This window comes from Callithrix jacchus, chromosome 22, assembly GCF_049354715.1.
Source record: "Callithrix jacchus isolate 240 chromosome 22, calJac240_pri, whole genome shotgun sequence".
Lineage (NCBI taxonomy): Eukaryota > Metazoa > Chordata > Mammalia > Primates > Cebidae > Callithrix > Callithrix jacchus.
The window spans coordinates 5988257-6266008 of NC_133523.1; the positions used below are offsets into that span (position 1 = coordinate 5988257).

The following is a 277752-nucleotide window of genomic DNA, read 5'->3' on the forward strand; positions in this document are numbered from 1 at the left end:
GGGCAACAGAGTGAGACTCAAAAAAAACCCGCCAGGGGTGGTGGCTCAGCCCTGTAATCCCAGCACTTTGGGAGGTCAAGGCAGGTGGATCATGAGGTCAGCAGTTTGAGACCAGCCTGGCCAATATGCTGAAACCCCATCTCTACTAAAAATACGAAAATTAGCTGGGCATGGTGGTGGGCGCCTGTAATCCCAGCTACTTGGGAGGTTGAGGCAGGGGAATTGCTTGAACCTGGGAGGCAGAGGTTGCAGTGAGCCGAGATTGGGCCATTGTACTCCAGCCTGGGCAACAAAGCAAGACTCCATCTCAAACGAAAAAAAAAGCCGGTTGTGGTGGCTCATGCCTGTAATCCAAGCACTTTGGAGGCCAAGGCGGGCGGACCACCTGAGGTTGGGAGTTCAAGACCAATCTGACCAACATGGTGAAACCCCATCTTAAAAAAAAAGCTGCCATCTTGCGTCCCCGCATGTGTGCACCTAATCTCAGCTGGTCCACCCAAGACCCCCTGAGCACCAACCCTAGTCCCGCGCGCGACCCCTTATCTGCTCCAACAAGATGAAAGAAACAATCGTGAACCAGGAAAAACTCGCCAAACTGCAGGCACAGGTGCGCATTGGTGGGAAAGGAACTGCTCGCAGAAAGAAGAAGGTGGTTCATAGAGCAACCACAGCAGATGATAAAAAACTTCAGTTCTCCTTAAAGAGGTTCGGGGTGAACAGTATCTCTGGTACTGAAGAGGTGAATGTGTTTACAAACCAAGGAACGGTGACCCACTTTAACCACCCTGGTACGGGCATCACTTTCACCATCTCAGGCCACGCTGAGGCAAAGCAGCGGACAGAACTGCTACCCGGCATCTGCAACCAGCTCGGGGCAGTCTGACTAGTGTAAGGAAACTGGCTGAGGCTCTGCCCAATCTGCGGATGGAAAAGCGCCACTCGCTACTGGAGAGGAGGAGGAGGATGAAGTTCCAGATCTTGTGGAGAGTTTTGATGAGGCTTCCAGGAATGAGGCAAACTGACCTGAGTCAACTTCTGAAGAAGAAACCTGAAGAAGTTACTGGGAGCTGCTCTCTTACATGATGACTGCTTTTTAAGACCTTTTTGATCATGGATCTGATAGAATCTAGATCTCTAGTATTTTTAAGCCCAAGCCCCTCGGACACTGCAGCTCTTTTCAGTTTTTTGCTCGTACACAATTCATTCTTTGCAGCTAATTAAGCCGAAGAAGCCTGGGAATCAAGTTTGAAACCAAGGTTAATCAAGTTCTTTGCCTAGTATTCAGTGTTATTTCTTATTTCGTCGACACCAGTCTGTACATGGAAAATAAACCTGCCTATAGAAAGCTAATCGCGGCGTGTAATACGGCTGATAACCTTTGGAATCTGATTGAAGATTTAAAATCACAGTGTAGTTAAAAAAAAAAAAAGAAAGGAAGGAAACTAAAGCTTGACCTGACTGTGTGTAGCGCCCTTCCACAAACATACACCATTTAGCTACAGCCCTAGCCCCCAAATCCCCTCCCCAGGTGGACCAGGACGACAAACAGACATCCCCTCCACCACCCAGCTCCCCAGCAGCAACACTGACTCCTTCCCCACGGAGTAATCTTGAAACAGTCTCTGCTCTGAGTGCGGGGGAAGCAGACGGTCTCCGAGGCCTCTTTAGCTGCTGAGATCCCGAATCTTGGCGAGGGTTTAAGAGCAGGCAGTAAGGTAGTGACTGGTGCCCACGCCCAGCCCAGCCTGGAGCACTTGGGCAATCTTGGCAATGACTAGGGAGGACAGAGCAGCCAGGCAGCTGGGTGGGAGCCCAGGGAGAACTCTGCCTCCGCTAGGGGGAGAGGAGGGGCCAGGGAGAGGGTGACAAACAGAGGCCTGTGAGCTCCCAGTAGTTACTGTAACAAATGCCACAACCTTAATAGCTTAGAACAACACACATTTATCCTCTTACCTTTCTACAGGTCAGGACTCCGGAATGAGTTTTACAGGCTACAGGTGTCATCACAGCTGTGTTCCTGGTGGAGGCTCCAGGAGAGAATCCATTTCCTGCCCTGGCCAGTGTCTAGAGGCCACCCATGTCCCTCAACTGGGGGTTCCATCCTCCATCTTCACAGCCACAGTGCAGCCTCTTCCAGTCTCTCTCTCTCTCTCTCTTTTTTTTTTTTTTTTTTTTTTGAGATGGAGTCTTGCTCTGTTGCTCAGGCTGGAGTGCAGGGGTGCAATCTCGGCTCACTGCGACCTCTGCCTGCCGGGTTCATGCAATTCTCCTGCCTCAGCCTCCGAGTAGCTGGGATTACAGGCATGCGCCACCACGCTTGGCTAATTTTGTATTTTTAGTAGAAGCGGGGTTTCTCCATGTTGGTCAGGCTGGTCTCTAACTCCCAACCTTAGGTGATCCACCTGCCTCAGTCTCCCAAAGTGCTGGGATTACAGGTTTGAGCTACTGCACCCAGACTCTTGTTTCTTTTTTGAGACAGAGTCTTGTTCTGTTGCCCAAGCTGGCGCGTAATAGCACAGTCTTGGCTCACTGCAACCTCTGCCTCCCAGGTTCAAACAATTCTCCTGCTTCAGCCTCCCGAGTAGCTGGGATTACAGGCACCTGCCACCACACCTGGCTAATTTTTGTATTTTTAGTAGAGACAGGGTTTCACTATGGGCCAAGCACAGTGGCTCATGCCTATAATCCCAGCACTTTGGGAGGCCGAGGTGGGTGGATCACAAGCTCAAGAGATCGAGACCAACCTTGCCAACATGGTGAAACCCGTCTGTACTAAAAACATAAAAAATTAGCCAGGCGTGGTGGTGCGTGCCTGTAGTCCCAGCTATTGAGGAGACTGAGGCAGGATAATCGCTTGAACCTGGGAGGCAGAGGTTGCAGTGAGCCGAGATCCTGCCATTTCACTCTGGCTTGGTTGACAGAGTGAGACTCTGTCTCAAAAAAAAAAAAAAAAATAGAAGTGTGTGATGTTTGCAATTCACTTTGAAGGGCAGCAAAAGGATAAGATGGAGTGATGGCTAGATGAATGTATGGGTATATTAACAGCTCTGTGATCGAGCAAATAGAACCAGGTACTAACTGTAAAACCTCGGCCAGGCATTGGCAACTACAGCCAGTGTAGTGTTTGCTTTATTTATTCACGTATTTCGAGGCAGAATCTCGCCCTGTCTCCCAGGCTGGATTGCAGTGGCATTATCTCGGCTCACTGCAAACTCCGCCTCCTGGAATCAAGTGATTCCTCTTCCGCAGCCTCAGCCTCCTCCTCAGCTGGGACTATAGGCGCCCGCCACCACGCCCGCCACCACGCCCGCCTAATTTTTGTATTTTTAGTAGATACAGCCTTTCGCCATTTTGGTCAGGCTGCTCTCAAACTCCTGTCCTCAGGTGATCTGCCCACCTCCGCCACTCAAAGTGCTGGGATTACAGGCGTGAGCCACCTCGCCAGCCTCCGTGTTTGTAAATGAAGTTACATGAAAACATTTTTACTGGCACACAGCCACACCTATTTATAAGTTGTCTATGGCGAATTTTATGCTATAACGCAGTAATCCCCAATCTTTCCCTCACCCTGGCCCAGTTTTGTGGATGATGATTTTATCACAGAAGTGGAGGATGATTTCAGGATGATTCAAATGCATTACATTTATTGTTCACTGTATTTATATTATGACTACACTGTAATATGTAAGGAACTAATTATACAGCGCACATCACGTAGAATCAGTGGGAGCTCTGTGCTTATTTTCCTGCAACTAGATGGCCCCCATCTTGGGGTGATGGGAGGCTGGGAGACACTGACAGATCATCAGCCATTAGATTTTTTTTTTTTTTTGAGATGGAGTCTCACTCTGTTGCCCAGGCTGGAGTGCAGGGGTGCAATCTCGGCTCACTGCAACCTCCACTTCCCAGGTTCAAGCAATTCTCCTGCCTCAGCCTCCTGAGTAATTGGGACTACAGGCACACACCACCATGCCTGGCTAATTTCTGTATTTTTTGTAAAGACAGGGTTTCACCATGTTGCCCAGAGCTGGTCTCAAACTCCTGACTTCAGATGATCCACCTGCCTCGGCCTCCCAACATGCTGGCATTACAGGGGTGAACCACCATGCCCAGCCCAGCTAATTCTGTAATTATTATTGCTGGAAACAGGTTCTCCCTATGTTGCCCAGGCTGCTCTCAAACTTCCAGGCTCAAGTGATCCTCCCACCTTGGCCTCCTAAACTGCTGGGATTCCAGGCTCGAGCCACTGCATCCGGCCTTCACATTATCTTCCAACGTGGGTTAATTCCATGACTCACTAGAAGAAGAGTTTCCAGATAAACACAGGACACCCAGTTAAATCAGAATTTCAGATCAACGATGGATAAGTTTTTAGCATAAATATGCTCCAAATACTGCATAGAATCAGATTATCCTAAAAATTATTCTTCATGTATCTGAAATTCAAATTTAAATGAGCCCTTTTTATGTACTAAATCTGGAAACGCTAATCTGAAAGTATCTCTTGAACTGAGCCTGTCTCATTCTTTCCTCAAAAAAAAGTTCCAAAAAAAGTGTTCATTAAGTGGCATTATGTCACTTCTTTTTCTTTTTCTTTCCTTTCTTTATTTTAGAGATGGAGTTTCGCTCTTGTTGCCCAGGCTGCAGTGCAATGGCAAAATCTCAGCTCACTGAAGCCTGCATCTCCCTGGTTCAAGCAATTCTCCTGCCTCAGCTTCCAGGGTAGCTTGGATTACAGGCATGTGCCACCACGCCTGGCTACTTTATTTTTGGTAGAGATGAGGTTTCTTCATGTTGGTCATACTGGTCTCGAACTCCTGACCTCAGGTGACCCGCCTGCCTCGGCCTCCCAAAGTGTTGGGATTACAGGCGCGAGCCAGCACACCTGGCCGGCATGATGTCATTTCTATTACCTCCTCTACCAAAATCCAGTAGCCCCAAATGGGTATTCTGAGATTCATCTTTTATTTCACTCTTTTCCTTCCCTTTCCTTTTTTCTTCCTTCCTTTGTTTTCTTTATCTTTCTTTTTTTTCTCTTTCTCTCTCATTTCTTTCTTTTTTTTTTTCTGGATCTCGCTCTGTCACCCAGGCTGGAGTGCAGTGTTGCAATCATAGCTCATTGCAGACTCGACCTCCTGGGCTCAAGCGATCCTCCCACCTTGGCCTCCCAAAATGCTGGGATAATCCTGGGGCCTCTCCCCTTGGCTGGTAGGTGGCTGTCCACGCACCATCTATATCTGATGGTCAGCCATCACTCCCAGCCCCTTTTTCCCCCAGTCATCTGCAGGGAAGTACTAACAGCTTGCCTCCAAATGTATTGCTGCTAGGATTCCTACCGGATTCTAAGATTCAAAGGTGTAAAATCTGTCCGCCCAGCTGAGAACTCATGTTTCTTTCTTTACATCACACTGGAACTTACTCTGGTCCAGCAGAGAGAAGGTTCTCTGCCCTCTCCCTTCTTTCTTTCCTTCTTGAAGGCTGAGCCCGAGGAGGGAAAATCGGAAAAGGAAAGATAAAGAGGGAACGTATGTTACGGCTTGCATTGTATCCTCTAAAAAGATATGCTGGCCAGGCGCAGTAGATCATGCCGGAATCCCGGCAATGTGGGAGGCCAAGGCGGGCAGATCATGAGATCAGGAGATCAGGACCATCCTGGCTACCACAGGGAAACCTCGTCTCTACTAAAAATACAAAAAAGTAGCCAAGTGTACTGGCACATGCCTGAAATCCCAGCTATTTGGAAGGCTGAGGCAGGAGAATCGCTTGAACCCAGGAGGCAGAGGTTGCAGTGAGCTGAGATTGCACCACTGCACTCCAGCCTGGGTGACAGAGAGAGACTCAGTCTCAAAAAAAAAAAAAAAAAGATGTGTTGCAGACAGGACACGGTGACTCACACCTGTAATCTCAGCACTTTGGGAGGCCAAGGAGGGAGGATCGCTTGAAGTCAGGAGTTTGAGACCAGCCTGGCCAACACCACAAGTCCCAGTCTCTACAAAAATAATAATTTTTTGGCTGGGTGTGGTGGCTCACGCCTGTAATCCCAGCACTTTGGGAGGCTGAGGCAGGCAGATCACGATGTCAAGAGATCGAGACCATCCTGGTCAACATGGTGAAACCCCCGTCTCTACTGAAAATACAAAAAATTAGCTGGGCATGGTGGTACATCCCTGTAATCCCAGCTACTCAGGAGGCTGAGGCAGGAGAATTGCCTGAACCCAGGAGGCGGAGGTTGCGGTGAGCCGAGATCGTGCCATTGCACTCCAGCCTGGGTAACAAGAGCAAAACTCCGTCTCAAAAAAAAAATAATAATAATTTTTTTTTTTTTAAAAAAAGGTAAGGTAGAGAACCCCTGGTCCCTCAGAATGTGACCTTGTTTGGAAATAGGCTCTTTTTCTTTTTTGAGACAGAATCTCACTTTGTCGCCCAGGCTGGAGCATAGTGTGCAATCTCAGCTCAATGCAGCCTCAATCTCCTGGGTTAAAGCCATCCTCCCACCTCAGCCTCCTTAGTGGCATCTACAGGTGTGTACCTCCAAGCTTGGCTAATCTTTCTGCACTTTTTGTAGAGACAGGGTTTCACCATATAACCCAAGCTGGTCTTGAACTCATGGCTCAAGATGGCATGAACCATCACGTGGAAATACAGTCTTTAGAAAGGTAATAGAGTTAAAATGATGGCCAGGCGTGATGGCTCGCATCTGTTATCCCAGCACTTTGGGAGGCCAAGGTGGGTGAATTACCTGACATCAGGAGTTCAAGACCAGCCTGACCAACATGGCAAAGCCCCATCTCTACTAAAAATACAAAAGTTAGCCAGTCTGTATATCCTGATTGAGGTATACATGTTACATGAATATGTACATATGTCAAAATTCATCAAACTGGGGTCGGGCTCAGTGGCTCACACCTATACAATCTCAGCACTTTGGGAGGATGAGGCAGGAGGATCACTTGAGCCCAGGAGTTTGAGAAAGGCCTGAGCAACATGGTTAAATAATGTCTCCACTAAAAATACGAAAATTAGCTGGGCGTGGTGGCACATGCCTGTAATCCCGGCTACTCAGGAGGCCGAGGCAGGAGAATCCCTTGAGCTCCGGAAGTGGAGGTTGTAGTGAGCCAAGATCACACCACTGCACTCTAGCCTGGGTAACAGAGTGAGATTCAGTCTCAAAAAAAAAAAAAAAAAAAATCACACCGTATACTTAAAATGGATACTTTTATTAGACGATCATTATATGTCATTAGAGTTAACTTCAAAATGACCACACCTCTACCTCTGGCCCTCAAGTAATCCTTCTGCCTTGGCCTCCCAAAGTGCTGGAATTACAGGCCTGAGCTACTGTGTGGGGCCTCACTTGAGTTTTGAAAGGATCCCTCCGACCCCTGTGGGGAGAGTAATTTGCCCGTGAGCAAGAGCTGAAGCTGTGACAAAGTGGAGGAAGTGTGGCGTGGCACGGTGGCTCACGCCTGCAATCCCAGCACTTTGGGAGAGGATCACCTGAGGCCAGAAGTTTGAGGCTAGCCTGGGCGACTCAGTGAGACTCCCATATCCATAAAAAAATAAGAAAAAAGAAAAAGGACCAGGTGCCGTGGCTTCTGCCTGTAATCCCAGCATCCTGGCAGGCCGAGGCAGGCAGATCGCGAGGTCAAAAGATCGAGACCATCCTGGTTAACATGGTGAAACCCCATCTCTACTAAAAATATAGAAATTAGCTAGGCGTGGTGGTGTGCGCCTATAGTCCCAGCTACTCGGGAAGCTGGGGCAGGAGAATTGCTTGAACCCAGAAGGCGGAGGTTGCGGTGAGCCGAGATCGCGCCACTGCACTCCAGCCTGGATGACAGAGTGAGATTTGTCTCAAAAAAAACAAGAAAGAAAGAAAGAAAAGGAAGGAAGGAAGGAAGGAAGCAAACAAGCAGGGCTGGGCTTGGTGGCTCACACCTGTGAGTAAGCACTGGGAAAGGAAAACAACACATTAAACATTTACGGAGTCCGGGTGCCATGGCTCACCCCTGTAATCCCAGCACTGAGAGGCCAAGGTGTGAGGATCACTTGAGGACAAGAGTTCAAGACCAGCTTGGACAACGTAAGAGAAACTCTGTCTCTACAAAAACAAAAATTAGCTGAGCTACTTGGCAAGCTGAAGTGGGAGGACTGCTTGAACCCAGAAGGTCGAGGCTGCAGTGAGCCATGTTCACGACACTGTACTCTAGTCTGAGTGACAAAGCAAGACTCTACTTCAAAAAAAAAAAAGAAAGAAAGAAAGAAAGAAAAGAAAAGAAGAAAAAGAAGAGAAGGAGAAAGAAGGAAAAGGAAAGGTTGGGCTCGTGGCTCACGCCCAATATCCCAGCAATTTGGGAGGCCGAGGTAAGAAGATTGCTTGAGTCCAGGAATTTGAGACCAGCCTGGACAGCACACTGAGACTCTACCTCTACAAAATAAAAATAAGTAAAAATAAATAAAGTTGCTTTTTCTTAATCTTCTTCTATTTCAGATCACTATCCACTTTAATTTAAATTGTGGTTCTTGGCTGGGCACGGTGGCTCACGCCTATAATCCCAGCACCTTGGGAGGGAGAGGCAAGTGGATCACCTAAGGTCAGGAGTTCAAGACCAGCCTGACCAATATAGTGAAATCCCATCTCTACTAAAAATACAGAATTAGCCACGTATGGTGGCACATGCCTGTATTCTCAGCTACTTGGGAGGCTGAGGCAGGAGAATCGCTTGAACCTGGAAAGCGGAGATTGTAGTGAGCTGAGACCCCACCATTGTGCTCCAGCCTGGGCAACAAGAGCAAAACTCTGTCTCAAAAATAAAAATAAAATAAAATAAATCATGGTTCTCAGGCCAGGTGTGATGGCTAACACCTACAATCCCAGCACTTGGGGAGGCTCAGGTGGGCGGATCGCCTGAGGTCAGGAGTTTGAGACCAGCCTGGCCACACAGAGTCTCTACTAAAAATACAAAAATTAGCCGGGCGTGGTGATACGTGCCTGTAGTCCCAGCTACTGGGGAGGTTGAGGCAGGAGAATCACTTGAACTGGTGAAGTGGAGGTTGCAGTGAGCTGAGATCACACCACTGCACTCCAGCCTGGGCAACAGAGCCAGAGTTCGTCTCAAAAAATAATAATAATAATAATAAATAAGTACATAAATAAAAAATTGTGATTCTCAACTGGGAGCGACTCCGCCCCCTGGGGGATACTTGGCAGTGTCTGAGACACTTTTTATTGTTGGGGGGCATTTTTTAAATTGATGGGGGTAGGGATGGAGGTGCTTCTGTTATCCAGTGGGCAGAGGCCAAGGATACAGCTCAGCACCCTACAGTGGCCTGGATAGCCTTTTGTCCTCCCAAAGAATTCTCCAACTCAGATTTTCAGTCGTGCCAAGGTTGAAAAACCCTACTTTAAGTGAAATGCAACAGAATAGGATAAAATAGAATAGAAAATCTCAAAGGACGTTGCTCGAATACTAAGTATCATTTCATAAGGCTTTCGCATTTTTGTGTACTCAGACACTAGATTAGATATGCTTCTCCTTGGGCCGGGTCCAGTGGCTCACGCCTGTAATCCCAGAACTTTGGGAAGCCAAGGCAGGAGGGTCGCTTGAGCTCAGGAATTTGAGACCAGCCTGAGCAACATATTGAGACCTCGTCACTACAATTAAAAAAACTTTTTTTTTTTTTGAGACGGAGTTTCGCTCTTGTTGCCCAGGCTGGAGTGTGATGCTGTGATCTCGGCTCACTGCAACCTCCGCCACCCAGGTTCAAGTGATTCTCCTGTCTCAGCGTCCCGAGTAGCTGGGATTACAGGCAGGCACCACCACGCCTGGCTAATTTTTATTTCTAGTAGAGACACGGTTTCTCCATGTTGGTCAGGCTGATCTCCAACTCCTGACCTCTGGTGATCTGCCCGCCTCGGCCTCCCAAAGTGCTGGGATTACAGGTGTGAGCCACCATGCTCTGCCTCAAAAAATATTTTAAGGTCGGGCACGGTGGCTCAAGCCTGTAATCCCAGCACTTTGGGAGGCCAAGGCGGGTGGATCACAAGGTCAAGAGATCGAGACCATCCTGGTCAACATGGTGAAACCCCGTCTCTACTAAAAATACAAAAAATTAGCTGGGCATGGTGGCGCGCGCCTGTAATACCAGCTACTCAGGAGGCTGAGGCAGGAGAATTGCCTGAACCCAGGAGGCGGAGGTTGCGGTGAGCCGAGATCAAGCCATTGCACTCCAGCCTGGGTAATGAGAGCGAACTCCGTCTCAAAAAAATATATATTTTTTTTATTATCAGGCCCTGTTGTCATGTGCCTGTGGTCCCAGCTACTTGGTAGGGTGAGGTTGGGAGGATTCACTGGATCCCAGAAGTTTGAGGCTGCAGTGAGCTATGCTCAAACCACTGCATTCCAGCCTGAGTGACAGGTGAGGCCTTGTCTAAAAAGAATAAAAAGAAAAGAAGAAAAGGGTGTGATGAATGGTCTTCTGAGAGCCAAACAAGATAGCAAAACGTTCTCCAGACAATAGAAAATGAAACAGGTAAGTTACTGCACTGTTTACAACAGTCACAGGAAGATGAAACTGAGGGCAAACGCTCTAGCGTGCGTGGGATACTAGCACAGGTGTTCAGGGAAGCCTTCTCCCGGGGATGACATTGGAGCTGAGTTGTTTTTTCTTTGAGTTGGAATCTTGCTCTGTCACCCAGGCTGGAGTGCAATGGTGCCATCTTGGCTCACTGCAACTTCTGCCTCCCAGGTTCAAGCGATTCTTCTGCCTCAGTCTCCCAAGTAGCTGGGACTACAGGCGTGGGACACCATGCCAGGCTAAATTTTGTATGTTTAGTAGAGACAGGGTTTCACTATGTTGGTCAGGCTGGTTTTGAACTCCTGACCTCAGGTGATCTGCCCGCCTCGGCCTCCCAAAGTGCTGTGATTACAGGCGTGAGCCACAGTGCCAGCCTTGACTTGAGGTGAGATTTACATGTTGGAAAGAAGCTGGACTCCCAGCAGAGCAAAGCAAAGGCTTTGCGGCTGGATTGAGCTTGGTGTCTGGGGTATGAAAAGCAGACCAGGGCAGGGAACGAGGTAAGAGCAGACATCGGCATGGGGGATGGGGAACCGTGGTTCAATTTCGCTTTCTCAGCCAGGTGCGGTGGCTCATGCCTGTAATCCCAGCACTTTGGGAGGCCCAGGCGGGTGGATTAATTAGCTGACGTCAGGAGTTTGAGACCAGCCTGTCCAACATGGTGAAACCCCATCGCTACTAAAAACATAAAACTTAGCTGGGCGGGTGGCAGGTGCCTGTAATCCCAGCTACTTGGGAGGCTGAGGCAGGAGAATCACTTGAACACGAGAGGCGGAGGCGGCAGTGAACCGAGATTGCTTCACTGTACTCCAGCCTGGACCACAGAGCGCGACCCTGTCTCAAAAAAAATAATAAATAAATAAAAGCTTTCTCAGGGATCTCGTGAAGAAGAGACAGTGGGTCACAGTGACATGGGTGAAACTGGAGCACCTGTTAGGGAGCAGTTAATGAAGGGGAAAAGCAGTTGCAATGCCGTCAGAAGTGAAGCTGATTAAACAAGGGGAGACAGGGAGGGCATCTAAGAGGACCCCACCACCCCAGGTCCGAGGCTGGGAGGGCAGGCTCTGCGGGCCAGCGTCCGGAGGAGTGGAGGAGTGGCTGCAGGGATGGTGGCAGCTGCTGTCCTGGCCCTTCTCCCCAGGGCGGGGGCAGGAGCTAGGGCCCTGGGGGAACCGGCTGAGCAGGACCACCCACCTGACTCACCGCAGAAACTGGGACAGCGGCTGCCCTCCTACCTCCTCAGTCCCAGCTGTAAATGAAGGTAAGATTCAAGATGTCTGGCCGACACCCTCCGAGCCCAAAGGCCGGCTCCCCACTGCGAGGCCCTGCCTGCCAGCGTTGGCTGCCATGTGGGCGTCTGCTTCAAGTGCCTTCAAGGCATTCTCCTAACTCTGCCACCTTCATCTCCTTCCCTCTGTCTTACTCCTGATTTCACAAGACTGGGAGTGTCTGTGTCCCCTTCTATCTCCCCATCAGACTGGAGTCCCCTTGAGGTTACATAGGGCACAAAACTATTCTTATCTAGGGTACCCAGCATCAAGTTTAAGAGTCCAGCACACACAAAAAGAAAGAAAAAAAAAAGGAGTCCAGCACAGCCAAGCATGATGGTTCACGCCTGTAATCCCAGCAGGTTTGGGAGGCTGTGGCAGGAGGATTGCTTCAGTCCAAGGGTTCAAGACCAGCCTGGGCAACATAGGGAGACCCTGTCTCTACAAATAATTTTAAAATTAGCCAGGTGTGGTGGCATGCACCTGTAATCTCAGCTACTAGGGAGGCTGAAGTGGAAGGATAGCTTGAGCCCAGAGATTCAAGGCTGCAGTGTGCTATGTTCATATGACTATATCCCAGTCTGGGTGACAGAGCAAGACCCCGACTCAAAATAAAAAAAGGGTCTACTGAGCCAGGCACGGTGGCTCACACCTGTAATCCCAGCATTTTGGGAGGCCAAAGGTGGATCACCTGAGGTCGGGAGTTTGAGACCAGCCTGACCAACATGGAGAAACCCTGTCTCTACTAAATATACAATAATTAGCCAGGCGTGGTGGCGCATGCCTCTATCCCTAGCTACTCGGGAGGCTGAGGCAGAATCGCTTGAACGCTGGGAAGCAAAGATTGCTGTGAGCCAAGATCACGCCACTGCACTCCAGCCTGGGCAATAAGGGCAAAACTCCATCTCAAAAAAAAAGAGTCTACCACTTATCTCTTGGTAAACTCCTACTTATACATCAAAATCCCCTTCGGGAGTCTCTCCGAATCTGCTGTGATTCTTTTTTTTTTTTTTTTTTTGAACCCTGCCTCCTGGGTTCAAGTGATTCTCCTGCCTCAGCCTCCCAAGTAGCTGGGATTATACAGGCATGTGCCACCACACCCAGTTAATTTCTTGTTTTTAATAGAGATGAAGTTTCACCATGTTGGTCAGACTGGTCTCAAACTCCTGGCCTCAGGTAATTCACCACCCCTCAGGCTCCCAAAGTGCTGGGATTACAGGCGTGAGCCATCACACCTGCCTGAATCTGCTGTGATTCAAAGGACTGCCCAGGAAAAGAAAAAAAGAAAAGAAAAAGAACACTTCACATAGACCCCCATGTGAGAGGACTTGAGGACCTCTCAAACTTCCACAGACCCCATCTGACAAATCAATAAGTAACTCAAATTGGGCACTTTTTACACATTTTTGGACCCTTTCTGAGGACCTTCTGCGCAAATCTAGGAGGTAGGTTATCATTATCCCCACCCTGCAGATGCCTCCAAAGCCCTCTGCCCTTTACCTAAGTCCTTTATCACCTCTTCATCTCTTGGTTCAGTGTGTATTTAATGAGCACCTACTTGTGCCAGGCACCATTCTAGACTTTGGGGATTAAGTGTCAGCTCTTAGTGACATTGAACTCAATGATGAAAAAGTGAAGGTGTGAGCAAAAGAGAAGACCCAACATTACCAAGAATCTTCCTACCTCCACCCTTTTGCCCATTCCTTCCCCTCTGCTGGAAATGCCTTTCCCCAGCTAACGAACTCCTTACTCTTCAAAGCCCAGTTGCAATAACAGCTTCTCCTAGGAAGGCTTTTCAGTCTGCTCTCCAAGCAGAATCCATAACACCCTTCTCTGGGCTCCCACAGCCTAAGGTCCCTTGCTCTATTCCACAGGTAGCCAAAGAATGAATGACGAGGTCTCAGTAGGAATCGGCTACACCAGGCTGTACGTTACAGTACAGTTGTACGTACCTGTGGTACAGTTGTATACAAATATATAATATATATTTGCCAAATATATAAAATATATAATATATATTTGCCAAATATATAAAATATATAATATATATTTGCCAATATATAAAATATATATATATATTTGCCAAATACATAAATATATATATATATATTTATATATATTTGCGGGTGTGGTAAGGTACAACTGTAGTCCCAGCCACTCCAGAGGCAAGGTGGGAGGCAGGGTCTCTTGAGCACAGAAGTTTGAGGCTGCATTGAGCTAGGATAGCGCCACTGCACTCAGCCTGGGCTACAGAGTGGACTCTGTCTCAAAAAAATAAAAATAGATAAAATAAAGCAGAAACAATAGAAAACGAAGACCATTAGTAGGTAAGGGCACTCGAACTGGAGGCTCTAAAAGTTCTCCAGCCCCGCCCACTCCATTTCCTTCACTGGCTCCGCCCTTTCAGGCTCCGCCCCTAACCCCGTCCCACCCTTAACGGCGCCCGCCCAGCCTCCCGGAAGTGGGCGGCCTAGTGAGCGCGCTACCCGGGCGCAAAGCACGCCGGGCGTTGTAGTTCCTCCACCGGACGGAAGCTTACCGGGACGCACGGAGGGATGTGGCCCGGAATATTGGTGGGGGGGGGCCGGGTGGCGGCAGGCAGGTACCCCGCGCTGGGGCTTCGCCTCGCCTCTCGCTTTGCAGCGCAGCGGACGCCCCAGAGCGGCCCGGCCCTGCAGCGAAGCCTGCACGTGACGGCGGCCCGAGCTCTCCCGCTCATTCCCATCGTGGTGGAGCAGACGGTACGGCGGCCGGGCGAGGACACGGCCCGGGGACTCCGGGCCGGGTGGGGATCGGCTGGCTGCCCCCCGACCCCCCATCTCCATCTTTGTATTCCCAGGGTCGCGGGGAACGCGCCTATGACATCTACTCGCGGCTGCTGCGGGAGCGCATCGTGTGCGTCATGGGCCCGGTGAGCGCCCCGCGCCGGGACCCTCCCCAGCGCCTGCCCAGACCTCCTCCGCCCCATCTTCCAGAAGCCTTGACTTGCTTCCCGCAGGCTCCACTCTCCTTTCAGCCTCTTCCCCTCCCCCTCTGACTCCCCTCCTGGCTCCTGCCCCATCACCCGCTCCTCACCCCTTCCCCCCCGCTCCTGACCTCTTGATCTCCGACTGCCTTCCTGACACCTGGTGGCACCGCTGCCTTCATTCCTAGGCGCAAGACTCTCCCCAGCCATTCTGACCCCTTCCTTTCCTGTGTCCTGAGCCCCTTTACGGCCCCTTTTCTGTGCTCCAGATACCCTGGGTTCTAGACACTACTCTCTCCCCATCCCCTTATGGGTCCTAAATTCTTCCCGACCCCTTTACTTGGGCTCTGGCCCCACTTCCTGGTTCCCTGACCCATCCCCAGTCTCCCTTAAAACTCTCTCTCCCCACCGCAAATCTGGTGTCAACCCCCATTCCCCACCCTCTCCACCTGCAGATAGATGACAGCGTTGCCAGCCTGGTTATTGCACAGCTCCTCTTCCTGCAATCCGAGAGCAACAAGAAGCCCATCCACATGTACATCAACAGCCCTGGTGAGCAGGGCCTTTCCCAGGTGCCAGGGACACTTATCAGGGCGCACGGGTGACTCGGGACCAAAATCCCGGGTCAGCGAGCGATGTTCTCTCTTTGGGAAAGAGTGCAGAGTGTCAGAGTTCCACAAGTGGCTTGAAACGGCCAAAAGGTGCCTGTGGCTGGCTGAAGCCTGGGTTCACAAGTCAGGATGTGGCCTCTGATCTTGCACGTCCTGTTATGCCAACTTGACCCAGCTGACATTTAAAATCAGTAGATTTTAGGCTGGGCACAGTGGCTCATGCCTGTAATTCCAACACTTTGGGAGGCTGAGGCAGGCGGATCGCTTGAGCTCAGGAGTTCAAGACTAGCCTGAGCAACATAGTGAGACCCCCATCTGTATTTAAAAAAATACAAAAATTAGCCAGGGGTGGTGGCACGTGCCTGTAGTCCCAGGTACTCAGAAGGCTGAGGCAGAAGGATCACTTGAGCCCAAGAGGTCAAGGCTGTAGTGAGCCTGTCTCAAAAATAATAATAATAATAATAATTTGTAGGTTTTTTTTGCCCTCTCAAAAAAAAGTAGTCAATTTTGATTGAGCACTTACGATGCAGGCATTTTGCTTTAGTTATTTATTTATTTTTTTTTGAGATGGAGTCTTGCTCTGTCGCCCAGGCTACAGTGCAGTGGTACAATCTTGGCTCACTGCAACCTCCTCCTCCTGGGTTCAAGCAATTCTCTGGCTTCAGCCTCCCAAGTAGCTGGGATTACAGGCATATGCCACCATGCACATCTAATTTTTTGTATAGTAGAGATGAGGTTTCACCATGTTGGTCAAACTGGTCTCGAACTCCTGACCTCAAGTGATCTACCCTTGGCGTCCCAACGTGCTGGGATTACAGGCGTGAGCCACCACGCCTGGCCTGGTTTCTAGTTTCTCTTGGAAATTTAGTAGATCTGGTCCCGTGGGCCCACTGGCACATGTGGCAACAGTCAGCCGACTGTGAAGCAATGGCTGTCCCTTTTGCCCATACCTGCTTCTTGTCAGCTGTTTTTGTCACCTCCCTGGAAGCATTTGTGTTTGTGAACCCTGCTTTAAAGAGCTGCTTCTAGGCACAGTAGAGTGGCTCATGCCTATAATCCCAGCCACCTGGGAGACTGAGGCAGGCGGATCACTTGAGGTCAGGAATTCAAGAGCAGCCTGGTCAACATGGTGAAACCCCGTCTCTACTAAAAATACAAAAATTAGCTGGGCGTGGTGGCTTGTGCCTGTAATTGCAGCTACTTGGGAGGCTGAGGCAGGAGAAGTGCATGAACCCGGCAGGCAGAGTTGCAGTGAGCTAAGATCACGCCACTGCACTCCAGCCTGGGTGACAGAGTGAGACTCCATCTCAAAAAATTAAAAAAAGGGCTGCTTCTGGCCCATGCCTATAATCCCAGCACTTTGGGGGGATTGCTTGAACCCTGGAGTTTGAGACTAGCCTTGGGCAACATAGTGAGACCAAGGCTTAATTCTTTAAAAAAGGAGGGCGTTGTGACGAGGCATAGTGGTTCACGCCTGTAATCCCAGCCATTTGGGAGGCCAAGGCTGGTGGATCACAAGGTCAGAAGTTCGAGACCAGCCTGACCAATACGATGAAACCCCACCTCTACTAAAAATACAAAAATTACCCAGGCATCATGGTGCATGCCTGTAATCCCGGCTACTGGGGAGGCTGAGGAAGGAGAATGGCTTGAACCCAGGAGGTGGACGTTGCAGTGAGCTGAGATCGCACCACTGCGCTCCAGCGTGGGTGACAGAGCAAGACTCTGTCTCAAAAAAGAAAAAAGGAGGGGGGCTGTGTCTGTTCCACCCTCCCCAGGGTTGGGAGATGGAACAGGGAAAGGGTCAGGGGAGCTGGTCCAGCCCCTCACTTGCCCCCTGCCCACAGGTGGTGTGGTGACCGCGGGCCTGGCCATCTACGACACGATGCAGTATATCCTCAACCCAATCTGCACATGGTGCGTGGGCCAGGCCGCCAGCATGGGCTCCCTGCTTCTCGCCGCCGGCAGCCCAGGCATGCGCCACTCGCTTCCCAACTCCCGCATTATGATCCACCAGCCCTCAGGGGGCGCCCGGGTGAGTGCCAGACACTCCAGCTGCTCACGGGGTTCAGGACACGGTCTAGGCAGAAGATCTGACTGGGCAGAAGTCAGGCCTGGGAGTGGATGTCTTAAAATGCGCAGGCTTGGCTCCATGTGGCGGCTCAGGCCTATAACTAGCACTTTGGGAGACAGAGGCGGGAGGATCACGTGAGCTCAGGAGTTCGAGACCAGCCAGGGAAACATAGTGAGACCTCATCTTTATTTGAAAAAGAAAAAGGCCGGGCGTGGTGGCTCATGCCTGTAATCTTAACACTTTAGGAAGCCAGGGCAGATGGATCATTTGAAGTCAGGAGTTCAAGACCAGTCTGGCCAACATGGTGAAACCCCTTCTCTATTAAAAATACAAAAATTAGCCAGGCGTGGTCGTGTGTGCCTGTAATTCCAGTTATTCTGGGAGGCTGAGAGAGGAGATTCACTTGACCCTGGGAGATGGAAGTTGCCATGAGTTGAGATGGTGCCACTGCACTCCAGCCTGTATGAACAGAGACTCTGTCTCAAAAAAAAAAAAGGTAAAAAAAAAGAGCACTCAGGAGTTGTTTGCTATTTCTTTTTTTTTTCTTTGAGATGGAGTCTCGCTCTGTCACCCAGGCTGGAGAGCAGTGTTGCCATCTCAGCTCACTGCAACCTCCGCCTCCTGAGTTCAAGCAATTCTCTTTTCTCAGCCTCCTGAGGAGCTGGGATTACAGGCATGCACCCCCACGCCCAGCTAATTTTTGTACTCTTAGCAGAAACGAGGTTTCACCATGTTGGCCAGGCTGATCTTGAACTCTTAACCTCCTGATCCTCCTGCCTCGGCCTCCCAAAGTGCTGGGATTCCAGGTGTGAGCCACCATACCTGGCTGTTTGTTTCCTATCTCTTAAGAATTAACTTCAGCTGGGCACAGTGGCTCACACCTGTAATTCCAGCACTGTGGGAGGCCAAGGCAGGAGGATCACTTGAGGCCAAGAGTTTAACACCAGCCTGGGCAATAGTGAGACCCCATCTCTACAGAAAACTTTAAAAATGAGTCACGTGTGGTTCTGCTTGCCCCTGGTCCTAGCTACTCAGGAGGCTGAGGTGAGAGGACTGCTTGAGCCTGAGAGGTCAAGGCTGCAATGAGCTGCATTCCAGCCCCAGCAACAGAGAAAGACCCTGTCTCAAAACAAACAAACAAACAAAAAAGCTGCAGCTGGGCATGGTGGCTCATGTCTGCAATCCCAGCACTTTGGGAGGCTGAGATGGGAGGGCAACGTCAGTCAGGGCAACATAGCAAGACCCCATCTCTTTAAAAAAAAAAAAAAGGCGGGGGAGGGGTTAGCTAACGCAGATAGAGAGAGAGAGAGAGAGACAGAGAGAGAGAGAGAGGGAGAGAGGGAGGGAGGGAGGGGGAGAGAGAGAGAGAGAGAGAGAGAGAAAAAGAGAGAGAGAGCGCCCCCGCGGGGGGCAGACAGACACAGACACTATTCTTCCCAGTCTGCAAAGCTTCAGATGCAGAAAATAAGAAAACATAGTTAATCCAGTCAGAAAGCCTTCCTGGTGGTGGCAAGACTGAAGCAGGATAGCGGGGGATTTACCTAGTCAAGGCCCACTAGCCTGAAACTGGAAGCCCAGAGCCCAGGGAGGGCTCCTGAGTGCCACCTCCAGCTTCCCAGCGAGGGGCTGACGCTGAGGCCAGCCTTCACCCTCTCACTCCCCTTGGGTGTCCCTCAGGGCCAAGCCACAGACATTGCCATCCAGGCAGAGGAGATCATGAAGCTGAAGAAACAGCTTTACAACATCTACGCGAAGCACACCAAACAGAGCCTGCAGGTGATCGGTGAGCACCCCCTTTATCCAGCATGCATACAGGGACCCAGCATTGTTCCAGGCCGGGGCTTCTCCACCTTGGCCCTGAGGACATGGGGACCATCCTGGGCACTGTAGGATGTGTGGCAGCACCCCTGGCCTCCACCCACTCCACACCAGCACCCACCATCTGTGACAACCAGAAATGTCTGCAGACATCACCAAGTGTTCCCTGGTGGGCAGAATTGCCTCCAGTCAAGAAACACTGTTCTAAGCCCTTTAAAAATATCGCTGGGCCTGGTGGCTCATGCCTGTAATCCCAGCACTTTAAGATGCCAAGGCAGATGGATCACTTGAGGCCTAGAGTTCAATACCAGCCTGGGCAACATAGCGAAACCCCATCTCTACTAAAAATATAAAAATTTGCCAGCCATGGTGGTGGGTGCCTGTAATCCATGCAGCTCTGTAGGCTGAGGCAGAAGAATTGCCTCCCCTCCTGGAAGGTGGAGGTTGCAGTGAGCTGAGATCGTGCCATTGCACTCCAGCCTGGGCAACAGAGTGAGACTCCGTCTCAAAAAAAAAGAAGCCCCAGACTGCCCCGTGACAGGTAAATGGGTGCACAAAAGGTGGTTTCTTCACGTACTGTACACAGCACCAAGAGTGAATGGTCTACTAGCCTGGCCAACATGGTGAAGCCCTATCTCAAAATTAGCCAGGCGCGGTGGTGGGCACCTGTCATCCCAGCACTGTGGGAGGCCGAGGCAGGCGGATCACCTGAGGTCAGGAGTTCAAGTCCAGCCTGACCAACATGGTGAAACCCTGTCTCTACTAAAAATATAAAAGTTAGCCTGGTGTGGTGGCACATGCTTGTAATCCCAGCTACTTAGGAGGCTGAGGTAGGAGAATCACTTGAACCTGGGAGGTGGAGGCTGCAGTGAGCCTAGATTGCACCACTGCACTCCAGCCTGGGCAACAGAGCGAGATTCTGTCTCAAACAAACAAAAAAAACCTGTTCTTGACGTTAATATACATCCAGGGAAGGGCATGATTCGTGAATGTCTGGTGGATGGATTTTCAGATTGAACATATCCTACAGGGCCAGCATCCATACCAAGAGACGGGATATTCCAGCACCCCTGAAAGCGCCCCCATGGCAGTCACTAGTCCTTTCCACTGCTCCCCACGCCCCGATGTGACCACTCCTCTAGCAGCAAACATTAGCACTGCCTGTTTTTATGGTTTAAGTAAATGGAATTAGAGTGTTTATTCTTCTTTCATGCAACATTAGAAGGATTCATCTGTGATGCTGTGGCCCAGTCACTCCTTTTTTTAAAAAATTTATTTGTATTTTTTAGAGATGGGGTTTCTCTATGTTAGAGATGGGGTCTCAAACTCCTGGCCTCAAGTAGTCCACCCACCTCAGCCCTCCAGAGTGCTAGGATTACAAGTGTGAGGCACTCTGCCTGGCCCAATAACAATTGTTTTAAAATTGAAAGTGGTATCTTAATGATACCTAGGGAAACTGAGGCACTGCAGAATGACGACATGTCTCAGTCAGCTTGAGCTACTTAACCAAACCCCACAGACTGGGTGGCTTCAACAGAGATTGACTCCCAGTTCTGGGGGCTGGAAGCCCAAGGTCAGGGTGCCGGCTGATTGGGCTCTTGGTGAGGGCTCTCTGACTGCTGTGCGCATAGCCACCTTCTCACTGTGTCTTCACATGGTGGAGAGAGAACAAGCGCACTGGTGTCTCCACTTAGATGGCCACTAATCCCATCCGGGGGCCCCTGACCCCATCTCCCCTTAATGACCTCCCAAGGACCCCAAATCCCATCCCACTGGGGGTTGGGGCTTCGGCATATGAACTTGGGGTGGTGGGCACAAACATTCAGGCCAAAACGATCCCGACCTGGCCCCAGTCTCTGCTCTTCCCCTAATGTGTCTTGCCTCCTGCTTCCCCTCCAGAGTCGGCCATGGAGAGGGACCGCTACATGAGCCCCATGGAGGCCCAGGAGTTCGGCATCTTAGACAAGGTTCTCGTCCACCCTCCCCAGGACGGTGAAGATGAGCCCACGCTGGTGGAGAAGGAGCCTGTAGCAGCAGCGCCGACAGCAGACCCTGTCCCAGCAAGCACCTGAGAGCTGGGCCTCATTTCCAGAATCACATGGAGGGGCCAGAGACTGGCCAGACCCCCAGCTGGGCCCTGCTTACCCCTCGCTGCTGAACCTGGAGGGGCCCCTTGAGGAACTTTCCATTTGCAAGGGTACCCCCTATGGACGGGGCATTCCGGCGGAGACACTGTGATTTTAAATTAAATCTTTGTGGTCTTTGCTCTGCGTCTGAGACACCCTCCCTGTCTGCACCATGACAGCGTGGCTGCGTCCGTGTTCCACACGCCGCTTCTGCATCTGTCCTGACCCCAAGAGGCAAGCAAGCCATCCCTTCCTGCAGCAGATTCTCCTGATCATGTCCTGTATTCCAGGCAGTGTTCTTTTGTGAAGAAAACACAAGCAACCATCCTCAAAGAGCTCAATTCCTGTGGGGTAGGCAGTCATTTAAAAAAAACAAAAGGCCGGGCACAGTGGCTCACGCCTATAATCCCAATACTTTGGAAGGCCGAAGTGGGCAGATCACTTGAGGTCAGGAGTTTAAGACCATCCTGACCAACATGGTGAAACCCCATCTCTACTAAAAATACAAAAATTAGCTGGGTGTGGTGGCAGGTGCCTGTAATCCCAGCTACTCAGCAGGCTGAGGCAGGAGAATCACTTGAACCCGGGAGTTGCAGGCTGTGGTAAGACAAGATCATGCCATTGCACTCCAGCCTGGGCAACAGGAGCAAAAAAACTCCGTCTCAAAAAAACAAAAAAGAGGGACCGGGCTCGGTGGCTTACGCCTGTAATTCTAACACTTTGGGAGGCCTAAGTGAGCAGATCACTTGTCAGGAGTTCGAGACTAGCCTGGCCAACAAGGTGAAACCCCAACTCTACTAAAAATACAAACATTAGCTGGGCGTGGTGGTGCGCGCCTGTAATCCCAGCTACTCCTGAGGCTGAGGCAGGAGAATTGCTTGAACCAAGAGGCAGGGGTCACGCCACTGCACCCCAGCCTGGGCAACAGAGCAAGACTCCATCTCAAAAACAAGAAAGGGCATGCGGATGTGGGGTGAGCATGTTACAGTTTTACATGGGTTAGTCAGGGAGGCCTCACTAAGAAGGCGGTGTTTGAGCAGTCTCAAAGGAGGTGAGGGATGGAGCCTGTGTCCAGGCAGAGGGCACAGCCAATGCAAAGGCCCTGTCAAAGGATTGTACCTGGCATGTGAGAGGACCCACAAGGAGGCCCGGGACTGAGGGAGGGTGGAAGAGATGAGATCAGAAAGCAGAGGAGAAAATTAGCCAGGTGTGGTGGCACGCTTGAACCCGGGAGAAAGGTTGCAGTGAGCCAAGATTGTGCCACTGCACTCCACCCTGGGCGACAGAGCGAGATTCTGTCTCAAGAAAGAAAAAAGTTGGCCGGGCGCGGTAGCTCAAGCATGTAATCCCAGCACTTTGGGAGGCTTAGGCGGGTGGATCATGAGGTCAAGAGATCGAGACCATCCTGGTCAACATGGTGAAACCCGGTCTCTACTAAAAAAATACAAAAAATGAGCTGGGCGAGGTGGCATGTGCCTGTAATCCCAGCTACTCAGGAGGCTGAGGCAGGAGAATTGCCTGAACCCAGGAGGCGGAGGTTGCGGTGAGCCGAGATCGGGCCATTGCACTCCAGCCTGGGTAACAAGAGCGAAACTCCGTCCCGAAAAAAAAAAAAAAGAAAAAAGTGGAGGTGAGTGAGGAGGATAGACCATAAAAGGCCTGATATCTAAAAGGAGGGAGGTGAACCATATAGGGTTTTGAGAAGCGGAAAAAAAAATAAGGATGACTGCAACTCCTGAGGAGCGCACCATGAACAGAAACTGGAGGGCGGTTAGCCGAGCTGGAGTAACCCAGGTGAAAGCCCATGGCAGCTCTGGCCGAGTGGCAATAAAAAGTCAGAGTCTAGCTAGGTGGGCGGTGAGAGAACAATTTCCAAAAACTCCGAGCCGACGGCCCAAAGCAGTCAGGAAGACAGACCCATCACCTGAGATGGGAAGGGTAGAGAAAGGAACAGACTTGGGGTGGGGATCGGAAGTTGATTTTGGATATATTATAATCATACCTGGTGCTTGATACGTCACTCGACGTCAGGGTCAAGAGGCTGAAATAAAAATGTAGGTGGCATCAGCGTGTCGGTAAATTAACAGTCAGACTGAGCCCTGGCTACTGGATTCGGCGCTGTGGATGTCACTGGCCGCCTTAAATCAGGGCATTTCCGGTGTCGCGGGAGCCAAAAGCCAGGCTGGAGTGGATCCAGAAGGAATGGGAAGAAACAGATCAGAGACAGACAAGTCTTTCGAGGAATTACCTAGCAAGGAGGGCAGGGTTGGGGCGGAACGTAGCTGTAGGGAGAAATGGGGTCAATATTTTTTAAAATTCAAGCATTGGGGCAGGCGTTTATACTCAGCAGTTACAGTGTTTGCACTTTTTATTATAGAATATTTTTCCCTCTGGTGGGAAACGGAGTCTCGCCCTATTGCCAGGCTGGAGTGCAGTGACTCGATCTTGGCTCACTGCAACCTCTGACTCACTGGTTCAAGCAATGCTGCCTCAGCCTCCCGAGTAGCTGGGATTACAGGCAGGTGCCACCACGCCCAGCTAATTTTTGTATTTTTAGCAAAGATGGGATTTCATCATGTTGGTCTCAATCTCCTGACCTCATGATCCGCCTGCCTCGGCCTCCCAAAGTGCTGGGATCACGGGTGTGAGCCACTGCACCCGGCCTCATTATGGACATTTAACATACATACAAAATTACCAGAGCTCTGAAAGGCTGAGGGGAGAGGATCACCTGAGCGCAAGAATTCCAGGTAGCAATCTATGATCGTGCCCTTGTACTCCAGCCTGGGCAGCAGAGGGAGAAAATAATTACACATTTTATTATTTTTATTCTGTAAAAAAATAATAAAACATAGACTGGGCATGGTGGTTCACACCTGTAATCTCAGCACTTTGGGAGGCTGAGGCAGATGGATCACCTGAGGGGAGGAGCTTGAGACCATCCTGGCCAACATGGTGAAACCCCGTCTCTACTAAAAATACAAAAATTAGCTGGGCGTGGTAGTGGCCACCCATAATCCCAGCTACTCGAGAGGCTGAGGCAAGAGAATCGCTTGAACCCGGGAGGTGGAGGTTGCAGTGAGCCGGGACTGCACCGCTGCACTCCAGCCTGGGTGACAAAAGTGAAACTGTCTCAATCACAAAAACAAACAAACAAAAAAGTTGGGCATGGTGATTCGGTGCTTGTAATCCCAGCTATTCGGGAGGCTGAGGCACAAGAATCGCTTAAACCTGGGAAGCGGAGGTTGCAAATCTCTAGGACCCGAGAGTGCCACTGTGCCGTTGGTGACACTCAGTCTCAAAATGAATAAATAAATAAGTGTAATCAAATATATACAAAAGTAGAGAAAACAGGGTAATGAAACCCCACTTACTTATCACACCAATTCAACAATTAATTCATGGCCAAATGTGAGTCTTCCCTATCCGACCCTGTCCCCACAGCCTGGATTTATGAAGAAGCAAATCCCAGAGGTATTTTCATCTGGTTTTGTTTTGTTGGTTTTTTTTTTTTTCAGTTTGCATTTGCAAAATAGGAGGGATCTTTTTTTTTTGAGACAGAGTCTTGCTGTGTTGCCCAGGCCGGCGTGCAGTGGCTCCATCTCAGCTCACAACAACCTCCACCTCCTGGGTTCAAGCAATTCTCCTGTCTCAGCCTGCCCCTAGTAGCTGGGATTACAGGCACGCACCACCATGCCCGGCTCATTTTTTGTATTTTTAGTAGAGATTGCATTTCACCATGTTGGCCAGGCTAGGCTGGTCTCTAATTCCTGACCTCAGGTGATCTGCCTGCCTCAACCTCCCAAAGTGCTGGCATTACAGGTGTGTAGGGTCCAGCCCTACTAGGGTCATGGGGTGTCCCTATTGCTGTGCTGAGGCACTGGATCTGAGAAATAAGGAGACAGGACACAGAAGGACAAAGAAAGCACAACGCCACTTACAAGCAGAGACAGGCAAGGCCCTGAACATCCAGGAACGTCTGTATTTATTGGGTATAGGTTAGGGGGCAGGGTAGTGAGTGAGGTCATTTTAAGGATAGTGATAGAGTCAAGACAATCACATGAACAATAAACAAGGGGTCCGCCCCCATTAGGTCACCCAGGAGGTGGGTGGTGTGCAGGAAGGAGGGTGCAGTGTGCAACATGGCTTATCTATGGGCAGGCTACTTCTAAGGATACCTACAGGAGAATGCTCTGAGTCCGCACAGTAGCAATGGAGCTGACAGGTTATACAGCCACCTGCTGGCAGCTTCCAGTGATTTCTATAGGAGGATGCTTTGAGTCAGTACAGGAGTAACAGAGCTGTCAGGGTATACAGCCACCTAGGCACGATTATACCGGAGAGGTTTTAAGCCCTAGGACGCTCTCGGGCTTGCCAACCTGAGGCCAGCTTTCCCCAAGAACTGGATGCAAGGTACTGCAACTCCCTCACAGGAGAAGTGACTCTTGCTCCAAACCTGCTATACAGCAGGTGTCTTTACGATACTGAAAGCTGACGCCTGGGCCAGCCTGCCATGTAGTCCATGCCCTTTCAGGCAGGAGCACTACCTCCTGAGCCATAGATTCTTGTCCTGGTATAACTGTTTTTCCCTGAAACCATGCTCTGCACCGTGCCTGCTCTAGACATTCCTCCGGCTAGAAGCAAGATATGATTTACATATATATATATATATATATATATATATATATATATGTATATATATATCTGGCTGCTTATTCCTTAATTCATGCTCTATACCGTGTCTGCTCTAGACATTCCTCTATGAACTAAGATATAATTTTATATATATATATGGAAATAACTGAGTAATAAGATATTCTTCAGGCACTAATTGTTCTGACTATGATCTAATACATGATTATATATAAAGGAAATAATTGAGTAGTAACACTATAAACTAAGATATTCTTCAGGCACTAATGGTGCCAGGGATCTGCTTAGCTCTACTGCCTCGGTGCGCAGATGAGGGGTTACACAAGGCATGAGCCACCGTAGCCGGCTGAGGAATCTTTAAAGCAATAGTAATACGGAGACAGGGAAATGAATGATGCCTTGCTTTGACCTTTGGCCATAAGCCCTAACTCTGGATATCTGGCCCCACCACAAACATAATCGTGGCCTTGACGTTAGTCCCCTGACCCCGGACTCCTTATCTCAGCCTGACTGTACTCTGCCCTTAACCTCTAACCCTAATCAACTCCGGAACCGTGGTCTTGGCCCCGATTCCCCTGACCTCGGACTTCAGACCAGATACTGTCCATATTCCCTTGTGAGGTCTTAGCCAAGCAACCCCTACATTGTACCTTTCCCCTCTAATGAGTAAAGAGGCGGTGCTAACCTGCAGACGGACTTGCGACTCAGCCAATGGTTTAAGCCACTCTGGAGTGGCGCCCAATAAGCTCTCAAGATAGGAGGCTGATTCTAGGAGAAAGCCAATAGTCTGTGAAGGCGAGTCTAGCAGCAACCAATAGCCATGAGTAAAGGCGGGACTCTGAGGGAAGCCAATCGCTGGAGGGGTCTGACGCACCTACAGCCAATGGCTTTTGGCGGGGGCGTTCCCCGACCCTGGCCGCTTCCATGACCCGGCTACTGGGCTATGGCCGGGACCGGGCTGCTGGCGCTGCGGACGCTGCCCGGGCCCAGCTGGGTACGAGGCTCCAGCCCTTCGGTGCTTAGCCGCCTGCGGGACGCGGCCGTGGTGCGGCCTGGGTTCCTGAGTGTGGCGGAGGAGGAGACGCTGAGCCGAGAGCTGGAGCCCGAGCTGCGCCGCCGCCGCTACGAATACGATCACTGGGACGCGGTGAGACGAGCGGCGCGGGGGTAGGGGGCGCGGCCTCGGGACGCCAAGCACCGGATGGGGCGGTCCCTAGAGCGGGGATTTGGGGCGGGGACAGAAACGAGCGGCGGGGCGGGGCCATGTCGGGGGCGGGAACAGGGAAAGACCAGTGTAAGGATGAGCCGGGGCCACTCTGGGGCGGGCACAAAGGAGACCAGTGCAGGGTGGGACGGGGCCACTCTAGGGGCGGGGCCATAGGAGTCGGGCGTGTATGGACGGGGGCGGGGCCACGTGTGGGTGGGGCTAGGGGAGACGTGCTGAGTGGGGCAGGGCCTTGCTGGGGCGGTACCTACCGCAGGGATTTGGGAGCCGGGCTATAGTGGGGGCGGGCTGAAACTCCGATAGTGGGAGGGGCGGGAGTTGGGGGACGAGGACATTGGTCAGCGCACTTTTGTGATGAGGCCAGGGCCATAACTGGAGGCAGGATCTGGAACTGAGGGGTGTTTGGGACCAAGGTTAGGGGTAGAAACGGGTGTGGAATCCGACGTCGTTGAGGGACACAGGACACTTGGGTGGCCTCACGTTGTAGGGAGACTCAGCCAATTGAATATTGGGGCCGGGCCAGCACTGGGGACTTGGAATTGTAGCCTCAGGGTGAGTACTAAGAACTGAGGTCACACCTAGGTAGGGCCATGGTTAGGGGGATAGCGGGGTTTGAATTGATCGCAGGATCAAGAGTCACACTAGGAAAACCAGCCCCTTGCCCTGTTTTCTGCCCCTCCATGCCTCAGTGTCCCTGTTCCCTCTGGGAGCCCCCAGGCTTGACCAGGCTCTTTGTGTAGGCTATCCACGGCTTCCGAGAGACAGAGAAGTCGCGCTGGTCAGAAGCTAGCCGGGCCATCCTGCAGCGTGTGCAGGCGGTCGCCTTTGGCCCCGGACAGACCCTGCTCTCCTCCGTGCACGTGCTGGACCTGGAAGCTCGGGGTTACATCAAGCCCCACGTGGACAGTGTCAAGGTGTGAAGAGGCTGGCGCCTTGGCGCTCCCAGCGGGGGTTGGGCAGGCCAGGTCAGAGCCTGACCCATCCCTTTGTCCCATTTGCAGTTCTGCGGGGCCACCATTGCTGGCCTGTCTCTCCTGTCTCCCAGCGTTATGCGACTGGTGCACACCCAGGAACCGGGGGAGTGGCTGGAGCTCTTGCTGGAACCAGGCTCCCTCTACATCCTTAGGTACCTCCAGCCAGGCAGCCCCCACCCATCCAGGAATGTGGGACACCAACCCAGTGCCCTGGGTACCTTCCCTCAGTCCACCCCTCCCCAAAGACGCAGCCTTTACCCCAGGGCTTGTGTGAGAGGCAGTGGGGGGCTGGAACCTGGGTCTGCCTGGATAGGGGCCTGTCCTCCCAGCACCCAGTTACAGCCTGTTTTCTTCTGCAGGGGTTCAGCCCGTTATGACTTCTCCCATGAGATCCTTCGGGATGAAGAATCCTTCTTTGGGGAGCGCCAGATTCCCCGGGGCCGGCGAATCTCTGTGATCTGCCGCTCCCTCCCTGAGGGCATGGGGCCAGGGGAATCTGGACAGCCGCCCGGAGCCTGCTGACCCCCAGCTTTCTACAGACACCAGATTTGTGAATAAAGCTGGGAATGGACAACCCAACATTGCATTGGCTGCTTACTGGAGCCGGGATCTGCAGGGGAACCCAGGATGGCACTGGCCCACAGGTAGCTCCAGGTGTCGCTGGCTGGATACAGTCAAGGTCACGAGGCCAGGAGAGTGGTGTCCTTTATTGCACTCATTGCTGGTCGCCCCAGCCCACTCCCATCCTCGTCTCTGCATCCAGGTCTCCAATAAAGAACTCAGCCAAGCTTCCCCAATACTGCAGCTCCTGGGTACCAGACTGGGCACCCTCAGCCGACACAGCTGCAGGCAGCTGCCGAGAGCTGGGGCAGCCACTGCCAGCGGTGGTGGTCGTCAAGGAAGGCCACGTCATCGTAGTGGGTGGGCTGGCAGCAGGGCCCGCCGTGAGCTTTCCCCTGGCCTTGCAGCCGGGCCAGTGCCAGGCCGTGCTGGGTGCGGGCACCCCGGGGGCAGCTGCCGGCGCAGTAGCGGAAGATGACCTTCTCCTCGGATGCATAGCCCAGGCCCAGCTCTGCCACCGACAGAGTCAGGCTCCACAGCTGGCACGGACCGGACGGGGCTCGGCGCAGGCGGGTGAGGGGTCGGTGAGTGGCTGCCAGAGAGAAGGGTGCTGACAGTGAGCAGGGTCAGGGCTGGGGGAAGTTGGGAAGTCACAGAGGGTCCCTGGGAGTCCTTACCCAGCCAGGTTCCTCCAGCCTCTGCCACCTGCTCAGACGAGAACTCTCCATTGGCCACAGGAGCCCCACGGGCATCAGGGTCCCAGCCCTGTCCCAGATGCAGGGACAGGAGCAGCAAAGAGCCCAGAAGGACCTTCCCTACAGCCATTGTGATGGGCAGGTCCTGAGGGTGGGAGGTGTGCCCCAAATTTATGCCCTGCTGGGGCTGGGAGCTAACCGCTTCACTGCCGGCCCCTGCGGCCAGAGGGCCCCACGTCTGCACCAGCTTATCTCCTACGCCCTGGAATCCAGGCATCCACTCCTGCTCCACACCCCGCCCTTCTAAGAAATAAGGGCTCACCCCCAGCCCACCCCACCCCGACGTTCCACACACCCATTTCCGACACCCCAGACACCCCCTGATTTACGAGTGCTATACTGGCAGCCAGGGCGGGGGTTCACCCCGGCCTGCTGCCTGGAGCGGGAGTCAGGGGCTTCATGGGTCCCCCAGTGGAGTCCCTCCCCACTAAGTCAGGGTGCTGGGACTCAGGAATCCCCACATGTGTCCTGTGCCAGGTGGGATGGATGCAAGTGCTGGGAAGGGTGACTTGGCAGGGAGCAAGTCCACAGGAACCCTCCTTGGTGGCTTCCGCCTGGAGGATTAGGACATCATGCCCCTGTCTCCGGGCCTGGCTGAGCCAACTTCAAAACAGGAAAAGGGAGAGGCCTAGGGAAAGCCAAGGGTGGGGACACAAGGGGGCAGGGATGCCTGTCTTGGGAAGGCCAACTGAGACCCCCATAACTGTAGCCCCTTCCTGGGGATGTGAGCGTGTCAAAGCCCACAGGGTGATGGAGGCCATCCAGGTCATGGTAAGGTCTAGCACGATGCAGACAGTGAGATGCGGGCTCTGGAGGTGTCTGCACTCAGCCCTGTGAGCCCAGTCCCCTCACAGGTACAGGGGAGCTCGTCAGAACCCCTCCCACTTGGCTCGGTGAGGAGAGATGGGTGCTTTAAGTTTAAGGCGGTTCCCCTAGCTTCGAATGCAAAAACAAGCAAACAGCTAGTGGCTGTCCGAAGGGGCGCTTGACCCTAAGCACCCACAAGATGGGGGAAAATCAGAAAACCCTCACACAGGTGTGTGACCCATGCGCACCCTGTGCTGTTGGTGTGGGTGTAAACTGCTAACAGCTCTTTGGATGAGCAGCTGCTCGAGAGCACAGGGGATCCGATGCCTTCCTGTTAGGAAAGACTGGAAATGACCTGAGCTCCATCCATCGGTGGGACTCCCTCGATGATTATGTTGTGGTTTTTCTCTTTTTTTTTTGTTTTTGGAGATGGAGTTTCACTCGTTGCCCAGGTTGGAGTGCAGTGGTGCCATCTCGGCTCACCGAAACCTCTACCTGCCCAGTTCAAGCAATTCTCCTGCCTCAGCCTCCTGTGTAGCTGGGATTACAGGTGTGCGCCACCACGACAGCTAGTTTTGTATTTTTAATACAGACGGGGTTTATCCATGTTGGTCATGCTGATCTCGAACTCCTGACCTCAGGTGATCCGCCCGCCTCAGCCTCCCAAAGTGCTGGGATTACAGGTGTGAGCCACCTCACCCAGCCATATTGTTTTTTCTTATTGAGATAATTTTCAGATGGAGAAAGAAGCCTGGGCGCAGTGGCTCACACCTATAATCCCAGCACTTTGGGAGGCGGAGGTGGGCAGATCACCTGAGGTCAGGAGTTCGAGACCAGCCTGGTCAACATGGTGAAACCCTGTCTCTATTAAAAGCACAAGAAATTAGCCAGTGTAGTCCTAGCTACTTCGGAGGCTGAGGCAGGAGAATCACTTGGAACCCAGGAAGTGGAGGCTGCAGTGAACCAAGATTGCACCACTGCACTCTAGCCTGAGCAGAGTAAAACTCTGTCTCAAAAATAAACCCAAAGGCCAAGCACAGTGGCTCACACACTGTAATCCCAGCACTTTCAGACACTGAGGTGGGCGGATCCCCTGAGGTCAGGAGTTTGAGACCAGCCTGACAAACATGGATGTGGGTGACACCCCTCAGGGGCACCGAGGAGGACAACTGTCCAGACCCCAAGCACAATTAGTGCCTGAAGAATATCTTAGTTTACAGTGTTATTACTCAACTATTTCCTTCATATATAATCACATATTAGTTTACAGAATTAGTGCCTGAAGTACAATTATTGCTTACATGTATCCAGCTTATACAAACTTAATACTTCTGTCTAGCATACTTAGTTCTATATAATCTTTCTATATAATCACCTAATCACCTAGGTATTGTAGTCGGTGCTGTACTGACACATTTAGTGCTGATTTATAGAATCCTTCCATATAACCATATAGGGGTTTGTAGCAGGAGGAATGCCTAGAGCAGTCACAGAACAGAAGCAGTACATGGGAAACAGCCGGACCAGGACAAGAACCAAAGACCCAGGCGGTAGCATCCCTGCCTGAAAGGGCATACGCTGCGTGGCAGGCTTGGAGCAGGAGCCTCTCCTCCTGATAAAGGGGTTGTAGCACCTGCATCCAGTTCCTGTGGAAAGTCAGCCGCAGGCCTGAGATCCCGCAAGTAACCGAGGGAGAAGAACCCCTCTGTTGTGACCAGTCACGGCGGCTGTCCACCCTGTCGGTCTTTTCTCACTCTGCGCTAGCTCAAATCATCCTCCCATTAATATCTTAAGAGCACAAGTCTGTCAGCTCCCACTGCACTGGCTTGCAGTATGCTTCTATTAGAAACCCTTTGAAGTCGCCAGCCCTCAGATAAGTGTTGTGCACGACACCTGTTGCACACAGCCCACCTCCTTGCCTCAGTGACCTAATGGAGGTGGACCCCTTTTCTGTACACGATCCTCTACTACTGCGCATGGCAAGGCCCCCTGCTTCGCACAGCCCACCCCTCTGCCCAGGTGACATAATGGGGTGGTCCCCTTGTTGGGACTCACATGATTATATATGCCCTATTACTAAGCCTATAGATGATGACCTCACGCACGACCCTGCCCCCTGCTTGTACCTAATAAATGCAAATCCTCTGGGGCATTTGGGGTCTGTCCCTGATCTCCACTCACAGATGGAGTGGCCCCTCCGAGTCCAGATGCTCTTCACCAGTTCTTCAGTGTCCTGTCTCTTCTCAGATCCTGCACCTCAACACAGCATAAGGGACACCGCATGACCCTGTGGGGCCCCAATAGCCCTACACATGGAGAAACCCTGTCTCTACTGAAAATACAAAATTAGCCAGGTGTGGTAGCGTATGCCTGTAGTCACAGCTACTCCCAGAGGCTGAGGCAGGAGAATCGCTTCAACTCGGGAGGCAGAGATCGCAGTGAGTTAAGATCGCACCATTGCACTCCAGCCTGGGCAACAACAAACTCTGTCTCAAAAAAATATAAAAATAAATACAAAACCCAAAAATTAGCTGGGTGTGGTGGCAGGTGCCTCTCATACCAGTTACTCAGGAGGCTGAGATAGGAGAATTGCTTTAACTTGGGAGGCAGAGGCGTCCCAAGTGAGCTGAGATGGTACCACTGCACTCAGCCCTGGGTGACAGAGCAAGCCTCCATTAAAAAAAAAAAAAAAAAAACCCGAGGTCACCCAGAATTAAGCAATGGACCTGGCATTTGAACCCAGGTCCACCTGAATGCAAAGCCCCTGCTCTAACCATGAGGCCACATGGCCCAGCCTCCTTGGACAAAGGTCCAAGCAGTAGGGATAGCTGGGGTGAAACCACCAGGGCAGGTGCTCCCTCCAGAGCTGCCTCCCTGCTGCCCAAGGCCTGGCAGAAGAATGGGGAGAGGTTGGCCTGAACTGGGACATTCCGAAGAATTAGCCTGACATCTCAGGCATTCCTGCTCAGCAGCCAAGGGCCGCAGAACTGGGTGGGGAAGCTTTCCATCTGCAGTTTCCAACCACCGGCAAGATGGAAGAAAGAGGTTGCCCAGAAGATGAGTTCAAAAGTGGGTATGGCCAGATTCTAATTCCAGCCACACTGCTGTCCAGGAACTGGAAAAGCCCACCCTCCAGAACCTGGCGACGCCAGATCAAATAAACGCATGACCAAGCTTGGAGGAAAAGAAAGAAGCCCCCAAAACATCACAGGGAACCTGAAACATAGGGTCCCGCAATCGGGGGTTTGGCTTTGGTGGCCACACAGGGATAGAGCCTGCAAGCCGAGAACCACACACAAAATGGGCTGGGGCTGGTGCTCCTGGGTGGCAGGCGCAAGCCAACGTGGAACCATCTGGAAGGATTGCCTGCAAAGTAGGCCACCCTGGATTCCCACAGAGCCCCCAGCTGGCCATGAGCATCCAACTCCAAATCACAAGAAAATCTATCACCGAGGGGAGTCAGAAGAAACACAAGGAGGCCCATGAACTTCAGCTCCTAGATATGTCAGACCACAAGGTAAGGAGGCCTAAAATGAAAACATTAGTCAGCGAAATGGTACACCCCTGTGGTCCCAGCTACTCACTGGCCTGAGGCAGGAGGACTGCTTGACCCATAAGTTCAAGGCTGGCCTGGGCAATACAGTGAGACCTCATCTCTACAAGAATTTTTTTTTTTTGGAGACGGAGTTTTGCTCTTGTTACCCAGGCTGGAATGCAATGGCGCAATCTCAGCTCACCGCAACCTCCGCCTCCTGGGTTCAGGCAATTCTCCTGCCTCAGCCTCATGAGTAGCTGGGATTACAGGCACGCGCCACCACGCCCAGCTAACTTTTTGTATTTTTAGTCGAGATGGGGTTTCACCATGTTGACCAGGATGGTCTCGATCTCTTGACCTTGTGATCCACCCGCCTCGGCCTCCCAAAGTGCTGGGATTACAGGCTTGAGCCACTGCGCCCGGCCCTCTACAAGAAATCTTTTAGAATTAGCTAGGCATGGTGGTGCACACTACTTTAAATGCTAAGGCGGGAGGATGGCTTGAGCCAGGGAGGCAGAGGTTGCAGGGGGCCTGCAGTCCAGCCTGGGCAACAGAGCAAGACCCCGTCTCAAAAACTAAAAAATAAATACATGAAGGACAAAACCAAAACCTAAGGAACAAGACATTATCCAAATGTCTGTTAGAATACCAGATCTAAAAAGGAAACAAAGAAATCTAAGCAATTTATTCACTTTTTTGAGACAGAGTCTCACTCTGTCACCCAGGCTGGAGTGCAGTGGTGTGATCTCAGCTCATGGCAACCTCTGCCTCCCAGGTTCACAAGAATCAATTCTTGTGCTGAGAAGGCTGAGGCCTCCAGATAGCTGGGACCACAGGCACCCACCACCATGCCTGGCTGCTTTTTCTGTGTGTGTGCCAGGGTCTTGCTCTGTCACCCAGGCTGGAGTACAGTGTCACCATCATAGCTCACTGCAGTCTTGAACTCCTGGGCTCAGCCTCCCAAGTAGCTGGGACTGCAGGCACTCACCGTCATGCCTGGCCAAAACTGAAGACCTAATGGGCTATGCAGTAGATTAAATCACCGCTGAAGAGAAGCCTAAGGAAGTGGAAGGCAGAACTGCTACCCGGTGGGCACAGGCCCTTGGTCAGCGTGAGAGAGGCTGAACAGGGAGAAAGAGGACAAGAAGAAGGCCTACCAGGCAGCTGAAGATTCCAGAAGGGCCAGAGGAGGAAATGGCTTAAACTTTTCCAAAATTGCTAACTCTGGGGCCCTGGGAGTCAGGGAGCAGGACGGCAAAGGGGCAGTGAGAGCCTGAGAAGTCCTGGGGAGCAGAGCTGTGTATTTTTTTTTTTTTTTTTTTTGAGATGGAGTTTCACGCTTGTTACCCAGGCTGGAGTGCAATGGCTCGATCTCGGCTCACCGTAACCTCCGCCTCCTGGGTTCAGGCAATTCTCCTGCCTCAGCCTCCTGTGTAGCTGGGATTACAGGCACGCACCACCATGCCCAGCTAATTTTTTGTATTTTTAGTAGAGACGGGGTTTCACCATGTTGACCAGGATGGTCTCGATCTCTTGACCTCGTGTTCCACCCACCTCGGCCTCCCAAAGTGCTGGGATGACAGGCTTGAGCCACCGCGCCCGGCCAGAGCTGTGTATTGGACAGAGGCTCACTCCTTGAGGGAGAAATGCATCTTATCGTTGATCATCTTGCGCTCGGGGTTGAGGCGCTTGAGGATCTGGGCCAGCACGTTCACCGTCTGGTCGCTGCTCAGCCCTGTCTTCTTAGTCTGGAATTTTTTCAGCAGGTCCTTAGTGGTCATGGGCTTCCGTGTCAGGTAGCGGCGCACGGCGTCCTCAGTCACCTGCACGTCCCTGTGGATGGAAGGGTGGGGAAGGCGGCATCAACGAGACTGTCCTAGCAGCCCTGGCCCTGCCCATGCTCTCTCCTTGCCAACTTACCCACTGCTGGGTGTCGACTTGCCCGATGGTGGCTGCGGAGTCGACTTCCCCGACAGGCTCTGGGACCCCGCGTCCAGACGGAACCGCTTCGCTGCAGGCGCCTCGCTCACCCGCTTCCCTGTGGGAGTAGGGTCAGGACTGAGTTGTGGGGGCAGGAGGCTGAACCCGTGGGCAAGACCCCAGGCTGGGCAGCGCCAGGATTAGGGTTCAAGGGAAAAAGGGAGGGACAGGCCTGCACTCCCGTCTCCATCCCCTCTGTCCCAAGCCCCAAAGGTAGAGGTGGGGAGGCAGTGGCTGTGGGGAGTGCGGAGGCCAAGGCGCTCACCTTGCTCGAGTTTGCTGGCAGCGGCACGCAGGGTGGAGGACGTGCTGCCGCCCTCTGTGCTGGGCGTGCCCGGGCGGCTGTTGCCCCTTGAGCTCCCTCCCGACAGCTTCCGCTCTCTCTTGGGTGGTGTCTTCTTCTTCTGCAGTGGTCAGGGTGGGGTGAGGGTGAGGGGACTGAGTCTAGAAATGGACACCCAGGCCTCCCTCGATGCCAGGCTGGGCCTTACCGCCATGAAGAGGGCCGAGGAGGCCTCACTGTCAATGTCACTCTCCTCTGAGCTGTCTGATTCATCGCTGCTGTCTGCAGGGCATAGGACAGGGGTCAGGGCCCAGCACCCACCCGTACCTCCACTGCAGATGAGGGAGGTCTGAAGAGGAGAGGGAAGGAGGCAGCAGGGTGCCAGGGCTCGACCCAAGCCTCCAACACAGAGGCCACACGGGCCGCACCTTTCCTGCGCTTCTTCTCCTGTGGGGTGGGCGCCTTCTTCTCCTCCTCCTCCTCCTTGTCCTCCTCAGGTGGCTTCTCCTCCTCACTCTCCTCACTACTGTCGCTCTGCTCATCAACGCCTGTGGGGACAGGGTATGAGCACCCACCCCGCACCCCCCATCTCCTGCCAGGGCCTGCCCAGCTGCCACCTACCCTTGGGCCCCTCCTCCTGCTGCGGCACCTTGGCCTTGGTCTCAGGCTCTTCCATGGAGCTGCTGTGAGAGGGGTGGGGGAGAGTGAGTGTGCGCCCTCGGGGCACGTGGGGTCTCGCAGCCACCTTCTGCGGGCCTCACCTGGAGCCGTCCGACATGTAGTCCACCTCCTGGCCCTCAAAGTCCCCATCATCACTGTCCTCGAAGGCCTCGTCATCTGAGCCCTTCTTCCTCTTCTTCTTCCTGCTGCCCTTGGCCAGCGGCGCCTTCTTCTTGGCCTTGGGGGCTCTGCCACCTGGAAAGCAGGGAAAGAAATGGAAGAGGAGGTGGCTGCGGGTATTGATTGTGTCTTTCACATCGTGTGCAGTTTGGGCACCTGGGGGGCCTCACCAACTGGGGAGACTGCCTCTCCAAGGCCAGCCCAACGCTCAGCTCTCCTAAACAAACTCCCTGCCCAGACTCCACACACCCACCCACGTTCTCTAACCCTCACAGACCACTGCCTCCCTCTCCCAGACCACCCCGGGCCAGGCACTGATAACCAGGGACAGCCCTACAGGCTGAGCACACAGATTATTGAAACTGGCCAACCCAGAGTACAGTTTTTCATGGGAACCGCAGTAAAGGCCACAGCCAGGCCAGGTGCAGCGGCTCACACCTGTCACCCCAACACTTTGGCAGGCTTAGGCGGGAGGATGGCTGGAGCCTAGGAGTTCGAGACCAGCCTGAGCAACACAATGAGTGAGACCCCAGTCTCTACAAAAAATACAAAAATTAGGCTGGGCACCAGGGCTCATGCCTGTAATCCCATAACTTTGGGAGGCTGAGGCAGGCAGATCACCTGAGGTCGGGAGTTTGAGACCAGCCTAGCCAACATGGTGAAACCCCGTCTCTACTAAAAACACAAAAACTAGCCACGTGTGGTGGTGTGCACGTATAATCCCAGCTACCTAGGAGGCTGAGGCAGGAGAATAGCTTGAACTTGGGAGACAGAGGTTGTGGTAAGCCAAGATTGTGCCACTGCACCTTTATGAGCGACAGGGAGCAACTCTGTCTCCATGAAAAAAAAAAAAAATTAGTCAGTTGTGGTGGGGGGCAAGCCTTAAGTCCCAGCTACTCAGGAGGCTGAGGTGGGAGGATCACTTGACCCTAGGAGGTCAATGCTACAGTGAGCCATGATTGGACCACTGCACTCTAGCCTGGGCGAAAGGGAGAGAGATCCTGTCTCAAAAACAAGAAAGCCACGGCTCAGCTCTCCTGGGCTCTGACAGGCTCTCCTTGCCTCCTGAGTGACATCACTGTTCCTCTGGGCAGCCTCGCCCGACTCTCATTCTTTTTCCTCCAGGACAGAGTCCCTCTCTGTTGCCCAGGATGGAGTGCAGTAGCACAACCTCAGCTCACCACAACCTCCATCTCCTGGGTCCAAGTGATTCTCCTGCCTCAGCCTCCTAAGTAGCTGGGACTATACACGCACACCACAATGTCCAGCTAATTTTTGTGTTTTTAGTAGAAACAGGGTTTTACCATGTTGGCCACGCTGGTCTCAAACTCTTGATCTCAATGATCTTGCCCACCTCAGCCTCTCAAAGTGCTGGGATGACAGGCGTGAGCCACCTCGCCTGGCCCCAAGAGTCTCTCATTCGAGGGCCATGTGCGCGATGGCAGACTTTGCCTTCACTGGCACCGCCTGGGCAGGCACCTCTGTGACCTAGTGCCCGGCCCCCATGCTCACCCTCCTCACCGCTGGCGTCACTGGCATCGGACGACATCTCCAGGTCATCCTCCAGGTCGTGGATACGCAGCTCGCTCGCCTTCCTGCGGCCGCGCTTCTCCTTCTCCTCCTCGTCCTCGTCCTGGTCCTGGTCCTTGAGCCGCCGCTGCTGCATGATGCTGAAGTGGTTTAGCACCTTGTTCCTCCTGCGGGCCAGGCACAAAGGACTCAGGCCGGGGACCACCCTGCTTCTGCGCTGGAACGGGGCCAACCCCGAGGGCACCACCACACAGCCTTCTATTGGATGTGGTCTCCAGGCACTGGGGCTGTGGCCCAAGACTCCCTGAAACCGCACGGATACAGCTGGCCCTTCCTGCCTTCCCTCTCCCCGAGAGTTCCTCAAAGAGCAGGTCCCCACACGCTGCTGGAGCACCTCCCTCCTGGGACCTATAGGAACCAAGGCGACATTGAGACCCCACCCTGCTCTGCCAATTCCAGCTCCAGGTCACCCACTTTGGCTCTGGCAGAGCCCCACTTTGAGTCGAAGGCCTCGTATCTGTTTCCTCCTGAGCTGACAGCTCCAACAGGGCCACGTGGGGTCTGCCCTGGTCACCACTGAGTCGCCAGCTCCCCCAGCACAGCACACGGCAATGCACCCCATTTCCCTCACTTCTGTCTCCAGCCGCCACCCAGCCCACTCACCTCTCCCATTCCTCCTCGGCCTCCTCAGCAGTGAGCGTGCGGTGCCGGGCCAGCGGCGTGAAATTGTACCAGTTGTGCACGGGGAAGGCCTCAAAGGCCCCGTCGGGGCACTGGGTGAAGATATAGTAGGACGTGTTTTCTGTCACGCCTCCCTTCTTGATGCCCTTGAACCTGCAGGGAGCCATGGTCATGGCCTGGCCCACAGGACCAGCCCCAGCCCTGTGTGTGTCCCCCAGGCCTGCCTTCTTGATGGTACATGTCAGAGGAGGACCATGGAATGAGGAGGCCATGCGGCAGGGCAGCCCCTCCACCAGCTGAGCCTTATCCATTTCCATATCCGGGGAGCAGGCCCAGCGCCTACCCTGCGAAGTGCTGGATGTGTGTGCACATCTTCTGCAAAGACTGGCTGAGATTATCCCAGCCCTGCAGTCACCCCATCGGGATCTGCCTCCAGCTCTGCTACTTGTGGGCCACAGGTGGGAAACTTGGGAGCCAAGTGTGGGGATGGAGCAGAAAGACATGGCCAAATTTTTTTTTTTTTTAATGGAGTCTTGCCCTGTCACCCAGGCTGCAGTGCCAGGGCACAGTCTCAGCTCACTGTAACCGCTGCCTCCCGGGTTCAAGCAATTCTCCTGCCTCAGCCTCCCAAGTAGCTGGGATTACAAGTGTTCGCCACCATGCCCAGATAATTTTTGTGTTTTTAGTAGAGACAGGGTTTCACCATGTTGGCTAGGCTAGTTTTGAACTCCTGACCTCCAGTGATCCACCCACCTTGGTCTCCCAAAGGGCTGGAATTACAGGCATAAGCCACCACGCCCTGCCGTGGCATGGCCAAATCTGAAGTGGCCCGCCTGGGCCACCATTCCCTCAGGCCTAAACAACTGCCCAGCCTCCTCGAGGCTTCCACCTCATCTTCTATCCCAAATGTCCAGGAATCTGGCCGAGCACCCTTCCCTGCCTATAGCTTTCCCAGGCTCCCCTGGGCCCAGCGTGTCCTGGCGCCCACTGCCCTGTGTGAGCTGCCTGTGTCTGTCACTATCACACACGGTGTGCCTGGAGTGCCCTTCATCAGTCCGACCTGTACCCTTCCCATTCTGCCCTCAGCCTGCCCCCTCTGAGAGGTCTCAAGTGTCATGAACCACCCAAGCTTCCTGCACTGTGGCACTCAGAGCCAGGCACAAGCACCAACTCAGTTCATATATTTTTTTTTTGAGACGGCCTCATTTTGTCTCCTAGGATAGAGTGCAGTGGTGAGATCTCAGCTCACTGCAACCACCGCCTCCCAGGTTCTAGTGATTCTCCTGCCTCAGCTCTCCCCAGTAGCTGGGATTACAGGCACATGCCACCATACCCAGCTAATTTTTTGTATTTTTAGAAGAGACGGGGTTTCACTACGTTGGCCATGCTGAAACTCCTGACCTCAAGTGATCCACCTCAAGTGCTGGGATTACAGGTGTGAGCCACCATGCCCGGCCTCAGTTCATCTTCAAAACTAGAATCCCAGGGCCTGGGTGCTGGCTCACACCTGTAATCCCAGGACTTTGGGGGGCCAAGGTAAGAGGATCGCTTGACCTCAAGGGTTCAAGACCAGCCTAGGCAACACAGCAAGACCTCATGTCTACCAAAAATACAAAAATTAGCGAGGCATGGTGAGGCACGCCTGTAAGTCTCAGCTACTCAGGAGGCCGAGGTGGGAAGATCTCTTGAGCCCAGGAGTTGGAGCCTGCAGCGAGCTATGATTGCATCCACTGCACTCCAGCCTGGGCGACAGTGAGACCCTGACTCAAGATAAATAAAGAAATAAGATAGAATAAATAAATGAATAAAATATAAAACCCAGACAGGTGCAGTGGCTCACACCTGTAATCCCAGCACTTTGGGAGGCCGAGGCGGGTGGATCACCTGAGGTCTGGAGTTCAAGACAAGCCTGGCCAACATGGTGAAACCCCATCTCTACTAAAAATACAAAACTTAGCCGGGCGTGATAGCACTCCCCTATAATCCCAGCTACTCAGGAGGTTGAGGCAGGAGAATCGCTTGGACCCGGGAAGCGGAGGCTGTGGTGAGCCAAGATCACGGCACTGCACTTCAGCCTGGGCGACAAGAGCAAAACTCTGTCTCAAAAATAAATAAATAAATAAAACCCCACAGGGATGTAAGTGCCAGCACCTCCATCACACCAATGGGAATCTGAGGTTCAGAGAGGGCACCCCACAAATGACGCAAGCTGAGGGAGGACATGGACTGGTCCCTAAGCCTGCACTGCCATCGCCCTACCACTCACTTCCTGCCAGATTTGCCGTTGACACGGAGCAGCCAGGGCTGGTCCTCGGGCCGGAACTCCTTGAGGACGATGCCGAGTTTCTTCCTCCGAGCCTCCTCCCGGAGCTTGCGGTTGAACTCGCTGCCCGCGCCTGACTCAGCCATCTCCTCCTCTTGATAGATTTTCTTATTGCTCAAGTCCCGCTCCAGCCGGGCCTGGGGGAGCAGGAAGCAAAGCCTCAGGGTCCCTGGCTGTGCTTGGGCGGTGCCCCCATCTGGGAATGCCCTTCCTTGTGCTAGGCTGAGCTCTAGATGCTCAAAACCAGCTTCCCCCTGGCCAATAAAGGAGGAGAATGTTGGCCCTTGGTGAATCTGGGTAAAGGGAATTTGGGCCAGCCTTGTACTCTGTCTATTTTTGCAACTTGAAAGCTTGAGATTATTTCCAAATTAAAATTAAAGAGAAAAAGACCTGGCTGGGCGCAGTGGCTCAGGCCTGTAATCTCAGCACTTTGGGAGGACGAGGCAGGCGGTTTATGAGGTCAAGAGATCGAGACCATCCTGGCTAACATGGTAAAACTCTATCTCTTCTGCAAATAGAAAAATTATCCAGGCATGGTGGCGGGCGCCTATAGTCCCAGCTACTCAGGAAGCTGAGGCAGGAGAATCACCTGAACTCAGGAGGCGGAGGTTTGCAGTGAACCAAGATGGCGCCACTGTACTCCAGCCTCGTGACAGAGCAAGACTCTGTCTCAAAAACAAAAAACAAACAAACAAAAAAGACCACCTGGTGCTCAAGCAGGCCATCAGAGGCCAAATTCCAGACCTGAGGAATTTAGAAGTGATCAGACTTCCCTAATATCTACAGCAGGCATCTGGTTCCAGGCTCCTTTTCAAAAATCGTGTAACTAGAATTTCTACACATCTCCAGAACGCATGCCTATCAAAACTCGTTGTGCTGTGGCTCACGCCTATAATCCCAGCACTTTGGGAGGCCCAGGCTCACCTGAGCTCAGGAGTTTAAGACTAGCCTGGCACCAGAATGGCTTGAACCGCAGGGAGGCAAAAGTTGCAGTGAGCTGAGATCATGCCAGTGTACACCAGCATGGGTGACAGAGTGACACTCTGTCTTTAAAAAACATTTAAAAAAAGACCAGCCTGGGCAATATAGTGAGACCCTACCTCTATTAGGCTGAGGCAGACAGATAATGAGGTCAGGAGTTCAAGACCAGCCTAACCAACATGGTGAAACCTTGTCTCTACTAAAAATACAAAAATTAGCTGGGTGTGGTGGCACACATTTGTAATCCCAGCTACTCAGGAGGCTGAGGCAGGAGAATTGCTTGAACCCAGGAGGCAGAGGTTGCAGTGAGCACAGATCACACCACTTCACTCTAGCCTGGGCAACAGAGCAAGACTCCATCTCAAAAAAATAAAGAAAGAAAATAAAGCGACCGGGCGCGGTGGCTCAAGCCTGTAATCCCAGCACTTTGGGAGGCCGAGGCGGGTGGATCACGAGGTCAAGAGATTGAGACCATCCTGGTCAACATGGTGAAACCCCGTCTCTACTAAAAATGCAAAAAATTAGCTGGGCACGGTGGCACGTGCCTGTAATCCCAGCTACTCATGAGGCTGAGGCAGGAGAATTGCCTGAACCCAGGAGGCGGAGGTTGCGGTGAGCCGAGATCGCGCTGCACTCCAGCCTGGGTAACAAGAGCAAAACTCCGTCTCAAAAAAAAAAAGAAAAAAAGAAAGAAAGAAAATAAAAAGGTCAGGCACAGTGGCTCACACCTGTAATCCCAGCACTTTCAGAGGCCAAGGTGGGTGGATCACCTGAGGTCAGGAGTTCGAGACCAGTCTGACCAACATGGTGTAACCCCATCTCTACCAAAAATACAAAAATTAGGTGGGAGTGGGGGTGGGCACCTGTAATCCCAGCTACATGAGAGACTAAGGCAAGAGAATGGCTTGAACCTGGGAGTTGAAGGTTGCAGTGAGCTGAGGTCGTGCCATTGCACTCCATCCTGGGCAACAAAAGTGAAACACCATCACAAAAAAATAAATTTAAATAAATAAAAAGAAATTCATTGTGCCAAACTTGTTGACAGTAAGACACCAAAATCTCTAAAATGTAACCATTAATCATGACCTATGTGGCCAATAAGGTCCCAATTACCCTTAAGCTCTTGCTTCAAGGTCCATATGTACCATTTCCAAAACACTCTAGAATCCAGCCACATCTCATCACCTTCACGGCCTCCACATCCCCAGGCCAGGACTCACCTAGACCAGTCAGCCCAGTTGCTTCCACCCTGTTCTCCCTTTATCCGCCCTCAAACCCACAGTTTGCCTCCCCACAGCAGCCAGATCACAATACAACTTCCCCGTGGAGGATGCTTTAATGGCTCCCACAGTCCTTTCTAGAGCCTCTGATGGCAGGGGCTCTGGGGAAGGCCCTAGCCCAGTCCCCTCCCTCAGCCAGATAAACCTTGGCAAAAATGGCCATCAGTGGGCACAACTTCTAAATGTTCTCCATTAAGGAATGGCCTCCTGTGGTCCTACTAAACGTAACTTACAGGGACACCCAGGAGCTTGGCCTGGGCCTTTGCCATCTTTTTTTTTTTTTTTTTTTTTTTTTGAGACAGGTCTTACTCTGTCACCAGGCTGGAGTGCAGTAGTGTAATCATAGCTCACTGCAGCCTTCAACTCCTGGGGTCAAGTGATCCTCCTACCTCAGCCTCCTGTGCAGGACTACAGATGCACACTACCACATCCAGCTAATTATTTTATTTTTGGTAGAGATAGGGTCTTGCTATATTGCCCAGGCTGGTCTTGAACTCCTGGCCTTAGGCAAGCCTCCTGCCTTGGCCTCCCAAGTGCTAAGATTACAGGTACAAACTACTGCACCCAACTCTTTGTCATCTACCTTATCTCCACTTGGGAAAAGTGAGAAAATTAAGACTTAGTTACTATGACAGCTAAGCAACTATTACAACCACCAAGGTCAGGGTCAGGTTCTCTCACCACCCCAGCCCCCGACCCCCAGGACCCAGGGACTTACCTGATTCCACGTGGCAAAGTTGACTTTATCAGCTGCATTAAAAGCCATGATGTTATATTTTTTGGTTGTATTCCTAGAGTGGATTAGAAGAGATAGAGCCAATCCAATACATCAATTCAATTCAATCATTAATTTAATCAATCAATGTGAACACATCATTAATTCAATCAAATCATTAATTCGATCGTTCCATTCAACTGAACCATTAATTCAAGCATTCCATTCCACTGAATCATTAATTCAGTCACTCAACAAACCCACCCTGGTTCATTCAGTCTGTTTTGCCTGTCAACACTGGATACGGAAGACTGCAGGAATCCCAGTCTGCCAGAGAAGCTAGACCCCATCCCCTCTTAACTGCGTGCAGACGAAGAACAAATGGAGGAACAAAGATTGGGAGAAACCCAAGATGTGGAGATTATTGGGAACTCAGCCTTGGGGAGGAGGGAGGTCAGTCAGGGAGTGCTTCCTGGAGGAAGATGATACTGGAGCTGAGTTTTGCAGAATCAACAAGAATTCACCCAACAGAGTCACCGTTTGGGGGCTGAGGGGAGGCACTCATGGCAGAGGGAACGGGATGTACAAAGGCCTGGAAAGGAAAGGCAGCCTGCTCGCTTTGAAAGAGGACGAGACAGCCTGGGCATCATATGCTCTCGAACGTTAGGCCAGGAGGCTGAATCGTGCTGTGTATTAATGCACTCATTCATACAAAAAGCAGTGTTTGCCTCCAGAGAAGCCTCAGCTTAATCGCAGCCCTGCCCTCCAAGTCCCCCGGTCTGGAGGGAGAACCACAGACAGGGCCAGAAACGTCAGGCTAAGAGGACCGTAAAGGTTTTCACTTTTGCGGGGTGGAGAGGAGTGGGAGATGGGGTAGGGGATTTACTTCGGAACTCGAACGACGTATTCAGTGACATTCTGGCTGCTGGGGCCCTGCGGAAAGAGGAAGCGGACGGTGAGTAAGGTGCCGCCGAGGTCGCCGCCGGGACCCCCGAACCCCGCCAAATCCACACTCACTAGGGCCGCCATGGGCAATGGTCAGTGGTTCCGTGGTCCGACCCGGGTTCCTTTCTTCTCCTCTGGCTAGCGCGTCCCTCGATCTCGGGGAAGCCGCCGTTCCTTGTCGGGTCTCTGTTCCGGTCCCCGTGTGAGGATTCCTACCCTAGGCGCCTCTGGCACTGGGAAAGGGTAACCGGAAGAGGCGTTCAGGTTATTCCGTCTACGCCTCCGCGGCCGCCTAACCCGGAAGCTAAACCCTCCAGCGGCCGCGTCGCGATGGCAACCTTCTAAGCGGCTGTGGCTACCTCAATGCGCCGTCACTTATGTTCCTCGGCGTCTATGGCCACCTCAAAAGAGCCACCCCTGCCCCTTTTCAGACGCAACAAGGCCGAGTCTGAGATCAAATAACCGGCCTTGGTCGCTGATGCTCCTATGTACAGTGCGGTCATCAAATGTGGGACCGCCCTCCTTCGTGACGTCAGCACCCAAGGACCGCAGGGCATCCTGGGTGGGAAGAAGGAAGCTAGTCCTCCTTGCGGGCTCCCAGGCGCTTTGCGCATGCGTCATGCCGCTCGGGACTTTGGGGCTTGGAAGGCCGCGTCACCATAGCAACTGAGGCCTACTCGGGTCCAGTCGAACTGCCGCTTGGCTCCCTATGGGCCTGTTTGGGGTTCGTTTCCTCTACCTGCCCAGAAGGGGTGGACCCCGTCATTCCCGCAAAATGACCGGAGCGGGGACCCTTGTGACGTTGAGCCGAGCCAGGAGGGGTCAGAGCCTGCCCGGAATCGGGGCGCGACCACCCCAAGGGCTGCTGGCGGGATGGGTCTCTGCAAGTCCAAGCTGCCCCAAATGGGCAGGGCTCTGAGGCCCCCGGAGAAGAGTAACGTCGTGGGGGTGGCTGGCTGGCTTACTGGGGGGAAGGGAAGGAGGCTGCAGAGGACGGGAGGGAGGTGCAAGTTCCCCTACCCCATTCCAGGCGTGCACACACCCCTCAAGCCTGGCAGTAACACAATTGCGCATGCTCACAGCACAACCATTCATTGCTCTAGTTCGGAAATACTCAAGCACGCTGCTGGGTTCCGGGCTCCGCCAGGTGAATATATCAAACCAGCTCTCTGTCCTCTGCGGGTTACAGTGTCGTGGCGGAGACTCATAAAATGGGAATCTACAACCCAGGAAGGAGCAGGAGAAGCACAGCGGGGCTCTGAGGGCTCAGAGAAGACGGGAGGTTTCAGTTGGCCACTGAGGGATGCATAGGAGTTGTAGGCTACGCAGAGGGAAGGGGAACAAGACATGTCTGGTTTCATTTATTCCTCATCCACTAAATGTCAAGAACTGCCAACTCCTCGGAATGTAGGAGTGAGAGAGGCAGAAGTAGTCTGGGGTGTAAACTTTTTAATTCCTGTAGTGGGTTAGTGTAGGGGGTAGACCCCATAAGTTCTGGGGAGTCAGAAGCCTCAGAAATGTCATTAATTTATATTCCCGGCCGGGCGCGTGGCTCACGCCTGTAATCCCAGCACTTTGGGAGGCCGAGGCGGGTGGATCACGAGGTCAAGAGATCGAGACCATCCTGGTCAACAGGGTGAAACCCCGTCTCTACTAAAAATACAAAAAATTAGCTGGGCATGGTGGCGCGTGCCTGTAATCCCAGCTACTCGGGAGGCTGAGGCAGAATTGCCTGAACCCAGGAGGCGGAGGTTGCGGTGAGCCAAGATCGCGCCATTGCACTCCAGCCTGGGTAACAAGAGCGAAACTCTGTCTCAAAAAAAAAAAAAAGGAATATAACAATAGTTGTTATTCATAGGTGATCTTAGTTATTCATAGGTGATCTTAGTTCTTTTACTAATGCTTTTCTGTCTGTCAGGCCCATGTAAGGGTGGGTGGAGGGCGCTGGGAAAGCGCCTGCTGTTTAGCCAGCCAGGAAAGGAGACGTTCAAGATGGTCAAGATGTCTCCTTCCTCTGGGGAGTCAGGAGAAAACTCGGCTCCTCCAAGCTCTTGTGGTGGGCCTGACGGCTGTCAGGGAGGCCCACAGACATCCGGGGCTTAATTGTCTCTATGTGACGCTGTGCTTCAGTGGTCACATTCCATGTCCACTCTCATGTTCCGCTTCTGCACCTGTTCCTTTTTTCTTAGAAGATACGATCAATAAAAGAGTATAAATCTTAATGTCTTTGTTCTTTCTTGACAAGTATGGAAAAGTGCTGATGCATTACGCTACTGGAAAGCCTTCGGCCCCTATCTATAGGACACGTGATGTACTTGACCCTATCACTGACCACCAATGCCACGCCCTAACTACCCTGACACCAGCTTTGTACTTAATAAAAGTCAGAGTGTTTGGACACTCAGGGCCACTGCCAGACTCCATGTTTGGTTGGCAGTGGACCCCTGGGCCCAAACTCTCTTTTCTCTATCTCTGTGTCTGTATCTTTTTTTTTTGAGACGGAGTTTCTCTCTTGTTACCCAGGCTGGAGTGAAATGGCGGGATCTCGGCTCACTGCAACCTCTGCCTCCTGGGTTCAGGCAATTCTCCTGCCTCAGCCTCCTGAGTAGCTGGGATGACAGGCACGTGCCACCGTACCCAGCTAATTTTTTGTATTTTTAGTAGAGACGGGGTTTCACCATGTTGTCCAGGATGGTCTCCATCTCTTGACCTCGTGATCCACCCGCCTCGGCCACCCAAAGTGCTGGGATTACAGGCTTGAGCCACCAAGTCTGGCTGTGTCTTTTATTTCTAGTTTCTCATCTCCACACCAGCAGAGAGGTGCTCAAAGGACCCTGTAGGGCTGAAACCTACAGATTAGAAGAGGTAGTGTCAATCCAATACATCAATTCAATCATTAATCAATGCAAAGGAATCATTAATTCAGTCATTTAATTGGATTGTTAATTCAATCAAATCATTAATGCAATCACTTGGCATTAGTTCAGTTGCCGTGGTGGAGTCGAGTCTGCCTTCGGGGAGACAAGAAGGAGTAAACAGGAAGGTCATGACTGACTTTGGCCATTGCTCTTGAGGAAATAGGGTTCTCAGACAAGGAGTGATGGGGGAAAACTCTAAACGGAGGCTAGAGAAGGCCAGATAGAAGTTGTGAGTTGTGGCCAGAGGATCCGGGACGGGACAGGCAGGGATTTTCAGGTGGAGGGAACAGCAAGGAGAAGTGAGGTTTTTTTTTTGAGATGGAGTCTCACTCTGCCGTCCCGGCTGGAGTGGAATGGCGCGATCCTGGCTCACTGCAACCTCCGCCTCCTGGGATCAAATGTTACTCCTGCCTCTGCCTCCTGAGTAGCTGGGATTACAGGCGCGCACCACCACGCCCAGCTAATTTTTATATTTTTAGTTGAGACGGGGTTTCACCATGTTGATCAGGCTGGTCTCAAACTCCTGACCTCATGATTCCCCCACCTGGGCCTCCCAAAGTGCTGGAATTACAGGCGTGAGCCACGGTGCCTGGCTTGTGAGATTCAAATTCAAAGAACTGAAGCCCTCTAGGGCTAAGACAGAGGGAAGGTTGGGAGGGGAGTATGGGATGACTCTGGGGGCATGGGCAATGTCCCTGCCTCTCTCTGAACGTGAGTTCCCTCAACTGTAAAGTGGGATGATAAGAGTCCTGGGGGGGTGCTTCAAGGAAATGCCTGTGCAAAGGGCCTGGCCTGCTCAAGTTCACTTTTTTTTTTTTTTTTTGAGATGGAGCCTTGCTCTGTTGCCCAGGCTGGAGTGCAGTGGTGAGAACTCGGCTCACTGCAACTTCTGCCTCTAGGGTTTAAGTGATTCAACTGCCTCAGCCTCCCGAGTAGCTGGGAGTATAGGTTTGTGCCACCAGGCCTGGCTAATTTTTTGTATTTTTATTAAAGGTGGGGTTTCTTCACGTTGGCGAGGCTGGTCTCAAACTCATGACCTCAGGTGGCCCACCTGCCTTGGCCTCCCAAAGTGCTGGGATTACAGGTGTGTGCCCAGCCCCAACGAGTTCTTAGAGCAAGACCTGCCCTCTGTGCTGCAGATACAGAATTTCCAAGATGCCAACATCAGAGTGGGAAAGAGGGGCATGGAGTCCTGCAAAACAAAGACACTTCTGGTCCAGGCGTGGTGGCTCATGCCTGTAATCCCAGCACTTTGGGAGGCCAAGGCGGGCGGATCACGAGGTCAGGTGTTTGAGTCCCGCCTGGACAACCTTGTGAAACCCAGTCTCTACTAAAAATACAAAAAAAAAAAAAAAATAGCCAGGCGTGGTGGTGCGCGCCTGTAATCCCAGCTACTCTGGAGGCTCAGGCAAGAGAATCACTTGAGCCTGGGAGGCAGAGGTTGCAGTGAGTCAAGACGGTGCCACTGCACTCCAGCCTGGGCGACAGAGTGAGGCTTAGTCTCAAAAACAAAAAAACCTATGAAGAAGTCCTGGCACTTTGCTGATGGGATCAAAGGTCCTTGGGGGCCAGGGCAACTGTCCTGTGTGCAGGCGGCGGCCCTGCTTCTTGTTCACACCTGTAACCAAGGAGTTATGTCAAGCTCATAATTCTTTGTGGCAGGGTTAAAGGGCAAATCTCAGCCCTGCCTCAGGACTGGGCGTTCTCCAAGGGCAAAGGCCGGGCTCATTCTTTTCTATGCCTGCCCCAGCCCCAGGCCAGTGCCCGAAAGAAAGCAGGTCCCCAGCTTTACCATTGGCTTCTAGGTCTCAGAACAGAGGCTACAGACCCCGGCTGGTCCACCAAAGTGATCAGTGTGCACTTTACAGCATCTCACATTTTCCTTTTTGGATTCACAACCAAGATTCGACAACAGGGACCTTCCACATCAAAACTCTCAGCTTCTCTTGAAAACCGACTGACTTGGCAACGCAGGGCCTGCACGTCCCCATGGCAACAGCTGCGTGAACGCTTCCTGAGCTTTTATTGAGCCCCAGCTCTGTTCTCCACACTCTGCACGGATGAACTCATCTTCCGGAATGTTCCAGGCATTAGCATCCCGATGCTTTGCAGAGGGATCAGGGAGCTGCAACAGGGTCACACGACGTAGGTGGTGGGGGCAAGGCTGAAGCCCAGGCAGCCCCACTCCCTGGGCCCCTATTTTTTAATTTTTAATTGTATTATAGAGATGAGGGCCACGCACGGTGGCTCACACCTGTAATCCCAACACTTTGAGAGGCCAACGTGGGCAGATCACTTGAGGTCAGGAGTTCGAGATCAGGCTGGCCAACATGGTGAAAACCTGTCTCTACTAAAATACGAAAATTAGCCTGGCATGATAGCGGGTGCCTGTAATCCCAGCGACTCAGGAAGCTGAGGCAGGAGAATTGCCTGAACCTGGGAGGTAGAGGTTTGCAGTTAGCCGAGATCTCACCACTACACTCTAGACTGGGCAATAGAGCCAGACTCCCTCTTAAATTAAAAAAAAAAAAAAAAAAACTAGCCAGGCATGGTGGCGCAAGCCTGTAATCCCAGATACTTGGGAGGCTGACACAGGAAAATCTCTTGAACCCTGGAGGCGGAGGTTGCAGTGAGCAGAGTTTGCACCACTGCACTCCAGCCTGGGTGACAGAGCAAGACTGTCTCAAAAAATAAAACAAAAAACAAATGGGGTCTTGCTATGTTGCCCAGGCTGATCCTGAACTCCTGGCCTCAAGCTCCCACCTCCTAGAGTGCTGGGATTACAGGCATGAGCCACTACACCCAGCCACCAAGGCCCCAGTTTTAATTCCTCTACCGTGCAACTGACTTTGCCAGGGGTCACTCCTCCAGGCATTTGAGTCTGCAGGCCCTGCCTTAGGGTCTGTCCAGAGGTTCCTAGTAGCACAGCACCCCTGGAGCCTGAAACAGACCATGCCAAGCCCCGCCTGGGCCCCTCAGCTGGATCACATGTCTTTGTTCGCTGCATTTTGGTGTAGCGGGTCTGGCTTGAGGACAGATTCCCAGGATGGAGATCTCCGTGCACAAGGACACGATGTAAAGGACATGTGTGGTGGCTCCCCTTACCATTCCCACTGCCCCATATACTCCAGACACCATGGGTCAACCCACTGAAATCCACAGGAAGCCAAGGTTGGACACAATCTCAGCCTTCCAGGGAGACTCTCTCTGTATTTTATAGATGGGGAAACCAAGGCCCAAGGAGGAAGGGTTGCCACCTCCTGGTTTTTCTGTTTGTTGGTTTGTTTGTTCATTATTGTTGTTTTTTGAGAGGGAGTCTCCCTCTGTCACCAGGCTGGAGTGCAGTGGTGCAATCTCGGCTCACTGCAACCTCCGCCTCCCAGGTTCAAGCAATTCTCCTGCCTCAGCTTCCCCAGTAGCTGGGATTACAGGTGTGCACTACCACACCTGGCTAATCTTTTGTATTTTTAGTAGAGATGGGTTTTAGCTGGGTGCAGTGGCTCACAGCTATAATTCCAGCACTTTGGGAGGCCAAGGTGGATGGATCACTTGAGCTCAGGACTTTGAGACCAGCCTGGCCAACATGGTGAAACCCTGTGTCTACTAAAAATACAAAAATTAGCTGGGCTTGGTGGCGGTCGCCTGTAGTCCCAGCAACTCTGGAGGCTGAGACAGGAGAATCACTTGAACCCAGGAGAAGGAGGTTGCAGTGAGCTGAGATTGAGCCACTGTACTCCAGCCTGGGTGACAGAGCCAGACTCTGTCTCAAAAAAAAAAAAAAAAAAAGACCCATCATCCAAGCTGGAGTGTAGTAGCAGGACCTGGACTCACTGAAGCCTTGGACTCCGGGGCTCAAGCATCCTGCCTCAGCCTCCCGGAGAGCTGGGACCACAGGCTACCTCTGTTTTTCTTTCCAATGCTAACGTGGTCACATTTTGGGACAAGAGGAGCACTTTCACGTTGATGCTGATATCCATTTGTGTTGAATGCTTTTTGCTTTCTGGTACGAGACTTTAAACTCTCTCTCTCTCTCTTTTTTTTTTTTTTTGAGACGGAATTTTGCTCTTGTTGCTCAGGCTGGAGTGCAGTGCCCTGATCTCAGCTGACTGCAACCTCTGCCTCCCAGGTTCAAGCGATTCTCCTGCCTCAGCCTCCCCAGCTGGGACTACAGGCATGTGCCACTACGCCTGGCTAATTTTTGTATTTTTAGTGGAGACAGGGTTTAACCATGTTGGTCAGGCTGGTCTCGAACTCCTGACCTCAGGTGATCCACCCGTCTCGGCCTCCCAAAGTGCCTCCCAAAGCGTGAGCTACTTCGCCTGGACTAAACTCCCACTTTTTACATTTCTTGCTCAGTCCTGGAATGGGCCGCTTCTTCAAGAAGCCCTCTTTTCATGGCGCAAATTTTGGGTTCAGAGAATCCTCATTGCTCTCAGGTTGCCTTCATTTCTGGGTCTTCCCAGCATACAGAGCTAAGAAGCACATACTCTTGAAAGAGAAAAAGAAATCACAGGTTCATCATGGCATTTCACGTTCACATGCGACACTTACAGTATTATTCCGTCCCTTTTCTCTTTCCCTAAACATTCGGGTTTCTAATACCACTGATATGTTCATTTGCATCATACCATTAAATACCAAACCGCTTCAAAACAATATACCAAACATCGCTGTGTACGCCATACACATATACAACTATTGGTTCCAAACAGTAAGTGATAACATCAGCCAAGGAAGTTTAAGATTCCTTCATAGCTCTCATTTTCCTTTATTATTATTATTTTTGTTGGCCGGGCGCGGTGGCTCACGCCTGTAATCCCAGCACTTTGGGAGGCCGAGGCGGGTGGATCACAAGGTCAAGAGATCGAGACCATCCTGGTCAACATGGTGAAACCCCGTCTCTACTAAAAATACAAAAAATCAGCTGGGCATGGTGGCGCATGCCTGTAATCCCAGCTGCTCAGAAGGCTGAGGCAGGAGAATTGCCTGAGCCCAGGGGGCGGAGGTTGCGGTGAGCCGAGATCGTGCCATTGCACTCCAGCCTGGGTAACAAGAGCGAAACTCTGTCTCAAAAAAAAAAAAAAAACAAAAAACCATAAATGATAACATTAGCCAAGGAAGTTTAAGATTTCTTTATAGCTTTCGTTTTCCTTTATTATTATTTTTTTTGTTTAGTTTTTTTAGATGGAGTCTTGCCCTATTGTCCAGGCTAAAGTGCAGTGGCACAATCTCAGCTCACTGCAAACTTTGCTCCCAGGTTCAAGTGATTTCTGGCTAATTTTTGTATTTTTAGTAGAGATGGGATTTCACCACATTGGCCAGGCCAGTCTTGAACTCTTCACCTCAGGTGATCCACCCACCTTGGCCTCCCAAAATGCTGGGATTACAGTCGTGAGCCACCATGCCTGGCCTCATTTTCCTTTATTTTTATTTTTTTATTTTACTTTTTTTGAGACGGAGTTTTGCTGTTGTTACCCAGGCTGGAGTACAATGACGCGATCTTGGCTCACCGCAACCTCCACCTCCTGGGTTCAAGCAATTCTCCTGCCTCAGCCTCCTGAGTAGCTGGGATTACAGGTGCACACCACCATGCCCAGCTAATGTTTGTATTTTTAGTAGAGACGGGGTTTCACCTTGTTGACCAGGATGGTCTTGATCTCTTGACCTCGTGATCCACCTGCCTCGGCCTCCCAAAGTGCTGGGATTATAGGCGTGAGCCACCGCGCCCGGCCCTTTATTTTTATTTTTAATGATTTTTTTTTTTGAGATGGAGTTTCGCTCTTGTTGCCCAGGCTGGAGTGCAATGTCGTGATCTCAGCTCACCGCAACCTCTGCCTCCTGGGTTCAAGCTATTCTCCTGCCTCAGTCTTCCAAGAAGCTGGGATTACAGGTGTGCACCACCATGCCTGGCTAATTTTGTATTTTTAGTAGAGATGGGGTTTCACCTTGTTGGCCAGGCTGGTCTCAAGCTCCCGACCTCAGGTGATCCACCTGCCTCAGCCTCCCAAAGCGCTGGGATGACAGGCGTGAGCCACCGCGCCCGGCCCTCATTTTCCTTTAATATGTAGACCTTTTGTATCCATGGGAGATTGGTTCCAGGACCTGTCTCAGATACGAAAATCCCTGGAAGCTCAAGCTCCTGATATAAAATAACATAGTAGCACCTGGGTGTGGTGATCACACCTGTAATGCCAGCACTTGTGGAAGGCCAAGGTGGGAGGACTGCTTGAACCCAGGAGTTTGAGGTCAGCCTGGGCAACATAGTGAGACCCCATCTCTAAAAAACTTACATTTACTTTTTATTTTTTTTTTTTTGAGACGGATTTTCGCTCTTGTTACCCAGGCTGGAGTGCAATGGTGTGATCTTGGCTCACTGCAACCTCCACCCCCTGGGTTCAGGCAATTCTCCTGCCTCAGCCTCCCGAGTAGCTGGGATTACAGGCACGCACCACCATGCCCAGCTAATTTTTTGTATTTTTAGTAGAGACGGGGTTTCACCATGTTGACCAGGATGGTCTCGATCTCTTGTCCTCGTGATCCACCAGCCTCGGCCTCCCAAAGTGCTGGGATTACAGGTTCGAACCACCACGCCCAGCCTATGCTGTATTGTTTAGGGAATGATGATGAGGAAAAAATTCTGGGCTAGGCGAGATGGCCCACTCCTGTGGTCCCAGCTGCTCAGGAGGGTGAAGTGAGATCGCTTGAGCCCGGGAGTTCAAGGCTGTAATGAGCTATGATTGCACCACTGCACTCGAGCCTGGGGGACAGAGCAAGACCTTGTCTCAAAGAAATTAAAAAAGAATTTTATTTTGGACATTATGAGGTGTGGGAAAAAAACAGACCCTGTCTCAAAAAAAAAAAATCTGTACCTGTTCAATAGAGGCAAAGGGTTTTCCAAATTTCCCCTCCCTTCCTCTCCCCTCCCCTCCCTTCCCCCTCCTCCCCACCTCCTCTTTACTTTACTTTTCTGTTTTTTTTTTTTTTTGCGACAGAGTTTCACTCTTGTTGCCCAGGCTGGAGTGCAATGGTGCAAGCCCACTGGAACCTCCACCTCTCGGGTTCAAGCGATTCTCCTGCCTCAGCCACACAATGCAATACTACACAGCTGTAAAAAAGGAAAAAGGAAGGTCTCTTAACTCTGATGTGAGATCGTCTGGATATACAGCAAAGTTTAAAAAAAATAATAATAAGGGCCAGGTGCAGTGGCTCATGCCTGCAATCACAGCACTTTGGGAGGCCAACGTGGTGGAGCACTTGAGGCCAGGAGTTCCAGACCAGCCTGGCCAAAATGGTGAAACCTCATCTCTACTAAAAATACAAAAATCAGCCAGGTATGTAGTGTGCACCTGTAATCTGGAGGTTGAGGCAGGAGAATCACTTGAACCCTGGGAGCGGAGTTTGCAGTGAGGTAAGATCGAGCCACTGCACTCCAGCCTGGGCAACAGAGCACGACTGTCTCAAAAAAATAAAACAATAAAAAAAAATATACTTTGCAAGTCATTTCACCTTTTTGCTAGTATCCTTGAAATAGATTAGTAGTGGAATTGCTGGATTAAAGAGAAATGCATAGATAATTCTGCCAGCCATCACTCCATTCCTCTTCATTTTACATTTACAGAACATGCTAACAAACCTTGGGATTTTTGTCAACCTGTGTAGGTGAGAAGTGGTATTTCAGTGTGGTTGTAATGAGCATTTCTCTGGCTACAAATGAGGTTTTAATATATTTTCCAAAGTTTGAGGGCCAAGCTGGGTACAGGGGCACATACCTGTAGTCCCAGCTACTCAGGAGGCTGAGGTGGGAGATCACTTGAGCCCAAGAGTTCGGGGCTGCAGCAAGCTATGATCTTGTCACTGCACTCCAGCCCAGGCAACAGACTGAGACTCTGTCTCTAAAAATACAAAAAGCTTAAAGGCTGTTTTATTGTCTTCATTAAACTCTTACCTTTCTTCCTTTTTTCTTTCTTTTCTTCTTTTTTTTTTGAGACGGAGTTTCGCTCTTGTTACCCAGGCTGGAGTGCAATGGCGCGATCTCGGCTCACCGCAACCTCCACCTCCTGGGTTCAGGCAATTCTCCTGCCTCAGCCTCCCGAGTAGCTGGGATTACAGGCACACGCCACCATGCCCAGCTAATTTTTTCTTTTCGTATTTTTAGTAGAGACGGGGTTTCACCATGTTGACCAGGATGGTCTCGATCTCTTGACCTGGTGATCCACCCACCTTGGCCTCCCAAAGTGCTGGGATTACAGGCTTGAGCCACCACACCCAGCCTCCTTTTTTTTCTTACAGGTTTTTGGCTTTCTTCTTCCTCCTCTTCCTCTTCCTCTTCCTCTTCCTCCTCCTCCTCCTCCTCTTCTTCTTCTTCTCCTTCTTCTTCTTCTTTCTTCTTTTCTTTTTTTTTTTTTTTTGGCAGAGTCTCACCCTGTTGCCCAGGCTGATGTGCAGTGGCGTGATCACTGCTCACTGCAACCTCCGCCTCCCAGGTTCAAGTGATTCTCCTGCCTCAGCCTCCGGAGTAGCTGGGATTACAGGCATGTGCCACCATGCCTGGCTGAGTTTTGTGTTTTCAGTAGAGATGAGGTTACACCATATTGGCCAGGCTGGTCTTGAACTCCTGGGCTCAGGTGATCCACCCACCTCAGTCTCCCAAAGTGCTGGGATTACAGGCATGAACCATCACACCCGGCCTCCTCGATTTTTAAAAGCTCTTTATATGTTAGAGATATTAGCCCTTTGTCTGTGATACAGGTTGCCAGTGCTTTTTCCCAGTTCTTCAATTATCTTTTGATTTTGCTTATTGTGTCTTTTGCCATGCAGAATTTGTTCTTAGAATGTTCGTCTCATTGGCTGGGTGCGGTGGCTCATGCCTATAATTCTAGCACTTTGGGAGGCTGAGGCAGGTGGATCATTAGGTCAGGAGTTCAAGAGTAGCCTGGCCAAGATGTTGAAACCCTGTCTCTACCAAAAATACAAAAATTTGCCAGGAGAAGTGGCAGGCACCCGTAATCCCAGCTACTCGGGAGGCTGACGCAGGAAAATGGCTTGAACCCAGGGGCAGAGCTTGCAGTGAGCCAAGATCACGCCACTGCTCTGCAGCCTGGGGGACAGAGTGAGACTCCATCTCAAAAATAAAAAAAATAGCCAGACGCGGTGGTTCACACCTATAATCCCAGCACTTTGGGAGGCTGAGGCGGGTGGATCACAAGGTCAAGAGATGGAGATCATCCTGGTCAACAAGGTGAAACCCCGTCTCTACTAAAAATACAAAAATTAGCTGGGCATGGTAGTGCACGCCTGTAGTCCCAGCTACTTGGGAGGCTGAGGCAGGAGAATTGCTTGAACCCAGAAGGCAGAGGTTGCGGTGAGCCGAGATCGCGCCATTGCACTCCAGCCTGGGTAACAAGAGCGAAACTCCGTCTCAAAATAAATTAAAAAAAAAAAAAGAATATTTGTCTCATTTATCAAGCTTGTCTGTTATTGCTTCTGGATTTTGAGACATTTTTTTCTACTCCTAGGTTATCAAGAAATCCATGCATCATTTATGTTTTTTTTTTTTTTTTTTTTTTTTAAATTAAGACAGGGTTTCACCATATTGGCCAGGCTGGTCTTGACCTCCTGACCTCAGATGATCCACCCGCCTTGGCCTCCCAAAGTGCTGAGATTATAAGCGTGAACCACCACACCTGGCCCATCCATGGTTTCTTCTAGTTATTGCATATATATATATATATATATTTATTTTATTTATTTTTTTTGAGATGTTGTCTTGCTCTGTTGCCCAGGCTGGAGTGCGGTGGCATGAGCTCTACTCACTGCAGCCTCTGCCTCCTGGGTGCAAGAGATTCTTTTGCCTCAGCCTCCTGAGTAGCTGGGACTACAGGCATATGCCACCATGCCCGGCTTATTTTTCGTATTTTTAGTAGGGATGGGTTTTCACTGTGTTAGCCAGGATGGTCTCTATCTCCTGATCTTGGGATCTGCCCGCCTCGGCCTCCCAAAGTGCTGGAATTACAGGCATGAGCCACTGCACCCAGCCTGTATGGTTTTATTTCTCACACTGTATACCTCTTATCTATTTAGGACTTATCCTCGTTTTTGAAATGAGGGAGGGAGCCAATTTTATCTTTTTTTCAAATTGCCATCTAGTTGTCTAAACATCATTTAAAAGTCCATCCACAACCGGGTGAGGTGGCTCATGCCTATAATCCCAACATTTTTGGAGGCTGAGGTGGGCAGATGGTGAGGTCAGGAGTTTGAGACCAGGCTGGCCAGCATGGCAAAATCCCATCTCTACTAAAAACACAAAAATTAGCTGGGTGTGGTGGCAGGTGCCTGTAATCCCAGCTACTTGTAAAGCTGTGGCAGTAGAATCGCTGGAACCAGGAGGTGGATGTTGCGGTGAGCTGAGATCTTGCCGCTGCACTCCAGCTTTGGTGACAGAACAAGACTGTTGCAAGAAAAATAAATGAATAAAAGGAGGAAAAAAGTGTCAGAACCATATTCGCTTGCAGCATGCATGCCTCACATAGCTTCCGAAGGAGACACAGGAACAGGTACTCAGCTGCCTCCAGGGAGGGTGACCCTGGGCGGCTGGAGACGGCAAGGAGATGGTTCACTTCGTGAATATCCTGTCCTCTCTCCCCAAAAACTAAATACATCAAACTTGAACTAGAAAAATAAAACAAGGTCAGGTGTGGTGGCTCACGCCTGTAATCACAGCACTCTGGGAGGCTAAAGCGGGAGGATCACCTGAGGTCAGGAGTTCGAGACCAGCCTGACCAACATGGCGAAACCGTGTCTCTACTAAATTAGCTGGGCATGGTGCATGCCTGTAATCCCAGCTACTTGGGAGGCCAGGCAGGAGAATCGCTTGAACCTGGGAGGCGGAGGTTGCAGTGAGCTGAGATTGCACCATTATACTCCAGCCTGTGTGACAGAGTGAGACTGTCTCGGGGGAAAAAAAATAAAGCCAGACGAGGTGGCTCACGCCTGTAATCCCAGCACTTTGGGAGGCCAAGGTGGTGAATCTTTGAGACCAGCCTGACCAAAATGGCAAAAACCCTGTTTCTACTAAAAATAAGCAGTAGCAGCAGACCAGGGTGGCTTATTTGATACCTGTCCATGTAATACTAGATAACCTGGTTTCTGGGGGAGCCCGGGTACTGGGGCCACCGTGTGCCAGGTCCCTCCTCACCTGGCCCGCTTGTTTGGGTTCCTGGGTGAGCCAGACCCCAGCATGGTCATGGTGCTTGACCGCTCTATGGAGACGGTCGTCTGGCGAGTGCTGCTCTGGGGCCAGGTGGAGCACGGGGCAGACGACTTAGAGCTGGGTCGCCGCCAGCATCTGGAGGCGCACTACACCTTGTGTGAGCATCTTGACCTTCTACCAGCAGAATAACCTGTGCCGAAACCTAAGTACATGCTCTTCTGGCTCATGCACCCCCAACCCCAAGAGAACAAGTCCGGCCTCAACAGCTCCGCGTTACCTGGAGCTGGTCTTTGCTTTCCCGCCAGGTAAGCTGGGGATTCCATTTCCTCAGGAAATGCCCTGAGGAACCAGCCTTGGCTCATGTGAGCAGGCAATGGGACGCTGGTGAGGACTCTTCACACCCTCACAAAGCAATCAGTGACACAAACATTCCTCACTTCCCCACCTCCCTTTACTTGCATAGTTGAGATTTTCCCAGACTCTGAGCGGGAGAGGGTGATATCCCTGCCATGGGACCCAGACCTGACCCCTGCAGCTCCCCCTTCTCTAGATCCTGGCAGAGGATGCACCAGAGAACATCTTTGCCAAGTGCTGCTCAGAGTCTGCAATGAGATGGAGGAGCTGGGGGTGGGCCTTGCCCCTCAACCAGAACCATGCAGGCTGTGGGAGGGGTGCGTGCCCTAGGAGGTGAGACCTCCAGCAAGTGGATCAATGACCCCCATGATTCCTGAGCAACAGCTTCCCACTCCTGGGTCCGTTTCCCTACCAGGCAAGTTGGCCAGGGGCCACCAAGGAACACGCCTGCTGGGGCAGGTACCTGGAACACTTGGGTGGGTGGGGGCGGAGGGTTATGAACAGCCCCCTCTAGAAGCCACAGCTGTTACTGGCTCCTGCTGGGGCTGTCAGCAGGCTGTTGAGCCCAGGACATGTGTGACAAAGCCTGAGTTTTTTTTTTAATGGGGTTTCACTATGTTGGTCAGGCTGGTCTTGAACTCCCGACCTCAGGTGATCCGCCCGCCTTGGCCTCCAAAGCGCTTGGATTACAGGTGTGAGCCAAAAGGCTGAGTTTTAACGGTGGCATTCAGCCACAACCTCAGATCCTGCAGCTGCACCAGTGGCCCCAAGATGCTCGCCCCTGGACCAAACAGCTCACGTCACCCCTGGTGCCGCTACCACCTGCCATTTGGTCCAGTCACCCAGCAAGCACTGGCATAGGCCTGGCTCCTACCTCAGGACTCTGAATCTCAACAGGCCAGAGGACCTCCTATAGCAACAGTGCGACCATGGGAACACCTGTCCCTGAGCGCTTTGCTCCCCAGATCCTGGAGTGGAAAGACAGTAGTGCCGGCTTCCCCTTCCCTTTCCCTTCCCACATCAGAAAAGGAACGTCTTGGGGGACCACAGCCCACTCTCCTTGGCTGAGACTTGCTCCTCTTCAACTTGTTTCCTCTCGCAAACACGACTGCGGGCAGCATCGTCTTTTTTTTTTTTTTTTTTTAAACAAAAAGCACTTTATTTAACAACAAAAACAAAAAAACAAAAAAAAAAAACGGGGGGGACAGCACATTGCGCCTGAAGAAAACTATTTTCTATTTGTTTTCTTTAAAAAAAAAACACAAAGTTTGTAATTTTCAATCACCATTATCAGGCTTTTTAAACAACATCTATAAAGAACAAACATCTGCTTCAAAACTACGGGGAGGGAGGGAGGGATCGGGGGGAGACAGACAGCACCCGCAGACGGGGAGGTTTTGTTATCATTTATTTGTGAAGTTAAAAACGAGCGATAAAAAGTAAAAACTGCCATACAATTTTTTTTGTTGTTCTCATTCTGTTTTCAGTTTCAATCTCCTCTCGAGCAGATGAAAAGACAACAGACCAGTCCTGGGAGGGAGCGGGCAGGGCCGAGGGAGCTGAGCCAGGGCAGGAGGAGAGGAGGGAGGAGAGAGGAGAGAGGAGAGAGGAGAGAGGAGAGAGGAGAGAGGAGAGGAGGGCGCTTGGCTGCTAGGGGAAGGGGTCCTGCAATAGAACACCTGGTCCAAGGAATGTTCCACCTCTAACTAAAAAAAAGAAATAGCAAGAGTGACTGTTTTTTTCCTTTTTAAAAGTTTATTTTAAAAACAAGAAGAGGGCCGAGGGTGGGAGAAAATGAATTGCTTTATCCTCAGAGAGGCAGGTTCAGGAAGGCTGGGGGGTGAAGAATAGAGACTTTTTAATATATATATATATAATTTTATAAGTTCTGTTTTGTTCTTTGTGTTTTTTAATTTTAAAGGTTTTTTTTGGCAGAGATTTAGATCTCGCTATCTTCTCTGGCTGGCTCAACATGAAGGATCCCAATTTTGAAAGAAAAGGCATGTGAAACACAGAATGGGCGAGAGAGTGAGGGACCGGCACGCCCCCAAGCCCCCCACCCCGCGTGCCGCGAGGGCTCCCCGATACTCCCCCTGGTAGCCATCGCTCTCTCGCCAAACAAAACAGAAGCCCCCAAACAGAACAAAATGGAAAAAAAAAATAAAGATTTTTCACAGATGAAGAAGTTCACATTCATTCGATTCATTGAGCCTGCGGAGAGGGAAGAGATAGGAATCGGTCACTACGGGGAGGGGAGGGTGGGAGACTAGGGGGCAGAAGAGAGGAGGGGCTGGAACACCAAGGGGGGGGGCCAGGAAGGCCCCTCCCAAACCTGCGCTGGCTCAGGCTGGAAGGACGTGCTTGTTAACTGTCTAGCCAGGTGCTGGCAGGACTCACTGAAGTCACGCTGCTCCCTGATGGAGAAGGAGGGACAGAGCAGGAAGAGAGGAGCGGGCCGAAGAGGGCGGAGGCGCTAGGGTTGGAGGGGAGCTGCCCTGTCTCCGGAGGGCAGCGGCTCCCGGCACAGCACAACAACATGAACAATCCAGAGATCACGGTGTCCCCACAACACCCCTGTGAGGTAGGTTGGAAGGTGGCAACGATCTTCACGCCCACTTCACAGACAAGCCCGGGACACAGGCAAGCACGAGCGCATGGGAGGCCTAGCCCGCTGGGGCAGGGGCCTGGGCCACTCCCCAAGTCCCCACCAGTCCCTGCCAGAGCTGGGCCGCCTGCAACAGTCACTTGGACACGGGAAAAAAGATCATGGATTTAAAAAAATAAAAGAACAAAAACCAAAAAAAGTGATGCAGAGAAGGGGAAAAAATAGACGTTTTCTTCCCAAGTGGCCAGATTGTGAGCGAGGTGGCGGCCGGGCCGGTGCCCACCGTCCGCGCTGTCTGCCTGCCCCCCAACTCCCCAGCAGTTCAGAAGTCCCGCCTGCGAGTCTCAGCGCTCCCCAGCATCACGACAGCGGCACACAGGAACAAGCAGCCGGCGCAGGGAGGCCTCTTCGTTTAACCTCTGGACCCAGCGAACGCTTCCCTGGCGGTGCGTGGGGACTCCCGGAGACCTCCGGCCACACGGCCCCCGCAGCAGGCATCAAGGGCACACCCCGCAGGGGAAGGGGTTTCCGGCGCTACCCACTAAGGCAGGATGGACGGTGGCCGGGGGTTGGAAGGAGAAAGGAGGAGGAGGAGGGTGGCAATTCCCACTTGCCTGCTGCTGTCCCTGCTGTGTGGGCGGTGGCTGGGGGCCGCCAGGACCTGGGGTCTGTCCGTAGTAAGCGGCCTGCTGTCTGTAATATTCCGCCCAGGCGGCACTGTAGTCTGGCTGGGAGCCTGGGGGAGCTCCTGGACCACCTCCGGTGGCCACTTGCGCTGTGGGTGGGCAGAGCCAGGTGAGAGGCTGTAGGTGAGGGCTGTCCCCACCTCTGTCCCCGCAGAGCAGCCACTCACCCTGCTTCTTGTAGTACTCCTCCCAGGCCTTTGTGTAGTCCTGCTGCGGGGGTGCTCCGGGCTGTTGGGGCTGCTGGCCTGTGGGGGCGACGAGACAGGTCAGAATCCACTACCCTGGCAGAGCTGGAGCCCCCCACCGCCCTGCAGACTCACCGATCTTTTTGTAATACTCTTCCCAGGCCTTAGTGTAGTCCGACTGGCCGGTGGGTGGGGGCTGAGGGGGCTCACCCTGAGCGGGTGGGGCCGCGGGGGCCGGCGCAGGGCCAGGGACGGGGCCTGGGGGCTGCTGGTAGTAGTGTGAGTAGTAGGCGGCCCATGCGGCATTGGGATCCGCGGCCGCTGCAGCTGCTTTGCCTGCAGAAGGGATACCCAGGTTAGACTCCGGCACAGAGCAGGGCCCACCCTCCCCACGTGGCCCATCACTTACTTGGGTCATGAGGAGCAGGTGGTTGCCACTGGGGGTAAGTATTGCCCCAGCCCTGGGGTGGGTACTGGTGAGGAGGGGGTCCCCCGGCACTGCAGGAGAGAAGGGATGTGTGAGCAGCAGTGCGGGGGTGGCTGAAGCCTGCCCACCTGGGGCAGGCATGTTTTTGAGTGGGCAGGGACCAGAGACCCAGACCACCAGGCTCAACAAGGTACCAGGGAAAGGCCTAGATGAGAAGCAACATGAAGGACGTGCAGTGTTAAGTGTCGGCTCGAGCACACAAAAAAAGCCCCCAAACTTCCAGGTACGCGGAGGGATGCTGAAAGGGGCGTGTGCTTTACCAGTTGACAGGAGAGAGCCTGCTGACGGTGTCCACAAGAACAGACTGGACGAGGCTCCCCCACCTGCACCTCTAGGGAAGTGGCACTTCTTGCCAGCTCAGTGATCCCCCAACACTAAGCCCAGGAGGCAGAGAGGGATACTCACTGCGGGGGAGCCCCGGGTGGCCCCTGGTTGAAGGGTCCAGGGTTGAAGGGCCCCATTGGGCCAGCAGGGCCTGGGCCCCCTGGGCCTGGTCCAACTGGGCAGAGAGGACCCTGGAGGGAAGGAGAGTGGCCAAGATGAGTGGGCTGGGATCCGGGCTGTGAGCCCAAGCCCCCAGAGCCCTCCCCAGCCCACCTCGATCTTCTCCTCGATAAGCTGCTTTGCATGGTCGATCTGCTGGGGCGAACCCCGGATGATAAACAACTTGAAGTTGGGGTCCCCGTTGGGTGGCAGCTGCCGGGAGATCTCCACGAAGGCTCCCGTCTGCTGGTTTATGGCTTTCACGTTCTCGCCACCTGGGTAAATGCAGAAGGTGAAGGTGGCCTGAGGTGGTAGTCCAGGGAAAAGGGGGCAAGGGACAGGGCACAGGGGGCCACACTCACCTCGGCCAATGACCAGACCACACTTGTGAGTGGGGATGGAGAAGGTCATCTCCCCACCAGGGGGGCCCCAGTTGCCTTGGCCTCTTCCTCGGCCTCGGCCTCCTGGGGGCATGCCTGGACCCCCTGGAGGACCTGGGGGACCACTCTGCAAGACAAGGGGACGATGAAGAGGATGAACCTTGGAAGCCGGGTCTGGCCATAGCACTGCCCTGGAGGCCCTGCCATCATCCCCGTCAGCACCCAGGGCCACCTACTCTGAGGCTCTGGAGGAGGTCGTTGATGATCCGGGCTGCGTGCTCGCACCTGTCTGGGGGCCCCATTATATGAGCAATCTTCTCGGGCCCTGTCCCATCGTCTGCAGCCAGCACCGAGAGAGCAGAGAGACAAGTTTAAAAGAGAGCACCCTCAGAGCCCTGCAACATCGCCTCTCCAGGGCAGACACCAAGCCGGCGTGAGATCTCAGACACGTAGCGCTGCTTCCAGCTTCCACCCATTCAGGAATTGATGGGGAGGTGGCCCATATTCCCAGAGAAGGAAACCCACGGCCAAGCCAGAGGGTGGCTCAGGCTTCTTCCAGCACCCAGCACCCCCAGCACTGAAAGATTTTACAGAACAATAAACCTGAAAACTAGAGAAGCCCTTCTACTCATGGCAGGCTGCTCAGAGACTGGCTGAGGGCTGGCAAGAGCCCAGAGCTGAGGTAGAGTGACCTGACCCAGACTGTGGGGTGCCTGGACTGTCTTGTAAGGATGGGCTCCAACATGGGGGGAGGAAGAGAAGCTATGACAGGGACATCCCCCCAGACTTGGAAAGCCCATGTCACCCTCTCATGTAGCCATCCCAGAAGAAAGGGATTGGGCATGTTCTGATAGCTGGACTAGGAGCAGCGAGGCGCTCTAAGGAGACCACCTGACTGACCACGGTGCCCAGCTTCCTCAGAGCCTGCCTCCCAAAGGGGGATGCTGCCTAGGGGAAGGGCGGGCCAGGCCCTGACCTTGCTTGAACTGTATCCGCACGCCAGCGTCATTCTGGATCTTTTTGATCATCTCTCCGCTCCGGCCAATGACCACGCCGACAGAATGCCTGGGCACCGGCACCTGGGGATGGTAGTGGCTGGGTCAGCTCAGCCTGCAGCTCTGCTGCCCTCTACTGTCCACTGGCCATGAGAAGCCACTCACCCCGGCCCCTCCCTCCATGAGGGTGGGGGGGTAAAGTCGGGGGCCCACACTCACATCGATGCCCCCGCCAATGCGAGATCCATACTCATTCCGGTCCCCAAAGCCGCCTTGGTCACGTTCCCGGAGGATGTCCATCACCATCTCACAGGCTTGCTGCAAACACAGGTGGCAGCCCCCACAGGCGAGCCCTCAGCTAGGGACCCACAAACCCTGGCTAAGCCCAGCACAGCACCCTACTGAGCTCTCCACCTGCCACTTTAATGTGTAGGCACTGCCAGCAGCCCCCTTTCCAGGTAAGAAAGCAGAAGGTCAGAGGTGAGGCCGCTGGTTCACACACACACACAGCTGGGAGACAGTTCAGGGCCGCCCTCCTAGCCAGCGCACTTGCAAGTCTCACCATGTTACAACCATGCATGTACCTCTCTGGCCGAATGCAGACCCCAGGCCACTGGGCCTGCCCACCAGCCCACCCTACTCTGGAACCCCACCACCATCGCAGAGCATGCTCACCTGCACTTTGTATGGATCCCCAATGATCCGGAGAGGTTTGTCCACATTTGTATTCTGAGATCCATCCTGAATTAAGATCATCTTCACTCCAGCACGTTCCTTTACAACCAAGGTTAACCATTAGTGCTGGGCTCTTCCAGGACTTCCTGGGCTGCTGTGGCGGTGGTGAGGCAGGGGAGGGGCATGTGGATGCAGAGGAAGCCGCCCAGCACTGCCCTCACCTGTAGCTGCTTAATGGTCTCCCCACCCTTGCCGATGACGAGGCCGGCCTTGCCCGCAGGGATCATGATCTCCTGCACGGTGCCGTTCTGGCCCCCATTGGCGTTGTCATGGAACTGTCCTGGGGGACCCCCACGACCCCGAGACACAATGTCGTCCAGCATCATCTTCGCTTTCCTGGGAAGGGGAAGAGCAGGTGCCACCAAGAGAGAAAGGTACTGGTCTGGTGGCCCACCCAGCTCAAAGGGAATGTGGTCCCAACTTGTGCAAGGATGACAAGGAAGAAGAGCCAGTTGCTGTGGATGCTTGGGCTCCAGGTTCCCCAGGTCTTAGACTGCCAGGGTATCAGCCTATTAACGTGGGTCTCTGGAGAACAGGCAGGAGTGGAGGACATGGTGTGCAAGTCACTCCCGACTTCCAATTCAAAAGGACAGAGCGGGCTTCCGCATACCCCCTGCATCACAATGAGAGCCCCGTGGGGACTTACTGGACAGATTCTGGGGCTCCTGTCAAGGACACACTGCGCTCGGGTAGGCCACCACTGTCTGGAAAGAGGAGACAGGGTCAGTGCCCTCCCTGGCCCACGGGCAGAGAAAGGCCTGCCTTGGACATCAAGAAACTTTCAGAACCACCAAGGGTCACTTCTGTCCCATTCAGCAGCCTGACAAATCAGTTTACTTCTTCTGAATACCTGGGAGGCTGCCTGATAGAAGGCCAAGGTCGGGAAGCTTAAAGCCCAGGAAGGGAGGCAGGACTTTTAGGGAAAAGGATGAGGTGGAGGGAGGGCAGGTTCTGTAAGGTCTAGGACCTGGCCACCCCCGCTACCAGTGATGACCACCAGAGCCTCTTCTACAGACAGCACGGATCACACACCCAAGTGAAGCCTCAGAACCCCCTGCTAAGCAGGCTTTTTGCAACTCAGGACCCTGAGAATCAAAAAGATAACTATATTGCCTGAGAGCAGATAGGCAGCCAGAACTGGGTTCTGGACCTGCACCTGGCTTCAGAGCAATGACTCTTTCCAACGCATCACCCTGCCTGGCGCAGTCTTGCTGGGTGCTCTCACGCAAGCGGCAGGGCAGTGGGCTCGGAGCTCGGTGTCTGAAACCAGGCCCCTGTGAGCAGCAAGGGGCCCCTGCCACCTCAGTCCGTCCCCACCCACTGAAAATAGTCACAGCTGAGCCCCGTGGGCAGTACTAGTGGAGTGAGATGCTGTGCTGAGCCTGGTCTGTAGTTAGGTACCAACAAGCGCCAGCTCACTTGCTCCACAGTCCCCGTGGAAATTAAGTAATTAAAGGGAAGTGCAAAGGGCCCAACCCTGGCCCCCATTCTGGCAGGAACCTGATGGTCTTATACCTGGAGAAATCTGTACTTTGCAGCCTGAATCCTGTTGGATTTTGTTAATTTGTTCACCTCCTCTGCCAATGACTGGGTGGATAAAAAAAAGAGAAAAGCAAAGCGTGATGAGGGAAGGGAGCCTGGGCCTGAGGAGACTTCATGGCGGGGGGCCCCTGGCCCCTCTGATGTTCAGGAGGGCAGCAGTCATCCCAGAGCTCCCATCCTCTGCCCAGAGGGGACGAAGGAGGGGCAAATGAGAACAGCACACAGGAGCCCTCTCAGACCAGGGCTTCTGCACTGTGGCAAGACCTCACAGGACACTGCCTCCTGGGGAAGAGTGGGCCTCCCAACCCAAAGTGACCCACACTCACTCAGGCCCACCATGCCGTCTGGGACCCTGTACTCTTCTGTCATTGAAGTCCTGTAAAGAAACACACCCAAGGTCAGTCCTCAAGTGGGAAGAGAAGACAAAAGCTCTGGGAGGGCTACACGAAGCCACAGCTGCCACAGGCCTAAGCAGAATCTGACCAGACAGGCCACAAATCCTCTTGAGACCTCAGTTACCGAATCTGTGCCCTGAGAGGCGGTCTGGGGCAGTGTGGCCCGTGGCCTGGTGCCTTTCCATCGCTGAGACACTTTCACAGCAAGCTGACAGTCACTCTATGCCTCTCATCTCTAAATAAGCTGGCCGTATGTCCTTTTCATCTTATTTTCCTAGTACTTTACGAAACTACTGGCCCATTAAAAAGAAAAGAAAAGAAAAGAAAAACTGGCTGGGCGTGGTAGCTCACACCTGTAATCCTAGCACTTTGGGAGGCCAAGGCGGGCAGATCACAAGGTCAAAAGATTACAACCATCCTGGCCAACATGGTGAAACCCTGTCTCTACTAAAATACAAAAGTTAGCTGGGCGTGGTGGTGTGTGCCTGTAGTCCCAGCTACTTGGGAGGCTGAGGCAGAAGAATTGCTTAAACCTGGGAGGCGGAGGTTGCAGTGAGCCGAGATTGCGCCACTGCACTCCAGCCTGACACCTGGCGACAGCAAAACTCCATCTCAAAAAAAGAAAAAAAACCTGATCCCTCACAATTGACCTGTGTCAGGTTCACCTCAGTCCATCTGGGGGGCAAAAAGGTGGCAAAGAGCCCTGAGCTCCACAGCACTGAGTGGGATGAGCACTTGCAGAAGATGCATGAGGGAGGGAAGCAAGGCCCTCCCAGCCTCTTCTAGGAAGAAGACATCTATGCTGCTCAGAGTCCCGACCCTGTCGGAGAAAGCCATAGGGTGCGGAGACCATACTGTCACCACAGTGACTGCCATGACCCTCTCCTCCCACAGCCCTACAGACAAGGGGTAAGAGAAGCGGAGGCAGCTCCTCTGCCTCATTACCGTCTAAGCACTTTCTGGTCAACTGTCAACAGGGGATAAAACCTGAGAGCTAAAGCACCCAGAAGAGCCCTCCCAAAGTCAGTAAGAAAGGCCAGTCTGCTGGCCAACAGATGAGAAAGCCGTGTGGGCTCCACCATGGCTTACCTTGGGGGAGGATGGATGGGTCCAAGTTGAGAACTGATTGCTGCAGAGAGAAAACCCAAAGCAAAGACTGACTTAGCTCCTCCTCAGATACCTGGCACTGCCTGCCCCAGGGGCAGAGGGGGCAGAGCTTGGCACCATGGTCCCAGCCTACTCCAGTGCCTGATGTGTGCTGTGGACCCCTCCCCACAAAAGCACAGAGTACATCTGCCTCTATTTCAGGGGTCCTAGGATCCCTCAAATGTATGGGCCCCAGAATGCAAGCACCAGGGGCTTCTGTAAAGAGCTGCCACCTCCTCAGTGCTTCTGTCTCCTGACTCCTGAAAAACCTCAAGCCCCTGAAGCCATGTCCGCCTGCAGACCCCCTGGACTTACAGTCTCCCTGAGAAGCCAGCTTCTTGCTCTCTGGTTGATCTGGGAAAGAGAAAGGATGGCAGATGCAGCACCCACCCACCCACGGCCGCCTCAAACCTGATGCTGGCGCCACATGTCCAAGGTAAATAGTCCCCTTCTACCCCGACCCTTAGAGTTGAGACAGGAGCCTAGGAGAGACCCGCCCCAGAGGGGAGCCAGACTCCACCAATGCTCAGAGTAAAAAAAACCTTCAAAACATGCAAACACCACCAGGCACCTGAGTCCTCCCACTTTAGGACAGGACTCGCCCCTGGCAGGGAGGGGTGTCCAGGTAACAGCAGAGTTGTTCAGGAGTTGATCACTGGCTACACCAGCTACTTGGGGTCACACTGCACACCCCAGGGCCTAACTTCCCATCAAGCCTCAGTAACTGCTCCAGGTTGCCCCAGCCTCCCAGAAGGGGAGGAATCATCTTGGGAACTTATAACTTCGACCCAGTCACAATCAATCTGCCCTTCTCTCTGCCACCTGATACCTCAGGATGGCAGAGAGAACAAAAAGAATTAACAAAGCCGGGACTGCTGAGGTTTTAAAAGACCAAACAGCAGCGACACCCACCCATTCTGAACCACACTCAAACAAAAGCACCTTTCTGCCCCCAGCCCTTCCTCCTAAACTAAAGGCAGCAGCAGGGAGTTACCTCCATCTTCCAACTGTCTCTTTTGGCCCCCAAAACCAAAATCAGGAGTGCTGTTATTCACTGTCGTGGCAGCATCGCCTCCAATTTTGGCAGCGATCTAGAATAAAGTAGTAAGCACAAAGTAGAATTACCACAAAAAACAACCCTTCATGGCGCCCAGCTCAACTTCGAAGAACATCTCCAACTTCTCAGAACATCTCCTGGTTACGAAAGCCCATCAAGTCCTGGTGTTTGGCCCTCCCATTCAGGGAAGACATCCTGAATTGTTGGTTAAGACATCCTAGGAGGAGTTTTGAACCCAGGCCTCAAGGTTCTCACCAGTTATCCGGGAATATCAAAATTCCCCTCTTCCCTTCTGCTGGGATTTGTGTCTTAATTGTGGCCAGCAGGCAGGGCACGGTGGCTCATGCTTATAATCCCAGCACTTTAGGAGGCTGAAGCGAGAGGATCATGAGGTCAGGAGTTAGAGACCAGCTTAGCCAACATGGTGAAACCCCGTCTCTACTAAAAATACAAAAAAAATCAGCTAGGCGTTGGTGGCTCATGCCTGTACTCCCAGCTACTTGGGAGGCTGAGGCAGGAGAACCGCCTGAACCCTGGAGGCAGAGAACCGAGATTGTGGCCATTGCACTCCAGCCTGGGCAACAGAGCAAGACTCCGTCTCAAAAAACCGAACAAACAAAAAATTGTGCCCAGCCCATAATCCACACAGACTTGGTCCTAGGGGCTAAAGGAACAGAGAGGCTCGGGTGCCAAGGAGGGTCCCCAGGTCATCACCAGGAGCTTTCAGACATTTCCTCCTGCCAGTGGCCCCAGCTCACGTAACCAGTTTTTCTTTTTTTTAGCTCAGTTCTCCTGGGATGCTGAAGAGTTCAACTTTCTCCTACCTCCTTCGCTCTCAAAATCTTTGTATCGACTTAGTGAAAAAATTTGAGGAAAGTGATCACTGCAAGGTATATGAAATCCTCATCTGACCAAAACAAGACTCTCTGGATGGCTGGGTGAGGTGGCTCATGCCTGTAATCCAATCCTAGCACTCTGGGAGGCCGAGGTGGGCAGATTACTTGGAAGTCAGGAGTTCGAGACCAGTCTGGCAGACACCTCGTGAAACCCCATCTCTACTAAAAATACAAAAATTAGCTGGGTGTGGTGGTGCACACTTAAAATCCCAGCTACTTGGGAGGCTGAGGCAAGAGGATCACTTCAACCCAAGAGGCAGAGGCTGTGGTGAACTCAGATTGCACTACTGCACCCCAGCCTGGGTGACAAGAGATTCCGTCTCAAAAATCAAAACAAAACACCCAAAACAAGACTCTTTGGGATACAAGTTACATCTCAGACGTGTGAAGACCTCAATCCAGCAAACTTAAAATCAGAGTCTGGGTTAAAGAATCACCCTTTCCACCAGTCTCCACAGAAAAATCTATGCTGCCCTTGAGCCAAAGCCCATGGGATGCCCACAGGGGGCCTTTCCCCACCAACTGACAGCAACAGCTCCCTCCGTTCAAGCTGCCCCAGAATCAAGACAGTTCCCTGGGCAACCAGACCAAATGCACGTTAGAACCCACCCAACTCCAAGGGTGAGGAAGTCAGAGACTACAGAGGACCAGAACACGGGCGTTCACCTAACGGGACCTCCCACCTTGGGAGGAGCCAGTCTCCAGCCCCAGAGGCACTGGGTCAGCCCTGGAGCCCGTCTGTTTCCCGAAAGGCGGCAAAGTCCTCCCATTCTACCGACCCCCACCCCTCCAGGCCGTGGAGAGGCTGCAAATGGAGTTGGAGAGGTCAGTCCTAGAAGCATGTCACACTTCCTTGTTGTCATCACGCCTCAAGACACGGTGGTGGGAGACCCTCCCCTCTTTCCCCCAAAGACAGACCACGCTTTCAACCCACGAAACCATCCAAAAGCCAGTCCCAATGCTCATCTACTCCATTTCGCCCAAGTGCTCAGCCCTAGACAGGTCCCCCATCCACTTTCCCGACTCAAGAGAAAGGACTGTCCCTCCCACCCCCACAATGTCCCTTCCTCCTAGGGAGGGGACAGAAATGGATCGAGCTGGGGACACACACCTGCCCTTTGACCTGATATGGAGGAGAGGATAAAGACCCTCCGCCCGGTAAGGTGGACTCCTGCCTTCAGGCGTGTCCTAAGACGGGGGGGGGGGGTGTGGGGGGATGAGGGAGTCCCAAAAGTGCGTCCCCAAGCTCCGGGGCGCCTGCACATCCAGGACGGCTCCTGGTGACCCCCAGTGCGCCCCTACCTCCTGCAGGGGGGTCACCCGCAGGGAGCCCACTCGAGGAACCGCGGGAGGGCCAAGCCCCAGTCTACCGCCCACGTGACCCCGAGACGGCCCCGGCCCCTCCCGCGACCCCGCGCGCGCGCGCACACGTGACCCCCGCCCCCTCCCCCGCCCGTGCGCGAGCGCGAGCGCGCCCCTCAGGCCCTCGGCCTCCTCACCTGGCGGGCCCGCTGCACCGCGTCGGCGAACGCGTCCTTGCGGATTCCCGGGCCGCCTCCGCCCGGCGGCTGAGAGGGGCCCCCGGCCGACCCCCCGCCCGGGCCGCCGCCGCCGGGGCCGCCGCCGCCCCGGTCCCCCGCGCCTGGCGGGCCCGGCGGAGGGCCTCCCCCGGCGCCCCCGGCTCCCCCGCCCCCGCCGGCGGGCGGCGGCGGCCCGGGCGGGGGTCCTCCCGTGCTGTAGTCCGACATGGCGCGGCGGGGCCGGGCCTGGCGCGGAGGCTGAAGCTGAGGAGGCGGCGGCGGCGGCGGCGGCTCAACGCGGGAACAAGGCCTCGCTCCACACGGCCGCGGAGCACTCTGGGAACCCAGCCGCTGGGAAGACGACGAGGGGGGAGAGGGTCGCCCCCTCCCGCCGCCGGCGTGACGGACAGCTCCTGCGGGCCAGTGGGAGGCAGCTGCCGTACCCTGGACACCAATCGCGGGCTCTGAAGGAGGTGGCCAATCGGAGTGCAATGAGGGGCAGTGGGCGGGAGGCTCAGGATGACCGACAGCTCTCAGAGGCAATAGCTGCGAGTAGCCGGTGCTGGGCGGGCAAATGACGGGGATCTGCGAAGGCAGGAGGCCCAATGAAGCGCGAGTTCCAGATTCGCGGGGCGGCTTCAGAACTAGATTGACGGTTCCGAAGAGTCACGTGGACTGAAAGGTAGGGCCTAGTGAAAGACTCCTTTGGACTGGCTGGGTGGGCGTTCGGTTTGATAGTCGTGGGCGCAAGCCAATGAATGCACGTGAGGGGCGGTGCTTGTAAAGATGGGTAGTCAACTTAATCCAATCCCTGATGAGTTCTGGGTGATGAGGTTGGCTTTGGACTTTAATTGCTTCCCTTGTTAACCAGAATCCTTTTCTATCCCTGACTTCTAACCCAATGGCTGAGCGACATGGGTGGGTATTCGGAACTGACACTGGTCTGGACAAATGGGAATGAAGGAAATCAAGGCGCCCAGTTTTGGTGGGAGCCAGTGGAAGCGCCGCTGCATTGGGGCGGAGTCAGCCACTAGACTGCGAGAGGGGATTAGCGGGAGCTGGAGTGAATGGCAGCCGACGTGGGCGGTGGCGACCGGCTGCCCGAATTCGGGCCTGACGTCTGGGTTAGCTCCCCTGGAGCCTGGCTGGGTAGGCCTGGCACGTGGCCTGCTTGAAGCCTTGGAGATCGAGAGCTTCCGGAGATGCGGAGACCGGAGAGCAGGAAACCCGGGATCCCCTGTGCTCTCTTCTCTCTCGACCTCCACCCATCTAGTTTCCAGCTCTTGCAGGAAGGGCCAGCACAGTGGCTCACGCCTGTAATCCCAGCCTTTTGGGAGGCCAAGGCGGGCGAATCACGAGGTCAGGAGTTCGAGACCAACCTGGCCAACATGGTGAAACCACGTCTCTACTAAAAATACATAAAATAAGCTGGGCATGGTGGCGGGCGCCTGTAATCCAGCTACTCAGGAGGCTGAGGTTGCAGTGAGCCGAGATTGTGCCACTGCAGTCCAGCCCAGGCAACAGTGTGAGACTCTATATAAAAAAAAAAATTATCTTGCAGGACTCAAGGAACCAGCCCCCATCTGAGTCCACAACAACCTGGATCGAGGCATCACAGCTCCTCACTTCACACCCCTTACTCCCTTCGCATAAGGCCCTGGGATCCAAGGCTCAAGCTCCTATCCTAGGTCCTATCTCCTCTCCTGGACACAAATTCCCATTCAGGACCCAGAGTCCCAAGGTCCCCAGCTCCCTTGCCGGATCCAGGGATCTCATGCACCCATTTCCACTCCTAGGCCCAGGTATCCAGACACGTTCAGCCAAAACCATCTCTTTATTCCTGGTTGTCTGCCATGTTCACCATTCCGCCCTGGAGCCAGGTCGACCCACAAGGACCCAGACTGGAGCCGAAGTTTCTTGTCTCAGGCTACATCCTGGGGAGGGAGCCTCAGGAATCTTCTGACCCAGCAACTCCCCCGGCAACCCGGAGCCTGCTTTTGCCACCAAAAACTGCTCCAGGGCCTGAGCCTTGAGGCCTTGAGGGCTCTTTGGGACCAGGGGTCATCAGGTCCGCCTATCCCATTTCAGCCTAGGCTGTCGTCCAGCTCACAGCCCTATACGCCCAGGGTTTTCTTCATAGCGTTGTACACCACATAGCTGATGCCACCTGCTGGTAACATCTTCAGTAGCGTGGGGGTCATGCCTCGGCACAGCCCTAGCCAGCCCTGCTGGGCCAGGATCTGCTGGAAGACTGCACGCATGGTGGGGTTCGAGCCCTCCACGGTGTCTGCAGGGACACAGGCAAGATCAGGACTAGACCAGTGATGACCCAGCCTCCTAGGAGTCTGGAATGTTTTGGGCAGTTGCTGAAGCCATGGGTAGGGGCCCTGCGGTCAGTAGGAAAGGAGTTTTGAAGAGTCTTAGAAGAAATTGGTTCATTTTTAGTTTACATTTTTTTTTTTGAGATGGAGTTTCGCTGTTGTCACTTAGACTGGAGTGTAATGGCATGATCTCGGCTCACCGCAACCTCTGCCTCCTGGGTTCAAGCAATTCTGCCTCAGCCTCCCACGAGTAGCTGGGACTACAGGCGTGCACCACCATGCCCAACTAATTTTTGTAATTTTAGTAGTGACAGGGTTTCACCTTGTTGACCAGGATGGTCTGGATCTCTTGACCTCGTGATCCACTCACCTTGCCCTCCCAAAGTGTTGGGATTACAGGCATGAGCCACCACGCCCCAGCTAATTTTTAAAAATTCATTATTATTTGCAGAGACAGGGTCTCTATCTGTTGCCCAGCCTGGGAACATCTTAGAAAACATCACAGCTTATTTTAGGAGGGAACATCTGAAATCTGCTGGAGATTTTGGGAATGTGCTCAGGGGCACTATGAAGACATCTTCAAGATCAGGGTGGTGGTTGGGCTTGGTGGCTTTCGGAGGCTAAGGGGGATGGATCACTTAACGATCATGAGTTCGAGACCAGCCAGGCTAATGTTATGAACTCCCATCTCTACTAAAATTCCAAAAATCAGCTGGGTATGGTGGCATGCACCTGTAGTCCCAGCTACTCGGGAGGCTGAGGCAGGAAAATTGCTTGAACCCAGAAGGCAGAGGTTGCAGTGAGCCGAGATCGTACCACTGCATTCCAGGCTGGGTGATGGGAGTGAGACTCTGTCTCAAAAAAACAAAAAAATCAGGGTGGTGGCCAGGCGCGGTGGCTCACGTGTGTAATCCCAGCATTTTGGGAGGCCGAGGCGGGTGGATCACGAGGTCAAGAGATCGAGACCATCCTGGTCAACGAGGTGAAACCCCGTCTCTACTAAAAATACAAAAATTAGCTGGGCTTGGTGGTGCGCGCCTGTAGTCCCAGCTACTTGGGAGGCTGAGGCAAGAGAATTGCTTGAACCCAGGAGGCAGAGGTTGTGGTGAGCCGAGATCGCGCCATTTCACTCCAGCCTGGGTAACAAGAGCGAAACTCCGTCTTGTTAAAAAACAAAACAAAACAACCCATTGCCATTTCCCTTATAATCCTGGGAACTCCCAAAATCCGGCCAGGGGCAGTGGCTCATGCCTGTAATCCCAGCACTTTGGAGGAGGGCGGATCACCTGAGGTCAGGAGTCTGAAACCAGCCTGACCAACATGGTGAAATCCCGTCTCTACTAAAAATACAAAGATTAGCCAGGGATAGTGGCATGTGCCTTGTAATCCCAGCTACTTTGGAGGCTGAGGTAGGAGAATCGCTTGAACTTGGGAGGCTGAGTTTTCAGTGAGCCCAGATCGTGCCACTCCACTCCAGCCTGGGCAACAAGAGCAAAACTTCATTTCAATAAATAAATAAATAAATAGGCGAACACCCTATTTGGCCTTAGCCCACCTGCATCCAGGTGAATAAAATAAATAAATAAAAATGATCTGGGCTAATTTGTAAAAATACAAAAATTAGGTATTTGGGAGGCTGAAGCAGGAGATCGCTTGAACCCAGGAGGCAGAGGTTGTGGTGAACTGAGATCCCATCCCTGGGCGACACAGTGAGATTCCACCTCAAAAAAAAAAAAATTAAAAAAAAAAAAGGCCGGGTGTGGTGCCTTAAGCCTGTAATACCAGCACTTTAGGAGGCCAAGGTGGGTGGATCACCAGAGGTGGGGAGTTTGAGACCAGTGTGAACAAGGTGGTGAAATCCCGTCTCTACTAAAAATACAAAATTAGCTGGGTATGGTGGCGCATGCCTATAATCCCAGCTATTCCGGAGGCTGAGGCAGGAGAACTGCTTGAACCCGGGAGGCAGAGATTTCAGTGAGCCGAGATTGTGCCACTGCACTCCAGCCTGGGCAACAAAGTGAGACTCTGTCTAAAAAAAAAAAAAAAAAAATCAAATCTGACTGCCTCAAATGGACTCAATCCACCAATCTCAAAACAGGTCCTTCATCCACCACTCTTCTCTTCAAAGTGTCCCCACACTAGCCCTGCACACATTCCCCAAATCTCTTAGGTTTCAGGTGTTTCCACCCAAATAAGCCATCGAAGGTGGGCCGGGATCAGACAGGCAGGGTGCGGGACTCGGTTTTGGAGGATGAGAAATTGAGACCACCCGGGCGGGGCGGTGTGGGGTGGGAAAGGGGCATGCGGCAGTGGCGGCTGCGGGGGTGGGGACGCCGGCTGACCTTGGGCCTGCATCCTGGTGCGCACCAGAGTCAGTAGGTAGCTGGCCATCTGGCCACAGGTCGTGGACAGTGTCACAGATGACAGACTGACCAGGCTGCTGGGGTCCCCCATATACCTGCCTGACTTCAGCCAGAAGCACTGGAGCATCTGCAAGAGAAGGGGGCCAGGAGAAAGTTCACCAGGAGCCTGGGCTCTGGTGGTCCCCACCAGCCCCTCTGCAAGGAACCATACCTCATAGACGGCCAGGTCCGTGCAGGCGTAGGGGATGATGCCGAGCATATTAGGCAGGTAGCCGCGGTAAAGGGTGCAGGTGCCCTCCTGCTCCAAGATCTGCCTGGCACAGTCCAGTAGCCTCTTGTACTGGCCTGTCCGACGCAAGGTCAGTCACGTCTTCAGCACCTAAGAATGGTGGGGAACAAGGCAGCTCCTTTGATTAAATCCTGTCAGTGACCCTCAGGGGTGGCCGTTGTCCCCACCCTACAAACAAGGAACATGAGGCTCAGGAAGACAGAGCTGGGTTTCAGACCCAGATCTGTCAGATTCTCTGGGATGCTCTCTGAATTTCGAGTTCTGAAGCACAAATGCTGGCAAAGGCCAAGAGAGTGAGGGAAGAAGCCTCACGTCTGTCATCCCAGACCTTTGGGAGGCTGAGGTGGGCAAAACTTTATGGCAAAAAGATCAAAGATTAGGGGGAAAAGAAAGGGAGTGAATAGGTAGAGAACAGGGGCTCCTTAGGGCAGTGAAAGGGTGAAGGGGAGGAGGGAGAGGAGGCAGAAAAGAGGAGGAGGGAGAAAGGGGTAGGGAGAGGAGAGAAAGGTGAAGGGGAGGAGGGAGAAGAGAAGAAAGAGGAGAGGATGAGGAGGGGAGATGGAAAGGGGAGGAGGAGGAAGAGATGAAGGGGAGGGGGGAAAGGAGGGAGAAAGGAGGAGGGGGAGGGAGAGGTAGGAGAAAAGAGAGGAGGAGGGGGAAGGACGGGGGGAGGAGGGAGAAAGGAGGGGAGGAGGCAGAAAGGAGGAAGGGAGGAGGAGAGGAGCAGGAGGAGGAAGAACAGGTGAAGGGGGAGGAGGAAGGAGGAAGGAGATGAGAGGAGGAGAAGGGGGAAAAGATGAGGGGAGGAGGAGGGAGAAAGGAGGAGGGGAGGAGGCCGGGAGGAAGGAGGAGGCAGAAGTAGCCCCAGCACCTGGATAACTAATTTCCACGGTGTTTGCTGACCTGTGGGCCAGATGTCATCTTACCTCCATGGGGTTGATGAGGGTCTGGGAGATGGCCACAGCCAAGGAGCTGGCGAGGAGACGCTCCTGGAAGGGCGGAGACTCTTGTAGTCCACAGAAGTAGTTTTTGCACTGGGACAGGAGAGAGGAGGGTGAGAGAGAAGCCGGGCACCCTCCCACACAAAACCCATGCAGGAAGGAGGCCTGGGCTCTGGAGGGTGAACGTGCGTCTTGAACACGGGCTTGGACTTTGGGGGGTACAGGAGGGGTTTGGGCTTGAGCTGGGGGAAGCAGACCCCTCGCTCCCCACCTGCCCAGATACGGAGAACTTGATGGCATACTCAGGAGCAATCTTGAGCACGTTGATGCCGTTGCCCCGCCACAGGGAGTGAAGGCCCCCTCCTGGACCACGCTCTGTAGCCCCCCCCAGCAGGTTGGTGAAGTTGGTCTTGGAGTAGGGGGTGGGGGGAGGACCCTGGATGAGCCCCTGCTTGCCTCTGTCTTTGTCCCCATCCCCCCCCAAAGCGCAGTTCCACCTGCACCTCCCCAGCCACCCAACCCCAACCCATCCCCGTCCATCCCTGTTCCTTCAGCTCCTTCCCTGGCCAGTTCTTGAATTGCACACAACACAGACTCAAAGCCAGTAACAACCCACATTCCTGTATCTTCCCTCCTCTTCATCTTCTCTCCAGCCCCCTCCCTCCCTTCCTTTCTCTTTCTTTCCTCCCCTCCTTTCTTCCTGCCTTTCTGCCTTCCTGCCTTCCCTCCCTCCCTCTTTTTTCTTCCTTTCCTTTCTTTCCCTTTCCTTTCCCTCTGTTTCTCTCTTTCTCGCTCTGTCACCCTGGCTAGAGTGCAGTGGCGGAATCTCGGCTCACTGCAACCTCCAGCTCCCAGGTTCAAGTGATTCTGCTGCCTCAGCCAGCCAACCAGCTGAGACAGCAGCTGTGAGATATCCCGCTTGGGATGGCTCCAGCCCTACTTTTTTTTATTTTTATTTTTAAATTGAGACGGAGTCTTACTGTGTTGCCCAGGCTGGAGTGCAGCGGTGTGATCTCGGCTCACTGCAACCTCTACTTCCCAGGTTCAAGCAATTCTCCTGCCTCAGCCTCCTGAGTAGCTGGGATTACAAGCGCCTGCTACCACACCCACTAATTTTTGTATTTTTAGTAGAGACAGGGTTTCACCATGTTGGCCAGACTGGTCTCAAACTCCTGACCTCAGGTCATCTGCCTGCCTTGGCCTCCCAAAGTGCTGGGATTACAGGCATGAGCCACTGCATCCAGGCCCTACCTTGTCTAAACTCATCCAAAGACTCCCACGCTCCATTCCCTGACCTCCCACCCACTCCTAGGCCCAGCGTTGTTCCCTGTCCCTGGTAAGTTGTCCCAACCTCTTCTCCAACTCGACTCCAACTGTGTCCACACTAGCTCCATCACCACCCACAACATCAATCTCAGCCAGTCAAGAAGAACCCCAACTCCAGCCAGCACTCCCATCCTGAACTCCATCCACGCCAACTCTATCTGTCCCCACCCCATGTCCTCCCCAGTGGCTCCAGCCCTGGGTCCCATCCTCCTCCCACCCCATGCACCTGCATGTACACCTTGACTCTGTCCAGAGGGGCTGTGCCTGTGCGAGACACCGCCCCGGCCATAGCTCCTGAGAGCAGAAACTTCCACAGGGCCCCCTTGTTATCCATTTCCAGGATTTCCATGGGGACCATCAGCTGCTCTCCTGTGTCCAGCACCTGCAGGGCAGACCCAGCCCTTCCTCATCCTCTGCCAGGCAGGGTACCTTCCCCAGACACACCTCTAGGATGCCCTCCTGGTGAAAGACCCATCCTGTTCCCCCAACTCTGCTTCTTTATTTTTTTTTTTTTTTGAGATAGAGTCTCACTGTGTCCCCCAGGCTGGAGTGCGGTGGTGCGATCTTGGCTCACTGCAGCCTCCGACTCCCGGGTTCAAGTGATTCTTGTGTCTCAGCTTCCCAAGTAGGGACTATTTCCAAAGCTTGTTCTTATACTGAGTAATAAATGACATCTCTACCAAAGGAACTGATATCATGTAGACTCTCTTTTCCTTTTTTTTTTTTTTTTGAGACAGAATTTTGCTCGTCACCCAGGCTGGAGTGCGATGGTGTGATCTCGGCCCACTGCAACCCCTACCACCCGGTTCAAGCAATTCTCTACCTCAGCCTCTGGAGTAGCTGGGATTACAGGCATTACAGGCTCCTGCCACCATGCCTGGCTAATTTTTTTTTTTTTTTTTTTAAGTAGAGACAGGGTTTCACCATCTTGGTCAGACTGATCTTGAACTCCTGACCTCATGATCTGCCTGCCTCGGCCTTCCAAAGTGCTGGGATTACAGGCGTGAGCCACTGTGCCCAGCCTAATTTTTGTATTTTTAGTAGTGATGGGGTTTCTCCATGTTGGACAGGCTGGTCTTGAACTCCTGACCTCAGGTGATCTGCCCGCCTCAGCCTCCCAAAGTGCTGGGATTACAGGTGTGAACCACCGCACCCTGCCTTCCCGCCTCGCCTTGCTTCAAGGTAGAATTCTAGGTCTGCTGGCAGGGGAGTGGGCCCCCTCGAGGGTGTGGGTAACCTGGCCTCGCATTGCAGGGCCGACCAGAGGCGCTGGGACACCTGTGTTTCCAAAACTCACCTGCTGTGACAGGAGATGTTCAAGACTGTTGTCATACATGTGCCCAAACACGTACCCACACACGTGTGTACAGCCAGGCTTCCAGGAGCGGGGTGGGGGCGGAGGTGGGGGCGGAGGAGGGGGTTTGGTGAGTAAGGTCGTGACCTTCCTAAACAGTGCCTGGATCCTTGAGCAAGGGTTCTCAGGTTCCCCAGGCGGAGCGCCCATGGAGGAAGTGAGGACACTGGGCTTCAAATCCCTGAGAGGCGTTTGCTGGTCCAGCTACCATGCGGGAGTGTTTAGTGGGAGGGTGGTTGCCTGGGGGACCTAGGGAACGATGAAGTCACAGATGCCCCTGTGACCTCGCTGGGTGTGACCGGCCCTGCCATGGACCCTTTCCTCCCAAATGTCCACCTCCTGATCCCCAAACCAATGAATATGTGATTGTTATACATTGAATTGTGGGCCGGTTGCGCTGTCTCACGGTAATCCCAGCACTTTGGGAGCCCGAGGCAGACGGGTCATCTGAGGTCAGGAGTTTGAGACCAGCCTGGGCAGCAACATAGTGAAACCCCGTCTCTACTAAGAATACAAAAGTTAGCCAGGCATGGTGGTGCATGCCTGTAATCCCAGCTACTCCGGAGGCTGAGGCAAGAGAATCGCTTGAACCTGGGAAGTGGAGGTTGTGGTGAGCCGAGATTTTGCTTTGCACTCCAGCCTGGACAATAAGAGCAAAACTCTGTCTTAAAAAGAAAAAAAAAAAAAAAGAATAAGTTGAATTGTGTTCTGCCAAAATTATTATTATTATTTATTAATGAATGGACAATAATAAATTTGAGATAAATTATTTATTTATTATTATTTTTAAAGGCGGGGTTTCACCATGTTGGTCAGGCTGGTCTTGAACTCCCGACCTCAGGTGATCTACCCGCCTTGGCCTCCAAAGTGCCTGGATTACAGGCGTGAGCCATCATGCCCAGTCTTAAATTATATATATATATTTATTTTTTGAGACGGAGTTTCGCTCCTGTTACCCAGGCTGGAGTGCAATGGCGCGATCTCGGCTCACCGCAACCTCCGCCTCCTGGGTTCAGGCAATTCTCCTGCCTCAGCCTCCTGAGTAGCTGGGATTACAGGCACACGCCACCATGCCCAGCTAATTTTTGTATTTTTAGTAGAGACGGGGTTTCACCATGTTGACCAGGATGGTCTTCATCTCTTGACCTCGTGATCCACCTGCCTCAGCCTCCCAAAGTGCTGGGATTACAGGCTTGAGCCACCGCGCCCGGCCAAATTATATTTTTTAATGGGCTCCTATAATCCCAGCTACTCTAGAGGCTGAGGCAGAATTACTTGAACCCGGGAGGCGAAGGGTGCAGTGAGCCAAGATTGCCCCGTTGCACTCCAACCTGGGTGACAGAGCAAGACTCCGTCTCCAAAAAAGAGAAAAAGACAAACCAGAGCACTTTCTGTCTCTGTTCTCTGTCAGCCTTGGGAAGATGCAGCCTGGGCTGACTTACATTTGTTACATGGCAAACGGGATTTAAGTTTGCAGACACAATTAAGATTGTTAGGCCAGACAAGGTGGCTCACGCCTGTAATCCCAGCACTTTGGGAGGCCGAGGTGGACGGATCACCTGAGATCAGGAGTTTGAGACCAGCCTGACCAACATGGTAAGACCCTGTGTCTACTAAAAATAACAAAAATTAGCTGGGTGTGGTGGCGCGTGCCCGTAATCCCAGCTACTCAGGAGGCTGAGGCAGGAGGATCACTTGAGTCCAGGGGTTCCAGGTCAGTCTGAGCAGCAAAGCGAGAAATTTTTCTACAAAAAATTAAAAAAATTAGCCGGCTGTGGTCATGTGTGCCTGTAGTCCCAGCTACTTGGGAGCCTGAAGGGGGAGGGTCTCTTGAGCACAGGAATTAAGGGAAGCAGTGAGCTGTGATTGTGCCACTCCACTCCAACCTTGGTGATACAGCAAGACCCGGTCTCTTAAAAAAAAAAAAATCAAAAGTAGGCCAGGCGTGGCGGCTCACGCCTGTAATCCCAGCACTTTGGGAGGCCAAGGTGGGCAGATCACAAAGTCAGGAATCCAAGAACAGCCTGACCAATATGGTGGAACCCTGTCTCTACTAAAAATATGAAAATTAGCTGGGCATGGTGGCGTGTGTCTGTAGTCCCAGCTACTTGGGAGGCTGAGGCAGGAGAATAATTGGAACCCGGGAGGCAGAGGTTGCAGTGAGCCAAGATTGCACCACTGCGCTCCAGCCTGGGGGACAGAGTGAGACTCCATCTCAAAAAAAAAAAAAAAAAAAAAAAAAAATAGGCATGGTGGTGTGCACCTGTGGTCCCAGCTACTCCGGAGGATGAGGTGGGAGGATCACCTGACCTGGGAGTTTGAGGCTGCAGTGAGCCATGATTATACCACTGCACTCCAGCTGGGGATGGAGACAGAGTGAGAACCTGGTCTCAAAAACCAAAACCGAAACCAAAATCAATATGAAATCACATACATGTAGCTGCATACGTATTAGCCAGCTATTGCCACGTGATGAGTTACCCCCTGCCAAAGCTTGACAGCTTAACACAACACATGTCCATCATCTCACCCATGTTCTGAGCATCAGGGACTCAGGAGCAGCTTAGCCAGGTGTTACTGTGATTCAGTGTTTGAAGCATAAGAGTCTAAGATTCAGGATTCAGGTACTGGGATCCAGTGCTTCCAGTGGAGGGATTCACAAAGCTTGGACTATCCAGGGAATGCACCTGGTAGATTTGCAGTGGGATGTCAGCCAGGACAGCAAGATCATCTTCCAAGGTCAGTTACATGGCTATTGGCTGAGTTCCTCACCATGTGGTCCTCTCCATAAGGCTGCTCATGCCATGACCACCGGATTCCTTCAGAGCAAATGTTATGAGAAAGAGAGACAGGGAGAGCACATAACCCATAATCAAGATGGTAGCTACAGTGTTTTTTGTTTGTTTATCTGTTTTTGTTCTTTGTTTTTGTCAACGGAGTCTTGCCCTATTGCCCAGGCTGGAGTGCACTGGTGTGATCTTGGCTCACTGCAACCTCCACTTCCCGGGTTCAAGAGATTCTCCTGCCTCAGCCTCCCCAGTAGCTGGAATTACAAGTGTGTGCCTCCATGCCTGGCTAATTTTTGTGTTTTTAGTACAGACATGTTAGTCAGTCTGGTCTTGAACTCCTGACCTCAGGCGATCCACCCATCTTGGCCTCCCAAAGTGCTGGGATTACAGCCACTGCGAACCTTTTTTTTTTTGAGATGGAGTTTTGCTTTGGCCCAGGCTGGAGTGAAGTGTTGCAGTCTCGGCTCACTGCAACCTCCGCCCCCTGGGTTCAAGCAATTCTTCTGTCTCAGCCTCCTGAGTAGCTGGGATTATAGGCAGCTGCCACCACACCCGGCTAAGTTTTGTATTTTTAGTAGAGACAGGGTTTTGCCATGTTGGCCAGGCTGGACTCGAAATCCTGACCTCAGGTGATTCACCCACCTTGGCCTCCCAAAGTGCTAGGATTACAGGTGTGAGCCACCTGTGCTGGCCTTTTGTTTTTTCTTTTTGAGACTGAGTCTTGCTCTGTTGCCCTGACTGGAGTGCAGTGGCACGATCTCCGCTCACTACAACCTCTGCCTCCCTGCAACCTCCGCCTCTTGGGTTCAAGCAATTCTTCTGCCTCAGCCTCCTGAGTAGCTGGGACTACAGGCATGCACCACCATGCCCAGCTAATTTTTGTATTTTTAGTAGAGACGGGGTTTCACCATGTTGACCAGGATGGTCTCAATCTCTTGACCTCGTGATCCACCCGTCTCGGCCTCCCAAAGTGCTGGGATTATAGGCGTGAGCCACCGCGCCTGGCCTAAAATATATATTTTGAACACCTCTGCTGGTAGGAAGAGAAGTGTGAATTTTTTTTTTTTTTTTCATTTGAGACAGATCTTGGCTCACTGCAACCTCTGCCTCCCGGGTTCAAGTGATTCTCCTGCCTCAGCCTCCTGAGTAGCTGGGATTACAGGCATGCTCCACCACACCCAGCTAATTTTTATATCTTTAGGAGAGACAGAGTTTTGCCATCTTGCCCAGGCTGGTCTCAAACTCCTGGCCTCAAGAGATCCTCCCACCTCGACCTCCCAAAGTGCTGACATTACTTATAGGTGAGAGCCACCCCACCCACACTGAATTTTCTACTTTTTTCTACAATGAATTTGAATTGCTCATTGCGGGTTCAACTGTGTCCCCCAAGAAGATGTGTTCAAGCCCTAACCCCTGTCACCTGTGAATGTGATCTTATTTGGAAATACAGTCTTTGCAGATATAATCAAGTTAAAATGAGGTTACACTGGATTGGTGGGGGGCACCAATCTGATGGCTGCTGTCCTTACAAGAGAGAATTTGCACTTTGGGAGGCTGAGGTGGGCAGACTTGAGGTCAGAAGTTTGAGACTAGCCAGGCCAACATGGTGAAATCCCATCTCTACTAAAAATACACAAATTAGCCAGGCATGGTGGTGTGCACCTGTAGTCCCAGCTACTCGAGAGGCTGAGGCAGGAAGATCACTTGAACCTGGGAGATGGAGGCTGCAGTGAGCTGAGATAGTGTCACTGCACTCCAGCCTGGGTGGCAGAGTGAGACTCGATCTCAAAAAAAAAAAAAAAAAAAAAAGGATGGAAATTTGGGCAGAGAGACACAGATACATATGAGGGAGAATACAGTATGAAGATAGGCAGGCAACAGACCGATGGGTCTATCATGAGCCTGGGCAACATACTGAGATCCTATTTCCACAAAAAAGGAAATAATCATTATAATTAGGCCTGGCATGGTGGCTCACGCCTGTCATCCCAGCACTTTGGGAGGCCGAGGTGGGCAGATCACCTGAGGTCAGGAGTTCAAGACCAGTCTGGCCAACAAGGCAAAACCATGTCTCTCCTAAAAATGCAAAAATGAGCCAGGCGTGGTGGCGCACCTGTAATCCCAGCTACTGAGGAGGCTGAGGCAGTAGAGTCACTTGAACCCGGGAGGCAGAGGTTGCACTGAGCCCAAATCACACCATTGCACTCCAGCCTGGGTGACAGGGTGAGACTCCATCTCAAAAATAAATAAATAAATAAACAAACAAATCAATCAATAAGCAAGTCAGCCAGGTATGGTGGCACACGCCTGTGGTCCTAGCTGCTTGGGAGGCTGAGGTGGGAGAGTCGCTTAAACCTGGGAAGCAGAGGTTGCAGTGAGCTGAGACTGTGCCACTGCACTCCAGCCTGGGCAACAGAGCAAGACTCCATAACAAACAAGCAAACCAACAAACAAAAAGTTAGCTGGGCATGGTGGTACACGTCTGTAGTCCTAGCTACTTGGGAGGCTGAGGTGGGAGGACCACTTGAGCTCAGGAGGTGTAGGCTGCAGTGAGCCGAGATGCGCCACTGCACTCTAGCCTGGGCGACAGAGCGAGACCCTGTCTCAATTTAAAAAAAAGTTAGGCTGGGTGTGGTGGCTCATGCCTATAATCCCAGCATTTTGGGAGGCCAAGGCAGGTGGATCACCTGAGGTCAGGAGTTTGAGACCAGCCTAGCCAATATGGAGAAACTCCGTCTCTACTAAAAATACAAAATTAGGCCGGGCGTGGTAGCTCACGCCTATAATCCCAGCACTTTGGGAGGCCGAGGTGGGTGGATCACGAGGTTAAGAGATCGAGATCATCCTGGTCAACAAGGTGAAACCCCGTCTCTACTAAAAATACAAAAATTAGCTGGGCATGGTGACACGTGCCTGTAGTCCCAGCTACTCAGGAGGCTGAGGCAGGAGAATTGCCTGAACCCAGGAGGCGGAGGTTGCGGTGAGCCAAGATTGCGCCATTGCACTCCAGTCTGGGTAACAACAGCGAAACTCCATCTCAAAAAAAAAAAAAAAAAAAAAAAAAAATACAAAGTACAAAATTAGTCAAATGTGATGGCGTGTGTCTGCAATCCCAGCTACTTGGGAGGCTAAGGCAGAATTGCGTGAACCTGGGAGCTGGAGGTTGTGGTGAGCTGAGATTGCACCATTGTACTCCAGCCTGGGCAACAAGAGTCAAACCCCATTAAAAAAAAAATTAGTTGGACATAGCAGTGCAGGTGCCTGTGGTCCCTGTGGTTCCCAGATACTTGGGAGGCTGAGGTGGGAGGATTGCTTGAGCCCAGGAATTGGAGGCTGCAATCAGCTATGATTACACCACTGCCCTTTAACCTGGGCTGCAGAGCATGTCACACACACACACACACACACACACAATTTTAAGCCACCCTGTTTGTGATAATTTAGTCTGGCAGCTTTAAGAAATGGATATACTTGTGTAATCTGAAAAAAAACAAAACAAAATTTAGAAGGAGTTATAAACATGGACACCCTCCGCTGCTCCCATTTTATAGATGTGGAAACTGAGGCTCAACGAGGGAATCATCTGGCTCGTGGAACTGTGTGTGCTAGGAAGCGTCCCCTTGTCCCTTCCTTAGGGGTAGGCTAAGTTGGTCCCATGCCCACTCACCCCCTTTTCAGTAAAAACCACAATAAAAGAGCTTAGAAAATTTATTCCTTTTGTTCTTTTCCCTCGAAATGACACACACAGGCGGGGAGGTGGGGCGAGGTGGAGGTGGAAGTGCTGGTCCTCCGGCCCCTCCCCGAATCCCAATTCCCCTTTCCAAGTCCTTGCATGGGGTCTTCCGATTAGCCTAAGCTCAGAATCCAACTATGAAGTGCAGAATGTATGGGCGTGGGGAGGGGACTCTGCTCCTCTCTCTGGTAGAAAAATAGATCTGGGATGAATTTGGGGATTTGGCGGGTTTCTTTTTTTGTTTTTTGCATCATTGGGTGTTTGGGTTTAGGGAAGGGTGGTCTTTGCAGATTTGCTCCTGGCCTTCAACTCTGAAAACCTGGGGAGGGGCTGGCAGTGCTGGGGTGGGGACACCCCTTCGTGTGTCCCTGGCCTCAGACTGTCTCCTTGCCAGCCCCCAGGAGTGAGTGACTGCGCCCTCTGGAGGGACACAGCTCTGGGAATATTCGCCTGGAAAGTGGAAAGGGGATAGAAGATGCGTCAAGTGTGGGGATGCAGGGAGCGGGGTGGTTCGAGGGAAGTTTCCCCACAGGACCAGGCCAGGGGAGTGGGGTGGCCATGCAGAGAAAGTGGGGTGAGGGGGAATCCAGCATCCGTGCAGGTTGCAGCAGGTGTATCTCTGCCTGGTGATGAGCTGTATCAGGACCTGGGACCAATCCCCCAGGGTTTTCCGGAGCCAGAACCTGGGCTTCCTCCCCAACTGGCTCCCTTGACCACTCAATTTCGTGTCATGAGAAGCTGGCTCTGGGCTCCAGTGTGCGTGGGATGTGGGATGCTGTGATTGGGTTGCCAGGATCTAGACTTGGGGCCTGAACATTTGGGATCCGGCGTCCGGAGGATTTGGATCAGAAACCAGAGGTTAAGGGCTTGGGATTCAGTGCCTTCAAATATCGGGGTCTGCCTTCAGTAGATGAGGTTTCAACATCGAGGGACTGGCTGGAGGGATGCGGGATCTAGAATCTGGAATCCAGCAGCTGCAGTTGCCAGGATCCACTTGCTGTGCTGCTGGGGCTCCCACGCTTGCTTTAGGAGCCAGAATCCGGTGGGTGGGGGCTTGGGAATCTGGGACCTACTGGCTGGGGTGCAAGGTGTAGTGCTTGAAATGGAGGGATCTGGCAGTCAGAGCAGAAGGATCTGAGACCCAGTATTGAGGTAAAAAACAAAACAAAACAATGCAGGAATCCAGTGGATGGGGTGAAGGGATCTGGGATCCAGTGATGGGGGCCCCAGGATCTAGGCATTGTGATTGTCAGGATCTGGTGGCTGAAGTTTGTTGACATCCAGAATTCAGTGGCTGAGCTTGGAGATCCAGGGCTCGAGACATGGGGATCTGGGGTTGGGGATCTAGGATCCAGCGTTTCATGAGGACACTGGATTTGGTGCCCGAGGGAGCTGTGGTCTGGGTGCTGAGGTACAGGGAATTCGTGCTCCTGTGGTTGGGTGTCGGGATCCATTCGCTGATTTGTGTGGGATCCAGTGGTTAAGATATGGAGGTCCAGGACCCAGTAGAGGAACAGGGAAACGTGAGATCCCCCTTGGGATGTGGGGCTGCAGGATCCAGTGATTTCGGGGATGGGGATTAAGGGCTAGGGTGTGGATAATCTTGGACCTTGTGGTTAGGGTAGCAGACTTGAGTTGCTTAAGTATGGGATCCACAGTTATGGTTCCAGGGGGATCTGGGATCTAGAGTTAGGGTACTGGGATCTACTGGCTGAGGATAGGGATGCCATGACCCAGTGGTTGGGCCATACAAGTCTAGGATCCAGGATCTGGGTGCTGGGATCTCGTGGCCAAAGAGTGGGGATCCTGTGGTTGGATCATCAGTCTCCAGTGGCTGAGGTGTGGGGGACGTCATGACTGGGGTGAGGGATCGGGGGGATGGGCTCCGGGTCCCTCACCTGGACGTGACCCCCAAGGCCTGCTTCATGTTCTCGTAGACCACATAGGAGATGCTCACAGCTGGAATAACCTTCATGAAGTTGGGGGCGATGCCCCTGTAGAGGCCCCGCATGCCCTCCTGGGACAGGATGTGACGTAGCAGACCCAGCATGGACAGCTGGGGGCCGCCCTCGATGGAGGCTGGGAGGGGTGGGGGGGCCAGGTAAGGCCAGCATTCCCCTTTCACTTCCCCCTCCTACCCCCAGGGTTGGGTCAGGTGGCATCATTGCAGCAGGAGGAAAGGACATTAGACTAACAGTGGGACCCACTGCTCAGAGTCAAGACCTGTAATGACCGTGGAAATGGCTGCTCACCTTTTTACCCCAAGTTTGGGGACAATTAGAAATGGAGCAGGTATGGGTGTCCCTGGTGGGAGAGGACAGAGCCAGGTTCCCTCCCTCTTTTTCCAGTTGACTCCTACTCATCCTCCCATATCCCCTATCCCTATCCCAGAGCCAGCACTCCAGGGGGGCCCTCCTTGATGCTCCAGTCTAAGTCGGGCTCCTCCCTGCCCCCCACCCACTTTTATTTTCTTTTGAGACGGAGCTTTGCTTCTTCATTGCACCCCAGACTGGAGTGCAATGGCACGATCCTGGGTCACTGCAACCTCTGCCTCTCGGGTTTGAGCGATTCTCCTGCCTCTGCCTTCTGAGTAGCTGGGATTACAGGTGCCTGCCACCATGCCCAGCTGATTTTTGTATTTTTAGTAGAGACAGGTTTTTGCCATGTTGGTCAGGCTAGTCTCGAACTCCTGACCTCTGATGATCCACCTGCCTTGGGCTCCCAAGATGCTGGATGACAGGTGTGCACCACTGCACTTGGCCCCCACCCACTTTTTTGAGACAGGGTCTCCCTCTGTCACCCAGGCTGGAGTGCAGTGGCATAAGCACAGCTCACTGCAGCCTCAAACACCTGGGCTCAAGCGGTCCTCTGGCCTCAGCCTCCCAAGTAGCTGGGACTACAAGTGCGTATACCACACCTGGCTGTTTTATTTCTTCTTCTTTTTTTTTTTTAAGATAGGGTCTTGCTATATTGCTCAAGCTGGTCTCAAACTCCTGGCTTCAAACAATCCTTCCTAATTAGCCTCCCAAAGTGCTGGGATTACAGATGCGAGCCACTGTACCCAGCCTTCTTCTCCCCTTCATACAACCCTAAATCAATACTTAATTCCAGAATGATTTATTTGGCATCTTCCTTCCTCTCCAGCCTGTGAGCTCTATGAGGGTGAGGACCGTGTCCATCTTGTACACTGACACATCCCCAGTGAAAGTCAGAAAACACAAACACTAAAATTCCCAAGAAAATTCTCAAAATGGATTCGGGGAGAATGGGAGGGTAATGGTGGAGGAGACAGAGGGGAAATAATTCATACAAAAAATACAGACAAAAACAATAACCAGACTGGCCCTGACTGCTCCCTACCCCTGCTCCTAGCCTCCCGCTCCCGGTAACGCAGGCTTGCAAATTAGAGCTCAAGTTACCAGCCTGGAAAGTTACCAGCCTGGAAAGACTCGACCTTTGCCAGCAGCGGCACCCCAGCTAACTCTGCAAGGGGTCTCTTCTGGTACTCGGTGCACCTGTTTTCCTAATTAATCCTCAGCTCCACGAAAGTGAAGGACTCCCATTTCAATGTCACAAATGGGGAAACTGAGGCCCAGAGAAGACCATCCAAATCCAGGAGGGTCCTAGCCCAGGGCTCTACCTGGGAGGAGCTGGTGCCCAAGTGATGAGACCACCCTCCGCCCCATCCTCCCACCCAGGCCTCACCTTGTGCCTGCATACGGGTCCGGACCAGGGCCAGGGGGTAACTGGCTATCTGGCCGCAGGTGCTGGATATGGTACCGCAGGCCAGGAGCACGAGGATGCCCGGGTCGGCCGAGTCGTGGCAGTACTGCTGAAGCCACCAGTTCTTCAGGGTCTGGAGTGGAGAAGGGAGTAGGGAAGTTTGGGGTGGGTGACACCAGGACCCTGGCTTCAAAGGTCTTGCAGGCCACTTCTGAATCCTATAATGGCTGCTACTAGCTGAGGATTTCACACTTCCCAGGGGCTGGTCCAGCCCTTTCCCTGAATCCCCTCACCAAGTCCTCACCCAGACACTCTCTGGCAGGTGGAATACGAGTCCCCTGTACTGACCATGCCCTAATCTCACAACCTGTGCATATGTTACCCAAGATGACACAAAGGACTTTCTTTGCAGATGGGATTCAGATAAGCATTTTGAGATGAGGAGATTATTTTGGATTAGCTGAGTGGCCCAATGTCATCACAAGGGTCCTTCTTTTCTTTTTTTAAATCATTTTTCTTTTTTATAGAGTCTCATTACGTTGCCTAGGCTGGTCTCAAACTCCTGGGCTCAAGCGATCCTCCCACCTTAGCCTCCCAAAGTGCTGGGATTACAGGCATGAGCCCCCATGCCTGGCACAAAGGCCCCCCTCCCCCCCTTTTTTTTGAGATAAAGTTTCGTTCTTGTTGCCAGGCTGGCGTGCAGTGGCACAATCTTGGCTGACTGCAACGTCCGTCTCCCGGGTAAGTGATTCTCCTGCCTCAGCCTCCTGAGTAGCTGGGATTACAGGTATGTGCCACCACACCTGGGTAATTTTATTTTTTTTGAGATGGAGTCTCACCCTGTCACCCAGGCTGGAGTGCAGTAGCATGATCTTGGCTCACTGCAACCTCCATCTCCTGGGTTCAAGTGATTCTCTTGCCTCAGCCTCCCAAGTAGCTGGGACTACAGGCATGTGCCACCACACCTAGCTAATTTTTTATATTTTTAGTAGAGACGGGTTTCCCCATGTTAGCCAGGATGGTCTTCATCTCCTGACCTCGTGATCTGCCCCCCTCGGCCTCCCAAAGTGCTGGGATTACGGGCATGAGCCACTACACTTGGCCCCCCTGCTAATTTCTGTATTATTAGTAGAGACAGTTTTCACCATATTGGTCTCGAACTCCTGACCTCAGGTAATCCACATGCCTTGGCCTCCCAAAGTGCTGGGATTATAGGCATGAGTCACCGTACCTAGCACAAGGGCCCTTCTAAGAGTTAGAAAAGTAGGTATAAAGATAGAAGCACAAGCAAGAGAGAGTTTGGAAGATGCGAGGCTGCTGGCTTTGAAGATGGAAGAGACCACAAGCCAAGGGGTGCAGGTGACCTCTACAAGCTTTCGAAGGCAAAGAAACAGATTTTCTTCTGAAGCCTCTACCAGGGCCGCAGCCCTGCCAATACCTCGATTTTATAAAGCACAGTAAAACTCCCGTTGCGGAGCTCTGACCTCCAGAAGTGTAAGCTAATACATTTGTGTTGCTTTAAGACACTAAGTTTACAACTTGTTTGCTTCCAGAAGGGCAAAGAAAACATTAAAAACAACACCACCAACAAAAGGCTGGGCGTGGCGGCTCACGCTGGTAATCCCAGCACTTTGGGAGGCCGAGGCAAGAGGATCATTTGAGCCCAGGGACCCAAGACCTGCCTGGGCAACATAGCAAGACTCTGTTTCTACAAAAGCAAACCAACCAACCAACCTGGATGTGATGGTGTATGCCTGTGGTCCCAGCTACTCAGGAGGCTGGGGTGGGAGGATTGCTTGAACCCAGGAATTCAAGGCTGCTGTTAGCTGTGATGCACTCCAGCCTGGGCGACAAGAGTGAGACTCAGTGTCCCCCCACCCTCCAAAAAAAAGCTGGGCCTGGTGGCTCACACCTGTAATCCCAACACTTTGGGAGGCTGAGGCAGGTGAATCACTTAAGGTCGGGAGTTCAAGACCAGCCTGGACAACATGGTGAAATCCCGTCTCTACTAAAAATAAATATTAGCCAGACATGGTGGCAGGCACCTGTAATCCCAGCTACTCAGGAAGCTGAAGCAGTAGAATGACCTGAACCCGGGAGGTGGAGGTTGCAGTGAGGCAAGATTGCACCACTGCACTCCAGCCTGGGCAACAAGAGCAAGACTCTATCTCAAACAAACAACAACAACAACAAAAACACTTTCCAAGGACAGTGCCTGGGGCAAATGCTGTGGGGGCACCACCTTCATCCCTTCCCACTCCAGTTCAGACCTGCTGACTTCTTACTGCCAGCATCTACCTGAAGATTTTGCTTGTGGACTTTCTCTGAGCCCAGGCCAGCCTACTCTGACCACTTAGGAATGGACAGGAAGTGCTAGGTAATTACCATCTCCAGATACAACCTTCAAACGACTGACTTGGTGTATCAATACCTCAGCTCCTTCACCTCTCTGGTGAGCGTGTCTTATGCTGCCTCCCAGAGATCTCCAGAGGGCTGGAGCTCCATACGCTAGGAATGGTAACTTTCTTGATAACATACTGTTATGGGTTGAATCATGTCCCCCTTTGTGGAGGGGAGACATGTTGACCTAACCCCCAGTACTGTAGAAGGTGACCTTCTGGCCAGGCACAGTGGCTCTCACCTGTAATAGCAGCAGTTTGAGAGGCTGAGGCAGGCAGATCACGAGGTCAGGAGTTTGAGAGCAATCTGACCAACATAGTTAAACCCGTCTCTGCTAAAAATACAAAAATTAGCCAGGTACGGTGGCACACTCTTGTATTCCCAGCTCCTCAGGAGGCTGAGGCAGGAGAATTGCTTGAACCCAGGAGGCAGAGGCTGCAGTGAGCCAAGAAAGTGCCACTGCACTCCAGCCGAGGTGACTGAGACTCCATCTCAAAAAAAAAGGTGACCTTCTTTGGAAATCGGATCTTTGCAGATATAATCAGTTAAGACGAGTAGGGTAGTAAAGTAGACTTAGTCCAGTGTGACTGGTCTCCATAGAGGAGAAGACACAAAGCCAGAGACACACGCAGAGAAAGACAGCCACATGACAGCAGAGGCAGAGATTTGAGTGAATGTATCTACAAGCCAAAGAATGCCCAGGGCTGCTGGGAACAAGCAGAAACTGAAAGAAGGAAGGAAGCATTCTCTCCTGTAAGTTTGAGAGGGAGTATGGCTCTGCTGACACCTTGATTTTACACTCTGGCCTCCAGAATTGAGATAGTACCTTTCTGTTGTTTGAAGCTGAAAGAAGCAATAACTTCCTGCTGTTTTAAGTTTGTGATACTTTGTTACAGCAGTCCTCGGAAACTAACATACTCGTCCTGTATCCATGGACGCCCTGTCTGATTACCTCACCAATCACTTGTCCTCACTGCCCAGTTTCCAGGTCTGTTTTGGAAGGATCTCAAACTAAGACCAAAACTATTATTGTTGAGACAGGGTCTAGCTCCGTCACCCAGGCTGGAGTGCAGTGGCGCAATCTCAGCTCACAGCAACCGCTGCCTCCTGGGCTCAGGTGATCTTCCCACCTCAGCCTCCCAAGTAACCAAGATTACAGGTGTGCACCACCACATCTAGCTGGTTATTATTATCAGTTTTTGAGACAAAGTCTCACTCTTGTTGGCGAGACTGGAGTGCAATGGCGTGATCTCGGCTCACCGTAACCTCCACCTCCCAGGTTCAAGCGATTCTCCTGCCTCAGCCTCCCCAGTAGCTGGGATTACAGGTATGCACCACCTCGATCAGCTAATTTTATATTTTTAGTAGAGATGGGGTTTCTCCATGTTGGTCACACTGCTCTCGAACTTCTGATCTCAGGTGATCAGCCTGCCTCGGCCTCCCAAAGTGCTGGGATTACAGGTGGGAGCCACCACGCCTGGCCATTTTTTGCATTTTCTTTTTTTTTTTGAAACAGAGTCTTGCTCTGTTGCCCAAGCTGGAGTGCAGTGGCATGATCTTAGCTCACTGCAACCTCTGCCTCCTCAGTTCAAGTGATTCTCCTGTCTCAGCCTCCCATGTAGCTGGGATTGCAGGCACACACCACCATGTATGGCTAATTTTTTTTTTTTTTTTTGAGACAGAGTCTTGCTCTGTCACCAGGGTGGAGTGCAGTGGTGCAATCTTCGCTTACTGCAACCTCTGCCTCCTGGGTTCAAGCGATTCTCCTGCCTCAGCCTCCCAGGTAGCTGGCACTATAGGCGCGAGCCACCATGCTGCCCAGCTAATTTTTATATTTTTAGCAGAGACAGGGTTTCACCATGTTGGCCAGGATGGTCTCGATCTCTTGACCTCGTGATCCACCCACCCTGGCCTCCCAAAGCAGTGGGATTACAGGCATGAGCCATTGCGCTGGGCCTGATTTTTGTATTTTTAGTAGAGATGGGGTTTCACCATGTTGGCCAGAATGGTCTCCATCTCCTGATCTCAAGTGATCTGCCGCCTTGGCCACCATGCCTGGCCCTATTATCTCTATTTTATAGAAAAGAATCTGAGGCTCAGGGGAAGTTAATTGCCCAAAGCTACAAAATAAATTGAGAGCCAACATTGACAGCTGCATGTGACTCTACAACTGTGCACCTGAAGACTTTACGGTGGCTAGTCCCTTCTGAAGCCTCCTGCCGAGGCAACTGTATGAACAAGACCTCCTTTGCCTTGTGGCTGGGAGAGGCTTCTATGTTTCATTTCCTGCGCGAATCCTAATCCGCTGGAAACTGCTGCCTGAAACTGGGATTGTGTTGAGAGGGACTCAGTGCTGTGATGGATTAGTAATGCCTAGCCCAGGTGCAGACCAGATAAAATAAGCAAGTACTTACCATTCTTGCCCTTGCAATTTTAGAAGCCTCCTTTTGGGTCTAGAAGAGCATTTGCCAAATAGATGTTTAACGGGTTATTAAGAGCAATCTGTTGAAAAGAAGTTCAAAAGATGGCCGGGTGCGGTGGCTCACACCTGTAATTCCAGCATTTTGGGAGGCCAAGGCGGGTGGATCACCTGAGGTCAAGAGTTCAAGACCAGCCTGGCCAACATGGTAAAACCCTGTCTACACTAAAAATACAAAAATTAGCCAGGTGTGGTGGTGTGCACCTGTAATCCCAGCTACTCGGGAGGATGAGGCAGAATTTTGCTTAAATCCACGAGGCAGAGGTTGGAATGAGCCGAGATTGTACCACTGCACTCCAGCCTGGGTGACAGACTGAGACTGTCTCAAAAAAAGGAAAAAAAACACACAAAACAGTTCTAAAGACTAGATTACTATGGCCAGTCCTGGGCTAAAAACAAAAAAAGTGAAATCACTTTACTGAGGACTTCTCAGAGCATTCAAGGGACAAACACACAGATTCTGAAACTCCAAGAGGGTGCAGGGTTTCTAAAACCTCTTAGACATCTAAGTCCATTTTTGGGTGAAGAGTGTATTTAAGGTTATATCTTCCTTCCTTTTCTTTTTCGAGATGGGGTTTTGTTCTGTTGCTGAAGCTGGAGAGTTCATGGATGTGATCATAGTTCACTGCAACCTCTGCCTACTGGGCTCAAGCAATTCTCCCATCTCAGCCTCCTGAGTAGCTGGGACTACAGGTGTGCACCACCACACCTGGCTAATTTTTAAATGTTTTTGTAGAGACTGGTCTCAAACTCCTGGGCTCAAGCAGTCCTTCCACCTTGGCCTCCCAAAGTCCTGGGATTACAGGCACAAACCACTGCATATAGCCTCATCTTATTTCTACTCACAACTCTGTTTAAATATTTTTGAGACAGAGTTTTTTGCTCTGCCACCCAGGCTGGAGTTCAGTGGTAAGATCTCGGCTCACTGCAACCTCTGCACCCTGCCCTGGGTTCAAGCAATTCTCCTGCCTCAGCACCCTGAGTAGGTGGGATTATAGGTGCCTGCCACTGTGCCTGGCTTACTTTTGTATTTTTAGTAGAGTTGGGGTTTTACCATGTTGGCCAGGCTGCTCTTGAACTCCTGACCTCAGGTGATCCATCTGCCTTGGCTACAGGTGTGAGTCGCTGCACCCGGCCTCTTTTCACAACTCTTAATGGCTTCCTGTTGTACTTGGAAGAGCCTGCGTCCTGCCCTGATCAGTTCCCCCCAGCCACCTAAGACTTCCACTCCTCCAAATCTGTTCCTGCTTCCACACCTGGGCAGTAGGTTTGTGCACACTGCCTTGTGATAATACGCCTAACCCATGGCTTCAATGTCACCTACTTGGAGGCATTCCTCAACCACCCTCCCGCCCACTGTTACTGAAGATGACAAATCTTGTCTTGTGATCTTCTGAGAGCTTTTCTAGGAGCTGAAACTATATTTGCTGGTTGATTGCCTGTCTTGGTTATGGGGATGGCCATTCCAGGGTGGCAGGGACCGTGCTGGTCTCATTCGACTCAACATCTACAACAATCCACACAGTACCTAGCGCAAAGCAGATGCTCAAGAAATAGTCACTGAGTGAACGAGTGAGCAACCAAATGAAACAAATGGGCCGGGCACAGTGGCTCACGCCTGTAATCCCAGCACTTTGGGAGGCCAAGGTGCGCAGATCACGAGGTCAAGAGATTGAGACCATCCTGGCCAACATGGTGAAACTCCATCTCTACTAAAAATACGAAAATTAGCTGGGCGTGGTGGCGCATGCCTGTAGTCCCAGCTACTTGGGAGGCTGATGCAGGAGAATCACTTGAACCCAGGAGGCGGAGGTTACAGTGAGCTCCAGTGCAGGGAGTGACACTGCACTCCAGCCTGGTGACAAAGCAAGACTATCTCAAAAAGAAAAGAAAAAAGGAACAAAAGGAATGGGTGAGCAACAGTCTTGCCTCGTTCAATTGTCTGGATGTCGGTGATGGGGAGGGCAGCTATGGAGGCACGAACAGTCTATTAGATCGGAAGCAGCTACACAATTTGCAGAATCCAGTGCAAAATGTAAAAGGGTGGGGTCCCTTGTGCAAAAATTATTGGCCAGGCACGGTGGCTCACGCCTATTATCCCAGAGCTTTGGAAGGCTGAGGTGGGGGGATCAACTAAGGTCAGGAGTTTGAGATCAGTCTAGGCAACATGGTGAAACCCATCTCTACTAAACATACAAAAATTAGGCAGGCGTGGTCATGGTCACTTGTAATCCCAGCTACTGGGGAGGCTGAGGCAGGAGGATCCCTTGAATCTGGGAGGTGGAGGCTGGAGTGAGCCAAGATTGTGCCACTGCACTCTAGCTTGGGTGACAGAGCAAGAGTCTGTCTCGAAAGAAAGAAAAAATTAAGAATTTCAGGCCTGGTGGGGTGGCTCACGCCTGTAATCCCAGCACTTTGGGAGGCCAAGGCAGGTGGATCACTTAAGGTCAGGAGTTTGAGACCAGCCTGGCCAACATGGTGAAACCCCATCTCTATTAAAAACACAAAAATTAGCCGGGCATGGTGATGCATGTCTATAATCCCAGCTACTCAGGAGGCTGAGGCAGGAGAATCACTTGAACCCGGGAGGTGGAGGTTGCAGTGAGCCGAGATTGTGCCATTGCACTCGAGCCTGGGCAACAAGAGTGAGACTCCATCTCAAATAATAGTAATAATAATTTCAATATGGCCGCAGCAGAGCATTAAACCAAGCACAGGGCCCTTCTGAGCATTAGGTCACAAAATGTGACTTCACAGGTCACATGCCCATGAAGCAGGCCGTCTTGCATACAACGGTTTTGGGAGCAACACTTGGGGACATCCAGGACCATCCTAATTGGGGTCACCTGGTGATCCCACTAGGAGAAGGTAAAAGCAACAGATGTGTCCTCTGGAAGAGAAACAGCCCTCTCTGCACCTGCCTCTGCCGATAAAGGTCTCACGATGCCGGTGCTTAGGTGTGGTTGTTATGGTAACAGCAGATGCTCGAATGGGCAGGCCCTGAAGATGACATTGGCTTAGTGGCAGAGGCTGGGTATAATACTTGTTTCGGGGAATTCGGATGCCTTTGAGACTCTTCTTTGCCTGCTTTTTCTCTTTTTTGAGACAGAGTTTCTCTCTTGTCGCCCAGGCTGGAGTACAATGGCATGATCTCAGCTCACCACAACCTCTGCCTCCCGAGTTCAAGTGATTCTCCACTGGGAGAATAAGCTTTCCCAAGTGGCTGGGATCATAGGCGTGGGCCACCATGCCCAGCTAATTTTGTATGTTTAGTAGAGATGGGGTTTCTCCATGTTGGTCATGCTGGTCTTCAACTCCTGACCTCAGGTGACCCGCCCACCTCAGCCTCCCACAGTGCTGGGATCACAGGTGTGAGCCATCATACTTTGCTTTTTCTTGAGGAGTCTCACTCTGTCGCCCAGGCTGGAGTGCAGTAGCGCGATGTGGGCTCACTGCAACCTCTGCCTCCCAGGCTCAAGCAATTCTCGTGCCTCAGCCTCTTCAGTAGCTGGGATTACAAGCATACACCACCACTCCCTGCTAATTTTTGTCATCTTTGCCTGCTCTTCTGGTTCTCTCAGCTGGAGTGATCCCTGACTTTCAGGTAACCCGGTAAGGCTGAACTGCTCATCAGAGCTAAGTGGAGAAATGGGAGAGTCCCATACCCCTAAGGCTTCCCCAGGATTCCCATGCCCAAGGTGCTCCTCACCTCATGTTTGTCTTTCTCTAGCTATAGGAGGTCAACTGAGCCAGCCCCAGGGGAAGGAGAAGGGGTGTTCTGTGGACAAATCCCAGAGGGGAGCAGGGAGGGAGGGGCGGGCTGCCCACAGACCTCGTAGACGGCCAGGTCGATGCCCGCGTAGGGGATGATTCCCAGCACGTTGGGCAGGTAGCCACGGTAGAAGGCACGGGGCCCCTCCCTCTCCAGGATCCGCCTGGCACAGTCGAGCAGCCCCTTGTACTGGCCTGTCCGGCGCAAGGTCAGCCTCGTCTTCAGTACCTGGGGAGAACCTGGTTATCATCAATCGCTACATCCAGGAATGAAGACACCTAGAAATAGCTACTCCTGGAAGCAGATACCCTGAGAACAACTGAATTTTAAAAGCCACCTACTCCAGAATCTTCTGCTATCCCCAAATCTCTCTACCTAGAAATAGTTACAGCTACCTAAGTGCACGCATGTGGCACCACCAGAAACTGTCTCCTGGTATCTTTATTTTTTTGTTATTTCTGTTTTGTTTGTTTCTTTGAGACAAAGTCTCATTCTATCGCCCAGGCTGTAGTGCAGCAGTGAAATCTTGGCTCACCACAACCTCTGTCTCCCGGGTTCAAGCGATTCTCGTGCCTCAGCCTCCCAAGCAGCTAGGATTACAGGTTCCCGCCACCATACCTGGCTAATTTTTGTATTTTAGTAGAGATAGGGTTTCACCATGTTGTTCAGGCTGGTCTCAAACTCCTGACCTCAGGTGATCCACCTGCCTCAGCCTCCCAAAGTGCTGAGATTATAGGCGTGAGCCACCACATCCAGTCTTTTGGTTATTTTTGTAGAGATGGGGGCTAGAGCTGGGCGCAGTAGGTGGCTCACGCCTGTAATCCCAGCACTTTGGGAGGCAGAGGCGGGTGGATCACGAGGTCAGGAGATTGAGACTATGGTGAACCCTGTCTCAATAAAAAAAAAAAAATTAAATTAAATTTTTAAAAAAGAGATGGAGGCTCGCTATGTTGTCCATGCTGTTCTCAGACTCCTGGGCTCAAGCGATCCTCCCACCGCCAGCTCCCAAAGGGCTGGGTTTACAAGCATGAGCTGTCATGCTCAGACCCCAAGTATCTTATTCCTTTCTTCCTTCATAACAGAAACTGTAACTTTCATTAAGCGCACAGCCACTAGAAATAAAGACCAGAGACCCTGGGTATGTGGCTATGTCGCTACCTCCTAGCCAAAGGAAGAGAAGGAAGAGAAAGAGATACATATAAGGTTCAGAAAGCATCCTTAGAAGTGAGGAGGTGTTTCCTCTTTTGTCACTTCTTCCTTCTTGGCTGGAGTGTGGAATGTGGTGAAGGGGCCCCAGGCAGCCACACATTAGTCCATGAGGTTGTGTAACAAGATAGATAGAAAGACCTTGAATCTCTGACACTCTGAAGCTACCATCCCAGGCCTGAAATGCTCATCTCTAGACTTTGTTGACATAATTTAAGGTTTTTTTTTTTGTTTTTTTGAAACAGAGTCTTGCTCCCTTGCCCAGGCTGAGTGCAGTGACGGGATCTTGGCTCACTGCAACCTCTGCCTCCCAGGTTCAAGCCATTCTCCTACCTCAGCTTCCTGAGAAGCTGGGATTACAGGCGCCCACCACCATGCCAGCTAATTTTTGTAGTTTTAGTAGAGATGGTGTTTCACCATGTTGGTCAGGCTGGTTTCTAACTCGTGACCTCAGGTGATCCACCTGAGGCCTCCCAAAGTGCCGGGATTATAGGCGTGAGATACCACGCCTGGCTGACATGATTTAAGTTTTCTGTCACTTTCAGAATCCAGACAATATGCTGTATAACCTGAAACCTGAAATAATTTATCTGAAAACATGTAGCTAGGACACGCTATCCTTAGAAGAGGCATATTCATAAACAGATGGCTTTCATGACTACCATCCAAACAGGGGTAACTGACACTACCTTTCCCAGAAATTATATCTCTGTAATACCCAGATAGGCTACATATGAAATAGCATCACTCTGATGAGCTATACTCCAAATTAGAGAGACAAAGGTGTAATCCCAATGCATATCATGAAATGTGGAGTGAAATGGGTACAGCAGGCCCCCCACCCTGCCATGGGGCCTCTGCTGGGGTCCCTCCTTCTCACCTCCATGGGATAAATGATGGTTTGCGCTGTGGCACCAGCCAGGGAGCCAGCCACGAAGCGCTCCTGCACATGCAGTGTCTCCTGCTGCCCCAGGATGGCCCGCTTGATCTGAGGCAGGGAGACACAGGGATGGTTAGGACTGTGGGGGTTGAGCCTTCCTTGCATTCCACTCTTCTCCTGGTTCCACAGAACTGGTCTGCTGTGGGCATTCATGCAGGGGAGCAGATGCCCAATCCTGGGGACCTGTGTTCACCCCAAACCCCCAAGCCAATCCATAAATCTTTGTGTACAGCCCACAGTTCCCTGTGCCAAGCACACTCCTCCCTGTACCTGCCCTCACCTGCTCATAGGCCATGAACTTGATAGCTGACTCAGGGGCAATCTTGAGTACATTAATACCATTGCCACGCCACAGGGAGCGGATACCCCCCTCGAGGACCATGCTTCGAAGGCCCCCCAGGATGTTCAGCCGGTTGGTCTTTGAGGCATGGACCTGAATGGGGAGACAACAGCTTGGAGGTCCCCTCCAAGGTGTCAGGCCTGGGGGTGGGGGCAGGTCTCTCCAGGGCCCCTCACCTGCATGAAGACCTTGAGGCGGTCCAGAGGGGCTGTGCCTGTCCGTGACACGGCACCTGCCACTGCGCCAGCCACCAGTTGCTTCCACCACATGCCCGTCAGCTTCTCCTGCTTTGAGAACTCATCCGGCACTGTCAGGCATTCACCAATGTCCAGGACCTAAGGATACAGGTGCTAAGGGTGTCATGCCATGGCAGGGATGGGGAGATGTGAGTCAGTCCTAAATAGGGGAGTCTCCTCCACGAATCCCAGGATACTGTAGAATCTGCCAATGACTCTTGCTTGGAGACCCCAGAAGAGTCCTGCTGGGTCCTACCAGGTGTCACCAAAGCATCTAACCCAGCAGCCTCCTTATAAGATCCTAACATCCCTCCTGGAAACTACTACCAAATCCCACCCAAGCATCTGCCAGATCCCACTAAAGGGTACTAGTCAAGTATCTGCGACATAAAGCTCCCTCCAGGCTGGGTGCAGCAGCTTACACCTTTAGTCCCAGCACTTTGGGAGGCCAAGATGCGAGAATCCCTTGAGGTCAGTAGTTTGAGACCAGCCTGGGCAACATAGCAAGACCCCATCTCTACAAAACTTAGCTGGGCATGTGCGTATAGTCCCAGCTACTCAGGAGGCGGAGGTGGACAGATTGCCTGAGCACAGGGGTTTGAAGCTGCTCTGATCACACCATTGCATTTCAGCCTGGGCAAGAGCAAGACCCTGTCTCTAACAGATCCCTCCAGGGCACATGAGATTCTACTGAAGGATCCCACCCAAGGGTCTTCCATATAAGGATTCCAGAAGATCCCTCCAGGGCCATACAAGATATTCCCAGGCACCACCCATGTAAGGACTCCAGCAGATCCTTTGGGAGCCACCAGATCTCAGAGGGATCTCCTCCAAAGCAAATCCCCTTGTAGGAATCATCTCCCTTCTAGAGTACAGAATTTCCAACCAGGGTCCCCATGAATCCTCTGGGGTTAGAGTCTCTGGATCTCCAAAGAGGTTCTCACCAGATCCCACAGATGGATCCCCTCCAGATGCCATCAGATCCCACCAGATGCACTGCTCATAGATGGTTCACCCAGGAACCAGGGGTCTAGAGCAAACCCCTACCACCCTCTCTAGTGGCTCCCACTGGATCCTCTGAAGACCGTGGTTTTTGAACAGTTCTGTTCAGCAGTAAAATCATTTATCCAAGCAGAGAACCCAGTAGAAGGGAGCTGTGTGGGTGGAGGGTGGGAGGCCTGGCACCCCATCTGGTGAGCTCTTTCTTCCCTGCACCCGCAACCCCCACACGCTGTCCCTAGAGGCCCCATGTAAGTCTCAAGGGCTGCGTTCCAATCAGACAGCAGAGATGTCCCCAACAGGACCCTTGAACCCCAAGTGGGGGAAGAGAGGAACAGATCCTCATTCCTCAGCTGCTGCCAGGGCCTTCTCCTGAGAGTCCTGGCCCAGCTTATCTAAGCCCTAGGAGACTGGAACAAAGCCTGCCCTGGAGAAGAGGGCACAGCCTTCAGCCTGGGAAAGCCACCCCCACCTCACCGTGGAATGCTTCCAGAAATACAGCACATCCTCCACATTTTCCAGCGAATGCAACAGGAAGTGGTCTCGCCATTCTTGCCAGTCAATGGTCATGGTGCCGTCTCGGTCCATGCTGGGGGGAGAAGGGGAAGGTAGAAGGTGGGGGAGGACAGGCTCAGTGCCTGGGGCTGGGCTAGGCGGGGGTGAGGTTCTGCTATGTCTTGCAGTTTGGGAGGTTCAGTTCCTCATATCAACCCTATTGGAGATGTCACAGCATTACCGTCATTTTCTAGAGGGGGAAACTGAGGCTCAGAGAGGCAACTGGTCCCAGATCTGTCTGGCTTCAATTTGAATTTTTCTTTTCCTTTTTTTTCCCAGACAGAGACTCACTCTGTCACCCAGGCTACAGCGCCCTGGCATGATCTTGGCTTACTGCAACCTCCGCCTCCTGGGTTCAAGGAATTCTTGTGCCTCAGCCTCCTAAGTAGCTGGAATTATAGGCATGTGCCACCACGCCTGGCCAGTTTTTGTTAGTAAAGACGGGTTTCACCATGTTGGCCAAGCTGGTCTTAAAACTCCTGGCCTCAAGTGATCCGCCCGCCTTGGCCTCCCAAAGTGCTGGGATTACAGACGGGAGCCACTGCATCCAGCCAGATCCATCTGACTTCAAAGCCCCGACCTCTCAGCTATATCCTCCTTGGGACTGGGTCTGAAGCCCAGAAGACAGAGATGGCCAAGGGATCACTGCATCCTGAGGTACTTGAGATTCCAGATCCCCAGTGACTCACCTATGTAGAATTTTCTCCGCCTGCTCCAGTGAGATGGAAATGCCGAGAGCTCGGAAACTCTGTTGGATCTCAGAGACATCAATGTGACCTGGGGAGGGGCGGAGGTGGGGAGGATGTGGGTATGGGCACCCCGGGGAACCCCAGGACCAAGGATCAGAACAGCTTGGAATGGAGGTGCTTAGCAAGATCAGGGGCTCCAGAAACCCAGGAAGAGGTTTGTGGCAGGGCTGTGGGGGGATCCCTGACTTACTGACTGAGAGGTGGAACTGGGAAGTATTTGCAGGGTGGGGGGGGGATTTTTTTTTTTTTTTTAGATAGAGTCTCCCTCTGTCACCAGGCTGGAGTGCAATGGCATGATCTCGGCTGACTGCAACCTCTGCCTCCCGGATTCAAGTGATTCTCCTGCCTCAGCCTCCCAAAGAGCTGGGACTACAGGTGCGCACCACCATGCCCAGCTAATTTTTGTATTTTTAGTAGAGACGGGGTTTCACCATGTTGGTCAGGACAGTCTCGATCTCCTGACCTTATGATCCCCCCGTCTTGGCCTCCCAAAGTGCTGGGATTACAGGCATGAGCCACCTTGCCTGGCCTGGGGGTCTTATTTGTTCTGTGAATGAATGAAGGAAGGAAGGAAGGAAGGAATCCAGGGGTAATTGTAGGGGTCTCTAGGCCACAGGAGATCAAGAGGCAATATCCACAACCTAGATGCTGCTGTGAGAGGATCTCTGTCCCATAGAGATCAGCATGGGGTATCTTTGCCCCCTAGAAAAATCTAAGGGTAATTACGGGGTCCTGCCCCAGAAGGGAAAGGAGGTGGGATGGGCTGGCTGGGCCTTGAACCACCTAGCTGGGGGGTGAGGAGCGCTCCTGAAATAGCCCGTGAGTCATCGGGGAGAAGCGGCCCTCCCCCTCTCCTCCTAGCGCTGCCAGTTCTAACCCCACTGATGTCTCTAGGGCCCCCACAGCCCCATCCCTTGGGGCCTGCAGGACTTACCGTCCTGGTTACGGTCAAGACTGTGAAACATGAGCAGCAGGCGCTGTTCCCGCTCTTGCAGATAGTGGGAAAATTCCTCCAGGTCCAGCCCGCCATCTGGGTCAGCATCACCCTCAGAGGAGATATTCTGGCAGAAGGAAAGGGGACAGAGGTGGCTCCAGGAACCTGCTCCTGATCTGGAGAGGACAAAAGTCAGCTTTTGCCTTAGGAGCCCAGAGCCCCCAGCGCCTTGAAGAAGAGGAGAGAAGACATCATCTCCTCCTTCAATCAGCTTACTTCTCAGCCACATGTCTATGGCGTGGGTATGAGTGGTATAGTTTTCCTGGTGAGAAAACTGAGGCTCGGCAAGGTCAAGCCACTAGTTCAAGGTCACAGAACTGGGAAATGGTAACCTTGCTTTCTCTCTGAAGCCTGTCCTCTCAGCTATCTGTCTCTTGCTTTTAAAGTTACCCCATTCCTGTTGAATCCAGCTACCTCTTAAAAAACCCTGTCCACCTGGGGGTCCCAGGAGTTCCCTTTAGAACTGGGCTACGTGGGGCAGGAGAGAAGCAAGCAGAGTGGCCGGGGCCTTGGTTTTTCTCATCTGGGAAGTGTGAGTTTGGATTGGTCTCAGGGATGCTGTGGTTGGTTTAGGGCCATCTGGGGGTACAGGTGTGGGGAAGGCCTGCAGGATGGAGGTGGGGGTGGGGGGTAATTTGCCTTGCCTTGATAGGTACATTCCCACCTGCGGGTGACCACAGACAGGATTGGGTCTCTGGCTGGGGCAGCCTGGGACAGTGAGCCAAGCCTGCGAAAGAGCCCTTGAAAGGGCAGACCAGGAAATGTAAACAGAGAAGGGGCAGCGTAAGGCCAGGGCAGTAGGTGCCCGCAGGAGGATGGAGGGTGTGTCTCCTGGAGGTGGAAGCAGGGCACCTCTTGGGCGGTGCAGGCCAGAGGAAGGTGTCCCAGGCTGTGGGCAGGGAAGCGCCCCCATCTCTTCCCAGGCAGATGCCCCTTACCCCTGGGAAGGGGATCGGTGCTGACTGTGGAAATGCAGGCTTGGGGCCTCAGCGGCCCTATCTTTAGCGATCCCGTTAGGCCAGACACGAGTGGGTAGGGGGAAGGAGACGGAGACACAGGTAGGTAGTCCCTCGGGTGACCGGGCGCGGGCGGGGCTGCGAAGTGGGGGGGCCCTGGGGAAGGGGGTACCTGTTGGGCGCCGGGGTCTGGGTTGCCCCCGCCCAGCCTGGCCAGCCCCTGGCGCAACTCGTGCACGTCCACGCGGCCATCCTTGTTACTGTCCAGCTCCTCGAACAGGCGACCCCATCGCTGCCTCCGCTCCGCGTCGCCGGGGCTCCCCCGCATGGCGCCCGCCCGGGGGGGAGGGGAGGCCCGGCAGCGGCGGCCTCCGCGGGGGCTTCGCGGCTCCCCCTCCCCCCCCGGGACCCCGCAGGGTCAGCTCCCGCGGCCGCCGAGTCCGCAGCCTCCAAGCAGCCCGCTCGGCTCGGGCACTCGCGGGAGGTGGCGACTGCAAGCCGTCGCCGCCGGCGCCAGAACTTGCGTCTCCTCCCCCGACCTGCTTTGGGGGGAGGGGACCGAGGGCGGAGCTGGAGGCGTTGGGAGGGAATGTCTGGGATACTCTGGCATTGCACAGCCGAAGGAGCACCAGAGTTCCTTCTGGGAAGAGGGGCTAGAGCGCTCAGTGGTCTCGGGGGTGCCTCAGTTTACCCTTTCCCCCTTTGCCCAAGGGGGCGAGGTAGAGCGCTGTCGAGGATTGGGTTTTATAATCCCCTTCCACTTGACCGCACCCCCCCCCCCCCACTAATCTTCAGGAATTCAAGTTCTCGCTTTTCCCAGACGCACGCAAGAACCCTGCACCATCTCGCTCTCTCTCGGCCCGCCCGCGCCTGGCACCTTCCCCACCCCGCGGCAGAAACAGAAGATCAAGGCGCGGTGCGCTCCCACCGTCCCTTCCTCCCGCTCGCGCGCCTCCTTTCTCGGTCCCACTCGGACTGGGAACCAGAAGATCAATATGCGGCGCGGCTGCAAAGTCGGCTTCCGATTGGTCAGCACCGCCTAAGCTGAGCCCGCACGCCCGGCCTCTCCTCCCACCTGGGCGGGGCCTCAGCGCCGACCCCCGGCAGCCTCGGGCCAGCAGTCCCACCGCCTGCCAGGAGATCTTAAAGGGGCCGCGGCCGCAATCGGACACTGGGTGACGTGGGAGGAGATGGCTCAGTGTCCCTTGCGTTACTGGGGTTGAGGATCCCGGTGGTCAAGCGCTGGAGGCGGAGCCCCAGGCTGTCGCTCTGGTTGCACATGCGGAAGGTCTCTACTAGTTTCAGGCGCAGTTTCTCTCTCCACCATTAGGGGGAAGGGAGCACAGACCACAAGCACAGACCACTTGACAGCGAATAATAATAACAAAAGCTCACTTTGATTCCGTGCGTTGCACGTGCCAGGGCTGTTACTCACCTCTCGCGTCGTCCTTGCCCAAACCCTATAAGGTAGCTGGAACTGGGTTCCCACTTTGCAGATAGGGAAATGTTCTGATGCCCACTAAGAGGCAAAGCAGGGAGTTTAAAGAGGTCTGGGATCCTTAGCCATCACTCTATACCCTAGAAGGAATTAATTATCTTTTTTTTTTTTTTTTTTTTTTTTGAGATGGAGTCTCACTCTGTCACCCAGGCTGGAGTGCAATGGCGCGATCACGGCTCACTGCAACCTCCGCCTCCCGGGTTCTAGTGATTCTCCTGCCTCAGCCTCCCAAATAGCTAGAATTACAGGCGCCAGGTAAGTTTTGTATTTTTAGTAGAGATGGGGGTTTCACCATATTAGCCAGGCTGGTCTCAAACTCCTGACTTTAGGTAATCCTCCCGCGTCAGCCTCCCAAAGTGCTGGGATTACAAGTGTGAGTCACCGCGCCTGGCCTGGCGTAATTATTCTTTCTTTTTTTGAGACAGAGTTTCGCTCTTGTTACCCAGGCTAGAGTGCAATGGCGCGATCTGGCTCACCACAACCTCCGCCTCCTGGGTTCAGGCAATTCTCCTGCCTCAGCCTCCTGAGTAGCTGAGATTACAGGCACGCGCCACCGTGCCCAGCTAATTTTTTGTATTTTTAGTAGAGACAGAGTTTCACCATGTTGACCAGGATGGTCTCGATCTCTTGACCTGGTGATCCACCCACCTCGGCCTCCCAAAGTGCTGGGATTACAGGCTTGAGTCACGGTGCCCAGCCTATTCTTTAATAATCACTCATCAGCCAACAACCCTCAGGAGGGGGTCTTGTTATTATCATCATCCTTTATCCAAAGATACAGCATTGGTCGGGCTCAATGGCTTAGGCCTCTAATTCCAGCACTTTGGGAGGACAAGGTGGGAGGATCACTTGGAGTCAGGAGTTTAAGGCCAGCCTGGGCAATAGCAAGACCTCCATCTCTGCAATAATAATAAATTTTAAAAAAGAAAGAAAACAAAGATACATCCGTGAGAGCACATTTTGTTCACGCCCAGCCTCTGCCTAGACAGGTGTGCCCCAGACAAATGAGGCTCCTCTAAGGGGCTCCCCTAGCAGATGCTTTCAATCACAGTTGTTCCCTTCAGGCTCCATACTAAATAGAGAGCTACAGAGATGTTTTCCATGTAGGTGCCCCCAAAGAGGTGTTTTCTCACAGATGCATTTTTGACAGGTGGGACTCAGTATATGTGAGCCACTGCCCTGCTGGTTTTACCCACAGATGTGCATCCATGTGAATGTGCCTCACGAAGATCTTCCAAGTTCTTCCCCTCATTTGAGCTCAATTTCACACAGGTGTTCCTCCTCCAAGGCACTTTCTCTTACCTCACAGGTATGTTTCTGAACAGGTTCCCTCCACCCATGAATGCATTCTACAGTCTCCCTCCCCACAGGTGTGTTTAAGATACACCCATCTGGGTATATTGCCATATAACCGAGTCCCATACAGGTATACTTAAATGCAGGCGTGTCTCATACAGGTATTTACAAGACACTGACACCCAGGAATTCCCCAATACAAGGGCTGTACCTTTCACAGGTGAGCCGTGCAGATGTGTTCCCAAAACAGGTCTGTTCCACACCAGAGTGCCTTATGTTTGCGATAATGCAAGTGTGTTCTATAGACATGTTTTCCACCCTGGTATGTATTCATTTTCTTGTATTTCATATAGATGTAATTCAATGCAGATTTTTTCTTTTGAGATGGAGTTTCACTCTTGTCATCCAGGCTGGAGTGCAATGGGGCAGTTTCGGCTCACTGCATCCTACGTGTCCGGGGGTTCAAGAGATTCCCCTGCTTCAGCCTCCCTGTAGCTGAGATTACAGGCGCCCACAACCACACGCAGTTAATTTTTTTTTTTTTTTGAGATGGGGTCTGCTCTGTTGCCCAGGCTGGAGTGCAGTGGCATGATCTCAGCTCACTGCAACCTCCACCTCCCAGATTCAAGTGATTCTCCTGCCTTAACCTCCTGAGTAGCTGGGATTACAGGCGTGTGTCACCTAGCCCAGCTAATTTTTGTATTTTTAGTAGAGACAGGTTTTCACCATGTTGGTCAGGTTGGTCTCGAACTTCTGACTTCATAATCTGCCTGCCTTGGCCTCCCAAAGTGCTGGGATTACAGGCGCCAGCCACCATGGTCAGCCAGATATTTTCTGTATGCTCTTCTTATATGTGGACGCCCGTATAGGAGTCTTCTGTACAGGCTTGGTTCCCCACAGGTCTCAAGAGACGGTCTCATTTTGTTACCCAGGCTGGAATACAGTAGTAGGATCATAGTGCGCTCACTGTAACCTCCACTCCTGGGCTCAGTGGATCCTCCCATCTCAGCCTCCCAAGTAGCTGGGACTACGGGTGCGTGCCATCACGTCCGGCTAATTTTCTTATTTTTTTTTGGTAAAGATGGGGCTTCCCTATATTGTCCAGGCTGATCTCGAACTCCTAGCCTCCAGTGATTCTCTTGCTTTGGCCTTTCTAAGCGCTGGGATTACAGGATCATGCCACTCTGGCGCCGGGCTTATTTATTTATTTTTTTTGGTAGAGACAGAAGTCTTTCTGTGTTACCCAAGCTGATCTCGGACTCCTGGCTTCAAGCGATCCTCTTGCTTTGGCCTTTCAAAGCGCTGGGATTACAGGATCACGCTACCGCTCTCGGCTTCTTTTCTTTTCTTTTTTTTTTTTGTAGAGAAAGAGGGCTTGCTGTGTTGCCCAGGTTGGTCTCGGACTCCTGGCCTCAAGCAAATGCCTCGGCCTCTCAAATGCTGGGATTACAGCGTGAGTCATTGCGCCTAGGCAGGTGTTTTTCGACGTTAAGCACTCCCCATCCAAGTCTGCCCTAGGCAAGAATGCCTCGTGCACGGGTACTTACTGACATACTCCTTGCGTCTCCAAACCTGTGCGCTCCTACAAATGGGCTTGCAATGCAGGTGTGAGGTCCTCCTCACACCTGCTCGCCTTCGCGGTCTCCCTCCCCCCCATCCCCCTGACGGGACTGGGTTCCCGTTACAGGTGCGCTGCAGCGTGGCCCCGCCCCCTTCTCGGCTCCGCCCTCTCATCCAGGCTCAGGTGCACAAGCCGGAAGTGCGCTCTCCTCCCAGGTGAGTGACTAAACTTTCCGGGTCACGTGAGCGGGCGGAGCCGGTGGGATCGGACCGAAAGCCCGACCGACGGACGGAGGGTTCGAGGGAGGGACACGGACCAGGAACCTGAGCTAGGTCAAAGACGCCCGGGCCAGGTAGGAAGGCAGGACGCACCGCTAGGCCTGCACCCTACGCCCCTCCACCCTCCCCCGTCCCGTCCCGTCCGGTCCCCTTCCTTTCCCGAGCCCAGGAACGCGCTCCCTGGAGTTAATCTTTAATCGCTGACCTCTGGCGGCTGGTGCGGGGCGGGACTCATGGGTGCCCTGGCGCCAGTGTCCAGACCCCGATCCTAACGCCCGGGCCTCTCTCCTCCCCCCGCTCCCAGGTGCCCCGTCGCAGGTGCCCCCGGCCGGAGATGCGGTAGGAGGGGCGCGTGCGAGAAGCCCCTTCCTCGGCGCTGCCAACCCGCCACCCAGCCCATGGCGAACCCCGGCCTGGGGCTGCTTTTGGCGCTGGGCCTGCCGTTCCTGCTGGCCCGCTGGGGCCGAGCGTGGGGCCAAGGTAGGTACCGGCTGAGAGTGCTGGGGGGAGGGGTCCGGATTCCTGGGTCTCTGCTGGGGACGTGGCTTAGAAGCATTGGGTATCTGAGTCACAGAGAGGGTCAAGAATTGGGGATCGGGCCATACGTTGGGGAGGGGTCTACGGATTGGGGGAGGGGTTAGGATTTTTAGTTTCTTCCTTGGACAGTGGGAGTTGGTCCAGGAGACCTGAGTTCCTGAGTGGGGTGGAATTGTGTGTTGGAGTGGAGGTTGCTAAGTAGGACTTAAAGGAAGGTAAGGGCTATGTACTTGAGTCTTGGGATAGTGCAGGTGTTTTGGGTGAACTGGGAGCTGGGAGGTCTGCCGAGTCCGGTCGACCCGGTTGGCTGAAGGGGTAGACCCCAGTCATTCAGTCTTAGATTCGTTTCGGGAGCCTGCGGGGAGGTGTGAGTCAGACACTCCAGGGAAGAGCTAGACCCGCCCAGATCCTTAAGGGACCAGGGCCGAGAGGTGAGTGGGGGAGGGTTGGGCTTCTGGACACCGTGCTGGGCTCTGCTGGGCTGGGGTGGGGTGGGGTGGGGTGGGGGAGCGTCTGGAGGAGCAAACACCTAGAGGAACGGGTCGGGTCGTGCCAGTAGGGCACACACTGTGTGCGAATGAAAGGCTCAGTGGGGTGTAGTTTGAATTGCCTGCTGGGGGGTGGCAAAGAGGAGTGCCCCAAGCAGGTGCAGGTGGGTGGGGATGGGACAGAAAGATGGAGACTGATTTATTCACTGCCTTCACCCTCCACAGTACCTACCTCTTCTGCAAATGAGAGTAGCACTGTTTTGCCTACATCCACCAGCCCCAGCTCCAGCTCCAGCTCCAATGGCACCCTGGTGAGTGGAGGTCTGTGTGGGAAGATGGCAGCGAGGATATTATCCAGGGGTCACACATACAGCACATTAGCATGCAGAGAGGACAGGACACCTCCTTCCCCCAGAGGTGGCAGGTCAGGGTAGCTTTGGAGAGTTTTAAGTAGGAGAGACCTAAAGTCTTAGACCAGGAAGACTAGGAGACCCTGGAGGGAGAGACAAGAATACTGCACCTGTCAGGTGTGGGGGCTCAGAAACTCCACATGCCTCTCAGGTGGGTGGGGGAGCAAGGAGCTCAGACTTGCTAGGTGTGATGAAAGCAGGAGTCCCTGCCGGGCATGGTAGCTCATTCCTATAATAGCACATTGGGAGGCTGAGGCGGGCGGATCACAAGGTCAGGAGTTTGAGACCAGCCTGACCAACATGGTGAAACCCTGTTTCTAATAAAAATACAAAAAATTAGCCAGGTGTGTTGGAGCACACATGCCTGTAATCCCAGCTACTCAGGAGGCTGAGGCAGGGAGATTACTTGAGCCCATGAGGCAGAAGCTGCAGTGAGCTGAGATCCTGTCACTGTACTCCAGCCTGGGTGACAGAGCAAGACTCTGTCTCAAAAAAAAAAAAAAAAAGCCGGAGTCCCAGACATGGCAGGTGGTCGGGAGCCTTGGTGCCCCAGGCAAGGTAGGCAGGGATCCAGGAAGCCCCAGTGTGGGGACCAGATTACCAAAAGTGGCAGATATGTGTGTGCATGGGGGGCAGAGGGGGGAGGGCGATACCATTCAGGTGGAAGTGGACAGGCTCCCCGGCTCATGTGATTCACACCTGTCCCCTCTCTGTAGTCTCAGGGGGCCATCACTGCTATCATTGTGGTCTTCTCCATCCTGGCCGCCTTGCTCCTGGCGGTGGGGCTGGCACTGTTGGTGCGGAAGCTTCGGGAGAAGCGGCAGACAGAGGGCACCTACCGGCCCAGCAGCGAGGAGCAGGTGGGTGCCCGTGTGCCACCGACCCCCAACCTCAAGTTGCCGCCAGAGGAGCGGCTCATCTGAACGCTGGGGCCTGCTGCAGCCACCAACACTACCCAGGAATGCCGGGTGCTGGCTTGTACACCGCAGCTGCCACCGGGACACCAGCCTCTGATGGCTCAGCAGGACTTTGGGGGAGAGGCTGGGGGCACCCACCTGGCGGGCTCTCTGTAGCATGCTGCCTCTGCTTGGCTGTGCCTGCAGCTCAGGGTGCTGGGGCTCGGGACCCACCGCCCTGCTTGCAGAACCGACTTTTCTCTGCTTGTCCTGCAGGCCCCACAACCCCCTCTCCTTTCTTTCAGTTCTCTCATGCGGCCGAGGCCCGGGCCCCTCAGGACTCCAAGGAGACGGTGCGGGGCTGCCTGCCCATCTAGGTCCCCTCTCCTGCATCTGTCTCCCTTCATTGCTGTGTGACCTTGGGGAAAGGCAGTGCCCTCTCTGGGCTGTCAGATCCACCCAGTGCTTAAGAATAGCAGGGAAGAAAGTGCTTCAAAGACTCTGCCCCTGAGGTCAAGGGAGGATGGGGCTATTCACTTTTATATATTTATATAAAATTAGTAGTGAGGTGTAATAAAAGCTTTTTTGTGCTTGAGCTGGTGGGGGCATTAGCCTAGATGGAAGTGACAAATGCCAGGAGGAACGGTTGCAAGGATCCTCTTGGATCAGAGGCTTCCCTGCCAGGAGCCAGTTAGAGAGGCCGCCCTTAGGGACAGAGGTGGGTGGGATGGGTTTCTGAGCAGAGTGAGGGCACCAAAAAAATTCACCAGGAAAAGACAGCTTTGGGCTCTTACGGCTTTATTGAGGGACTGAGGTCTCCCCTGGACCCCTGATTCTTTTTTTTTTTTTTGAGATGGAGTCTCACTCTGGCGCCCAGGCTGGAGTGCAGGCGTGATCTCAGCTCACTGCAACCTCCACCTCCTGTGGAGGTTCGAGTGATTCTCCTGCCTCAGCCCCCCGAGTAGCTGGGACTACTGGCGTATGCCACCGCAGCCGGCTAATTTGTTATTTTTAGTAAAGACGGGGTTTCACTATGTTGGCCAGGCTGGTCTCAGGTGATCCACCCACCTCGGCCTCCCAAAGTGCTGGGATTATGGGCATGAACCACTGTGCCCAGCTGGACCTGATTCTTAACCCTCAAAGCACTTCTTAAGATCAGCCACTCTGGGCCCGCTGCTGGGCTGGGGCTTTTGCCAATTGCTGGTGGAAGAATCTGGGGCTCCTGGTTCCTCAAGTGGCTGGAGGGGAGCGTGCTCTGCTAGCAAGGCCTTGGGAGGCTGGGCTCTGGGGTTCTCCAGGGAACTGTGGTCTGAGGAAGGATCAAGGTGCTGGGCCATCCAAGCCGTATCAAAGCTGGGTTTTGTGGGGGCCAGAATTTGGGGGCTTTCTGGAGGGCTGGGCTGGTTGGGTATGGGGGAGAGCCAAGAAGTGGGGTTTTCCTGGGCTCTAGAATCTTCAGCTGCCTTGTAGGAAGGGGTGAGATGAAGAATTAGGGGTTCTATGAGAGGAGAGGGTTTGGGGTCCCCCCGGAAGTGTGGGTCTGCAGAGGCTGGTGAGGTCTGAGATGGAGAGATGACTTGTTGGTCAGACTCTGAGCATATCAGCTGGGACCTAGGGTCCTTTGAGGAGCTGGTGGCATCCAAAGATGGGGCGTTTTGCAGAGACAGCAGGTCTGCCGGCAGGGACAGGGACAGGGTCTGGGGCTCTGGTAGTTTCTTTTCGTCTGGTTGCCACCTTGGTATGTTGGGCTGGGTGGGATGGAGGGATAGGGAAGTTGTGGCTTTTAGATGTCAGAGGGGCTGGCAAGTTGAATGGACCATTAGGGGAAGACTTGGGGTGGGGCTGGGGAGTGGGCGAGGCTCTCACCAGGCTGGAGCAGCTGTCCAGGTCTCCTCTGTGACAGCAGTCTAAACTCTGGCTTGGTCTCAAGCTGCCTGCACTCTTGGCTCCCACACTAAGACTGTCCAGAATCTCACTCAACAAATCCAGTTCTTCTCCAGACCCCAAGAAGCTGCTGTCCAGAGCTTCTTCTGCCCAAGGGCACCTCTCATCCTCAGGTGTTAGAGGGGGTGTCCTGGGTGAGGATGGGCAGCCTCAGATATTTGCCCAAGCCCCCCAGCCCTGGTGGGGCTGCTCTGGAGTTTGGGAACCCTCCTCCCCATCAGTCCCGGCCTCCCACTTTCAACACTGCTGTTCCCTTCAGTCTTACCCTGCCCCTAGGGGCTCAGAAGGTCCCTCTTCCAGTCGGCGTCTCCTGCTGGGGCGAAGGGGCCGATTCTGCAAAGGGTAGGGGCCATAGGACCTCAGGAGGCTGCAGAATTTGGGGGCTGAGGCTTGCTGGAGGAAGGTGAGTGTGAAGTGGGTGCCAAATATCAGGGGGTTGAAGGAGGAGGTGAGATGTCTGGATAGGGACTGGGATGGGTGGAGGATTCAGTGATAATTCCAGGTGTGTGCGTAGGGGGAGGGGCACTCTCACCTGTCCAAAGTGCTGAGTGATTGGGAGGCGTTGCTGCAGGCGGTCTGAGCGGCTGGTGAGGGCTGGAACCCTCAGGGAGCCCCCCCTCTGCAGGTTAGAGTCCCCATCCTAGGAAGAGAATGCATGAACTGGGAACCTCTGCCAGGGAACCTCCCCCCAGGCCCCACCATTGTTTTTTTTTTTTTGTGATGGAGTTTCATTCATGTTGCCCAGGCTGGAGTGCAATGGCGAGATCTTGGCTCACTGCAACCTCCACCTCCCCTCCTGGGTTCTAGCGATACTCATGCCTCACTCAGCCTCCTGAGTAGCTGGAATTACAGACGCTTGCCACCACGCTTGGCTGATTTGTGTGTGTGTGTGTGTGTGTGTGTGTGTGTGTGTATATATGTATGTATGTATTTTTTTTTAAGTAGAGACGGGGTTTCCCCATGTTGGTCAGGCTGGTCTTGAACTCCTGACATCAGGTGATCCGCCCACCTCGGCCTCCCAAAGTGCTAGGATTACAGGTGTGAGCCACCAGGCTTGGCCTCAGTCGTCTTGTTTTTGAGACCGGGTCTCTCTGTCACCCAGGCTGGTATGCAGTGGCACTATCTCAGCACACTGCAACCTCTACCTCCTGGGCTCGAGGAATCCATGCTCAGCTAATTTTTAAATACATTTTTTAGAGACAGGGTCCCACTATATTTTCCAAACTGGTCTCAAAGTCCTGGGCTCAAGTGATTCTCCTGCCTCAGCTTCCCAAAGTGCTGGGATTACAGGGGTGAGCTACCGCACCAGGCCAGCTGCCCTTACCTTATACATTAGAAGGCTCTGTACTCCCTTCAAGCCACTCTTGGCCTATTAAAGAGCAGAGGGACAATGACCTGAGGTGATGAGATCCTGGACATTTGAGAGCTCAGACTTCTGTCCCCTAAGATAGCTTTATCTTGCCACCTGTCCATCTCCATGTCTCAAATATGCTCACCACCCCCAGATACCACCTAAGAAGTCAGTGCAAACTTTCACCCCTTTGACTAATATGAAGCAAGTATTTCCGGAGGAAGTCATCCAGAAATAAAATGGGAGCCACAAAGCAACATGGCAAAGTGCTCCTGTCTCAAAGCAGTGAAGAGGAAAATCGCATGGACAGTTTCAAGCTGCAAAAATTGGCACCAGGAAGCTTCTAGGCTTGGGGGAAAAAAGGCAGAGCTGGAATTGTAGCATCGGAGGACAAAGAATGTTTGCCAGTGAACCTTGGCTGTCAGTTTTAAAGGGGAAGGGTAGAATTCCCACAATGAGTATCACAAACACAAAATAAAAGGGGGAAGAGTTGTGAATGGTTTAACTGCTGGTTCAGTTCTGATTAAATCTTGTTCGTTTAAAGTGTCTGCCGGGGTCAAAATGTTCCTTCCCTTGGGAGATCAAACTATCCTCTGTCCCCTCCCCCTTGTCACCCCAGCAAGAGTGGCCTGCCCAGCCCAGTCTCACCGAGCGGTACATGTTCTTGACGGCTGGTTGGGTCTTGGCCTTGACTGAATGCAGGAGGGCACCTCCACCTTTCTGGGGGAGAGAAGATACCAAGGGAGAGAGGCTCAGGCCAGATCCATCCCACTTCCCATCCCAGGTCGTGGCATGCTGATCAAGCCCCTTTCCCTCTCTGAGTCCCCATTTTTTCACCTCTATAAATGAATGTGATCACAGTCATCACCCTACCTGGTGACTGTGGTGGGATTATATTAATCCAATGAGACATCCTTAACAAGTGTTTTTGTTTTTTTGAGGAGGTGGAGTCTCAAAGAACAGAGTTTTTTTTTGTTTGTTTTCCTGAGATAGAGTCTTGCTGTGTCACCCAGGCTGGAATGTAGTGGTGCCATCTTGGCTCACTGCAATCTCTGCCTCCTGGGTTCAAACAATTCTACTGCCTCAGCTTCCCGAGTAGCTGGGATTACAGGCACCCGCCACGATGCCTGAGTAATTTTTGTATTTTTAGTAGAGATGATGGGGTTTCACCATATTGGCCTGGCTGGTCTCAAACTCCTGACCTCGGGCAATTCACTTGCCTCAGCCTCCAAAAGTGCTGGGATTGCAGACACGAGTCACCGTGCACAGCCAACAGATGGTTTTGAGACAAGGTCTTGCTCTGTCGCCAGGATGGAGTGCAGTGGCATGATCTCACTGCAACCTCTGCCTCCTGGGCACAAGCCATCTTTCCACCTAGGCCTCTCGAGTAGCTGGGACTACAGCCACACGTGGCTAATTGTGTTTATGTGTGTGTTTTTGTTTTTTTGAGACAGAGTCTTGCTCTGTCACCCAGGCTGGAGTGGAGTGGTGTGATCTTGGCTCACTGCAACCTTCGCTTCCTGGGTTCAAGCGATTCTCCTGCCTCAGCCTCCCAAGTAGCTGGGACTACAGGCATGTGCCACCATGCCCGGCTAATTTTTTGTATTTTTAGTAGAGACGGAGTTTCACCATGTTAGTGAGGGTAGTCTTGATCTCCTGACCTCGTGATCCACCCACCTTGGCCTCCCAAAGTGCTGGGATTACAGGCATGAGCCACCTCGCTCAGCCTAACTTTTCTATTTTTTGAAGTAGAGATGGGGTTTTGCCATGTTGTGCTGGCTGGTCTCAAACTTCTGGTCTGGGCAATCCTTCTGCCTCCACCTCCCAATGCTGGGGTTACAGGCATGAGCCACCCCACCCGGCCTATCGTTTTGGTGTTCATACCTTCAGATTGTCGGCCCAGAGCTGATAGGATCGAAGGGCCCCTGGAGTAAGCAGAGAGTTCGGAGGTCACCAAAGGCTGGCTAAGGCTGGGGGTGGAGGTGGGTGGGGGGAGCCGGGGGCTGGACTCAGGGCTCACCTGAGGAGGCCCCGCAGCTGGAGATCTCCTGCTCGAATTGATCTGAGAAGCCCTCCCCATTGTTGAGCTTCTCCAGTCGGGATTCAATGAACTGCGGTGGGGGACAGAAAATGAGAAGCAGACACGTCGGAATCCCAGGGCATCACAGCCTGCCTGCTGTCAAGATGTAGAAGCCATCTCTGACCTCCAGCCTGCCCATCCCCAAGCACCTGGGAAACTGGAGCCCACTTTATTTATTTACTTTTCAAGATAGAGTCTCACTCTGTCACCCAGGATGGAGTACAGGGGAGCAATCTTGGCTCAATGCAACCTCCACCTCCTGGGTTCAAGCGATTCTCCTGCCTCAGCCTCTCGAGTAGCTGGGATTACAGGCATGCACCACCACACCCAGCTAATTTTTGTATTGTTAATAGAGACAGGGTTTCAACATGTTGGCCAGGCTGGTCTCAAACTCCTGACCTCAGGTGATCTGCTGGCCTCAGGCTCCCAAAGTGCTGGGATTACAAGCATGAGCCACTGCCCCTGACCTGGAGCCCCAACTTTAGGAAGCAGAGATCCCACCTTCTCTTCCCTCCCCAAGTGAGGAACTGTTCCCAGGGACCAAGCCCCACCCTTTGCAGGGACCCAGAAATGGAATTCTGCCCTCTTTACCCACCAGCTCTCAGTGAGCCAAGAGTAGGTTGACCCCATCTTGTTTATTTATTTATTTTATAAAGACGGGGTTTCACCATGTTGGTCAGGCTGGTCTTGAACTCCCGACCTCAGGTGATCCACCTGCCTTGGCCTCCAAAGTGTTTGGATTATAGGCATGAGCCACCATCCCCAGCCAACCCCATCTTTAGTAATCTTGGGGTCCAAGCTATCTTCTCCCAGGAACCTAGAAGTTCAGCCCCACCTACTACCCCTCCCCCCATATCCTTAAGTCTTGGGAAATCCTGGGACCTACCTGCTCTGGAGTCCAGCTCAGACAAACACCCTAGTCACGGGAAGATACCTGCTTAGGGACCTGGGAATTTGGTCCCACCCTGATTTCCCTCAGGGACCTAGGATAGGTCTTGTTCCCCAGGAACCCAGGAGTTGAGGGCTTCCATCTTTTTTTTTTTTGAGACAGAGTCTCGTTCTGTCACCCAGGCTGGAATGCAGTGGCATGATCTTGGCTCACTGCAACCTTCATCTCCCGAGTTTAAGCAATTCTCCTGCCTCAGCCTCCCCAGTAGCTGGGATTATAGGTGCACACCACCACACCCAGCTAATTTTTATATTGTTAGTAGAGACAGGGTTTCACCATGTTGGCCAGGTGATCCACCCTCCTGGGCCTCCAAAAGTGCCGGGATTACAGGTGTGAGCCACTGAGCCTGGCCGGGGGCTCCCATCTTTAGGAATCCAGGAGTTCAATCCTTGCCCACCTGGGAACTCTGGAGTGGGGGATCCTGTTGGCCTGTCTCGAGCCATACCCTCAGGGACCTAGGAGTCTACCCTCAACCCTGCCAGTTCAGACCAGCCCTTGGGGACTCAGAAGTCCTCCTCCAGCCCCGGCTGTACCCTCCAGGTTCTGGCATACCTGTTTGAACAGCTGCAGGTGCACAGCCCGCCGATGGAAGGCCTGCAGGGGTGCCCCAGGCTTCTGGGCCAAGAAGGCTTCCTCACTGAAGGTCACTGGCTGGCCCTGGAAGAAGCGTCAGAGTTCTGAGCTTCCTGGGGTGCTCCTGTCCCTCCCTCATTCTACCATATATTTATATAGCAAACATTGATTAGGCACCTGCTGTGTGCCTGACCCTGTGTGGGCCTCTTGCTCTATCACCCAGGCTGGAGTGCAGTGGTTCAATCTTGGCTCGCTGCAACCTCTGCCTTCTGGATTCAAGCAATTCTGCCTCAGACTCCTGAGTAGCTGGGGTTACAGGCATGTACAACTATGCCCTGCTATTGTATTTTTAGTAGAGATGGGGCCTCACCATGTTAGCCAGGCTGGTTTCGAACTCCTTACCTCGTGATCTGCTCGCCTCAGCCTCCCAAACTGCTGAGATTACAGGCGTGAGCCACCGCGCCCAGCCCCCATTTCTTTTTTTGAGTTGGGGTCTCACTCTGTCATCTGTGTTGGAATGCAGTGGTGCGATCTCTGTTCACTGCAACCTCTGCCTCCTGAGCTCAAGTGATCCTCCCACCTCAGCCTCCCAAGTAGCTGGGACCAAGGGGTACACCACCATGCCCAGCTAGTTTTTGTGGAGATGGGGTCTCACTATGTTTCCCAGTCTGGTCTGAACTCCTGGGCTCAAGCAATCCACCCACCTTGGCCTCTCAGAGTGCTGGTATTACAGATGTGAGTCACTGATCTGGCTAATTTAAGCGTTTATCTCAGTAAGGTAGAAGCCCTGGAGGGCTGTAGGCAGGGGAGGGACCGACTGGTAGTGACCTCTGGCCACTGCAGGGAGGACAGACTCTGGGAGATGAAGGCAGATGCCTGCTTGCGGGGGGCCAGGAGTGGTGGCTCATGCCTGTAATCCCAGCACTCCAGGAGGATGAGGTGGGCAGATCACCTGAGGTCTGGAGTTCGAGACCAGCCTGGCTAACACAGTGAAACCCCCATCTCTACCAAAAATACAAAAACTGCTGGGTACGGTGGCTCAAGCCTGTAATCTCAGCATTTTGGGAGGCCAATCATCTGAGGTCAGGAGTTCAAGACCAGCCTGACCAACATGGAGAAACCCCGTCTCTAGTAAAAATACAACATTAGCTCGGCATGGTGGTGCATGCCTGTAATCCCAGCTACTCAGGAGGCTGAGACAGGAGAATTGCCTGAACCCAGGAGGAAGAAGTTGAAGTGAGCCAAGATAGCGCCTTTCCACTCCAGCGTGGGCAACAAGAGAAAACTCCGTCTCAAAAAAAAAAGAAAAAAAAAATACAAAAATTGGCCAATGTGGCATGGTATGTGCCTGTAATCTCAGTTACTTGGGAGGCTGAGGCAGGAGAATTGCTTGGACCTGTGAGGTGGAGGTTGCAGTGAGCTGAGATTATGCCACAGCACTCCAGTGCCTGGGGCAAGAGAGCAAGATTCTGTCTCAAAAAAAAAAAAAAGAGACCTGCTTGTGAGGGAGTCGCAGGGGTGGGGGAGAGATCAGTGCGTTAATTTCAGGCAATTATGGGGTCCATTCCGAGTGGAGACAGAGGAAGTAGGTGGTAGGTGTGCGATTCAGAATGCAGAGATGACAAGAGTGTCCGATGCTCAAGTGATACTGGAACTCCCCAGTTTTTATGGATTGTTCATGAAAAATAGGGGAGGGGACTTCAGAGAGCAAGGTCCTGGCTTCAACATTCACCCACTGTGGACTCTTTCAAGCCTTGGTTTCCTCATATGGAAAATGGGACTATCACAGTATCCTTCTCAAAATGTTATGGGCATTAAATGAGAGAATAACAGTAGAAGCTAGCATTTATTGAGTGCTTGCTGTATGCCAGGTATGATCCAAAGTGCAGGGAAGATGCTGATTCACTGATTCCAGTATCCTTTTGGGTGGCACTATTTGGGTCCCATTTTACAGATGGGCAAACAGAGGCACAAAGTAAGCACTTCATTAATGCTACCTATCATCATCATCATTATTATTATTTTTCCTTGCCCCTCCATTATTATTTTAATTAAAAAAAAAAAAGAAAAAGACGGTGGCCGGGCATGGTGGCTCACGCCTCAAATCCCAGTACTTTGGGAGCCCAAGGCAGGCAGATCACCTGAGGTCAGGAGTTCAAGACTAGCCTGGCTAACATGGGGAAACCCCGTTTTTACTAAAACTACAAAAATTAGCTGGGTGTGGTGGTGCACGATTGTCATCCCTCAGACTCTTTTTTTTTTTTTTTTTTTTGCGACGAAGTTTTGCTCGTGTCACCCAGGCTGAAGTGCAATGGTGCGATCTTGGCTCACCGCAACCTCCGCCTCCTGGGTTCAGGCAATTCTCCTGCCTCAGCCTCCTGAGTAGCTGGGATTACAGGCGCGCACCACCATGCCCAGCTAATTTTTTGTATTTTTAGTAGAGACAGGGTTTCACCATGTTGACCAGGATGGTCTCGATCTCTTGACCTTGTGATCCACCCGCCTAGGCCTCCCAAAGTGCTGGGATTACAGGCGTGAGCCACTGTGCCCGGCTCCCTCAGACTCTCGAGTAGTAGTCCCAACTACTGGAGAGTCTGAGGGAGGAGAATCGCTTTAACCTGGGAGGCAGAGGTTGCAGTGAGCCGAGATTGCGCTACTGTACTTCAGTCTGGGTGACAGTGTGAAACTCCGTCTCAGAGTTGGGGGGCGGGGTGGGAAGAAACTCTGTCTCAAAAACAAACAAACAAAAAAACATAGAGGGGTGGGTTTGCCCAGTCTGGTCTTGAACTTCTGGGCTCAAGCAATTCTCCCATCTTGGCCTCCCAAAGTGTTGGGATTACAGGTGTGAGCCACTGCCTTTGGCCATCTATTATACCTATGATTACGATTATTATTTGTTTTTCAGACGGAGTCTCACTCTTGTCGCCCAGGCTGAAGTGCAGTGGTGCGATCTCGGCTCACTGCAACCTCCGCCTCCCAGGTTGAAGCGATTCTGTCTCAGCCTCCTGAGTAGCTGGGATTACATGCCTGCCACCACGCCCAGCTATTTTTTTTTTTTTTTTTGTATTTTTAGTAGAGACAGGGTTTCACCATCTTGGCAGGCTGGTTTTGAACTCCTGACCTCGTGATTCACCCGCCTCGGTCTCCAAAGTGCTGGGATTACAGGCGTGAGCCACCGCGCCTGGCCCCTGTGCCTATCATTATCATTGTGATTCATTCAGCGACTCATTCAGGAATCCACGAGACCTCTCCCGCAACGTCCCCACTGCTCACCGGGCTGCAGACCAGGGCATCTCGGTATCCCCCGAAGAGCAGGGCCTGGGCTTTGAGGAAGAGACGAGACACCCCTTCCCCGGGGGCCAGAGCGACCTTCCTGAGCCGGAGCCTCAGCAGGGACACCTGGAGCACAGGAGAGTAGCCCTGAGTGGGTAGGTGTGGGGCGTCCTTCTCCCGGGGCAGGAGGGAGGGAGGGGCGACACTGACCACGTCTGGGGGCAGCGCCTGCACATCGTTAAAGGCCGTCTCCAATGTATTGGTATCCACGTTCAGCACCACGACATCTTCCAGGGCTTTTCCTCGCACTTTCTGCGGAAAAGCAGGGCCGACTGCTCAGAGCCGGAGGATCCTTTGGCAGAGGAGGGTATCTCGGGATGTAGGGGGAGGCGGAACTCTCACGTCCCTGTCATCTGGGTGGATCCGTGCTTACCTCGGCGAGACTGGCGTGCACTCCAATGAGGTAGGGCATGGGCGCGCTGTGGACCGAGGGGATGGGGTCATGCAGGCACCGCCCCCAGGCCCTGCCCCTCCCAGCTCCCCTCGCTCACCAGCAGTAGTCCAGCAGGTGCGGGGGCAGCGTGGGGATCAGCACGTGCTCCCAGCGCATGGGGTACAGGAGTGCGCAGGACGCATGGACACACGAGGTCAGCTAGAGAGCGATGGCAGGGCGTGGAGTCAGGGCCTGGACCCTCTGGCACGTGGTCTCTCCAGGCATTTCCTACGTCCCGTCTCCTATTCCCCGTCCCCATCCACTGCTGGGTAATGAGTGACAACTCGAACCCCTTTAGAAATCATGTGGTTTAGCTGGGTGTGGTGGCGTGCATCTGTAGTCCCTCGGGAGGCTGAGGCAGGAGAATTGCTTTAAACCCAGGAGGCAGAGGTTGTAGTGAGACCAGATCGTGCCACTGCACTTCAGCAGGGTGACAGAATGAGACTCCATCCCCCCCACAAAAAAAAGAAAAAAAAGAAATCATGTGGAGACCAGGAATTTGACTACTTACAGTGCTTTAAGAAGGTGAGGCCAGGACTTATCCCATCCCGATCCCTTTCTCTAAGGGAGTGCAGTTAATAGGCAACTCCCCTGGGTCTTCCAGCATAGAGGTAGAGCTAGGACAGAGCGTCCACGAACTCTACCCCGAAAGAGGTGGAGCTATAATGTATCCCGCCCTTGTCCCACCCCTAGGGGTGGAGCCACGACCTAACCCCACCCCAAAGAGGTGGGGCCAGAATGCAACCATTTGGCTCCCAGCCTAGGGGTGGAGTCAGGATGGAGCTTCACCCAAAGAGGTGGAGCCAAAATGCAATAATTTGACCCCATCTCTAGGGGTGGAGCCGCTCTCCACCTCCTGGGTCTTAGGGTCCCTGGGAGTATGCATTTCTAGTTTTTTAGGTCCCTTGTTATCTGAATCTCTATTCCTGGGGGTTCCCTGGGTCCCGGGATTTCTGAGTTCCTGAGTCCCTGGGTCCCTGGATCCCCATGTGTATAGGTCTCTAGTTCTCAGGGTCCCTGAGTATCCGGAGGGGTGGAGCCAGACCATAGTGGGTGGCCCATAGTGGGTGGAGCCTGTTTAGTACTTCCCAAAGAGGAGGAGCTGCAGCGCAGGCCCCTCCCACAGGGGCGGGGCTAGAATTTAACTCTCGGAGCCCTTCGAGGTGGCGGAGCCAAGACTTTGCCTTCAGGTCCGGTGCAGTGGGGTTAGAGCGAGGAATCAGCTCCATTGTCCCTCCCCAAGGGGCGGAGCCAGGCCCTGCCCCGCCCCCATCCCGGCAGGCCCCGCCCCTGTCCCGGCAGGCCCCGCCTCACGGTGCTGAGTTTGCTGGCGGTGAGCAGGACTCTTCGCTCGGCCAGGAGCGCCGCGAACAGCCCCACAAGGTTCTCGTCGGTCACGGCCACCACCAGCTCGGTTAGATTCCTCTGAGGATCAGAGAGGCGCGCTGGGCGTGGACGGGTCCCTGGATCTCGCATCCCTCGTCCGGGTTTCGGGAACTGTTCACACCCCCAGAAACCCCTCCCGGGTCCCCACTCACGTTCTCAGGGATGGATGGTAGGCGGCCGGAGTCCGGGGCCACGAAGCAGGAAAGCTGGTGGGGGTATTGGCGTGGGGTCAATCAGTTAGGAGGCTGGCCTCACCTGGATCCCCGACCTTCCAGGGTCCCCCAGCCCCGCTCACCGGCTTGTTATTCCCCGGGGTAGGGGGCGGGATGCCCTGCCCGCTGCAGACGGTGACTCCACTGCCCTGGGGAAGAGGTACGGCTGTGGTCATCAGGTCTGGGGCGCAGCCTTCCCATCCACCTAAGGTCCAGCGCCCAGGGAGTGGGAGCTACTCACCAGCTCCAGCCCCACTGAGGCCTGGGGCTCTGGCAGGGACTGCTGCAACAGATTCTGAAGAAGTTCCATTGCCTCGGAGACCTGGGTGGGAGGTAGGGGAGTGGGGGTGGCTGAGCCAGAGGTGGATTGGGGTTTCCAAGGGCTATGACTAAGCTTGAGTGGTGTGGGAGGAGCTCAGGTCAGATAAGGCTCAGGCCTGGGAGTTTTTTTTTTTTTTTTCTTGAAAAGAAATTAAAAACCAGGGCTCCGTGGCGCGTGCCTGTAGTCCCAGCTACTTGGAGGCTGAGGCTGGAGGATTGCTTGAGTCCAAGAGTTCTGGGCTGTAGTGTGCTCTGCTGATGGGATGTCTGCACTAAGTTCAGCATCAATATGGTGACCTCCTGGAAGTGGGGGAACACCAGGTTGCCTAAGGGGGGTGAACCGGCCCAGGTCAGAAACGGAGCAGGTCAAAACTCCCATGATGATCGGTAGTGGGATCGCTCCTGTGAATAGCCACTGCACTCCAGCCTGGGCAACATAGCGAGACCCCCATCTATTTTTTTAAAAAAGAAATAATAATAATAAAGAGACAAGATCTTCCTGGGTTGCCAAGGCTGGTTTTGAACTCCTGGACTCAAGGGATCCTCCTGCCTTGGCCTCCCAAAGTGCTGGGATTACAGGTGTGAGCCACCGCACTCGGCCAATTTACTTATTTTTTTTGTAGAGACGGGGGTCTCACTACATTGCCCAGGCTGGTCTCAAACTCCTAGGTTCAAGTAGTCCTCCCATCTCAGCCTCCCAAAGTACTGAGACGACAGGTGTGGGAAATCTGAGAGGGGTTGGGAGCTTGGTGGGGTGGGGGCTGGGACTCCTACAGGAGTGAGAGAGGGGCTGGTCTCACTTGGTCCTGAGCTAGGAGTTCTCCCACTGTGTTCAGTAGCTTGTAAAACACCTCGAACCAAGGCAGGTGGCTGAGGAGAGAGGAGACATTCACAAAGTGTCACTAGGCCTCAGCCTTTCCCATCCCCCACCCCCAACCCCCATATCCCACACCTGAGAATGCAGAGACAGCTCTGGGTACCCGCCCGCAGGCGGCAGAAACCAAATCTGCGGTTGCCGGCAAGGTCTGTGAGGGCGAAGGTGAAGTGCTGCACGGCGGGGCTGGGGGGCTCCCTGGAGTGGGAAGGGCTGTTAGAGAGACCTGGGCATCCCCGCTGTCTGAGGATGTCCCCCACCCCAACAAAGCTCCTGGGACCCTGGGTATATAGGTCTCTAGTTGTCAGAATCCCTGCATGCCTGGCTCCCCCATCTCAGGATCCCTGAGTCTGTGGATCTCTGGGTCCCTGGATATCTGGTTCTCTGGATCTCTAGATCCTTGGGTTCCTGGATCTCTGGGTTCCAGAGTCCCTGGGTTGCTGAGTCCCTGGGTCCCTGTGTCCTTGAGTCCCTGGGTTCCTGGGTCCCTGTGTCTCTGAGCCCCTGGATTCCTGAATTCCTGAATCCCTAAGTCCCTGTGTTCCTGTGTCCCTGTGTCCCTGAGTCACTGAGTCACTGAGTCTCTGTATCCCTGAATCCTCATAGTTCTGAGTCTCTGGGTTCCCAAGTCCCCAAATCCTTGAGTCTCTAAGTCCCTGAATGCCTGAGTTCCTGGGTCCCTGGGTTCCTGAGTTCCTGAGTCCTTAGATTCCTGAGTCCCTGAATCTCTGTGTCCTTAAGTCCCTGTGTCTCTGGGTCCCTGGGTCCCTGAATCCCTGGATCTCTGGGCTTCTGGACCTCTGGGTTACTGAGTCCCTGGATCCCTGGGTTGCTATGTCCCTTTGTCCCTGAGTCCCTGTGTCCCTGAGTCCCTGTGTCCCTGAGTCCCTGGATCTTTGGGTCCCCGAGTGTCTGAGTCCCTGGATGCTAATGCATATATGTCCTTAAGTTCTCAGGGCCTCCAAGTGTTTGAGTCTTTGAGTCTCAGGGTCCTTGAGTGTATGGGTTTCCAGATGCCTGGGTCCTTGGGGCCCCTGAGAGATCTGAGTCCCTAAGTCCTTGGATCTCCCTGCCCTTTCATACCTTTCCACATCAAAAGGGAAGCAGAATTTAGGCACCATCTGTATAGCTTCCTGAAGGTGAAGAAAAGCGCAGACTGCTTGGCCGCTCAGGTTGGGCCCAGGTCCAAGACACAGAGTCCCCTTCCCCTGGGGGACCAGCCCTGGCCCTGGGCGGCGGGGTTGGGGGGGCGGGGAGATGGGCCAACCTGAATACCTGGTCCCTGAAGTCTGGGGGGAACTGCCGCAGGATGGTGGGGTCTGTAGAAGACAGCAGGTCTCTAATTTCAGCGACCCTGGCCCACCCTCCCCTCCCAACTCCTTCACTCCCAAGCTCCCAACTCACCCTCCTGCAGGGAGGCAGGGTAGGCCGCTTCAAAGAACCAGTCAAACACGGCGGGGGAGCCCCCTCTGTGGGATGCAGAAGGGGTCCAGAGTCTTGCTTCTGTGCCTGTGTGGTTGTGTCTGCCACTTTGCACCCCAGTGTGGTTGTGTGGGAATGCAACAAGTGTCGGCATGTGTGAGGCTGTGTGGCAACAATGTTAATTGCGCACACAAGTACAGGATGGGGTGAGAAAATGTGACTGTGTGTGTGTGGCTGAGTGCAGGGCTTGTGTAAGCAAGCAGTGTGTATGTGACCCTGTCTGCTGTCTGCTTGAAAAGATGAGACTGGCCTCTCTGTCGGTGGGGTAGGACTGCCCAGATAGTGGACAGTCTGTGCAGTCCCAAGCTAAGTGAATAACATCTATATTTTCTTTTCTTTTCTTTTTTTCTTTTTTTTTGAGATGGAGTCACCCTGGGCACAGCGCCTCACCCCTGTATTCCCAGCACTTTGGAAGGCTGAGGTGCTCGGATCACCTGAGGTCAGGAGTTCGAGACTAGCCTGACCAACATGGAGAAACCCTGTCTCTACTAAAAAATACAAAAATTTGCCAGGTGTGGTGGCACATGCCTGTAATCCCAATTACTGGGGAGGCTGAGGCAGTAGAATCGCTTGAACCCAGGTGGCGGAGGTTGCGGTGAGCCGAGATCATGCCACTGCATTCCACAGGGTCACACACACACTGCTTGCTCACACAAGCCATGCACTCAGCCACACACAATCATAGACAGCCACACACAGTCACACCTTCTCACTCCATCCTGTACTCGTGTGCACAATTAACACTGCTGCACACACAGCCTCACATGACCACACACTCACAAGGGTGAAACTCCGTCTCAAAAAAAAGCCCAGGCACAGTGGCTCATGCCTGTAACCCCACCACTTTGGGAGGCCAAGGCGGGCAGATCACAAGGTAAGGAGTTCAAGACCAGCCTGGTCAACATGGTGAAACCCCATCTCTACTAAAAATACAAAAAGTAGCTGATCATGGTGGCTTGTGCCTATAATCCCGGCTACTCTGGAGGCTGAGGCAGGAGAATGGCTTGAACCAGGACCCGGGATGCAGGCCGAGATTTCCCCATTGCACCAGCCTGGGATACAGAGTGAGACTCTGTCTAAAAAAAAAAGAGACAGAATCTTGCTCTGTCACCCAAACTGGAGTGCAGTGGCACAATCTTACCTGCAACCTCCACCCCCGGAGTTCAAGCTATTCTCTTGCCTCAGCCTCCCTAGTAGCTGGGGTTACAGGTGCCCACCACCTTGCTCAGCTAATTTTTATATTTTTAGCAGAGATGGGGCTTCATATTGGCCAGGCTGGTCTTGAACTCCTGACCTCAGATGATCTGCCTGCCTTGGCCTCTCAAAGTGCTGGGATTACACGTGAGCCACCACGTCTGGCCACAATATCTATATTTTCTTATATATATTCGAGTGTGTGTGCCCGAACAAGTGAATGACATCTACAGTTTCCTGTGCAGCTGTGAGTGTCGCTGGGTAACTGGCAGCCTTTCGGCCTGTCTGTGTGTCTCTATGTGCTAGACTCCATGGGACCCTGGTGGCTAATCCCATATGTCTCATCAGAGAAAGCAGGGCAGGATACTTGGGTCCTTACTGTAAGCCCTGAAATCTCTGCTTTCCTCCCCTGCCCCCATATCAAGCAGAAGATGCAAACTTGGGCTCAAGGAGAGAGATAGGGAGGCCTGGAGGGAGATCAGCGGCAGACATACCGTCCTTCCCGGTTGCAATCACAGTCCCCCACATGGGATACCCAGCACTTCACCCTCATGCTGACACAGTCACACACGATCACCCACTCATATGAACACCCAGCCTTCCCTCTGCCTTGATCACCCACCCCGTGGACCCCCTGAAGATGGTACATGCATCTACAGAGCTACAAACATAATCACAGGAGCAGGAGAGAGAGAGAGAGAGAGAGAGAGAGAGAGAGAGAGAGAGAGAGAGAGAGAGAGAGAGAGAGAGAGAGAGAGAGAGAGAGAGAGAGAGAGAGAGACTGAGAGTGGCCTGTCCCAGAGTGAAGGTCACAGTGGAGGCCAGCAGAGTGTCCGATTCCAGCCACCTGCCCCTGGGGGTCACGGCACCTCCTGGGCCTGCTCCAGCCCCAGCTCCCCTTTGCCCCTGCTCAGGCCCAGTCTGGGAATCTTGTACCAGAGAATGAGGGATAGGGCAGCTCTTACTCAGCTCTGGATCCCATGGTCCCTGCAGGGCCAGCCCAGCGGGGCCCTCTCCCCAGGGGTCCTAGGGGGCCTGTGTGTGCTGGGCCCCAAGCTGGCTCAGCTTCCTGTGTGGCTGAGAGAGGAAGTTTAACGGGTGACGTCCCCAGACAGAGGCCCTGCCCCCACCCCCTGTGAGAAACCCAGGCATCCTGCCTGCTAATTATGTTGGGGATGGGTGGGTAATAAGTGGTCAGCTTGGGAAGCCAGACCCCCGGCTTCATCCCGCCAGGCTGGATCATGTCTGGTCCCCCACATCAAGCCCGGGCCCTCGTATCTCCTTCCCTGCTCTGCAGCAGCCAAGATTCATGGTTTGTCTATTAATAAAACGCTTCCCCTTCTCTTAACTCTTCTTTCCCTTGGTCCATTTGCCCTGGATGGTCACTACAGGACCACCAGAGGGAGCCACCTTTAAAGTGGACAGTGGGAGTGCCAGGGACAGGGACAAAGAGCACAGAGTACAGGCGCAGGGACGGACAGACGGACACACACTCAGAAAGTCACCAGCACAGACAAACAGCCTAGAACAGCCAGGGATGACAGATAGACACAGAGAAATAGCGAGTCCTACAGCCAGAACACAGCCCCAGGCCAGGCGAGGTGGCTCATGCCTATAATCCCAGAGCTTTGAGAGGCTGAGGTGGGAGGATTCCTTGAGCCCAGGAGTTTGAGACCAGCCTGGGAAACATGGAGAAACCCTGTGTCTACAAAAAGTTACAAAAATTATATCGGGCGCTGGGCACGTTGGCCTATGCCTGTAATCCCAGCCCTTTGGGAGGCCAAGGTGGGTGGATCACCTGGGGTTGGGAGTTCAAGACCAGCCTGACCAACATGGAGAAACCCCATTTCTAAAAAAAAAAAAAGAAAAAGAGAGAGGAAAGAAAAATTATAGCTGGATGTGGTGGCACTCACTTGTAGTCCCAGCTTACTAAGGAGGCTGAGCCAGGAGGATTGCCTGAGTCTGGGGAGTTCGAGGCTGTAGTGAACCACGATTGCACTACTGTACTCCCGCCTGGGCAACAAAGTAAGATCCTGTCTCAAAAAAAAAGAAAAAACTTAGTCACAGATACACACCCATTGTGCACAGAAAGACAAGACAGGTCTTTCCCTTGAGGTCAGGAGTTTTCGACCGGCCTGGTCAAAATGATGAAATCGCATTATGTATGTATGTATTTATTTATTGAGACAGAGTCTCATATCTCGGCTTACTGAAACCTCTACCTCCTGGGTTCAAGCAATTTTCCTGCCTCAGCCTCCCAAGTAGCAAGGACTACAGGCGGCGAACACTACATCTGGCTAATTTTTTTGTATTTTTAGTGGAGATGGTGTTTCACTGTGTTAGCCAGGCTGGTCATGGTTTCCTGACCTGGTGATCCACCTGCCTCAGTCTTCCAAAGTGAGCTACCACGCCCAGCCTCTAACTTAAAAAATACAAAAATTAGCTGGGCATTGTGGCATGTGCCCGTATTCCCAGCTGCTTCAGAGGCTGAAGCAGGAGAATCACTTGAACCCAGAAGGCAGAGGGTGCAGTGAGCTGAGATCACGCCACTGTACTCCAGCCTGGGCGACAGAGTGAGACTTACTCTCCAAAAAAAAAAAAAAAAAAGAAGACACACAGAGAGACAGAGATATGATAAACAGATACACAGAGACGACAGCCATTGATACAAACAGAATAACAGAGAAATAGACTCAGATTGATCGAGACACACAGCACAGACATAGATCAAGTAATGACCAGATATGGACACAGCCTGGACTCAGCCACATGCAGAGAGAGATGCAGCTGGACTTACATGACAGCCAGATACTCAAGGCAGCCCGACACGTCCAGGCCACATTGCAGACTGTGAAAGGCACAGGGGTTGGGTGCAGTGGCTCATGCCTGTAATCCCAGTACTTTGGGAAGCCAAGGTAGGACTGTTTGAGGCCAGGACTTCAAGACCAGCGTGAGCAATATAAGAATACCCCATCTCAGCTGGACGCGGTGGCTCACGACCATAATCCCCTCACTTTGGGAGGCCGAGGAGGGTGGACGACGAGGTCAGGAGTTTGAGACCAGCCTGGCCAACATGGTGAAACCCTGTCTCTACTAAAATATAAAAATTCAACAAGTGCAGTGGCGGGCGCCTATAATTCCAGCTACTCAGGAGGCTAAGGCAGGAGAATTGCTTGAACCCGGAAGGCAGAGGTTGCAGTGAGCCAAGATCATGCCACTGCACTCAAGTCTGGGTGACAGAGCAAGACTCCATCTCAAAAATAAATAAATAAATAAAAACAACAAGACCCCATCTCTACAAAAACGAAAATTTAGCTAGGTGCAGTGGTCCCAGCTACTCCACAGGCTGAGGTGGGAAGGTGCCTTGAGCACAGGTGGTGGAGGCTGCAGTGAGCTGGGATCCTGCCATGGCACTCCAGCCTGGGCAACAGCGCGAGACCCTGTCTGCAAACAAACAAAAGAACAAATGAAGGAAAACAACGAAAAAGACACGGGCACATGGGTGGACAGATGCAGTCGTGGCGAGACAGGATATATGAACACATTTGCAGGCACAAAAACAGAACGTGATACAGTCATTCATGGTTACACCTACACACAAAATCCTGCAGGCAGACTCAGACCACTGTGTGTCGGGAAAAGCCTGGTACCCACAGTCACTGGACACACAGAGAGAATCCTACCAACCACATCCTCACGGAGTCTGATGGACTCGTGCTGTCGTCCGAATGTGTGTCCCTCCAAAATTTATATGTTGAAACCTAAATCCTCAAGGCAGTAAGTGGTAAGAGGCGGGGCCTTTGGGAGGTGATGAGGTCATGAGGTATCCACCCTCAACAATGGGATTAATGCCTTCATAAAAGAGGCTTGAGACTGGGCGCAGTGACTCACACCTGTAATCCCAGCACTTTGGGAGGCTGAGGCCGGCGGATCACCTGAGGTTGGGGGTTTGAGACAAGCCTGACCAACATGGAGAAACCTTGTCTCTACTAAAAATACAAAATTAGGCTGAGGCGAAGTGGCTCACACCTCCTGTAATCCCAGCACTTTGGGAGGCCAAGGTGGGGCGGAGTGGAGGGGGGGGGCGCATGTTCATCTGAAGTTAGGTGTTCAAGACCAGCCTGGGCAACATGGCAAAACTCTGTCTCTACTAAAAGTACAAAATTAGCTGGGGGTGGTGGCGAATGCCTGTAATCCCAGCTACTTAGGAGGCTGAGGCAGGAGAATCCTTTGAACCCAGGAGGCAGAGATTGCATTGAGTTGAGATCGCACCATTGCACTCCAGCTTGGGCAACAAGAGCGAAACTCCATCTCAGAAAAACAAAAACAAAAACTACCACCGCTACTACTGTACACACAACTGTTTTGTTTTGTTTTTTCGAGACGGAGGCTTGCTCTGTCGCCCAGGCTGGAGTTCACTGGGCTGATCTCGGCTCATCGCAACCTCCACCTCCCGGATGATTCAAGCGATTCTCCTGCCTCAGCCTCCTGAGTAGCTAAGATTACAGGTGCACACCACCACACCCGGCTAATGTTTTATATTTTTAGTAGAGATGGGGTTTCACCATGTTGGCCAGGCTGGTCTCAAACTCCTGACCTGAAGTAATCCACCTGCCTTGGCCTCTCAACGTGCTGGGATTATAGGCGTGAGCCACTGCGCCTGGCAGTGATAGGCTCTATCAGTAGAATAAAATAACTGATGGAGAGTAGCAGTGTACTAATTTACAGTAACCAGGGAAGGCTGCTCGGAGGAGGAGGTGGCGTCATGTGAAGTGAAACCTGCAAGATGAGAAGTGGGTCAGTCGTACACTTATCTGGGGAAAGAACATTCAGGAACAGCAAGTGCTAAGTCTGTGAGGTTGAATTGAGCTTGATACGATTGAGTCCAAAGAGAAGGTCATTGTAGTTTTGGCTTAATGCGTGAAGAGGAGAGGGGTTGAGAGGTTTGGGGTTGAGGTCAGAATAGTCAACAAGGGGTGGATGACATGGAACCTTGGACACCAAGGTGAGCGTTTGGGGATCGATCTGCATGAGACAGGAGTTGGGGGGGGGTTCTGAGCATGGGAGTGACAAGCTGTGATTTGCATATGAGGACACTTCTCTGGCTTCTGTTGATGGACGATATGCTGACAGGAGGGAACCCCAGAGAAGCACCTGGAGTCGTTGTCTGGAGGAGCAGTCATGATAACTTAGACCAGGTGGAGACAGGCGGAGGGAAGGGGCTGGATTCAGGATGCATTTTGGAGGCAGAGACAACTGACTCAGCGAGACGGGACGAACACACTTCTGGCTGCAGGAAGCAGCGGATCAAGGCTGACTCCTAGATTTGGGGTTTCAGCAACTGGGCGGATGGTGGTGCCACTTACGGGGGGAGACGATGTTTTTGGGAGTGGAATCAGGAGTTCTTTGGTGGCCACTTTGGGTTTAAGATGATGAGGAGAGTCAAGTCATCTGGCTGGCACACAGTTCCTTTTTTTTTTTTTTTTTGAGATGGGGTCTCACTTTGTTGCCCAGGCTGGAGTGTGGTGGCACAATCATAAGTCACTGCAGCCTCAACTTCCTGGGCTCAAGGGATCCTCCCACCGCAGCTTCCCTAGTGGCTGAAACTACAGGTACATGCCACCATGCCTGGTTAATTTTTGTATTTTTTGAAGATATGGGGCTTCGCCATATTTACCAGACTGGTCTCAAACTCCTGAGCTCATGGGATCCTCCCACCTCAGCCTCCCAAAGTGCTGGGATTACAGGCCTATTTACTATCCTATTTACTATCCTTTAAAAGAGGATGCTATACAAAAAAAATTTAGCCAGGCGTGGTGGGATGCGCCTGTAGTCCCAGCCACTCAGGAAGCTGAGGCAGGAGAATCACTTGAACCCGGGGCAGAGGTTGCAGTGAGCCAAGATCACGCCACTGCACTCCAGACAGGGCGACAGAGTGAGACTCCATCTCAAAAAAAAAAACCACTAAGATGCTAAAGTCTGCATTGATGAGAGACAGGGCATTGTTCTCACTGGAATAAAGTCAAGGTGTCAACCAGATTGTGCCTTGGGGATGCTCTGGGGAAGAATATGATTCATTTTTTCTTCTAACTTCTAGAGGCCACCTACATTCTGTGTCTTGTGACCTTCCTCCACCTTCAAAGTCTGTAGCTCTTTTTTATTTTTAAATTTAATTTAATTTTTTTTTTGAAATGGAGTTTCACTCTTGTCGCCCATGCCGGAGTGCAATGGCGAGATCTCAGCTCACTGCAACCTCCACCTCTCAGGTTCAAGTGATTATCCTGCCTCAGCCTCCTGAGTAGTTGGGATTACAGGCATCTGTCAGCAGGTCTAGCTAATTTTTGTATTTTTAGTAAAGACAGAGTTTCTGGGCTCAATGGCTCACACCTGTACTTTGGGAGGCCGAGGTGGGTGGATCAACTGAGGTCAGGAGTTCAAGACCAGCCTGGCCAACATGGTGAAACCCCCGTCTCTACTAAAAATACAAAAATTAGTGGGGCGTGGTGGTGGGCGCCTGTAATCCTAGCTATTCTGGAGGTTGAGGCAGGAGAATCCCTTGAACCCTAGAGGGCAGAGGTTGCAGTGGGCCAAGATCACACCACTTCACTCCAGCCTGAGCATAAGAGCAAAACTCCGTCTTGGGGGTGGGGGAGGTGGTGGTGGGTGGGGAAGACAAGGTTTCACCATGTTGGCCAGGCTGGTCTGGAAATCCTGACTTGAAGGACCTTTTTTTTTGAGACAGGGTGTCCATCTGTTGCCCTGGTTAAAGTGCAGTGGTGCGATCATAGCTCACTCCAGTCTCCTCGGCTCACGTGATCCTCCCACCTCAGCCTCCCAAGTAGCTACCACTACAGGAATGTGAGAACACACCCAGGTGACTTCTTAGAAGAATTTTCATAGAGATAAGGTCTTACTCTGTCACCTGGGCTGGTCTCAAACTCCTGGCCTCAAGCGATCTTTGTGCTTCGGCCTCCCAAAGTCCTGGGATTACAGGTGTGAGCCACGGTGCCTGGCCGAGCCGGTAACGTTTATCTTCAAATCTCTCCACAGCTTGGACTCTTGCTTTTGTCATCCCTTCTCTGCCCCCCACCCTCTGCCTCCCTCTTAGAGAGACACTTGTGATTATATCAGACCCACCTAGATAATTTGCCATAATCCTCTTACTTTAAAACACTTAACTTTGCCCGGCACGGTGGCTCTCCCCTGTAATCCAAGGACTTTGGGAGGCTGAGGCTGGAAGATTACTTGAGGCCAGAAGTTCAAGACCAGCCTGAACAATATATTAAGATCCCATCTCTACAAAAAAATTCTAAAAATAGCTGGGTGCCGGCCAGGTGCTTTGGTTCACGCCCGTAATCCCATCACTTTGGGAGGCTGAGGCGAGCGGATCACCTGAGGTCAGGAGTTCAAAACCAACCTGGCCAACATGGTTAAACCCCGTGTCTACTAAAAACACAAAAAGTAGCCAGGTGTGGTGGTGCACGCTTATAATCCCAGCTAGTCAGAGGCTGAGGCAGGAGAATTGCTTGAACCTGGGAGGTGGAGGTTGCAGTGAGCTGAGATCACACCACAGCACTCCAGCATGGGTGACAGAGTGAGACTACACTTCAAAAAAAAAAAAAAATTTAAATTAGCTGGGTGTGGTGGTACACACCTGTAGTTCCAGCTACTCAGGAGGCTGAGGTGGAGGGGGGAATCCCTTGAGCCCAGGAGTTAGAGGCTACAGTGAATCGAGATCATGCCACTGCTCTCCCGGCAACGGAGTGAGGCTCTGTCTCAGAAACAGATTAAAAGCTATACCTGGCCTGACGTGGTTGCTCGCTCTTTAATCTCAGCACTTTGGGAGGTTGAGGCAGGAGAATTGTTTGAACCTGGGAGGCGGAGGTTGCATCGAGCAGAGATTGCGCCACTGCACTGCAGCCTGGGTGACGAGAGCGAAACCCCGTTTTGAAATAAAAATAAATAAAAGAACCCCAAAACAAAAACAAATAACCTCCCCGCTCCACACTTCTGAGTAGTTAAGTGCCTTGTGCAAGGCAGGAAGATGCTAAGTGGGGAACCCGGCCCAGATCTACCCACCATGCTGGTGCTCAAGTCCTTTGTCGTTCTGGTCTAGCACCGACAGCTGTGCTGTGCTGGGCCTGCTGACGTTGCTGTGGGCTGATGTCCAGGCTCTTTCCCTCATGCCTCTCCTTATTACTGGCTGCATGGGAACCTAGCCAGGAGGCCAGGGCTCCAGCCTGGGTCTGGTGGTCTAGCCCGAGACCTCAAGACCAGGCTCTTCGAGGCATCTCTCCTCTCAAATGTGGGGCCGAGCCCGGGGAGGCTGTGATTTTAGACCCCTGGGCCGAGGTAAGCAGGACGGCCCCAGCCTCAGGAACTCGCACCTAGGCTTCCTCACTCCTGCAGAAGCCGGCCTCCAGTAGGTCCCGGGATCACAGAGCATGGACACTACTGTTTGGCTCTCAGGGTCTCCCCCGCTCAGCTACCCTTCCCCCGGGCTTGCCTTCCTGACGCAGAGGCTGGAAAAAAAACCTGCCCTAAGCCCTACATTTCCCAGGTGCCTTTGCAGCTGCATCTCTGGATGCAGAATTGGTTCCACCAATGAGAAACGCTCATGAGAGTCAGAAAGTGGAAGTGAGGCGGCGTGGGTGTGTGTCTCTTGCTGAGAAGCAGGGATGTGAAGCTATACATTTTGTTTTCATGAATTTGTGTTCTTGGACCCATTTCCTGGTCATGGTTCTGGTAACTCCCTCTTCGTTCTTCACCTGTCTCCTCATACAGAGGAGCTTCTCCTTGGAGACCCAGCTCCGTGGTGTCACGAGGGTCCTACCTATTCTGGGGCTGCTCAGCGTGTGGTCTTATTCACACATTTTAGCATTTCCTGAGAGCTTGTTAAAAATACAAAAGTCTCAGGACCCGCCCTGGACCTACTTACTGAATCTGAAACTGTGAGGGGGTGGGACTGAAGAAGCTGTGCTTTAGCGAGTTGTTCTTCTGATTCTTTTGCACAGTAAAATTTCAGAAGCCTACAGCCCACTCTCTCAGTGCCTTCCTACGATTTTGCAAGCACCATCAATTCTTGTATTAAGTTCCTTTCTGGTTAAAATACCTGGAATGGTTCCCACACGGCACTCCAGCTGGAGTAAGTCCTTCTTCCTCCCTTCCTTCCTCCCTTCTTTCCTGCCTGCCTGCCTGCCTTCCTTTCCTCCTTTCTTTTCTCTTTCTACTTCCTTCTTTACTTTTTTCCCTTTCCTCTCCTCTCTTCTCCTCCCCTCCCCTCCCCTTTCCTCACTTCTCCTTTCCTCTTTTCACTTCTTCAACAGTGTCTCACTCTGTCACCCAGGCTGTAGTGTGGTGGTACAATTACAGCTCAGCTCACTGCAGCCTTGACCTCCTGGGCCTGGGCGATTCTCCCACCTTGGCTTGCTGAGTAGCTGGAGCTACAGGTGTGTACTACCATACCCAGCTAATTAAAGACAACTTTTTTTTTTTTTGTAGAGACAGGGTTTTGCCAGATTGCATCAAGCAATCTGCCCGCCCTGCCTCCCAAAATTTTGGGATTACAGGAGTGAGCCACTGCACCTGGCCAAAAATTTGTAATTACTAAAGATGGCCATGGCTCTATTGCTCATGCTACAAGCTCTTCTAGAATCTTGTCACTCTACTATCAAGAGCTGGAGTGTGGGCCGGGCATGGTGGCACATGCCTGTAATCCCAGCACTTTGGGAGGCTGAGGCGGCTGGATGACCAGAGGTCAGGAGTTTGAGACCAGCCTGGTCAGCATGGTAAAACCTGTCTCTACTAAAAATACAAAAATTAGCTGGGTCAGTGGCAGGCACCCGTAATCCCAGCTACTTAGGAGGCTGAGGCAAGAGAATTGCTTGAACTCAGGAGGCAGAAGTTGCAGTGAGTCAAGATCGCACCATTGTACTCCAGCCCGGACAGCAAGAGTGAAACTCTCAAAACAAAAACAAAAGAGCTGGAGTGTGGACCAGGTGTGGTGGCTCATGCCTTTAATCCCAGCACTTCGGGATCTGAGGCAGGAGACTAGCCTGGGCAACAAAGTGAGACCCTATCTCTAATCTCTACTAAAAATAAAAAATAGCCAGATGTGGTGGCACATGCCTGTAGTCCTAGTTAGTCTGGAGGCTGAGGATCGCCTGAGCCCAGGAGTTTGAGGTTTCAGTGAGCCATGATCACACCACTGCACTCTAGCTTGGGTGACAGAGTGAGATCCTGTCTCAAAAAGAAAAGAGTTGGAGTCTGTACCTCATCCCTTTGAATCTGAACAAGCCTTAGTGACTGCCTTGATGGCGAGTCCTGAGTAAGTGACACTATGACTTCTGAAGCTAGGTCATAAAAACGCAATCCATTTTTCTTTTACATTTACTTCTGTCCTGCTCTCTTGGGATGTTTGTTCTGGGTGAACCCGGTGGCCATGCTATGAGGAAGCCCAAGCAGACTCTGGGTCACCAAGGAGAAGCTCCTCTGTATAAGGAGAAAGGCGAAGAATGAAGAGGCATGGAGCACTTTGTTCTCCTTACTCCTTCTGAGCCCCCAGCTGATAATTGGCACCACCTGGCCAATCAGCTGTGAGCCACCTTGGAAGTAGCTCCCTCTGCCTCCAGCTGAGATGCTCTGGCTGATGTCATGGGGAGCCTGAATGAACTGCCTCACCAATCCTTGCTCAAATTACAGATTTGGGAGCAAAATAAATATCTGTTGTTGTCTTAAGCCACTAAGTTTTGGGGGATTGTTTGTTACACAGCAAAAGCTAACTGATACACATTTCTTTTCCATTTTCTTTATTTTTTTTCTCTGATACACATTTTTCTCTCTAAACCTTGGCTTGAAAGGGGTTAGAAACTCAGGCCTTCCAGGGTTGGTGTGAGGCTTGCATGAAATGAGGCATGAATCAGCTACATGGAAGAATTTCATGTGGGTGAGCTGTGTGGTTCCTCTGGCAGGATTGCCACTTGGGTGCCAGCTCAGGCTGCCGTCTCACTGGCACCCTTCCCTACAGATTTCCCTTCCTGCCTTCCATATTTGCAAGATGCTACACAGAGAACAGCAGCTCCTTTGCCACCAAGCACCCACTCGATGCTCCTGCGATCTCCTCAGAGCCTCATGAACAATTCTGAGGTTGGTGTATCAGAGGCGTGTCAACCAGAACGTCTCCATCTTGAACAGGAGTTGGGTAAAATGAGGCTGAGACCCGAAACCTGCCGGGCTGCATTTCCAGATGGTTAAGGCATTCTAAGTCACAGGATGAAATAGGGGGTCCGGATAAGATACAGATCAGAAAGACCTTGCTGATAAAATAGGTTGCAGTGAAGAAGCCAGCCAAAGCCCACCAAAACTAAGATAGTCCGAGAGCTACACTCCCACCAGTGCTATGAGAGTGTACAAATGCCATGGCAATGTCAGGAAGTTACCCTATATGGTCTAAAAAGGCGAGGCATGAATAATCCACCCCTCATTTAGCATATCATCAAGAAATAACCATAAAAATGGGCAACTGGCAGCCCTTTGGGCTGCTCTGTCTATGCAGTAGCCATTCTTGTTTTTTTTTTTTTTTTTGAGATGGAGGCTCGCTCTGTCACCGAGGCTAGAGTGCAGTGGCACAATCTCGGCTCACTGCAACCTCCACCTCCCAGGTTCAAGCGATTCTCCTGCCTCAGCCTTCCAAGTACCTGGGACTACAGGTGTCTGCCATCATGCCTGGCTAATTTTTGTATTTTTAGTAGAGAAGGGGTTTCGCGATGTTGGCCAGGCTGGTCTGGAACTCCTGGCCTCAGGTGATCCACCCATCTCGGCCTCCCAAAATGTTGGGATTACAGGTGTGAGCCACCACACCCAGCCCCTTTACCTTCTTAATAAACATGCTCTCACTTAACAGACTAGTGCTGAATTCTTTCTTGCTGTCTCTTGGGGTCTGGATTGGGACCCCATTCCTGTAACAGATGTGGGGGGATCCTGGGGGAAAAACACATGATCCAATTTTACAGGTGGGAAAAACCGAGGCTCAGAGAGGGCAAATGGCTTAGTCAATTTGGGTTAGTGGGTGGCTTAGTCTGGCCCATCTGACCCCTCCCCAGCACACCCCCCCACCCAGAGATGAGATGTCATCGGTTCCGTCTTCCATCCTGTAGAGAAAAGCCTGCACTTGCTGTATGAGACAAAACAGGAATTGGGCAGAAACATTCAGCAGAATTCATTTATTTAGCGAGGGCATGGCAGGGAAGCGGGGAGGGAGGGCAGGGGCCGCCTCTCACCCTCACAGGCACCAGGCCTTGTTTCTCCCCCAGATAAGCTAAGGTCGGCCAGGGCTGAGGGGAGTGAGGCAGGGAGGATGCAGGAGCCTGTGGGAACCAGAGAAGCTGGGGTCAGAGGTAGAAGCTGGGGCTGTTGGGGGTGAAAGGCGAGGCCAGGTCAGAGAGGGGTCCAGTGTAAACCAGGACTTATAGGTCTAGAGGTCAACTGAGATTCATAGGGGGTCAAAGAGAAGTTGGTGCCAGAGGTAGGAGCTGAGGCTCAGGTGGGGGCAGGGATCAGAGGTGAGGCAAGGTCAGAGGTGAAGTGCAGCTCAGAGAAAAGGGTCAAATGGAAACCAGGACTAACAGATCTAAAGGTAAAATGGGACTCATGGAGGGCAGGGGTCACAGGTGCAGCAGAGGTCAGGGGTGAAGGAGGGCCCACAAAGTGAAAGGTACAGTTTCCAGAGTCAGAGGGGGTATAGTGGGGATCCTCCTGGGAATGCCAAGGTTGGAAGAGCTCCAGGGGGTCAAAGATACACGAGGGCTCAAGGGTCAAAGGGGCGCCAGGGTCGGAGATGAAGGAGACAGAGGTAAAGGGTGCTCTAAAGGCATCGTTAGGGTCAGGGCGAAGTCACAGGGGTGTCAGGCTTGGAGGGGAAGCGGGGCTCTAGGAGGGTCAGAGATGGGGGGCTTGGGAGGTCAAAGGTCAGACCTCAGGCCTCGAGCGGACAGACGCGAAGCGATGGGAACAGCCTAGGCCACCTCCTCCTCGGCCTCCTCCTCGAACTCGCCCTCCTCGGCCGTGGCGTCCTGGTACTGCTGGTACTCGGACACCAGGTCGTTCATGTTGCTCTCGGCCTCGGTGAACTCCATCTCGTCCATGCCCTCGCCCGTGTACCAGTGCAGGAAGGCCTTGCGCCGGAACATGGCCGTGAACTGCTCGGAGATGCGCTTGAACAGCTCCTGGATGGCCGTGCTGTTGCCGATGAAGGTGGCGGCCATCTTGAGGCCGCGGGGCGGGATGTCGCACACGGCCGTCTTCACGTTGTTGGGGATCCACTCCACGAAGTAGCTGCTGTTCTTGCTCTGCACGCTCAGCATCTGCTCGTCCACCTCCTTCATGGACATGCGGCCCCGGAACACGGCGGCCACGGTCAGGTAGCGGCCGTGGCGCGGGTCGCACGCGGCCATCATGTTCTTGGCGTCGAACATCTGCTGGGTGAGCTCGGGCACCGTCAGGGCCCGGTACTGCTGGCTGCCCCGGCTGGTCAGGGGCGCGAAGCCGGGCATGAAGAAGTGCAGGCGCGGGAAGGGCACCATGTTCACCGCCAGCTTGCGCAGGTCGGCGTTGAGCTGGCCCGGGAAGCGCAGGCAGGTGGTGACCCCGCTCATGGTGGCCGACACCAGGTGGTTGAGGTCCCCGTAGGTGGGGGTGGTCAGCTTGAGGGTGCGGAAGCAGATGTCGTAGAGCGCCTCGTTGTCGATGCAGTAGGTCTCGTCCGTGTTCTCCACCAGCTGGTGCACGGACAGCGTGGCGTTGTAGGGCTCCACCACCGTGTCTGACACCTTGGGCGAGGGCACCACGCTGAAGGTGTTCATGATGCGGTCTGGGAACTCCTCCCGGATCTTACTGATGAGCAGCGTGCCCATCCCGGACCCCGTGCCGCCCCCCAGCGAGTGGGTCAGCTGGAAGCCCTGGAGACAGTCACAGCTCTCGGCCTCCTTCCGGACCACGTCCAGGACAGCATCCACCAGCTCTGCGCCCTCTGTGTAGTGCCCCTTTGCCCAGTTGTTGCCGGCTCCAGATTGGCCTGGAGGGGGAAGGGGAGGGGACACACGGGTAGTTATGGGGAGCCCCCACCCTCGACCCCACCTCTCCACCACCTGGAGGGCCTCTAGTAGTTGGATACTAGTTAACTATCAAAAATAATAACAATGGCCGGGCGCGGTGGCTCACACCTGTAATCCCAGCACTCTGGGAGGCGGAGGCAGGTGGATCACAAGGTCAGGAGTTCGAGACCAGCCTGGCCAACATGATGAAACCCTGTCTCTACTAAAAATACAAAAATTAGCTGGGCGTGGTGGCGCATGCCTGTAGTCCCAACTACTCGGGAGGCTGAGGCAGGAGAACTGCTTGAATTTGGGAGGCGGAGACTGCAGTGAGTCGACATCACACCACTGCACTCCAGCCTGGCAACAGAGCAAGCCTCCATCTCCAAATAAAAAAAAATAAAAATAGTAACAATTAGCCAGGCGTGATGGCAGGCACCTGTAAGTCCCTAGCTACTTGGGAGGCTGCAGCAAGAGAACTGCTTAAACCGGGAGGAGGAGGCTGCAGTGCATCGAGATTGAGCCACTGCACTCCAGTCTGGGCGATGGAGTGAGACTCCATCTCAAAAACACACACACGTCTCCCCCATCAAGACTGGGCACATGACTTATGCCTGTAATCCCAACACTTTGGGAGGCCGAGGTGGGAGGATTTCTTGAGTCCAGCAGTTCAAGACCAGCCTGAGCAACATAGTGAGACCCTGTCTCTACAAAATAAAAATAAAAAAAATTAGCCAGTCATGGTGGTGGCATGCCTGTAATACCAGTACTCGGCAGGCTGAGGTGGCAGAACTGCCTGAGCCTGGGAGCTGGAGGCTGTAGTGAGCTATGACCACACTGCTGCACTCCAGCCTAGGAGACAGAGCGAGACCCTGTCTCTAAAATAAATAAATAACAAAAAAGGATTAGTAATTAACATTATTATCATTTTCAGACAGGGGCTTGCCATGTTGCCCAGTCCGGAGTACAGTGGTGTAATCATGGCTCACTGCAGCCTCAACCTCCCAGGTTCAAGTGATCCTGCCTCAGCCTCTGAAGTAGCTGGAACCACAGGCTTATGTTACCACGTCTGGCTAATTTTTGTTTTTTTTTCTCGTAGAGGTGGGGTTTCCTTATGTTGCCCCGGCTGGTCTTGCACTCCCGAGCTCAAGCAATCTACCTGCATTGGCCTCCCAAAGTGCTGGGATTATAGGCGTGAGCCGCCATGCCTGGCCTGTGTTTTCTTTTTTTTTTTTGAGACAGAGTCTTGCTTTGTTGCCCAGGCTAGAGTGCAGTGGCATGATATTGGCTCACTACAACCTCTGTCTCCTGGATTCAAGGGATTCTCCCGCCTCAGCCTCCAGAGTAGCTGGGATTACAGGCATCGGTCATTATGCCTAGATAATCTTTGTATTTTTGTAGAGATGGAGTTTCACCATGTTGGCCAGGCTGATCTTGAACTCCTGACCTCAGGTGATCCACCCGTCTTGGCCTTCCAAAGTGCTGGGATTACAGGTGTGAGCCACCGTGCCTGGCCTGGCCTGGCCTGTGTTTTCTTACTATTGGCCACTATTACTGTGAACAGCTAATGCTTCCTCTGCCTCTCATCAGTCTCCACCTTGGTCCAGCTCCAGTGTCGCCCTCCTGGATACATTCAGTCCTCTCTGTCCTGGTCCCCTGGCTCCCACCCTCATCCCCCAGTCTGTCCTCTCCACAGTACCCAGAAGAGGGCACCTGAGTCGGGTCCTGTCCCTCCTCTGCCTACAGCCCTCCACGGCTCCCACCTGCCCTAGGGTCAAAGTCCAAAGCATCCCTGCAGCCCAGAAGGCCCTGAGAACCTGCCTCATCCCCACCCTCACTCTGCTTCAGCCTCGTGGGCCTTCTCAGGTGTGGTCCTGCCCCGGGGGCCTTTAGCCCTGGTTGCTCCAGGCTTAGAATGCTTTCCCTCCAGGTATTCATGTGACATTTTCCTCACCTCTTTCAAGTCTCAGCTCAATGCCACAACCTCAGAGAAGCCATCTCTGGTAACCCCCACCCTCTTCCTCTCGAGCTTGGTGGTTTAGACTCTGGAATCTTGGGACTGACAAGACAAGCTATGTGACCTTGGACAAGTGACTTCCCCTCTCTGATTTGTAGGAAGATTTCGAAACATAACAATGCAGGTGTGTGGCCATGGCCCATCACAGGCCCTCAGGAAATGGCTGGGTGAAATCAAGATGAAATGAGACTGGCCACAGGGTGTGGGCGATTTCAGGAGGACCACAGAGGGCTTCAGTTGGGCCAAGAGATTCTATGGCCTCTGGGTGGCCAGGGGGGTGGGAGGAGCATTAAAAGTGTGGACTCTGACGAGCATGGTGGCTCACACCTGTAATCCCAGCACTTTGGGAGACCCAGGCAGGCAGATCACAAAGTCAGGAGATCGAGATCATCCTGGCCAACAGGGTGAAACCCCGTGTCTAACTAAAATACAAAAAGTTAGCCAGGCATGGTGGCAGGTGCCTGTAATCCCATTTACTCGGGAGGCTGAGGCAGGGGCATCGCTTGAACCTGGGAGGCAGAGGTTGCAGTGAGCTGAGATCTCACCACTTCACTCCAGCCTGGTGACAGAGCAAAACTCCGTCTCAAAAATAAGAAGTGTGGACTCAGGCCAGGTGTGATTGCTCATGCTGGTAATCCTACCATTTTGGGAGGGCTGAGGCAAGCAGATCACCTGAGGTCAGGAGTTCGAGACCAGCGGGGCTAACATGGCAAAACACTGTCTCTACTAAAAATACAAAAAATTGGCCAGTGTGGTGTCGAGTGCCTGTAATCCCAGCTACTTGGGAGGCTGAGGCAGGAGAATCACCTGAATCCACAAGGCGGAGGTTGCAGTGAACCAAGATCACACGACTGCATTCCAGCCTGGGCAAAAAAGACACCATCTCAAAAAAAAAAAAAAAAAAAAATGTGTGGACCTAGTAGTCAGACCCCCTCATTCCTGGCCACCCCACTTGCTTATGGTGTGACTTTCTGCATATGACCTAACGTCTCTGTGCCTCTGTTTTCTCACCTGTGAAATGGAAGTAAGAGGAGAGTTACAGAAAAGATTCAGAGGCAGAAAGGACCCTGCATTCAGCACACTTTAGATGCTGGGGGTGCCAGAGGAGGTGAGGCCAGGGCCTGAGGCCAGGATGGGGACCTGTAGCCAGCCGAGCCTGGAAAGCTTTCCCGGAAGGACTGTCCAAGGGTGTGGATGTCCCGCTGTCTTCACATATGCTGTTTCCTTCTGAAACGTCTCTCCTCCCTTCAGTGCCCTTTGGCAAGTCCAGATCCCACTCACATTCTAGGCTGCAGATAGCAGCGGCGGTAATGAAAACAACAGCAGGCTGGGTACAGTCGCTCACGCCTGTAATCCCAACACGTTGGGAGGTCAAGATGGGCGGATCACAAGGTCATGAGTTCGAAACCAGCCTAACTGACAGGGTGAAACCCTGCATCTACTAAAAATACAAAAATTAGCCGGGCATGGTGGCACGTGCCTGTAATCCCAGCTACTCTGGAGGCTGAGGCAGGAGAAATGCTTGAACCCAGAAGGCAGAGGCTGCAGTGAGCTGAGATTGTGCCATTGCACTTCAGCCTGAGCAACAGAGTGAGACTCTGTCTCAAAATAAAACAACAGCAAATGCTTATTTACCTCTTCCTCTGTGTCAGGCATTGTCTGAATTCTTTACAGATATGCATGGCTTTAAACCTCAGAAGTCTAATAGTTGGCATTGTAAAATCCCTGTTTTACTTTTTTTAGAGATGGGGTCTCATGCCATTGCTCAGGCAGGAGTGCAGTGGCAGCCTGGACCTTGGCTGAAGTGATCTTCCTACCCCGGCCTCCCGAGTAGCTGGGACTACAGGTGCATACCACCTCACCCAGCTAATGAAATGTTTTTTCTTTTTGTAGAGACAGAGTCTCACCATGTTGCTCAGGCTGGTCTCAAACTCCTGGCCTCAAGCTCTCCTCCTGACTCAGCCTCCCATAGTCCTGGGTTTACAGGCATGAGCCACCATGCCCAGTGGAATCCGGTTTAAAGACAAGGAGGCTGGACAAGGTGGCTTGTGCTTGTAATTCCGCACTTTGGGAGCTGAGTCGGGTGGATCACTTGAACCTAGGAGTTTGAGACCAGCCTGGGCAACATAGAGAGACTCGCATCTCTACAAAGAAAACTAAAAAATTAGCTGGGTGTGGTGGTGCATGCCTGTAGTACCAGCTACTTGGGAGGCTGAGGCAAGAGGATCACTTGTCCCTGGAGGTGGAGGCCACTGCACTCAGGCCTGCATGGCAGGGCTGGACAGACAGACCCTGTCTGGAAAAAAAAAGAGAATTTTGAGGCCTAGAAGAAGAGCCCACCCTGTTATCCACGTGAATCATCCCCCAGCTGAGCTTTACTGATGTATTTCATCTGTGGCCTATCACCTTCCACCAGAATGTGAGCTCCACTGGGGCAGAGAGGAAGCTGTCTGTTTGATTCTTCCCCGTATCCGCAGCTTCTAGAACAGGGCTTGGTATGCAGTAAGTGCTCACCGTTTGTTAAATGCATGAAATGGCAGAATTGGGATGTGCACCCAGGCAGTCTGGTTCCAGTTCAATTAAAATGTCACCTCCTCCAGGAAGCCTTCCCTGAATCCCTCTCTGTATCAGCCCTCCCCAGGGCTCTCACAGTGGCCTGAGCATCCCCCTCACAGCCATAGATGCAGGGCTGGTGCCTGGCCCCCTGTCCACCCCCTCCTCTGGTCTGTGGGCCTTGGTGGTGCCCGTTGACTCTGTGGTATTAGGTAGAGAACGTTCACAAAGCATTTGGAAATGATAGGAATAAGGAGGTTTTCCAGCCTCCGCTCCCTGCTGGGGACTCACCAAACACGAAGTTGTCCGGCCGAAAGATCTGCCCGAAGGGGCCAGAACGGACAGAGTCCATGGTGCCGGGCTCCAGGTCCACCAGAACCGCTCTGGGGACATAATTTCCTCCTGCAGGGAAACAGATGGAGGGCAGTCCCGTTCATGCCAGGAACCGCAGGCGCCCCGGTAGCATCCTGTCCCCTCCCGGCTGCCCCTCCCCACCTGGAAGGTGCCTTCTTCGCCCTACCTGTGGCCTCGTTGTAGTACACGTTGATTCTCTCCAGTTGCAGGTCACTGTCCCCGTGATATGTGCCTGTGGGGTCGATGCCATGTTCGTCACTGATAACCTCCCAAAACTAGAGAGAGATGGGGTGGGAAGGGTTGAGTGAGGGGAAGCCAGCGGCCAGGCCGAGGGCTCCCCCGACCCGGCGACCACCTCCCTAGTTGCCACCTCTCCCCCAGCAAGGTGACGGGGGACCTAGAGGCATGGATGGTGTCGGGGCGAGGATGAGGCAGCAGGAAGGAGTGGTGGGGGCGGGGTGCAGCCGAGTCAGCACCCAGCGGGGCCGGCTGGTGCCAGCGCACCCAGGCTGCAGCCCGGGGGAGGCACGGGGGCTCTTTGTGCGCGAGGAGGGGACAGTGGCCCAGCTGTGAGCCCAGCTGTGACAGGCGGACAGAAGGCCAGAAGGCTGGCTCCCCCTCTCCGCAGCCTCTTTGTTCCCAGCCTGGCCCTGCCGCCCCCTGCCCCCAGCGACCCCTCCCCCCATGGCCCCTGGGGCACGCTGGCCTCCTGGGGACCCCATCCCTCTCCAAAGGCTCCCAGGTTGGGGGTGCTCCGGGGACCGATCCCCCGCGCTGCTCCTCCGGGCCGCCGCCGCCTCCCCGGGCCCCGTCCCCCGCGCGCACCTTGGCCCCGATCTGGTTGCCGCACTGGCCGGCCTGCAGGTGCACGATCTCCCGCATGGCGGTGGCGCTGAGGGTGGACGCGGCGGCGGTGGCGCGGGCGCGGGGAGCTGCGGCGGCGGCGCGGGTGGAGGAGGATGCGGTGGAGACGGCAGAGCACGGTCCCTGCGCCCCCGGGAGCCGCTATATGAGCGGGCGGGGCACGCGTCACGGCCGGTCACCCTCCAGCTCCGCCCCGTGGTCCCGCCCCGGGATGATGGAGGGGGCTGGGGTGGGGGGAGGTGGTGCAGGGACCGCCCAACCCAGCGTCCTCCCAGAGACGCCCGGGCCCCCAAGTGCCCTGACCCCTACCTTGGGGGTGAGGCCCCTTACGGCGCCCCCACTGCGGTCTCTCCCGTCCCAGCCCCAGCCAGGCTTGGCCACCCGCAGGAATTGGGCGGAGGAAGGGCGGGGAGCGCCTGGTAAACAGGCATCTGAGAAGTCCTGCCCCTCCCCCTCAGCCCTCACCCTCCCACCCCAGGCTTTGCCTCAGTTTCTCGGGCCGCAGCCCCCTTTCTCATTCTATTTAGACCGCGTTGGTCAGAATCCTTGCATTAGCCGCAGGTCCTGCCAGTGGGGCTGAGCTGCGGGCTCCGGAGCGGCGATCTGGTTTGGGGTGAGGGGCTGCTGGTTCCGATAGGGCTCACCCTGAAGCTGCGAAGTAAAACCACGATTTTCGTCCAATGATTGTGTGGAGATACTGGTGGGCTCCCCTGGTACACTTCTACCGGGCACTGAGCTGGGCACAGGTGGCGTCACCCCCAGCTTGGCCTAAGGCGGAGGGTGGAGGAGTGAGACGGCTGGGTTGCATATTGGGAGTGGGATAGTGAATCCCCACGTGCCGCCTCGCTTTCCCAAAATAACACCCCTCCTCTCCAGTAGTATAATTTATACTAGCCTCCCAAGAAGCTGGGTGCTACAGGTGCATGCCACCACGCCTGGCTAATTTTCAAGATTTTGTTTTGTAGAGATGGGGTCTCACTATGTTGTCCAGGCTGGCCTCCAACTCCTGAGAGTATGAGATCCTCCTGCCTCGGCTTCCCAAAGTGCTGGGATTCCAGGCACGAGCCACTGCGGCCAGCTCAGTATCATCATTTATTACAAACCATCTCCCCTGCCTCTGCATTTCCTCTAATATTAGGTACATGAGCTTGCGCTGGTGCCCCTCTGTGTGTCTGAATTTCTTTTTTCTCTTTCTTTCTTCCTTTTTTTTTTTTGAGCTAGAGTCTCGCTCTGTGGCCCAGGCTGGAGTGCAATGGCGCGATCCCGGGTCACTGCAACCTCCGCCTCCTGGGTTCAAGCAATTCTCCTTTCTTAGCCTCTTGAGTAGCTGGGACTACAGGTGTGTGCCATCACGCCTGGCTAATGTCTGAATTTCACATTTGCAAGATGGGATGGTGAAGAAGGCCCACCTTCCAGGGTCTGATGATGGGATGAGGAATTTAACAAGGAGGCACTAGTCTCTCCTCCCACAGAGTCAACAATAAATTGTATCTTTCATGAGTCTAAGTGTTATCAGCGGCTGGACTGGACTTCCTGTGCTGCCCCTCAAGTGAAGGTCAGACCTCCTGGGGCTGCTTCCTTGGGCAACCTCCAGTCCCGCCCTCCCAGGAAGTCTCTTCCTCGCCTCCCGTCTGTGACCTCCCCACTCAAGGACTTGGATGTATAGCTGGTGGGGAGGTGGGGTAAGCCATCTTGGCCATGTGGTTGGGACCTCACATTTGCCATAACAACTGATTTTTTTTTTTTTTTTTTTTTGACAGAGTCTTGCTCTGTCGCCCAGGCTGGAGTACAATGTCACAATCTTGGCTCACTGCAACCTCCGCCTCCCGGGTTCTAGTGATTCTTCTGCCTCAGCCTCCTGAGTAGCTGGGATTACAGGCATGCACTACCATGCCTGGCTAATTTTTGTATTTTTATTAGGGACGGGAGTGTCACCATGTTGGTCAGGCTGGTCTTGAACTCCTGACCTCGTGATCTACCTGCTTCAGCCTTCCAAAGTGCTGGGATTACAGGCTTGAGCCACCGCGCCCGGCCATAATGGTCACTAAATTTGACCAGTGGTTCTCAACAGCATGTGTGTGTGCGCGAGTGGGGGTCGGGGGTGATGTCGCCCTCCCAGGGGACATTTGGCAATGTCTGGAGACATTTTTGTTTGTCACACCTGAATGGGGGCGGCTATGTGTGTGTGAATGTGTGTGCACTACTGGCATCTAGTGGGTGGAGGCCAGAGATGCTGCTTAAAACCCTTCAGTGCACAGGACGGCCCCACCCTGGAGAATGACACGGCCCCAATGTCAACAGAGCTGAGGCTGAGAAATCCTGTGTTAATTATTTTGGGAAAAAATTTGAGTTAGACTCTGCTCACACTAGATGCCAGAATAAATTCCAGAGGGGCTAGACTATATGGGTTTGATGGGGCAATCCCTTAGCTTCTGTGGTTTAGGTTTTTTTTTTTTTTTGAGACATAGTCTCATTCTGTTACCCAGGCTGGAGTGCAGTGGCGTGATCTCAGCTCACTGCAACCTCTGTCTCCCGGGTTCAAGTGATTCTCTTGCCTCAGCCTCCCGAGTAGCTGGGATTACAGGCGCTCAGCACCACTCCTAGCTAATTTTTTTTTTTTTTTTTTTTTTGTATTTTTAGTAGAGATGGGGTTTCCCTGTGTTGGCCAGGATGGTCTCAAACTCCTGACCTCAGTTGATCTGCCCGCCTTGGCCTCCCAAAGTTCTGGGATTACAGGGGTGAGCCACCGCGCCCAGCCACTTCTGTGATTTATATACTCTCTCTCCCGCAACTCAGTGTGTGTGTATGTATGTTTTAATTTTTTAAGAAGCCATTTTTTTTTTGAGACAGTTTCAGTCTGTTGCACAGGCTGGAGTACAGTGGTGCTGTCACATCTCACTCCGGCCCTGACCACCCAGACTCCCGGGATCCTCCCACCTCGGCCTCCGGAGTAGCTGGGACTACATGTGCACACTACCATGCTTGGCTAATTTTTGCATTTTTTTGTAGAGACAGGGTCTCACTATGTTACCCAGGCTGGTCTCAAACTTCTAGGCAAATTGATCCTCCCGCCTCGGCCCTTCCAAAGTGCTGGTTATAGGTGTGAGCGACTACGCCCGGCCAGCGAATGATTTTTTATTTGCTTGTATAGTATAGCTCCGGTCGGAAGGAAAGTCATTGGGCTTAACACCCTTAACAGCTCCAGTACAGTCTTGAAGGCATCCTAAGGTTTTACGGACCCACACCTAACAGTACCCTTAAAAAAACCCTCCAAAACCCCTCCCCACTTATGCTTCTTTGGAGATGGAGTTTTGCTCTTGTCGCCCAGGTTGGAGTGCAATGGTGCAATCTCAGCTCACTGCAACCTCCTCCTCCCGGCTTCAAGCGATTCTCCTGCTTCAGCCTCCATAGTAGCTGAGATCACAGGCATGCGCCACCACGCTTGGCTCATTTTTGTATTATTAGTAGACACAGGATTTCACCATGTTGGCCAGGCTGGTCTTGAGCCCCTGACCTCAGGTGATCCACTTGACTCGGCTTCCCAAAGTCTTGAGATTACAGGCGTGAGCCACCATGCCCGGCCCCTATGCTTCTTATCTTGCTCATGAATATCTGAAAGTGAAGATTCTTCCAGCTTTAAAAGTAGTGACGTGGGCCGGCCTCTGTGGCTCATGCCTGTAATCCCGGTACTTGGGGAGGTTGAGGCGGGCAGATCACTTGAGGCCAGGAGTTTGAGGTCACCCTGGTGGTGAAATCCCTGTCTCTACTAAAAATACAAAAATGAGCTGGGTGTGGTGGTGGCACGCGCTTGTAGTCCCAGCTACTCAGGAGGCTGAGGCAGGAGAATAACTTGAACCCAGAAGGCGGAGGTTACAGTGAGCTGAGATCATACCATTGCACTCCAGCCTGGGCGACAGAGTGAGACCCTATCTTTAAAAAGGAAAAAAAAATTGATCTCTTTTTATGAGGTCCATAAAACCAGGAAAAGGCCCACCTCCTAGTTGGTGTCATCTGCCTGGCATCCGGGCTGGTGGAACATTTCTACCCTCTCTGTGAGCCTCCAGCTCCTCATCCACCCTGAGGGGACAGAGCCCGCTCTGACTATTATTACTAGTAATAGTGCCGTGTAGACCAGATCTACCGCCAAATCTTGTTTCCAGTGCTTCCCGTGTTGCAGCTTGTATATATACATGTTTGTTTGTTTGTTTGTTTATTTATTGAGATGGAGTCTCACTCTGTCTCCCAGGCTGGAGTACAGTGACCTGCTCTCAGCTCACCGAAACCTCTGCCTCCCGGGTTCAAGCAATTCTCCTGCCTCAGGCTTCCGGGTAGCTGGGACTATAGGTGCCTATCACCATGCCCGGCTAATTTTTGTATTTTTAGTAGAGACTGGGTTTCGCTGTGTTGGTGAGGGTGGCCTGGAACTCCTGACCTCAGGTAATCCACCCACCTGGGCCTTCAAAATTGCTGGGATTGTGGGCAGGAGACACCGTGACTAGCCTGTTATTTGATCTTAAAAAGCAAAAAAAAAAAAAAAAAAAAAAAGAGGTGGGGCACAGTGGCTCCTGCCTGTAATCCAAGCACTTTGGGAGGCAAAGGTAGGCGGATTGCTTGAGCCCAGGAGTTCAAGATCAACCTGGGCAATTTAGCAAAATTAGCTAAATTGGTCTCTACAAAAATTAGCCAGGTGCTGGTGGGCACCTGTAGTCCCAGCTGCTTGGCAGGCTGAAGCAGGAGAATCACTTGAGCCTCAGAGGTGGAGCTTGCAGTGAGCCGAGATCATGCCATTGCACTCCATCCTGGTGACAAGAGCAAGGCTCTGTCTCAAAAGAGAAAAAAATAATGCCCAGTGGGTGAGGTGACTCAAGCCTATAATCCTAGCACTCTGGGAGGCCGAGGAGAGTGGATCACCTGAAGTCAGGAGTTCAAGACCAGCCTCACCCTCGATGAAACCCCATCTCTACTAAAAATACAAGAATTAGCCAGACGTGGTGGCGGGTGCCTGTAATCCCAGCTACTCTGGAGACTGAGGCAGGAGAATCACTTAAACCTTGAAGGTGGAGGTTGCAGTGACCTGAGATCTCGTTGCTGAACTCCAGTCTGGGTGACAGAGCAAGACTCTGTCTCAAAAAATAAAAATTAGAAAAAGAAAAAAGAAAAAGAAAGAAAAGGCTGGCAGTCCAGTACATTGTCTTTCAGGAGGAAAATGTCACTGTTGAGGCAGCCCTGTGACTGTCACGTGCACCGTGGCCGGGGCCTCTCCGTGTCATGTGTCTGCCTAGCACGGTGCCCGGTGTTCCCGGCCGGCTCTGATGTGTGCTGTCAGCTTCCAGCACCGGAATCTATGCTGTCTTTGTGTGCCTGGCCTGTGGGTCACTGGCCCTTTTCCCAAGGTCCTTCCCGCCCCCTCTCTCCGGCCCCTCCTTCCACCTCCCCACCCAGACCTCAGAGGCACACCTCTCCCGAGTCTGATTTTCTTTTCCTCTACTTGGGTGGAGCCCAGCCCTGGTCACAGACACAGCCGGCATAGGCCCTCTCCAGCCAGGGGCAGCAGGAGACAGGGTTGGAGAGATTACACAGTGAGACAGGGATGCTGAATGAGTCTTAAGAGAAGCCCTCCCAACTCCAGGGACACATACCAGCTCTGTGGAAGCCGTGCCTGGCACTGCTGGGACTGAGTATGGGGTGGGGGGTGGTGGAAGGGGTCGGGAGGGGGACAATGGAGTGTTCTCCAGCATTGCTGGGCCTCACGCCAACACTTACCACCAGATACCCCAGGCAGTATGTCCCGAAGAAGGCGTGTTCTGAATAGAAGGACCTCCTAGTGGCTCAAGCGGTAATTCCAGCACTTTAAATGGCCAAGTAGGGAAGATCGCTTGAGGCCAGGAGTTCAAGACCAGTCTGAGTAGGCCGGGCATGATGGCTCATGCCTGTAATCCCAGCACTTTGGGAGGCTGAGGTGGGCGAATCATGAGGTCAGGAGATCAAGACCATCCTGGCCAACATGGTGAAACCCTGTCTCTACTAAGAAAATACAAAAAATTAGCCAGGCTTGGTGGTGCGCACCTGTAATCCAAGCTAGTTGGGAGGCTGAGTCAGGGGAATCGCTTGAACCTGGGAGGTGGAGGTTGCAGTAAGCCGAGATTGTGCCACTGCACTCCAGCTTGGATGACAAGAGCAAGACTCCATCTCAAAAAAAAAAAAAAAAAAAGCCAGTGCACAGACCTGGAGGCTGGCAACCCACAGGCATACATGCTTTGTGCTCTAGACACAAAAGCCACACGGTGGGGAGTTTTTTCTCTCATTCACTCAAACACACGTTGACCCGGATGCCCATCACACAGGGACACACACGAATGGACATACACAGGACCGCAGTCCACACGCCAGGGCAGACTGCCAGTGCCCCCAGTCTACTGACCCTTAGATAAAGGCAGACAAGCAGACAGACCCCAACATGGGCCCTTGGATTTCAGGCTGGGGGTGCTCAAGGCTGGTACAAAGGGGCTCACCCAGCATCAGACAGAAAAAGAAGCATCCAATGTCTTTTTTTTTTTTTTTTTTTTTCAGACAGAGTGTTGCTCTGTCGCCCAGGCTGGAATGCAGTGGCACCATCTTGGCTCGTTGCAACCTCTCCCTCCTGGGTTCAAGCAATTCTCCTGCCTCAGCCTCCCGAGTAGCTGGGATTACAGGCGTCCACCACCATGCCTGGCTAATTTTTCTTGTATTTTTAGGAGAGATGGGGTTTCACCATATTGGTCATGCTGGTCTCGAACTCCTGACCTCAGGTGATCCACCTGCCTCGGCCTCCCAAAATGCTGGGATTACAGGCATGAGTCACCACACCTGGCCTTTTTTTTTTTTTGAGATGGAGTTTCACTCTTGTTGCCCAGGCTGGAGTGCAATGGTGTGATTACTGCAACCTCCACCTCCGGGGTTCAAGTGATTCTCCTGCCTCAGCCTCCTGAGTAGCTGGGATTACAGGCATGCGCCACCACGCCTGGCTAATTTTTTTGTAGTTTTAGTAAAGAAGGGTTTCACCACGTTGGCCAGGCTGGTCTCGAACTCCTGACCTCTGGAAATCCACCCTCCTTGGCCTCCCAAAGTGGTGGGATTACAGGCGTGAGCCACCGAGACCGGCCGAATCCAAATCTTGGTGGTTCTGGGGCTCCGGTGACAGTGGAGTGGCTGGGGGGCATCCTGTGTGAGTCTCCAGGCCACAGGTGCTGAGAGAGGATTCCTGCTGGGGTGGGGCCATGGCCCCAAGTGGTGACCCTACCCACTTCTGGGGATCAGATGGTGTTGGGGTGGGTTCACCCATCCAGACTAGGTCTCACGGAAGAAGGGTGGGGCAGGGAGGCCTCCTTAGTGATTTACAACACAGTACCCATCCCACACCAGGGGCGTCGCAGCCCTGGGGTGGGGTCTTGGGGGGTGTGCCTGGGGATTATGGGTGAGGACAGAGCCTGCATGAATGGAGGCCAGAATGAACAGGATAGGGCCTAAAGGAATCGAAGGGTCAGAGACCCGCAGGTGGCTACAAGTCCCAGCGAAATTGGTGAGTCATAAGCATGGCTTGAAAACCTGGACCAGGAAGAGGGTGCAAGGCTCTGGAAAGGCGGATCCCAGAAAAGGGACGAGGGTTTGAGATAGGACAAACATTCAGAGGGGTAGAGGGGCAGGGCCTGAGGAGAGGATGACTAAAAAAGGCAGAAAAGTGTCAGGCGTGGTGGCTCGTGCCTGTAATCCCAGCACTTTGGGAGGCCGAGGTGGGTGGATCACCTGAGGTCAGGAGTTCGAGACCAGCCTGACCAACATGGTGAAACCCCGTCTCTACTAATAATACAAAAAAATTAGATGGGTCTGGTGGCATAAGCCTGTAATCCCAGCTACACGGGAGGCTGGAGAATTGCTTGAACCTGGGAGGTGGAGGTTGCAGCTAGCTGAGATCACGCCATTGCACTGCAGCCTGGCGACAAGAGTGAAACTCCGTCTCTAGGAAAAAAAAAGAAACGGAGAAAAGTGAGTGGGGCAGGAGAATCTTCAGGCCCTCTTCCTGGGCCACTAATGTGGGAAAATGGGCGGGGCCTGGGAGAATGACAGGGAAGTATGAGGGACTGAGGAGTGGGCAGGGCCTGGGAGGCTGATGACAGGGAACTGGGAGGGGCCTCGAGAGAATGTTGGGAGGAACTATGACGTGAGGAGGGTCTAGAGCGGACTGCAGGGGGGAAGTGGGCGGGGCCTGGGGAGAATGACAGGAAAGTGAGAGGGACAAATGACTGAGAGGAAGTGGGCGGAGTCTAGGGAGAATGACAGTGGGGTAGAGGGACTGAGGAGTGGGCAGGGCCTGGGAGGCTGATGGTATAGGGGGTGGGCGGGGACTAAGAAGAATGACAGGAAAACGGGAGGGGCTGAGAAATGGGCAGGGCTTGGGAGGCTAACGACAGAGGAAGTGGGCGGGTCCTGGAGAGAATGGCAGGAAAGTGGGAAGGACTGAGGGGTGGGCAGAGCCTGGGAGGCGGACGGATGGGTGCGTGGGCGGGGCCTAGAGAGAAGCTAGAGAGATGGGAGGCGGATGACAGCGGAGTTGGGGGAGCTTCGGCAAAATGACAGGGATCAGTCGTGGAAGGGGCGGACCCACCTTTCTCTTGGACCCTCGGGCCAAAGCCACGTTGGTGCTGGTGATCATCCAGGTTGGGCACTGGGCCTTCCCAGTGTCGAGCGATTTCTTGGCGGTCACTTCCAGGCTGAGAGCCATGACTAGGCGAGCTTCTACAGTGGGACCGAAGACCTCCCACCCTCAGCATTCCAACCCTTCCCTCGCCGTGCCTCGTTGGGAATTTGCCTCCGGGTGTTCCGTGGTCCGGGAGCCGCACCTGCCGGGTGGGGACGCGGTGCTGGCTGGGATGCCTGGGTGGGAGGTCTTCGGTCCCACTCCTGCTGTCGCAGTTCTGTTCCCGCCCCCAGTGCCCTGTCCAATCCGGTTCCGGCCACCCATCTCCCAGCTCCCGCGTCTCGACTCTCTTTCCTTCCCGGGATCTCCCGTGAATGCTCCCAAGTCCTAGAGCACAATTCCTAGCCCGCAACAGCCCCGCGCGCCTCGGCTCTTGGGCCCCCGCTCCGTGCAGTCCTGGCCTGAGGCTCCAGGTCCGCCAGGGGGCGCCCGCCGCCCACATTGGGTATTGCTGTGGCGAAAAGGGTCCCAAGGCGACTACTGGTTCCTCAGGGGAGGGAGGGGGAAGTCCTCACACAGAAGGCCCTGGGTCTCCTCTTGGGGGATGCATCTTAGTGGTCTCGGGGGTGAGTCCTGGGTCCCCTGGTGAAGTTGGATCTTTGGTGGGAAGGGGGTGGAGCTTGGGTGTTCTGAGGGGTAGTGGCTGGGTCTCCTCTGGGAGGGGGTGGACCTTGGGTGGTCTTAGGGTTGGATCTGGGTCTCCTCTGGAGAGGGATCTTGGGTGTTCTTAGGGTTGGACCTAGGCCTCCTCTGGGGGAATCATGGGTGGTCTTAGGGCTGAACCTGGGTCTCCTCCAGGGGGTCTTGGATGGTCTTAGGGCTGGACCTGGACCTCTGTGTGTGTGGTTGTATATGTCTGTAACGTTGTGTTCTTGTGTTAAGTCTCTGGCTAGCTGTGGTGCCTGTCGTGTATATCTATGATTGTGCCTTGATGGTTGTTGTTGTGTATTTATAGTTGTGTGTCCAGGTGTGTGTGTGTGTATGTCTGCATGGTGCGTATGTCTGTCTCCATTTATGTAATTGTATATATCTAGAATAGGGGTGCCCTTTGTGTTCTGGTGTCTGTGAATTGTGTCCTTCCCCCGGGGGAGTTGGAAAGTCCTTTCCAGGTGGTTACCCTGCTGAGATTCCCTTTCTGAGGTGGGCTGACTTCCCAGCACCGTGAGCTGTGTCTTCATACTCTTTGAAGGGGTTCCTTGGTCTGCCCCGGGTCTGCCTGGGTCTTCCCCATCCCTGCCTTCCCCTTCCACTGTCCTTAGCAGGGAAACACCATTTCCTGTGTTTGATGTCACTAGGTGTTAAATGTTTCCTTCCTCCAAACAGCTCTGGCCACTGGTTTCTTTCTGAATGTGTGAAAGCTGACCACCATTCTGTGCTTAATGTTAAAAAAAAACAAAAAGTAGAAAACAAAGCAAAGAAAACGAATCCATGGAAAATGCAAGTAGGTAAAATTGTATACCGTGAAAGGTCCCTCAGTTTTTGCATATTTTACTGAAATGATTTATGCAAACCTATTTCTGCTCTGAACTCCATTCTGTACATAGCAGCACCTTGCTTTCGTTTCTTTTTTTTCCCATCACTTATTCTTTTAAAGTTTTTTTTGAGACAGAGTCTCACTGTTGCCTAGGTTGGAGTGCAGTGGCAAGATCTTGGCTCCCTGCAGCCTCTGCCTCTTGGGTTCAAGCGATTCTTCTGCCTCAGTTTCCTGAGTAGCCAGGAGTACCGGCATGCGTCACTAGGCCTGGCTAATTTTTGTATTTTTAGTAGAGATGGGGTTTCACCATGTTGGCCAGGCTGGTTTTAAACTACTGACTTCAAGTGATCCAACTGCCTCGGCCTCCCAAAGTGCAGGGATTACAGGCATGAGCCACCACGACTCACCTCTTTTAAAGATTTTGTAAGCGATCTGCCCCAAAAAAGCAATTACGGACAACAATCGAGCCAAATGTTCAACATACACTTCAAACATGACAGACACGCAACCGGATAGGTAAGGCCCGTTTCCCACTAAAGACTTTAATCTTTGAAAGAGTAGAGGAGGCACAGTCCAAGTGCCTTGTTCTCTTATCATTTGGAGATCTCTTGAGAGATGATTCAGACATGTTTACTGCTTAAATTTTTTTTTTTTTTTTTGACAGAGTCTGGCCTTGTCGCCCAGGCTGGAGTGCAGTGGCACAATCTCGGCTCACTGCAGTATCCACCTCCCGGGTTCAAGTGATTCTCCCACCTCAGCCTCCAGAGTAGCTGGGATCATAGGCGCCCGCCACAACGCCTGGCTAATTTTTGTATTTTTAGTAGAGACGAGGTTTCACCATCTTGGCCAGGCTGGTCTCAAACTCCTGACCTCAGATGATCCACCCACCTCGGCCTCCCAAAGTGCTGGGATTACAGGGTAAGCCACCACACCCAGCCACTGCTTAATTTTTAAAACTGATTCTGTGAGTTATATAATCTGGCAGTTTTCCTTCCGATGACCATTGCAGTCATTTCCATCCTAAAAATTTTGCAACGTTATGTTCCTGCCTGCCTGAATGCCTGTTTTTTTTTGTTTTTGTTTTTGTTTAGGCTGAGTCTCTATTGCCTAGACTGGAGTGCAATGGTGCGATCTCTGCTCACGGCAACCTCTGCCTCCCAGGTTCAAGTGATTCTCCTGCCTCAGCCTCCGGAGTAGCTGGGACTACAGGTGCTCGCTACCAACCCAACTAATTTTTGTATTTTTAGTAGAGACGGGTCTTACTATATTGCCCAGGCTAGTTTTGAACTCCTGAACTCAAGTGATTTGCCCTCCTCAGTCTCCCAAAGCACTGGTATTACAGGTGTCAGCCACTGAGCCCCGCCCAGCCTGCCTTTTTTCCCAAAAACAAGATCAACCCTCATACACAGTCACGAGGCACCGCACTCTCAGTTCACTGGCAGCAATGATGGCTGGTCCTACTGAGCACCTGCCGTACACTACGCACTACTCTGGCTCCCTGATTCCGGACAATAGTCCCACAAGGTAGTCATTGGTCCCATTTCATATACGGGGAAATGGAGGCACAGAGAGATGGAGAGATTTCAAGGTCACATAGCCAGAAGAGGAGAGCTGGGATTTGAAACCAAGAGAGTTAAAGATTACCCTATGCTGTTGCTCAGCTGGAAGAATCCACGCATGCATGCGTCCACCTGAGTACACAGGACTGCCTCAGAGACACTCAGTCCAGAGTAGCCGGTATGCGCCCCAACTCCACAAACTTACCTTGCAAACTGGAACGGTAGCTCCTGCCTCTAATCCTAGCACTCTGGGAGGCTGAGATGGGAGGATCACTTGTGGTCATTTCCTCAACTCCAGAAATTCCAGACTAGTCGTCTGAGCAACGTAGTGAGACTGTATCTTGCAACTCTTTCTTTTTTGAGATGGAGTTTTGCTCTATTGCCCAGGCTGGAGTGCAGTGGTGTGATCTCAGCTCACTGCAACCTCCGCCTCCCAGGTTCAAACAATTCACCTGCCTTAGCCTCCCAAGTAGCTGGGATTACAGGTGCCTGCCACTGCGCCTGGCTAATTTTTTTGTGTGTTTTAGTAGAGACGGGGTTTCACTTCTATTGGCCAGGCTAGTCTCAAACTCCTGACCTCAGATGATCCGCCTGTCCAGGCCTCCCAAAGTGCTGGGATTACAGGTGTGAGCCACCATACTTGGCCTGTACCTTGCAACGCTTACACACCCCCCAGGTGTGCACACTGAGGTGGCAGTCTACGTTTTCCAAAGAGACCTGGATGTGGCTTTTCCAGCAACTCAACTTATTTGGATGATGTAATTCCCCTCTCTGTGTCTCTTTCCTCCTTCAACATGTGTAAACACTCCTTCATGGCTCAAGATCAACATCAGGCTCATGCCTGCAATCCCAGCATTTTGGGAGGCCAAGGCAGGAGGATCACTGAGCTCAGGAGTGTGAGACCAGCCTGGGCAATAGAGTGAGACCCCTGTCTCTACCAAAAAAAAAAAAAAAAAAAAAGCAGGGTATGGTTGTGTGCACCTGTAGTCCCAGCTGTTAATACATGGGAGGCTGAGGCAGGAGGATCGCTTGAGCCTAGGAGTCCAGACCAGCCTGGACAACACGGTGAGACCATCTCTCTCTCTCTCTCTCTCTCTCTCTCTCTCTTTCTGTCTCTGTCTCTGTCTCTCTCTCTCTTTTTTAAGCTGGAAGGGAGGTAAGGAAAGAGGAAGGAAAGGCAGGAGCACTGAGACCATATTTCTAAAAGAAAAAAATAGCCGAGTGTGGTGGTACATTTCTGTGGTCCTAGCTACTCAGGAGGCTGAGGTGGGAGGATCATTTGGCCCTGGGAGGTCGAGGCTGCAGTGAGCCGTGATTATGCCGCTGCACTCCAGCCTGGCCAACTGAGCAAGACCCTGTCTCAAACAAACAATAAGACGCAATTCACTCCATTCTTTCCTTCCCTCTTTTCTTTTTTGAGATGGAGTTTTGCTCTTGTTGCCCAGGCTGGGGTGCAATGGCGCAATCTCAGCTCACCGCAACTTCCCCCTCCCCGGTTCAAGCGATTCTCCTGCCTCAGCCTCCCAAGTAGGTGGGACAGTAGGCACCTACCACCATGCCCCGCTAATTTTTTTTAGTAGAGATGAAGTTTCACTATGTTGGCCAGGCTAGTCTTGAACCCATGACTGCATGATCCGCCTGCCTTGGCCTCCCAAAGTGCTGGGATTACAGGCGTGAGCCACCGCGTCTGGCCTTGCTATATTGCCCAGGCTGGTCTTGAACTCCTGGGTCAAACAATCCTCCTACCTTGGATTCCCAGTGCTGGGATTACAGGCATGAGCCACTGCACCCATCCCACGCAGCAAGAGCTCTGAAGAGTGGGAATTGAAGACTCCAGATGCAACAAATGTTTTTCTGAAAAGGACCAGACAGAAAATATTTTGTTTGGGTTTTGTGAGCTAGCCAGTTGGGATTACAGGTATGGCCATCATGCCCAGCTACTTCACTCTTTTCTTCTGTCTCATGCAAATTGCTCTGCTCACACCACGAATGCTCTGTTATGCTTCGCCTCTGCCCTGGGGTAGATAGAGGACCCAGGCTAGGTAAAAGTTAACACTTGAAGGGGTCACTGGCTGTGTGACAGGAATCACACTATAGAGGCTCTGAGAGGAGAAGATTTTTGCTAGGAAATAATCGAGGTGGACTTCCTGGGGGAGGCATCTGTTCACTCAACCTCAGAGGCGGATGAGAGAGGCCCCCCCTGGCAGAACCTGGGGTGCTGTCCCTTCCCGTGATGGTGGAGAGTGGGGCCCTTCCCCAGTGGGTGAGGAAAACCAGGGCCCACGCTCTCTTCGGGGAGACAGCTGAGCACAGAGGTGAGACTCCAGCAAACGTGAGGCGCTAAGACGGTGACGCTGAGTGCTCCACGGTGGGCGGGGCTGCCTGGCTCAGATGTCCCAACCACAGCACGTCATGGCGTTCCCTAGCTGCGGCCTCAGCCTTCCCCAGGCATTGAGGTCTTGTTTCCCTTCCCTGGAGGGCACATTAAGAGTCCCACCAAGGCCCCCCGCACAGATAGGAGTTCAGACCAGTCACAGTGAGACCTTGGCCAAGAGACCTCGCTCTCCGGAGTTTTAATTTCTGTGCCTACCTTTTAGGGACGAAGGTGTAGCCCAGAGCTGTAGAGGGAGTTCGGTGGCCATCACAATGACAGGCCGCCTTTGTTGAGCATTTACTCTGTGCTTGGCGCGGTGCTCAGAGCGAGCTTTCCATCACCCTTTCAGATCCACTGGGACTCGAATTTCACACGTCTGAAAGATGAGCTGAATCAGGGAAGCGAAGCAGCTTGCCTGAGATCACACAGCAAAAACGCTCTCTCTTTTTTTTTTTTTTGAGACAGAATCTTGCTCTGTTGTCCAGGCTGGGGTGCAGTGGTATGATCATAGGTCGCCTCAACGTCTGCCTCCCCAGCTCAAGTGATCTTCCCACCTCAGCCTCCCCAAGTAGTTGGGACCACAGGTGCATGCCATCACACTAATTAAATTCAATTAGTGACTAATTATTATTATTATTATTTTTTGAGAAATGGAGGCTTGCTCTGTGGCCCAGGCTGGAATGCAGTGGTGTGATCCTAGCTCAGCACAGCCTCAACCTCCTGGGCTCAAGTGATCCTCCCAACTCAGCCTCTTGAGTAGCTGGGACTACTGGCATGAGCCACCAAACCCGGCCGGCATCAGTATCTTTAAATCTTTTTTTTTTGAGTTGGAGTTTTGCTCTTGTTGCCCAGGCTGGAGTGCAATTGTATGATCTCAGCTCACAGCAGCCTCCACCTCCCAGGTTCAAGCAATTCTCCTGCCTAAGCTTCTTGAGTGACTGGGATTGCAGGCATGCGCCACCATACCCGGCTAATTTTTTGTATTTTTAGTAGAGAGGGGGTTTCTCCATGTTGGTCAGGCTGGTCTTGAACTCTTGACCTAAAGTGATGCACCTGCCTCAGCCTCCCAAAGTGCTCGATTGAGCCAGGTGTGAGCCACCGCACCTGGTCATAAATCTTTTAAAAATTTATTAAAAAGAGATGGAGTCTCACTCTGTTGCCCAGGCTGGAGCGCAGTGGTGCGATCTCAGCTCACTGCAACCTCCGCCTCCCAGGTTCAAGTGATTCTGCCACAAGGGCCGGCTAATTTTTTTGTACGTTTAGTAGAGACAGGGTTTTACCACATTAGCCAGGCTGGTCTTGAACTCCTGGCCTCTAGTGATCCACCTGCCTCAGCCTTCCAAAGTGTAGGGATTACAGGCATGAACCACCATACCCGGCCTAGGTGCTCTTAACCTTTCTGCTGTATTTTTTTCTCTTTTCCTTTTTTTTAAGATAGAGTCTCGCTGTCTCACCCAGGCTAGAGTGCAGTGGTGCAGTCATAGCTCACTGCAGCCTTGACCTCCTGGGCTCAAGCAGTCCTCCCACTGCAGCCTCCTGGGTAGCTGGGACCATAGGCATGAGGCATCATGTGCCGCTGGCATCAGTATCTTTAAATCTTTATTCCTGGCCTGACGTGGTGGCTCATGCATGTAATACCAGCACTTTGGGAGGCTGAGATGGGTGGATCACTTGAGGTCAGGAGTTCAAGACCAGCCTGGCCAACATGCAAAAACCTTGCCTCTACTAAAAATATAAAAAATTAGCGAGGCATTGTGGCACCCACCTGTAATCCTAGCTACTTAGAATCGGTTGAGCCCAGGAGGCAGAAGTTGCAGTGAGCCGAGATTGTTCCACTGCACTCTGGCCTGGGTGACAGAGTGAGACTGTCTCAAAAAAAAAAAAAAAAAAAGAGTTTATTCCTGGTCGGTCAGCATCCTTGGAGAGGGACCTTCTATGTACCCATCCTCTGGATGTGGAGAGAGTGGAGGCCAGCGCTGAGGGCATGTGTGTGTCTTAATTTCAACATTCACATTCCAGGTTCAGTGAACACTCCTGCTGTTTCCCAGCACCCTTGATTTTGCAATTTTGTTTCTCTTTCCAGAAACCTTGCCATCTTTCTTTTTTTCTTTCTTTCTTTCTTTCTTTCTTTCTTTCTTTCTTTCTTTCTTTCTTTCTTTCTTTCTTTCTTTCCCTTCCCTCCCTCCCTCCCTCCCTCCCTCCCTCCCTCCCTCCCTCCCTCCCTCCCTCCCTCCCTCCCTCCCTCCTTCCTTCCTTCCTTCCTTCCTTCCTTCCTTCCTTTCTTTCCTTTCTTTTTTTCTTTTTTAAGATAGAGATTCACTCTTGTTGCCCAGGCTGGAGTGCAAAGGCTCGATCTTGGCTCACTGCAACCTCCACCTCCCAAGTTCAAGCGATTCTCCTGCCTCAGCCTCCTGAGTGGCTGGGATTATAGGCGCTCATCATGGCTGGCTAATTTTTATTTTTGTATTTTTAGTAGAGACAGGGTTTCTCCATGTTGGCCAGGCTGGTCTCGAACTCCTGACCACAGGTGATTCACTCACCTCCCAAAGTGCTGGGATTACAGGTGTGAGCCACTATTGTGCCTGGCCCATTTTTTTTTTTTTGACAGAGTTTTGCCTTGTCACCTGGGTTGGAGTGCAGTGACATGATCTTGGCTCTCTGCTACCTCCGCCTCCTGAGTTCAAGCGATTCTTCTGCCTCAGCCTCCCGAGTAGCTGGTATTACAGGTGCTCACCACTCTTGGCTAATTTTTTTTTGTATATTTAGTAGAGACGGGGTTTCACTAGGTTGGCCAGGCTGGTCTTGAACTCCTGACCTCAGGTAATTCACTCACCTCAGCCTCCCAAAGTGCTGGGATTACAGGCATGAGCCATTGTGCCTGGCCCATTTTCCTTTCTCTTAAGAAAAAAAAAATAATAATAAAAGGCTGGACTTGGTGGCTCACACCTGTAATCCCAGCATTTTGGGAGGCCGGGGCAAGAGGATCCATTCAGCCCAGGAGTTAGAGACCAGCCTGGGCAACATGGAGAGACTCTATCTCAATGAAAATATAAAATAAAATATCCTGTGTTCATTCCCTTAGGAAAAATAAAATAAAAATTAAAATTAAAAATGGGCTTGGTGGTCCAGCAGCCTGGCAAGGTAGCTCATGTCTATAATCCCAGCACTTTGGGAGGCTGAATGAGTGAATCATTTGAACCAAGGAGGTGGACTGAGTAACACGGTGAAACCCCGTCTCTTCAAATAATACTAAATTAGCTGAGCATGGTGGTGCCTGTCTATAGTCCTAGCTACTCGGGAGGCTGAGGTGGGAGGATTGCTTCAGCCCAGCGGTTGAGGTTGCTGTGGGCTGTGATTACCCACTGCACTCCAGCTTGGGTGACAGTGTGAAACCCTGTCTCAAAAAAATAAAAATTATTTAGAAAGGGCCAGGTGAGATGGCTCATACTTGTAGTCCCAGCACTTTGGGAGTCTGAGGTGGGAGGATCTGGAGCCCAGCAGTTGGAGGCTGCAGTGAGTCATGATGATACCCCTGCACTCCAGCCTGGGCAGCAGAGTGAGACCCTATTTTTATTTATTATTATACTGTAAGTTCTGGGGTACAAGTGCAGAACGTGCAGCTTTGTTGCATAGGTATACACGTGCCATGGTGGTGGTTTGCTGCATAGGTATACACGTGCCATGGTGGTGGTTTGCTGCATAGGTATACACGTGCCATGGTGGTGGTTTGCTGCATAGGTATACACGTGCCATGGTGGTGGTTTGCTGCATAGGTATACACGTGCCATGGTGGTGGTTTGCTGCATAGGTATACACGTGCCATGGTGGTGGTTTGCTGCATAGGTATACACGTGCCATGGTGGTGGTTTGCTGCATAGGTATACACGTGCCATGGTGGTGGTTTGCTGCATCCATCACTTTTTTTTTTTTTGAGATGGAGTCTCATTCTGTCACCCAGGCTGGAGTGCAATGGTGCGATCTCATCTCACTGTGACCTCCACCTCCCAGGTTCAAGCGATTCTCCCGCCTCAGCTTCCCAAGTAACTAGAACTACAAATATGCACCACCGCCCCCAGCAATTTTTTTTTTTTTTTTATATGGAGTTTCACCCTGTTGCCCAAGCTGGAGTGCAATGGCGTGATCTTGGCTCACTGTAACCTCCACCTCCCGGGTTCAGGTGATTCTCCTGCCTCAGCCTCCTGAGTAGCTGGGATTACAGGCATGTGCTATCAAGCCCAGCTAATTTTGTATTTTTATTAGAGACAGGGTTTCTTCATGTTGGTCAGGCTGGTCTTGAACTCCTGAGCTCAGGTGATCTGCCTCCCTTAGCCTCTCAAAGTGCTGGGATTATAGGCATGAGCCACATCGCCTGGCCTTGTAGATTTTTTTAGTAGAGACTGGGTTTTACCATGTTGGCCAGGCTGGTTTTGAACTCCTGATCTTAAGTGATCCACCCGCCTCAGCCTCCCAAAGTGCTGGGATTACAGGTGTGAACCACTGTGCTGGGCTGAGATCCTATTTTATAACAAAAAATTGCTTCTCTGATTCTCTCTTATGGAGAGTGGAGAGAAGTAGACGTCTCTTCCGCATTTTTTGAGGGGTGGTGGAGTCTTTGTCACCCATGCTGGAGTGCAGTGGCACGATCTTGGCTCACTGCAACCTCTGCCTTCTGGGTTCAAGTGATTCTCTTGCCTCAGTCTCCTGAGTAGCTGGGATTACAGGCGCCTGCCATCACATCTGGCAAAATTTTGTATTTTTAGTAGAGACGGGGTTTCACCGTGTTGGCCAGGCTGGTCTCAAACTCCTGACCTCAGGTGATCTGCCTGCCTCGGCCTCCCAAAGTGCTGGGATTACAGGCATAAGCCACCTTGCCTGGCCTTCTTCTGCAAGTATATCTACGGCAAACTGGGTTTTAGCTGCCACCCATCACATTGTTAATGGTTGAGGGGACTCACCAATGAATAAGTCTTGGGGTGGTGAAATTCTAAGAAAACTCACCTTTCCACTCTGCTGGCTTGTACTTTTTTTTTTTTGGTTTATGAACAATTGCTTAAGTGTCACTACAGTGAAGTTTCAGGAGACAGTGAAAGCAGAGGCTGGTTCAGTTTGTCATCGTGACCCGGAAGGGACGGTGCGAAGGGCGACATGAATGGTGAGAAGGTGTCTCCAGTTGCAGGTCTGGGCAAAGAACATTCTGGGCTGAGGATTAAATAGCAGGTGCAAAGGAAAACGTGGGCACAAGTGGCGTTCTCAAACTTGCGGGGCCACTGCAATCTTCCGGAGGACGCCCTCTCCGAGAGTTTCCGGGGGTTTAGGCCTGGGTGCTAGAATTTGCATAGCTAATAGGCTACAGATGGTGACCTTGTTGCTGGGTTGGGCCTCACACGTGGAGAACCCAAACCATATATAGGAATCGTTTAGCATTTGGTAATGTTCCTTCCACACTGCTGGTATCATCACTGTTTTCTCTGTAATCCCCGAGGGAGGCCCAATACAGGATCAGACACAGACACTGTGCTGATGTCGCAAGATACTCGTATCTCCCTTATGAATGGGCATGGTAACTCATGCCAGCCACCACAGCTGAGCAGCATAGCAAGACCATCTCTATAAAACAAAAACAAAAACAAAAAATCCCCGAAAAACTGGGGTCAGGCATGGTGGCTCAAGCCTGTAATTCCAACTCTTAGGGAGGCAGAGATGGGAGGATAGCTTGAGCCCCAGAGTCCGAGGCCTGCCTGGGTAATATAGTGAGACCCTGTTCTAGGCAAAAAAGAAAAACAATTTGGCAGGCATGGTGGTATGTGCCTGTAGTTCCAGCTATTCAGGAGGCTAAGGCAGGAGGATGGCTTGAACCCAGGATTGGAGGCTGCAGTGAGCTATGATCATGCCACTGCACTCCAGCCCGGGCAACAGAGCAAGACCTTGTATCTGAAAACAAAACAAAAGTTATTTATTTATTGAGACAGTCTCACTCTGTCACCCAGGCTGGAGTGCAATGGCTTGATCTTGGCTCACTGCAGCCTCCGCCTCCCAGGGTCAAGGAATTCTCCTGCCTCAGCCTCCTGAGCAGCTGGGATTACAGGTGCATGCCACCACACTCAGCCGATTTTATTGTACTTTTAGCAGAGATGGGGTTTCACCACTTTGGCCAGGATGGTCTCGATCTCCTTACCTCATGATATGCCTGCCTTGGCCTCCCACAGTGCTGGGATTGGATGCATCTTGGGCCACTGTGCTTGGCCCTACTTATTTATAATAATTCAGTCTCGGCCAGGCATGGTGGCTCACACCTGTAATCCCAGCACTTTGGGAGGCTGAGGTGGGTGGATCACGAGGTCAAGAGATCGAGACCATCCTGGTCAACATGGTGAAACCCTGTCTCTACTAAAAATACAAAAAATTAGCTGGGCACGGTGGTGCGTGCCTGTAATCCCAGCTACTCAGGAGGCTGAGGCAGGAGAATTGCCTGAACCCAGGAGGTGGAGGTTGCGGTGAGCTGAGATCACGCCATTGCACTCCAGCCTGGGTAACAAGAGCGAAACTCCGTCTCAGAAAAATAATAATAATAATAATTCAGTCTCCATAGAGACTGTCAAAAATTGCCAGTGCCGAGTATATTCAAGTTGTCATGAGGGGATATTGGGAAAAGTTTTCAGTTAACAATAATCGTGCCTCAGATAAGCCTCATTGGCTACGATACTGCCACTGTGCAAAACTATTTATTTATTTATTTATTTTTGAGATAGAGTCTTGCTCTGTCACCCAGGCTGGAGTGCAGTAACATGATCTTGGCTCACTGCAACCTCTACCTCCCAGGTTCAAGTGATTCTCCTGTCTCAGCCTCCTGAGTAGCTGGGATTACAGGCACCTACCAAGCCCGGCTAATTTTTGTATTTTTAGTAGAGATGGGGTTTCACCATGTTGGCAGGGCTGGTCTCAAACACCTGACCTAATGATCCGCCCACCTCGGACTCCCAAATTGCCGGGATGACAGGCATGAGCCACCGTGCCCAGCCAGTCCCTTTATTTTATGGGCTGACTCCTGCTGGAAGAGGGATGAAAGGCCTGATCTACACTCCCGTCTCCCGTGGGGCTGGACACAGGAAGGAAGTTGCCCAGTGTGGACCCACACTGGGCTGGGCAGACCAGGACTTCAACACCAGCCAAGGGCTTTCCCCGGGTCACGTTCATCTCCATCTGGCAGTGCTTCCTCTTTTGGAGCAAAGTTTTCACTGCTTCTTGGCCCATCCTCCCAGCCCTGGATTGGCTGCCTCTCAGCAGGCCAGCACAGATGGGAAATGTGAGTTTCCGACAACTCGCCGCCCGCCTGACACTGTCCCTTTCTTGCAGGGGAATTTTCCCACCTGGACTCTCCAAGCTTCTGCTTGTGGGGTCCCGCGGGACTCCTGCTGGGAAGCGTCCAGTGGGTGGGTGGGGGCAGGCCAGGGAAGGCCCGGGGGTCCTGGGGAAGGTGGGCAGGAGGGCTGAGCATGACATTCAGGGTTCCACTGGGGCGGGGCCGGTGGGGGGGGGGGCGGTCGGGTGCTCCCGGAGTGAGGGTGGTTGAGGCCTGGCTGAATTCTGACTCTTCTTAGGAAGTGCTGGATGTGGGGGAAACCTGGGGGAGTCCCAGTGGTGGGGGGCTACAGGGTGCTGAGAGGAGGGGAAGAAGAGACTAACAAGGAGAGAGACAGGGAGAGACAGGGAATCAGAAGCAGAGAGAAACAGGCGGAGAGACAGAAAGAGTGAGAGCCAGAGCGATACAGTGACAGGGAGAGACACACCGAGCAAAGACTGAGTCATCAAGAGATCCACGAAGATACCGGGAAGCAGCGGAGAGAACCAGCTCGGTGGAGACACAGCAGGGAGAGAGGAACCTGGGGCCGAGCTTGGAAGGCCAGAAACAGAAAAGAAAGCGAAAGGCGGAGAAAGATCCCGGTGGAGAAAGTTCCGCGGATTGGAGGGGGCAGGCTCCAGGCAGGCGCAGACTCTGGAGAAAGAGGCTGTGGGCAGGGGCAGGCTCTGGGCAAGGGCAGGCTGTGGGCGTGGCAGTTTCTCCAGCTGGCTTCTCTTTAAAACGGCGGCGCCGGAGTCCGCTCGCAGTCCCTCGTCGCCAGTCATGGGACACTCCCCTGGTGCCGCGCTGGATCCCGAGGCTCCGTGGCCTCCGGCGCCCCGCACCCGCTCCTGCCGCCCGCTGCTTTGGGTCCTGGTCGCCGGGCTGCTGCTGCTCGCGGCCGTCTGCGCCGTCTGCGTCGCCCGCCCCTGGGCCGTCTCCGGGGCTCACGCCTCACCCAGCTCCGTACCCAGCCCGAGACTCCGCGACAGCCCCGAGCTTTCGCCAGGTGACCCCGCCCGCCTCCCGGACCAGCGGCAGGTGAGACGCGCCCCGACCCTCGGTCGTGGATCTCCCGGGATGTCCCCGCCGCCCCTCTGGGACTCCCTTCTCCATCCCGCACCCCCGACCGGGGAGAGGAGACTCACGGCGGCTCCCACCCTCCATCTAGCACCGAGGCGAGGCGCATACATTTCATCCCGCACCCCTAGGAGACCCCCGGCCGGGGCGGTGAGGAGACCCCCCAACAGGATTTTTTTTCCCTGAGACGGAGTCTCGCTGTGTCGCCAGGCTGGAGGGAGTGCAGTGGCGCGATCTCGGCTCGTAAAACCTCTGCCTCCAGGGTCTCCTGCCTCAGTCTCCCAAGTAGCTGGGACTACAGGCTACTGTAGTATTTTTAGCAGAGACGGGGTTTCACCATGTCGGCCAGGATAATCTCGATCTATTGACCTCGTGATCCGCTCGCCTCAGCCTCCCAAAGTGCTGGGATTATAGGCGTGAGCCACCGCGCCCGGCCCCCCAACAGACCTATGGGTCCGCTTCTCTTTCTAGCCCGGGGGCACCCCTTTCATCCTGTGCCCCCTACGAGACCCCTGGGCCTGGGAGAGGAGATCCTACAAGTTCTTTTTGGACCACCAAGGTCTCTCCTTCTCCGTGATGCACTGGAGGGCACTCCCTTCATTTCGCATCCCCACGAGACCCTATCAGCACTGTAGGCCAGGAGGAGAAGACCCCACAGTCCTTAAATCCCCGGGGACACATCTTCTGCTCCCGGGGTCAGAGAAAGAGGGCTTCTGTCCTCTATGAGGCACTCGGTGGGGACACCCTATCTGCACGCTGGACGGGGTGACCCTCCGCAGCTCTCCAACCCTCAACGCCTTCTTGGGGGGAACGTTTCTTCCATCCTTGACTCGAGGGGGGCACTTCCTCTTTATCTGGGACCACCAAGGAGACTCCCAGTTCCTTTGCTAACGCCCAAAGACTCATTTTTCTCCCCAACCCTTGAGGTATCCCCCTCTCCCTTTTAAGATCCCCAGGGGAACCCCCGAAAGTGGCCTGGGAAGAAGAGGGATCTCTTTTCCCTCCTGAATTTTTGGAGGTCTGTTCTTGGGGCAGGCTGAACCACCAGCTTCGCGTGTGTGTTTGTGTTCGTGTGTGCGTGTTTTTGTGTGTTTGTGTACGTTCTCAGTATTCTTTATTTGGGAGGGAAGTGTCGATTCCAGGTCTTCACAGACCCTGGGGACCCTGACGGTTGAAGTGAGTGGGGGACAGCACCCCTCCACTTTCTAGGGAAATCCCCATCCACCTTCCTCCTTTCCACTTTTAACAGGGCATGTTTGCACAGCTGGTGGCCCAAAATGGTAAGTGTCCTGCCCCACTCCTGTCCTGGCCCCTCCTGGGGGGAAGCGCCTGGAGATTGAGGTTCTGCTGCCCACTTGCTCTGACCCTCCACCCTGCCCCCTCTGAAAGCTGTCACTTCCTGTCTTTGAACGCCACGGATCCCTCTCTGACTTTCTCTGACTCTCCGGATGCCACAGCCTCCACATCAGACCCCCATCTGGGCCCACCTGGGACCCCTGCCCTATCAGAACTGGGGCTTGGCACCCCCAACCCCTAGCCTGGTTTAGAGCCTCTGGCCTCCTTCTTTTGGAAACCCTTCTCCCCACAGCTTTCCTTCCCCATTTCCTGCCCCCTCCCAGCTCCCCAGCCTCTTCTCCCCACCTCTCCCTCCCCCAGAGCTGCCTCCCTACTCCCATTCTCTCCCCGTCCCCAGATCCTCCTCCTCTCCCCTAGACCCTCCTCCCTATCCCCTCCCCAGCCCCATCCTCTCCCCTTTCCCAAGACCCTCCTCCCGACTTTCCTCCCCATCCAGAGACTCCCTCCCACTCCAGAACCTTTCTCCCTTCCTTTCCCTATCTAGAGACCCCTTTCCCTCTTTCTTCCCTACCCAAGACCCTCCTTCCACCCCTGCCCCTCTGCCGTGAGCCCCCTCCCTGCCCTCCCCTCTCCTAGGCATTTCCTCCTCCCTAACCCTCCTCCACCGCTTCCTCCTTCCTTTTCCTTTCTTCGAAGTCCTCTCACCAGGTCCTCTGCCCACCCCTCTCAGAGTCCCCTTGATTCCCTGATCCATCCTTCCTCTAGAACTTCCCCCTTTCTTAACAGCCTCCCCTCTCCGTCCCAGCCTCCTCCATCTCTCCTCTCTCCTCCCCTTCCTTCATTTTGGAATCTGCCGCTCCCTCCACCCTCACTGTCCTCTCCAGGAGTCCCCTCACCCCTCCCTGAGGCTTCTTCCAGCCAGAGGCACTCTGCCTTTTGCTTTTCAACCTGTCGCCCTCTTCCTGGCAGTCTGTCCCTGCACCTCCTTTACTCCTTCCCCATCCAACCTTTTGGAATTCTGCCCTCTCCTGACTGCTGTCCCTGGATCCTCTTCCTCTGTTCTATCCCGTCTTTCCCTCCCCCAGCCCCATCTCAGAGTCCCGCTCCACCTCAGTCCTCTCAGTCACCGTCACCCCCACCCCCATGCTCCGTTCTCAGCAATGCTCAGCTAAGCTAAGTGCATCCCCTCCTCCCACAGTTCTGCTGACCGACGGGCCCCTGAGCTGGTACAGCGACCCAGGCCTGGCAGGCGTGTCCCTGGCGCGGGGCCTGAGCTACGAGGAGGACACGAAGGAGCTGGTGGTCGGCACGGCTGGCGTCTACTACGTCTTCCTGCAACTAGAGCTGCAGCGTGTGGTGGCCGGCCAGGGCTCAGGCTCCGTCTCACTCGCGCTGCACCTGAAGCCGCAGCGCCCTGCTCCTGGGGCCACCGCCCTGGCTTTGACCGTGGACCTGCCACCCACCTCCTCCGAGCCTCGGAACTCGGCCTTCGGTTTCCGGAGCTGCCTGCTGCACCTGGGTGCCGGCCAGCGCCTGGGCGTCCGCCTGCACACTGACGCCGGCACACATCATGCCTGGCAGCTTACGCAGGGTGCCACTGTCTTGGGACTCTTCCGGGTGACCCCCGAAGTCCCAGCCGGACCGCCCGCACTGAGGTCCAAATAACGCCCCACCTGGGTGCAGCGCACCTGGACAGAGACTGAACCCTACTGAGACCCCTGGTGCTGGGTCCCTGCTGCTTTCTTTACCTCAAGGGGCTGGGTAGGGGTCCCTGCTGCTGACCTCCCCTCGAGGACCCTCCTCATCCCCTCCTGCCCCACCGTGGACCTTGATATTTATACTGACCCTGATACCAGATATTATATGTATGTAGATATTTAAAGAGTTTGTATATATTTCTGAGTTTGTGGAATGGGCTTTCTTAGGGGAGTTGTTGGGAGGTCTTCTACATTGCCAAGCTGGTCTCAAACTCCTGGACAGAGACGATCCTCCTGCCTCAGCCTCCCAAGCAACTGGGATTCATACTTTCTATAAATTCATTATACTTACTTTCTTATTTGTGTTTATTGAGCATCTGAAGTGTGCCAGCATTGTGCCAGGGCTGGAGGGCTACAGACACATTCAGAAATAGACCAAAAGAAAATCTGACTTACGTTAACATGTGAAAAATTTGAAGACTCATCCCTGGCCTCTACCTCCTGTGTGATACTTGGGGCTAGGTTTTTTCTATTCTTTCTCTTTCTTTCCTGCTTTTCTCTTTTTCTTTTCTTTTCCTTCCTTCCCTCCCTCACTCCTTCCTCCTGCCTCCCCTTCTCCGTCCTCCCCTCCCCTTCTCCGTCCTCCCCTCCCCCTCTCCATCCTTCCCTCCCCTTCTCCGTACACCCCTCCCCTTTTCCCCTCCCCTTTCCTCCCCTCTCCTCCCGCCACCTCCTGTGTGAAACTGGGGGGATTCCTGCTCTCCCATCCCACCCTTCCCCTCCCCCTGCTCTCCCTCCCCCTCTCCTTCACTTCCCCTCCTCCTCCCCTTTCCACTTTTTCCCCCTCCCCTCCCACAAACCCCTTGTTACCCCTCCACTTTCGCCCATAGTGAAAATACTAAGAGACAGTGAAATAAGAGACAGTGAAAATACTACACAGATAGTGAAATAACAGACAGTGAAAATACTATAGAGACAGTGAAATAAGACAAAGTGAAATAAGACACAGTGAAAATACTATAGAGACAGGGTAATAAGAGACAGTAAAATAAGAGACAGTGAAAATACTACAGAGACAGTGAAATAAGAGACAGTGAAAATACTACATAGACAGTGAAATAAAAGATAGTGAAAATACTACAGAGACAGTGAAATAAGAGACAGTGAAAATACTATAGAGACAGTGAAAGAGACAGTGAAAATACTACAGAGACAGTGAAATAAAAGACAGTGAAAATACTACAGAGACAGTGAAATAAGAGACAGTGAAAATACTACAGAGACAGTGAAAATACTACAGAGACAGTGAAATAAGAGACAGTGAAAATACTACAGAGACAGTGAAATAAGAGACAGTGAAAATACTACAGAGACAGTGAAATAAGAGACAGTGAAAATACTACAGAGACAGTGAAATAAGAGACAGTGAAAATACTACAGAGACAGTGAAAATACTACAGAGACAGTGAAATAAGAGACAGTGAAAATACTACAGAGACAGTGAAATAAGAGACAGTGAAAATACTACAGAGACAGTGAAATAAGAGACAGTGAAAATACTACATAGACAGTGAAATAAAAGACAGTGAAAATACCACAGAGACAGTGAAATAAGAGACAGTGAAAATACTACAGAGACAGTGAAATAAGAGACAGTGAAAATACTATAGAGACAGTGAAAGAGACAGTGAAAATACTACAGAGACAGTGAAATAAAAGACAGTGAAAATACTACAGAGACAGTGAAATAAGAGACAGTGAAAATACTACAGAGACAGTGAAAATACTACAGAGACAGTGAAATAAGAGACAGTGAAAATACTACAGAGACAGTGAAATAAGAGACAGTGAAAATACTACAGAGACAGTGAAATAAGAGACAGTGAAAATACTACAGAGACAGTGAAATAAGAGACAGTGAAAATACTACAGAGACAGTGAAATAAAAGACAGTGAAAATACTACAGAGACAGTGAAATAAGAGACAGTGAAAATACTACAGAGACAGTGAAAATACTACAGAGACAGTGAAATAAGAGACAGTGAAAATACTACAGAGACCGTGAAATAAGAGACAGTGAAAATACTACAGAGACAGTAAATTAAGAGACAGTGAAAATACTATAGAGGTAGTGAAATAAGAGACGGTGAAAATACTACAGAGACAGTGAAATAAGAGACAGTGAAAATACTACAGAGACAGTGAAAATACTACAGAGACAGTGAAATAAGAGACAGTGAAAATACTACAGAGACAGTGAAATAAGAGACAGTGAAATAAGAGACAGTGAAAATACTACAGAGACCGTGAAATAAGAGACAGTGAAAATACTACAGAGACAGTGAAATAAGAGACAGTGAAAATACTACAGAGACAGTGAAATAAGAGATAGTGAAAATACTACAGAGACAGTAAAATAAGAGACGGTGAAAATACTACAGAGACAGTGAAATAAGAGACAGTGAAAATACTACAGAGACAGTGAAATAAGAGACAGTGAAAATACTACAGAGACAGTGAAATAAGAGACAGTGAAATAAGAGACAGTGAAAATACTACAGAGACAGTGAAATAAGAGATAGTGAAAATACTACAGAGACAGTAAAATAAGAGACGGTGAAAATACTACAGAGACAGTGAAATAAGAGACAGTGAAAATACTACAGAGACAGTGAAATAAGAGACAGTGAAAATACTACAGAGACAGTGAAATAAGAGATAGTGAAAATACTACAGAGACAGTAAAATAAGAGACGGTGAAAATACTACAGAGACAGTGAAATAAGAGACAGTGAAAATACTATAGAGACAGTGAAATAAGAGACAGTGAAAATACTACAGAGACAGTGAAATAAGAGACAGTGAAATAAGAGACAGTGAAAATACTACAGAGACAGTAAAATAAGAGACAGTGAAAATACTACAGAGACAGTGAAATAAGAGACAGTGAAAATACTACAGAGACAGTGAAATAAGAGACAGTGAAATAAGAGACAGTGAAAATACTACAGAGACAGTGAAATAAGAGACAGTGAAAATACTACAGAGACAGTGAAATAAGAGACAGTGAAAATACTACAGAGACCGTGAAATAAGAGACAGTGAAAATACTACAGAGACAGTGAAATAAGAGACAGTGAAAATACTACAGAGACAGTGAAATAAGAGACAGTGAAAATACTACACAGACAGTGAAATAAGAGACAATGAAAATACTATAGACAGTGAAATAAGAGACAGTGAAAATACTACAGAGACAGTGAAATAAGAGACAATGAAAATACTACAGAGACAGTGAAATAAGAGACAGTGAAAATACTACAGAGACAGTGAAATAAGAGACAGTGAAAATACTACAGAGACAGTGAAATAAGAGACAGTAAAATAAGAGACAGTAAAATAAGAGACAGTGAAAATACTATAGAGGTAGTGAAATAAGAGACGGTGAAAATACTACAGAGACAGTGAAATAAGAGACAGTGAAAATACTACAGAGACAGTGAAAATACTACAGAGACAGTGAAATAAGAGACAGTGAAAATACTACAGAGACCGTGAAATAAGAGACAGTGAAAATACTACAGAGACAGTAAATTAAGAGACAGTGAAAATACTACAGAGACAGTAAAATAAGAGACGGTGAAAATACTACAGAGACAGTGAAATAAGAGACAGTGAAAATACTACAGAGACAGTGAAATAAGAGACAGTGAAAATACTATAGAGACAGTGAAATAAGAGACAGTAAAATACTATAGAGACAGTGAAATAAGAGACAGTGAAAATACTACAGAGACAGTAAAATAAGAGACAGTGAAAATTCTACGGAGACAGTGAAATAAGAGACAGTGAAAATACCACAGAGACAGTGAAATAAGAGACAGTGAAAATACTACAGAGACAGTGAAATAAGAGACAGTGAAAATACTACAGAGACAGTAAAATAAGAGACAGTGAAAATTCTACGGAGACAGTGAAATAAGAGACAGTGAAAATACCACAGAGACAGTGAAATAAGAGACAGTGAAAATACCACAGATACAGTAAATTAACAGACAGTGAAAATACCACAGAGACAGTGAAATAAGAGATGGTGAAAATACTACAGAGACAGCAAAATAAGAGACAGTGAAAATACTACAGAGACAGTGAAATAAGAGACAGTGAAAATACTACAGAGATAGCGAAATAAGAGACAGTGAAAATACTACAGAGACAGCGAAATAAGAGATAGTGAAAATACTACGGAGACAGTGAAATAAGAGACAGTGAAAATACTACAGAGACAGTGAAATAAGAGATGGTGAAAATACTACAGAGACAGCAAAATAAGAGACAGTGAAAATACTACAGAGACAGTGAAATAAGAGACAGTGAAAATACTACAGAGACAGCGAAATAAGAGACAGTGCAAATACTACAGAGACAGCGAAATAAGAGATAGTGAAAATACTACGGAGACAGTGAAATAAGAGACAGTGAAAATACTACAGAGACAGTGAAATAAGAGATGGTGAAAATACTACAGAGACAGCGAAATAAGAGACAGTGAAAATACTACAGAGACAGTGAAATAAGAGACAGTGAAAATACTACAGAGACAGTGAAATAAGAGACAGTGAAAATACCACAGAGACAGTGAAATAAGAGACAGTGAAAATACTACAGAGACAGTGAAATAAGAGACAGTGAAAATACTACAGAGACAGTAAAATAAGAGACAGTGAAAATTCTACGGAGACAGTGAAATAAGAGACAGTGAAAATACCACAGAGACAGTGAAATAAGAGACAGTGAAAATACCACAGATACAGTAAATTAACAGACAGTGAAAATACCACAGAGACAGTGAAATAAGAGACAGTGAAAATACTACAGAGACCGTGAAATGAGAGACAGTGAAAATACTACGGAGACAGTGAAATAAGAGACAGTGAAAATACTACAGAGACAGCGAAATAAGAGACAGTGAAAATACTACGGAGACAGCGAAATAAGAGACAGTGAAAATACTATAGAGACAGTGAAATAAGAGACAGTGAAAATACTACGGAGACAGCGAAATAAGAGACAGTGAAAATACTACAGAGACAGCAAAATAAGAGACAGTGAAAATACTACGGAGACAGCAAAATAAGAGACGGTGAAAATACTACAGAGACAGTGAAATAAGAGATGGTGAAAATACTACAGAGACAGTGAAATAAAGAGACAGTGAAAATACTACAGAGACAGTGAAATAAGAGACAGTGAAAATACTACAGAGACAGTGAAATAAGAGATGGTGAAAATACTACAGAGACAGTGAAATAAGAGACGGTGAAAATACTACAGAGACAGTGAAATAAGAGATGGTGAAAATACTACAGAGACAGTGAAATAAGAGACAGTGAAAATACTATAGAGACAGTGAAATAAGAGATGGTGAAAATACTACAGAGACAGTGAAATAAAGAGACAGTGAAAATACCATGAGATTGTGAAATAAGAGACAGTGAAGATACTATGAGAGTGAAATACCATGCATTGAGCAGGATGCATTGAGAGCTGTGACTAAGGAAGACAATACAAGGGCACATTTCTTAAGCAGTGACACACAGATTGACACATGACCTCATACAATGACAGTTGTTGGTATGACAAAGTAGCAACAGCTCACACAAGAGCAGTGCCTACACCATGGCTGTGATGTTATAGGGATAGTTCCAAGCTGGGCATCGTGGCATGTTCCTGTGGTTCCAGCTACCTGGGAGGCTGAGGCGGGAGTATCTCTTGAGCTCAGGAGGTCAAGGCTGCAGTGAACTGTGATCACACCAGTGCAGTCCAGCCTGGGCGACAGAGAGAGACCCTGTTTTTTTTTTTTTTTCTGGAGATGGAGTTTTGCTCTTGCACCCAGGCTGGAGTGCAGTGGCCTGATCTTGGCTCACTGCAACCTCTGCTTCCCAGGTTCAAGCGATTCTCCTGCCTCAGTTTCCCGAGTAGCTTGCATTACAGGGCGCCTGTCACCATGTCAGCTAATTTTTTTATTTTTAGTAGAGATGGGGTTTTACTGTGGTGGCCAAGATTGTCTCAAACTTCCGACCTCATGATCTGCTCACCTCAGCCTCCCAAAGTGCTGGGTTTACAGGCATGAGCCACTGTGCCCGGCCTGAGACCCTGTCTTAAAAAAAAAAAGAACCCTTTTGCCAAGATGGGAGTTACAGTCATAATGTTATAAAAGCAATGATGCAAGGACGGGATATTGTAAACCACCCACAGCTTTCTACTATCACAGCCGTGACTCAAAGTTGCCAAACAGAAAGGCAAAGGCTGCATGATCTCACTTGTATGCGTAATCAAAAGTAGTCCAACACATAGAAGCAGAGAATAGAGCAGCGGTTGCCAGGGCTGGGGCTGGGAAAATTAAAGGTGTTGGTCAAAGGGTACAAACATTCAGTTAAGAAAGACGAGACGGGGCACGGTGGCTCACTCCTGTAATCCCAGCGCTTTGGGAGGCCAAGGTAGGTGGATCACTACAGATCAGGAGTTGGAGACCAGCCTGGCCAACATGGTGAAACCCCCGCCTCTGCTAAAATTACACAAATTAGCCGGGCATGGTGGTGGGAGCCTGTACTCCCAGCTACTCAGGAGGCTGAAGCAGAAGAATAGCTTGAACCCAGGAGGTGAAGGTTGCTGTGGGCCGAGATTGTGCCACTGTACTCCAGCCTGGGAGACAAAGTGATATTCTGTTTCAAAAAAAAAAGGCTGGATGAGGTGGCTCACATTTGTAATCCCATGGTAATCCCAGCACTTTAGGAGGCCAAGGCAGGTGGAGATTACCTGAGGTCAGGAGTTCAAGACCAGCCTGGCCAACATGGTGAAACCCCATTTCTACTAAAAATACAAAAATTAGCCTGGCAAGATGGTGGGTGCCCATAGTCTCAGCTACTTGGGAGGCTGAGGCAGGAGAACTGCTTGAACCTGGGAAGCAGAGCTTGCAGTGAGCAGAGATTGCACCATTGCACTCCAGCCTGGACAACAAGAGCGAAACTCTGCCTCAAAAAAAAAAAAAAAAAAATAGTGTCTTTATTGGATTAATAAGGAACTCCCTTTTTCTCATTTTTTAATTTTTATTTTGAGACAGGGTCTCACTCTGTCACTTAGGCTGGAGTGCAGTGGCGTGATCTCGGCTCACCGCAACCTCTGCCTCCCGGGTTAAAGCGATTCTCTTACCTCAGCCTCTCTAGTAGCTGGGACTACAGGTGTGCACCACCATACCAGGCTAATTTTTGTAGTTTTTGGTAGAGATGGGTTTCAGCATATTGGCCATGCTGGTCTGGAACTCCTGACTTCAAGTGACCCACTGGCTTCAGCCTCCCATAGTGCTGGGATTACAGGTTGGAGCCACTGTGCCCGGCTGGGAGCCCCCTTCTTCTAGCAGACAAAAGTCAAGGTGCACAGTTCAGGGAGCAGATTATGGGCTAGATTTGAGCCTTCACTCACACCTTTAGTTCAGGAACTAAATATATGTATATGTGTAATATGATTGGGTGTGTTGGCTCACGCCTGTAGTCCCAGCACTTTGGGAGGCTGAGGCAGGAGAATAATTTGAATACAGTTCAGGACTGACCTGTGCTACATAGGGAGGCCCTGTCTCTACAAAAAGCTGGGTGCAATGCTACACACCTGTAGTCCCAGCTACTTGGGAGGTTGAGGTGGGAGGATCACTTGAGGCCAGGAGTTCGAGGCTGCAGTGAGCCATGATTGCACTACTGCACTCCAGCCTGGGTGAGAGAATCAGACTCTCTTTCTTTTTTGAGATGGAGTCTTGCTCTGTTGCCCAGGTTGGAGTGAAGTGACACGATCTCCGATCACTTCAACCTCTGCCTCCTGGGTTTAAGTGATTCTTCTGCCTCAGCTTCCTGAGTAGCTAGGATTATGGGCATGCCACCATGCCCAGCTATTTTTTTTTTTTTTTTGTATTTTTAATAGAGACGGGGTTTCACTTTGATGGTCAGGCTGGTCTTGAACTCCTGACCTCGTGATCTGCCTGCCTCAGCCTCCCAAAGTGCTGGGATTACAGGCATGAGCCACAGTGCCCAGTTCTCTCACTCTGTCTATATCTAATCAGATATATATATCAGAGGCTAGGAAAAGGGGGAGGGGGATGAGGAAAAAATGTATTTATTATTGAACTGAACCCTTAATAATGGAAAAAATGGTAAATCATATACGCACATTTTACACATATAAAACTGTATGTAATTTATATACATAGTATATTCATATATATATAAAGCTGGAAAGAATGTTAACCTCCCAAGCAGAAAGTTGACTTTGTCCTAACTCCTTTGGCAGCTGAACTTGACTGCGCCTGTGTAGTTGTAATGATGGTCTTTATTCATTGTGTAGCCTGCGTATTCATGTAAACAGGGATGTCAGTATGTTTGATTATGGGGATGTCCCAGGAGTTCCCAGAGCGTGTAATTCATGCTACACACATCATACTACCTTTTTTTTTTTTTTTTGAGACAGTGTCTCACTCTGTCTCCCAGGCTGGAGTGCAGTGGTGCAATCTCAGTTAACTGTAATCTCTGCCTCCCGGGTTCAAGCGACTCTTCTGCCTCAGCCTCCTGAGTAGCTGGGATTACATACAGGTGCATGCCACCATGCCCGGCTCATTTTTATTTATTTTATTTTTAGCAGACACGGGAGTTCACCGTATTGGCCAGGCTAGTCTTAAACTCCTGACCTCTTGATCCGCCTCCCTCAGCCTCCCAAAGTGCTGGGATGATAGGCGTGGGCCGCCGCATCCGGCCACATCACACTACCTTTCCAGATTCTGCATCTCCAAGTGGGGCTTCTAGGGTTTGGAATCAGGGAAGGCGAATTTGTTAGAGGTCATGGGGTGGGAACAAAGACCGTGTGCAAGAGGTAAGATGTCAGGAAGCGGCGGTGTGGCCACACCAGAGGTAGGTGTGGTGCCCCTTTTGGGGGGAATTTCCATTCTGGGGATCCCCATTGTGAGGTTTCCAAGAAGGGGACACTTTTCAAGTCTGCTTTCCTGATGCCTGCATCTCGTCACGGTTGCATCTTACCTTGCCTTGCTGCCCGCAGGCTCCGGCTTGGTCTGCTCGGGAAACTCCTGGTGCCTGAGATCAGGATGGAGATGACGGCCCTAGTTCGGCCAGTTGCAGCATCTTCGTGGGGTGAGACGCCTCGGTGGGGAAGGCAGAGTGGAAAACCTGACGCCTTCCACCAGCAACTCTTGTGACTCTGTGTGAGGTGGGGTTATGTGGGCAGGAAAGAGTGGAGATGGATCGTGTGGTCTGCAGAGGACGCATTTTGGAGCCGACAGAGCTGAGTTTAAGCCTGGGCTCTGCCAGTGCTGTCTAGGCTGTGCATCCCTGGGCAAACGTCTTCACCTCTCTGGGCCTGTGTCTTCGATTCTAAAACTGGAAAATAATTCTCATGGGCTCTCGGGAGTTGTAAATGAGCCAGCAGTTTCAGGTGCACAGTAGCTGACGTTGGGTTTTATATGTGAAATCTATTACTATTCTTGTTAGGATTACTCAGAACAGAGTGTTGGGCTGTTGTTCAAGCTGGAGTGTACTGGTGCGATCTCGGCTCATTACAACCTCTGCCTCCCGGGTTCAAGCGATTCTCCTGCCTCAGCCTCCCAAGTAGCAGGGAGTACAGGCACATGACACCACCACGCCTGGCTAACTTTTTTCTTTTTAGCAGAGACCGAGTTTCGCCATATTGGCTAGGTTGGCCTCGAACTCCCGACCTCAGGTGATCTGCCCATCTCGGCCTGCCAAAGTGCTGGGATTACAGGCGTGAGCCACTGTGTCCAGCCCATTTTTTTTTCTTTTGAGATGGAATCTTGCTTTGTCACCCAGGCTGGAGTGCAGTGGCAGGATCTTGGCTCATTGCACCCTCTACCTCCTGGGTTCAAGCAGTTCTCCTGCCTCTGCCTCCTGAGTAGCTGGGATTACAGGCTATGTAATCCCACTATGCCTGGCTAATTTTTGTGTTTTTAGTAGAGACAGGGTTTCACCATGTTGGCCAGGCTGATCTTGAACTCCTGACCTCATGATCCCCCACACCTCAGCCTCCCAAAGCGCTGGGATTACAGGCGTGAGCCACCGCATTTACTCCAACTGCATTTTTCCTCTGTGCTGCTACCACCACCACCACCATCACCACCACCACCACCACCATCAATATAGAAGAGGACTTCTGTGACCAAATGCGTGGGGTTTTTTCCCCCACACACCAGGCAGCGGACACTAGCTGGTGTCTTCCAATTCAATTCGGACACCATCTACCTGGAGATGGCGTTAGATTGCACAGGCTGGGGACTCAGTCCCCACAACTTCCCCCCACGCTCCTCTCAGACATCGGTTGCAAGTCTTGGCTTCTGGAACTTCTGACTGACTGGCTTCAAGTTGGGGTTCCCAGACGGCCTCTTTGAGTTTGATCGATTTGCTGGAGCGACTCACAGAACTCAGGGAAATACTTATGTTCACTGGGTTATTACAAAGGAAGTTACAAGGGATCCAGATGAAGAGATGTGTAGGGTGAGCTGGGTGCGGTGGCTCATGCCTGTAATCCCAGCACTTTGGGAGGCTGAGGCAGGTGGATCACCTGAGATCAGGAGTTCGAGACCAGCTTGATCAACATGGAGAAACCCCATCTCTACCAAAAACACAAAATTAGCTGGGCATGGTGGTGCACACCTGTAATTCCAGCTACTTGGGAGGCTGAGGCAGGAGAATTGCTTGAACCCGGGAGGTGGAGGTGTGGGTGAGCCGAGATCGTGCCATTGCACTCCAGCCTGGACAATAAGAGTGAAACTCCGTCTCAGGGAGTGGGGGGGGGAGGGAGGGAGGGAGGGAGAGGGGAGAGAGAGAGGGGGGGAGGGAGGGAGGGAGGGAGGGAGAGGGGAGAGAGAGGGGGGAGGGAGGGAGGGAGGGAGAGGAGAGAGAGAGGAGAGAGAGAGAGAGAGAGAGAGAGAGAGAGAGAGAGAGAGAGAGGGAGAGAGAGAGGGAGAGAGAGAGGTGGGGTGAGGCATCTGGGAGGTGGCGTGCATCTTTCATGCCCTCCCTGAATGCACCGCCCTCTGGGATCCTTCCGTGATCCTCCCCAAACCCAGTCTTTTTGGGTTTTCATGGAGGCTGCATTATATAGGCCTGATTGATTAAACAGTTGGCCTTTGGTGATCAACTTAATCTTCAGCCCCTTTCTCCTCCCCACTGATGGTTGGGGGCTGAGGCTGAAAGTCCCAACCCTCTAATCCTGCCTTGGTCTTTCTGGTGACCAACCCCACCTTGAACCTATCAGACAAAAGATATACAAAAGACAGCACTTTGGCTGGGCGCAGTGGCTCATGCCTGTAATCCCAGCACTTTGCGAGGCTGAGGCCAGCAGATCACTTGAGGTTGGGAGTTTGAGACCAGCCTGACCAACATGGAGAAACCCTGTCTCTGCTAAAAATACAAAATTAGCCAGGTGTGGTGGCCCATGCCTGTAATCCCAGCTACTCGGGAGGCTGAGGCAGGAGAATCGCTTGAACGTGGGAGGTAGAGGTTGCAGTGAGCTGAGATCATGCCATTGCACTCCAGACTGGCCAACAAGAGTGAAACTCCATCTAAAAAAAAAAGACAGCACTTTGGAGATCCCAAGGATTTTAGTAGTTATGAGCTAGAACTGTGAATAAAAACCTATATATCTATATCTATATATACACATACATATATACACACATACACGTAATGCATACATATGTATACACACACATATACACTCAAATATATACAGACACATATATACATACACATGCATATATACAAGCCCACACATATTCACACCCACATATACACACATATATGCACACACATACACATACACATATACACATACACACACATAAACAAATACATATATACACACATATATGCACACACATATATGTATGTATATATATGCAATAATGCCACCAGCAGGGTAGATGGAGGAGGCATTTATGGGTCTTGGGGAACCTGGAAGATCATAGGTCACTTTGAGATGTGCGGGATTTCCAGATGTCACTGAGGAACTTCAACCTGGATGGCCAAGGGAGACGGTGGAACCTGTCCTGTAGCTATGCAAGCTCTTTGGTTGTAACGCAAATTTTGGAGTTATGGATTTACTTTATACAATGCAAGTTTGGGGGCAGGAAGAATCTCTCACACAGACAAGTAAAGGTGTAGAAGAAGGGAATGTCTAAGCCCAAGGGCCAAGAAACTCTGGCGTATGACAGAAAGTCTGCATATTTATACAGTGTCGGAAGTCAGGTATTCACCATATTTGGAGAAGTGACCAGAGGAAAGAGAAACATTCAGTTTCAAGAACTGTGATTCGAGAAGGAAGTAGTGGTCAGTGGTGTCTGGTTCAACTTCTGAGAGTTTGTTTGGATGAGAAGGTGAGGCAGGAAGGGAGGTGGGCACCATGTCCGGCCATGAGGTTGGCGAGAAGCCCCCAAAACAGACCAGGGAGATGAAGGAAGATAGGGCTTAAGGCAAAAATGATGTCCACATCTACACGGAATCTACCTCCTACTTAGAAGTGAGAACACGCAGGATTTGACTTTCTGTGGATGAGTTGTTTCACTTAAAGATAATGGCCTCCAGTTCCATCCATGTTGCTGCATAAGACATGATTTCATTTTTTTTTTTTTTGAGATAGAGTCTCACTTTTTTGCCCAGGGTGGAGTGCAGTGATGTGTTCATAGCTCACTGCAGCCTCAAATTCCTGGTGCGGGAAGTAGAAAAGTTCCTTTTCAGTGTGCTAATAACGTTGTTAAGCCCCATCCGATGTAGCTGTTAGACACGCCATGCGTACAGGCCCACAGTACTTTCTATGTCCTTGTACTTTAACCAGGGTATCTGTGCCGGACATGCTCACAGGCATGTCCCACCCCTCCATTGCTTTTACCTGTTTAGAAGAGTTTTAATTATTAGCCAATTGGGTTTTAAATTGTGAGGTCTGGCTCCAGGCAAAAAAATAGTAATAATAATTTTTTTTTTGCACAAATACAATACAGAAAACAGAAACTACAGACGATGTGGCTGGGCACCATGGCTCATGCCTTTAATCCCAGCACTTTGGGAGGCCGAGGTGGGAGGATTGCTTGAGCTCAGTCCAAGACCAACCTGGGCAGCACAGTGAGGCCCCACTTCTGCAAAATATTAAAAAATTACCAGGTATGGTGGTGTATGCCTGTAGGCTCAGCTAGTAGGGAGGTTGAAGTGGGAGGATCACTTGAGCCTGGGAGGTCGAGGTTGCAAGTCGGCCATGATTGTGCCACTGCACTCCAGCCTGGTCAACAGAATGAAACCCTGTCTCAAAAAAGCCCCAAAACATTGAATTTGACCAAAAACCTCTGTAAATGGAGAAGCTATACTCAGAATGTTCTTTAGTTACCTCTCTCACGCATCAAGGGTGCACTGAGCTCATGACAGAAATCACGTGTGAATTGGTTCCAATGGCATACAAACATATGGCAACACTAAATGAAAAGCTGCCTTCCGCTAAGTGTAGTGAGACCTCAAAACCACTTAAACCGTAACCTCAGTAACCAAAACAGAGGACGCACTGACCGTTTACTTCTGCAAAACAAATGCGACTCTGGCACACCTGTTACCTATTCAAATCATTAACTTTCACCTTTCTAGAAAAAAGGCCTATTATTGAACATTTGCCATATTCTAATTTTAAATATAATTCATTTCTTAAAAAATATAACCCCACTATCTTTGAGCAGATAAAAATGGCTTGCATAATACTGTTACAGGATCTTTAGGGTGTCACTTTTCTGGTTAGAAACATCTGTGGTCTGTGACACCTTTGCCTGAGTTCTTGTCTTATGTCCAGGAAGAATGAGGTACAAATGTAAGTAGAGGGAACAAGATGAAGAGGAGCTTTACTCAGTGTTAGAACAGCTCACAGGAGACCCACAGTGGGAGCTCCTCTCTGTAGGCAGGTCATCTCATTGAATGTTCTGCTCTCAGCAGAAAGGAGTCCCCAGTGTGGGTAGCTCCTCTCTGCCTCCGGTCCTCCTGCTGTCTGCAGGTCTCAGCAGAGAGGGTAGCTCCTTTCTGCAGCTTGTGGTCAGGTCATCTCCAGCTATTAGCACAGAGGGTAGCTTCTCTCTGCAGCTGGTCATCCTGATGTCTCTCTTTTTTCTGCCTAGCTCTGGCTGAGCCTGGGGCTTTTATGGGCCTCAGAGGGGATGTGGTGTGTGCTGATTTGTCCATCAGTGGCCATGGGTGGGCCTGGAAAAGGCATCACAAACCCCCACACTGGTCCACAGGTCTCCCAGCCCCCAGCATTCAGGCCCTCCCTGGCCTAAAGGGGGGGTCTTAGTGGGGACCTGTCCCCTTCTGCCAGAAATCAGTCTGCCCAGCCTGGGTCCTGACTTTGCTCCAGGATCAGAGCAGGCACTGTCGGTAAGCAGAAACCAGGCAGTGGGAGCAGGCACTTTGGAGCCTGCAAGAGTTGGGGGTGGTGGTGGTGGGGGCTCTGTGCTCCCCCCCCACCAAGAGCACAGGGAGGCTTGAATCTGCAGCCACAACTTGGGTGGCTGCTGCCTCATCCAGGAGGATGCAGCCCCATGTGTGAGCCACTGCGCCTGGCTATTTTTTTTTTTTTTTAAGATGGAGTTTTTCTCTTGTTGCCCAGGCTGGAGTGCAGAGGTGGGACCTCACTATGTGGCCCAGATTGGTCTTGGACTGAGCTCAAGCAATCCTCCCACCTCGGCCTCCCAAAATGCTGGGATTATAGGTATGAGCCACAGTGTGCCCCCTTTCAGCCCTGGAGGGGGGGGGATTCCTGATCCTTGCTGGGCCTGGGTGGGCGGCGTTCAGGGCAGGGGCAACATCACCAGGCACTGCCCTGTGGCCCCAGAACTCAGGGGCAGCCTGGGGGTAGCTGATGGTGGCTCTGGCCTGTCTGTAGGGAGAGGCAGGGTTGGTGGTCACCCTGATTCGGGATGGACCCCAGGAAAACGGCCAGGAGGCCCTGCATGGAGGTTCCTCCTGAGGCCCAGGAACCTGGAACCCTTGGCTGGGTGGGCGTGGTGGCTGCTCTGTTGGCTTGTGCCCAAAGAGGGAGCTGCTCCCACTTCCTGCCCCAGTCCCAGCTCCACATCCGGGCCTCTCTCTGCCCAACCGTGCTGCCAGCCCACTGTGCCGAGGGCTGTGGGCTGCATGGCTGGGGAGCCATCAGCCTCCTCCCCAGCCGGGCCCTCCCTACAGCAGCTGGTGTGATGGCAGCAGCCAGACAGACCACCGCCATCAATATCACACAAGTTTTCACAAGAAGCTGGACAAACTTTCCCTTGTAGAAAAAAACTAGTCTGCGGCCAGGCGCGGTAGCTTGTGCTTGCAATCCCAACACTTTGAGAGGCCGAGGCAGGCAGATCACTTGAGGTCAGGAGTTTGAGATCAGCCTGGCCAACATGGTGAAACCCTGTCTCTGCAAAAAATACAAAATTTAGCTGGGCGCAGTGGCGGGTGCCTGTAATCCCTGCTACTTGAGAGACTGAGGTAGGAGAATCGCTTGAACGTGGGAAGCAGAAGCTGCAGTGAACAGAGATCCTGCCATTGCACTCCAGCCTGGTGTCAGAGGCTGCAGTGAACAGAGGTCCTGCCATTGCACTCCAGCCTGGGTGTCAGAGGCTGCAGTGAACAGAGATCCTGCCATTGCACTCCAGCCTGGTGTCAGAGGCTGCAGTGAACAGAGGTCCTGCCATTGCACTCCAGCCTGGGTGTCAGAGGCTGCAGTGAACAGAGATCCTGCCATTGCACTCCAGCCTGGTGTCAGAGGCTGCAGTGAACAGAGGTCCTGCCATTGCACTCCAGCCTGGAGTCAGAGGCTGCAGTGAACAGAGATCCTGTCATTGCACTCCAGCCTGGGTGTCAGAGGCTGCAGTGAACAGAGATCCTGCCATTGCACTCCAGCCTGGTGTCAGAGGCTGCAGTGAACAGAGATCCTGCCATTGCACTCCAGCCTGGTGTCAGAGGGGCGAGACTCTGCCTGAAGAAAAACAACAATAACAAACAAACAGCAAAAAACAAAACCCCACACATTAGCTGCATATGATAGCTCCCATCTTGTAGTTCCAGATAATTGGGAGGCTGAGGTGGGAGGATGGATTGGGCCCAGGAGAGTGAGGCTGCAGGGAGCTGTGATTGCACCACCGCACTCCAGCCTGGATGACAGAGCCAGACCTTTTCTCAAAATGAACAAACAAACCAACAAAACGTTTTGTGTTTATAGAATCAGGGCCACACACTTTTCTGTTTTCACTGCGGTTTGGAGCAACGTCAGTGTATCTGTGGCTGAACCGTGTCTTACTGTCAGTCCTAAACCTGCAGTATAGCAGTTCCTTACGTGGCTGAACCGTGTCTTACTGTCAGTCCTACACCTGCAGTATAGCAGTTCCTTACATGGCTGAACCGTGTCTTACTGTCAGTCCTACACCTGCAGTATAGCAGTTCCTTACGTGGCTGAACCGTGTCTGTCAGTCCTACACCTGCAGTATAGCAGTTCCTTACGTGGCTGAACCGTGTCTGTCAGTCCTACACCTGCAGTATAGCAGTTCCTTACGTGGCTGAACCGTGTCTTACTGTCAGTCCTAAACCTGCAGTATAGCAGTTCCTTACGTGGCTGAACTGTGTCTAACTGTCAGTCCTACACCTGCAGTATAGCAGTTCCTTACGTGGCTGAACCGTGTCTTACTGTCAGTCCTACACCTGCAGTATAGCAGTTCCTTACGTGGCTGAACCGTGTCCGTCAGTCCTAAACCTGCAGTATAGCAGTTCCTTATGTGGCTGAACCGTGTCTTACTGTCAGTCCTACACCTGCAGTATAGTAGTTCCTTACGTGGCTGAACCGTGTCTGTCAGTCCTAAACCTGCAGTATAGCAGTTCCTTACGTGGCTGAACCGTGTCTTACTGTCAGTCCTACACCTGCAGTATAGTAGTTCCTTACGTGGCTGAACCGTGTCTGTCAGTCCTAAACCTGCAGTATAGCAGTTCCTTATGTGGCTGAACCGTGTCTTACTGTCAGTCCTACACCTGCAGTATAGCAGTTCCTTACGTGGCTGAACCGTGTCTGTCAGTCCTAAACCTGCAGTATAGCAGTTCCTTATGTGGCTGAACCGTGTCTGTCAGTCCTACACCTGCAGTATAGCAGTTCCTTACGTGGCTGAACCGTGTCTGTCAGTCCTACACCTGCAGTATAGCAGTTCCTTATGTGGCTGAACCGTGTCTGTCAGTCCTAAACCTGCAGTATAGCAGTTCCTTACGTGGCTGAACCGTGTCTGTCAGTCCTACACCTGCAGTATAGCAGTTCCTTATGTGGCTGAACCGTGTCTTACTGTCAGTCCTACACCTGCAGTATAGCAGTTCCTTACGTGGCTGAACCGTGTCTTACTGTCAGTCCTACACCTGCAGTATAGCAGTTCCTTACTTTTTAGGAAGATGCTCTTTGGTTTCAAATGTTCATGAGCAATGGGTGGTTTTCCTTGGGTAAAACCAATAATCTGTGTGAAGATGGGTGAGATGGCTTTCTGCAGACTGAGCAAGTTTTATCATTCTTTCTATAGCCACTGTGTATCTGTTCAAATAATCAAAAAGAGATGATCTGTCATGAGACTGATATCAACCAAAGTTGAGTGTAATTACTGTTGTCATTTTTGTCTGCTGCTATAAATCCCAGCAGGTTTTCTTTCTCCCTTTTTTCTTTTTGAGATGGAGTCTCATTCTGTCACCCACGTTAGAGTGCAGTGGGATGATCTCGGCTCACTGCAACCTCCGCCTCCTGGGTTCAAGCGATTCTCCTGTCTCAACCTCAAGTAGCTGTAAGTACAGGCACCTGCCACCACACCTGGCTAATTTTTGTATTTTTAGTAGAGATGAGGTTTCACCATGTTGGCCAGGCTGGTCTCGAACTCCTGACCTCAGGTGATCCACCTGCCTCAGCCTCCCAAAGCGCTGGGATTACAGGCGTGAGCCACCGTGCCTGGCCACGAAGGGAGTATCTTGATGGCAACTTCTCCCTGCCACTTTCCTTCCCAAATTCTTCACATGCACCTTTGCCAGTGCAGACGTTGTATGGTAAAACTGTTGTGACCAAATAGTTTTTACAGTTGTTCTCCAAACAAGCAATAGTAGACCTGATCCAGAGCCTGATGTGCCATATCATAAACATTTTTTTTTTAGATGGAGTCTTGCTTTGTCGTCCAGGCTACATGCAGTGACGAGATCTTGGCTCACTGTAACCTCTGCCTCCCAGGTTCAAGTGATCCTCCAGCCTCAGCCTTCTGAGTAGCTGGGACTACAGCTGCTCACCACTGTGCCCGGCTAATGTTTGTATTTTTAGGAGAGATGGGATTTCACCATATTGCACAGGCTGGTCTTGAACTCCAGACCTTGTGATCCACCTGCCTCTGCCTCCCAAAGTGCTAGGATTACAGGCGTGAGCCACTGTGCCTGGCCACAATAAATTAAATCTTTTAACATAGTGCCCTCTGAAATAAAAGGATGAGATAAAGGAGGGTCCTCTTTATTTGACACTGGGTGGTGAGAGTGTGCTTGTGGCAGAAACAGATCATCAACATGAGTGACACGCAGAGGAGGCAATGAAAGCTGCCAGTTCTACGGGACCCGGACCCGGTGAGTGTCTCTACACTAGTTTTATTTCATTGCAATGGTTCTGATTGCAACAATATATTGTGGTCACAGACCCAGTTTATTTATTTTTAATCTTAAACATTTTTTTTTTTGAGACAGAGTCTCGCTCTGTCGCCCAGGCTGGAGTGCAGTGACGCAATCTCAGTTCACTGCAATCTCCGCCTCCTGGGTTCAAGTGATTTTCCTACCTTAGTCTCCTGAGTAGCTGGGACTACAGGGGCCTGCCACCACACCTGGCTAATTTGTATATTTTTAGTAGATACAGGGTTTTACCATGTTGGCCAGGTTGGTTTTGAACCTCAGCCAAGTGTAGGTGGAGGTTGCAGTGAGCTGATATTGTGCCGCTGCACTCCAGCCTGGTGACAGAGAAAGACTCCATCTCAAAAAAAAAAAAAAAAAAATTAAAAGAGAACTGAAAACATTTACTGGAATTTGAACCACGTGAGTCAAGGGGCCATTTTACGAGGGCTATTTTTAGTGATGGGAGTGAATTCTGTTGTATCGGTGCTTTGAGAAATTAGTGGCAAGCACAGAATTGAAGAGAGCCTATAGAAAGAGCTTCTTTAAGAACATTATTTTTGGGAAATAACTTCAAATATAAAGCAAAGTAGGCTGGGCACGGATTTCTTGAGTCTGGAGTTTAAGACCAGCCTGGGCAACACGGTGAGATCCTGTCTCTACAAAAATTAGAAGAAATTAGCCCCGCGTGGGGGTGCCTGCCTGTAGTCCTAGCACTTCGGATGGCTGAGGCGGGAAGACCGTTTGAGCCAAGGATAGAGACTCTCAACTGCGGCCTGGCAACAGAGCAAGACTCTGCCTCAAAACAAAACAAAAAACGCAGTCAAATGAATGAACAAGTACACGCAGCACCCATTCAGTCTTAGACCCAGACAGATTCCCCAGTTACTACTCCTGTTACTCACTCTCCTCACCTCTCTCCTTTCTCTGTCTCTTTCTCTTTCTGTCTCTATCTCGGTGTCTCTCTGCTTCTCTCTCTAAATAATGTTTAAATTTCTATGTTTATTATACCTTAAGTTCTGGGGTGCATGTGTAGATCTTTCAGGGTTGTTGCATAAGTGCACACATGCCATGGTGGTTTGCTGCCTCCATGCCCCTGTCACCTACGTCAGCCATTTCTCCCAGTGTTATCCCTCCCCAACCTTCCCAAGCCCCACTGTCCCTCCCCTGACCCCTCCACCCCCCAACAGACCCTAGTGTGTGGTGTTCCCCTCCCTGTGCCCATGTGTTCTCTTTGTTCAACAACCGCCTATGAGCAAGAACATGTGGTGTTTGATTTTCTCTTCTTGTGTCAGTTTGCTGAGAATGATGGTTTCCAGATTCATCGATGCCCCTGCAAAGGACACAAACTCATCCTTTTTTACCAACCCAAATGCCCATCAATGTTAGACTGGACAAAGAAACTTTTTTCTATTTTTCTAATTTTTTTTTATCTCCCTGTCTCTCTTTATCTCCATCTCTATGTATTTCTCTATCTCAATCTCTCCATCTCTTCATCTGTCTCTCTCCATTTCTCTCTATCTCTACCTATCTCTCTATCTCTATCTCTTTGTATCTTTTTTTTTTTTTTTTTGAGAGAAAGTCTCTGTCTCCCAGGCTGGAGTGCAGGGGCACGATCTCAGCTCACAGCAATCTCTGTCTCCCAGGTTCAAGCAATTCTCCAGCCTCAGCCTCCCAAGTAGCTGGGATTACAGGCACGTGCCACCATGCCCGGCTAATTTTTGCATTTTTAGTAGAGACAGCATTTCACTATGTTGTCCAGGCTGATCTCAAACCCCTGATTTCAGGTGATCCGCCTGCCTTGGCCTCCCAAAGCACTGGGATTATAGGCGTGAGCCACCACACCTGGCCTTCTCTCTCTATATATCTCACCTTTATATCTCAATCTCTCCATCTCTATCTCGATCTCCCTGTCTCTATCTCTCCATCTCTATCTCTCTCTATGTATCTCCATCTATCTCTCTATCTTTTTTTTTTATTGAGACAGAGTGTCGCTCCATTGCCAGGTGCCAGGCTGGAGTACAAGGGTGCGATCTTGGCTCACTGCAACCTCTGCCTCCCGGGTTCAAGCAATTCTCCTGCCTCAGCCTCCTGAGTAGCTGGAACTGCAGGCACACATCACCATGCTCAGCTTTTTTTTTTTTTTTTTTTTTTGGTAGAGACAGGGGTCTCGCTATGTTGCCTGGGCTGGTCTCAAACTCCTGGTCTCAGGCATCCCAAAATGTTGGGATTACAGGGTGAGCCGCTGCGCCTGCCGTGCACACATTTTTCTGGGTGCGATAATACAGAATTTTAAAAAAGGAGAGGCTAGTTTCTGCCCTTAAGCAGTTTATATTTTAGATTGCGAGTCAAATCTAGCAGGTCAATTCTAGTCCATGGCCTGTTGCTTTTCTGATTCATGCTCTCACTTTGTCACCCAGGATGCAGTGCTATGGCATCATCATGGCTCACCGGAGTCTCAACCTTCCAGATTCAAGCAATCCTTCTGCCTGAGCCCCGAGTAGCTGGGACTACAGGCATGCGTCACTATGCCTGACTAGGTTTTTTTTTTTTTTGAGACGGAGTTTCGCTCTTGTTACCCAGGCTGGAGTGCAATGGCGCGATCTCGGCTCACCGCAACCTCCGCCTCCTGGGTTCAGGCAATTCTCCTGCCTCAGCCTCCCAAGTAGCTGGGACTACAGGCATGCGCCACCACACCCAGCTAATTTTTTGTATTTTTAGTAGGGATGGGCGTTCACCTTGTTGACCAGGATGGTCTTGATCTCTTGACCTCGTGATTCACCTGCCTCAGCCTCCCAAAGTGCTGGGATTATAGGCGTGAGCCACCGCGCCAGGCCAGTTTTTTTTTTGAGATGGAGTCTTGCTGTCTTGCCCAGGTTAGAGTGCGGTGGCTTGATCTTGGCTCACTGCAACCTCCACCTCCCAGGTTCAAATGATTCACCTACCTCAGCCTCCCAAGTAGCTGGGACTACAGGTGCCCCCACCACTCCTGGCTAATTTTCATATTTTTAGTAGAGACAGAGTTTTGCAATATTGGCCAGGCTGGTCTCAAACTCCTGACCTTGTGATCTGCCCTCCTCAGCTTCCCAAAGTGCTGGGATTACGGGCGTGAGCCACGGTGCCTGGCCTGATTTTTTTGTAGCAATGACCTGATTTTTTTTTTTGTAGAGATGGGATCTCACCATGTTGTCCAGGCTGGTCTTGAACTCCTGAGCTCAAGCAATCTGCCTGCCTTGGTTCCCCAAGGTGCTGGGATTACAGGTGTGAGCCACTGTGCCTGGACTTGTCCATTTTTTAAGTGCAGTTTGATTGGAAGACAATCATGATCATTTGTTTACGTAATGTCTATAACCGTGTTCATGCTACAATAGCAGAGTTAAGTAGCTGTAATAGAGACTGTAACCCCTGTGGATATGCATATACAGTGGGTTAGGGAAGGGGAGAGGGAGGGAGGGAGGGAGGCAGGGCGGAGGGGAGAGAGAGAGAAAGGGAGGGAGGGGGAGAGGGAGAGGGAGAGGGGGAGGGGAGGGGGAGGGGAAGGGGGAGGGGGGAGGGAGGGAGGAAGGGAGGGAGGGAGGGAGAGAGAGAGAGAAAGAGAGAGAGAGAGAGAGAGAGAGAGAGAGAGAGAGAGAGAGAGAGAGAGAGAGAGAGAGTTATTAAGAAATTGTCTCACACGATTGATGGGGTTGGCAAGCCTGAAATCTGCAGGGCAGGCTGGAGACCCAGGGAGAGCTGTTGAATCTGAAGCAGAGACTAGAGACAGGACTCCTTCTCCCTGGGGTAGATTTCAGTCTTTTTTTTTTTTAGTTGGAGTTTTGCTCTTGTTGCCCAGGCTGGAGTGCAATGATGTGATCTCGGCTCACTACAACCTCTGCTTCCCGGGTTCAAGTGATTCTCCTGCCTCAACCTCCTGGTAGCTGGGATTACAAGCACATGCTACCATTCCTGGCTAATTTTTGTATTTTTAGTAGAGATAGGGTTTCACCATGTTGGTCAGGCTGGTGTGGAACTCCTGACCTGGTGATTCACCCGCCTCAGCCTCCCAAAGTGCTGGGATTACAGGTGTGAGCCACTGCGCTCAGCCCAGTCTTTTTCTTTTAAAGCCATCAACTGATTGGTTGAGGCCCACCCACATGATGGAGGGTCTCCCAGGGACTTTCCTGAAACTCTTCTGATTTAAATGTTAGTTCCTAAGCCAGGCACGGTGGCTCACACCTGTAATTCCAGCACTTTGGGAGGCCGAGGTGGTGGATCACCTGAGGTCAGGAGTTTGAGACAAGCCTGGCCAGCATGGTGAAACCCCGTCTCTACTAAAAATAAAAAAAAATTAGCCAGGTGCGGTGACGCATGCCCATAATCACAGCGACTCCAGAGCCTGAGGAAGGAGAATTGCTTGAACGTGCGAGATGCAGGTTGCAGTGAGCTGAGATCGCGCTACTGCACTCCAGCCTGTGCAATGGGAGTGAGACTCCATCTCAAAATAAATAAGTAAAAGTTGAAATTATAAAAAAAAACCCTCTGTAAAGTAAAGTATGATGTAAGGCTGGAGTGTGTATATACTCGTATAGCAGGATCGTGGACGTATGTTGCCGGCCTTGCTGGATGAATGCCATCTGCTTCTGGTATTCTTTACAAATGTATGGAGCAAAAAACCATGTACCAGGCTGGATGCAGTGGCTCATGCCTGTAACCCCAGCACTTTGGGAGGCCAAGACAGGAGGATTGCTTGAGCTCAGGAGTTTGAGACCAGCCTGGGCAACATGGCAAAACCTTGTCTCTACAAAAAATATTAAAAATGAGCTAGGCATGGTGGTGTGTGCCTGTAGTCCTAGCTACTTGGGAGGCTACGGTGGGAGGATCAATTGAGCCTGGGAGGCAGAGGTTGTAGTGAGCTGAAATCGTGTCACTGCACTCCAGCCTGGGTGGCAGAGTGAGACCCCATTTCAGAAAAAAACAAAAAGACAAAAAAGCACTGACCAGATCAATAGCTGCACACTAGGTACCAGGGAACGTGCTGATTGTTCAAGCACTGTAACTATCTGGTACAGCAGCTGTAATCAAGTAATTATTCATTACGCTTAAAAGTGTACTCCGTCACCTGACCTCCAGAAACCTTTACCCCTTGACTGGTAGACCACATGCCATTTTCAGTTTCTTGAAATTATTAGCAGTTAGAGCAGTAATCCCTGAACAGCTCTGGTTTCCTTTCGTCCACCCACGTCAACAGTAAAAGCTTTTAAGTCCCTCTGGGGAAGAATGGAAGAAAGATGAACACCACAACATTTTGGCAGTGTGCTGGAGCCCGCTCTCAAGGGGACTTGGCTGCCCCTTTGTTCAAGGCATTCTGGGTCTATAAATTAGCTCAAATCTTGGGAACTAATTGAGAGGCTGTGACTCTGTTGTTTTGGAGACGGGGTCTCACTCCGTCCCCCAGGATAGAGTGCAGTGACATGATTATAACTCACTGCAGCCTCCACCTCCTGGACTCAACTGATCCTCCTGCCTCAGCCTCCTGAGTAGCTGAGACTACAGATGTGTACCACCACACACGGCTAATTTTTTTAAAAATTATTTTTTGTAGAGACGGGGGTCTGACTGTGTTGTCCAGGCTGGTCTTGAACTCCTGGGGTCAAGTGATCCTCTAGCCCTGCCTCCCAAAAGTGCTGGGATTACAGGTGTGACCTATTATACCCAGCCTGTGACTCTGTTTTTTGCGATTCAAGTTAGATTTTTGTTTATTGACTTAAAATGTTTCTGCTTATACAAATTAATTAAGAATTTAGGCTGGGCGAGGTAGCCCATGCCTGTAATCCCAGCACTTTGGGAGGCCAAGGCAGGTGGATCACTTGAGGTCAGGAGTTTGAGACCAGCCTGGCCAGCATGGTGAAACCCCGTCTCTACTAAAAATACAAAAATTAGCAGGCTGTGGTAGTGCGGGCCTGTAATCCCAGCTACTTAGGAAGCTGAGGCAGGAGAATCACTTGAACATGGTAAGTGGAGGTTGCAGTGAGCCAAGATTGTGCCACTGTACTCCAGCCTGGGCGAGAGAGTGAGACTTGGTCAGAAAAAAAAAAAGAAAAGAATTCAGTTAACAGCTTCCCAGTTAAACTGTTTCAATGGCTGCTTTGAGTTTCTGTTAATTACGGTAACTATGTACCTTACCACTGGTGATTACGTGGGGACACGAGACCCCTGATATCCTGGTACCCTGTTATCCCATAATATTTAGGTTTCCAGATTCAGTGGCAGTCGTTTCCATTGTAATTTCCGAACTAATTTATTTATTTTTGAGACAGAGTCTCTCTCCGTTGCCCAGGCTGGTATGCAGTGGCACGATTTTGGCTCTCTGCAACCTCTGCCTCCCAGGTTCAGGCGATCCTCCTGCCTCAGCCTTCCGAGTAGCAGAGATTACAGGTGCCTGCCACTATGCCCCGCTAATTTTTGGTATTTTTAGAAGAGATAGGGTTTCACTATGTTGGCCAGGGTGGTCTCGAACTCCTAACTTTAGGTGATCTGCCTGCCTCGGCCTCCCAACGTGCTGGGCTTACAGGCGTGAGCCATAGCACCCAGCCTATTTTATTTTACTTTTGAGATGAAGTCTTGCTCTGTCACCCAGGCTGGAGTACAGTGGCAAGATCACGGCTCACTGCGACCTCAACCTCCTGGCCTCAAGCAATCTTCCCACCTCAGTCTCCCAAAGTGCAGGGATTACAGGTGTGAGCCACTGCTCCCAGCCTTGTATCCTAACCATTTTATCCCTTCCCTCTTTGTGTACCAAGGTAGTGCTGGTATTCCAACTTCATTTGATGTAGGTCACTTTCTGGTCTATGCTTCAGGCAACATGCAAACTACTAGAGCTTTTAAAATTAAAAAAATATATAGATATATTTATTTTAATGGAGATGAGGTCTCACTATGTAGCCCAGGCTGGAATCAAACTCCTGGGTTCAAGTGATTCTTCTGCCTCAGCCTCCCAAGTAGCTGGGACTAGTGGTGTGTACCACCATGCCTGGCTAATTGTTGTATTTTTAGTAGAGACAGGGTTTTACTATGTTACCCAGGCTGGTCTTGAACTGCTGATCTCAGGTATACTGGACAAGGTGACACATAAAATTAATCATCAGCCAGGCACGGTGGCTCACACCTGTAATCCCAGCACTTTGGGAGGCAGAGGTGGGTGGATCATCTGTGGTCAGGAGTTTGAGACCAGCCTGGCCAACATGGTGAAACCCTGTCTCTACTAAAAATACAAAAATTAGCTGGGCATGGTGGTGCACCTGTAATCCCAACTACTCGGGAGGCTGAGGCAGGAGAATCACTTGAACCCAGAAGGCGGAGGTTATAGTGAGCCCAGATCACACCACTGGACTCCAGCCCGGACCACAGTGTAAGATTCTGTCTCAAAAAAACGAAAAGAAAAAAACCATAAAACAAACACCCAAAACCCAAAAAGTTCACTCCCTCCAGCACCTCCTATTAAGTACCTCCTGCCCTAGGCTCCCGAAGGGCTGGGATCACAGATGTGTGCCACTGCACCCAGCCAAATATGTATTATTTGTGTCTGGCTCTGTCAAACTGTTTCTCAGATTCGCCCACGTTATGCATTGTAACAGTTCATTCTTTTATCGTCAAATAAAAAAATTCATGGCATGAATGGAGCACAGTTTATGTATTCCCCAGCTGACGAACACTTGGGGTGTCTCTGCCCTCTGCAACTTAGGAATAATGTAGCTATAAACACGGATGGGTATGTGTTTGGTCAACATGTGATCACTTCTCTAGGGGAAAATACTTGAAAGTGAAATAGTAATAGGACTGGTACCAGTTTAATTTTACAAGACTCAAATTAAGAATTTCTTTTTAAAAACAGCCACTTAAGGCCATGTGCAGTGGCTCACATCTGTAATCCCAGCACTTTAGGAGATAGAGGAGGGTGAATCATTTGAGGTCAGGAGCTCAAGACCAGCCTGGCCAACATGGTGAAACCCCGTCTCTATTAAAAATACAAAAATTAGCCAGGCGTGGTGGCGGGTGCCTGTAATCCCAGCTACTGGGGAGGCTGAGTCAGGAGCATCACTTGAACCTGGGAGGTAGGGGCTGCAGTGAGCCAAGATCGCACCATAGCTCTCCAGCCTGGGCAACAAGAGGGAAACTCCATCTCAAAAAGAAAGAAAAAAGACGGCGTCCGTGTGCAGGATGTGCAGGTTTGTTACATAGGTAAATGTGTGCCATGGTGATTTGCTGCACAGATCAACCCATCACCTAGGTGTTAAGCCCAGCGTTCATCAGCTATTCTTCCTGATGTTCTTCCTCTCCCCACCCTGACAGGCCCCAGTGTATGTTGTTCCCCTGCCTGTGTCCATGCATTCTCATTGTTCAGCTCACAGTTATGAGAACATGCGATGTTTGATTTTCTGTTCCTGCCTTAGTTTGCTGAGAATAACTGCCTCCAGCTCCAACTATGTCCCTGCAAAATACATAATCTTGTTCCTTTTCATGGCTGCATACTATTCCATGGTGTACGTGTACCACATTTTCTTTGTCCAGTCTATCATTTATGGGCATTTGGGTTGATTCCATGTCTTTCTATTGTGAATAGTGCTGTAGCGAATATACACATGCACATATCTTTATAACAGAATGATGCATATTCTTTTGGGTATGTACCCAGTAATGAGACTGCTGGGTCAAATGGTATTTCTGCTTCTAGATCTCTGAGGAATCTCAAAGATCAGTCTTCCAAATGGGTGAACTAATTTACACTCTCACCAACAGTGGAAAGTGTTTTTGTCCCAGCAACCCCACCAGTATCTGTTGTTTCTTGGCTTTTTAATAATCACTATTTTTGCAGGTTTTTAAAGAGACCCCTCACTTGTGCTTCATTAACCTCTGGCCTTGAATTCTTGAAATATGCAGAGAATTGGGCAAAGATGTCCATTCCAGCAGTATTTTATTTTGGATGTTTTGGTGAAAGCTTTAAATACTTGGGAGGCCCTAAGTCGTCTTCAGGAGATTCCTCAATCTTACTTGACTTCACTGTTGAAAGCCATAAGTGCTGGGTGGTTCCCAGGAACCAAGTTTTGCAGATTTGCAGGTTTTCTTTTTAGATCAACAGTTGTGACACCAAGGACAACTCTTTTGAACTAAAGAATCATGAGGAACCGCTGGAAAAAAGGCAGATTCTTGTGCTTTCACTATCACTGCCAGCCTTGACCCAGAGCTGGGTGAGGGGCTTTTTGTTTTCCTCCTTCAACCCATTCAGTGGCATCAATAATGCCAAGGGCAGCTCAGCTGGGCTTTGCAAATGGTGGCGGCTGCTGCTTCTGCTCCAGGGCTGCTCTGGCTGATGGCTCCGGCCATGCTGTGCACTGCACCACACTGCAGCTGGAGCCACTTCCTCAATTGACTTTAAATTCATCAAAGGGAAATTGTCCAGGTGAGCATGAGTTAATCACACAAGCTCTTTAAATCTGAATGTAGAAGTCAAATATCCAGAAAGTCAGAAGCCAGAGAGATTCAGACCTTGAGAAGGATTTGACCTGTCATTGCTGGCTTTAAAGATGGTAGGGACCGGCTGGGCGCGGTGGCTCAAGCCTGTAATCCCAGCACTTTGGGAGGCCGAGGCGGGTGGATCACGAGGTCAAGAGATCGAGACCATTCTGGTCAACATGGTGAAACCCCGTCTCTACTAAAAATACAAAAAATTAGCTGGGCGTTGTGGCGCGCGCCTGTAATCCCAGCTACTTGGGAGGCTGAGGCAGGAGAATTGCCTGACCCCAGGAGGCGGAGGTTGCGGTGAGCCGAGATTGTGCCATTGCACTCCAGCCTGGGTAACGAGAGCGAAACTCCGTCTTCAAAAAAAAAGATGGTAGGGACCACATGACAAAAACCCAAGAACATCTTCTAGGAACAGAGTGGTCCTTGGCTAGCAATGAGTTAAAAAACAACAACGCAACAAAAAAACCAGGGACTTCGGGTCTACACTGCAAGGAAGTGAATTCTGACAACATTAATGAGTTTGAACATGAAAACATGACTTGGTAAACAAACACCTTGATTGTGTACCCATGAGAATAGAATCCGGATAAATCTTGCCCAGATTCCTGATGTGCAGACACCATGAAATAATGAATGACTGTTGTTTTGAGCTACTAAGTTTGTGATGATTTGTTACACAGCAATACCTATCTAATACACTGGGTTATGTCTCCAACCTGGTGATCGGGATCAGCAGTCTTATTTTGCAAAGATACTTCAGAACCATGGACAGTGGAACGCATGCCAGGGGAGGGCTGATTGGCTGGGTTACCTACCATCCAAACTGGAATGATCCTATGGCACTATTGTTGCCTTGGGCACTGATCCCTGGACCAGTCAGATTCTGTTAGGTCTGCAGACTCAACTTCTCTTTGCCAACCATGAAGATGGTGCCTTAGGAGTCCTGCAAGGTCCTGAGTGAACAAGTCCCTGCCTAGTTCTTCAGAAGAATATTGCACCACCCTCTTCCTCATCCACATCAGCCTCCTTTGCCTTCTCCTTCCCACCTCCCAGCTATTGCCCAGTGGTTCCTACAGTCCGGAACTCCCTTCCTCTTTCTCTCTCTTTGAGACAGAGTCTCATTGTTTCTCAGGCTGGAGTGCAGTGGCATACTCTTGGCCCACTGCGGCCTCCACCTCCCAGGTTCAAGCAATTCTCCCACCTCAGCTTCCCTGGTAGCTGGGAATCCAGGTACCTGCCACCACGCCTGGCTAATTTTTGTATTTTTAGTAGAGACGGGGTTTCACCATATTGGCCAGGCTGATCTTGAACTTCTGACCTCTGGTGATCCACCTGCCTCAGCCTCCCAAAGTGCTGGGATTACAGGTGTGACCCACCATGCCCAGCCCCTTCCTTTCTCTCTTTGAAACTTTCTATCCTTTACCTAGCCAACTCTCATTCTTTTCTTTTTTTTTTTTTTTTTTTGAGACAGAGTCTTACTCTGTCACCCAGGCTGGAATGCAGTGGCATTATCTTGGCTCCCTGCAACTTCCACCTCCCAGGTTCAACCAATTCCCCTGCCTCAGCCTCCCAAATAGCTGGGATTACAGGCAAGTGCCACCAAGGCCAGCTACTTTTTGTGTGTATATATATATAAAATATATATATATTTTAGTGGAAACCCTGTTTAGCAGAACTCCTGACCTCGAACTTCTGACCTTGTGATCCACCTGCCTGGGCCTCCCCAAAGTGCTGGGATTACAAGTGTGAGCCACCACACCCAGCTGTTTTTTTTTCTTTTGAGACAGAGTCTTGCTCTGTTACCCAGGCTGGAGTAGAATGGCATGCCCTCGGCTCACTGCAACCTCTACCTCCCAGGTTCAAGTGATTTTCATGCCTCAGCCTCCCCTGAAACTGGGATTACAGGTGCACACCATCATGCCAGACTAATTTTTATATTTTTAGTAGAGAAGGAGTTTCACTATCTTGGCCAGGCAGGCCTTGAACTCTTGGCCTCAAGTGATCCTCCGACCTCCGCCTCCAAATCTGCTGGGATTACAGGCGTGAGCCACCATGCCTGGCCTGATGTCTCCGAAATTTAAAAACTATTTAACATCTCACTGGGACTTATGTGCTTTTATTGCTAACACCCTGCTGTTAAAACAATATAAGCCCCTTCCTTCTGGGCCCAGGGAGTATCACAGAAGAGGTGGGCACGTGAGACTGTAATGGCCAAATTTGAGGGATACAATTATTCAGACCCTCTTACACAAGGATGGGCACACAGACGCCCAAACACCTACCAAAATAAGACTGCCTTCTGGGCTACTATGTGGCCTCTCTCCATCCATCCCAACCATAAAACATTTTGCTTTCCAAAGAATTGAAAAAAAAAAAAGATGATATCAAGATACCTGGTGTATTAGTCTGTTTTCATGCTGCCGATAAAGACATACCTGAGGCTGGCTAATTTATACAGGAAAAAGAACTTACAGTTCCACATGGCTAGGGCAGCCTCACAATCACGAAAGAAGGCACGGAGAAGCAAGCCAGGTCTTCCGTGGAAGGCAGAAGGCACACAGAGAGAGCACTTAGGCAGGGAAACCCGTTTTAAAAACCATCAGATCTCGTGAGACTTATTCCCTATCGCGAGAACAGCATGGGAAGGATTCCCTATGATTCAATCACCTCCCACCAGGTCCCTCCCACAACACGTGGGAATTCAGCCAAGCCATATCACCTGGTGACAGAGCCTTCTGGGTATGGTGCTCCTGGTAATAAAATTATGCCGATTATATAAACAATTTGATCAGCCTCCTTAGGAGAAATTACTAAAAAGACTGCGAAAAGCGTTGCAGCACGTGGAAAGTCTCTGAATTTCTTAGCTTAAATGGTTTTCGGGAAAGGCTTGCATTTTGTATAGCTAATTGCTACAAGTGTGTAACTGCAACCGAGATTACAGTTGTAGACTTGGTTGTCTACAATGCATAGAACTTATAGATATCGATTTTATAAACTTGCCTTTTTTTTTTTTTGATGGAATCCTCCTCTGTTGCCCAAGCTGGAGTGCAGTGGTGTGATGCTGGCTTACTGCAACCTCTGCCTCCTGGGTTCAAGCAATTCTCCTGCCTCAGTCTCCCCAAGTAGCTGGGACTATAGTCGTGTGCCACCACTCCCAGCTTTCTTTTTTTTTTTTTTGAGGCAGAATCTCACTCTGTTGCCCAGGCTGGAGTGCAGTGGTGTGATCTTGGCTCCCTGCAAAGTCCGCCTCTCAGGTTTAAGCGATTCTCCTGCCTCAGCCTCCAGAGTAGCTAGGACTACAGTTATGTGCCACCACACCCAGCTAATTTTTTATTTTCAGTAGAGACAGGGTTTTATCATGTTAGCCGGGCTAGTCTTGAACTCCTAACCTCAGGTGATCCGCCCGCCACGGCCTCCCAAAGTGCTGGGATTACAGGTGTGAGCCATCACATCTGGCTGATTTTTGGCTCTTACACTACTTAAAGGGTTCCCAGGGTTAATGAAAACCTGCCCACTACCATTCCCATCTGGCCTGGACCTTTTAGTTGGCTATAAATTTTTGACTCCAAGTCCCTTGGCCACAGGGGTCCTGCTGAGGGACATGATGGGCCTGGGTAGGCAGACACACCACAACAGCAATGACAAGGGACAAAATAAAAGTTTGGCTATCAGCCGGGCATGGTGGCTCACGCCTGTAATCCCAGCACTTTGGGAGGCTGAGGCGGGCAGATCACGAGGTCAGGAGATCGAGACCATCCTGACCAACACGGTAAAACCCCATCTCTACTAAAATACAAAAAATTATCCAGTCGTGGTGGTGTGCACCTGTAGTCCCAGCTACTGGGAGGCTGAGGCAGAGGAATCGTTTAAATTGGAGGGTAGAGGTTGCAGTGAACCGAGATTGCACCACTGTACTCCAGCCTGGTGACAGAGTGAGACTCTGTCTCAAAAAAAAAGTTTGGCCATCAGTGCTGCATTTGGCATATAATGACCAAAAGAGGGAAATGGAAACTAAAAATTAAATCCTGAGCTCCCCCTTCCCGCCACCACTGACTGAATGGGTCCCTCCTTGGCCAAGGGAACCCCTTGTAAAAAACTTTAAAAAACTTGCTTCCCAGGCATAATGGGACGGGAGACCAGACATACCTTCTGTTTATGCTTTAGACACAATAACTGACCAGCATTAATGGTCAAATGAAAGCCATAAGAGTGACAGGACAGACCTTCTGTAACAATAAGAGAGCAAATTAGGCCAGGTATGGTTATTAATTAATATATGTATTAACTAATACAGTGTGCACCTGTAGTTGTAGGTATTTGGGAGGCTGAGGTGGGAAAATCGCTTGATCCTGGGAATTTGAGGCTCCAGTGAGCTATGATTGTGCCACTGCAGTCCAGCCTGGGTGACAGAGCAAGACCCTGTTTCAAAAAAAAAGAAAACAAATTATATACAGAACCTAAGGCCATGCCAGGCAAAGGTTAAGTTACACGCTCCTTCATTTAAAAAGTAAAGTTTTTGTTGTTGTTGTTTTGAGATGGAGTCTTGATCTTGTCTCCCAGGCTGGAGTGCAGTGGTGCGATCTTGCCTCACTGCAACCTCCACCTCCTGGGTTCAAGTGATTCTCCTGCCTCAGCCTCCTGAGTAGCTGGGATCACAGGTGCCTGCCATCACACCAGGCTAATTTTTATATTTTTAGTAGAGACAAGGTTTCACCATGTTGGCCAGGCTGGTCTCCAACTCCTGACCTCAAGTGATCCGCCTGCCTTGGCCTCCCAAAGTGCTGGGGTTACAGAGGAGAGCCACCATGCCCGAACTAAAAGTAAACTGTGTTCTAAATGCTACAAAGTTTTCTTTTTCTCAAGCAGCTAAACAAGCATTTGCCTTTAGATCAGCAGCATTAAAGCACTTTGCAGGTCCACCTGATGCTAACTGCCCACCGGCCCTAACTACGGCTTTAATTAGGCAAGAGACTGATTTCAGTAACATTTTCCCGATGAAGAGATTGCTGACCATGGACCAGGGCTGGCTGCTTTACAGAAATTGCAAGCTGGTGTGCCTTTTTGTCCTGAAAAGAACTTTTGATGTGTAGGGCCTAATTATAATACATTTATTTGTATTATTTAATTTAATTTTTTTTTTTTTTGAGACGGAGTCTTGCTCTGTCGCCAGGTGGAGTACAGTGGGGCAATCTAGGCTCACTGCAACCTCCACCTCCTGGGTTCAAGCGATTCTCCCGTCTCAGCCTCCCGAGTAGCTGGGACTACAGGTGCGCACCACCATGCCCAGCTAATTTTCATATTTTTAGTAGAGATGGGCTTTCACCATGTGGGCCAGGATGGTCTCGATCTTTTGACCGTGTGATCTGCCCACGTTGGCCTCCCAAGAACTGGGATTACAGGTGTGTGCCACTGTGCCTGGCCTTTTATTTTTGAGACAGAGTTTGGTCTTGTTCCCCAGGCTGGAATGCAGTGGTGTGATCTCAGTTCACTGCAACCTTCACCTCCTGGGTTCAAATGATTCTCCTACCTCTGCCTCCCAAGTAGCTGGGACTATGGGCATGCACCGTCATGTCCAGCTTCTTCTTCTATTTTTTTTTTTTTTTTTTTTTTGTCTTTTTAGTAGAGGCAGGGTTTCACCGTGTTGGCCAGGCTGGTCTTGAACTCCTGACCTCCAATGATCCACCCAGCTTAGCCTCCCAAAGTGCTGGATTACAGGTGTGAGCCACCGCGCCCAGCCCCACGGTGTCTTTAAATTGATGACTCTCCTCATGGTTTGGATTAGGTCCCTCCAGATGGAAGAGTTTGCCCATGATTTTAGCCACGATGCTAGGGATAGCTTCTTCTTCCACCATGGACTGTATTGCTGTTGCTATGTATGGGAATGCAAGACTGGGTTTCCCAGAGGCATCTAATCCCTTGAAACATGATGTGTCAGCAGATCTTTTTAAAAAATATTTTTAATTTTTGTGGGTACATAGTAGGTATATATATTTGTGGGTTCATGAGATATTTTGATACAAGCATGGAATGCATAATAATTACATCAGGGGCCAAGGGGGTATCCATTCCCTCAAGCATTTATCCTTTGTGTTGTGATCCCAGCTTACTGCAGCCTCCGCCTTCCAGGTTCAAGCGATTCTCCTGCCTCAGCCTCCCGAGCAGGTGGGACTACAGGTGCCCATCACCATACCTGGCTAATTTCTTTTTGTATTTTTAGTAGAGACAGGATTTCACCATTTGGCCAGGCTGGTCTTGAACTCCTGACCTCAGGCAATCCGCTCACTTCTGCCTCCCAAAGTGCTAGGATTATAGATGTGAGCCACCACACCAGTCCTCTTACTCATTTTTTCTTTTTCTTCTTTTTATTTTTGAGACGGAGTTTCGCTCTTGTTACCCCAGCTGGAGTGCAATGGCGTGATCTCGGCTCACCGCAACCTCCACCTCCTGGGTTCAGGCAATTCTCCCGCCTCAGCCTCCTGAGTAGCTGGGATTACAGGCACGTACCACCATGCCCAGCTAATTTTTTGTATTTTTAGTAGAGACGGGGTTTCACCATGTTGACCAGGATGGTCTCGATCTGTTGACCTCGTGATCCACCCGCTTCAGCCTCCCAAAGTGCTGGGATTACAGGCGTGAGCCACTGCGCCCGGCCTATTTTTTCTATTTTTTGTACCCACTAGTGATCCCCACTTCCCCTACCCCACCGCCCTTCCCACCCTCTGGTAACCATTCTTCTACTCTCCATCTCTATGAGTTCAATTGTTTTAATTTTTCTTTTTTTTGAGGCAGAGTCTTGCTCAGTCACCAGGCTGGAGTGTGGTGGCGCAATCTTGGCTCACTGCAACCTCCGCCTCCCCGGTTCAAGCGATTCTTCTGCCTCAGCCTCCTGAGTAGCTGGGATTACAGGCATGTACCACCATGCCCAGCCAATTTTTGTGTTTTCAATAGAGATGGGGTTTCACCATATTGGTCAGGATGGTTTCGATCTCTTGACCTCTTGATCCACCCGCCTCTACCTCCCAAAGTGCTGGGATTACAGGCATGAGCCACCGCGCCTGGCAATTGTTTTAATTTTTATTTCCCAGAAATAAGCGAGAACATGCAAAGTTTGTCTTTCTGTGCCTGACTTATTTCACTTAACATAATGACCTCCAGTTCCATCCGTGTTACTGCAGGTGATGGCATCTCTTATTTTATGGTCGAATAGTACTCCATTGTGTATTTGTCCCATAATTTATGTGTCCCTTCATCTGCTGATGGACATAGATTGCTTCCAAATCTTGCCTATTGTGAATAGTGCTACAGTAAACACGGGAGTGCAGATATGTCTTTGATACACTGATGTCCTTTCTTTTGGTTACGTGCCCAGCAGTGGGACTGCTGGGTGCTATGGCAGTTCCGTTTTCAGTCATTTGCAGAACGTCTGCACTGTTATCCACAGAGGCTACACTGATTCACATCCCAGCAGAGTGTATGAGGCCCCCTTTTCTCCTCATCTTCGCCCATTTGTTATTGCCTGTCTTTTGGATAAAAGCCATTTTAACTGGGGTGAAGTTTTGATTTGCACAACTCTGACGACCGATGATGTTGGGCACCTTTTCACATACCTGTTTGCCATTTGTATGTCTTCTTTTGAGAAATGTCTATTCAGATCTTTTGTCCATTTTAAAATCAGATCATGGCTGGGCACGGTGGCTCACGTCTGTAATCCCTGCACTTTGGGAGACCAAGGGGAGCAGATCACAAAGCCAAGAGATTGAGACCGTTCTGGCCAGCATGGTGATACCCCGTCTCTACTAAAAATACAAAAAAGTCAGCTGGGTGTGGTGATGTGCGCCTGTAATCCCAGCTACTCGGGAGGCTGAGGAGGAGAATCACTTGAACCTGGTAGGCAGAGGTAGCAGTGAGCCGAGACTGGGTCACCGCACTCCAGCCTGGGCGACAGAGAGAGACTCCATCTCACAAATAAATAAATAAAATAAAATCAGATCATTAGATTTTTTTTCTATAGAATTGTTTGAGCTCCTTATGTATTCTGGTTATTAATCCATTATCAGGTGGGTAGTTGGCAAATAGTTTCCCCATTCTGTGGGTTGTCTCTTGAATTTGCTGATTGTTTTCTTTGCTGTCCAGAAGCGTTTTAACTTGATGTAATCTCATTTGTCCAGTTTTACTCTGGTTGCCTGTGGTTGTGGGATACTACTCAAGAAATCTTTGCCCAGTCCGACGCCCTGAAGAATTTCCTCAAAGTTTTCTTGTGGGAGTCTTATAGTTGGAGATCTTACATGTAAGTCAGGCTGCAGTGAGCTGAGATTGTGCCACTACACTCTAGCCTGGGCAATGATTGACCATGGTCAAAAATAATTTAATTATAGGCCAGGTGAGGTGGCTCATGCCTGTATTCCCAGCACTCTGGGAGCCAGAGGCAGGCAGATCTCGAGGTCAAGAGATGGAGACTATTCTTGCCCTGTCTCTACTAAAAATACAAAAATTAGCCAGTGTGTGGTGGTGTGCACCTGCAGTCCCAGCTACTTGGGAGGTTGAGGCAGGAGAATAGCTTGAACCCGGGAGGCAGAGGTTGCACTGAGCTGAGATTGTGCCACTGCACTCCAGCCTGGTGACAGAGACAGACTTTGTCTCAAAAAAATTTTTTAATTGTACATTTTAAAATAACTAAGAGTGTAATGTAATTATAACACAAAGGATAAATGCTTGAGGGAGTGGATACCCCTTTAACCCCTGATGTAATTACTATGCATTGCATGCCTGTATCAATCATTTTGATTTGATTTTTGTATTCAGTGAGAGATAAGGGTCTAGTTTCATTCTTCTGAATATGGATATCCAGTTTTCCCAGCATCATTTATTAAAGAGACGGTCTTTTACTCAATGTTTGTTCTTGGCTCTTTTGTCAAAAATACGTCCACTGTAGATGTATGGACTGATTTTTGAGTTCCCTATTTTGTTCCATTAGTCTATGTTTCTGTTTTTATGCCAATACCATGCTGTGTTGGTTACTGTATCTCTATAACTTGAAGTCAGGTAGCATGAGTCCAGCAGTTTTGTCCTTTTTGCTTAGAATAGCTTTGGCTATTTTGGGTGTTTTGTGGTTCTGTATAAATTTTAGAATTGTTTTTTCTATTTCTGTAAAGAATGCCATTGTTATTTTGACAGGGATTGCACTGAATTTGTAGATTCCTCTGGAAGTTTTAACATTATTATTCTTCCAATACATGAACATAGAATATCTTAACATTTTTCATGGCCTCTTCATTTCTTGCATCAATATTTTATAGTTTTCTTTTTTTTTCTTTTTGTGATGGAATCTTGATCTGTCCCCCAGGCTGGAGTGCAGTGGTGTGATCTCTGCTCACTGCAACCTCTGCCACCCAGGTTCTAGCATGTGTCTGCCTCAGCCTCCCAAGTAGCTGGGATTACAGGCGCCTGCCACTATGCACAGCTAATTTTTTGTATTTTTAGTAGAGACTGGGTTTCACCATCTTGGCCAGGCTGGTCTTGAACTCCTGACCTTGTGATCCACCCACCTCGGCCTCCTAAAGTGCTGGGATTACAGGTGTGCACCACTGCATCCAGCCTATTATTTCTTTCTCTCTCTTTTTTTTTTGGAGACAAAGTCTTGCTCTGTCGCCCAGGCTAGAGTGCAGGTGAGAGACACGCACCTCGTCTGGCTCCATTCCAGTCCCATGGAAAACAGGTGATAACATCAATTCTGGCTGCTTCCTGCTGAAAGGGGCAGAGTTTGGCAGCCCTGGGATAGAACCTGCCCACCTGGAGTTGAAAGTGTTCACAAGTCCCTGGGCTTACAGAAGAGAATCTTCTGGGAAGGGCAGAGCAAGGTGGCCAAATAGAGAGTTCCACTGATCATCCCCCCAACAGGGGCACCAAGTTTGACAACTAGCTCCACAAAGGGAGTGCCTTCATAGGACCCAAAAATCAGGTGAGCACTCACAGTGCCTGGTTTTGACTTCCTATCACTGAAGGAGGCACTAAAGAGGGAAGGAGAAACAGTCTTGAGTTGCTGATGCCCCCGCTTCCCCCAGCAGCAGCCACGTGGGAAGAAAATCTGTGTGTTGGGAGAGGAAAGCTCAGCAACTGTGAAGCTTCGCATTTAACTCATTGCTGCCTCATCACAGCAGAGAGCGGGACTGGATTGTCCTCGGCTGACTCACCCATGGCGGGAGTAGCTGGACTGGCCCTGGACAGAGGGGAATCACCCATTTCATTGGTCAGTGCTAGAGTTCTAGCAGGTCTTGCCATGCAGGCTGGAGTGCTCTGGGTCCCTAAGTGAACTTGAGGGAAAGTGATTCAGTCAGAAAGAAAATGTTTTTTTTTTTTTTTGAGACAAAGTTTCCCACTGTCTCCTGGGCTTGAGTGCAGTAGCGCCATCTCGGATCACTGCAACCTCCGCCTCTCAAGTTCAAGTGATTGTCCTGCCTCAGCCTCCCAGGTAGCTGGGCTTACAGACACCCACCACAACACTGGGCTATTTTTTATTTTTATTTTTAGTAGAGGCAGGCTTTCACTATGTTGGCCAGGCTGGTCTTGAACTCTTGACTTCATGATCCACCTGCCTTGGTCTCTCAGAGTGCTGGGATTACAGGCATGAGCCACCCGTGCCTGGCCAGAAAATGTTTTTAATGAGCAATAAGAAATCATTTGAAGAAATCAGATGACTTTTGGTGACAGATCGAGACTCTGTCTCAAAAAAAAAGGGGGGGATCATCTGAAGGTACAAAACTCACTAGTAACAGTAAGTACACAGAAAAACATAGAATATTGTTAGACTGTAGCTGTGCATAAAGTCCTCTTATCTTCAATAGAAAGACTAAATGATCAAACCTACATGGGCCCCTGTAATCCCAGCTACTCAGGAGGCTGAGGCAGAGAATTGCTTGAACCTGGGAGGTGCAGGTTGCAGTGAGCCGAGATCACTGCACTGCAGCCTGGGTGACAGAGTGAGACACTGTCTCAAATAAATAAATAAAAATATAAATATATTTTAATTAGGCGGGCATGGTGATGGCTATAATCCTAGATATTCAGGAGGCTGAGGCAGGAGAATCGCTCGAACCTGGGAGGTAGAAGTTGCAGTAAGCCGAGACTGTGCCATTGCACTCCAGCCTGGGCGACAGAGCAAGACTCCATCTCAGAAATATATATATATATATATACATATATATATATATATACACACACACACACACACACACACACATATATATTTAATTTTATTAATTCTTTTTAGGGTAGTCAAGTGAAGCAGCGGAAGTGGAGAAGGAATAAAGTCTGTAACTGGCCAGGCACAATGGCTCACACCTGTAATCTCAGTACTTTGGGAGGCTGAGGTGGGCGGATCACCTGAGATCAGGAGTTCGAGACCAGCCTGACGAGCATGGAGAAACGTTGGCTCTACTAAAAATACAGAAAATTAGTCCAGTGTGGTGGCGTATGCCTGTAATCCCAGCTACTTGGGAGGCTGAGGCAGGAGAATGGCTTGAACCTGGGAGGCAGAGGTTATGGTGAGCTGAGATTGTGCCATTGCACTCCAGCCTGGGCAACAAGATCGAAACTCCATCTCAAAAAAAAAAATTTATATATATATATGTATTTTAATCACTCTCCTCTTCTTTCACCTCTTCATTCCTTCCCACTCCAGACACTCCCTTCTGGCAATGCATGCTTAGCTCATTAGGCACTTTCCTGAAAAATTCCAGAGGCTAATCTTGAAACAAGCCAGGCAAATCAGGAGCCCCGATTACAGAATCCTTCCGCTTAGAGAGAGTCAGTAATCCTGACAATCAGTCCACCACCATTTGGCCAAAGTCAAGATAATACCAACGAGACCCCTGAAGAGATGACAAACCCAGGACAGCCCCTGAAGCAAGACACGCAGACCCTGTACTGTGCCCCATTCCACTCCACGTCTCCCATACTGAGTGGTGTTGGTGTCCGGCGTACGTACCTGCGCTTCATCACCTTACACCGAGAAGATGAACAATGTGGACACACACACATGGAAAGGGTTAAGGAGCCGGAAGTTTAAGAGGCAGAAGAAAGGAGAGAGGAGGGCAGCTCTCTCTCTCTCTCTTTCTTGTCTGAAAAGGAAAAAGCGGTGGGCCACTTCGGATTTTGTAAGCAGGTTTGAGGAAGAAGTATCTGACTTACATAAGGCCCACAGATTCTTTCCACCAGGTGTGATGTTTACATGGTGTGTGAGGAACGCAGGATGCCCCGCCCTAATCTTAACATGCAAATGGACTTTCTGCTTGGCCAGTGCCAACTTGTCTTCCCCTAACTGTAGATGTGGCTGGCAAAGAGAAGATAAGACGGAGCTACTGTTTTGAACATGCCGATTCCCAGGTAGTTTCGTCCTAGTGGCACAACTGCCAGCATTCACCTGTGCAGACTTCTAGCTGCTGGCTTGTCTATGTCTCCCACTCGATTTTACAGGCTGCTCTTTGTTAGAAAAGAAAACGATTTGGGGGGCTGCTTTTTGTTAAAAGGAAAACCTTGCCGAGGACCCCTGTACTCTCACTATCTGCCTAAGTAATTTCTTCTTCACTCCTACATCAATACCAAGCTTTCCTGGAAAATCCCTACGGTAAGATTTCAAAATTGAAGATGATCTCTGTGACTGCGGTCCCCCATCTTCCCAGTCTGCTGGCTGGCTGATGGAACCTGCTTTTCCTTTCTCCAGTCCTTGTCTCAAGTCTGGCTTTCAAATGATGAGCAGCCAAACCTGGGTTGGGTTACAGATGTGGTTGTGTCTGACCTTGCACGGCTCCTGACGCATTCTTTGCCTCCGAAATGAATGGCTGAACTGCTTGTCCCTGCTGACCAATGAGAACACGTGCTTGTCAGTCAGTCTTGGGTTAAGCTTCCCCTCTTTCCTCCGACTTCTAAACTGTAAAGACCCCTTTCTATACAAGAAATCCGTTTTGCTTAACTCTTGAGATATTTGCCGACTTTATGGTCAGAGTGTTCTGTTGGGATAGTTCTTTTCTACCCTCCTTGCAATAGTCTTTTTGAAAAAAGTCTCTCCTTGCTAAATTCAGATTTGCTATTTATTTGACAGAGTAATGGGCTGTTCACATAAAAGCCCAAGGCCTGGGTGTGTGCACATGAGGAGGAGGCTGTGCCCAGTGTGTGTGCGTGTGTGTGTGTGTGTCTGTGTATGTGTCTGTATGTGTATGTGTGTGTATATGTATGTATGAGTGTGTATGTGTGACTCTGTGTGTATGTGTGTGTATGTATGTGTGTGTATGTGTGTCTATGTGTATGTGTGAGTGTGTGTGTGTGTGTGTGTGTGTGTGAGAGTGGTGGAAGTGTGGTTTTTGACCTGTATTTGAGTTTGAGTTCAGCTAATATCTGAATATGAAGAAAGCTCGGTCTTGCCTGGGCTTGCCTGGGCTTGCCTCCTGAGCGGATGAGGCACACTCTCTCTTGGCCTATTTGAATAACGACAAAGTGTTAAACCAATTCTCAGGGAGGAAACAGTCTTACAAGTACGATATGATCTTGGGGCCAGAGGAGGGAGGAATCTGCCACAGGTCTGCCAGTGGAAATGTTTGCCTTTTCTGGGTCTTGTGTGGCCCCATCGAGAAACCAGGGTATATTAGAAAGATGCCAGAGAACAGTTTCACTGAGACTTGAAGACCTTAGTTCCCTTTCCAGAATGCAGCATCTGGAGCAGGAGAACCTGCTCTTTAATCCCTTTGGGCCACACAGGCTTCAGTTCCTCAGGGGTCGAGCTTCTGACGTTCAGAAGTCAGAATGTAGTAATATCTGGACGAACATTGCAGCATTATTATTATTTTCAATTTTAAGTTCTGTGATACATGTGTAGAATATTCAGGTTTGTTACATAGGTATATACATACCATGGTGGTTTGCTCACCTATCAACCCGTCATCTAGGTTTTAAGCCCCACATGCATTAGGTATTTGTCCCAATGCTCTTCCGCCCCTTGCCCCTGACCCCCTGACAGGCCCCAGTGTTTCAACTCCCACTTATGAGTGAGAACATGCAGTGTTCGGTTTTCTGTTCCTGTGTTAGTTTGCCGAGGATGTTGGCGTGGCTTCCAGCTTCATCCACGTACCTACAAAGGACATGAACTCATTCTTTTCTATGGCTGGGTCGTATTCCACAGTGTAGATGTGCCACATTTTCTTTATCTAGTCTATCATTGATGGGCATGTGGGTTGGTTCCAAGTCTTTGTTATTGTGAACAGTGCCATTGCAGCATTACTTTTATTTTATTGCTTTCTTTTTCATTTATTTTGCAGCATTATTTATAATAGCCAAGATATGGAAACAACCTAAGTGTCCATTAGTGAACAAATAAAGAAAGTATGGTCACTAGACACTTGAAACATTATTTCATCTTACAAGAGAAGAAAATCCTGACATCTGGGACAATATGGATGACCCTGAAGGACATTCTGCGAAGTGAAATACATAAGCCAGACACAGAAAGACAAATACTGCACGATCTCACTTCTATGTGTAAGAGTTAAAGAATGAGGAAAGAAACATGAGAAGTGGCTCAACAATCAAAGACAGGTTTATTTCGGAGGATAAACCTAAGAGGGGCTTCTGGCCGATTTCTGTCAGGAGTACTTTCTTGGACAGACTGAGAATATATATTGGTTTTAGGGTGGGGAGATTATCACAAGCTTGGAATGTTTTTGTGTGGGAGAGAAATTTATGGTGGGGTTGGAATGTCTCTTGGCAGAGGGAAGGTTATATTGGGGCTGACATCTTTCTGGCTGGAGGGGAGGTTATCTTGGGGCTGGGATGTCTGTAGTTGAGGATGTTATTTGTGGTTTATGGCCATTCAGATCTTGGCCATTAGGCTGATGCCATTTGGATTTAGGTGGTCTTTGCTCAAGATGAAAGTTAAAATGACAGTACTTGTCCAAGATGGTGATACTCCTTCTCTGTCAATATGGGGAGTCTAAAAAAAAAAAAAAAAAAAAGCCAAGCTCTTAGAGACATAGAACTGTGGTTACCAGGAACTAGGGGTGGGAGGAAATGAGCAGATATTGGGGCACAAATGTGTGGGCTCTCTGCGCGCTTGCACAGGATTAAGAATTGAGTTTGCCCCAAATTGGACAGTTTTAGTTGTGTGTTCAAATAGTTTCACTTGACTCTTGGGGCTGGTAAGGTTTGCTGGAAATTTGCATGTGCATTGTACATATACACACTAGCGTGGTATTTGAATCAGTGCTCTGAGAATTTTAAAGAAATATACTTTTTATTTTGAGATGAAGTCTCGCTCTTGTCCCCCAGGCTAGAATGCAATGGCATGATCTTGGCTCACTGCAACCTCCATCTCTTGGCTTCAAGCGAATCTCCTGCCTCAGCCTCCTGAGTAGCTGGGATTACAGGTGCCTGCCACCATGCCCAGCTAATTTTTTTTTTTTTTTGTATTTTTAGTAGAGATGGGGTTTCACCATGTTGGCCAGGCTGTTCTTGAACTCCTAATTTAGGTGCTCTACCTGCCTTGGCCTCCCAAAGTGCTGGATTACAGGCGTTATCCACTGCACCTGGATCTTTTTTTTTTTTTAGACAGAGTCTTGCTCTGTTACCCAGGCTAGAGTGTAGTTGCACAATCTCAGCTCACTGCAACCTCTGCCTCCCAGATTCAAATGATTCTCCTGCCTCAGCCTCCCGAGTAGCTGGGATTACAGATGCCCACCACTGCACCCAGCTAATTTTTGTCTTTTTATAGAGACAGGGTTTCTCCGTGTTGGCCAGGGTGGTCTTGAACTCCTGACCTCAGGTGATCTACCTGCTTCAGTCTCCCAAAGTGCTGGGATTACAGGTGTGAGCCACCACGTCCGGCTGAGATGCAGTTTTTCTATCTCAGCACAATATACTCATGAAGCATTTACCATCACCCTTAAAAAAGACCATGTACAAGGTGTGGTGGATTAACTCGTGAATTACACAGATTCATCAAAATGCCAGCTCCTCCTTTTTGCAGAGTAAATTTATGGCAGTGGGCATCTCTCTTCTCTATCCTATTAATCTGGATGTACAAGTTTAATGCTAAATTTTAAAAGATGAGGTCAGGTGCAGTGACTCATGCCCGTAATCCCAGTATTTGGGGAGGCCGAGACAGGTGGGTAACCTGAAATCAGGAGTTTGAGACCAGCCTGGCCAACATGGTAAAACCCTGTCTCTACTAAAAATACAAAAACATTAGCTGGATGTGGGGCAATCTCAGCTCACTGCAACCTCTGCCTCCTGGGTGCAAGTGATTCTCCCACCCCAGCCTCCAGAGTGGCAGAGACTACATTTGCCTGCCACCATGCCCGGCTTTTTTTTTTTTTTTTTTTTTGTATTTTTAGTAGAGACAGGGTTTTGCCACATAAGCCAGGTTGATCTGGCCCTTCTGACCATAGGTTCAAGTGATTCACCCACCTTGGCCCTGGTTTTAGGGTGGGGGCTTGCAAGTGTGAGCCACCACACCTGGCCACGTTGACAGACATTGAATTTTCTTTTGATGAGGTGGACAGGATGGTGATTCACTGTTACTGGACATTGATGAATTTCCTTGGAGATGGAGTCTCATTTTCTTACCCAGGCTGAAGTGCAGTGGCATGATCTTGGCTCACTACAATCTCCGCCTCCCAGGTTCAAGTGATTCTTCTGCCTGGGACTACAGGTGTCCGCCAGCATGCCCGGCTAATTTTTTTTGTATTTTTAGTAGAGACAGGGTTTCACCATGTTGGTCAGGCTGGTCTTGAATTCCTGACCTCAAATGATCTGCCTGCCTTGGCCTCCCAAAGTGCTGAGATTATAGGCATGAGCCACTGTGCCCGGCTGAATTTCCTTTTGAGGCAATGAAAATGTTTTGAAAATTGATATATGTGGTGGTTGCACTATATTGTGAATGTACTAAATGCTACTGAATTGCCCACGTTAAGAGGGTTAATTTCATCTGGGCACAGTGGCTCACACCTGTAATCCCAGCACTTTGGGAGGCGGAGGCAGGTAAATCACCTGAGGTCAGGAGTTCGAGACCAGCCTGGGCAACATGATGAGACTCCATCTCTACTAAAAATACAAAAATTAGCCGGGGGTGGTGGCGGGCACCTGTAATCCCAGCTACTCGAGAGGCTGAGGCAGGACAATTACTTGAACCTGGAAGGCGGAGTTTGCAGTGATCAGAGACTGTGCCACTGCACTCCAGGCTGGGTGGCAAGAGTGAAACTCCATCTCAAATAAATAAAAAATAAAATAGAAATGATTCAAATGAATGTTCAGCACCTGAAGAAAAATTCTCGATTGGTAGAAACACAAAGAAACCCTCAAAGACCGTACACCTACAAAATTCTGCTTTATATTCCTGTGAGCAGTTTCAGTCACATGCGGTAGGTTCCTGTCGTTAGTTTATACAATATTTTCCCTTTTTGGCTGGCTTCTTTCTTTCTTTTCTTTTTCTTTGAGACAGAGTCTCACTCTGTCACGAGGCTGGAGTGCAATGGTGCCATCTTGGCTCACTGCAACCTCCGCCTCCTGGGTTCAAGTGATTCTCCTGACGCAGCCTCCCTAGTAGCAGGGATTACAGGCACCCACCACCACACCCAGCTAATTTTTATATGTTTAGTAGAGATGGGGTTTCACCTTGTTAGCCAGGCTGGTACATGTAGTCTTGATTTTTTTTGCAGAGGCAGAGTTTTGCTCTGGTCACCCAGGCTGGAGTGCAATGGCACGATCTCAGCTCACTGCAACCTCCGCCTCCTGAGTTCAAATGACTCTCCTGCCTCAGCCTCTCAAGTAGCTGGGATTACACGCACCTGCCACCACGCCTGGTTAAATTTTGTATTTTCAGTAGAGACGGGGTTTCACCATGTTGACTAGGCTGGTCTCGAAGTCCTGACCTCAGGTGATCCACCTGCCCCGGCCTCCTAAAGTGCTGGGATTATAGGTGTGAGCCCCTGTGCCTGGCTGTAGTCTTGATTTTTATCCCACTTAGTGTGAATGTTAACAACTCTCTCACTGTAAAAAAAACAAAAAAATAGATACGGTGTTTGGTTACAAAATGCTGTCCTGACCCCATTGAAGCGAGGCATAAAAGGTGCATAAGCCTTGTACATCATCTTTAAATGCTGGATTTTTTTATTTTTTGAGACAGAGTTTCGCCCTTGTTGCCCAGGCTGGAGTGCAGTGGCGTGATCTTGGTGCACCTCCACCTCCTGGGTTCAAGCGATTCTCCTGCCTCAGCCTCCCGAGTAGCTGGGATTACAGGTGCGAATCACCACACCCAGCTAATTTTTGTATTTTCAGTATAGACAGGGTTTCACCATGTTGGCCCGGCTGGTCTTGAGTGATCCGTCCGCCTCTCGGCCTTTCAAAGTGCTGGGATTACAGGCTCGAGCCACCGTGGCTGGCCCAATACTGGAAAATTCCAAGTTCCAAAATGCATTCAAGGTCCAGTGCAGTGGCTCACGCCTGTAATCCCAGCACTTTGGGAGGCTGAGGCGGGAAGATTGGCTTCCCGGGAGATTGGAGTTTGAGACCAGCTTAGGCAACATAATGAGACTTCGTCTCAAAAAAAAAAAAGAATAGTCGGGTGTGGTGGCATGGGCCTGTGGTCCCAGCTATTTGGGAGGCTGAGGGGGGAGGATCATTTAAGCTCAGTAGTTTGAGGCTGCAGTGAGACAGGATCATGCCACTGTACTGCAGCCAGGGTGACAGAGAGGACCCTGTATTTTTACTAGAGATGGGGTTTTGCCACGTTGGCCAGGCTGGTCTTGAACTCCTGACCTTAGTGATCTTTTATTAAGTTCCGGGGCACAGTGCAGGATGTGCAGTTTTGTTACATAAATGTGTGCCATGATGGTTTGCTGCACTTATCACCCCCTGGGGTGTAGTGGCATATCTGCCTCCAGGGTTCCAATGGTTCTCATGCCTCAGCCTCCTACATAGTTCAGATTACAGGCACCCTCCACCATGCACGGCTAATTTTCATATTTTTAGTAGAGACAGAGTTTCACCATGTTGGCCAGGCTGGTCTCTAACTCCTGATCTCGTGATCCACCCACCTTGGCCCCCCAAATTGTTAGATACTTTGTATCGTCTGCTTTGAGAGACAGTCACCCGAGTAAGTGACCTTTGTGTTTCCTCTCTTGACAAACAGTTGTACCAAGAAGAAAACAGAACTTTTTTTTTTTACATGGAATCTCACTGTTGCTCAGGCTGGAGTGCAGCGGCACGATCATGGCTCACTGCAGCCTTTGACCTCCTGGGCTCTACCCAGCCTCCCACTTCAGCCTCCCGAGGGGCTTGGACTAGCACACTACTACATCTGCTTAATTTTTGTATATATATATTTTTAGAGACGGGGTCTCCCTATATTGTCCAGGCTGGAGTGCAGTGGCTATTCACAGGCACGATCCCACTACTGATCAGCACTGGAGTTTTCACCTGCTCCGTTTCTTACCTGGGCCGGTTCACCCCTCCTTAAGCAACCTGGTGGTCCCCCGCTCCCGGGAGGTCACCATATTGATGCCGAACTTAGTGTGCCCAGCCAGCCTCCTCTATTCTGCAAACATCCCTAACCAAGAACATTTTTTTTTCTTTTTCCGATACATCACGCAGGCTGGAGTGCAGTGGTGCAATCTCGGCTCACAGCAACCTCTGCCTCTCAGGTTCAAGCAATTGTCTTGCCTCAGGCTCCCGAGTAGCTGGGATTACAGATGGACGCCACCATACCAGGCTAATTTTTGTATTTTTAGGAGGAAAATGGAAACAAAGAAAAAAACCCAATACACTCCCAACCCCGGCTGGCCCGTGTGTACATGTTTTTTTTTTCTTTTTCTGAACTTAAATAAAATAAAATAAAATTTAAAAAACACTAACTAGAGGCGGCAGTCAGGGGTGCACCCACTGCACTCCAAAGAAGGTCTCATCAGTGTTTCGTGAAGGCATAAATGTCCCTGTGAGGTTGGTGCAGAGCGTGTCCCCTCGGGCCAGGGGCGTCAGGCGCTGGGAGGCAACGGAACAACCTTGGTAGAAGCCGAGGCGCAGCAGGCTGAGGCTCCGGGCTGCTGGAGAGCAGATTCCCACCATCAGGGTGGCGGGGGGGCTGGGCCTGAAGAAGCAGTTGGCCAGCGTAACCTGGATGTGTACCATGTAGATGCCATCACGATGGATACGTAGCTGCCCCTTGTCCAGCTCTGGTCCATGCAGGAAGGAGCGGCCAAGTGCTGGGTTCCCCTGCCAGTATAGCCTGGGGTCCTGCCGAGGTCCTGGGGGCACAGGTTAAAGGGATGAGATGGAGGGTTGGGGACCCTGAGGCACAGGGGTCCTAGAGAAAGTCAGATGTAGAAATCGAGAGTTAGAGATCAAGGGATAGGCTGGGTGTGGCAGCTCACGCCTGTAATCCCAGCACTTTAGGAGACAGAGTGGGAGGATTGCCTGAGGTCAGGAGTTTGAGACCACCCTGGCCAACGTGGTCAAACCCCGCCTCTACAAAAAATAAAAAGCCAGGTGTGGTGCCACATGCCTCTGGTCCTGGCTACCCTTGGGAGGCTGAGGCTGGAGGATCGCTTCAGCCTGGGAGGTTGAAACTGCGGTGAGCTAAGATCATCACTGCACTCCAGCCTGGGCAAAAGAGACCCTGTCTCAAACGAACAAAAAACAAGAAAAAATAAAAAAAGGGAGGGGGATAGAAGGCTAGAGATCTAAAGGATAGAGGGGTAAGGGGAGAGAGAGGGAGAGAGAGAGAGCCATCAGGAGAGAGGAAAAAAATACAGAAACAGACAGGGGTAGAGAGAGATGGGGGAGGGAGAGAGAGCTGCACAAGAGAGGGAGAGAGAGACACACAGAGAGAGAACTGAGAGAGGGAGAGAGCAGGAGAACAAGAAGGAGATAGAGAGAGAGCGGAAAATGAGAGGGAGAGAGAGAAGGAAGAAGAGACAGCGCAATTGAGGGAGGGAGAGGGAGAGAGCAGGAGAACAAGAGGGAGAGAGAGAGAGCGGAAAATGAGAGGGAGAGAGAGGGAGAGAGACAGCGCAATTGGGAGAGGGAGAGAGAGAGCCGAAAATGAGAGGGAGAGAGAGAGGGAGAGAGAGACAGAGACAGCGCAATTGAGGGAGGGAGAGGGAGAGAGCAGGAGAACAAGAGGGAGAGAGAGAGAGCGGAAAATGAGAGGGAGAGAGAGAGGGAGAGAGAGACAGAGACAGCGCAATTGAGGGAGAGGGAGAGAGCAGGAGAACAAGAGAGAGAGGGAGGGAGAGAATAAGAGAGGGAGACAGAGAGAGAGACAGTGCAATTGAGAGAGGGAGAGGGAGAGAGCAGGAGAACAAGAGGGAGAGAGAGAGGGGAAAATGAGAGGGAGAGAGACAGCGCAATTGAGAGAGGGAGAGGGAGAGAGAGCAGGAGAATGAGAGGGAGAGAGAGAGCAGGAGAATGAGAGGGAGAGAGAGCTGAAAATGAGAGGGAGAGAGAGACAGAGACAGCGCAATTGAGAGAGGGAGAGGGAGAGAGCAGGAGAACAAGAGAGAGAGAGAGGGAGGGAGAGAATAAGAGAGGGAGACAGAGAGAGAGACAGAGACAGTGCAATTGAGAGAGGGAGAGAGCAGGAGAACAAGAGGGGGAGAGAGAGAGCAGGCAGAAAATGAGAGGGAGAGAGAGACAGAGACAGCGCAATTGAGAGAGGGAGAGGGAGAGAGAGACAGCAGGAGAATGAGAGGGAGAGAGAGCGGAAAATGAGAGGGAAAGAGAGACAGAGACAGCGAAATTGAGGGAGGGAGAGGGAGAGAGAGAGACAGCAGGAGAATGAGGGAGAGAGAGCAGAAAATGAGAGGCAGAGAGAGAGGGAGGGAATAAGAGAAAGAGACAGACAGTGCAATTGAGAGAGGGAGAGGGAGACAGCAGGAGAATGAGAGAGGGAGGGAGAGAATAAGAGAGGGAGACAGAGTTCGAGGGAGCGCAATTGAGAGAGGGAGAGGGAGAGACTGGGAGGACAAGAAGGAGAGAGAGAGCCGGAGAATGAGAGGGGGAGAGAGCAGAGAGAGAGAGAGCGAGGCAGAGAAAGACAGAGGGACAGAAACCAGGGGAGTGTGCGTCTGTGTGAATTCCGATAATGTTATCTTGCCTCAGCATCCCAATTGAATGTAAATTTAGTTTTCTGGCCCCACGAGCGGTGCTTCATATCCCGTGATACTGTTTTCCATTCTCCGCCTCCTCCCAGGTCCTCAGTGTTATCGACTTGGCCACGTGCCCCATACAATCACCTGCGGGGCAGCTACGCGCACCCCACTCGACTCACCCCATTAGCTCCCTCTTCCTGCACAGACCGCAGACCTGAGCCTCGGGGGTCTCCATGGAGCACACCTGCTTGCTCTTACATCCCGGATTACAACTCCCCAAGGGAAGCCCGCTCGGTAACAACCGGAACCCCACGAAAGGCTTTGGCTCCCAGACCCCACGTCCCTGCTTGCTTCTTCCCTTTTTCTTGCTTTTCACCCACTGGTTGAGCGTGTGTCTCAGCGAGCCCCCCTACCTTCCCGTCGGCCTCTTCTCTCTAGGATCTTTATTTTCTCTCTTTATTTTATTTTTCAGAGACAGAGTCTCCATCTGTTACCCAGGCTGGAGTGCAATGGCACGGTCTCGGCTCACTGCAACTCCTGCCTCCTGGGTTCAAGTGATTCTCCCACCTCAGCCTCCCAAGCAGCTGGGAGTACAGGCGCCCGTCACCACACCCGGCTAATTTTTTGTATTTTTCGTAGAGACGGGGTTTCACTATGTTGGCCAATCTGGTCCTGAACTCCTGACCTCATGATCTGCCAGCCTTAGCCTCCCAAATAGCTGAGATTACAGGTGTGAGCCACGGTGCCTGGCCAGATCAGTATTTTCTTTAGAGACAGGGTCTGGCCCTGTCACCCAGGCTGGAGTGCAGTGGTGCAATCGTAGCTCACTGCAGCCTCAACCTCTGGGGCTCAAGCGATGCCCCCATCTCAGCCTCTGGAGTCACAGGGAAGAGGCGCGCGTCACCATGACCAGCTAACTTTCAAAGAGATGGGGGTCTTGCTATGTTTCCCAGGCTGGTCTCGAACTCCTGGGCTGAAGCAATCCTCCCATCTCAGCCTCCCTAAGCGCTGGGTCCGCAGCCGTGAGCCACTGTGCTCAGCTGTATGTTTTGTGTTTCACCGCAGCATCTCCTGTCTCTTCTGTGTCTCATCTGACGGATGTACCTGAGCCTCACTCCCCTCCTCACTCAAGGCTCTCCTGGACGCTGCCTGTCTTGTTAGGAACGAACTGAACACACGTTAAACAAGAGCCATAAGGGTGTTTACCAGGTGATGCAAATTTCCTGTGACAGCGACACCCCATCCCCTGGCAGACACCTAGGCATGATGTCATCCACCAGAAGAAAGAACTAGCCTGTGCTAAAGACACACTGTCCACACCCATGACCACCGCCCTGGCGACCCGTGGATCTGGGCCAGAGTTTCCAGCCACTCTCCAGAAAGGAGCTTCAGACCAAATCACAGAAAACGCAGAGGGGGGTGGGGAGGAGGGAGAGAAAGCGAGAGAAAGGGGGGGCATATATATATATATATATCAGGGGTTAGAGAGGGTCAAGGAGAAGACAGATAAACATTTTAGTCTCGGGATGAACTGGGGATAAACAGGAAGAAGCTTCCTCTCTGAGAGAGGCTGAGAGGAGAAAGATCCCCCCACCTAGAGCAGAAGGTATCATCATCTCACCTCCCCCGGGCTTCTTGCCAATGCCACCCCCTCAGAGACACCCCCCCACCCCCACCCCAAAACGACTCCACTTTAAATGAAAACCCCAACCCTGGCACGCTCGGACGCCCATGCCCGCTTTTTCTCTAGAATCTGCTCTTCTTGGCCTTTTTACTCTACGTGACATTGCTCTGCTCGTCACATTCATTTATATGTTTTGTCATCTCCCCCTCGGTAGAAGCAGCGGCAGAAGCAAAGCTCCCCGGGCAGGGATTTCTGTCGGTTTTGTGCCCACTGCGGCACCCCAAAGTGCCTGCAACGGCAGGTGTGCAATGCGTGCTTGTGGCATGAATGGAGGGAGGGTGGCCATTCCTGCCAGCGTTTTTGTTTACTAAAACCCCCTCTGATTCTTCCAAGGAAGGAGATCAAATGTGAAGGACTGAGGGGGAAAGAGACAGACTGGGACTGGATGCTCAGAAACCCACACCTGCCCCATCGCTCTCTTCCTTTGTCTCTTGGGCCTGATGTGTCTCTCTCTTCTCTCTCTCTCATCCCCAGAGACTAAAATGTTTCTCTCTCTTCTCCTTGATCCTCTCTGACCCCTGATTATATATATATATATATATATATGCCTCTCTCTCTCTCTCTCTCCTCCCCCCTTCCTCTTTCCTGAGCCAGGGTGCAGGGACCTCACTCATTTTCATTCTCTTTTCCTTTCTTTTCTTTCTCTCTGTCTCTCCCTGACTCTCTCCCCATCTCCTCTGTCTTTTTGTGTCTGTCTCTCCCTCTCTCTCATTCTGTCTTCCCCACCTGTCTCCCTCCCTCCTCCTTCCCATCTTTTTCCCATTCTCTTCCTCTGTCTCTACCTGTTTGTTTCTTTCTGTCTCTTTCCCTCTCCTTGTTTCTTGCTGTCTCTCCCTCCCTCTCTCTGAGTCTCTTTCTCCCTCTCTCTGGGTCTCTCCCTCCCTCTCTGAGTCTCTCCCTTCCTCTCTCTGGGTCTCTCCCTCCCTCTCTGAGTCTCTCCCTCTCTCTCTCTGGGTCTCTCCCTCCCTCTCTCTGGGTCTCTCCCTCCCTCTCTGAGTCTCTCCCTCTCTCTCTCTGAGTCTCTCCCTCCCTCTCTCTGGGTCTCTCCCTCCCTCTCTGAGTCTCTCCCTCTCTCTCTCTGGGTCTCTCCCTCCCTCTCCCTGGGTCTCTCCCTCCCTTTCAGAGTCTCTCCCTCCCTCCCTCCCTCCCTCCCTCCCTCCCTCCCTCCCTCTCTCCCTCCGTCTCTCTGTGTGTCTCTTTCTGTCTCTCCTCCCTCTTCTTTCTATCTCTCCCTCCTCTCTCTGTCTCTTCTTCTCCCAGTCCCACAACGTCCCCCACTTTACCTGTGTGATTCAGCTGCAGCTCAGCCACGTCCCACTGGAAGAAAAGACCAGAAAACAGGGCACAGACGTCAGCAGAGAGGTTCTCTCTTTCCTCCGCCCATCCTGTTTCCCACCCCTACTTCCCACGGTGCGGTGCGCACTGGTGAGTTTTATTTATTTATCTGTTTTCTCCTGAAGACTTCTTAAAGAGGAAGCAGGTCTGAACCAGCGGGGAGCATAAAGTTGAGACCTTCAAAAGAACTTCTTAGTTTCCTGAATCGTTTCCTGGATGGCACCGGGCGCTGGAGTGCCCCCTCTCCGCCCCTCGCCCACCGCGCTAGCACCGGACTTTCTCCGCTGCAAAGGCGCCCGGCCCAGCGGGGCCTCCCAGGGAACCTCTTTCCCCACCCCGGGGCCAGTGGCTGGGGGACCATCCCGTCGTAGGAGGCTCCAGGAAGCCCCCACACCCAGCCTGGTGAAGCCCCCAGGAGCCTCTGAGTCAGCCTGCGGGGGGGAAGACCCGAGCCGAGTCATCTCCATGCCCACGTGCACGTCCCTTTCCCACCTCGGGATCTCCCGGTGCCTCCCGGGCAGAGCTGCCTCCCCACCCTCCCAGCCCTGACCCCCGCCCCCAGCCCCTGCCTTGCCTCCCTGCCCTGGCCTCGGTCTCTGGTCTACCAGATCTTCCTCCCGGGCCTCTCCGCCCCATCTCATTCTCATTTCGTCTTCTCCGCCAGGCGCCTCTCCGTCTCCACCCTGGCGCACGGTCCCCGCGCCCCTCTCCCAGCTTCTCTCCTGGGTGGGGGTTTCCTTCCCAACTTCCCATCTCGACTCACCCCTGGGGACTCGGGCGGCACCTGCGTGGGGTGCCAGACACAGACGGTGATGCAGATTATCACGACCGCTGCGAACAGCAGGGCCAGAGCCGCGCGCAGGACGCACGCGTGGGGCCAGCGCCGCCCCGCGCAGCCGGAACCATCCTCGGGCATCGCGGCCACCTCCGCGGGCGCAGGCGGGCGGGCAGGGCGCGGAGAGCGGCCGGCCGAAGAGGAGGAAGCAAACGGCAGCCCCCTCCCAGGGCTCCGGAGCGTCTTCGTGCCTCAACCTGTCTGGGGACCCGCCTGCCCCTCTCTGGGGATGTCCGGGCGGATCGAGGGGAGGGACTTGAGCGATTCGACCAGGGGAAATTCCCTCCAACTGCTGCCACTCTCCAGCTCCTAGACGGGTGGGGCAAGGGCCCCCGGTGAGCCTCAGAGTGGCCGGCCCGTCCTCGCCTTCAGGCAGGACACAGCCAGCCTTCCTATTTCACTCTGCACCTCATTCTTCTGGGGCCAATTCATTCATTTGTTCATTCAAGGAAGCTCCCTCCATTGCGCATTTATAACGGACTAGAAGGTATGGTGTGCACTGCAGGTACAGCCGGCAACCAGGAATTGGGGGTGCGCTCCAGATGTGTGTGTGTCCCTCTCCTGCATTTTCTTTTCTTTTTCCTTCCTTCCTTCCCTCTTTCTTTCCTTCTCTCTTGCTTTTCTTTCTCTCTTTATCTTTTTTCTTTCTTTCCTTCATTCTTTTCTCTTTCCTTCTCTTTCTGTCCTTCCTTTACTCTTTCTTTTCTTTCCTCTCCTTCTCTCCTTTCTCTTTTTCCTTTCTCCCTCCTTCCTTCCTCCCTCTCTCTCTTTCTCTCCTTTCTTTCTTTCGAGACAGAAGGTTTCATTCTGTCGCCCAGGCTGCAGTGCAGTGGCACCACCTCGGCTCACTGCAACCTCTGACTCCTGGGTTCAAGCAATTCTCCTGCCTCAGCCTCCCCAGTAGTTGGGATTACAGGTGCCCACCACCATGCCTGGCTAATTTTTTGTATTTTTAGTAGAGATGGGGTTTAACCATGTTGGCCACACTGGTTTTGAACTCCAGACCTTGGGTGATCCAACCACCTCAGGCTCCCAAAGTGCTGGGATTACAGGCGTGGGCCACTGTGCCCAGTCAGTTATCTCCTGTATTCTTGGAGACCTGTTTTTTAAAAAAGTTAAATGAAATTAAATTAATATTTTAATAGGCAGGGTGGTGCTCTGTGGCCCAGGCTGGAGAGCAGTGGCACCATCAAAGCTCACTGCAACCTCAACCTCCTGGGCTCCAGTGGCCTTCCCCTTTCAGCCTCTTGCATAGTTGGGTCTACAGGCACATGCCCAGCTAATTTAAATTTTTTTTTTTTTTTTTTTGTTAGAGGATGGGGTGTCACTATGTTACCAGGTTAGTCTCAAACTCCTGGGCTCAAGGGATCCTCCTGTGTAGGCATCCCAATGTGCCAGGATTAGAGGTGTAAGCCACCGCACCCAGCCCCTACCTTTTTTTTTTTAGATGGAGTCTCACTCTGCCACCCAGGCTGGAGTGCAATGTCACCATCTCAGCTGACTGCAACCTCCGCCTTCTGGGTTCAAGTGATTCTCCTGCCTCAGCCTCCTAAGAAGCTGAGTAGCTGGGAGCACAGGCGTGTGCCACCGCATTGGGCTAATTTTTTGTATTTTTAGTAGAGATGGGCTTTCACCGTGTTAGCCAGGATGATCTCGATCTTTTGACCTTTTGATCCACCAGCCTTGGCCTCCTAAGGTGCTGGGATTACAGGCCTGAGCCACTGCACAGGTCCCTTCCTGTTTTTGATGGTTGTAGTGGCTTAATGGTGTCCTCCCAGATTTCATGACCACCTGGAACCAAAGAATATGACCTCATTTTGAAATTCGGGGGTTTTTGCAAATGTAATTATGGTTAAATGAGGTCATACTGGATTGGGGTGGGCCCTCAGGTAGCGAGCAAATAGACACACAGAGAAGGGAGCCAGAAACGGACAGAAACAAAAACTGAATGAGGCAGCCGCAAGTCAAGAAACACCAAGGCTTGGCCAGGCGCGGGGGCTCACGCCTGTAATCCTAGCACCTTGGGAGGCCAAGGTGGGTGGATCGCTTGAGGTCAGGAGCTTGAGAACAGCCTACCAACATGGAGAAACCCCATCTCTATTAAAAATACAAAAATTTTTGGTACTCACCAACCAGGCAAAAAAAAAAATTAAAACCAAAACAAAACAAAAAATCAGCCAGGTGTGGTGTTGGGTGCCTGTAATCACAGCTACTGGGAAGCTGAGGCAGAGAATCAGGCCTGAACTTGGGAGGCGGAGTTTCAAGTGAGCTGAGATCAGGACTTGGACACCAGCCTGGCCAACATGGTGAAAACCCGTCTCTAAGAAAAATACAAAAATTATCTGGGTGTGGTGGCACATACCTGTAATCCCAGCTACTTGAGAGGCTGAGGCAGGAGAATCGCTTGAACCTGGGAGGCAAAGGCTGCAGTGAGCTGAGATCGCACCACTGCACTCCAGCCTGGGCGGCAGAGCAAGACTCCATCTCAAAAACCAAAACCAAACCAAACACCAAAACCCAAAGCAAAACAGAAACAAAGAAACACTAAGGACTGCCGGCTAAGACACTATCAAGTAAATCGGGGTAAGAGGTCATCTTGGAGGTGCTGCCCACCCCACTCCCCCAGACCTGGAGATCTAGGGCTTCTGGAAGGAAATTCCTTTAGTACTTGGGAGATCCCAGGTACTATGTAATCATATGGATATGCTGATTTCTTGGACACCCCAAAATTCCGGGCCCATTTGGCTCCCATCTTTCACCTGCCCAGCACATGCTGCAGGCTCAGGCTCTGAAGTCTCACATCTCTCCCAGTTTCTGGCCACTAGAAAGTGGAAGAAGCAATGGAGTATCCCCTGGAGCATCTGGCGCGGCTGGTGGCCCTGCTGACACCTCGATTTCAGGCTGTGTCGTCCAGAACAGTGAGAGAATACAATTCTGTTGTGCGAGGCCATCCAGTTTGTGGCACTTTGTTATGGACTCCCCAAAAAACGAATCCGAAGGTCTAGTTAGAGCATAAAGGCCATCCTGACCTTGCACGATGGTAAGAGGATGTACGAGTCAGCTCTCACTACCGTTGCCAACTGGGCGTGGCTAACGTTCGCTTGTAGACAGTGACATTCCAACGTTTTGTTACACATTGTTGATGTGGGTGGGGGGCACAAGGGGATTTTATGGACCATTTCTGCAGCTTCTTCTGAGTCTTAAACTATTTCACAAGAAAAAGTTACATTCATTAGCCAGGCGTACTGGCAGGCGCCTGTAATCCCTGCTCCTCGGGAAGCTGAGGCAGGAGAACGGCTTGCACCTGGGAGGCGGAGGTTGTAGTGAGCCGAGATGGTGCCATTTCACTCCAGCCTGGGGGGACAAGAATGAGACTTTGTCTCAAAAAAAAAAAAAACAAAAAAACCCTAAAACAAGTTACACTCAACTCCTGTTATTTGCGGTAGTTACATTCCTTGAACATTAACAATTGCTTCGAAGGGAAATTGTATGGTTAGGGGCTGGGTGCGGTGGCTCACACCTGTAATCCCAGCACCTTGGGAGGCCCAGGTGGACGGTTCCCTCGAGGTCAAGAGTTCGAGACCAGCCTGGCTAACATGGTGGAACGCTGTGTCTACTAAAAATATAAAAATTAGCTGGGTGTGGTGGCAGGCGCCTGTAATCCCAGCTGCTCAGCAGGCTGAGGTAGAAGAATTGCTTAAACCTGGGAGGCGGAGGTTGCAGTTAGCTGAGATTGCACCATTGCACTCCAGCCTGGGTGATGAAGTGAGACTCTGAGTTAAAACAAAAGAAATGTAGTCTGGGTGTGGTGGCTCACGCCTGTAATCCCAGCATTTTGGGAGGCCGAGGCAGGAGAATCATGAGGTCAAGGGTTCAAAACAAGCCTAGCTAACATGGTGAAACCCTGTCTCTACTAAAAATACAAAATAATTAGCCAGGCATGGTGGCAGGCACCTGTAATCTCAGCTACTCGGGAGGCTGAGGTAGAAGAATTGCTTAAACCTGGGAGGCGGAGGTTGCAGTGAGCTAAAATTGCACCATTGCACTCCAGCCTGGGTGAAAGAGTGAGACTTTGTCTCAAAAATAAAAGTCTCTCTCTCTATCTATCTATCTATCTATCTATCTATCTATCTATATTACACACACACACACACACACACACACACACACACATCAGGTTCCTGAGAGTCTCTCTCTCATCTATCTATATTACACACACACACACACACACACACCACACACACACACACATCAGGTTCCTGAGAGTCTCTCTTTCTCTCTCTATCTATATTACACACACACACACACACACAATCAGGTCCCTGAGAGCCTCTCTCTCTCTATCACACACACACACACACACACACACACAATCAGGTTCCTGAGAGCCTCTCTCTATATATATATTACACACACACAGACACACACACACATCAGGTTCCTGAGAGCCTCTCTCTATATTACACACACACACACACACACACACACATCAGGTTCCTGAGAGCCTATCTATATTACACACACACACACACATCAGGTTCCTGAGAGCCTCTCTCTCTATATTACACACACACACACACACACACATCAGGTCCCTGAGAGCCTCTCTCTATCTATATTACACACACACACACACACACATCAGGTTCCTGAGAGTCTCTCTCTCTCTCTCTATCTATATTACACACACACACACACACATCAGGTCCCTGAGAGCCTCTATCTATCTATATTACACACACACACACACACACACATCAGGTTCCTGAGAGTCTCTCTCTCTCTCTCTCTATCTATATTACACACACACACACACACACACATCAGGTCCCTGAGAGCCTCTCTCTCTATATATATATTACACACACACACACAAACACACACACACAATCAGGTTCCTGAGAGTCTCTCTCTATCTATATTACACACACACACACATCAGGTTCCTGAGAGCCTCTCTCTCTCTCATCTATATTACACACACACACACACATATCAGGTTCCTGAGAGCCTCTCTCTCTCTCGCTCATCTATCTATATTACACACACACACACACACACACACATATCAGGTTCCTGAGAGTCTCTATCTATATTACACACACACACACACACACACACACACACATCAGGTTCCTGAGAGTCTCTATATTACACACACACACACACACACCAGGTTCCTGAGAGTCTCTATCTATATTACACACACACACACACACATCAGGTTCCTGAGAGTCTCTATCTATATTACACACACACACACACACACACACATCAGGTTCCTGAGAGTCTCTATATTACACACACACACACACACACCAGGTTCCTGAGAGTCTCTATCTATATTACACACACACACACACACATCAGGTTCCTGAGAGTCTCTATCTATATTACACACACACACACACACACACCAGGTTCCTGAGAGTCTCTATATTACACACACACACACACACACCAGGTTCCTGAGAGTCTCTATATTACACACACACACACACACACACATCAGGTCCCTGAGAGCCTCTCTCTCTCTCTCTCTCATCTATCTATATTACACACACACACACACACACATATCAGGTTCCTGAGAGTCTCTATCTATATTACACACACACACACACACACACACACATCAGGTTCCTGAGAGTCTCTATCTATATTACACACACACACACACACATCAGGTTCCTGAGAGTCTCTATATTACACACACACACACACACACACATCAGGTTCCTGAGAGTCTCTATCTATATTACACACACACACACACACATCAGGTTCCTGAGAGTCTCTATATTACACACACACACACACATATCAGGTTCCTGAGAGCCTCTCTCTCTCTCGCTCATCTATCTATATTACACACACACACACACACACACACATATCAGGTTCCTGAGAGTCTCTATCTATATTACACACACACACACACACACACACACACATCAGGTTCCTGAGAGTCTCTATATTACACACACACACACACACACCAGGTTCCTGAGAGTCTCTATCTATATTACACACACACACACACATCAGGTTCCTGAGAGTCTCTATATTACACACACACACACACACACACATCAGGTCCCTGAGAGCCTCTCTCTCTCTCTCTCTCATCTATCTATATTACACACACACACACACACACATATCAGGTTCCTGAGAGTCTCTATCTATATTACACACACACACACACACACACACACATCAGGTTCCTGAGAGTCTCTATCTATATTACACACACACACACACACACCAGGTTCCTGAGAGTCTCTATCTATATTACACACACACACACACACATCAGGTTCCTGAGAGTCTCTATATTACACACACACACACACACACACATCAGGTCCCTGAGAGCCTCTCTCTCTCTCTCTCTCATCTATCTATATTACACACACACACACACACACACATCAGGTTCCTGAGAGTCTCTATCTATATTACACACACACACACACATCAGGTTCCTGAGAGTCTCTATCTATATTACACACACACACACACACACACACACACACACACATCAGGTTCCTGAGAGTCTCTATCTATATTACACACACACACACACACACACATCAGGTTCCTGAGAGTCTCTATCTATATTACACACACACACACACAATCAGGTTCCTGAGAGTCTCTATCTATATTACACACACACACACACATCAGGTTCCTGAGAGTCTCTATCTATATTACACACACACACACACAATCAGGTTCCTGAGAGTCTCTATATTACACACACACACACACACACACACACACACCAGGTCCCTGAGAGCCTCTCTCTCTCTCTCTCTCATCTATCTATATTACACACACACACACACACACACACACACACACACACACACACACACATCAGGTTCCTGAGAAGCCTCTGGCTATGAAGCATCAAGGTCAGTGCATCACCTTGCTTTATGAGTGTCTCTGTTGAAAGACACCTTGCTAACTATTCTATTTGCTTTTGATTCATTCACACTGAACTCACAGCTGGCAGTGCTAGGACTTGTGCCTGGGCGTAGCTTCTCTAACACACGGGTTTTCTCCTCTGTGAGGCTCATTAGAGCCTCCGTGCACTCGGGGACATTAGACAGGGCTTCAGCACTACTTGGGGGCCGTCTGAAACAGCAAAATTACCAAGAAAAAGCAAAAGATTGGCCAGGCTTGGTGGCTCACGCCTGCGATCTCAACACTTTGAGGCTGAGGGAGGAGGATCACTTGAGCCTAGGAGTTTTTTGTTTTGTTTTGTTTTTTTGAGACGGAGTCTCCCTCTGCCCCCCAGGCTAGAGTACAGTGGCGCAATCTCAGCTCACTGCAACCCCTGCCTTCCGGGTTCAAGTGATTCTCCTGCCTCAGCCTCCTGAGTAGCTGGGATTACAGGCTCATGCCTGGCCAATTTTTGTATTTTTAGTACAGATGGGGTTTCACCATATTGGGCAGGCTGGTCTCAAACTCCTGACCTTGTGATCTGCGTGCCTTAGCCTCCCAAAGTGCTAGGATTACAGGCGTGAGTCACCATGCATGGCTGAGCCCAGGAGTTTGAGACTAGCCTGGGCAACACGGTGAGACCCAGTCTCTTAAAAAAAACAGGAGATAAAAATGGGAGATTTCAGAGCCGGGGCCTATAACATTTTCCAGGTGGGTAAAAAAGGATGGTCAAATAGGTCCAGAATTTTGAGGTAGACAGAAGATTAGCACATCTTCCCTGAGTTCCCCAAGTACTAAGGGGATTTCCTTCATGGAAGGCCTAGGACTCCAGGTCTGGGGGAATGAGTAGACAGCACCTCTAAGACAGTCTCCTACCCCAATTTATTTGATATTTACTTAGCTGACTTTTTATCAGTTTAAGATATAAATAGCTGGCTGGGCACGGTGGCTCACGCCTGTAATCCCAGCACTTTGGGAGATTGAGGCAGGCAGATCACCTGAGTCAATACAATACTCACCTGAGTCAATACAATGCTCAGCACGGTGTCTTTCAACAGAAACACTCATAAAGCAAGGTCATGCACTGACCTCGATCATTCATGGCCAGAGGCTCTCAGGAACATAATGTGTATATATATATATACACATACACATTTAATATATATATTATATATAAATAATATATATATACAGAGAGAGATAGATGATAGATAGATAGACGGACAGACAGACTTTTTTTTTGAGACCAGCCTGACCAACATGGAGAAATCCCATCTCTACTAAAAATACAAAATTAGCTGGACATGGTGGCGCGTGCCTGTAGTCCCAGCTCCTCAGGAGGCTGAGGCAGGAAAACCACTTGAACCTGGGAGGCAGAGGTTTCAGTGAGCCGAGATCGCGCCATTGCACTCCAGCCTGGACAACAAGAACAAAACTCTGTCTCAAAAACAAAAAAAGAAGATATAAATAGCTTAGAATTCACATCACTAAGAAATAGCTAATACCTTCTAAAAAGATGGGGAAAAAAGACAGGACGTGGTGGCTCACACATGTAATCCCAGCCCTTTGGGAGGCCAAAGTGAGTGGATCGCTGGAGGTTGCAGTGGGCCAAGATTGCACCACTGCACTCCAGCTTGGGCAACAGAGTGAGATCCTGTCTCAAAACAAACAAACAAACAAACAAACAAACAAACAACAAACAAATGGAAGAATGAAAGTTGGGGAAAAAGAGCACAGTGGCTCACGCCTGTAATCCCAGCACTTTGGGAGGCTGAGGCAAGCAGGTTGCTTGAGCCCAGGAATTTGAGACCAGCCTGGGCAATACAGCAAGACCCTGTCTCTACAAAAAAATTAGCTTGGCGGCCGGGCGTGGTGGCTCAAGCCTGTAATCCCAGCACTTTGGGAGGCCGAGGCAGGTGGATCACGAGGTCAAGAGATCGAGACCATCCTGGTCAATATGGTGAAACCCCGTCTCTATTAAAATACAAAAAATTAGCTGGGCGTGGTGGTGCGTGCCTGTAATCCCATCTACTCAGGAGGTTGAGGCAGGAGAATTGCCTGAACCCAGGAGGCGGAGGTTGCGGTGAGCCGAGATCGCACCATTGCATTCCAGCCTGGGTAACAAGAGCGCAACTCTGTCTCAAAAAAAAAAAAAAAAATTAGCTTGGCATGGTGGTCACCCTGTATTTCCAGCTACTCAGGAGGCTGAGGTGGGAGGACTGCTTCAGCCTGGAAAGTGAAGACTGCAGTGAGCCCTGAGCGCTACTGCAATCCGGCCGGGGGTAAGACCAGGTCTTAAGAAAACCTCAAAATCAAACAGGAGCAGCCAACTTATAAAAATAAATACAACTGCTTATGAAACTGAACTCATGCATCACAGGAAAATTGGAAATTGAAAGCTCTGTGAAACACGCTTTTTCTTTCTCTCTCTCTTTTCTCTAAGATGCTCTCTCCCTCTGCCTCCCAGGTACCGTGAAACAATCTTGGTTCATTACAGTCTCTGCCTCCTGGGTTCAAGCGATTCTCCTGCCTCAGCCTCCCGAGTAGTTGGGATTACAGGCATGCACCAACATGCCTGGGTAACTTTTGTACTTTTAGTAGAGATGGAGTTTCACCATGTTGGCCAGGCTGGTCTCGAACTCCTGACCTCAAGCGATCTGCCCACCCTGGCCTCCCAAAGTGTTGGGATTACAGGCATGAGCCATCTGTGATTTGGTGAAAGATAAGAGTGTATGACGAGTCACCACTCTGCAAGTGCTTGTGTGAGAAGGAGTCTCAAACCCAGAGGCTTGGATCTGAAATGGATCTAACTTTTTGGAAGCACAGCTCCTTGAAATCTATCAAGGTACCACAATGCACTTCTCCTTCTGCCCAGCAGTTTGACTTCTAGGGTTTTCTTTCGTAAGCACACGCACACACATCACAGATGCAGATGTACGCACACAAACTCTCCGTGGTGTGGTTTGAATAACACTGGAACTCAACCAACCAGAAGACCCACGGGTGATTGAGGGTTTAGTCCTGGGCTAAGCACTTGTCAGGTTTCACCTTTTCTGACCTTCCCAAGAACCCTGTGAGGTGGATCATGCTGCTATTTCCGTTTTCCCTAGAAGCGGGCTCAGAGAGGGAGGTCTACCAGCTGAATCCACCTAGCAAGGAGCGTGGGCAAGGAGGTGCCTAGATTTGAGGCAGATTTGTATCATGTACCTGAAGAACCTGGACCTTCCCACGTGAGTCGCTTAGTGACTTGACCTGGTCTCTGATCACATTGCAGTCTGCGCAGATCTGCTGGAGGTCATTTGTATTTTTTTATTTTTTATTTTTTTGAGATGCCTTGCTCTGTCACCCAGGCTGGAGGGCAGTGGCATGCTCACAGCTCACTGCAACTCTGCCTCCTGGGTTTAAGCGATTCTCCTGCCTCAGCCTCTCAAGTAGCTGGATTGCAGACGTGCACCACCACGCCTGGCTAATATTTGTTTGTTTGGGTTTTTTTTTGAGAGGCAGTTTTGCTCTTGTTGCCCAGGTTGGAGTGCAATGACACCATCTTGGCTCACTGCAACCTCCACCCCCCAGGTTCAAGCGATTCTCCTGCCTCAGCCTCCCGAGTAGCTGGAATTACAGGCCTGCACCACCGTGCCCGGCTAATTTTGTATTTTTAGTAGAGATGGGGTTTCTCCATTTTGGCCAGGCTGGTCTCAAACTCCTGACCTCAGGTGTTCCGCCCACCTTGGCTTCCCAAAGTGCTGATATTACAGGTGCGAGCCACCGCACCCTGGTAATTTTTGTATTTTTAGTAGAAATGGGATTTTCACTTTTCTTTCTTTCCTTCTTTTCTTTCCTTCTCTCTCTTTCATTTTTGAGATTAAGTCTCACTCTGTCATTCAGGCTGGAGTGCAGTGGTGTGGTCTCAGCTCAAGACCACGCTGGTCTTGAACTCCTGACCTCAGGTGATCCGCCCACCTCAGCCTCCCAAAGTGCTGGGATTACAGGTATGAGCCACTGCGCCTGGCCTCAGTCATGTGCATTTTGTGTGTGTGTGTGTGACATTTGAGAAGGTTTTCTAAAACCAGTTTCCCTATCTGCAGACTCTACAGCTGAGGCTACAGGACAAGACGTCCACTGATGTTGCCACTCTCTCCCTCTATTTCTCTTCCTCTAAGTCAGGGGAATCATGAGCCCTGTAAGTGGAAATAGTTGAGACCAGCCTGGGCAACACAGCCAGACCCAGGGGACAGCCGGAGGGCAGGAAGTAAGATCGCTTTCCTCCTAAGGAAGCCCGAGGTCCACCAGGCTGACTTTTGGCTGCCTTCTGCATTCCCTCTTGGGAAATTTAGAAACTTCTGCCTCTCTTCCATACTCCAGGAAGCTGTGGGCAGCTTGAAGTGCCGACTGAGGCTTCCTCTTTGTCCACCTTAGCTATTCCTTCTCTCTCCCTTTGCTGTGGCTGATTCCAAGTTGCCACAGGGCTATGACCCTTGGTGTTCATATAGGAGTTAAGAAGGAATTACTGAGGCAGATAGCAAGGATATGGGAGTCCTTGGTAAGGCTTTTCTTCCTTTTTTCTTTTTCATATTTTATTTGGTGATGAGGATGGGCTTTTAGCCCTAAATCATTTTCTAACAAAAAGCAGCACGAAAGCTGGGAGATTGCAGGATGAATGCCAGCAGGAACTAAGGACTAGGTATGTTCCAGATGGCAGCTCTATCTTCCCTTCTCTGGCAGCTGCATGTTCTGTAAAAGAGCAGACAAGATGGGACCCACCAACTGGACAGCATATTTGCATAAGAAGATTTGGGACGTGGTGGCTCACGCTTGTAATTCCAGCATTTTGGGAGGCCAAAGTGGGTGAATCACCTGAAGTCAGGAGTTCGAGACCAGCCTGGCTGGTGATGAAACCAACATGATGAAACCCCATCTCTACTAAAAATACAAACAATACTAGGGCATGGTGGTGGGCGCCTGTAATCCCAGCTACTTAGGAGGCTGAGGCAGGAGAATCGCTTGAACCTGGGAGGCGGAGGTTGCAGTGAGCTGAGACTGTGCCATTGCACGCCAGCCTGGGCAACGTAGCGAGACTCCATCTCAAAAAACAAAAACACACGCACATGTGCACATGTGCACACACACACAGAGAGAGAGAGAGAGAGAGAGAGAGAGAGGGAGCGAGCCATTAGGGTGGGGCAACCAGCCTTCCCTGTACACTATGTAAATGTCATATCTGATCAAACCAATCTGTGAGCTCTATATAAATTAGACACTGCCTTCCCTAGCCTGCCTATAAAATCTGCTGTGATTGGCTGGCTCCCCATTTTTTCAGAACTCTCTCTCTCTCTCAAGGAGCTGCTCTCCTGTTTGTTTGTTTGTTTCTTTCTTCCTTTCATTCTTCTTTCATTTTTGAGATGAAGTCTCAGACTGGAGTGCAGTGGTGTGATCTCAGCTCACTACAACTTCCACCTCCTGGGTTCAAGCGATTCTCCTGCCTCAGTCTCCCAAGTAGGATTATGGTGTGCACCACCGTGCCCAGCTAATTTCTTGGATTTTTAGTAGAGACAGGGTTTTGCCATGTTGGCCAGGCTGGTCTAGAACTCCTGACCATGGGTGATCCACCCGCTTCAGCCTCCCAAAGTGCTGGGATTACAGGTGTGAGCCACTGTACCCAGCCCCCTCTCCTTTCTTCTATTAACCTTCCCACTCTTAACCCACCTACATGTGTCTGCGTCCTGAATTCTTTCTCCGAACATGTCAACGAACCCCAGGGTATATACCCCAGACAGCGTAGCCACTTCAGTGTGACCCTTGGCAGAATTCTAACAGGTAAAGGACAGGGACCCTTCAGCTTATAGCTTCCCCTTTAACTACACAGCATATCTCTTACTGCTGGGAGGGAGGGTATCAAGACCCTTTTTGTCTCAGCACTTACTTCCTACTCTTCCATTCCTGTTCCTTTTTTTTTTTTTTTGAGACAGGGTTTTGCTCTTGTTGCCCAGGCTGGAGTGCAATGGTGCAATCTTGGCTCACCACAACCTCTGTCTCCCAGGTTCAAGCCATGCTCCTGCCTCAGCCTCCCAAGGAGCTGGGATTACAGGTGTCCACTACCATGCCCAGCTAATTTTTGTATTTTTAGTAGAGATGAGGTTTCACCGTGTTGGCCAGGCTGGTCTTGAGCTCCTGACCTCAAGTGATGCACCGGCCTTGGCCTCCTACAGTGCTGGGATTACAGGTGTAAGCCACCACACCCAGCTCATTCCTTTTCCTTTCTTTTTTATTCTCTGTCTTCATTGAGTTATAATTCCTTTTCCTTCCTTTATCCCATGAGCCAGTAGGACTAGGAGAATTCTGTGCAAAAGGAAGCAACAAGAAACAATTTTCATCCACTTGAAAGTCTGAGCTGACATGTCACTTCTGTTCTGCAAAATCTTCAGGAGCCAAAATTCTTTTGCTCACGTGCCTCTGACACATCAAGAGTGATGTCCTCGTCTGCAGAGTGCAAGATCACACACCACCACAGCTGAGGTCCAGGAAACAGGAAGGTCAAAAAGTGAAGGGAAGGTACTGACCTTCTTTTTAAAGGAAGTGCTTGCCCTAATCAAATCTGCTCACAACCCATTGGCCAGGACTTTGTCATGTGACTCAGGCAAGGGAGCCTGGGAAATGTAGTTTTCATTCTATTAGCGAAGTACCCAGCTGAAACTCAAGGGTTCTTTTAATATCGGTAATAGAATTTTGTGCCTCAGGTGTAGATTTCAGTGGGACATCTCAAGCTGTCACTGTCAAGATAAGTAATATTCTCAGGCAACATTTTAAAAACGTCTAAAAAGTTTAGGTCAAAAAGAAAATTCATGATGAACAAATTGCAAAAATGTTTTAAATGAAGATCAGATCTAACCCTACACTTGCACAATCTGCTGCATTTTATCCACCCTAATTGTGGTCTCGCAGCCCAGATTTTTCTGGCTCCAACACTTACCAGCTGTGTGACCTTCAGCAAGCGATTTGACCTTTCTGCGTTTCAGTTCCTTGGAAGTAACAAAACTATCTCACAGGCTTGCTATGAGGATGGGAGGAGTTAATATTTATAAACTGTTGAGCAAAGAGCCAGTGTGTAGCAAGGAACTGGTGAGAACTATTATTATCATTGCACTTAATGAAACGGCCTCCTTGTCTGCATAATACCTGAGGTTCATGGTCTCACGGCCAAGAAGAACAAGGACGCGGACACAGAAGGAGTGAGGTCGACGGTGGAAGTTTCACAGGCAAAAGAAAGAGAAGAGCTCTCTGCTGCAGAGAGGGGTGTCGGAAAAATGGGTTGCCGGATTAGCGGTGGAATGAAGGGGGTTTTGTAGATGAGCTGGTGAGGAAGCCATGTTTGATTTACACAGGGTTTGAAAGACTGATTACATCACCACTGCACGCCAGCCTGGGCGACAAGATTGAAACTTTACCTCAAAGAAAAATAATGAATGACTCCACTTAACAATTATTAACGTATATATGTTACCTCAAGGTATTATTTATAATCCAGATTTTTATAAAACAGGGCACAGGGCATGAAATTCTGATAGCCTCACACACTAATCTTTTCTGATCCAGGAGGATTCTCTGCCTGAGCTGCACCATGTTGCCCATTTCTCTGTTACTGTACATGTGGTAGCAAAACAAAGAAGGTGAAGCCTCCCTGTTGGACCTGCCTGGCCCCAGGTAGCCCTTTCCTGTTGGTGCACCTGCCGGCATTCTCCCTGGAAAGCTTCTAGCTTGCCTAAGTTTGCAGCTCGATTTTTCAAGCTGCTCTTGGCTAGAAGAGAAATGATTTGGGGGCTGCTTTCTGTTAAAAGGGAAGTTCTGCCGAGGACTCTGTTGCCCTCACTTTCCACCTAAATAATTTCTTTCTACCTCCTGTATCACTACTACTCTTGTTATTATTATTATTTTTTGAGATGGAGTCTCGCTCTCACCCAGGCTGAAGGGCAGCGGTGCGATCTTGGCTCACTGCAACCTCCACCTCCCAGGTTCAAGCAATTCTCCTGCCTCAGCCTCCCGAGTAGCTGGGATTACAGGTGTCCACCACCATGCCTGGCTAATTTTTGTATTTTTAGTAGAGGCGGGGTTTCACCATGTTGGCCAGGATGGTCTCAAACTGCTGGCCTCAGGTGATCTGCCCGCCTTAGCCTCCCAAAGTGCTGGGATTACAGGCTTGAGTCACTGTGCCCGGCCTCACTCTGTTGCCCAGGATGGAGTGCAGTGGCCTGGACTCACTGCAACCTCTGCCTCCCAGGGTCAAGTGATTCTCATGCCTCAGCCTCCCAAGTAGGTGGGACTATAGGCACCCGCCACTATGCCCAGCTAATTTTTTGTATTTTTTTGTGTGGGGGGATGGAGTGTCATTCTGTCACCAGGCTGGAATGCAGTGGTATGACCTCAGCTCACTGCAACCTCCGCCTCCCAGCCTCAAGTGATTCTCCTGCCTCAGTCTCCTGAGTAGCTAGCTGGGACTACAGGCATGCGCCACTGTGCCAAGCTAATTTTTGTATTTTTAGTAGAGATGGGGTTTCACCATATTGGCCAGGATGGTCTCGATCTCTTGACCTTGTGATCCGCCTGCCTCGGCCTCCCAAAGTGTTGGCATTATAGGCATGAGCCACTGTGCCTGGCCATTTTTTGTATTTTTAGTAGGGATGGGGTTTCACCATGTTGGCCAGGTTGGTCTCAAACTCCTGACCTCAAATGATTTGCTGGTCTTGGCCTCCCAAAGTGCTGGGATTATAGGTGTGAGCTACTGTGCCCGGCCTCTTATTATTATTAACTTATTTGTTTATTTGGAGACAAGGTCTTACTCCGTCGCACAGGCTGGAGTGCAGTGTTGCAATTACAGCTCCCTGCAGCCTCCAGTTCCTGGCCTCGAGTGATCCTCCTGCCTCAGCTTCCTGAGTAGGTGGAACTATAGGTGTGCACTGCCACGCTCAGCTAATTTTAAAAGTTTTTGGAGAGGTGGGCTCTTGCTATGTTGCCTAGGCTGGTCTTGAACTCTTGGCCTCAAGTGATACTCCCTCCTTGGCCTTCCAAACTGGTGGGATTCCAGGCGTAAGCCACCACTCCTGGCCAGACTTTACACGATAAAGTCTTGTTCTGTTGCCCAGGCTGGAGTGCAGTGGCGCAATCTTGGCTCACTGCAACCTTTGCCTCCCAGGTTCAAGTAATTCTCCTGCCTCAGCCTCCTGACTAACTGGTATTACAGGTGTGCACCAACACACCTGGCTATTTTTTTTTCATTTTCTACAAGTGTTTTATTATAAAACATTAAAAACATATGCAAAATACAGGTCGGGTGTGGTGGTTTATGCCTGTAATCCCAGAACTTTGGAAGGCTGAGGTGGGCCAGTCACCTGAGGTCAGGAGTTTGAGACCAGCCTGGCCAACGTGGCAAAACCCCCCCTCTGCTAAAAATACAAAAATTAGCCGGGCCTGGTTGCATGCGCCTGTAATCCCAGCTATTAGGAAGGCTGAGGCTTGAGAATTGCTTGACCCCAGGAGGTGGAAGTTGCAATGAGCCGAAATCGTGCCATTGCCCTCCAGCCCGGGTGACAAGATTGAGACTCTATCTCAAAAAAGAAAAAAGCATATACAGAATATAAAGACAGTGTAATAGACCTGTCACCCAGCTTTAACAGCTTCTAGTCATATGTCATTTTTGTTTCATCCACACTTTATTATTTATTTATTTATTTTAAGACAGGGTCTTGTTCTGTCACCCTGGCAGTGGTGCAGTGGCATGATCTTGGATCGCTACGACCTCTGTCTCCTGGGTTCAAGTGATTCTTCTGCCTCAGCCTCCCGAGTAGCTGGGATTACAGGTGTGCATCACCACACCTGGCTAATTTTTGTATTTTTAATAGAGATGGGGTTTCACCCTGTTGGCGAGGCTGGTCTCGAACTCCTGACCTCAGGTGATCCACCTGCCTTGGCCTCCCAAAGTGCTGGGATTACAGGCGTGAGCCACTGCACCTGGCTGGGATTGTTATTAGTACTTTTAACCCATTTCGCATTTGTCAGGAGAATACCCTTGTCTCTAATCGTAATGTAACATCATATGCATTTTGGTTACATGAAAATTAGACAAGTTCTACTTAAAATAACTCCAAGAACAGTTTTGATATTTTATTTTCACGTTGAAACTCAGTCAGGTTTGCTTCAGCCTCACAGAGTGTGCCTATGTAAAGTTAACTGAACTCTGGCAGTGAGCTGCGCTTTTCTTCAGATTGGTAAGTGAGTTAACTAACATTGCACTTGAGATTTTAGTCAGTACAATGAGGCAAGGTTGCAAAGGAAGAAATGAGTCATTATTTACAGATAACATGACTGTGCACTAGAAAATCCTAAAGAATCTATACATGATGTTATTTTTATTTTCAAGATGGAATCAGTCTGTCACCGAGGCTGGAGTGCAGTGGCATGGTCCGGCTCACTGCAACCTCCGCCTCCCGGGTTCAAGCGATTCTCCTCCCTCAGCCTCCCAAGTAGCTGGGACAACAGGCATGTGCCACCATACCCAGCTAATATTTTTGTATTTTTAGTGTAGACAGGATTTCACCATGTTGACCAGAGGTCTCAAACTTCTGGCCTCAGGGGATTCACCTACCTCAGCCTCCCAAAGTGCTCAGATTATAGGCATGGGCCACTGCTCCCTGTCTACACACAGTTTTTTTTTTTTTTTCACAGAGTTTTACTCTGTTGCCCAGGCAGTAGTGCAGTGGTGTGATCTCAGCTCACCACAACCTCCTCTTCCCAGGTTCAAGTGATTCTTTTGTGTCAGCCTCCTGAGTAGCTGGGATTACAGGCACATGCCACCATACCCAGCTAATTTTTGTATTCTTAGTAGAGATGAGGGTTCATCATGTTGGCCAGGCTGGTCTTGAACTTGCGACCTCAGGTGATCTACCCACCTCGGCCTCCCAAAGTGCTGGGATTACAGGAATGAGCCACCACACCTGGCCTGCACATAGTTTTAGTATATTCATTTAGTGACATCACTGGATGCAAAGATGAGGTACAAAAATAGCTCATATTTTTATACCAATAGCAACTAGAAAAGACATGGAAGACTATGTCATTCACAACAGCAACAAAAACGTATCAAATACCTGTGGCTACATCTAACGGAAGCACTCTACAAATTCTACACCAAAACGATACCACGTTACTGAGAAAATTAAAGGAAACTTAAATAAATAGAAGTATTACCATGGTCAAGAGGTTGGAAGATTTAATATCATGAAGACATCAATTCTTTTTTTTTTATTTGAGACGGAGTCTCGCTGTGTCACCAGGCTGGAGTGCAGTGGCACAATCTCGGCTCACTGCAAACTCCGCCTCTTGGGTTCAACTGATTCTCCTGCCTCAGCCTCCTGAGTAGCTGGGACTACAGGTGTCTGCCCCACACCAAGCTAAGTTTTGTATTATTAATAGAGATGGGGTTTCACCCTGTTGGTCAGGATGGTCTCGATCTCTTGACCTTGTGATCCACCTGCCTCGGTCTCCCAAAGTGCTGGGATTACAGGCATGAGCCACTGAGCCTGGCCATGAAGACACCAATTCTATGTCAATATCTATTGATCTGTAGATTCAATGCAATCCCAGTCAAAACCTCAGCGGGAAGTATACGTGTGTGTGTGTGTGTGTGTGTGTGTGTGAGAGAGAGAGAGAGAGAGAGAAATTGATTGTAAAAACACAGGGAAATGCAAAGAACTAAGAAAGACAAGATGATATGTAAAAAGAACAAAATGGAGAGACTCTACTATATATTGAGTCTTATTAAAAGGCTATGGTAAGTTCAAGAGCAGTGTGGTATTGGCTGAAGGAGGAACTACAATCCAGTGGGGTTTTCAAAATAATTGCTCTGGCTGGGCATGGCGGCTCACGCCTGAAATCCCAGCACTGTGGGAGGCAAAGGCAGGTGGATCACCTGAGGTCAGGAGTTTGAGACCAGCCCGGGCAACATGGCGAAACCCCGCCTCTACTAAAAATACAAAAATGTAGCTGAGTGTGGTGGTGTGTACCTGTAGTCCCAACTACTTGGCAGGCTGAGGCAGGAGAAATGCTTGAACCTGGGAGGCAGAGGGTGCAGTGAGCCAAGATTGCACCATTGCACTCCAGCCTGGGCGACCAGAGCAAAACTCCGTCTCAAAATAAAAAGAATTGCTCCATTGTACTCCAGCCCAGGTGACTCCAACTTAAAAAAGAAAAAAGGATTCTCCTGATTGTGGTAAAAAAAGAAAAAGGAAAAAGGAAAAATAAATAAAAGATATAATGGGACACAAAATATACCAACTGTAAAAGAAAATACTATCAGATTAAACCACATTAAAATTAAAATCTGTGTTTCAGAAGACACTAATTCAGAGAACAATCTACAAAGGCAATCTGCAGAGTGGGAGAAGATATTTGAAAAAATATTATTCACAAGTGACTCATTTCTGGATTACATAAAGGATTTCTGGGCTGGGCACGGTGGCTCATTCTTATCATCCCAGCATGTTGGGAGGCCACAGTGGGTGGATCACCTGAGGCCAGGTGTTTGAGAGCAGCCTGGCCAACATGGTGAAACTCGGTCTCTACTAAAAATACAAAAGATTAGCCAGGCATGGTGAAGGACACCTGTAATCCCAGCTACTCAGGAGACTGAGGCAGGAGAATTGCTTGAACCCAGGAGAAAGAGGTGGCAGTCAGCTGAGATCTCACCACTGCACTTCAGCCTGGGCAACAGAATAAAACTCTGTCTCAAAAACAAAAAAATTGCTGTAAGTCAAGAAGAAAAAGGCAACCTACTTTTAAAAGATGTACAAGACGTAGGTCAGGTGCAGTAGCTCATGCCTGTAATCCCAGCACCTTGGGAGGCTACAGCGACTGAATCACCTGAGGCCAGATGTTTGAGACCAGCCTGGCCAACATTGTGAAACCCCATCTCTACTAAAAATACAAAACACTAGCTGGGCATGGTGGTGGGCACCTGTAACCCCAGCTACTCAAGAGGCAGAGGCAGGAGAATTGGTTGAACCTGAGAGGCAGAGATTACAGTCAGCTGAGATAGCACCACAGCACTCCAGCCTGGGTTACAGAATAAAACTCTGTCTCAAAAACAAAAAACAAAACAAAACCAAGAAAATTACTGTAAGTCAAGAAGAAAAAGACAACCTACTTTTAAAAGATATACAAGATGTGGGCCGGGCATGGTGGCTAATGTCTGTAATCCCAGCTCTTTGGGAGGCCGAGGTGGGCAGAACATGAGGTCAGGAGTTTGAGATCAGCCTGACCAACATGGTGAAACCCCGTCTCTACTAAAAATACAAAAACTTAGCCAGGCGTGCTGGCATGCACCTGTAAATCAGCTACATAGGCGGCTGAGGCCGGAGAATCACTTGAACCTGGGAGACAGAGGCTGCAGTGAGTCACTCTGCAGAGATCGCACCACTGCACTCCAGCCTCGGTGACAGAGTAAAAACTGTCTCAAAAAACAAACAAACAAACAAACAAACAAAATGATTACTGTAAGTAAAAAGATAAAGACAATCTATTTTTAAAAGTTATAAAAGATGTGAACCAACACTTCACATAAAATAATATACAAGTGGACAAGAAACTTGAATGAATGTTTAGCTATATTACTCATAAAAGCATTAAAACCACAGGGGATTCCCTTATTCAACAGTGGAAATTTGCAAGACTGACCGAGACTCCGAGAGTGTTAGCAGGTTAGGTTGTTCAATTCCAGTGTTCAATTTCAGCAAGCTTCTGTGCAGAAAAATACCTTCACAAAAGAGCCAGGAATCCAGCTGAGAAGCTACAGCAGTGGAATGTAGCACAGAAATAAGAAAAGAGGGCGAGGCGCGGTGGCTCACGTCTGTAATCCCAGCAACTGGGAGGCCAAGGCGGGTGGATCACCTGAGGTCAGGAGTTCGAGACCATCCTGACCAACATGGAGAAAAGCCCCATCTCTACTAAAAATACAAAAACTATCCAGGTGTGGTGCGTGCCTGTCATCCCAGCTACTGGGATTCGAGGCTGAGGCAGGAGAATCGCTTAAACCTGGGAGGTGGAGGTTGCGGTGAGCTGAGATGGTGCCGTTGCACTCCAGCCTGGGCAACAAGCTGGGCCAGAAGAGTGAAACTCCGTCTCAAAAACAGAAGTAAGAAAAGATGTACTGAAGAGGGAGGAAGCTTTCACTTTATCTGCATCGTCCCCTCCCCTAACCCAAGGTAGCAATAGAGAGAGATACCTACTGCATGGGAAGAGTGAGGAAAGTCAGTACTCAACGGTACTGCAGACCTGAGCACCAGTTCCCACGTAGTCAACGCTGATATCAGGCTGTCCCCAACAGACCCAGGCTCCAGGCCCATCTCATTACCAGTCTGGCTCCCACAGCCTCAGGCTCCAGCACTGCCTCATTCTCAGGCAGGACCCCATGACTCCAGGCTCCAGGCTGGCAAACACACACTCCAGCTCCGGACTTGCCTCTATGCTAGATTGGACCCTGTGAACCCAACAACCAGGCCCATCCTCACAGACTTTATTTTGTGTTGTATTTTGAGACAGTCTCACTCAGTTGCCCAGGCTGGAGTGTAGTGGCATGGTCTTGGCTCACTGCAACCTCTGCTTCCTGGGTTCAAGTGATCCTCCTGCCTCAGCCTCCTGAGTAGCTGGGATTACAGATGTGCACCACCACACCTGGCTAATTTTTGTACTTTTAGTAGAGACAGGGTTTCACCATGTTGGCCAGGCTGGTCTTGAACTCCTGACCTCAAGTGGTCTACCTGCCTTGGCCTCCCAAACTGCTAGGATTACAGGTGTAAGCCACCCTGCCTGGCCTATTCCTGTACTTTCTTAATAAACTTACTTTCATTTTTTCTTTTTAAGTTGATTTTCTGCTCACACAACATGCAGATCAACAAGAAGTGCAGCGTAGGGCTGGCAGCAGCTGAGGCTCGCTGTGGCCAGGCTGGGCTCTGTGGTGTCCGAATAACCATGACCGGCTGCTGGGACAGCTCCCACTAGGAGGTCAGCGGGGGCGGTGTAGGCAAGTCGGCATTCACCATCCGGTTCACCCAGAGTCCTATTTTGTAACGGATTTTTTGTATTTTTAGTCGAGATGGGGTTTTACCATGTTGGCCAGTCTGGTTTCGAACTCCTGACCTCAAGTGATCCGCCCATCTCGGCCTCCCAGAGTGCTGGAATTACAAGTGTGAGTCATCACGCCTGGCCTGGAGGCAGCTTTGAAGACATCTATACTTTTCTAAGACAGATTCTCAGAATAAAGGATCATGATGAGTTTCCAGTAATTTTAATTGGTCATAAAGCTGATGCGGATCATCAGAGACAGGAACACAGGAAGAAGGACAGCAGTTAGCACGGCAACTTGAGGTAACATCCATGGAGGCAGCAGCAAAGATGAGGATGAATGTAGATCAAGCTTCTCATGAATTTGTCTGGGTTATCAGGAAATTTCAAGAGCAGGAGTGTCCTTCACCAGAACCAACACAGAAAGAAAAAAGAAAGGTGGGGTGTGGTGGCTTATGCCTGTAATCCCAGCATTTAGGGGAGCAGAGGTGGGTGGATCACCTGAGGTCAGGAGTTTGAGACCAGCCTGGCCAACATGGGGAAAGCTCATCTCTACCAAAAATACAAAAATTAGCCGGGCGTGGTGGCGGGGGCCGTAATCCCAGCTACTCAGGAGGCTGACGCAGGAGAATCACTTGGGCGGAGGCTGTAGTGAGCCGAGATGGCACCACTGCACTCCAGCGTGGGCGACAAGAGAGAAACTCTGTCCCAAAAAATAAAAGCCAAGAAAGACTGCCATTGTGTCTTTTTCTAGAATCCCTTCAGTTTTAGCTACCAACTGCCAGGAAAAGCCCTCATCTTCTCTTCCTTGCCTCAGTTTCCATCTTGTTAGTATCTTTCTAGCCTTAGATCACCACGTTAGCTTTAGACTCGGAAGCTGGCTGGCCCTTTCCGTGCAGCTACACAATGGCCATTTCCAGACAAATGTAAAGGAAACAGCAACACTGCTTCATTTTTCTTTCTTTCTTTTTTTTTTTAAAGACGAGGTTTCACCATGTTGGTCAGGCTGGTCTTGAACTCCTAACCTCAGGTGATCCGCCCACCTTGGCCTCCAAAGTGCTTGGATTACAGGCATGAGCCACCACGCCCGGCCTCCCCAACGCTGCTTCAAAGATGATCTGATTCCTTTAAAATAAATGAATAAATAAAATAAAACACGGACACATTCTTTTTTTTAAGTGCTTGCATTTTAATAGCGATGAATTAGTTTTGGAATCTAAGCTGTTCGTCAAGCTGAAGCCACAGGTCGTGAAATAATTTTGAACGTCTGGAATCATACTGCCCACTGTTACTGTAAACAGAAACATAGGGGTTTTTTTTTGAGGTGAATTTTTGCCTGTCTTTAAACATTTCAGTGTCAGCCTTGGTTACCTTTAAATACACTGAACTGAATCGATGAAAGGGAAACATCTCGGACCTTTACTGATGCTACAGCTTTCATTTTCTGGGGGCCAAAATACCAAAATGCACATTGTATTTATGGATTTAAAAACTGTTCATAAATGCCTGTGTTATTACTCCTGCTCTTGAAGATGATGATATTCTAGGCGGTCAAATATTTGGACTCATTCAGGACTGACACATTTCAGTGTACTTGATTTTTTGATTTGACTATTTTTTACAGCCACGCTAATGGTAAAAAATGCACAATTTCTCTCTGTCTTCCTTTTCAGGTATTTCTGGATAAGGGATTTGAAAAACCAAAACTGATTTTGTTTGATATAATATAAAATACAGAATTGATCTTTCCAGGGTCAGGGATGATTAATGTTTTTGATAGATCCTTTTATACATTATTTTCTTATCAAACTAGTTAACAAGTATTTTTCAAGTTTGTAAGCAGATATGCTTTCACACCATACCTTGTATCTATGTAAAGATAAGTATTAAATTCTCACTGCTCACTTTCTTTTTTTTTTTGAGGCAGTGTTTCACTCTGTCGCCCAGGCTGGAGTGCAATGGCATGATCTCAGCTCACCGCAACCTCTGCCTTCTGGGTTCAAGCGATTCTCCTGCCTCGGCCTCCTGAGTAGCTGGGGTTACAGGCATGCACCACCATAACTGGCTAATTTTTTTGTATTTTTAGTAGAGATGGGGTTTCTCCTTGTTGGTTGGCTGGTCTTGAACTCCTGACCTCAGATGATCCACCCGCCTTGGCCTCCCAAAGTGCTGGAATTATAGGTGCGAGCCACTGCACCCGGCCTACTGTTCCTTTTTTTTTTTTTTTTTTTTGAGACAAAGTCTCTCTCTGTTGCCCAGGCTGGAGTGCAGTGGTGCAATCTCAACTCACCGCAACCTCTGTCTCCTGGGGGTTCAAGCGATTCTTCTGCCTCAGCCTCTCAAGTAGCTGGGATTACAGGTGCATGCCATCATGCCTGGCTACTTTGTTTGCATTTTTAGTAGAGGTAGGGTATCACCATATTGGCAAGGCTGGTCTCGAACTCCTGACCTCGTGATCTGTCCACCTTGGCCTCCCAAAGTGCTGGGATTACAGGCATGAGTCACCACACCTGGCCTAAGTATAAGTTTTCAATGGACAATTAGTAAAACTGTGGATGGCATCTGATTTTGTTTTTAATTCTGTGGATTGTGTTTAAGCAATTCAGTAGTACATTCCTGATTTTGAGATGCTGAGTAGCATTGCACAGCTGTCACTTTATCAAGTGTGTACAACAGTCCCATGAAGTTTATAGAGCATACCCTTGCATAGCTTCAGGTGCTAGAATTAAAATTCATCTGTACACACACACACACACACACACACACACACACACACACACACACACACACACAATCAGCCCTGTGGACTCAAGATCCAGGTCCATCCCAGTGGATCTAGGCACCAGGTCAGCCCCTGTGGAACCAGTTGCCAAGCCTCTCTCTCCTCTTGCTGACATAGGCACCAGACGATCCCTCTCAAGGACTCCAGCAAAAAGTCCACCAGCAACTTCCCACCAAACCACCTATCTAGAATCTCTAGACTGATAAACTGCTTTCCCTGCTAGAGTCGGCATGTAAAGACTGGAAGAGGTGACAACTTCAAACGCACAGACACTCCTGCAAGGCCATAAGGATCATGAATAATCAGAGGAACATGACGGCACCAAAAGAACAAAATAAAATACAAGAAACTGACACAAAAGAGGTGGAGATCTATGAACTCCCGATGAAGAATTCAAAACAATCAACTTTTTTTAAAATTTATTTTTTATTTTTAGAGACAGGGTCTTGCTATGTTGTCCAGGCTGGAGTGCAGTGGCTATTCACACTCGAAATCCCACCACTGATCAGCACGGGAGTTTTGACCCGCTCCATTTCCGACCCCTCCTTAGTTAACATGGTGGTCCCCTGCTCCCTGGAGGCCACCATATTGATGCCGAACTTAGTGCAGACACCCGATCCCGATCGCAGAGCGCACTACCGCCCAGAATTCCTGGGCTCAAGGGATTCTCCCACCTCAGCCTCCCCAGTAGCTGGGACTACAGGCATGCACCACTGCGCCTGGCCAAAATAATCATCTTAAGCTCAGTGAATTACAAGAGAACACAAATAGACAACTGAATGGAAGACAAAACATGAACGAAATGACAAATTCAACAAGGAGATAGAAACAATTTTTTAAAAAGGACTAAAGAAGTGGACTTCTGAGTCACGGCGGAGCAGGCTCTCACGTGGAGGCGGGGAAGTTGGGCTCACCGGAATGATCACCAAGACATACAAGGTAGAACTGGGCCCTGGGATTCCAGAGAAGAAAAGAAGAAAGTGGTAAGAACCAGAGACTCAATACTCAGTTTTAAACAAAGATGATGACTTTGCTGGTGTTTCTCCTTTAAGGGCCACGCCCTCCACCAAGAGCGTGATCCACGGGCAGGCATCTGAGATGCCTCTAGCAAAGAAAAAGAAGAAGAAAAAGAAAGGTGTCAGCACCCTTTGTGACGAGCACATAGAACCTGACACCACGCTGCGTGCCAGACAGACGGAGAAGTCCCGCAGCCCCAGGAAGCAGGCGCGCTTGGCCCCTTGGAGTTCCTCAGCCGGGAGAAGAGAAAGAAGAAGTCACCTCCGGCCATGTCCCATGCCTCTGGGGTAGAAACCTCCCCAGACTTCAGACAGGGTGAGGAGGAAAGCAGAGTAGGCAAGAAGCTCAAAAAACGCAAAAGGGAAAGAAAAGGGGGCCCAGGACCCCACAGACTTTTCAGTCCAGGACCTTTGGTTCTGCAAAGCCAGGGATGCCACAGACACTTGCTCAGTGGGGAAGGAGGGTGAGGAACAGGCAGCCTTGGGTAGAAACAGAAGCAGAAGAGCCCCAGGGAACACAGTGGGAAGGTGAAGAAGAAGAAAAAAATCCACCAGGAGGGAGGTGCCCTCCCAGGCCGCTCCAAGCCCTCCAGGTCCGTGGAGATCAGCCCTAGGAGGAAGCAGAAAGAAGCCAGTCAAAGCTGAGGCTCCGGAATACATCCTCATAGGAGATGGCCCAAAGGCCCCCTGCGAAGAAAAAGATGAAGTCCCAGAGGAAGATAGAGCAGCCAGTCATCCAGGAGCTGGCCCTGAAAAGGAAGAAAAAGGAAGACGAGAAAAGAGAGTGGGGTAGCAGGAGATCCTTGGAAGGAGGAAACCGACACGGACTTAGAGGTGGTGTTGAAAAGAAAGGCAACACCAGGAGTCTCGTCTCCTCAATTGTTTAGAATGGCTTCGGTAGGAATGGCACCAGCTCTGCTTTGTGCATCTGGTAGAATTCAGCTGTGAATTCATCGGCGAGGCGCCTGTAGACCAGCTGAGGTGAAAGGCCTTGCAAGAAGAGATTGATCGTGAATCGGGCAAAACGGAAGCTTCTGAAACCAGGAAGTGGATCGGAACCCAGTTTGGCCCGTGGGATAATGCGGGTTTTGAGAACCAGGAATACAAACTGAAATTTATCAAACTTATGGACGGCTTCAAAAACCTTTCCCTGGCCAGGCGTGGTGGCTCACACTTGTAATCCCAGCACTTTGGGAGGCCGAGGCAGGCAGATCATGAGGTCAGGAGTTTGACACCAGTCTGTCCATTTCTAAAAAAAAAAAACCTGTCCACTTCATTCAGCTGCCCACCTCCCACACCGCCAGCACAATTACATGGCTCTCAGCGAGAAGGCCGCTGACAGCCTGCAGCAGAACCTGCAGCTATGACCAGGCCAAGAGCTGGAAGTACAGCCACGGAGCCGGCCTCTGCTTCTCCAAGCCCCCAGCCCCCAGCTTCTCCACCACCCCCAACAAATTCTTTCATATTGACAGGAACACCAAGTCAGTCAAGCTGGTAGATTAAACTCTAGAGTTTTGTCCCCTCCCCCAAACTGCCACAATCACTTTGATTATCCCATGTATACTGGAGGTTACACGTGTGTGTGTGTGTGTGTGTGTGTGTGTGTTTGTGTGTGAAAAATCAGATCTTGGTGATGACCTTGAGCAGTAGGATATAACTCCCATAAGCTTAGCGTTCCAATAATGGAACACTAGGCATGTATGGGTTATTCAGTTGCGCAGGTGAAAGCCATCGACAGTTGGCTCACGTTGAACAGCTGTGGAGGTTAAGGACAGGAACAACTATCTTGATGGGCTTGAATGAGCTCGTGTTTCGGGAGCCAGGAGAACAAGTGAGTGACTAAAAGCTGGTTTGTGTGTTAAACATTCCATCCCTGTTTGAAACATCAGTGTGTACAGATGACCTTTGTTGAGTGTTTAGCAGGTGCTAGGCACATACTAGTGTTTTTCGTGATATATTTAATCTTCATAATTATGAATGAGTGCTACTATTATCCCCATCTTATAGATAAGGCAACTGAGGCTCAGGGATAAAGTAATAAAATAAAGTACTTGGGGTCACCCAGCCACGAAAACAAAAGGACTAAAGAGAAATTCTGGAGCTGAAGAAAACAAGGACTGAACTGAAAGCCTTCATGGAGAGCTTCAACAGCAGATGTGATCAAGAAGGAAGAATCAGTGAGCTCAAAGGCAGGACATTTGAAATTATCCATTCAAAGGAGTGATAACGAAAAAGAATGAATAATACTGAAAAAGCTCAATAGGCTTGTGAGATACCATTAAGTAAACCAATATATGCATTATGGAGGTGCTCTGAAAGGAGCAGAAAAGGTGAAAAGGAGAGAAAACTTGTTTACAAAAACAATGACAGAACAATTCTGAGGCCAGGTGTGGTGGCTTATGCCTGTAATTCCAGCGCTTTGGGAGGCTGAGGCGGGTGGGTTACTTGAGGTCAGGAGTTTGACACCAGCCTGGCGAACTTGGTGAAACCCCATCTCTACCAAAAATACAGAAATTAGCTGGGGGTGGTGGTACACACCGATAGTACCAGGTACTTGGGAGACTGAGGCATGAGGATCACTTGAACCTGGGAAGTGGAGGTTGCAGTGAGCCAAGATTGTTCTACTGAACTCTAGCCTGGGCAACAGAGTGAAACTCTGTCTCAAAAACAAAACCAAAAACCATAAAAATGTCCAAATCTGGAAAAGGAAAAATGAATATGAAGATCCATGAAGTCCAAATAACCCCAAACAGGGTTAAGATAAAGAGAACTTCACTGAGACACAGTATAATAAAATTCTCAAAAATCAGAGATCAAAAGAATTTGAAAGCAGCAAGAGAGAAGGAACTCATCACGCACAAGAGAACCTCCTTTACAGTATCAGAGATTGCTCGGCAGAAACATTGCAGGCCAGGAGAAAGTGGGATGGTGTATTCGAAGTGCCAAAAGGAAAAAACAACTGTCCAGCAGGAATACTATAACAGCAAAGCCATCCTTCAGAAATAAAAGAGATGCGGGCCGGGCGTGGTGGCTCACGCCTGTAATCCCAGCACTTTGGGATGCCGAGGCGGGTGGATCATGAGGTCAAGAGATCGAGACCATCCTGGTCAAAATGGTGAAACCCCGTCTCTACTAAAAATACAAAAAATTAGCTGGGCATGGTGGCACGTGCCTGTAATCCCAGCTACTCAGGAGGCTGAGGCAGGAGAATTGCCTGAACCCAGGAGGCGGAGGTTGCGGTGAGCCGAGATCGCGCCATTGCACTCCAGCCTGGGTAACAAGAGCGACACCCCATCTCAAAAAAAAAAAAAGAGACGCGGTTTCACCATGTTAGCCAGGACGGTCTCAATCTCCTGACCTCATGATCTGCCTGTCTTGGCCTCCCAAAGTGCTGGGATTATAGGCGTGAGCCACTGCACCCGGCCCTGGTGATGATTTTTTCGGATTTGACACCAAAAGCACAGAGAGCAAAAGCAAAAATAAACAAGTGGAAATGCAACAGACTAAAGAGCTTCTGCCAAGCAAAGGAAGCAATCAACAAAATCAAAAGGCAACTTATGGATTGGGAGAAAATAGTTGTAATTCATACCTGCGATAAGGGCTGGTACCCAAAATATATAAACACCTCAATATAACTCAACAGCAACATAACAAATAATTTAAAAATGGGCAAATGACCTTAATAGACATTCCGCAAAAGAAGACATACAAAACAGGTGTATGCAAAGATGCTCATCATCATTAACCATCAGGGAAATGCAAATTAAAACCACAGCGAGATGTAATTGTGGCGACCATTTCAGCATATAGGTATATCAAAGCATCACATCTTCACCTTAAATATACAGAATTTTTAGTTGCCAGTGATTCCTAAATAAAACTAGGGAAAATACGGGAAATAATAAGAGTTGGTGGAATGAGAAGTGGAATGAGAAGCATCAGAAATTCTCACATTTGGCTGATGGAGATAATATAGTAACCTCCCTCCCTCCCTCCCTCCCTCCCTCCCTCCCTCCCTGCTTCCCTCCTTCCCTCCCTCCTTTCTTTCTTTTGTTTGTTCATTTGTTTGTTTTTGTGGAGACAGGATCTCACTCTGCTGCCCAGGCTGCAGTGCAGTGGCACCATCATAGCTCACTGCAGCCTCGAACTCCCAGGCTCAAGTCCTCCCACCTTAGCCTCCTCAGTAGCTAGGACTACAAGCCCATGCCACCGTGACAGGCTAACTTTCTGTATTTCTTTTTGGCAGAGATAGGGTTTTGCCATGTCGCCCAGGCTGGTCTTGAACTCCTGGCCTCAAGTGATCCGCCTGCCTCAGCCTCCCAAAGTACTGGAATTACAGATGTAAGCCATTGCATCCAGCCATGATTTTCCTGAGTAGAGTTTGTTTTCCTCAAGCTTACTTTATTGTAAGAATACAGTATATAATACATGTAACGTACAATATATGTGATAATCAACGGTTTATGTTATCTGTAAGTCTTCTGGTTAACAGTCGGCTGAGTTAGGTTTTTGGGGAGTCAAAAGTTATATGTGGACTTTTGACTGCTCAGGGGGTTGGTGTCCCTAGGACTCCACATTGTTCAAAGGTCAACTGTCTATGGAATACTTCAATAAAATGTTTGCACTTTGACTGTTGTATGAAGAATGGCCCGTAGGGGGAGCCAGTGGACACAAGAAGACCGGGTTGGAGGCTTTTGCAGATAAAGGAGACTCCGATAGATTAAACACACCTAAATTGAAAATTTCTAAAAGTATAGGAATAAAATGTATAATTTCTGAGCCCAGAAGAAAAAACTAGAATAAGAAAAAAATACGAATTAAGGCAAGAAAGGAGAGAAATAGAAATACAGAAAAGAAGAGGCAAATAATTCCTCCAAAAAATTCCGAATGTATCAGGAATTGCAGTTAATGCAGATGGTCCAAATAAAAAAAGTAGCCAGGCACGGTGGTGCACGCCTTTAGCCGCAGCACGTCGAGAGGCCAAGGTGGGAGGATTACTTGAGCCAGGACTTCAAGACAGGCCAGAGCAACATAGCAAGACTCTGACTCTACAAAACAATTTAAAAATCAGTTGGGTGCAGTGGCACGCACCTGTAGTCCCAGCAACTTGGGAGGCTGAGGCGGAGGATTGTTTGAGCCCAAGAGTTTGAGGCTGCAGTGAGCTATGATCGTGTCACTGCACTCCAGCCTGGATGACAGCCTGTCTCTTAACAAAAACAACAACACAAGTCTATTATTATTATTATTATTATTTTTTGAAACAGAGTTTCACTCTTGTTGCTCAGGCTGGAGTGCAATAGCACGATCTCGGCTCACTGCAACCTCTGCCTCCTGGGTTCAAGAGATTCTTTTGCCTCAGCCTCCCAAGTAGCTGGGATTACAGACGCATACCAACACACCTGGCTAAATTTGTATTTTTAGTAGACTCAGGGTTTCTCCATATTGGTCAGGCTGGTCTCAAACTCCCGACTCAGGTGATTCGCCCACCTCAGCCTCCCAAAGTGCTGGGATTACAGACATGAGCCATTGCCACCGTGTCCAGCCACAGAAATCTATTACCTTAAAGTTCTGGAGACCAGAGTCCAAAGTCAGTTTCACCAGGCTTCTCCCTGTGATGTTTTTAAATTTTATTTTTACAGACAGTGTCTTTCTCCGTCACCCAGGCTGCTGGAGTGCAGTGGTATCATCATAGCTCACTGCAGCCTCGAACCTCTGAGTTCAAGCAGTTCTCCTGCCTCGGACTCTCAAAGTGCTGGGATTACATGAGCCATCACGCCCTGTGTCTTTAGAGGATGGTCCCTTTTTCTGTGTCCCTGTCCTAATCTCCTCTTTTCTTTTTTTTTGAGATGGAATTTCGCTCCTGTTGCCCAGGCTGGAGTGCAATGGCACGATCTCGGCTCACTGCAACCTCTGCTTCCCGGTTTCAAGCGATTCTCCTGCTTCAGCCTCCCTAGCAGCTGGGATTACAGGCACCTGCCACCACACCCGGGTACTTTCTTGTATTTTTAGTAAAGATGGGATTTCTCTGTGTTGGCCAGGCTGGTCTCGAACTCCTGACTTCAAGCAGTAGACCCGCCTCGGCCTCCTAAAGTGCTGGGATTACAGGCGTGAGCCAACCTCGCCCGGCCCTCTTCTTATAGAGACCCTAGTCTTACTGGATCAGAACTCATTTAAAGGGCCGCATGTTAAGTTAATTACCTTTTTGAAGATTGAGTCTTCAAATGCAGTCCACTTCTGAGGTGCTGGGGTGAGGACTCCAGTGTATACATTTCATGGGAACACAGGGCAGCCCATAACATGGAGGAAAGCTCCTATAGCCTGCTTTTTAGGTAGAGCTCTAGAAACATGGAAAGTTCCCCGGAGGAGTTTTAGGGGAACCTAAAGATAGAAGGGGCTTGGACTGCTCCCCACAACAGAGACCAGAGAAGCAGCAGGTGTCCAAAAAAGGAAGTGACTCAGTAGTGGCTTTGGGCATATTGGAAGCCACAGACTGCCCCAAAGAGCTTCCTGTGCCTTCACTCGGCCGAAAACCAGCCTCATGACCTGGGTACAGGAGCAGTAGAAAAGGTGCTGCCTTTCTTTTCAAATCTGGCAGGTTAAGGCAACCCGCATCTATCATTACCTCAGCGTCCTCAGTCAGAAGTCCAGGTACAGGCTCATGTCTGCAATCCCAGCACTTTGGGAGGCCAGAGCAGGCAGATCACCTGAGGTCAGGAGTTCAAGACCAGCCTGGCCAACTCGGTGAAACCCAATAGCTACTAAAAGTATAAAAACTAGCCATGTATGGTGGCGTGTGCCTGTAATCCCAGCTACTCGGGAGGCTGAGGCAGGAGAATCGCTTGAACCCAGGAGGCGGAGGTTTCAATGAGCCATGACTCCATCTCAAATTAACAAAGTCCAGGTACAGTTTAATTGAGCACTCCGCGGAGGGTTTCGTAAGACTACAGTTGAGACGTCAGCTGCGCTGCATTCCTTCCTGGAGTTTGGAGTCCTTTTCCAAGCTCAGCTGGTTGTTGTTGGCAGAATTCCGTTCCTTGTGCCACCAGAAGGGATTGAGGCTTTCAGCGTTCAGAGGCTTCCTGAAATTCTGTGCCACGTGACCCTTTCCATGGGTAGTTCACAACTGGCAGTGTGCTTCTTCAAGGTCATCAGGGAACTGCTCATTCCAGTCTGATAGCCCTGTACAATGTAACCTAATCAAAGGATCGACAGCCCGTCACCTCTGCCATCTTTCAAACCTTTGTTTCGGGTCAGGTGCAGTGGCTCATGCCTGTAATCCCAGCACTTTGGAAGGCTCAGTGGGTGGATGATGAAGTCAGGAGTTCAAGATCAGCCTGGTCAGGATGGTGAAACCCTGTCTCCACTAAAAATACAAAAATTAGCTGGGTGCAGTGGCGGTCACCTGTAATCCCGGCTACTCAGGAGGCTGAGGCAGACAGTTGGCTTGAACCCAGGAGGTGGAGGTTGCAGTGAATCAAGATTCTGCCACTGCACTCCAGCCTGGGTGACAGAGACTCCATCTCAAAAAAATAAAATAAAAAATAAATGAACTTAAAAAAACTTATTTTTTAATTGAGATAGCATCTCATTCTGTTGGCTAGACTGGAGTGCAGTGGTGTGATCATAGCTCACTGCAGCCTCAAACTCCGGGGATAAAGCAATCCTCCCACCCCAGCCTCCTGAGTAGCTGGGACTACAGGCGTGTACCACCACACCTGGCAATTTTTAAAACTGTAGGCTGGGCATGGTGGCTCAGGCCTGTTAACCCAGCACTTCGGGAGGCTGAATCACCTGAGGTGGATCACCTGAGGTCAGGAGTTCGAGACCAGCCTGGCCAACATGGCGAAACCCTGTAACTATTGAAAATACAAAAATTAGCTGGGTGTGGTGGCACACACCTATAATCCCAGCTACTCGGGAGGCTGAGGCTTGAACCTGGGAGGTGGAGGTTGCAATGAGCTGAGATGCTGGCACTGTACTCCAGCCTGGGCAACAGAGTGAGACTCTGTCTCAAAACAATTAATTAATTAATTAATTTGTAGAGCCAGGGTCTCACTCTGTTGCCCATGCTGGTCTTGAACTCCTGAAATCAAGCGATCCTCCTGCTTCAGCTTTCTGAGTAGCTGGGACTACAGGCCTGTGCCACTACACCTGGCTAATTTTTTTTTTTTTTTACTGGGACGGAGTCTTGCTCTGTCACCCAGGCTGGAGTGCAGTGGCACAATCTTGGCTCACTGCAACCTCCCCCTCCCAGGGTCAAGCGATTCTCCTGCCTCAGCCTCCTAAACAGCTGGGATTACAGGTACCCACCACCATACTAGCTAATTTTTAAAAAAATACTAGCTAATTTTTTATTAGAGACAGAGTTTCAGTATGTTGGCCAGGCTGGTCTCGAACTCCTGACCTCGTGATTCACCTGCATCAGCCTCCCAAAGTGCTGGGATTACAGGCATAAGCCACTGTGCCCGGCCAACTGACTAATTTTTAAATTTTTTTTGTAGAGCCAGGGACTTGCTATGTTGCCCAGGCTGGTCTTGAACTCCTGAACCCAAGTTATCCTCCTTTCTTGGCTTCCTGAGTAGCTGGGACTACAGGCATGTGCCACCATGCCTAGCTAATTAAAAAAAAATTTTTTTTGTAGAGATGGAGGTTGCCCAGGCTGGTCTCCAGTTCCTGGGCTCAAGCAATCCTCCTGCCTCGGCCTCCCAAAGTGTGAGGATTACTGGTGCAAGCCACCACACCCCCCGCCACCTTTGTGATCTTCTGTTGGTTAGCAAGTCAGATTCTGCTGAACTCGAGGAGAGGGGATTATATAAAGGCATGGATGCCAGGAGGTGGGAATTATTGGGGTCTGTACACCACAAAGGCATCCCCCAGAAATGCAAGAAGACGTAGAGGCAGGAAGTAATGCAGGGTGCACAGGTGCCTGCTATGGGCTGGCCCCCTGCGGACTTCGGGGTGACTGTAGACTATGCCTTGGAGTTGTCCCACCCTGGGGACAGGGAAACTGGGTATTTATCCACTAAATCCCATCCATCATTGGTTAAATGCTGCTCCCTGTGGTGTTACTGGCAGAGGCTCTCTATTGCCTGTAACCAACACCATAATAATAATAATAATAATAATAATTTTTTTTTTGAGATGGAGTTTTTTTCTGCTCTTTTTGCCCAGGCTAGAGGGCAATGGCAAGATCTTGGCTCACTGCAATCTCCGCCTTCCGGGGTTCAAGTGATTCTCCTGCCTCAGCCTCTCAAGTAGCAGGGATTATAGGCATGTGCTACTATGCCTGGCTTTTAAAAATTTTTTTTATTTTTAGTAGAGACAAGTTTCACTATGTTGGTCAGGCTGGTCTCGAACTCCCTACCTCAGGTGATCCGCCCGCCTTGGTCTACCACAGTGCTGGAATTACAGGTGTGAGCCACCACACCACGCCAACACCACAATTCTTTACCCTGGCATTTACAATCTCCCCTTGCCCTGCCTCAGTTTCTTCTGCGACCCTCCTGCCACGGTCACCCTCTTCTGCAGCCTTAGACCAGTGATGGCTCTGAATTTCCTACCATTCATTGGGATCTTCCTGATCCTCATCCAGCCTTCCATGGCCTCAGACCACTGAGCTCTCTCCCTTTGCAGAAATCCTGAAGAGCATTTTTTCTGAACCCCTTACTGGGTGTGGAGGACCCTAGAATAACTCATGTCCAGGCTGCTTTTTTGGGGATCCTCTGGGGTTAGTGGAGGAGTCACAGCTGGACAAGACGCTTTTAGCTCTGTGTGGTCAGGGCTGGAGGAACGGAGCCCAGGAGTGGACACTAGGAATGGAGGAGATGGGACGTGAGTAAGATTGAGGAGAAGCCTTATGGAGGAAGTCTGAGCTTATCTTTTTGTCACCTTACCTCACAACCTCCCTTCCAACTTTGATGCTGGAGCCTGCTGTTACTTCTCCAATCAGAATCCTCTCCGTCCATGAATCACCCCCTTCCTGACAAGGTACTGTGAGTCCACTCTTCTAATCACATCAGTCCTCTGCTGAAAGACCTCCAATGTTTGATATGTATGTGTACACACACACACACTCTCTCTCTCTCTCTCTCTCTCTCTTGTTGGTTCCATTTCTCTGAAGAATCCTGATTAATACAGATTTTGGTACCAAGAGTTATTCTAGACTGTGTGTGATGGCTCATGCCAGAAATGTCAGCATTCTGGGAGGCTGAGGCAGGAGGATCACTTGAGGCTAGGAATTCAAACCAGTCTAGGCAATGTAACGAGACCTCATCTCTAAAAAATTTTTTAAATTAGCCGGGTGTGGCAGTGTGCATCGCATCTGTAGTTCTAGCTGCTTGGAAGGCTGAGATGGGACAATCCATTGAGCCAAGGAGTTCGAGGCTGCGGTGAACTGTGATCACGCTGTTTCACCCCAGCATGAGGAAGTAACAGAGTGAAACCCCAGCTCAAAAAAAAAAAAAAAAAAAGTGCTCCAGAGAAAGAATGAGCTTCTGAGTTGCTTCTCGGGCTTCTGAAATTGGCTCTCTAATCTGGTTAAACTAAAAGGGGCTGATGACTCTCTAAATGGCAGAAGAGCACTGGTGCCCCATGGCATGATCTGGCAGTAGAGATGTGCACACATCGCCACCGTATACTCCTAATTATCTATCTATAAGAAGCAAGGATCTTGTCATTGTGTATCTGATACTTTGCAGAAGTTGTGGAAATGAACAATCCCTTGAACCTGGTGGGGTGGAGGTTGCAGTGAGCCGAGATCGCACCACTGCCAGATGGGGAGACAGAGCAAAACTCCATCTCAAGAAAAAAAAAAAAAAAAGGAAATGTGTAAATATGAAAGTATGAGACCTCCTGAAATTCTTCGGAAAAGTAACCACAGAGGTAGGTGTCCGTGGCTGGTGATTTTCCCAGGTGTGCACTAAAGCTGGCTTAAGAAACCTTGATTACGGCAGGGCGCCGTGGCTCACACCTGTAATCCCAGCACTTTGGGAGGCTGAGGTGGGTGGATCACAAGGTCAGGAGATCGAGACCATCCTGGCCAACATGGTGAAACCCCCTCTCTACTGAAAATACAAAAAATTAGCCGGGCGTGGTGGCTTGTGCCTGTAGTCCCAGCTACTTGGAAGGCTGAGGCAGGGGAATCGCTTGAACCAGGAGGCGGAGGTTGCAGTGAGCCTACATCTTGCCATTGCACTCTAGCCTGGCGACAGAGCAAGACTCTGTCTCAAAAAAACACAAAACCTTGCTTGATTGACTCGTGCCTCTGGTCATCAGGCTCCTGTATAAGAACCATCCTGTTTCTCTGCAAGGATGCAGCTCAAGGGTTCAAGTGCCCTGGCATTCAGCAGGAGGAACACAGCATCCTACCATGGGATTAATAATTTTGTCTCGACCGAGTGCGGCGGCTCACACCTGTAACCCCAGTGCTTTGGGAGGCTGAGGCGGGTGGATCACCTGAGGTCAGGAGTTTGAGACCAGCCAGATCAACATGGAGAAACCCGTCTCTACTAAAAATACAAAATTAGCCGGGCCTGGTTACGCATACCTGTAATCCCAGCTACTCGGGAGGCTGAGGCAGGGGAATTGCTTGAATCTGGGAGGCAGAGGTTGCAGTGAGCCGAGATTGCGCCGTGGCACTCCAGGCTGAGAGACAGACAGACTCAGTCTCAATAATGGTAATAATAATGGTAATAATCATTTGTCCTCTCCTCATTGCTTTTTGACTTCTGCCACCTTTTGGTCTTGGCAAGAGATGAAGAGAGGGGGAGGATTTCCTGCCCAGAGGGCTGGGGGTAGGTGAGGACGGTGGACTTCAGGTCCCGAGGAAGAGTCGACAGTGGCCGAGGGTTGGAGGGGTGGGGAGGATGCTATCTGGAAAGGCTCGGGGCCCAGGAGGCAAAAAGCGGAAACGAAGCAGATAAACTTCTCAGAAGTCAAAAGTAGGTTAGTGGCCTGGTCTAGCAGCTCTCCGCCCCTAAACTTTATTGAAAGGCAGATTTGGGTCTAAGGTCTCTCATTGCACCCGCTTCTGTCTTTGCGGGGGTTTTCCTTGTTCTCCTTCCATCTTTCCTCCCCTCCCTGTCTTCCCTCTCCCTCCTCTCTTTTCCTTCCGTCTCCTTTCCCCTCCCCACTCCTCTGGCTCTTCCGCCTTCTTTCCCTCTCCAACCTCCTCCCTTCTTCGGTCTCCTCCTCTTCTCCCCTCTTTGTTCATCTACCCTTCCCTCTCTTTCCATCCTCCTCCTTACCTTCCTCTCCTTCCTCACTCTCTTGTTCCTCCAGGCTGAGGGACCGCTCTCAGAATTTTTGGAGGCTAAACTTAGCAAAAGGTTCCATCCCCAGGCGGAAGTTGGTAGCTACTGGTGACTTATCAATACCCGGTCCCCACACCTTGGTTTCCTCATCAAAGCCACAGAAACAGAAGACCATGATAAGAGTGAAGGAAACTCCAGCGGGGGCTCTCCTACCTCCCACCAGCCCAGCAAGGGCAGGGAGGGCAGGAAACCGCCCTGAATCCACTGCGTACCCTAGGCAGAGGGAAAGGACATCTCTGCCTCTCTCAGGTCACAGTTCTGCATCTCAAATGTGCAGACAGCAACAGCTCCTGCCTGAAGCCGAAGTATGTATAAATGTATAACTCACACAAATGCCTAGGGCTTGAATAGGCTGGGCATGATGGCTCACGCCTGTAACCCCAGCGCTTTGGGAGGCCAAGGGGCTTGGATCACCTGAAGTTGAGAGTTCAAAACCAGCCTGGCCAACATGGTGAAACCCTGTCTTGACTAAGAAAAAAAAAAAAATTAGCTGGGTGTGGTGACAGGCACCTGTAATCCCAGCTACTCAGGAGGCTTGAACCCGGGAGGCAGAGGTTGCAGTGAGCCAAGATCGCAACACTGCACTCCAGCCTGGCTTACAGAGTGAGACTCAGTCTCAAAAAAAGGAAATTCATTTATGTTTCTTACATACCTTGTACACATAGACCGAAGGTAATTTCATCCAATAGTTTTAATACTTTTGCGCATGACACAAAGTTGGTGTACGTTGAACCGTTTGAAAGCAAAGGTCACTGTCTCAGCCACCCATGTGGACAATCTCTGGTTGTTCGGCATCACCATCGTTCCTTTTATTTATTAATTATATTTATTTAATTTTTATTTGAGACGGAGTCTTGCTCTGTTGCCTAGGCTGGAGTGCAGTAGCGCCATCTCGGCTCACTGCAACCTCCACCTCCTGGGTTCAAGCGATTCACCTGCCTCAGTCTCCTGAGTAGCTGGGATTACAGGCACCTGCCACCGCACCCGGCTACTTTTGTATCTTAGAAGAGATGAGGTTTCACCACGTTGGCCATGCTGGTCTCGAACTCCTGACCTCAAGTGATCCACCCACCTCAGCTGGAATCCCAGAGCTGGGATGACGGGTGTGAGTCAGCACCTCCGGCCCGCATCACCATCTCTCCAGACTCTGAATGACCAGTCACTTTCCTCCTCCCACTCACACAGAAGGACTTAACTGTAAAAATGAGAGACCTATCTGGCATGTGAGGAAAAGATTTATAGCAGCTGATGGGACATTCCCTTGGGGATGCTGAGTAAACTTTGCGGTTGCATTTCCACTGCAACCTGTGAACATGTGTTGAGCTGTGGAATTTCCCACTTACGGTATCACATTGGTGCTCAAAATGTTTCAGATTGTGAAGCCTTTTTTTTTTTTTTTTGAAATGGAGTCTCGCTCTGTCACCCAGGCTGGAGTGCAGTGGTGCTATCTTGGCTCACTGCAACCTCCGCCTCCCGGGTTCAAGCGATTCTTCTGCCTCAGCCTCCTGAGTAGCTGGGATTACAGGTGCCTGTCACCACAGTCAGCTAATATTTTGTATTTTCAGTTGAGACGGAGTTTCGCCATGTTGGCCAGGCTGGTCTCAAACTCCCGACCTCAGGTTGCCTGTCCACTTTCACCTCCCAAAGTGCTGGGATTACAGGCATGAGCCACCACGCCCAGCCTAGATTTTGGAGCATTTTGAATTTGGGACGGCCAATCTGTACTGTTGTTTCCCTCTAAGCATCTTACCGATGGGGAAACTGAGGCACTGAGAGACGATGGACCTTGCTTGAGGTCACATAGCCCTCAAGTGGCAGGGTGGACCCAGAACCCAGGCTCATCTGATTGCAAAGCCTGTTTCCTTCACCCCTGTACTGTGCGACAGTGACAAGAATACTACTGGCAATACCAATAAAAATCCGCAAGTTTTGTCTTGTCATTAATGACAACAAAACAATGATAACAATACGTTCACCTGTGAGGTCCAAACCCACATCCTAGAATCCTGGGAACGAGGGATTCCCTCCAGCCACACTGTGGCAATGCTCACTTGCATAGACTCTCTAATTTGTATGCATATCATTATCTGCCCCCCTGCCCCCCCACCCCCACAAGCTCCCTGCTTTCTATGCTCCCAGCTGGCTTGGTGGGCTGTCACTCTCTCCTGAGTGTGTCTAATAAGGGTGTCTTGTGGGACGTAGCCTCCACTTCCTCAGGAATTGTGGATTGGAGAGGAAGGCAGGTCCAGGCACGAGGTCTCTGGTTGGCCCCTCATTTCCTCCATGGACGTGGGCCAACTGAGTTCAGGCTCCTCATCTGTAACATGACCTCCATGGGTCATTACCTCCATCCCTCTGCCTCTAGGAGCCACCACCTGTCGCTGATGGTTGCCCCCCGTCTGACTCTTTCCCTTCCCTGTGAGGCTCTTTGGACCTGACACTTCCACTCTATCCTTCTTTAATTCCTTCCCCTAAGAACTAGACAGATCCAGGTAGAGCGATTTGCCATTTATTTCAAAGACCAGTGGACAAGAGGCCCAGGGTTATAAACAAAGTGTGGTCCTCACCCCAAGATGTGTTAGTCTGGGCTGGGGAGGACCCTCAGGCTGTGTGTATGTGTGCAATGTTGTGTGTTTGTCATTGTGATGTGTGTGTGTGTGTGCAATGTTGTTTGTAATTGTGATGTGTTTTGTAATGTGTGTTTGTCATTGTGACGTGTGTGTGTAATGTGTGTTTGCCATTGTGATGTTGTGTGTGTGTGTATGCGTGTGTTACCAGGTCTGATTATAATTGACATGTCTGTGTCTGACGTAACGAGTATTAATTACCAAGTGTGGGGGTGCTGTGTGGCTGGGCTATAGTCTGAGTTTTGTGTGGTTGTGTTATAACCTGCACACGGCGCTGCGGCTGTCTGTGATGCCGTCTGTGACTTCCACATGATGGTGCGGTTGTGCGTGAATCTGGCCCTTTGCGTGTGTGAGTCTATAGTTGTGAAAGAGTGGCTGTTTCACAGTCGTGTGACCGATTTCCTGGGATGCCATAGGTGTGACGGTATGGCACTGTTTCTTTCTTCCTTTCCATCAGCTTTGTGCCAGGCCCCGGGCTGCATGCCGCGGACAGAGCTGTGATGTCCCAGTGGGGTGTCTATGCTTGGCAGTGACGAAATCAGCCATGCTGGTAGCATTTACACCATGGAAATTGGCAAACATTACAACGCTGTTCCTCTTGCAGGACAGCTGGTTATTAAACATTTATGAGTATATTGCTGTGCCCATGTTTCTGAGTGTAACTCTTTGTGACCAGGCTGAAGTTTGGCCACAAATCTGTGGGTGGGATCTGATCTGAGTATGTGACTCTGACTGTAGGTGGGTGGGGCTGGGCTGTGTCCTGATGACCAGTCTCCCGCCCACCCTGTCCGTGCTCATGAGAGTAGGGAAGTGGACAACATTTTCCACCCACAGCCAAGTCCCTGGAATCCCAAGTCCTATTTTCTTCTGAATCAAAAGCATAAATACCCACCCCTCACCCCGTCTTCCTGAATATCAGGCAAATCAACTTTACCCAACGTTTGGGGGCCCACAGACCCCAAGTCTCTGGGTCTTTGACTTAGTATTGTCTGTGCCAGGGTCTGTAGTCTACAAGGGTGTTCTGAAGGTGCCTCCTGGGTCCTCAGATCTCGAGATGTCTGAGTTTTTGGTCCCTGGCAGTGCCCACTGAGCTTTCCACATTTGAGTTTTGGGGTGTCCTCCAAGACCTGAGTTTTCTTTTTTTAAAACGAAGTCTCGATCTGTTGCCCAGGTTGGAGAGCACTGATGCGATCTCGGCTCACTGCAACCTCCACCTCCCAGGTTCAAGCAAAATTCTGCTTCAGCCTCCTGAGTAGCTGGGACCACAGGCAGCACAATCATGTTCAGCTAAGTTTTGTATTTTTAGTAGAGATGGGGTTTCGCCATCTTGGCCAGACTGGTCTCGAACTCCAGACCTCAGGTGATCCGCCCGCCTTGGCCTCCCAAAGTGCTGGGATTACGGGCATCAGCCACCCTGCCCTGCCTCTGCTTCCTGAGTTTTCTGTCTCCTGAGGCACTCTCTGAGGCCTCCACCTGTCCGACCCCTGTCCAAGGCATGATGCTCCTTCCTTCACACCATGAAAGCCCCGAAGTAAGACCGGGTGCCATCACGGAGTCGGACCAGGCGCTCATCCAGCACACGGACGACCACCTCCTCCCCAGCCTCCAGGTGTACCACACCACCCAGGAAGCTGCTATCCCACCAGACGCGGGAGCTGCTGGTGGCCTGCCTGCAGGGTGATTGCTGGCTGACAAGCAGCTCCAGCTCCTCGGGATAGCGGGGCGTGCGCTTGTAGAGGCCGTGGATGACGGTGCTGGCCAGGCCCTGCGGACAGCCTACACCGCCCAGCTGCACCTTGGAGTAGATGTAGTAGTAGCCAGCCTTGGTGGCCACCAGGCCTCCATTTCGGTAGCTGAGGCCCCTCAGGAAGGCCAGGCCCAGCTGGGTCTCCCATAGCAATGGACCCCCACTGCCCGTCAAGCTGGAGTTGGCCCCTGGTGGGAGAGAGAGAAACAAAGGGAGCTGCTGGTCAGCACGTCTTACTTTTTTTTTTTGGAGATGAAGTCTCGCTCTGTTGCCCAGGCTGGAGTATAGTGGCACAATCGCGGCTCACTGCAACCTCCACCTCCCGGGTTCAAGCTATTGTCCTGCCTCTGCCTCCGAGTAGCTGGGACTACAGGCATGTGCCACCACGCCCAGCTAATTTTTGTAGTTTTAGTAAAGACAGGGTTTCATCAAGGCCAGGATAGCCTTGATCTCTTGACCTCGTGATCCACCTGCCTCGGCCTCCCAAAGTGCTGGGATTACAGGAGTGAGCCACCGTGGCTGGCCTCATGTGTCTTTCTCTTGCTGTGTAACTCCAAGCCGGGAATCGGAGATTGCAGTGAGCCGAGACCATGCCACTGTACTCAGCCCTGTGCAATAGAGTGAGACTCTGTCTCAAAAAATAAATAAAAAGAATGAATAATAAATAAACTAGAAATACGTATCACTTGCAGCCTATGTTCTGAGCAACCCTGTGATGAAGGAATGAATAAACGAATACACTGATCTCATTCATTCATTCATGCATGACGTTTATCTGGTCTTCTGAGACACCCTGACCCCTGCCCCATGCCAGGATCCAGGGTCCCCCTCACCTGTAAGATGCGCCGCTGGGTTGACCTGGCGAGACCTTCGTTCTGGGGAAAGAGAGCCAGAGGTGAGAGACAGAAACAGTGGAAGTCAAAGCCAGCCTGCTAAAGGGTCATCACGTCTACCTCCTGGAGTCAACCCCACCCCTTCCGGAGTAACCCACACTTCTGCTTCTCCAGCCTGGGGGAGGGGCACCTGTGAGGATTTGGTAAGTTGTGCAAATCACATTGGGCAATTGACCCAGGGGTAGGGGTAGCGTGGGAATCGTCTCACCTCCTTTCCGGGGACCAAAACCCTGACTCACCTTGTATCAGCTGCTCCCAGGAGCCTGCACCTCCGTCCTGAAAATGCAGAAGGAGCCTGCAGTGAGAACCGGCAGTGGGGCCACGCCCTCGCATTGCTCACAGGCGACTATGAAATACGAGGACCATAGCCACCAACATACCCTCAGGCACGTACACAGGGCCACATGCACTTATTCGCACACACACACACCCTGCCCAGCAGCCTCATAACCACTTGGTGCCTCAGTTTCCCTCTGTGTAAATGGGGTTATGAATAGTGTCTGCTTGGCATTTAATGAATTAATATATGTAAAACATTATTACAGTACTTGGCACATAGTATGCGCTAGAGAAGGGTTTAATAGTCCAGGCATGGTGGCTCACACCTGTAATCCCAGCACCTTGGGAAGCCGAGGCAGGAAGATTACCTGAGGTCAGGAGTTTGAGACCAGCCTGGCCAACATGGTAAAACCCTGTTTCTGCTAAAAATACAAAAATTAGCTGGGTGTGGTGGTGCACGCCTGTAATCCCAGCTGCTCCGGAGGCTGAGGCAGGAGAATCGCTTGAACCTGGGAGGCGGAGGTTGTGGTGAGCTGAGATTGTGCCATTTCACTCCAGTCTGGGTGACAGAATGACACTCAAAAAACATAAAAAGAGAGAAGGGTTTAATAAATAAGTAACATTGTCCAGTGTGGTGGCTTACATCTGTAATCCCAGCGTTCTCGGAGGCCAAAGTGGGAGGATCGCTTGAGGCCAGGAGTTCAAGACCAGCCTGGGCAATACGGCAAGACCTGGTCTCTACAAAAAATTTTAAAAATTAGCGGGGCATGCTGGGGTGTGCCTGTAGTCCCAGCTACTCATGAGGCTGGGGCAGGAGGCTTGCTTGAGCCTAGGAGCTCGAGGCTGCAGTGAGCTATGATCATGCCACTGCAGTCCAGCCCAGGCAGCACAGTGAGTCCCTGTCTCTAAGATAAATAAATGTGTAAGTAAATGAATAAGTCATATTTAAAATACATGGATAAGGCCAGGTGTGGTGGCTCACACTTGTAATCACAGGACTTTGGGAAGCTGAGGTGGGTGGATCACTTGAGGTCAGGAGTTCAAGACCAGCCTGGCCAACATGGTAAAACCCCATCTCTACTAAAAATACACAAATTAGCCCAGCTGCAGTGTCAGATGCCAGTAATCCAAGCTCCTACTCAGGAGGCTGAGGCAGGAGAATCGCTCGAACCTGGGAGGTGGGGTTGTAGTGAGCCAACATTGCACCACTGCACGGCAGCCTGGGTGATGGGAGAGAAACCCTGTCTCAAAAAAAAAAAAGCAGACAAAGGATATGGTGGCTACATGGACACCACCCTTAGGATATAGCACCTGACACAGGGCACAGACCTCAACGTTGACATGACACTGAAAAAACACACATGGCCTCAGATATGTGGAAACGTGATTTGTGGTTTATGTATCCACGTGCGTCTATAGACACAGAGACCCAGAGACAGAGACTCACAACACAAATACACCGGCTGTAGATGGGTGGGTGTGTGGACGTGTGGGTACAGGCACATACGTCCACATGGGTACATGGACACAAATGTGCGGCCACTGGATTCAGACCCAGGACACAAAAGGGGCCAAACCCATATGGATAGGGTATTGGGCACATGCAGACCCACAGGTGAGGCACACAGACAGGCAGACACATCCATGGCCAACTGAAAGCAGTTTGAGAGATTTCCACAGATGGAGGCCAGGCGCAGTGGCTCACACCTGTAATCCCAGCACTTTGGGAGGCTGAGGCGGATGGATCACAAGTTCAGAGTTCAAGACCAGCCTGGTCAAGATGGTGAAAATACAAAAAAAAAAATAAAAAAATTAGCCAGTTGTGATGGTGTGGTGCCTGTCATCTCAGCTCGGGAGGCCGAGGCAGAGAATCGCTGGAACCCGGGAGGCAGAGGTTGCAGTGAGCCAAGATCACGCCACTGCACTCCAGCCTGGGTGACAGAGAGACTCCATCTCAAAAAAAAAAAAAGAGAGCGAGAGAGAGAGATTCCCACAGATGGAAATGGTTAGAGAATTAATGACAATCGCAGCAACAGGAATAAGAACAGAAAAATGCATGTGTGTGTGCACAGGGGTGTGCCTAGCAATGTTGGGGTGTCAGTTGCGACATAGAGCAGGCACCATCTGGTACCACGCATGCCATAACATGCTTCTTCATGCCTTATGAAGAGACTGCCCTTACTCTGTAGATGAGAAAGCTGAGGTTTGGAGAGGTGAATTCACTTGTCCGGGGATAACAGCAGCAACCGGTCAAGCCAGCTGTTCCCAGCCTGTGCCCTGCCCTGTGCGTACACACACACACACACACACACACACACACACACACACATGCAGTGACACACAGTGACACAGGAGACCCTCCCCACCCAGCCTCCACCGACCGTCAGCCCCCAGGCTCCACTCACAGGCAGGCGGGCGACCATCTCTCCCAGACGCCAGTGCAGCTGCAGCAGGAACCAGCCTTGGACGGCCAGCCCAGCCCCCATCAGCGACACCAAGAGACCCAGACCCACTGGGGCCGGCCTGCACGACAGTTTTCGGCGGGTTCGTCCCAGCCTCGTGAACGGGATGTCCGTCTGTCCGTCCACCACAAACACCGAGGGCCGCACCACACTCTCCTCCATGCCCAAGGTGCTCGGAGCGGGGCTGGCACGTCTGGGTCCTTCAACCTCAGAGGAAACCGGAATTGCTCAACACTCCTGGGCTGTGAACGCTGAGGACAGGCACCCGGGGGCCGCTTTTAGAGCCGGGGATCAGCCCCACCCCTTTCCCCACTCAGCCTCTTCTTCTTCCTGTCCCCCCACCCCCGGCTGCCCCCGGCCTCTGCCCTGTCTCACTCTCATTCACGCAGACTCTCACACTTTACAGAGCCTTCTGAAAATGTGACTCAGGTGGGAAGTGCAGTGGGGAGCCCCCAGCTTTCCCTTCTTTGACACATCACTTGGGGCCACGAAATATTTACTGAGGACTTCCTGTGTGTGCCACGCACTGCTCTAGGTGTGGGGGATGCAGCAGTGAACATGAGTGACAAGGGCCCCTGCTTCAACGGTGGGCCTCTTCTGGTGGGGTCAGAGAGACAAGAAACCTCATAAATAAGAAAATATGTTGTGGTTTTGTTTTCTTTTTTTTTGAGATAGAGTCTCACTCTGTCACCCAGACTGGAGTGCAGCGACACGATCTCAGCTCACTACAACCTCCACCTCCTGGGTTCAAGTGATTCTCCTGCCTCAGCCTCCCAAGTAGCTGGGACTACAGATGCCCCCAACCACATCCGGCTACTTTTTGTATTTTTAGTAGAGATGGGGTTTCATCATGTTGGTCAGGCTGGTCTTGAACTCCTGACCTCAAGTGATCTTCCCTCCTCAGCCTCCCAAAGTGCTGGGATTACAGAGGTGAGCTGCCACACTGGCTTTCTGTTGTGGTTTGATGTGAAAAGTGAGAGAGCAGAATGAAGGCGTGGATGTGTGCTCTGTGTGTGCGTGTCTGTATGTGTGCCTGAGTTGGCATGCACGTGTGAGGTGTGTGCATGTGGGTTTGTGTATTCAGTTGTGTGCGTGCAAGTTTGTATTGTGCACATGTGTGTGGATATGCAGGCAGGTGCATGCATACATGTGTGGTGTGTCTGTGTGCATGTGATTTGTGTACATACATACATGCGCATGTGTGTGCATGTATGTATGTGCATTGTATGTGCAAATGGGAGTGCATGTGTGTGCTGTGTGCATGTG

General features: G+C 51.0%; 13 protein-coding genes, 1 non-coding gene and 3 pseudogenes across 38 annotated transcripts; 7 read left to right on the top strand and 10 right to left on the bottom strand.

Moving 5' to 3' along the window:
- The first annotated feature begins 508 nt into the window (after positions 1 to 508).
- On the top strand, positions 509 to 1022 carry LOC100411758 (transcription factor BTF3 pseudogene; annotated as a pseudogene).
- A 13335-nt stretch (positions 1023 to 14357) lies between these two features.
- On the top strand, positions 14358 to 21584 carry CLPP (caseinolytic mitochondrial matrix peptidase proteolytic subunit). Its single transcript, XM_002761622.6, has 6 exons — positions 14358 to 14587; positions 14686 to 14757; positions 15267 to 15363; positions 17270 to 17457; positions 19174 to 19279; positions 21214 to 21584. Exons 1-6 carry the CDS (start codon positions 14402 to 14404, stop codon positions 21384 to 21386), a joined length of 822 nt encoding a protein of 273 aa, XP_002761668.1. The 5' UTR covers positions 14358 to 14401; the 3' UTR covers positions 21387 to 21584.
- Positions 21585 to 26994: 5410 nt separating this feature from the next.
- On the top strand, positions 26995 to 28871 carry ALKBH7 (alkB homolog 7, RNA demethylase). Its single transcript, XM_002761623.6, has 4 exons — positions 26995 to 27240; positions 28059 to 28232; positions 28320 to 28444; positions 28652 to 28871. The coding sequence occupies exons 1-4, from the start codon at positions 27037 to 27039 to the stop codon at positions 28812 to 28814; spliced, it is 666 nt and encodes a 221-aa protein (XP_002761669.3). The 5' UTR covers positions 26995 to 27036; the 3' UTR covers positions 28815 to 28871.
- Positions 28872 to 28979: 108 nt separating this feature from the next.
- On the bottom strand, positions 28980 to 29684 carry PSPN (persephin). The gene is made up of 2 exons (XM_002761624.7): positions 29531 to 29684; positions 28980 to 29445 (listed from the first exon to the last, which is right to left on the bottom strand). The coding sequence occupies exons 1-2, from the start codon at positions 29676 to 29678 to the stop codon at positions 29123 to 29125; spliced, it is 471 nt and encodes a 156-aa protein (XP_002761670.6). The 5' UTR covers positions 29679 to 29684; the 3' UTR covers positions 28980 to 29122.
- A 5547-nt stretch (positions 29685 to 35231) lies between these two features.
- GTF2F1 (general transcription factor IIF subunit 1) lies at positions 35232 to 45746 on the bottom strand. Of its 4 annotated transcripts, none has more exons than XM_078360340.1 (13): positions 45581 to 45746; positions 45450 to 45496; positions 44567 to 44639; positions 41531 to 41724; positions 39247 to 39417; positions 38575 to 38750; positions 36975 to 37128; positions 36835 to 36893; positions 36642 to 36761; positions 36422 to 36495; positions 36196 to 36334; positions 35871 to 35988; positions 35232 to 35783 (listed from the first exon to the last, which is right to left on the bottom strand). In XM_078360340.1, exons 1-13 carry the CDS (start codon positions 45590 to 45592, stop codon positions 35579 to 35581), a joined length of 1542 nt encoding a protein of 513 aa, XP_078216466.1. In that variant the 5' UTR covers positions 45593 to 45746; the 3' UTR covers positions 35232 to 35578. The 4 variants fall into 4 exon arrangements, with proteins under 4 accessions (XP_078216466.1, XP_008985310.1, XP_008985308.1 ...); XM_008987062.5 differs by having other exon boundaries at positions 36835 to 36896; XM_008987060.5 differs by having other exon boundaries at positions 38566 to 38750.
- Positions 45747 to 61382: 15636 nt separating this feature from the next.
- Positions 61383 to 73439, bottom strand: KHSRP (KH-type splicing regulatory protein). 3 transcript variants are annotated; one of them, XM_035286686.3, is made up of 20 exons: positions 73081 to 73439; positions 70623 to 70719; positions 69944 to 69982; positions 69572 to 69611; positions 68414 to 68463; positions 68061 to 68132; positions 67192 to 67249; positions 66707 to 66881; positions 66486 to 66584; positions 66030 to 66128; positions 65792 to 65894; positions 65052 to 65152; positions 64798 to 64942; positions 64550 to 64710; positions 64358 to 64467; positions 63875 to 63963; positions 63601 to 63801; positions 63448 to 63525; positions 63209 to 63369; positions 61383 to 62200 (listed from the first exon to the last, which is right to left on the bottom strand). In XM_035286686.3, exons 1-20 carry the CDS (start codon positions 73327 to 73329, stop codon positions 62192 to 62194), a joined length of 2136 nt encoding a protein of 711 aa, XP_035142577.1. In that variant the 5' UTR covers positions 73330 to 73439; the 3' UTR covers positions 61383 to 62191. The 3 variants fall into 3 exon arrangements, with proteins under 3 accessions (XP_035142577.1, XP_035142576.1, XP_035142575.1); XM_035286685.3 differs by having other exon boundaries at positions 61383 to 63369; positions 63676 to 63801; XM_035286684.3 differs by having other exon boundaries at positions 61383 to 63369.
- A 1477-nt stretch (positions 73440 to 74916) lies between these two features.
- Positions 74917 to 81918, bottom strand: SLC25A41 (solute carrier family 25 member 41). The gene is given in 7 exon segments (XM_003735456.5): positions 74917 to 75388; positions 77765 to 77912; positions 77997 to 78164; positions 79001 to 79108; positions 79287 to 79451; positions 80559 to 80723; positions 81639 to 81918. Coding segments are annotated over 7 exon segments (1134 nt in total). The 5' UTR covers positions 81846 to 81918; the 3' UTR covers positions 74917 to 75215.
- A 2236-nt stretch (positions 81919 to 84154) lies between these two features.
- SLC25A23 (solute carrier family 25 member 23) lies at positions 84155 to 108059 on the bottom strand. Of its 11 annotated transcripts, none has more exons than XM_078360348.1 (11): positions 107739 to 108059; positions 106551 to 106677; positions 105557 to 105644; positions 104790 to 104901; positions 103254 to 103412; positions 103018 to 103170; positions 102678 to 102920; positions 100652 to 100819; positions 91923 to 92073; positions 84468 to 84514; positions 84155 to 84382 (listed from the first exon to the last, which is right to left on the bottom strand). In XM_078360348.1, exons 1-11 carry the CDS (start codon positions 107892 to 107894, stop codon positions 84302 to 84304), a joined length of 1485 nt encoding a protein of 494 aa, XP_078216474.1. In that variant the 5' UTR covers positions 107895 to 108059; the 3' UTR covers positions 84155 to 84301. The 11 variants fall into 11 exon arrangements, with proteins under 11 accessions (XP_078216474.1, XP_078216473.1, XP_008985314.3 ...); XM_078360347.1 differs by lacking the exon at positions 84155 to 84382 and adding an exon at positions 90116 to 90296 and having other exon boundaries at positions 84478 to 84514; XM_008987066.4 differs by lacking the exons at positions 84155 to 84382; positions 84468 to 84514 and adding exons at positions 88177 to 89674; positions 90116 to 90296 and having other exon boundaries at positions 102678 to 102785.
- Positions 108060 to 112160: 4101 nt separating this feature from the next.
- CRB3 (crumbs cell polarity complex component 3) lies at positions 112161 to 118373 on the top strand. Of its 2 annotated transcripts, none has more exons than XM_002761630.8 (5): positions 112161 to 112273; positions 112504 to 112679; positions 113450 to 113535; positions 114351 to 114494; positions 114836 to 118373. In XM_002761630.8, exons 2-5 carry the CDS (start codon positions 112598 to 112600, stop codon positions 114905 to 114907), a joined length of 384 nt encoding a protein of 127 aa, XP_002761676.1. In that variant the 5' UTR covers positions 112161 to 112273; positions 112504 to 112597; the 3' UTR covers positions 114908 to 118373. The 2 variants fall into 2 exon arrangements, with proteins under 2 accessions (XP_002761676.1, XP_054105592.1); XM_054249617.2 differs by having other exon boundaries at positions 117980 to 118373.
- DENND1C (DENN domain containing 1C) lies at positions 115312 to 139204 on the bottom strand. 8 transcript variants are annotated; one of them, XM_078360341.1, is made up of 24 exons: positions 138742 to 139204; positions 138463 to 138583; positions 129391 to 129455; positions 129262 to 129305; positions 129070 to 129119; positions 128065 to 128184; positions 127913 to 127982; positions 127033 to 127113; positions 126875 to 126940; positions 126732 to 126785; positions 126508 to 126618; positions 125252 to 125352; positions 125134 to 125179; positions 124911 to 125012; positions 124701 to 124826; positions 121407 to 121511; positions 119846 to 119936; positions 119710 to 119750; positions 118474 to 118545; positions 117799 to 117843; positions 117007 to 117114; positions 116740 to 116807; positions 116397 to 116604; positions 115312 to 116278 (listed from the first exon to the last, which is right to left on the bottom strand). In XM_078360341.1, the coding sequence occupies exons 1-24, from the start codon at positions 138869 to 138871 to the stop codon at positions 115661 to 115663; spliced, it is 2643 nt and encodes an 880-aa protein (XP_078216467.1). In that variant the 5' UTR covers positions 138872 to 139204; the 3' UTR covers positions 115312 to 115660. The 8 variants fall into 8 exon arrangements, with proteins under 8 accessions (XP_078216467.1, XP_054105582.2, XP_078216469.1 ...); XM_054249607.2 differs by lacking the exon at positions 138463 to 138583; XM_078360343.1 differs by lacking the exon at positions 138463 to 138583 and having other exon boundaries at positions 127887 to 127982.
- Positions 139205 to 142868: 3664 nt separating this feature from the next.
- Positions 142869 to 150947, bottom strand: TUBB4A (tubulin beta 4A class IVa). Of its 2 annotated transcripts, none has more exons than XM_078360350.1 (4): positions 150850 to 150947; positions 149843 to 149951; positions 149614 to 149724; positions 142869 to 144733 (listed from the first exon to the last, which is right to left on the bottom strand). In XM_078360350.1, exons 3-4 carry the CDS (start codon positions 149672 to 149674, stop codon positions 143676 to 143678), a joined length of 1119 nt encoding a protein of 372 aa, XP_078216476.1. In that variant the 5' UTR covers positions 149675 to 149724; positions 149843 to 149951; positions 150850 to 150947; the 3' UTR covers positions 142869 to 143675. The 2 variants fall into 2 exon arrangements, with proteins under 2 accessions (XP_078216476.1, XP_008985317.3); XM_008987069.5 differs by lacking the exon at positions 150850 to 150947 and adding an exon at positions 150502 to 150658.
- Positions 150948 to 171261: 20314 nt separating this feature from the next.
- Positions 171262 to 171401, bottom strand: LOC118150405 (U4 spliceosomal RNA). Its single transcript, XR_004738506.3, has one exon. It is a non-coding gene; the product is annotated as a U4 spliceosomal RNA (small nuclear RNA).
- A 1382-nt stretch (positions 171402 to 172783) lies between these two features.
- TNFSF9 (TNF superfamily member 9) lies at positions 172784 to 176289 on the top strand. Its single transcript, XM_002761636.6, has 3 exons — positions 172784 to 173061; positions 174350 to 174380; positions 175595 to 176289. The coding sequence occupies exons 1-3, from the start codon at positions 172804 to 172806 to the stop codon at positions 176059 to 176061; spliced, it is 756 nt and encodes a 251-aa protein (XP_002761682.2). The 5' UTR covers positions 172784 to 172803; the 3' UTR covers positions 176062 to 176289.
- A 47792-nt stretch (positions 176290 to 224081) lies between these two features.
- Positions 224082 to 230535, bottom strand: CD70 (CD70 molecule). Its single transcript, XM_003735465.6, has 3 exons — positions 230239 to 230535; positions 229424 to 229457; positions 224082 to 224611 (listed from the first exon to the last, which is right to left on the bottom strand). Exons 1-3 carry the CDS (start codon positions 230389 to 230391, stop codon positions 224235 to 224237), a joined length of 564 nt encoding a protein of 187 aa, XP_003735513.2. The 5' UTR covers positions 230392 to 230535; the 3' UTR covers positions 224082 to 224234.
- A 2615-nt stretch (positions 230536 to 233150) lies between these two features.
- LOC144580758 (ras-related protein R-Ras2-like) lies at positions 233151 to 254869 on the top strand (annotated as a pseudogene).
- Positions 254870 to 255854: 985 nt separating this feature from the next.
- Positions 255855 to 257670, top strand: LOC108589456 (lysine-rich nucleolar protein 1-like; annotated as a pseudogene).
- A 13303-nt stretch (positions 257671 to 270973) lies between these two features.
- Positions 270974 to 276739, bottom strand: TNFSF14 (TNF superfamily member 14). The gene is made up of 4 exons (XM_002761637.5): positions 276430 to 276739; positions 273985 to 274021; positions 273686 to 273727; positions 270974 to 273040 (listed from the first exon to the last, which is right to left on the bottom strand). The coding sequence occupies exons 1-4, from the start codon at positions 276646 to 276648 to the stop codon at positions 272616 to 272618; spliced, it is 723 nt and encodes a 240-aa protein (XP_002761683.1). The 5' UTR covers positions 276649 to 276739; the 3' UTR covers positions 270974 to 272615.
- Between the last annotated feature and the right edge of the window lie 1013 nt (positions 276740 to 277752).

Excerpts from the sequence above, each read along its gene's own strand:
- ALKBH7 (XM_002761623.6), top strand. The coding sequence starts at position 27,037 with ATGGCCGGGACCGGGCTGCTGGCGCTGCGGACGCTGCCCGGGCCCAGC. Across the intron at positions 27,241-28,058 it reads AATACGATCACTGGGACGCG|GCTATCCACGGCTTCCGAGA; the intron begins GTGAGACGAGCG and ends CTCTTTGTGTAG. Across the intron at positions 28,445-28,651 it reads GGCTCCCTCTACATCCTTAG|GGGTTCAGCCCGTTATGACT; the intron begins GTACCTCCAGCC and ends TTTCTTCTGCAG.
- CLPP (XM_002761622.6), top strand. The coding sequence starts at position 14,402 with ATGTGGCCCGGAATATTGGTGGGGGGGGGCCGGGTGGCGGCAGGCAGG. Across the intron at positions 17,458-19,173 it reads AGCCCTCAGGGGGCGCCCGG|GGCCAAGCCACAGACATTGC; the intron begins GTGAGTGCCAGA and ends GGTGTCCCTCAG. Across the intron at positions 19,280-21,213 it reads ACAGAGCCTGCAGGTGATCG|AGTCGGCCATGGAGAGGGAC; the intron begins GTGAGCACCCCC and ends CTTCCCCTCCAG.
- DENND1C (XM_078360341.1), bottom strand. The coding sequence starts at position 138,871 with ATGCAGCCAGTAATAAGGAGAGGCATGAGGGAAAGAGCCTGGACATCA. Across the intron at positions 128,185-129,069 it reads TTCCCTTTTGATGTGGAAAG|GGAGCCCCCCAGCCCCGCCG; the intron begins GTATGAAAGGGC and ends TTCCCACTCCAG. Across the intron at positions 126,619-126,731 it reads TACCATCCATCCCTGAGAAC|AGGAATCTAACCGAGCTGGT; the intron begins GTGAGTGGGGAC and ends TCTGATCCTCAG.
- SLC25A23 (XM_078360345.1), bottom strand. The coding sequence starts at position 107,894 with ATGCGGGGGAGCCCCGGCGACGCGGAGCGGAGGCAGCGATGGGGTCGC. Across the intron at positions 106,678-107,738 it reads CAGACCCCGGCGCCCAACAG|AATATCTCCTCTGAGGGTGA; the intron begins GTACCCCCTTCC and ends TCCTTCTGCCAG. Across the intron at positions 100,820-102,677 it reads CCATCATTTATCCCATGGAG|GTACTGAAGACGAGGCTGAC; the intron begins GTGAGAAGGAGG and ends GGTTCTCCCCAG.
- KHSRP (XM_035286684.3), bottom strand. The coding sequence starts at position 73,329 with ATGTCGGACTACAGCACGGGAGGACCCCCGCCCGGGCCGCCGCCGCCC. Across the intron at positions 68,464-69,571 it reads CCCATCCATCCTCCCCCAAG|GACTTCAATGACAGAAGAGT; the intron begins GTAAGCCATGGT and ends GTTTCTTTACAG. Across the intron at positions 63,802-63,874 it reads ACCTGCTCCTCATGACCCAA|GCAAAGCAGCTGCAGCGGCC; the intron begins GTAAGTGATGGG and ends TCCCTTCTGCAG.
- TNFSF14 (XM_002761637.5), bottom strand. The coding sequence starts at position 276,648 with ATGGAGGAGAGTGTGGTGCGGCCCTCGGTGTTTGTGGTGGACGGACAG. Across the intron at positions 274,022-276,429 it reads AGATGGTCGCCCGCCTGCCT|GACGGAGGTGCAGGCTCCTG; the intron begins GTGAGTGGAGCC and ends CTGCATTTTCAG. Across the intron at positions 273,041-273,685 it reads CCCAGCGGCGCATCTTACAG|GGGCCAACTCCAGCTTGACG; the intron begins GTGAGGGGGACC and ends CTCTCCCACCAG.
- TUBB4A (XM_008987069.5), bottom strand. The coding sequence starts at position 150,558 with ATGCGGGAGATCGTGCACCTGCAGGCCGGCCAGTGCGGCAACCAGATC. Across the intron at positions 149,725-149,842 it reads GTACTACAACGAGGCCACAG|GAGGAAATTATGTCCCCAGA; the intron begins GTAGGGCGAAGA and ends GTTTCCCTGCAG. Across the intron at positions 144,734-149,613 it reads GCCGGACAACTTCGTGTTTG|GCCAATCTGGAGCCGGCAAC; the intron begins GTGAGTCCCCAG and ends TTCCCCCTCCAG.
- GTF2F1 (XM_035284751.3), bottom strand. Across the intron at positions 36,335-36,421 it reads CCTCGGCCCTCTTCATGGCG|AAGAAGAAGACACCACCCAA; the intron begins GTAAGGCCCAGC and ends TGACCACTGCAG. Across the intron at positions 35,784-35,870 it reads AAGTCGACACCCAGCAGTGG|GGACGTGCAGGTGACTGAGG; the intron begins GTAAGTTGGCAA and ends TTCCATCCACAG.
- PSPN (XM_002761624.7), bottom strand. The coding sequence starts at position 29,678 with ATGGCTGTAGGGAAGGTCCTTCTGGGCTCTTTGCTGCTCCTGTCCCTG. Across the intron at positions 29,446-29,530 it reads GGCTGGAGGAACCTGGCTGG|CCACTCACCGACCCCTCACC; the intron begins GTAAGGACTCCC and ends TCTCTCTGGCAG.
- CRB3 (XM_054249617.2), top strand. The coding sequence starts at position 112,598 with ATGGCGAACCCCGGCCTGGGGCTGCTTTTGGCGCTGGGCCTGCCGTTC. Across the intron at positions 112,680-113,449 it reads GGGCCGAGCGTGGGGCCAAG|TACCTACCTCTTCTGCAAAT; the intron begins GTAGGTACCGGC and ends CACCCTCCACAG. Across the intron at positions 113,536-114,350 it reads CCAGCTCCAATGGCACCCTG|TCTCAGGGGGCCATCACTGC; the intron begins GTGAGTGGAGGT and ends CCCTCTCTGTAG.
- TNFSF9 (XM_002761636.6), top strand. The coding sequence starts at position 172,804 with ATGGGACACTCCCCTGGTGCCGCGCTGGATCCCGAGGCTCCGTGGCCT. Across the intron at positions 173,062-174,349 it reads GCCTCCCGGACCAGCGGCAG|GGCATGTTTGCACAGCTGGT; the intron begins GTGAGACGCGCC and ends CACTTTTAACAG. Across the intron at positions 174,381-175,594 it reads ACAGCTGGTGGCCCAAAATG|TTCTGCTGACCGACGGGCCC; the intron begins GTAAGTGTCCTG and ends CTCCTCCCACAG.
- CD70 (XM_003735465.6), bottom strand. The coding sequence starts at position 230,391 with ATGCCCGAGGATGGTTCCGGCTGCGCGGGGCGGCGCTGGCCCCACGCG. Across the intron at positions 229,458-230,238 it reads TGCCGCCCGAGTCCCCAGGG|TGGGACGTGGCTGAGCTGCA; the intron begins GTGAGTCGAGAT and ends CTTTTCTTCCAG. Across the intron at positions 224,612-229,423 it reads GCTGCAGCTGAATCACACAG|GACCTCGGCAGGACCCCAGG; the intron begins GTAAAGTGGGGG and ends CTGTGCCCCCAG.